Source organism: Odocoileus virginianus, chromosome 2 (genome assembly GCF_023699985.2).
Source record: "Odocoileus virginianus isolate 20LAN1187 ecotype Illinois chromosome 2, Ovbor_1.2, whole genome shotgun sequence".
Taxonomy (NCBI): Eukaryota; Metazoa; Chordata; class Mammalia; order Artiodactyla; family Cervidae; genus Odocoileus; species Odocoileus virginianus.
In genome coordinates, this window is record NC_069675.1 from 76,980,916 (window position 1) to 77,269,273 (window position 288,358).

Consider the following 288,358-nt stretch of genomic DNA (forward strand, 5'->3'; position numbering starts at 1 on the left):
GAACCAGGAATCAGTTACAGCAAGACTTGGAACTACATCCAGGGTTAGATATGTCAGGCACCTCGGAGCCTCAACCCGTACTCATCTCCAGTGATGTTAGAAATTGGTTAAGTAAGCAGATCTATAGGTTAGGAGAGAAGCTTTAGCTAATGATCCATGTCTGAGTCATAAACACATAAGCAGCTGAAGTCATGAGGGTAGAAAATATCTGGAGTGAATAAGAAAGAAAACTGAAGGAACACAAGTATTAATATTGAATAAGTATGAATATTTATGCCTATAAGGAGTTTAAAATGATAGCCAAGGAGGAAGATAAACCAAGAAGCAGTGTTGACATGGAAAACAAGATAATAGAAGGTTTCAAAGAAAGTTCAGCTGTCCTTGATTCTGCAGAAAGGTAAATTTAAGACTGTAAGTTGTTTATTAGCTTTAGTAATATGGCAGTCAATTGGTAAACTTGATAAGAAAATATAATGAACAAGGATAAATTGCTTGATTTCAAGACTTACTATAAATCTACAGTAATCAAGATGGCGGTGTTGGAGTGATGATAGGCAAACAGATCAATGGGAAGAATAGTTCAACAAAAGACTCACACTTTTCATGGGCCATTGATTTTTCAACAAAGGAGTCAAGGTAATTCAATGAGGGAAAAGATTTCTTTTCAACAAATTGTGATCGTGCAAGTGGATATCTGTATGGGAAAAAAATGTCCCTCAGTTCTTATCTCACATGATACACAAAAATTAACTTGAAACAAATCAGACCCAAATGTAAGAGGTAAACACCATTTAACTTGTAGGAGAAAACAGAAAAAACAGCTGGCACATTAGGTTAGACAAATATATTTTAAATAGGCCAGTGTAAACAAAAATTAATAGACATGAACATTTTAATTATTTTGCTTTTTAAAAGACAGTTAAAATGAAAGACTCAGGGATATAATATTTGCAAAACATGTATCTGACAAAGAGCTTTTATTTAGAAAAAAAATAACACTTATAATTGAATAATAAGATGACAAACTACCCAATTTAAATACTGGCAAAAGAATTGAAATTTCACAAGAGAAGACACAAATCCCCAATATGCACATGATACTTCTTCAATTATCAGGAAAAGACAATGTCACAATGAGATCCACCATGCACCAGTTAAAAAGACTAGAATGAAAATGACTGACATTAAGTTTTTGTGACAATGTAGCACAATTAAAACCTCAATGTATAGCTGTTGGGAACATAATGGTTTTTTGGAAGACTGTGGTAGTATCTTAAAAAAATTAAACATATGCTGATCATATGAACCAGCAATCTCTTTCTTATTTATCTGAAGTGAAAATGTATGTCCACCTAAAGACCTCTTTCTGAATATTCATGGCCACACTATCCATAATAGCCAAAATGTGAAAACAACTCTATTTTCCATCAACTGATGAAATAATAAAAAATTATTGTGTATTAATATTATGTCATTCAAAAAATGATATGGCATCCGGTCCCAACATTTCATGGCAAATAGATGGGGAAACAATGGAAACAGTGAGAGACTATTTTCTTGGGCTTCGAAATCACTGCGGATGGTGACTGCAACCACAAAATTAAGACACTTGCTCCTTGGAAGAAAAGCTATGATAAACCTAAACAGTGCATTAAAAAGATGGAGTGCTAAAGAATTGATGCTTCTGAAATGTGGTGCTGGAGGACTCTTCAGTCACTTGAACAGCAAGGAGATCCAACCAGTCAATCCTAAAGGAAATCAACCCTGAATATTCACTGGAAGGACTGATGCTGAAGCTGAAACTCCAATACTTTGGCCATCTGATGTGAAGAGCCGACTCATCTGAAAAGACCCTGATGCTGGGAAAGAAAGAAGGGGACAACAGAGGACAAGATGGTTGGATGGCATCACCGACTTGATAGACATGAGTCTGGGCAAACTCTGTGAGTTGTTGATGGACAGGGAAGCCTGATGTGCTGCAGTCCATAGGGTCGAAAAGAGCTGGACACAACTAAACGACTGAACTGAATATTATGTCATACTACTCTATAATTAAATTATGTCATACAATTATGTCTACAATTATGTCATACTACTCTATACCACAAGACATTAATATATACAACATACATAAGTCTTAAAAAAGTACTAAGTAGAAAGTCAAAGACTATATATTGCATGGTCCTGTTTATAGAAATTCTAGGAAAAGCAAACCATAGTGAGAAAAGCATTATCAGTTGTTGCCTGGGATCAAGGCTTGGGAGAGAGGATTAACTGCAAAGAAGCATAAAGAAACTTCGGGGTGAGGGAAATCTTCCACATTTGGATTGCGGTGTAAGTTACACAAATGTACACAATTACCAAAATTCATCAAACTTACATTTAAAATGAGTGGACTTTATTGTACATAAATTATATTACAATAAAAAAAAGTTGGTGAAAAAGGAGTCTTTAGGTATATGTCTGTGGGGTCAGGTAAGCAGTTCAAAACCAAATTAATTACTCCAAAGTAGAACTTCATCCTCATCCCCTGGGGTTTTGTGCAACTCTAACTTCAGAACTTAGAGCTGTACACGTATCTATGCAGTAATTAATGTCCAATTTATGCCAAAAGCATAAGTCCTTGAAAAACTTAAAAGTTATATTACACGTGCATTTAAAACTGAGATTACTAAAAATATGTGATACTAGTTCAAAACTGGCTAAACTCTAAACTGTGGTAAGTTTACTAAGGAAATAACACTCTTGGTAGTCACCATACTGTCAATTTTTCTAATGTCAGGTCTTCAAAGTAAACATTGTTTCCATACGTAAAATCGTGTTAATTATAATTATTCTAAACTATTTAAAGGCATAGGGGAAATTTTTAAAAGAGGAAGCTGAAAGCAAAGTCAAATGAGTTTCTGTTATTGCTGCTGTTGTTGTTTAGTCACTAAGTCATGTCCGACTCTTTGTGACCTAATGGACTGTAGCTTGCCAGGTTCCTCTGTTCATGGGATTCTCCAGGCAAGAATACTGGAGTGGGTTGTCATTTTTTCCTACAGAGATCTTCCCAACCCAGGGATGAAACCCATTTTCTCCTATGTCTCCTTGCTGGCAGATTCTTTACCACTGAGCCACCTGAGAAGCCTAAGGACATATTTTTGGACCTTCCATTCTATCCTACTGATCTATATGTCTACCTTTATGGCACTCAACACATTCATTACTGTAGTTTTGTAGTAAGTTTTGAAATAAGAATCAGAAGGGCAAGTATTACCTTGTCACTTCTTTTCTGTAAAGATTATTTTGCCTATTCTGTGTCTTTTAAATTTCCATATATATTTCAGAATTAGCTTATCAGTTTCTGCAAAGAAATCAGCTGGAACTGGTGGGGATTGCACTGAATCTGAAAATCTGTTTGGGAAGTATTCTCATCTCAATATCAGGTTTCCTGATCCATGAACATGGATGTCTTTTCATTTATTTAGATTATCTTGAATTTCTTTCAGTGATATTTTATAGTTTCCGAGTATATATTGTTTCTTTTGTTAAATTTATTCCAAAGTATTTTTTTGTTGTTGTAAAAAGAACTTAATTTCATTTAGTATTATTTATTGCAGTTGTATAGAAATACAACTGATGTTTGTATCTTGACCTTGTATCCTAAACCTGTTGAACTCATTGATCAGTTCTAATAGTTTTCAGTGAATTCCTCAGAATTTCATAAACATGAGGTCTTACCATTGCAAGTAGCAATAGTTTTACTTTTTCCTTTCCAATCTGGTTCCCTTTAGAATTTTTGAGTGGTAGGTAAAGTAATGAATAACTTAATATTTGGAGGTATTGATGTGAGCATTATATGTTGTTGTTTAGTTGCTAATCCATGCCTGACTCTTGCCACCCCATGCTCCCAGAGGAGCCCGCCAGGCTCTGGAGAAGGGATAGGCTACCTACTCTGGTATTCTTAGGCTTCCTTTGTGGCTCAGCTGGTAAAGAATCCACCTGCAACACGGGGGACCTGGGTTTGATCCCATTTCCTTCTCCAGGGGGATCTTCCTGACCCAGGAATCAAATCTGTGTTTCCTGCATTACAGGCGGATTCTTCACCCCTGAGCCATCCAGGAAGCCACAGATTCATTTTTTTACAAAAAGGGAGAGAAAAAAGTGCTATAAAAAAGAAATCTGGTTCCCATACCACTATTAATTAGTTGCATGATCCTGAGCAAGTTTCTAATACTCTTCTGGTTATACATTCTATTTTTCAAATCTCTGTCCACTTGGCATACCTGTGAACCTCTGGGGATATGTAAGAAGTAGCTTTCCAAATTTATTCAACTACTACAACCATGAGTTTTACTATATATGAAATTTTGTGAATTTTATTTCACAAAAGAGAATGAGATTACCGAAACTGAAGAGCAGTTGAAACTATCTTCACATTGAGAGTAAATATAACTCCCAGAAAGGCACAATGGAAGACATGAGAATGCAGGCAATGATAAAGAGTTACCCTGTGGGAAACAAGTTGTAATATCCAAAAATGCTTTAGAGGCTTGTGGAAGAAATGAGTAAAAATGAACAAATGGGTGCGGCACTTACTCTGTGTCTAGTGCTATGCTAACACTTTAAGGATATAACTAAAGCATAATCAGTAAAGATATTTTTTTAAATGGACAAAGTATGTTATAAAAATATACATTATCTGGAATTTTCACTACAGAGGATAGTGCTTTAAAACAGAAGTTTAAGGGAACATTTTAATTATAGTTTTGATGAAAATGGCAAGGGTCTCATAATATATAGAACCACATTAAATTTTTCTACTACACACTAATCAGATACCTTCCTTCTGCTTCTGCTAATGCCAACAGTACCAGAATACTAAGTCACAGTTGAATACTTGAAATTTCAAGTGTTTTGCAACCTTAGCTTTAATCTCTGACTTAAAGGAAGAGGACTATCCAACAAGGTACCAGAGTCATCTTTATCCTTATGGTGTCGGAGAAAACTCAGAGGCTCTTCTGTTGCATCTGGGAAACAGGCTTCTTCATTTCCAGCTGTTTTATAAGCCTGGACACACTGCTGAGTTTTTTTAATATATGCCTTAGGGTTACTCAACTTGTTGGCATCATTTTTCTTGAAATGGGTTGGACTATGCTTCTGAGAACTCTGCTTCATTTTTTGACTTGTGGATTTAGCTTTCCCAAACTCTGGGACACTTTCTTCATCAGAGGAAGGTCTGTCAAGGCAAACGCTCTTCTTCATTACAGTTTTCTGAGCAATTTGAAAGCCAGCTTTTCTACTATGATATAAAGCAGCATTTGGTGGCCCAGTTCTAACATTGGAGGTCTTCGTTCCTGGGTTATTGACAGACAAGGGTACAGATGTATTTGATTTATCATTTTCTTGAAACAGCTGGTCTCCTTTTGGAATTTTACAGTTTCTAGATTCATTTTGCCAATGAATTCCTAGAAGATCCTTGGAAAGATGTGATGGACAATGAGAAGTATTATTAGCAACACACTGTTCTTTTACAGTAAGTAGGGACAAAGTTTTTAAGTCAACATGTGGTTCTAAAGTATTCTGAGGATATGATTTTATAAGTATTCGTTCCTTTAAGGGTAAATCCTGAAGACGTAAATCACTAATGCCAGAAAGAAGGTCCTCCTCAGGATTAGTCTTCTGAAGACCCCAATAGGAGAGTTTATTAACACTGGTGGTAAGCCGTTCTGATTCACAACACAACTGCTTTGGATTATTTTTAAAATTGTCAGGAATAGCTGTTTCAAGTTCCGATTTTAAACCATGAGTGAATGCGTTCCTGGGGATGGCCGGAGAATTACTAAAAGAAGTACCTTCCCAGTCGATGGTGCTCAAGTGCAGATCAGCAACTGCGGATATATTATGGGATGAGGTACTAGGTTGACTAGATTCTGCAGTTAGAGACTTACTGATATCTTTAATTTGCTGTATAGCCAAAGGTCTTGGAGAAGATATTAACTGTTCTTGTGTACTCAAACAGGCAGCATCTTCAGGTAAAAGCAAGACATTCAATGATGTGGAAATAAATTCCTCGGGTGATGTAGAATCAGGGGAAATTTCCAAGCTTAACTTGGATATCTGCTTAGGAAAGATTTCCCATGTGGGTTTTACAGTCATGTGTGATTGAACATTCATCATCTCATCTGATTCTGGCAAAATGTTTCCTTTAGACTTAATTTTCATGCCTGAAAAGAAACAAATATATAATACAATTAAAATCTATTTTAAATCTATTTTATTTTCTTTAACGTGGGTAAATAAAAAGAGTTCAGATCAGAAATCTGTATGATCAATTTTTGCCTCTTCTCAGTGCATTCCTGAAAACTGTTTTATACCTAATTATAACAAAATAATTATTAATAAAATATTATAAAATATTTTCTTTCAGAAATACTGTTATTATTGTCATGTTATAAAATAGTGTTAAAATTTCTCCACTGAGTTCTGGGAAATAAAGAAAATGTATTTATAATCCTAAATATGTTATACATGCTAGTTGCTCAATAAATGGTTAGTGTAATTACTATTAATAATACTCAGTTAAGTTAGCAGACTCAGAGCAGAATGATTTTTTCCTGGTTTTTAGATTTTAAGTATGTCAAGACAAAGTATGTCAAGACAAAGGAGCAAGAGTATAATCCTTACTCTTGATTTTACAGAACTTTCAGCAAAATTTGGACAAGGTAGGTTCAAATAGGACAATTCATTCATGTTCAAAGCATAAATAGTTATCAAATGTGATACATACTCTTTTGTTTCTTCCCTTTATTTTCTGACTTTTGTTTTTGGTAAATAGCAACAATCTCAGGATAAGCTGCTTCAAACAATGACTCTTCTTCTATTGTTAGTAGAGCCAATTCTCCATGTTTATTTTCTACAGCATAATGTTCTAAAGGATTAAAAATACAATAAAACAACCTTACTAACAGATCTGAAATACTCCATTTTCCCAGGTAACTCAGTTTACCAGGTCAACTAGGTCATTCACAAATGGGTAACTCATGCAAATCTTACTTTATAACATCTCTATTCTAATAATCTGTTGATACAGAAGTGAGCTTTTTCCACCTGGCAAGAGCTGGAAAGAAGTTCCACTTAAATTAGAACTTTAAATTTCTCTTGTTTCAGAGATGGTAGGAACAGCTTAGAGAAAACTTTATTTATATAAGGTTAGTCAGTTTTAATTCAGTATAATAAGGGTAAAATTCCAGATAAAGAATGGAAACAGGCAATTTCCTAAAACTGTAACATTGGCTTTCTTTAGTAGTAGCTTCTGAAAAGGACAGAATTGATAGGTCATCAAAAATATTACCATTTTCCAGATCGCGTTTCAAAGATTATCAGTCTCTTGAGGAAATAACCAGGCTTATTTGACTCACAAGAACTCAATAAACAAAAATGAGAATGCTAATGTGTACATTCACAATGAGATACATAAATAGTACACTGGATTCTTATGTTTATCCTATATGAGGGCAAAACTACATAAGAAGCCAAACTATCATGAAATGTAAGTTAATGTGCCTGAAGTAGAAACAATGGAAACAAGTGAACTTAAGAGTATTTCTTCAAGCAACCTGGGGTTCATTTTCTCCTTAAGGGATAACTCCAACAAGGATAAGTGAAAGTGGGCACCTAACCCTGAGTTCCAGACAGAAGAGATGCATGGCCAAACTGGGTTAATGCCATTGTCTTTCCTGAAAATACACTCTAGTAGGTGAAATTGTTTCTACATGGTTTTCAAAATTCATTAGCTACTTTCCTATTATTCCCTTAAACAGCTTATGTAATTCTTTATCATTTATCAATTAGAACTTTTATTGAGAAATCTATTCTCTCACTCAGTCACATGTAATTATAAATCTAATTTTAAAGCCAAACAGAAATGAATTTGGGATTATTTTCCATTTTAAGTGCTCAGTACTTCCCCTGCCTTCAGTTTTGGAGCTAATTCAGAGTTCACTGTATTTCTGTCTAAAGAAAATAAGAGTAACTTGACACTATAAATTCCCATGAAAACTAAATATAGTAAAGAAAGAAAAGGAAGGAAAGGAAAGGAAGAAAGGAACAGAAGCACCACAGGTGCTATCAGCAACCTTCATTTCTTGAGAACTGACTATACAGTGAAATCCAATGACCAGACTATTTGTAGTAGTATTTTCTTGAGAAATGTATATAAAACCATTTCCATATTGCTTTTGTAAATATTAACTACAAAAGGAATATCAATTTAAGACATTTAAAATTTACTCTGAGTTACATATAGCACAAGTACACTGGTGTATGTGATCCATTTCTTTTTATATACACGTTTTACACATAATATCTGCTAAACATACGTGACTAAATGTTATAAATTTTCCTTAAAGTATGTACATACCAGGCTTTTCCCATTCTATTTCAAAACAATGAACTCCATTTCTGATTCGGTTTTTAACGATTCTGAAAAAAAAAAAAAAGCCACATCTAATGGGGTCTGATTGCATGAGTTATTTGGAAATCTTCAATTTGTTGACTGAATAACTCAATGCCCACTAATTTTTATTGTTTTAATAATATTCTAAAGATTCTGTAAGGAACTACTGTGTAGTTATTTCTGATTTGCTTATTTAAAAGATAGTGTTTACATGTAAATCCATGACTGATTCATGTCAATGTATGGCAAAAACCACTACAATACTGTAAAGTAATTAGCCTCTGACTAATAAAAATAAATGAAAAAAAAAATAAAAGATAGTGTTTGTAATTGTTAGATCTTATCAGATTTTCCTCTCATTATTATTCAGTGTTCCTCTTTTACATAGTAACAATTTTTGTTTTAAAGTTTATTTTGCTTCTACTAACTTTGCTACATCACTTTGGTAAATTTTTGCCTTGGTAAATCTTTTAATCTCTTTTATTTTCAAACTTAATATAGTTTTATTCTGCAAGTGCCCTATGAAGCAGAATATTGCTATATTTTGTTTACTCATCTAATAGACAATTTTAATCGTTACATTCATTATGATTATTGACATAGTTGGATTCATTCATACATCTTATTTGTGGCTCTGGTTACCTCATCTCAAAGATCACCTTTGTTATTTTACCTTTCCACCTTCCTATATCTTTTGGTTGGAGTTTTACATTCCTATTTCATGTACTGGTTTTAAAGACAGAAGTTGTATTTCTCATGTTTTAATGGTTATCCTTAACTGTTTACATGCATACTTTGGGATGTCAGTTTATTATCATAAACATATATTAACTATCAAGCATTATGAAGATATGTATATACACATTTTTTCCAATTTATTAAATTAGCTAAATATATTTTATCAATTTCTATGGCTGACCGCTGTTTGTTATTATCCTCATCTTCCCCCCGAGTTCATTTTCCTTCTTGCTGAAGTCAACTTTTAATAGTGCTTTTAATGAGGGTCTGTGAGTGGCAAACTTTTAATCTTCATATATCTGCAAGTGTCTTGCCAACCAGTGAATAATTTTAATGATGTCTAGGTTGCCGATTATTTTTAGTCAAAGCTTTGAAATATTACTCCATCATTATGACGACTACTATTGTCATCAAAGATGTATGCTAATGGATTGTGACTCCTTTGGAACTTATCTTTTTTCTTTAATATTTTCCCCAAACTTTTTATTTTGAAAATTTTCAAACTTTAAGAAAAATTTCAAGAATAGTAAAATGAATAATCATATACCCATCACTGAGAGGCACCAATTCTCAGTTTCAGCCCCTCCACTTACTTTACCACTTACTGTTCCCTTTCTGGTCCACTGAGATAATTATCTAGTTAAGCCTAGCTACAACTTTTATAGGGGCCTCCCAGGTGGCGCTAGTGGTAAAAGACCCACCTGCCAATGCAAGTTAGACATAAGAGACACTTGTTCGATCCCTGGGTCGGGAAGATCACTTGGAGCAGGGCACAGTAACCTACTTCAGTATTCTTGCCTGGAGAATCCCACGGACAGAAGAGCCTGGCGGGCTGAAGTCCTTAGCCCAGACTCGCACAGAGTCAGACACAACTGAAGCAACTTTGCACAGCACAACTTTTTATATTTCTTTCTTTTAATAGTCTATTATTACTATATGTTTGAGGCTAAGAAGTGTCAAAGCATGAACTATGTTATCCTGACACTAACCCCTGAACAAACTTTTAATATTCCATCAGACCTTTCTTCCATTCTTCTAAAACAAAGAGATATATTGATATACCCTATTATTAAAGATATTAAGAAGAATATTTTAGATCATAAGATGTTACAAAAAAACACAGGGATTTGTCCACACAATTCTTTAAATTACCGAATTGGCTGCAGCTGATTAGAGTTCCTTCGACCGAGCTTCCTTTCTGTCATGTCATAGTGGGTCAACAGTGTCAACAATTTCTCACATGCATAGTGATTGGGCCACTCCATTTTTTCAAGAGTAAATCTCTGTAAATGTAATAAAAAATATAATAAGACTTCATTATCTCTTGGTGAACAAATAGCACTCTCAGGTGATCTTATCTTTTCTGTAAGAGATAACTAATATTAAAGTTGTGTCAACAAGAAGATGCCCATAATGGGCAGTGAGCCTCCTAAGGAGGCAATATTGCATAATGATTTCAGTGTGAGGGTTCTGGGTCTGAATGCCAGCATATTTCCTAGATGTCGGGTAAATTACTTAAACCTCTTTTAGCCTCAGGTTTTATCTCTGAGGCTAAATTAAAATACAATTGAGCACACTGATTATGAAGTTAGGGAAGATTACACGCAATGTGTTAAATATAATATCAAATTTTAAGTGTTCAATAAATGTTGGTTGCCATTATTATTACTGTGGTTGTTGAGCTAAGCAATAAGCAGTTACAATTTATTGAGTGACTGTTTCTCTACTTACTATACTAGGGGTTAACACAAATAGTCTCACTTAATCCTCAAAGTGACTTCACAAGATAGGTAATCTTATTTCTTTTTTTGAGGAAAACACATATCCAGGGTTACACGGTAAGTGACAGACTGTCCAAATTTAAATTTAGATCAATGCGCTCGTAAACTGTACTGTCTTCAATAACAATATGCTTGATCTTCACATTCCCCAGTTATTAGCAGCTCTCCCTCAACACAGCCCTGAAGACAACACATCTGCACACGGTCGTTCAGGAGTCTTGTAAGGCACAGCTAACTGTGATTTGCCTTACAGTCTGCAATATGTAGCTACTATGTGATAAAGGAACGAAAAGTAGACATAAATGTTTGCAAAACACACATGTACTCAATAGCTATCTACTTCAAACCTCCTTTCAGAGCAATCAAAGTGATTACCTCTTCTTATCTTTCTAGTATCCAACTTTACACTGTAAAGTAAGAGTTTATTTTCAGATACCTGAAACAACAATAAATCAGGTCTTTGGTACTTGACTGCCTTCACCAATTTATCCTTGTTCAGAAGGAATTCTTGAGTAACCTAGCAAGAGACAAGAAAGTAAGAATGGAGACTTCAAACTTTTATAAAAAGCTTCTGAGATAAATACATAGTTGAATTATTACTCATTACCTCATGGAATGGGAATCCCTCACAACTGCAAGCTTTTCTGAAAATAAGTTATATACAAGTTATTAATATAATCAGGCAATTTTAGGTAGATTCTAAAATCATCACCTCTAAATCTCATTTATTGAAACGTGTCCTTGCAGAGTATACCAGTTATCAACCTTCTCACTGAAATATTATTAAACTACTATCTTCCAAGATGGCCAAATTTTTTAACAGAATCAAGAAAGGGATTTTGTGAAACACTATTAATCTACACATGAGGGGAAGTTATGAATTCAACCAAAGGTATATAAACAGGTCCCATGGCAGAAAACAGAGTACAAAAATAAAACCTTACTTCTTGATATTGTATTCTACTGCATTCAGTTGCCTCTCATGTTCTGTACGGTGCCATTCACAAGGACAACAGTATTCATAATCATGTGGTTCACAGTATTGATCAGTTTGACATAATTTGCATCCATTATGTTCATGATCCTTAGATGAACCTTTACGGAGACACAAAAAGTATAATTTTCACTGCTTTTAGAATTATCTTCTATATACATTTTTTTCTTTGCCTTACCCAAATTTTTAAAAACAAATACCGTCTAGCATAACACCTAGCCTATAAAAGGGTTTCAATACATTTAGGTTGAATAGAGTAATAAACACAATAGTAATTCTTAGGATAAACTAATTCCTTAGCTGTTACCATCACTGACACTATTTTAACTTTTTGTAAATCACTCTTCTATCTGAAAGTGTTAATTTGTAACATGACTGTACATTTAGAGTAATTGATGGAAGACTGTGGAGTAAGTGGTAGTTACACACAAGAAGGATATTGTTGGTAAAAAATTATTTAGGCAATAGAATAATCCTTAAAATTTTAAAAAATAAGAATATGAAAGGAATACAGCAGTTATTACCTCTGCTAGTGGCTAGCTCTCAGTTACCTATATAGCTATTTTTAAACTAAGCTTGGAACATAAACAAATTCTGGTTGTGGCCTGGATGTTGGGCCCTAGTGACCATTGAAAGGAAAGCATGACTACCTTCAACACTGTCTTGAGATTACATGAGAGCTTACATAAGTGATATGACCTAAAACCATAATTCATGAGGCATCAAAAAAACCCCTGCAGAATTGCATCTTATCTATAAAAACATTTATTTCTTCCACGCTATCATCTATAATTCTTAAATGCCAATGAAAATATATTAAGAAAAACAGATAGAGCAGAATTTCTTTTAAAAGATGAGCTAACATGATCTCCTAATCTCTCCTGAGAGCAAAAGGATTTTTTGACACAGTACAAGTCAGAAACATCTTTTTTTTATTAAAAAAAAAAAAAAAAAAGACAATTCTTATATTACAAAGAGAGAGATGGGTTCTTTATCTATTTATTAGTTCCCTGATCAGGGATTGAACCTGTGCCTTTGGCACCGAAAGCATGGAGTACTAGCAACTGGACTGCCAGGGACTTTCCATGGACGTCATTTTTTAATCAAGACTAATGAAGAGAATCCAAGCTATTTTCAGTAACAGTGAACATGTATTAGAAATTAATGTTAAGTCACTATCTTCACACACAATAAAAATATACCATATAAATATAAACAAATCACTGACATAAAAACAAGGGGTTTCACTTCCATTTTCCCTAAGATTTATCAGTACAATTTTTTCTTAAAATGGATTTCTACATTGAAAACATAATTTTAACACTGAAATAATTTGATAATGCAGTTTGAAACTAGTTATCCTATATCTATCATTGATATGACATTACTTCATTCAGTAAGTATTTACTGAGTGTCTACTGTGTGTATGTGACACAACTCCTGACCCTGCAGGTTCCCAATGTGCTAAGCAAGGTAGGTAAGTAAAAAGTACCAAAGGAATATATATGAAACATAGGTATATACTAAACATAGGAAGCTAGACAGCAGTGTTATAGAGATATCATTCCTTATGTCTGCTCACCTGGATGGGAGCACACAGAGCAATGAGCCAGTTTGTTAACGAGTGCTGGTTGTGAATTAGAGTAACAAGACTGTTCATTCCACTGATTAAACCTTTTAAAAGAAAATGGTTTAAGAAAAAACAAACAACAAACAAATACTAAGGTCACCAAACTGCCATGTTCTCAAAGGTCAGGCTATTCTGCTCCTTTCCACTTGCCTACTTATTTTCCCTTTGGCAGTAAAGTTGCTATCCCAGCCTGGGAACATAAAAACATAAAAAGATTTAAAACTCAGGGGAAGGTTATTCTAAATTAATAAAAATTAGAATGACAGATTATTATAAGAAAATATAATCTCATTATTTTCAACTGTGAAGACAAACATAAAATACTGCCAAAAGTTCGCCTTTGCTGAAACTGTCTCAATAAAAAAGATTTACAGTTAGTCAAGAGCCATATTTGCTTGCTTTTCCTTTTTTATTTCACTCTTCACAATTCCCAAATCACTCCTTAACTCATCCCCATGCCAAAGTACACCTTTGCTTTCCTGCTTTGGAAAATGGTAATCACTGATATTAACAATGAGTTTATTAAAGTCTTAGATCTATCATTAGCTTTACAGTGGAAAGAGAGGCATCTTAGGAAAGAGCATGAATATCTGAAATCTTTCTCATGGTCATCCCAATCTTCATTTCTACCACTTGATGCTTCTTTTCATTTACTCACTATCTCATACCTACTGGAGGCCAAGATTATTTTAACTGTCCCAGTGTCCTGGCTCCTTTCCTTCTATTCATTCTATATTTTATTATCACCAATATTCATTTTTTATAAAAACTGCCATCATCAAACAAATGACTGATAGACTCATTTTGAAAGCTCAAAACAAAACAGCACAGTTTGCAAACTTCAATATACTCTAATCTTAATTTTCCTGAATCCTCAAATGAAGTGAAAGTGTTAGTCGCTCAGTCATATCTGACTCTGTGCAACCCCACTGACTATAGCCTGCCAGGCTCCTCTGTCCCTAGGATTCTCCAGGCAAGAATACTGCAGTGGGTTGCCATTTCCTTCTCCAGGAGAATCTTCCAGACCCAGGGATTGGATCTTGCTCTACTGCATCACAGGTAGATTCTTTACCTTCTGAGCTATCAGAGAAGCCTGAATCCTCAAATCATATAGTCTAAATTCATTGGAATTTGCGAATATAGAACAAAGGGTAGTGAAGTAAAACTTTTGTTCAAGTGTTACTAATTAAATATTTGCAATATGTCAGGCATTTCATTTATAGAAAAATATAGTATTGAAGTACTTATATAAAAATAATTTTAAATATAAAATTAATTATTTTGGTCTATCTCTACTTGTTGATAAAATAGTCTAAGATAGCTTATGGCAAATGTCCATGGTTATAAATAAACCCATTTGATATCTTACTACTTGTGTTTGTAGTGAGCTAATAATATTGATGATGCAAACCATGGCTTAGGACATGTTCTTTTCAATTTTCTTTGGAAAACGTCAGAATAAATAAGTGATTGTCAATGAAAACATAGATCAACTTAAAAAGACAAAACCCTTTTTTGGAAAGTCCAATACTTATTGTATACATTAAATTCAACAAGACTAGAAGACTAATGTCATAAGCAAAAATAATTTTTAGTTACCTCTGAAGTAAACTTTGCCCTTTCAAAATCTTTATCAGTTTTAATGCTTGCTCTTTTCCAACTCCAGGGACTCCCTTTCAGAAAGTAGGAAAAGAAATTCAAATGTTAATCATTAAGAACAGATAAAATGAATGATGATGCATTCATTCGATGTAGGACTGTGCAGCTTAGAGAAGGAGGTAATTTTACCTGTGCAAGATGCATTGTTAGGTGTAAATGAAAACTGCAGAAGAAAATAAGGTGTGGCTTAGATTTGTAGGTTAAATAGCAATTACAGTGGTAACTTATGTAACCAAAAAAGTCAGAGTTACATACAAAAGCTCTTACAGTTTATTTTAGGAGAGGGAGGAACAGCATTTTAGATGAACAGCATTTCATTTTCTATGTTCATTATTTTGATAATATTTTAATTTAACCTAACTATGCAATATTTATAATCAGGAAAAGGCATGTTCTTTGACTATATGAAACATTTAATATTGAAAGATCCAGACACCCAATAGAGCAAAGGAGAATTCCAAGTTAATTCCTGAAATTAGTAACTTAAGAAAATTAAAACAAGCATTTAATTTCCAACACTACATATATATATACACACATCTAGATATATATAAATAAATAAATGCATATTCACATGACAATTCCTGGTTTAGATTGAGTCTTCTAGTTCCTGTAAAAGTTTATTAATATGCCTTTGTAAGCAATGCTGCTCTTTAGCCAATATGCATCAGGATAGACATACCAGTGTTAAAATACTTCCAAACTGGTTAGTAAACATTCACTGCCCACATATTCTGAGTGCCTTCTGGCAAAGGGGTCCCCTCCCTAATCTGAGTTCCCTTCCCAACCCACCTACACTCAGGATTAGGGTAACACATGGCACAACAGAGGGTGCCAGAAACTTGTTCCATTTCTACAGCCTATGTCTTTAGTAAACCAGTTACTAGATATTTTGCATATGACCCGTCTTGTATCAGCATTTAGTTACATATTAAATTTTTTTCCAAAAATTTTTTCAGCAGATTATATTATTATAGTAGTGTCTTAAAGATCATTAAGTACAATGATATAAATAGATAGCAGTTTTGGTTGCAAAGTTATAAAAAAATCAAAATAGGCAAGTCTATAACGTAATAAATACCACTATAGCCGAAACTGGTTTTTGTGAGTTCAAGTTTGCAAATTTTTTCTTATGTTCAACACTGGGCTGTTTCCAGACTTTAATTATGATACAATTACATATAGGAAATAGGAATCTTCTATTTCAGAATGAGAACTACAATAATTAATTTTTGTGTTATTTAACAGCTTTTTGTCCTCCTGTTTTCTTTTCTTGTTAAAAAAATTGTTGATTTCTCTATTTGGTCACTGGTGACATAGATTAGAAATCAGAATTAATAATTTACTATCCTATTACTTTTTCCCTCTCCTATACTCTAGTGAAAAAAAATACATGTCATTCCTCTTTAGACTTCTCTTACGGATACAGTCTACAGTATAATGAAGGATTTAATAAGGATACAAAGATGATCAGCAGGGACATAATAATGGGACTATATAAAAACAGTAGGAGCTACAATATAAATCATTTTGTATTTTTAAATATCACCTTTATGAATGGGGTTATCATTGTAATTCTTAATTCATCCCTCACCTATTACACCCGTCTGTCACTGAGTATGTATTGTTATCTTAAGATATAAAATAAAAAGGCTTTCATGAGCAAAACTCAATGCAATGCTAATAGGCATAGAGGGATGAATGACTTAGCCCAATAATCATGTTACCTAGCAACAGTAACAATAACATGGAGCATGTGTACAGTTAGAAAGTTACTATAGAGATTCAAAACCAGAACACAGACAAACAGTGATAGAAACTAACACTGGCATGAGACGAGAAAAGAGTAGCTTCTATATTTCTCTAAAAGGAGAGTCAAATGTGAATATGGATCTCTTAGAGTAATGGTATACTGAGATTCAAGCTGTAGTACCAGTTATGATTCTATTCTCATTTATAACATTCAGTGTCACAGTGCGCAAGCATTTTAATGCCACCTGAAATGTTGATTATTTTAGTTACTGCATAGTTTATTACATCCATATCTAAGTTAGGTCCTTCACTATATAATACCATATTATATTCATATTTATGTAGCATGTAAGGTATCAGAAAAAGCCACTATGAATAGTAAATAAATACAATTTCAGGATACCTTTGGAAGATAATCACAGCCAAGTAGTATTGCCAGCCCAACCAGAGCATCTCTATTCAAACCTAGTTTACTCTTGATGGATGACATTGTATAACAGTCAACATGTGGGTCCTAGAAGAAAGTACAGATTTAGTTTCATCTTCAGAAAACTAAATAAAATAATCATTGTAAAACATAATTTGTCAAAGCTGCCTCTAAATATTTATTCCTAAAAGTTTAAAATTATCTTGATCACCAGAATCTTCATATAAGCTAACATTTTAACATTTGGAAATAAAATCAAGTTTCAAAAATAGCTTTAAAAAAATAACTATAGTAGTCATTTTTTTCTTCTTGTTTTTTGGTGTCTACAAAAGTAGATTTTCATCTTACATAATTAAACATAAAATGTATATTATAGAAAGTAAACATTCCCTGTAAATGAATCATCTGAAGTAACTATTACTGATAGCCATGCCTATTCCTTTAAGAAACTCTTTCTTTAACACATAAATACAAATGCTTATTTAAAGTAAAAGTAGGATTATATAAAAATGCTATTTTGCAATATTTCTTGCCCACTAATACATTTGGGTATCTTAGTTGCTTCAGTCGTGTCTGACTCTTTGCAATCCTATGGACTGTAGCTCTCCAGGCTCCTCCCTCCATGGGATTCTCTCCAGGCAAGAATGCTGGAGTGGGTTGCTGTGCCCTCCTCCAGGGGATCTTACTGACCCAGGGATTGAATCTGCATCTCTCATGTCTCCTGCATTGGCAGGTGAGTTCTTTACTACTAGAGCCACCTAGGCCTTAATGATTGCTTACTATTATATTAGATGGACTCCAAGATAGTTTTCCTTTATGGGGATACTGGAAGCATTTTCAGAAAGATAACAGAATTTTCTGGCAAATGGTTTAGTTTTTCTGGCTTCAATACATCAAATGTCCATAGTCTCCCTTGCTGAACCTTGAACAGTTACAATGAATATGTCCCATGTAGGACCTGCCTCCATGAGAACCATGGCTGTATTTAGCCATTCCCTATCAGTGGGCATTTGGGTTGTTTGCCAAGTTTTTGCAAGTATTGACAATGCTGCAACTACTAATAACATCCTTGTATATCTCTCTTTGTATGCTTGGAGGTGTTTTGAGGCATACTAACAGTCGAAATTCTGGTTCAAGGTAATACATATATGACATTTTGTAATACATAATTGAAAGTGATTTAGAGTTAAACCATGTGAAACAAAGCCACATTTAAAAGAAAATGAACCATGCAGTAGTGATAGTTTTAATATGAGTAAACATTTTATTTAGCAATTGCTGTGTACCAAGCATTATGGTAAAGAATCCCCCTGCAATGCAGGGGATGCTGGTTCAATCCCTGGGCTGGGAAGATCCCCAGGAGAAGAAAATGGCAACCCACTCCAGTGTTCTTGCAAGGAGAATCCCATGGACAGAGGAGCCTGGCGGGCTATAGTCCGTAGGGTTGCAAAGAGTCAGACAAGACTTCGCAACCACGTGCACACACACAAAAAAGCACAAGCATTACGGTAAGCATTTTACATGTTTTAGTTTATCTAATCCTCTAATAATCCTCTTTTAAAAAAAATAGTTTTTAAAACAAATGCTGAAAACGAGAAAGAAAAAATACCTTGGTGTTCATAGTGAAATTCCTATAAACAGTCTGGGCCCCATAAAGGAAAGCGTCTCCATCATTGGTGAGGCAGCCGTCCACATAACCACTGGCGCTGAGGTAGGCACACATGGCTTCAGCTTCGCCAGCAGCCTGGACCCAGGGAATGCCTAAGCTCTCCAGCATATCAAGACACTGAGAAGAAAGCGCAGGTGTGACAAATCTAAGAACATTTGCATTGCTGTTTTTTACGGTGTTTAACTCACGGGTATATTACAAATACTAATAGTACCTATTTAGGTGTGTTTTAAATTATGATATTTAAGAAATAATTGGATATTTGCACACTGAATACTTTAGAGCATTAAGGAATGATTGCTGAACTTTTACGTACATTAATAAATACTGTATTGAGTCATGTTTTTATTTTTTAAGAGCTGTATCATTTAGAGAAAGGTACTGACCCATTAAGAAAAAATACTGTCTGGGATTTGCTTCTCTTGCCTGGAAAATCCCATGGACGGAGGAGCCTGGTAGGCTGCAGTCCATGGGGTCCTGAAGAGTCGGACACAACTGAGCGACTTCACTTTCACTTTTCACTCTCATGCATTGGAGAAGGAAATGGCAACCCACTCCAGTGTTCTTGCCTGGAGAATCCCAGGGACAATGGCGGAGCCTGGTGGGCTGCCGTCTATGGGGTCGCACAGAGTCGGACATGACTGAAGCAACTTAGCGGCAGCAATGTAGAAGTAGGGAAGCGGGTGGGAGTATAGGCGAAACAAAATTGCTCGAGTTGATAATTTTTAAAGATGGTGATGGGTTACTTTTGTATTTATTTAAAATTTTCTGTAATGAAAAGCTAAAAATTTTGATGTCAATTAAAAAATAATCTGTATCCAGTTAAAAATCAATTTAAAAATTATATTTTTAAAGTAATGAATATTCAATTTTCACTGTTCAGTGTTATCTCAAGAGTTTGGCAATATCTTTAAATTATAATAATTAATCACATTAACATTTACATCGTAAAACTATAGCAATCCTTTTCACATGATCACCATCCCAATATGAGCTCCTTCAAAGAAGTTCCAAGTACACAATTTGGGCTTGAGACCTTAAAGTTCACTTTTTATCATCTCCCCTGTATAATGAAACTCTCTTATTGTGGGAAACCACATAGGGGCTTGTTGTTGGAGTGCTCCAGGGAAGTCACAAGTCTGTGCAGGATGTTTATTATCAATCTGCTGATGTATAATAATCTGCTATAGCTTTCTTTGGGTTATGAATTTACCTCTGTTGGGTAGCTTATAGTTCAGCTTTACAGCTTAGTGCATTCTTTTGTGTTATATGTCACACTCTCATTCTATCATTGGAGAATACTGAGTATGGTGAGGAAAAGTGGCTATTCACTTGTCTTTTCTTGAGGGACAGAATAAATATCTCTTTTTTTAAACTGATTGTTTACATGCTATATTATGTAATAAAAAACCTCTGCTAGATGTTTCCCAAGGTGGACAAGGTTCAGAAAGACAAAGTACCATGTCAAAAAAAGGTACTTTTCAGGATTCCCGCTGGGCGACCTTATTAGAGAGACAGACTTGTTACAGGTGCTGCCCAACTGAAACAGTTGTTTCTTCCTTACCCCTAGTTAAAGTATCCTTTCACAAAAAACAACAAGAGTTTAAATTATTCCAGATTCTTATGCATGTTCTCCTAACTCTTTTCAAAAGGTAGCACAGAATTTGTGATGAGGTTGGCTGGCATTTTCCCTGCCCTAAGTCTCTATGATGTGGGACAGAGGTGGTTTTGGAGGACTAATTTGTGCTTTTCATGCTTGCAACTAAAATGGCAGTAGATTAGGAGAATGTAAGGCCTAGTAAAAGACTGGACAGAAATATGATAACGATTAATGGGCAGGCAACACTGAACCAACATAAAATGTCTAAGAACATCACAATTGGTGAAATAAAGAAATAAGAATAGAAGCATTTTCTCAAAAAGACAAACACCTGTTTGCTTTATACTGGGTGTTTAATGCCTTCAGTATGTGAACCATAGATATTTCTAGGAACTGATTATGTAATTAGAATCCAGTACAGATATTCTCTTCAATTATTGATAGTCATTAAGATGGAATAGTCACTAATTGAAAATTACTTTTTTTAATCACATGAAAATAAAAAATAGAAAAAATAGACAAAACTTCTGGAGAAAAAAGCTTATTAATTTGTGCAATGTTTTTAAAAGAAATTAAAATTTTAACCAACATTTAAGAAGGAAAATAGGGATATGAACTCAAAGCAAATATCATAAAAGGTTTATATCCTTAGCCTATAAAGAAACTGAACAAAATAAAAAGTAAAACCTCAAAAAGGTTAAGTGGAAAAAGGGTATGATGGTCATTACTTACAGAGGACTAAAACTAACTTAATGTTTAACCTCATCATTAAAAGAATATGATATTTAAGTATGTATTATATGTATTCATATGTATTATATAAACCAAAAAATGTCTTTGACTTTGCATACTAAATAGTACAAAGATAAAACTCCTAATATCCAAAGATTTTGTGGATGCACTGAAATTGCTATCTCATATCTGTATTGGCAGGAAGTAGTTGGCAAGAGTTATAAAATCCTTCTTAAACTTAGGTCTATCAAGCCCACTTTGGGTAATTTTATTTTCAAATCACAAGAAAAAGCTATGTTCACAAAAAAATGTTTCTCATGATTTCATGTATAATAGAGAAGAACTGAAAGCAAACAATATACAATATACAATCATGGGGAATGATTTCAAGTACCACCATTACAAGTAATAATTCTGAATAGAATATGGTAACAAGAAAATACGGGTATGCTACATTAAGTGAAAAGTCCAAGATAAAAATTATTTGTGCATGATTACGGCAACTTTAAAAATTAAACACATTTAAAAAGATACAAAATAGTTATAGCTTCCTATTGTTTTACTTACATACTTTATCTTGTTATAGATTTATCTTTTTTTAAGATATATAATATTTTGTAACAGATAAATATACTAAAATAATAACTTTTTATAATTACAAAGCCCTGAGAGAAGCCAAATCAAATTCTATCAACTACCATTAATCCTGAATGAGTAAAGTATGAATTAATGAGACTGCTATTCTGGGAATTTGTTAAGTGCTGAAGGTTTCATAAAACATTACATATTAAGTCCCAATTATGTAACAGTTGCTTTAGATATATGTATATTTTCTCTAATTTTCACTATAACCCTGTAAAGTATTACTACCCTCATTTTACAGAGTAGGAAATGAGGCAAAGATAGGTTAAAAATCTTGCCCCTAGAGTTTCGAGATGCCAGAATAGGAACTTGAACACAGGTGAGTTTTACTCCAAAGCATAAACTCTGTTCTCTATTCACATTGGCCTTTTAGTGAAGACAGTAAGTACTAAAGATACTGACCAACAAAGTTTATTACAGTAAAACCCACTCTCTAATTCAAATCAGAATTATTGAATCAGGCCTGAATGCTTACCTCCTTTAAGACTGTCTTAAAATGTGATCTCCCTGTTTTCTGAGACCGTGTTTTTCCAGAAGGTCCATACCGGACCTGATTCCTCTTACTAATGACATCAGCTTTCAGGTTCGGGGGTTCCCCTTCCATAACGAACACCAGTTTTACATCCATTAGCATTAAATATGAGATACGAAAAAACAGATTTCTGAAATAGAAAAAGTTAACGATACTTTAATCATCATACATGAATAGCAGAAGTCAACATTGCAGAATGACATGGCAAAGACACTAGTATCAAAAATGTTACATGCAATAATGTCTTACTTATTATCATTTTAAATGGACTGAGCTGAGAAACCACTGCTTGTTTTTTTAGCAAAGGAGATTTATGATTATTCTAATTGCTATGTGAAAATGGTTTGGAGGAGGAGGAGGCCAAGAGAAGAGGGAGGGAAGCTAGTGAAAAACTTCATCTCAACAGGGCAGACAAGAGACGCTGCCACACACTGAGGTAGTGCTTCTGGAGAGAAGTTTGTGAATGTGACATATATTCTGAAAGGGGAACTGGCAAGACTTCAGATGGATTGGATATGGGGAGAGGTAAAGCAGGGGAAGAATGGCTCCAAAATTCTTGCCTTTTAGTCACTGAAACATCCTAGGGGAATATTTAAATAGGCAGGCAGGTATATGAGTCTGAAGCTTCAAGGGTATGAGATAAAAATTTGTGAGTCACCTGTATGAGGTGACTCAGTGGTAAAGAATCTGCCTTTCAATGCAGGAGACACGTGTTTAATCCCTCGGTCAGGAAGGTCTCCTGAAGGAGGAAATGGCAATCTACTGCAGTATTCTTGCCAGGAAAATCCCCTGGACAGAGGAGCCTGCTGGGCTATGGTCCACAGGGTTGCAAAGAGTTGGACACAACTGACTGACTGAGCATACATGCACACAACATGGAGACGGCAGATGTGGGCATGTTAATACATTTTAAAATCTCAAAATGCAAAACAGCAACAACAAAACAAATGAAGTGGAAACAAAACCAAGACATCCGCAGCTTATTCCATCACGTATCTATATTCTGAGAATGTTTACTCTACCTGAGGTGGGGCTTCATGACTGTCCCAATCATTTTTTTGACTGTCTGTGCTTCACACACCCAGAGACTCAGATCAACAGCAATGGTTTTCCCACTGAGACTGTGCAAGTGGACGTGTTGTTTAACAGGCTCCAAAATTTGCCACAAGTCATTTACTCCCATCCTGGTGGTTACCTGCTGTTATTTGAAACAAACTTTTCAAAAGATTGTTAAAAGACATAGAAGCTCAGAACAAAAATTTAGACAGTGTATTTTGAGCTAGTTGGGGATGATTCATAAATAGTATTCTCATTTCTTTTACTGGTCAGCTCTTCAGGATGAATCAAGAATACCTGAAACATTAAAAATGGTAATACACTCAGTAGCTACAAAAATACTGATGTAGCAGCTGAAATGTTATTAGTAGATTATAGTATGCTGAATTTGTCCTTAAAATCCACTCATATCATCCAGTATGTTTCTCTGTATTACTGAAAAATAAAGTAACTTTAAAATTAAAAAAAAAAAAAAAACTTTAAAATTTAAAGTCACCAAATGTCAATGGTTGTCCCTCTTCATTCTTTCTTCTTTTCCACGATGCCTGTAGCAGTGGCTGAGAATAAAATTTTTCACATGGTCACATTAATATTGCATGAAATCTGGAAAATAAAGGAAAAATTACCCTCATCCCAAAGGGTGGTAATTGGCTTTGCTCCAGTGAATAATAAGAGCTAACAAATGCAGAGAAAATCGAAGGATCTGGTAATGTGTATTTGTCTTCTGGAGAATTCACTCCTTGATTTACATACCTAAAAAGAATAGGACTAGTCCTCTATCATAATCAGGAAAAAACAAAAAGACAAAAACAAGGAAGAATGCAAACACATGAACAAAAGATAAAAACACAGGGTTAATGAAGGAAAACTGACGGAGAAATGGCGGGAGATAGAAAATGAAGAATTGAAGGAATACGTAATTATTTTTTTAAAATAGAGCATTGGCTTTTTAAATTACAACATCACACATGTTCATTGTGGGAAAATAAAACATCTTTTTAAAGAAAAATATTTTAAAATGACCTATTGTCCCATTTGGGCTTTCCTGGTGCCTTAGCAGTAAAGAATCCATCTGCAATGTAAGAGATGCAGGTTTGATTCCTGGATCAGGACAATCCCCTGGAGGAGGGCATAGCAACCACTCCAGTATTTTTGCCTGGGAAATCCCATGGACAGAGGAGCCTGTAGGGCGGGCTGCAGTCCATGGGGTTGCAAAGAGTTGGACATGACTAAAGCGACTGAGTACAGCAGCACAGTTTCACTATTCAAAAAAAACTAATGTAAATCTGTTTTCTATGTACATGATATTTTAAAAACAAAATTGGCTTAAGCTCTGCTATCGTAACCTGCTTTGGTATTTTCTATATGCAAGTTTTCCTTTATCAAACATCTATAGCTGTTTTTATTTTCCTTTATCATTATTTGATAAAAAGTATTACGTAGCATTTGAAGATTCAGTCTGACTATATTACAGATCAGTTCAGTTGCTCAGTCATGTCCGACTCTTTGAGACCCCATGGACTGACTGCAGCACACCAAAAGCTTCCCTGTCCATCACCAACTCCCAGAGCTCACTCAAATTCATGTCCATTGAGTTGGTGATGCTACCTAACCATCTCATCCTCTGTCATCCCCTTCCCCTCCTGCCTTCAATCTTTCCCAGCATCAGGGTCTCTTCCAGTGAGTCAGTTCTTTGCATCAGGTGGCCAAAGTATGGGAGCTTCAACTTCAGCGTCAGTCCGTCCAATGAACATCCAGGACTGATCTCCTTTAGGATGGACTGGTTGGATCTCCTTGCAGTCCAAGGGACTCTCAGGAGTCTTCTCCAACACCATAGTTCAAAAGCATCAATTCTTCGCACTCAGCTTTCTTTATGGTCCAACTCTCACATCCATACATGACTACTGGAAAAACCATAGCTTGGACTAGACAGATATAGAACAGATATCCTCTGAGTAATGACCTTAATTTATTCTAAAAACACAAGAAAGGATACAAAAACATATTAAGACAAAAACTCATCATAATGTAAAACCATTCTAAATAAAATGTAACCGTATTGTCTGCTCCTTTAACAGAGTCCATAGTAAAAGTAAATGTTCTCAAATTGTACATGACTGCAAAGAAAATAAATGCTGGAAGCATGGCTGTCCTTTTCTGAATCTTAATTTTAAATGTGGCCAGTGTTACAAGCAGTATTTTGTGCACTCATTTTTATGAAGAGCTGCACAAACATTTGCTCATATGTCACTTTAGAAGGATTATAGATTTAAAAAGAGAAGAAAGCATTAGCTAATGGTGGTTCCAGTGCTCGTACTGTCTATTTCACAAGAAGGCCCACAGATTGAATGTGGGTGACATTGCAGCATATGCAGAATCAAGGTTGTCTTGCCTAAATACTAAGTAATGAAATATGGATGTAGTCATATTTCAATTAAATATGTGGTCAATAAAAAGCAATGTTCTATAACTTTATGAATGCATGAGTATCAAACATGACTTCAGTATGGCTTTTTTAGGGATGAGAGTCACACCTTCTGGTTTCTTGCAGAACACCTGAGTCACGTGGTCTCAGGCAAGGTGCATCTTTTCCCCAGCCCTTCCAGATCTAAAGCTCACTCCTTGAAGTAAGCCAGAAAGAAAAACATCAATACAGTATACTAACACATATATATGGAATTTAGAAAGATGGTAACGATAACCCCATATGCGAGACAGCAAGAGAGACACAGATGTATTGAACAGTCTTTTGGACTCTGAGAGAGGGCAAGGGACAGATGATATGGGAGAATGGCATTGAAACATGTAAATTATCCTATGTGAAATGAATCACCAGTCCAGGTTTGATGCATGATACAGGATGCTCGGGGCTGGTGCACTGGGATGACCCAGAGGGATGGGATGGGGAGGGAGGTGGGAGGGGGTTCAAGATGGGGAACACATGTACACCCGTAGCAGATTCAAGTCAATGTATGGCAAAACCAGTACTATGTTGTAAAGTAAAATAAATAATTAATTAAAAAAATAAATAAAGATCACTCCTTCCAACCACGGCTCTAACGTTTCACTACATAGGTTGACTGCACATATATAAATGGATAGTAGCGAATGAAGAGTGTTGGGTGTCACATAGTGCAGTGTTGTTTGTCATGGCACATACAAACACACATTTATGTATAGGACTGAAATGTAAACTGTACTCCTTCTCTGGTTAGGCTGCACAGGGATCTTAGTTCCCCAACACAAGCCCCTTGCAATGGAAGCCCACAGTCCTAACCACTGGACTGTCAGGGAGTTCCTTTCTCTAAGTTATTGATAAAGAAAATCTAATCTCCTACTTTATCTTTACATGGATGCACACTATGGAGATGAGTTTGAGCAGGCTCCGGGAGTTGGTGATGGACAGGGAAGCCTAATGTGCTGTAGTCCATGGGGTCACAGAGTCAGACACGATGAAGCAACTGAATTAAACTGACAATCAGCATCTAATTCTTGATTCCACCATCTCTCCTCAAAACTGTTTACCCTTAGTTATTCCCAAATACTCAGTTGCTTAGGCCAAAAACCTAGCTGTCACTCTTGATTGTTCTCTTTACTAACAGCAACTTGATCAGCAAGTCCCTTGTCTCCAAAAACATACCCTAAATCCCCATTTCTAAAGAAGACTCCCTTAGTTCTTTCTGCAGTCTCCAATCTGGCCTCCCTGCTTCCACTTTTTTTACCTCCTACACAATCATTAGAAGCTACACACAGAAGCCATTTCATTCTTTGTCCCTTTCTTGGCACCAGCTCTGCTTCTGAAGTGATATTAAGTAGCAGTGGTAAGGCTGTAAAGCATTTAAAGTTCCAAAAAGGGACAGAATGTAACAATTTTTAAGATATCCAAGAACAACTACACTTAAAGATAGAACTGATGGTTCTTGCATGAGGTCATGATCAACCTGAAAAGGTTACTTGAAAATAGCTCAGCATTAGGTAAAATTTCAAAACACTGCACAGAGCAAACTCACCCTAAACTGTGTATAATTTTATGTTCCATTTTTACTTAAATAGGGTGAAATTTGAATTTTTTTGTGCTGTAGGATTTGATGAGTCTCTACTCATATTTTATAATGTAATGACTTCATTGACATCAATCTGCTCATGCAATCAATGTATATTATTTATATAAAAAGAATCTCCTAAAATACTCATAATTCTTAAGAATTAATATGATGCAAGGACACTTATGTGAATAAGAAAGTCAGAGAAACCCATAGTAAATAATTTTATAGCCTTACTAGTGGCTTCAATTTATTTGCTTTAGTGAAAGAGCATTGGACTTGGGATAGAAAACCTAGAATTTTGATCTTGGATATACATTAACTATATGTGTAACCTTGGGAAGACATTTAACCTATCTACAAAATGAGAGGTGAATTACAAACCAGATGAATTACAAGATTCTGACATTCTTTGAATCTCATCATCAATTTTGATAGCCTGGTATTTAAACTCTTATTTCAGATTATCACTTGGTAGAAAGAACACGGATTTCTAGTTTAAAGAAAGAGCTTAAGAATCCCCTTCAGATTAAAACAAAACCAAATCCTTTGATGTAACCATATGGTGCCCATAAATCAGTTTATGCTCCTAAAACTTCCTTAAAAGCTAATAAGCTTTTATTGGTTAATTATAAAACTGAATGAGGTGAGAAAAGCACAGAACCTTGCTAATTCCACTAATGAATCAAATTTAAAGAGCACAAAAAGAGGTCAATGGTTTTATTTATGCAAAAATATACATTTTATTAAAGTAATTTTTCCAGTTTTATTTCAGGCATAAACATTAGAAATCTTTTTAATGATAAAGCAGGAAATACTTTTAATTTCCCAATTCTCATGTAGATAACTGTATTTTCATATAAAGTTTGGTAAACTGTATAAAATTTATTTCAGTACAGGATTATACTGTATAGAATATACCACATAATTTCACTAATTAATGCTATGTTTATTATTTCTTGTTTTTATTTTATCTGAATTTAGCCTAAACTTTGAAGCATAATATAACCCAGGCTTAACCTAATAGTAAACACTTATTAAATGCTTATAATTTACCAGAACTCTTCTTGGTGCTGGAGATACAATAGTGAAAGATCAAGCCCTGTATTTAAGGACTGTGGTTAGGTGAGTTTAGAGATAAACAGGGAATTTCAACAATGAGACAAGTACAGGCACAGAAGTAAGGCTACAGAACTAGAGGAAGAGGAGTATATAGATCTGAAGAAGGCAGCTTATTTAGTGCAGGGCATCAAGGAAGGCTTCCTAAAGGAAGAGACAGCTAAGCAGAGACCTCCCAACCATGTTTCCCATCTCTTACCAACAAGGACTACTTCGGCCTGAGGCTATAGAGTTTTCATCTATTTTGACTATGTCATATGTGTGTCATAGCAAGGGCTACGACAGGAGCATGTATTTGATTATCTTTAGAAGTAAAGGGGTAGTGAAAAAGTTGGCTTAAAGCTCAACATTCAGAAAACTAAGATCATGGCATCTGGTCCCATCACTTCATGGGAAATAGATGGGGAAACAGTGGAAACAGTGGCAGGCTTTATTTTTGGGGGCTTCAAAATCACTGCAGATGGTGATTGCAGCCATGAAATCAAAAGACATTTTCTCCCTGGAAGGAAAGTTATGACCAACCTAGGCAGCATATTAAAAAGCAGAGACATTACTTTGCCAACAAAGGTCCATCTAGTCAAGGATATGGTTTTTCCAGTGGTCATGTATGGATGTGAGAGTTGGACTGTGAAGAAAGCTGAGCGCTAAAGAATTGATGCTTTTGAACTGTGGTGTTGGAGAAGACTCTTGAGAATCCCTTGGACTGCAAGGAGATCCAACCAGTCCATTCTAAAGATCAGTCTTGGGTGTTCACTGGAAAGACTGATGCTGAAGCTGAAACTCCAATACTTTGGCCACCTCATGCGAAGAGTTGACTCATTGGAAAAGACCCTAATACTGAGAGGGACTGGGGACAGGAAGAGACCGGGACGACAGAGGATGAGACGGCTGGATGGCATCACCAACTCGATGGACATGAGTTTGAGTAAACTCTGGGAGTTTGTGATGGACAGGGAGGCCTGGCGTGCTGCGATTCATGGGGTCGTAAAGAGTCGGACACGGCTGAGCGACTGAACTGAACTGAAGCATAGTTAGATATTAGTTTCTTTAGGGGTGTTCTGGGTTAGCGGTAAATATCTTTTTTTCATCTAGAAAGGAAGTGTTGGAGTATAGAAAGTGGATTACATAGTTAGATTAGCATGTCACGCGAAGAGTTGTGTAAAGACAGAAGTGGGAAGTAAAGCACTGAAAGCTAAGCCAAGGATTTACACTTTCTTTAGTTCCGGTGTTCATTGAGAGGGTTTACAATGTAAACCAGGCACGAGCTGGTGGGGGTGGGGGCGGGAAAGAAAGTTTGTATATATAAACAACCACAAAGCCTTAAGGTAATTGCTACAAGGGATGTTATTTTCAAACACAGAGTTAACACCGAAAGGGAGGAACACCTAAGTGTGCCCACAGGGTGATCGAGAAAGGCTCGCCCAGGATGGCCTCGCACCAGGCGTGGGACTTTGCCCCACCGGGCCCGGGCGAGACCATTCGGGACCCAGGGCCTCGGCTCTGCGCTTAGCGGCGCCGGACATCTCCCCCGCGGGGGCGAGCGCGCGCCGGAAGCGGGGAGACCCCGGGCTCGGAGAGCAGGGGCCCGGCCAGGAGTTCCGGGCCGCGGTCCTACTGGACCCAGAGAGAACCACGGGCGGTGTCCTGGGAGGAGGGGCGGGCGAGATAGGGACACGAACATAGAGCTCGCCCCCAACCAGCTTGCAATCGCCAACAGATAGCAAAGGAGCGGGTAGAGGGGTCTGGGCGGGGCCGTCTCTACAGATCCGCGCGGGACTTACCGGGACAACCCTGCTTCCTTGGTTTTTGAAAGACGCCTTTCTGTCATTTATCAGTTTGGTCTGAATTCTAACTACTGCTGCCTCCAAGTTTCTAAATGTTCCTCTACTCAAAAAAAAAAAAAAAGAAAATGAAAGAAAACGAAAACTTCCTTTTTCCCTCCCCAAGCAAAACCTAGACTTCTGAGGCTTAGCACTCAAGCCCAGAAGGCTCCCGGAAACCACTTGAATCCTGCGCCTCAGCCACCCGGCTCCGCCTCTTCCGGGAAGTGACTTCCGCCTTTCCGAGACCGTGGCCGCGCACTCCGCTGCAGCGCCCAGCCAGTCGCTGTACGCATGCGCGGAACTGTCGCCGCCGTGGGGGTTCCAGGGTGTTTTTTTTTTTTTATTCTCCCGGCTTTAAGTTAGGCAACTCACCCGCCCCGCTCCGCTCCACGCGTCTCACAGTCGCAGAGCCCCGGCGCCCCTCCCAGCATCCCCACTGTCCGCCCAGGGGGCACTTCCGGCCCCGCCTCCTAGACTCCAGTGGCGCGAAAACCCCACAGCGCGCACGCGCGGGCGGAGTCCCGGCGGGCGGAGGGGGGGCGGGGCGCAGGCGCGGAGCGTCCCGAGGTGGGCGCCGGGGGCGGCGGGGCTCCTGCCTTCTCCCGCGGGGGGCGCGCTGTGTCTCGCGGACCAACGGCTGTCGGGTCGACTAAGAGAGTCCACCAACGTGGCTTTAGCGCCTTGTGCCGCGGCGGCAGCCCCGCCGATCGGGGGTTCCTTGGGGGAGACTTCGACTTGTTCGAGGTAGGCTGAGGGCGCGCTCCGTCGCTCTCTTGCTTCGGAACCTCCCGTGGCCGGCGCCCTCCCTCAGTCCACCCGCTGGCGGCCGGGTCGGTGGAGCCGCGGCGGTGCCCAGGGCGCGCGGGTCAACGGCCGCCGGTGATCTCCGCGCCCTCTCCGCGGGCGGCGCGGGTCCCTTCAGCTACAGGAAACTTGCGGGTGTCCGCGGGGCCCCTCCCTCGGACGGCTCTGGCGGCGGTGCTTGAAAAATCCCGTCTCCCGCTAGCCTAAGGGAACCCGGCGCCCGGCCCCGAACGGCCCCTTATTTAGGCTTTGATGAGTGGTTTGAGGGGGAGAAGGTCAGGGGGATGAGTTTGGGCTCGGGTATTGGGTTCTTATCACCCCCTCTGATGACCCCTTACAAGTAACAACTTAACATTTAAGAGATATGTGTAAATATATCTGAAGGTGGCTTTGTTGCTAAATGCCAGTTTCAGGAGAACGCAAAACTGTTACCTAGAAAAATTTAAATTGTGAAGATCGGAGGCTTTATGATGGCATGTCTTTACCCCTGATTTTCTTGTGGAGATGAATTGGAGGAGAATCAGTACTGGGAATTCCAGAACACAGAGCTTAAGGGTGGAGGGGCATAAGAGGGTGCTGTGCTAATTCCTAGGGAAGCAGCTATTTGGTGTTTAAACCCTGAACACAGAACTTATGTGAGTGCTTGCTACTCTGTACATGTCGTGAGATTGAAAGGGAGTGTTCTAAATACAAGCTATTCTGAAATATACTCAAAAGAAGAAAAAGTCCAAATTTCCGGATTTTAGATGGCTGCTGGGTAGTTTTTTAAAATGCTCACTATCTTATGCACTGGCTTGTAGATAGTTCCATGGGTGTGTATGGGTCGTAAGGGAGCATGTTAGAAATACTTAAGATTCACTTTATCTCCTTTTATTGTGAGAAATATGCAGAGTAATTATTTCCTGTAGAATTGTGTGTTTACAGTTTTCCGCTTTTTTTTCCCTTGAATGCCAGTAAGTACAAAGAAGTTTGGAGATTACCACAATATTGCTTTTTACATGTTTTTGTGTAAGAACCAGTGTTGTGTGACCCTGCACAGTTTGGTACCGCCTCTGTAAATTTCATTTTCTGTTTTGTAATTGGTCTTCCCCAGTGCGTCAGATAGTAAAGAATCAGCCTGCAATGCAGGCAACCTGGGTTCGGTCCCCCTGGGTCGGAAAGATCCCCTAGAGAAGGAAATGGCAACCCACTCCAGTATTCTTGCCTGGAGAATCCTGTGGACAGAGGAGCCTGGTTTTTTATTTTACTGACTTTATTTTACTGAGTGTCTGGATGTAGAATTTTGTATAAAACCTGCCTAAATCTTGATGACCATTTTTAGACCTAAGTTAGGAAAATTAGGAATTTGGTTGGTTTACTTTCAGGAATTGGTGGCTCAGCTGGTAAAGAACCCACCTGCCAATGCAGAAGACTCGAGACTTAGATTCATTTCCTGCGATCCCCTGGAGAAGGAAGTGGCAACCCACTCCAGTATTCTTGCCTGAAAAATTCCATGGACAAAGGAGCCTGGCGGGCCACAGTCCATGTGGTCGCAAAGTCACACAACTGAGTGCGCACACACACAGATATTATGTTTAAGGCATAATTAAACATCACAGTTATATATGTATATATACATACGTAAGTCCAGATGACTGAGGGTCAAGTGTAGACACTTAATGTTAGTATTTTTTATTCACTAGTTAATGAGATACATCTTACTCACTAGTTTCCCTGGTGAACAAATTCAAAATAGTTTCTGTGACTTTCTTAGTGCCACTGCCAAATCTATGTCTTTGTTATTGTCTCGACACTGAGTCTTGTCTTACTCCTTCGTGACTTCATGGACTAGCCCGCCAGGCATCTCTGTCCATGGGATTTTTCAGGCAAGAATACTGGAGTGGGTTGCCACTTCCTTCTCCGGGGGATCTTCCCAACCCAGGGATCAAACCTGAGTTGACTGCATTGGCAGGCAGATTCTTTACCACTGAGCCACCTGGGAAGTCTCTACTAGAATCTACCTGTATTATTTTGCTGCCTACTGGCCTATCCATCTCAATTTCCTAGAAACACTTCAAACTCAATGTTTTCAAGAAAAATGAATGAATCATGTATATTCCTTCCTTTCCAAACCTCAGTCTACTGATGATAGCATTTACTAATAAGAGTAAAGATTGTTTCTGAAAATTAAACACAAGATAAAATTTATACAGCAAGCCCAACATTAGAAGGACATATCACATTAGAATCCTTTTTGTAGTTTTATACATTACCAAAGGATGTACAAGATGAACAGACAATTTCATTTCCTATAAATAGTCAAATTTGGTTGAACTCAGTTCATGCCAGAAGGAACCTGGACATTAAAGAAGTTTGATTTTGGGTTTTGACAACCTGGGTTTGGATCTAGGCTCTGCTAAGATATAGCTACTTAAGTTTGGGTATCTTTTAAATGAGCCCCCCCTTTTGTAAAGTAAGGAATAACTTATAAGGATGTTGAGAATTAAAAGGTTTGTACCTCTTAATCCCCTTCACTTATTTCACTCCCCTGCTTCCCCCCCGCCCCCTTTCTGGCAATTATCCATTTGTTCTCTGTATTGAAATCTGTTTTCATTCTGTTTGTTTCTTTTGATTTTTAGATTTGACATATAAGTGAGGTCATGTGAGTATTTATCTTCCTCTGTCTGAGTTATTTCACATAGCATAATACCCTTTGGGGCTTCCCAGGTGGCTCACTGGTAAAGAATCCACCTGCCAAAGCAGGAGGTTAGAGTTTGAACCCAGGGGTGGGGAGATCCTGTGTAGATGGAAATCGCTACCCACTCCGGTATTCTTGGTTGGGAAATCCTATGGTCAGAGGAGCCTGGTGGACTACAGTCCATGGGGTCAAAAAAGATTCAAACATGATTTAGTGACTAAACAACAACAGCAATACCTATGTTGTTGCAAATGGCAAGATTTCTTTTTAATAGTTGTATAATACTCCATTGTGTTTGTGTTTCGTTGTTGTTCAGTCACTAAGCCCTGTCTAACTCTTTGCAGTGCCATGGTCTGCAGCACTCCAAGGGTGCAGGCTTCCCTGTCCTTCACCATCTCCTGGAGTTTGTTCAAACTCATGTCTGTTGAGTCAGTGATGCCATCCAACAATCTCATCCTCTGTTGCCCCCTTCTGCTGCCCTCAGTCTTTGCCAGCATCAGGATCTTTTCCAGTGAGTCAGCTCTTCGCATCAGGTGGCCAAAATATTGGAACGTCAGCTTTAGCATCACACCTTCCAGTGAATATTCAGGACTGATTTCCTTTAGGATTGACTGATTTGATCTCCTTGCAGTCCAAGGGACTCTCAAGAGTCTTCTCTAGCACCACAGTTTGGAAGCATCAATTCTTCAGTGCTCAGTCTTCTTTACAGGACAGCTCTCACATCTGTACATGACTACTGGAAAAACCATAGCTTTGACTATACGGACCTTTGTCAACAAATGCAGATGTCTCTGCATTTAACACGCTGTCTAGGTTTGTCATAGCTTTCCTTCCAACAAGCAATCGTCTTTTAATTTCATGGCTGCAGTCACTATCCACAGTGATTTTGTAGCCCAGGATAATAAAATCTGCCACTGTTCTGCTTTTTTCCCATGTATTTGCCATGAAGTGATGGGAGCAGATGCCATTTTTGAACTTTGAGTTTTAAGCCACCTTTTTCACTCTCCTCTTTCTTCCTTATTGAGAGGCTGTTTAATTCCTCTTTGCTTTCTGCTGTTAGAGTGATATCATTTGCATATCTGAGGTTGTTGATATTTCTCCCAGAAGTGTTGATTCCAGCTTGTAATTCATCAAGTCTGGCATTTCATGTGGTGTACTCTGCATATAAGTTAAATAAGCAGGGTGACAACATACAGCCTTGATGTTCCTGTCTGTTTTTCCATGTCTGGTTCTAACTGTTGCTTCTTGACCTGCATACAGGTTTCTCAGGAGGCTGGTAAGGTGGTCCGGTATTCAATCTCTTTTAAGAATTTTCCACAGTTTGTTGTGATCCACACAGTCAAAGGCTTTAGCGTAGTCAGTGAAGCAAAAGTGGATGTTTTTCTGGAATTCTCTTGCTTTTTGTATGATCGGTGGATGTTGGATGTATATATGTATCGTGTCTATCCATTTATCTGTTGATGGACATTTAGATTGCTTCCATATGTTGGCTGTTGCAATAATGCTGCAGTGAACATCGGCGTGCGTGCCCCTGCGTTGTTCAGCGCTGCTTGTCCTTTAGAGGCGGGTCTGTTTGCCTTTATGCTCACTCTGTTTCATTTGTGCTCTATATTGAGGCCACAGGGATTTTTTTTAAAAACACAAATCTGAGTGTTCAGAGTTTATTACCTGAGTTTTGCTCACCTATAATTGTTTGATGGGTAGACTAATGAATTTCTTCACTTACTTATATTATTTATTATCTGTTGCATCTCATATTTTTTCATGATATTTTCCAAGCAGTGTGCTTATATTTCAGTACATTAAAAATGAGGTGGTTTAATGTAGAATGAATTTGTCTGTGGTGTGGTAGGAGCAGAATTGAGAATGAGGTCCATGGCAGATTCAGAAGCAGTAGCAATTTACCTTCTTTAAAAACCTCTGTTTTCTATTGATATTTCCAATTCTGTTGTGACTGTTCTCACTGCTGTTAGCCCCTACTTTAATATTAATGGGAAGTATGAATTACTAGGTACTCACATTAAAATTGAAAATTTAGAAATTTATAATCCTGTGTTAAAATGCTTTTGTTCTTTCAAATTTCCTGTGTATATGCTTGCTATAATTAACCCTTGGTGATTGATTTTTTTTCTCTTGAACTTATTTTTTCTTGATAATCATATTTGTTACTATTCCTGCTCTGATGGAGCTTGCTTTCTGCAAGGGAGAAGTGATATGCTCCTTAATTTTGATTTTTTTATTGTAAATAAATATTAAATACCATGAAGAGCTTTGTGAATGTATTGAAAATCCCAAAGGAGCTCCCCCCCCCCCCCCCCCCCGTTTATGTTTCACAGGATATTAAAAGTATTTTTCTTTACGTCTGTTTATATTATCTCTTTAGCATATTAGAAACAGTTCTACTGTTGTAACCTGTATTTAAGTCTCAGGGCATTCATGTGTGTTTTTAATAGTCCATTATCATTAAATTATAGAATGATTCCTGTTTTTAAAGGTTGAATCCTTCAGTGTCTGTTAGATGCATGTTGCCGTGGCAACCTAACAGCAAACTGCAAATTCCAGGCTAAGTACAGCAAATAAAAAAACATTGTCGTCACGTAGCACACTGTATTCTGTCTTGTATAGGATCTCACATTGATTACGAGAAGCTAATCACACGTACCTTCATTCCCCTTCCTCCCCCTGATTTTACTTGAAAAACGACCGTTTTCTAGTGGTAAAATACTAAGATCAATCAGCTGATGTCTTAGTGTCGGCTAACTGCAAGATCATTTATTAAGCATTAATAAAAACTATCTAAAAGGACATTTAATATTGGGAAAATGAAGAAGTAATGCTTCTTCTTTGCTCCTCTGCAATAGATAAATGACTGTAATTGAGTAAGAAACAGGTATGAGTGGGAGGAAAGGCAGTATTGGGAAAATAATAGCCTGGTAGTGTTCTAGGGAATTTAAGTTAGCTGAAATTAATGTACATTAATTCTTGCTATTAAATAATTTGAAAATTATGTTTGATTTTCAAGTTCTGACTTGCGTAAGAGATTCAAAATAAACACTAAGTTACTTGTCAGGAAGATGGTGAATATTATGCAATTGTGACTAATGCTAGTACTAAAGGTGTTTGTTTAGGTTAAATGTCCTTTGGATGTTAACTAATATTCCCTTTAAATGGTATTTGATTTATCATGACACATTAGGTTCCTTGTTGCCTTCAGGACAGGATAAAGTCCTAAATATTTAATGTTGTTTACAACAATTCTTCTCAGACTTAATGTGCTTGTGAGTCACCCGAGACCTTGTTAAAATGAAGATTCAGATTCACTTGTTTTAAATTGAAGTCTGAGATTCTGGATATCTAGCGTGTTCCTAGGAGATGTAGATGCTGCTTGCTGGTCCTTGGACCACACTTTGAATATCAAGTCTACCAGTCATTCTATGGCTGACTTCTCTGCTGCCCTAACTTTATTACTGGTAGCTGTGGCTGTCATTTATGTCACTGTGTCATGGGCATGCTTATAGTATTCCCTGCAGTAGCAGTTTGCCGAATGTAGTCCCGGGATCCATGAGACTGTTTCAGGGGGCCTAAAAGATCAAAATTGTTCTCATAATAATCATAAGATGTTATTTCCCTTTTTTACTTTCATTCACTTGTAACTAAGGACTTTTCTAGAGGTTATAGACGTGAGGATGTCATTGCTCTGATGACTGATACAGCGTGTACTTGTGGGTTGTTTTAAAATTTTTTCAGTTTTATTTTATAATATGGCAAATGTTGATAGAAACAAAAGCCCTCTGAGGCCCTTGGTACTTTTTAAGACACTACAACCTCTGAGAACTGCTGCCCTCTGGTTTTCTTAGGCCGTGGACACAGAGACTCACATCTAGAACTTGACCAGAGCTCTTTCCATGGCTTGAGGTGGCGCTTGGGCTGGGGTGGGCTCCTCGCTTCTCTTGGCAGTGGTAAAAGGCCTTCTCTGACACATTCAGTGGGGAGTGGGAGTAAGTATTATAGCATCCTGTTATACCCTCTTAGGGGTAGACTTCTAGGTTCTTCATCAGATGCCCCTATCATGCCTCCCTACTTGGCCTGCACAGCCTTGTCTGACACTGGCCCAAATGGGATGTTGAGATGCTTCCTTTTAGCATTACCAGAAGGAGGTCCACACTATCCACTTGACCTGTGCTGATGCAGGGGGCGGTGAGGAAGGGACAACAGTTCTTTTAATGGTATTTGACTAGAGTGATTATTGTCCGAAAGTCTTCTTGTTAAACTCCCTTTTCCTGGCCTTTTGTCTGGAGAGAGCAGGCTTTCACTAAGCCTTTTGTTTCCCCCTACTCCTCTTGGTGTTTCCCCTGTTGCTGGCTTCTCCAAGTCCACAGTAGTTGAGGGAAAACAAAAACTCAGTGAATCACTGTGATGTCGTTCCTTGGATTGTGAGGCTCCTACCAATCCACCTCCTTTTTCAGAGCTGTCTTATGCTTGTTTTATAGTATATAATTTTCATGGATGTTTTACGAAGCAAGAGGAATAGGGAAAATACATCTGTTCCACCTTCCTAGAAGTGGAAGTCTCTGCTTTTTTCAACTTGCACTTTGGGTTAAAGAATTCTGAACTCCAGCCCCACTGCATATCTCTCATATTTGGTTATCTAAAAATATATGAGTAAGTATTAAAATATTTTTGGTAAAGAAAAACTAGATTTGGTAAACATAAATAGCTACTTTGGAGAGAAAAAAGATTAATTAAATAGAATTGACATGAAAGGAATCACGACCACAGTTGTGGATTGTACAAAACAAGGTAATTTTGTGTAATAAATTTGAAGCTTTAAATTATCAGTGTTCTGATAATTATTCTGAAAATAAAATTACAGCAGACTTGACCTAGAAATCTATAGTCAACCTGTAATAACCAGTATACAAAAAAAGAAATTGAAATGATTTCATAAAATTAAAATAGTCTCCACTATCTAATAGCCTTAAGGTTAGTTCTTTTTCACTTTCAAAAAACCTTTCAGTGCCATGCCATAGTGGTGATTGCAGAGCATTAAAAGATAGAGAAGCTACCCAGTTCACTTAATGAAGCATGCATTGTCTAATAAAACTTGTCAGAGATAGTTCCCCAAAACAGTTCCAACAAGGTATGTCTAGATATTTGATATTTCTGCAAAATTGCTTCTGTCAGTATAAGTTTGGAGGGCAGTGGATAAAAATTAAGCACTGTATGTATCTTTCCCCTGCCCTCCTCCTCTCTGTCATTTGTGCTTTAGAGTCCTTATTCTCCCATTTTCATTTAATTTCATGCTGTCTTTGAAACATACTCCACTGGCCCCCCAGCCTCCCAGCACACACCTACATGTCTGACTGGCTATCTTGCAATCCATACATCATCAAGTTGAAGTATCCTTTTTCCTACTGAGGACTGAGTTGAATCTTTCAGTCTGAATTCATGAGAGAGAAAATCTCATTTAATCCCCTGCTGCCCAGATACCTGGTACAAACCTGTGATATGGTTCTGGGGGCACCTAAACGGAATGAAAGTAGAGCTATTTTTCACATTCTTGTATCTTAGAAATTTTTTATTACCTATGCTGTGGATGTTTCTCGTTACTCAGCAAACAGTTATTAGGTACCTATCACTTTAGGGCTCTAAGATAATTTTTAAGAGAAAAATGAAAGCAACAGTTCAAGTAATCATACCATTTCATTTCAATGAAAGACCATCAACTTGGACTTAAGGTATGGCATTTATGTTTAGAAAAGCTTGATGATGTTAATTTTCTAGGGACAAATTTTAAGGAATATTGGTAAAAACAAAAAAACTAGACAATTAGCCTGGGTTATTTCTTAGAGAACAGTAACACTGTTCTCAGTGACACTCCTCAGTTCAGTTGCTCAGTCATGTCTGACTCTTTGCGACTCCATGGATTGCAGCACGCCACACCTTCCTGTTTATCACCAACTCCTGGAGTTTACTCAGACTCCTGTCCATTGAGTCAGTGATGCCATCCAACCATCTCATCCTCTGTCGTCCCCTTCTCCTCCTGCCTTCAGTGTTTCCCAGCATCAGGGTCTTTTCCAATGAGTCAGTTCTTCACATCAAGCACCCAAAGTGTTGGAGTTTGAGCTTCAGCATCAGTTCTTCCAATGAATATTCCTTTAGGATGGACTTGATCTTTTTGCAGTCCGTGGGACCCTCAAGAGTCTTCTCCAACACCACAGTTCAAAAGCATCAATTCTTTGGTGCTCAGCTTTCTTTACAGTCCAACTCTCACATCCGTACATGACTACTGGAAAAACCATAGCCTTGACTAGACGGACCTTTGTTGGCAAAGTAATATCTCTGCTTTTTAATATGCTATCTAGATTGGTCATAACTTTCCTTCCACGGAGTAAGTGTCTTTTAATTTCATGGCTGCGGTCACCATCTGCAGTGATTTTGGAGCCCCCGAAAATAAAGTCTGTCACTGTTTCCATTGCTTCCCCATTTATTTGCCATGAAGTGATGGGACCAGGTGCCATGATCTTAGTTTTCTGAATGTTGAGTTTTAAGCCAACTTTTTCACTCTCCTCTCTCACTTTCATCAAGAGGCTCTTTAGTTCTTTGCTTTCTGCCATAAGGGTGGTGTCATCTGCATATCTGAGGTTACTGCTGTTTCTCCTGGCAACCTTGATTCCCGCTTGTGCTTCATCCAGCCCAGCGTTTCTAATGATGTACTCTGCATATAAGTTAAATAAGCATGGTGACAATATACAGCCTTGAAATACTCCTTTCCTCATTTGGAACCAGTCTGTTCCATGTCCAGTTCTAACTGTTGCTTCTTGACTTGAATACAGATTCTCAGGAGGCAGGTCGGATGGTCTGGTATTCCCATCACTTTAAAAATTTTCCACAGTTTGTTGAGATCCACACAGTCAAAGGCTTTGGCATAGTCAATAAAGCAGAAGTAGATGTGTTTCTGGAGCTCTTATTTTTTGATGATCCAGCAGATGTTGGCAATTTGATCTCTGGTTCCTGTGCTTTTTCTAAAACCAGCTTGAACATCTGAAAGTTCATGGTTCACATATTGCCGAATCCTGGCTTGGAGAATTTTGAGCATTACTTTACTAGAGTGTGAGATGAGTACAATTGTGCGGTTGTTTGAGCATTCTTTGGCATTGCCTTTCTTTAAAATTGGAGTGAAAACTGGCCTTTTCCAGTCCTGTGGCCACTGCTGAGATTTCCAAATTTGCTGGCATGTTGAGTGAAGCACTTTCACAGCATCATCTTTTAGGATTTGAAATAGCTCAACTGGAATTCCATCACCTCCACTAGCTTTGTTCTTAGTGATGTTTCGTAAGGCCCTCTTGACTCCTATTCCAGGATGTCTAGCTCTAGGTGAGTGATCACATCATTGTGATTATCTGGGTCATGAAGATCTTTTTCATATAGTTCTTCTGTGTATTCTTGCTACCTCTTCTTAATATCGTCTGCTTTTGTTAGGTCCATACCATTTCTGTCCTTTATTGAGCCTATCTTTGCATGAAATGTTCCCTTGGTATCTCTAATTTTCTTGAAGAGATCTCTTGTCTTTCCCATTCTATTGTTTTCCTCTATTTTTTATATTGGTCGCTAAGGAAGGCTTTTTTATCTCTCCTTGCTATTCTTTGGAACTCTGCATTCAAATGGGTATATCTTTCCTTTTCTCCTTTGCCTTTCACTTCTCTTCTAGTGCTAGGCAAAAGTGAAAGTGAAAGTCACTTTTCATGTCAGACTCTTTGAGACTCCGAGGACTATACAGTCCACTACAAATATGCTTCTTTGGGGAAATAATATTAGTTTTATATGATTCAGTATTACTTTATAACATAAAAATTGGATGATTGCTCTGGAGTAAGTTGAGAAGGCATTATACCATCTCATCAATAGATCCACAGTTTCACAAATAAAACCGTTTACCTTTTGTGAGCTTAGGAGTTAAAATACTTAGATAGGTCTGTATCAATAAAAACCTCCATCATGAATCCCTCTGAAGTAAAATCAACTAGTGTAGCATATGCAGATTTTTTAAAACAGGAATTTATTATCTACTTCTGTAGTGAGAAGTCTGACATGTCTGTCTGGGCTAAAATCAAGAGAACAGAAGGGATATGTTCCTTTCCAGAGGTTCTTGAGTGTCTGTGTCCTTACCTTTCCACCTTCTTGTGACCACTTGCATTCTTTGGCTCATGGCCCCCTCCCTCCACACAGATAATAATTTTATTTAAAGTGAAAATGGATGGATATAGTTCTAAAATTTAAGCTTTGTCTAATTTTGTTAAGTTTTATAATATATATATGGAACAGTTGTATGGATGCTTTACATGATTTTCTTCATTTTCGCTGTAATATTTGTTTAGACCTGATGGCCAAAAGAAAGGAAGAACATTTTTTCTCTCCTGAAAATGCCAAAAGACCAAGACAAGAAGAATTGGACGATTTTGATAAAGATGAATGTGACGAAGATGAATGTGCAGTTTCTTTCACTAATGGTACCTCTACTTTGGTGAGTGCAAAATTATAAAATTAATATCTTTTGATTGGCCTGTTTCTCCTCTCTGTTTTATATATCATATTCTTAATTCAGTATCCGAAGCTGGGTCTCTAGCTGCAGAGGAAAAGTCACATGAATTTTTAAAAGTGAGGTAAAAATCACCTAATTTTGAAGTTCACGTTAATTTTTAGAAAAAATTAGTAGAGAAAATAATAAAACAAAGAGGTAGTTCTTTGGAAAGGTCAGCAAAACTTACAAACCTCTACTAAGATTGAGGAAAGGGAAAAAGGAGAGAAAACGCAAACTACCAATATCAGGAATGAAACAGTGGATTTGACCATAGACTCTGCAAACAACAAAAGGATAATATGGAGACTTTGCTGGTGGTCCAGTAGTTAAGAATCTACCTTCCAGTGCTGAGGATGTGAGTTGGATCCCTGGTCTTGGAAGATCCCACACGTGGCGAGGCAGCTAAGCTTGTGCGCCACAGTTACTGAAACTTGCACTCTCTGTAGAGCCCGTGCTCCACGACACAGAAGCCATCTCAGTGAAAGGCCCTCACCCCAGAACTGGAGAGTAGCCCCCGGCTCACTGCAACTAAATAAAAGCCTGGCACAGCAGTGAAGACCCAGCGTGCCCAAAAGCAAATTCTAAAAGAAAGGACGATGAGGGAAGATACCCTGGAGAAGGGATGGGCTACCCACTCCAGTATTCTTGGGCTTTCCCGGTGACTCAGAGCTAAAGAATCTGTCTGCAATGTGAGAGACCTGGGTTTGATCCCTGGGTTGTGAAGATCCCCTGGAGGAGGGCATGGCAACCCTCTCCGATATTCTTGCCTGGAGAATCCCCATGGACAGAAGAGCCTGGTGGGCTACAGTGCATGGTGTTGCAAAGAGTCAGACGTGACAGAGTGGCTAAGCATAGCACAGCATCACAGAGAAAAGAAGATTTATTTTCCCCCAAAAATCTGTACATGAGTGTTCACAGCAGCTTTATTTGTAATACTCAAAAACTGACAATCCAGATGTCATACAGTGAGTGAGTAGTTAAACCTGCTATAGTACGTCTCTACCCTGAGATACTATTTAGCAGTAGAAAACAGTGAACTGTGCACATAGACAACAAAAGACATTTAAGCTGAGTGAAGGAAAAAATGCTTCTTGAAAGGTTACATTCTGTGTGATTCCATGTACATAACATTCTTGAAATAACAGTGTCTCAGAAATGGAGAACAGACCAGTGGGCCAGGGTAAAGGAGGAGTGGGTGGGGAGGAATGAGGATGGGGCTCTAGAGGGACAATGTGATAGGTACTTGTGATGGGAATATTTTCTGAGTCATTATCAAAATGAGCACCCTGGTGTGGTATTGTACCATAGTTTTCAAGATTGTACCTTTGGCAGAACCTGGGTAAAGGAGTCACAGGATTTCTCTGTATTATTTTTTATAACTACATCTAAGTCTTCAATTAGATCAAAATAAACTGAAGACGTTTAAAAAATCTTCAACCATGATTTCTACAGAATTCTGCTTGTTTTTGTTGCTACATCAACTCTGACTCTTTGTGACCCCATGGCCTGTAGCCTGCCATGCTCCTCTGTCCATGGGATTTCCCAGGCAAGAACACTAGAGTGGTTTCCTCTTTCCTTCTCCAGGAGATCTTCCCGACCCAGGGATCGAACTCGTGTCTCCTGCATTGGGAGACAGGTTCTTTACCATTGAGCCACCTGGGAAGCCACTCATATAAGGATGTAAATTTTTCCTGCTTTTTAATAATCTGCTGTTTAGTGATAGAGAGCCAGAGATTTTTATAATAAATAACTTAAAACTTGGAGACATTAAACGTTCTTCAAAAACATTTGGAAGGTTTGGTAAAATATGGTTGATTTATTTTCATATTTTAACTACAAAGTATGACCACTGTGTGTCAAACTCTTGGTTAAAACATATGAAACCGTCTCTAATTTAATTATGACATATTCACAGTATGGAAATTATAATTCTGTGCTCTCTCTGCAGTGGACACATTTAGCAATGTCTGAATATAATTTTTGGTTGTCACACCTGGGGTTGGAGGAGAGAGTGCTGATGGGTAGTGGCTAGAGATGCTGTTAAATATCCCACAATGCCAAAGATAGCCTCTCTCCAACAGAAAGTGATCTGACTCAAGATGTTGGTTTTGTCCATATTAAAAAAGAACCCTGTGAAATACTTGTTAGAACCTATAAGGACTTAAAATGAACAGTTAATCATATGAATTAATGTCATTTGCTCATTGATTGAAGGCCTCCCTAGTGGCTCAGTGGTAAAGAACCTACCTGCCAATGCAGGAGATGCAGGTTCAATCCCTTGGTCAGGAAGATTCGTTGGAGAAGGAAATGGCAAACTACTCCAGTATTATTGCATGGACAAAAGAGCCTGGCGGGCTACAGTTCATGGGGTCTCAAAGAGTTGGACACAACTTAGTGACTGAGCATGCACTTACTCATTGATTGAAATTAACATTTAAAATTATACTTTCTGTAACTTTTTTCATTGGTAGCACTGCTGATCTTTCTCCTGCTAACAAACAGTTGGATGATTGTAGTGATTGAATTAGATTGATTGTTTTCTCTCATTTTTTAAAATTCATAGACAGCAGCAGAAGTTGGAATAATTGAGAGTATTCAGCTCAAAAACTTCATGTGTCATTCGATGCTTGGACCCTTTAAGTTTGGTTCTAATGTCAACTTTGTTGTTGGCAATAATGGAAGTAAGTGCTTTTGCCTTTCTTCTTATTTGACTTTGAGCAGTACATTGAAGTCAGAATGCTTTAACTTTTTAAAATAGGTGCCTGTTAATGCTGATACAGCTAAGTTTTAGATCTCTGGTTTGTGGTCATAAATTTTTCAGTATTTGCTGCCAGTCTACACTTTAAGAAAATAATGAGTTAACTCTGGGTTCATTATGCAAGAGGTATAAACCTTTCCTTCATGTTATTTTGCCACTTTATTTTTTTTAATTTAAAGATAATTGCTGTAAAGAATTTTGTGGTTTTTCAATCAAACATAAACAAGAATCAGCCATAGGTACACCCATGTCCCCTCCCCACCCTCCCAAACCTCCATTCCAACTCCCTCCCAATCCCACCCTTCTAGAATGCATAGTGATTTGAATCTATGTACCTTGGAATTCATACCATAGAAGAGTGGGCAAGCTATCCTCATTGCTGTTGAGGCAGTCCTGTGTCTTGTATCTATTAAATGTTGTTAACAGCATGAATGAAGTGCCATGGGAATCCAAACAAGAAAGAAATGAATTCTCACTCATGTGGCCAATGAAAGCTTTAAGAAGAGGTGGTATTTGTGGTGGTATTTGAATAAAAATGAAAGATCTTTTAGATGTTCGTGGGGAAGAAGTAGCTGAGACACAGAGGAAGACATAGGAGTTGGAAAGACGAGTTAGGCAGCCTTTGTGGTGAACCTGCTGGGTGTGACGTGTTGGCTGCTTGACTGAGCCAGTAGAGGGGGAGAGGAACTTGCCAGGGTCCAGGGATGGTGGTCGTGCTAGAACATGCAACTAGTGCAGACAGCTCTGTGGTCTGTTTACTTGTTCTTTGTTTTCCCTCCTCTGTTAGTGCAAGAGAAAAGTGTTTTTAGAAGGAGAGAATAGACAAAGGACCAGAGCTGTGGGGAGGTCAAACAGGACAAGTAGTAAAGACAGACTAGTAGGTTCTGCAGTTAGAGCTTAACATTCGAAATAGTGAAGGTATTAATCTAATGAAGGTGGTGGAAGCTGTGAATTTGGAAATGAAGGAAAAGGAGAGAGTTAGGATAGGAACTCGGAAGGCATCCTAGGAGCTAAACTGGGTTAACTGTTGTATACTTGGTTTAATTTAGAGTATGTTGTGAAAGATGATGAGTTGATAAGAGTTGATCTCTTTGGTTGATTGTGGAGTTGAGAAACTGCTTACCATATTCTGGGTAACTTGTGGAGTTGAGAAACTGCTTATCATATTCTGGGTAACTGTTACAGATTTTGCTATGTTAGCTTGTGATATTTTTTTGTCTGTTAAGAGTAAAAAAGTTTACTGTTTAAAGAGTGAGCAAATGAATAATACTCAAATTAGGAATAATAATTGTCAAAATATCACAAAATATAAAAACATCTGTCTATACGACTGGTAGTTTTTCGTATTTAAACTCATTTATTCAGCAAATATGTGAGTGCCTATCATGGGCTGATATTGGAGATAGCCACTGAGTTACGGTCCTATCCCTGTGGAGCTTGCAATCAGGGTCAAAAATAGTTTCGGGCTTCAGAGAATTTATGGAAAAAGAAAAATCCTAATTTTAATTAAATTAGGATGTAAGAAACATTAGATGAGTTAAATATATTTGGGTTAATTAGAAAGAAAAGTTCATTTAATATCTGACAGGTCAAGATGATACTGTGAACTTTAGATTGGAAAATTATCAACCACTTTTTTCCATTTATGACAAAATTTGATTCCTGAAATGTACTGATTTTTTTTTCTAATAGCAGCAGCTAAATATTTCATGATATATACAACTTTTTGTTTGTTTTTGGCACTGGAAGAAAACTGTAATTGAAGTGTAACACTTCCTTTCAGGGTTAGACTATTTCACATCTCTGAGAAATATTTTTACATCAAATTGTAGGAATCAGACTTCTCCCTCTCTAATGCATGTGATTTCCTCAACACCTGTTCTTTAGGTGGCAAGAGTGCGGTGCTCACAGCTCTCATAGTTGGTCTTGGTGGAAAAGCTGTCACTACTAATCGAGGATCTTCTTTAAAAGGTTTTGTGAAGGATGGACAGAAGTAAGTGTTGGCTTTCTACATGTATCTTTCAGTTCTTTAATAAGAAGCAGGTTTAGATTCTCAATTCATGCAGACATTGTTGGAAATGAATTGGCTTCCCGGAAGTGGAGCTGAGGTGTGAGGTGTCATATCTTTTCATTGCTTTCTCTTCCCCAGTCTTGCCGGCATAGCCCACTGTTGCCTCTTTCTCTCTCCTGACAGAATGCTTGTGTCACTTAATGTCATGCACCTCCCCCCGACACTTGTTTCTTTTACCTTTCTGGAAGAATGAGCAACGATAAATTTGTATACTTCCATTTAAAGGTATATTTATGAACATGGGACTTTAAATTATTTTGGCCGCATAGCATGCAGATCTTACAATGACCAGGGATCGAGCTGCTGCCCCCTGCAGGAAGTGCAGAGCCTTATCCGCTGGACCACCAGGACTTCTCTGGCTCTTGTCCCGAATCCAGGTTCAGCAAGTCCACGTTGATACCGTGTGAGCTAGAGCAGAGTTAGTAAACAGTCAAGGTGTCCCTCAACAGAATTCTGCCTCCAACTCTTAAGAATTCCAAAAAAGTATTCATTCTGTCTCATTTTGTATGCTTTACTCAGGTGGTTCACCAGTGAATTTGGTGTGAGGACCACAATCACAAGCCCCTTTGTGGTTCATCCTGACCCTTGTGAATGGTTATATAACAACCATGTGTGACTTTATGTTTGTGTTTCTTTTCGTTACATTCACTGTCACCTAACTGTATATTAATTGCCTGGTTTGCGTCATCATAGACTTGTGGCCTTTTGTCCATTAGGAGCTCTTGTCAGGCTGATCTCCTTATTCTTTTTTAGTTCAGTCTCAGAAAACCCTGAAGGGATCCTCATTTCTCCTATGAACTGGACGTCCCAGACTCTCATCCCAGCTCCCACAGTGAGGCGGTTCCACTGCTTGTTTCTCCCTCACGTACTCGGTGCCCGAGGACTTCTGGAACTTTGATAATTGACACTGATTGTCTTTTTTTCCCCCTTGTAAATGACTTTCCTTCTGCTCAGTGTTATATCCTTTTAACTTCCCCCATTTTCCATTTGATTTCTAAAAAACAGTGAGGATGTGATCTGGATCAGGATTGCAGGTTTCTTATGTATTTCTCAGAAACCTTAGGAATCTTACCCCTAAGCCAAGGTTCTAAGTGGACTTACGAGGAGGGAGGAAAAGATGCACAGAGAATTGTTTCCCATGCTCTATGGCCTTGGAAAGGAACTACTTGGTAACGATTCTCCAGCATGTTTTCTGTCTTTCCTGACCTTATTTGGGCTCCAGTCTGGCAAGGTCTTCTCTCTCACAGTCTCCAAAGAAAATTATGTCTGAAGTAAAAAGTTAGCTATTTGAACACTTCAAAGTTAATGGTCTCAACTCTTTCAGTTCAAGTTATCCAAGTATTTACCTAGTCTACCTAGCTGGATAACCCATTGATCTTTCAAATAGAAATCTCAGGAAGAAATTTTTTATTCTATAACATTAAATATTTTATGTCTCAAAGATTTAAAAATTTTTTTCCATATGGGAAGTACCTGGACCAAAGCAGAAGCTTCTTTCTGAGATTTGTCCTTGGAATGCCATTAAAAAAAGAAAGATGGATAAAGGTTAGCTTGCACTAATCACCACCATTGAAGGACACAGCTGCCTGTAGATAGGAACATTAAAATATTTTAAACAGAGGTAATAACAGCTAAAAGCTTTAACCTGAGCTCAGTCTGCTTTGTACTGACCTTGTCTGAAAAAGTAGTTAAAAACAGCTTTTCCAAACCCATTCCTACTCCTCTTGTCCTTGTCTTCCTCATTTAAAACACTCGGTGGCTATAAAATTTCTCTAATTTTATCATCTCTGATTCTGTCATCACTTTTTTTTTTAATAGAATTAGCTCACTGAGTATTTTTGTTTTGTGTCTAAAATCTGTGTGGCTGTTTCATCTTTCCTGAGGGTGCCTGTCAGCCAGGCACAGGTTTAAGGTGGTCCTCAGGACTCCCCCTCCCCCCATCTGAAATGGCCCACCTGTGACACTTGAGCTCCAGGCTGTCTTTGTAGAGGGTTCCAACCCTCCTTAGAGACGCTTGTCTAAGATGGTTAGGAGAAGCCAGAGGACTGACTGTGCCTAGAGGCTCTTTACCTGGGGCCCCGCCCTCTGATCATCCAGCAAGGCTTTGCTGTAGTATGGATGTGTCTCCTCCTCTCTGAGAGACCAAAGCCTCGGGCCCACAGCCCTTCACATTCTTCAGCAGGTTCAGGTCACTGTTCCCTCCCTCAGCCTCCCTAATCCTAGTCCTGGGATCTAGGCACCAGGCCAGTTTTTGACATCAGCTGTAGCATTGGGGGAGTGGGTTATGGAAGGATACTACACATGCCTGATTGATTTAGTCAAATTTACAGAACGTACTGCAGATTAGCTACCCACCCAGAGAAGGAACAGGTGCGTCCTTATTCTACATGGCTTTTTCCTTGTTCCTTGAGCCTCGTTTCCGTCAGTAGGCAGTGCTGCAGTCACCTCTGTACAGATAAGGGTCTCCTGAAGCCAAGAAAGAAGCCACAGCCCCCTGGAGAAGGAAATGGCAACCCACTCCTGTACTCTTTCCTGGGAAATCCCACGGACAGAGGAACCTGACAGGCTACAGTCCATGGGGTCGCAAAAGACTTGGACACCACTTAGTGACTAAACAACCACCACCCTACATTCTCTGCACTTCAGTTGTGTTTTCCTTCGGGGACCTCCAATACGCACTGCCCTTTTCCACTGTAAGGAGCATTAGAGGTCCTGTGCTCTTTCTAGGTCATCTCCCTTCACGGCCCACCTCCCTGGAGATCGTAAGCCACACTTCCCAAGTCTGTAACCCTTATATGTGCAGTTGTATAAGATAAGACATATATGTGGAGAAGCACACAAAAGTAAAAAAAAAAAAAACTTCAGGTTTCCCTTCTTACCAGGACCAGAGATGTGTGCCATCTGTTGTTCTGGGTTTGAAAATGGTAGCCTCTTACATTTTTCCTCTTTCACAGTTGTCCCTTTCTTTTTCTGTTTTAAGCCACTTGCATCTTTTCTTATCATTGGGGATTTTCTGTGACTTTTATTTATTAATTACTTTCACAGTCCCTCATTGCTACAGCATCAAAAGGTAAATGTCTAATAAAGCTGTATTTGCCTTGTTCTCATATTTTATGGCCACATTGTGTCCCATTCTCTTCTGCCCACTTTGACGTGGGCCTTCTCTCCTTCATCCCATGTATAGGACTTGCTCAGCTAGTTTTTAGTTATTTTTATCCCGAGAAAGTTGTTCGATGCATAGCTATAGATTCAGTGTGTTGTAGAAGGTCAGTTTGGGATCCTGTCGCCATCTTGAACCGAAACCCCTAGAAATTCTAATTTTGACAGGAACTTCAGTGACTTCTTTGTGGGAGTGACATCTTATATGAGAAAATAGTTTTTGTCAAAAACAGCTTTATTGTAACATTGTCATAAATTACACTTGTCAAAAGTGTATAGTTTGAGTTTTAAATATGTAAAAATCTTCATGACGATAAATAAAAAGTATGTTTTGGATCCAAAAAAAAAAAAAATGAAGCCACAGCCTTAGGGCGGCACTGCGTATGCGTGTGTGTGTGCATGTGCTGTCATTCTGGAGGAGCTCTGTGATCATTCCTCTTCTCACTGAAGGGTCTCTCTGTGACAGACACTGGGCTCTATGTCTCTTGACCCACATTTCACACCAGCCACGTTAGTAGGTGGGGAGACAGCAGTCAGTCCCAGCGCAGGTATCCTGTCTCCTTATATAGGTTTTCTCAGCAGTTGTTATGAGGGGTATTTTTTGTAAGCCTTAAATGTTTTTAAATAACTTGCCTTTCTTGTGAATTCATATGGTAGTAGGATATCAGTGTCTCCGAAGCTCTCACAATAGTAAAAATAGCTTTCAAATGCAAGGAGTGGCTCAGAAGGAAAATAAAGTTGGTGTCTGCAAATCAAAGGAGGTGTGACTTTATTTTTAAAAATGTTTTCATGAGGTACAAATATTTGGCTCCATGTTGTAAACCAGATCCCCTTCCCCTATCATAGACTTTAGCTGATAGTTTTCAACCTTGACTGTTCATTAGAATCACCGCAGAGAGCTTTAAAAGCTCATTAATTAGAATTTTTCAGGAGCATGTCCGTCTTAGTTAGATATTGCTATTTCTGATTAAAAACGTACACACCCCAAGCCACTCAGGGTATCTCGAGAAGAGATAGATCATAAAGATGCAGGATATATATCTTGGAAGCTGCAGGGAGGAAGCATAATTGGATCAGGAGTGACTGGAACTGAGAGACTCAGAACCAAAGATCATCGCTCTCTGGGTCTTTCTGTTCTGTGTCTCTGGCTCTTTGTGTCTTTGTTTCTGGATCTGTGTCTTCCTTCCTTCGTCAGGCTTATGCTTACAGCTCTTCATTTCCACTACCTCCCTCCGTCTCCTCAATGGCTGCACTTTTTTTAAACGGTTTATTTTGTATTGAAGTATAGCTGATTAACGATGTTGTGGTAGTTTCAGGTGCGCAGCAGAGTGACTCAGCCATGCATATACGTGTCCATTCTCCCCAAACTCCTCTGCCGTCCAGGTGCCACATCACGTTGAGCAGAATTCCCCATGCTGTACCGTAGGTCCTTGTTGGTTATCCATTTTAAATATAGCAGTGTCTACATGTCCCTAACTATCTCTTTCCCCCACCCTTCCCCCCTGGTAACTATAAATTCGTTCTCTCAACCTTGTTATCTTTTCTTACTGCTATGTGGAAAAAGTTCTAACTTATCCTTTCTGTGAGAGTGTAATCCTTTGTGGGGAGAGGAAGGGTCCAGACTTCAGACAGGTGTTGTATTTTAAATCCAAGCCTCTACAAGCCGGACATTCACCTGTCACCATACTTATACATGTATCCGTTCTCCCCCAAACTCCCCTCCCATCCAGGCTGAGTGGCCTTCTCTTCTGTGCTGTGCCCTCCTGCCTTCCCTCTTCTGACAGGCGTGCAGTTGTGTGACTTTCTTTGCTATTCTGTATCCTTGTTGAGGCATGTGTGTGGGGCTGCCCATGAAAGGACCTGCTCTTGGTTCTCTCTGTCTCTGATTCATGGCCAGTATCTATGATTCAGTGTCGCTCTCTGTCCAGGTGGTTTCCCAAGAGCTTAACTGTTCTGTGTTCTGCTTTCCTCTGTAGTCTCTGCAGACTTTATACTTGTCAGAACATAATGCCCCAAATTGATCTCTCTAGTCCCAGAGCCCTCAGAACTTTGTAGCTCCAAGGAATTACCACCTTAACATTTGATTGAGTCTGAATTTGAGTTTGTTTTTAAAACTTGTGATTTTGAAATAATTTTAGATTTACACAAGTGTTGCAAAGCTAGTACAGTTTCCTTATAGCCTTTACCCAATTTTCTTTAATGTTGACATCTTGTATACCTGAGGTACTTTTATCAAAGTACTATTTGGTTAACATTGGTATATTATTATTAACTAAACTACAGACTGTACTTGAGCTTTACTAATTTTTCTTAATTTGAATTTTAAACAAGAGTATCTGGCTCAGTTATCATCCACTTTCTATATGCTTCCCAAGTGGCGCAGTGGTAAACAATCTTCCTGTCAATGCAAGAGACGTGAGTTCAATTCCTGGGTTGGGAATATCCCCTGAAAGAGGAAATGGCAACCCACTCCAGTATTCTTGCCTGGGAAAGTCCCATGAACAGAGGAGCCTGGCAGGCTACAGATCATGGGGTCACAAAGAGTCGGACACGACTGAGCGACTGAATCCACACACACATTAGCATTGTCTTCTGTATTTAGCTCAGTCCCTGTGGGGAGGGTTGGGGGCTGCTGAGCCCTCTGTCTGTGAGAGCCCTTCCCTGCACACATGTACAGGGGAACAAGAACTGAGCTCCTTCAGGATGTCTACTAATTACCAGTTCACAGTGAAATTCATCTTGAGTATTTTTTACCTGTATTTCCTGCAAATGGAAGCAGTTTTGGAGTTTGACTACAAATTCATGAAAACAAGTTTGTTCTGTTTAATATAGCCTTTAATTACCAAAAGCAGATTTACATTAAAGGACTTGAGCATTTTTGGCAGATACTCATTTTAACCAGAGAAAATATTATCTGCTTTTATGTTTGAGGAAATTATATTTATTTATTAATGCCCTTCATTAACTTTTTAAAAAGTTTTCTCCCAAGGTTTATTGTAACAGAATTTAGAGTAGAAAAACAAGAGATTGATTCTCTCCTCTCCCATAATATGTTAAAATATACATGGCTATAAATGCTTCATAAACTTTGAAAATAATTCTTTTGTAATACTAATAAAACCTTAGGAAATTTTGAGATTTAGTTTACCTTTCTTGATATCAAATACTTTAGCCTTTTTTGTTGTTGTGTAAGTAATAGAAGAATCAAAATTTTTTCCTTTAATTCTCATCTTCTTAGAAAATATATTATTTCACCTTAATTCTTACTTTATCATTCTTAAGATGCCTGCTGTCAGGATGATGCTTTATTATGTGATTTAGCATGATATTGATATGCAATATTACTATCCAGGCTGTATAATATTGATTATACATTGCAGATAGGAAAATGTGTAACTTATCTACATGGCATGAAGCAACCAAAACTTAAATGGATTTTGTGAAAATGTATTTCTGTTGTGGATAGCATAGTCAGTTATTTTGTTATAAAGTTTCTCTTCTCATCTTTGTTGTATGGTATCTTTAGTATTATATTCTGTAGTAGCCTCTCAGCCATCAACTGCTGGTATAAAGCTACTTTTCCAATGAATTAGCCAAATCACTGGAGCTTTTGAAAATTACTATAAGTTGCTGTTACAGTTGCCCTGTACCTTCCTGTGACTTAGTTTAACCTTATTGCTTTAGCTCAGCAGATATCTCAATAACATTAAGGAACAGAGGGGATGATGCCTACAGAGGAAATGTGTACGGCGATTCTATAGTTGTGCAACAGCACATCAGCATGGATGGAAGTCGATCTTACAAACTGAAGAGTGCAACAGGTTTGTTATGAATTTCTCTTTTATTTTGGAGAACTCGTAGTAAACACCCAATTAAAAAGAGGTCATTGATTGTGCTGGTATCACTGGAAGGATATGTCTCATCTCTTGAAACTTCCTTCTTGTAAGAGGATTGGTTGGTTGCATATATGTGTATATGCACATGGATGTATACATACATACATACATACATACATGTATTACACATTGTTATATTACCACAAGGGATTCTACAGCAAAAGTGTGACTAGCAGAATTTGGGTCAGTTTGAAACAGTCTGTGATATGCCATTTTGACCTTCTTTCACCCTTATAGTTACTATCGCATGTGGAAAGAGAAGATTAGTGAAAGGTGGAAAAGGGCATAAAGGAAGAGGAGGGGGGTATAAGGAGATAGATGAGAAGAAAAAAGCAAATGTTTCGCTCTGAAAAGTAGAGAAACACTGTCACTACAACTTTGCTTCTGCCTCCTCTGTACTTGTGTCATGACGTGTGTTGCCTCAGTTCGTTCAGATGTGTGTGCATTCAACATACCTTTCTTAATGACTTCAGGAAAAGTTTATATTTATAAATAATTGCTCATTTTAAAAAATGTATTACTGCCCTAAAAACAGTCTGATCATTTTGTGTTTCTCATAACCAGGTGCCGTGGTTTCTACTAAGAAAGAAGAACTGATTGGAATTCTTGATCATTTTAACATTCAGGTAATTGCTAAATCTGTGTTTCAGATTAATAAATACAGCTAGCTACTTTTTTGTGTGATTTCATTTGTGGTATAGAAAGAATTTAAATGGCCTCATATGAGTAAATTGACCACAGGAAAAATATATTTAACTGTTGTTAGTAAGCTTCCTTAAAACTTCCTAATTCATCAGGACCTTCAAGACATAACATCTTTAATTTGATAGAACACATAAGAATATCTTGTCTATAGAAATATATGCTAAGACCCACCTCACGGGCACGGGCCATTCCCGGCCAGGAAACGCCGTGGCGCCGCGTTGGGCCTAACTCGAGTCCTGCTGCCTCTCCGGAGTGCCGTGCGCCGCAGCCCGGGCCCAGGCCTGGGACAAGGATTCCTCATGTCCATAACATGTTGGTTGAGGCTCTGCAGCTCACCCCCACTCTCAGAGTGGCCAGTCTCCAATAATTGGACCCCGTGATTTCCACTCTCTGCTGTGTTGGACGTCATGAGCATTGCAATCCCTCTGGGAGTCACCACACCAGATACATCCTACTCAGATATGGCTGCTGGATCAGAAAAGGAAGTGGAAGCCCCCTACCTTTCAAGACGAAGTGGCACTACACCAGGATGTGAAAGTCCAGCGAAAGAGACCCAAGGGGCCTAGGGGGCAGCACACCCCCAGAAGCCAAGTCTATTCCAGGCAGTACCAGGGATTAGGGTCTGGGCTGGAAAAATCCTGGTGTTTTGAATATGTTCAGGTCCAGTTCAGACTCTTGATCCCACAGCCACTTCTTGAGTGAGCCCTGAATCTGTGGAGGCTAGTCCAGCAGTTAATGAGAAGAGCGTGTATTCCACTCATAATTATGGGACCACTCAGAGGCATGGGTGTCGAGGACTGCCTTATGCTGATCATAATTACGGAGCCCCTCCTCCTCCGACACCTCCTGCTTCTCCCCCTGTCCAGACGATCATCCCTCGTTCTGACCTGAATGGCCTGCCGTCGCCTGTAGAGGAACGCTGTGGAGACAGCCCGAACTCTGAAGGAGAGACTGTTCCTTCCTGGTGTCCTTGTGGTCTTTCTCAGGATGGCTTCCTTCTCAACTGTGACAAGTGCAGGGGAATGAGCAGGGGGAAGGTTATTAGACTTGATAGGCGGAAGCAGGACAACATATCAGGTGGGGATAGCAGTGCAACAGAAAGCTGGGATGAGGAGCTTTCTCCTTCCACTGTGTTGTATACAGCAACACAGCACACACCTACAAGCATCACCTTAACTGTTAGAAGAACCAAACCCAAGAAGCGGAAAAAGAGTCCAGAAAAGGGTCGTGCAGCACCAAAGACGAAGAAAATCAAGAATTCTCCTTCTGAGGCACAGAATTTAGATGAGAATACAACTGAGGGATGGGAAAATCAGATAAGACTATGGACTGATCAGTATGAAGAAGCCTTCACTAATCAGTACAGTGCAGATGTACAGAACGCCCTTGAACAACATCTACACTCTAACAAGGAGTTTGTGGGCAAACCTGCTATTTTAGACACTATTAATAAGACTGAATTGGCCTGTAATAATACAGTTATTGGGTCCCAAATGCAGCTACAACTGGGAAGAGTCACTCGTGTTCAGAAGCACCGGAAGATCCTGAGGGCTGCAAGAGATTTGGCTTTGGACACTCTTATAATAGAGTATCGAGGCAAAGTCATGTTACGGCAACAATTTGAAGTCAATGGGCATTTCTTCAAAAAACCATACCCCTTTGTGCTCTTCTACTCAAAATTCAATGGTGTAGAGATGTGTGTGGATGCACGTACTTTCGGTAATGATGCTCGATTCATCAGAAGATCATGTACACCAAATGCAGAGGTGCGACACATGATTGCAGATGGGATGATTCATCTCTGTATCTATGCTGTGTCTGCTATCACCAAGGATGCTGAGGTCACCATAGCATTTGATTATGAGTACAGTAACTGTAATTATAAAGTGGACTGTGCATGTCACAAGGGGAACCGGAATTGCCCTATACAAAAAAGGAATCCCAATGCTGCAGAACCACCGCTCCCGCCTCCTCCAAGCCTACCTACCATCGGAGCAGAGACAAGACGTAGAAAAGCACGACGGAAAGAGCTAGAGATGGAGCAGCAGAATGAGGCCCCTGAAGAGGATAACAGCCAGCAACCAGAGCAAGTTCCTGAGAAAGTAACTGTATCCAGTGACCATGAGGAAATAGACAATCCAGAAGAAAAAGCAGAAGAGGAGAAAGAAGAGATTGCAGATGATCAGGAGAACTCAGCTCATAGCAGGAGGACCCGGGAAGATAGAAAGGTTGAAGCCATCATGCATGCTTTTGAAAACTTAGAGAAAAGAAAGAAGCGGCGGGATCAGCCTTTGGAACAAAGCAGTTCTGACATAGAGATTGCTGCCACCACCTCAGAGACTCCTTTGGGAGAGGAAACAAAAACTGAAGCCCCTGAACCTGAAGTTAGCAACCCTGCTTCAAATATTGCCATCACAAGCAACCCACAGAGTGTTGGAGTGAACACCCGGCGGTCTTCCCAAGCAGGAGATGTTGCTGCAGAAAAACCAGTCCCCAAACCACCTCCAGCAAAGCCTTCTAGGCCCCGACCGAAGAGTCGAATTTCTCGGTACCGGACCAGTTCAGCCCAAAGACTAAAGCGTCAAAAGCAGGCCATTGCACAGCAGGCAGAGTTGTCACAAGCTGCCTTGGAAGAAGGGGGAAATAACAGCTCAGTAACTCCTACTGAAGCTGGAAATGTAGACAGTTCAGGAGAAAACAGGCAATTAACAGGGTCTGACCCAACGGTGGTATCAGTTACTGGATCCCATGTCAACCGTGCTGCATCTAAATACCCCAAAACCAAAAAGTATCTAGTTACAGAATGGTTGAATGACAAAGCTGAGAAGCAAGAATGTCCTGTTGAGTGCCCTTTACGTATCACCACGGACCCAACCGTACTGGCAACGATCCTGAACATGTTACCTGGTCTTATCCATTCCCCGTTAATTTGCACCACCCCCAAACACTACATTCGCTTTGGCTCACCCTTTATCCCTGAGAGGCGTCGAAGGCCACTTCTGCCTGATGGCACATTCAGCTCCTGTAAAAAGCGCTGGATAAAGCAAGCCTTGGAAGAAGGGATGACCCAAACATCATCTGTACCCCAAGAGACTAGAACTCAGCACCTATACCAAAGTAATGAGAACAGTAATTCTAGTATCTGCAAAGACAATGCAGACTTGTTGAGCCCGTTAAAGAAATGGAAGTCTCGCTATCTGATGGAGCAGAATGTCACCAAGTTACTGCGGCCTCTTTCTCCAGTCACACCACCCCCTCCCAATCCAGGCTCAAAGAGCCCCCAGCTAGCCACACCTGGCCCATCTCACCCTGAAGAGGAGTGTCGAAATGGATACAGACTGCTAGTCGCTGCAATACTCCTCTGCAATTTGAGCTCAAGTGCACACGGAACCTTCTCCAGAATAGATCACATCCTGGGCCATAAATCTAGTCTTGGTAAATTCAAAAAGATTGAAATCATTCCGGTCAGCTTTTCTGACCACAGTGCAGTAAGATTAGATCTCAGTTACAGGAAAAAAATTATTAAAAATTCAAACATATGGAGGCTAAACAACACGCTTCTGAATAACCAACAAATCATAGAAGAAATCAAAAAAGAAATCAAAATATGCATAGAAATGAATGAAAATGATAACACAACAACCCAAAACCTATGGGACACTGTAAAAGCAGTGCTAAGGGGAAGATTCATAGCATTACAGGCCTACCTCAAGAAACAAGAAAAACGTCAAATAAATAACCTAACTCTACACCTAAAGCAACTAGAGGAAGAAGAAATGAAGAACCCCAGGGTTAGTAGAAGGAAAGAAATCTTAAAAATTAGGGCAGAAATAAATGCAAAAGAAACTAAAGAGACCATAGCAAAAATTAACAAAGCTAAAAGCTGGTTTTTTGAAAAAATTAACAAAATTGACAAACCATTAGCAAGACTCATTAAGAAACAAAGGGAGAAGAACCAAATTAACAAAATTAGAAATGAAAATGGAGAGATCACAACAGACAACACTGAAATACAAAGGATCATAAGAGACTACTACCAGCAGCTCTATGCCAATAAAATGGACAACTTGGAAGAAATGGACAAGTTCTTAGAGAAGTATAACTTTCCAAAACTGAACCAGGAAGAAATAGAAGATCTTAACAAAACGATCACAAGCAAGGAAATCGAAACTGTAATCAGAAATCTTCCAGGAAACAAAAGCCCAGGACCAGATGGCTTCAGAGCTGAATTCTACCAAAAATTTAGAGAAGAGCTAACACCTGTCTTACTCAAACTCTTCCAGAAAATTGCAGAAGAAGGTAAACTTCCAAACTCATTCTATGAGGCCACCATCACCCTAATTCCAAAACCAGACAAAGATGCCACAAAAAAAGAAAACTACAGGCCAATATCACTGATGAACATAGATGCAAAAATCCTTAACAAAATTCTAGCAAACAGAATCCAACAACATATTAAAAAAATCATTCATCATGACCAAGTGGGCTTTATCCCAGGAATGCAAGGATTCTTTAATATCCGCAAATCAATCAATGTAATACACCACATTAACAAATTGAAAGATAAAAACCATATGATTATCTCAATAGATGCAGAAAAAGCCTTTGACAAAATTCAACATCCATTTATGATTAAAACTCTCCAGAAAGCAGGAATAGAAGGAACATACCTCAACATAATAAAAGCTATATATGACAAACCCACAGCAAGCATCACCCTCAATGGTGAAAAATTGAAAGCATTTCCCCTGAAATCAGGAACAAGACAAGGGTGCCCACTCTCACCACTACTATTCAACATAGTTTTGGAGGTTTTGGCCACAGCAATCAGGGCAGAAAAAGAAGTAAAAGGAATCCAGATAGGAAAAGAAGAAGTGAAACTCTCGCTGTTTGCAGATGACATGATCCTCTACATAGAAAACCCTAAAGACTCTACCAGAAAATTACTAGAGCTAATCAACGAATACAGTCAAGTTGCAGGATATAAAATTAACACACAGAAATCTCTTGCATTCCTATACACTAACAATGAGAAAACAGAAAGAGAAATTAAGGAAACAATACCATTCACCATTGCAACAAAAAGAATAAAATACTTAGGAGTACATCTACCTAAAGAAACAAAAGACCTATACATAGAAAACTATAAAACACTGATGAAAGAAATCAAAGAGGACACAAGCAGATGGAGAAATATACCGTGTTCATGGATTGGAAGAATCAATATTGTCAAAATGGCTATACTACCCAAAGTAATCTATAGATTCAATGCAATCCCTATCAAACTACCAACAGTATTTTTCACAGAACTAGAACAAATAATTTCACAATTTGTATGGAAATACAAAAAACCTCGAATAGCCAAAGTAATCCTGAGAAAGAAGAATGGAACTGGAGGAATCAACCTGCCTGACTTCAGACTCTACTACAAAGCCACAGTCATCAAGACAGTATGGTACTGGCACAAAGACAGAAATATAGATCAATGGAACAGAATAGAAAGCCCAGAGATAAATCCGCATACCTATGGTCACCTTATCTTCGACAAAGGAGGCAAGGATATACAATGGAAAAAAGATAACCTCTTTAACAAGTGGTGCTGGGAAAACTGGTCAACCACCTGTAAAAGAATGAAACTAGAACACTTTCTAACACCATACACAAAAATAAACTCAAAATGGATTAAAGATCTAAATGTAAGACCAGAAACTATCAAACTCCTAGAGGAGAACATAGGCAAAACACTCTCCGACATAAATCACAGCAGGATCCTCTATGACCCACATCCCAGAATTTCAGAAATAAAAGCAAAAATAAACAAATGGGACCTAATGAAACTTAAAAGCTTTTGCACAACAAAGGAAACTATAAGCAAGGTGAAAAGACAGCCCTCAGATTGGGAGAAAATAATAGCAAACGAAGCAACAGACAAAGGATTAATCTCAAAAATATACAAGCAACTCCTCCAGCTCAACTCCAGAAAAATAAATGACCCAATCAAAAAATGGGCCAAAGAACTCAACAGACACTTCTCCAAGGAAGACATACAGATGGCTAACAAACACATGAAAAGATGCTCAACATCACTCATTATCAGAGAAATGCAAATCAAAACCACAATGAGGTACCATTATACACCAGTCAGGATGGCTGCTATCCAAAAGTCTACAAGCAATAAATGCTGGAGAGGGTGTGGAGAAAAGGGAACCCTCTTACACTGTTGGTGGGAATGCAAATTAGTACAGCCACTATGGAAAACAGTGTGGAGATTTCTTAAAAAGCTGGAAATAGAACTGCCATATGACCCAGCAATCCCACTTCTGGGCATACACACCAAGGAAACCAGATCTGAAAGAGACACATGCACCCCAATGTTCATCGCAGCACTGTTTATAATAGCCAGGACATGGAAGCAACCCAGATGCCCATCAGCAGACAAATGGATGAGGAAGCTGTGGTACATATACACCATGGAACATTACTCAGCCATTAAAAAGAATTCATTTGAATCAGTTCTAATGAGATGGATGAAACTGGAGCCCATTATACAGAGCGAAGTAAGCCAGAAAGATAAAGACCATTACAGTATACTAACACATATATATGGACTTTAGAAAGATGGTAACGATAACCCTATATGCAAAACAGAAAAAGAGACTCAGATGTATAGAACAGACTTGTGGACTCTGGGAGAAGGCGAGGGTGGGATGTTTCAGGAGAACAGCATTGAAACATGTATATTATCTATAGTGAAACAGATAACCAGCCCAGGTTGGGTACATGAGACAAGTGCTCGGGCCTAGTGCACTGGGAAGACCCAGAGGGATCGGGTGGAGAGGGAGGTGGGAGGGGGGACTGGGATGGGGAATACATGTAAATCCGTGGCTAATTCATTTCAATGTATAACAAAAACTACTGTAATGATGTAAAGTAATTAGCCTCCAACTAATAAAAATAAAAAAAAAAAAGAAAAAAGAAAAAAAAATAAATTTAAATGAAAGAAAAAAAAAGAAATATATGCTAAAATTTATGTTAATAAAATGTATTTAAGAAAGTTTCTTGGCTTTCTGTTGTCCAAGTCAGAATAGCTTCATAGTTTCCTAAACTTGGTTGCTAAGTTTCTTTGGTAGAAAGGAAATTTATTCTAGAAGATAAAGAAAACATTTCTTTATATATTTTGGAGTTATTTCATCATAACTACAGGTGGATACGATTTGAGTCCATTCTGCTAAGATACTTTGAGCACTTGAAAACGGGGCTCAGATAGTCCAGTAACGTTAGCCCTGGAATTATCTTGGGGGGAATATCTAATCCAGACCCTTCATTCTGTAGATGAGAAACTGGGAGCCAGCAAGGATGAATGTGCACTTATAGTTGTCTAGGCGTGGTTACTGGCAGAGCCTGTGATGGGCCCCAGATACTCTGTTCAGTTCTGATGCTCTATCCACTGTATCACCTCGCCTTACTCCAGGATTAAGAACACCAAGATTATACACCAAGGGGAAAAAGCAATTATGAGTCTGGGTCTCTTTCCCAGTTTGGTTTAGAACAAGTTGTCCAGAAAAACTTCCTGTAATGATAGAATGATAGATATTGGGTATTATTGATGTCTAGTGGGGTGGCCACTAGCTGCGCGAGCATCTGAAATGTGTGACTGAGAAATCATGTTTTATTGTCTCTTACTTAAGCTGAATGTAGCTAGCAGCTTGCATATTGGGCAGCACAGATTCAGAAAAATAATTAATGAAATCTGAGGGGAAGCAGATACAGCGTAGAACACAGGCCAGTTTGTTAACCAAAGTCAGCAGAACCGAAAGTTAGAGTTTATGGAATCACAGGTGTTGGGAGAAGCTTGAAGGGCATCCAGTGTCATAACACACTGCATGCTCACATTGTGTGCACTCTCCACCAGGTGTTCCTTCAGCAGGTGCCTGAGTGGGCAGTGGTGGGAAAATGATCTCTGCCTGAGGCTGCTGACCCCTGTAGTTGACTGTATTTATTAAAAAGTTGTTAATGGGAAAAGCTGACTCATGTCTCTTTCTCTTAAGTGCCCACTTCCTTGGGGAATATAAAGACATGTTTCTTTTCTTCTGAAATGTTTGAAAATATCATAACTGCTTTACTCCTATTCTTACACAATTCAGTTAACTAAAGATTCAAGTTCATTGATCAAAAATGCGAAAGGTCTAGAGCTACACTGAATATCCAGTAACCACTAATCATGTGTGGATGGATATTGCGCACTCAGAATGTAGGTAGTCCAGATGGAGGGGTGCTGTAGTGTGAAATGATGCATGCTGGATGTTGAAGACTTAATGCAAAGGAGTTTTCACACTGACTGCATGTTGTGCTCAGTCTCGCTCAGTTGTGTCCGTCCCTTTGTTGTCCCATAGATTGTAGCCTGCCAGGCTCCTCTGCCCATGGCATTTTCCAGGCAAGATTGAGTGTTAAAATGACGGTATTTTAGATACATTAGATTTAAAATATATTACAAACATTAATTTCACCTCTTTCTGTATTTTTAATGTAGCTACTAGAAAGCTTAATTGTATGTGTCGTTTACATTGTATTTCCATTAAACGCTGTGGCCTAGAATTGTCAGGAGGAAGGAGGATGTTTAATGTCTTTAAGTACCCAATTGCATTTGTCCATCATACCTCTTACTTTTTCTCTGAAGTTTACCTGTTTGTGCTTACCTTTTGCTTACTCCAGGGTCTTGACATATAAGGCTGCCAGATTTTTAAATAATCTCTAGTCTAAAAACTAGGAACCCCATTTCAGAGGATGTGGAAAAAAGAACATGAACTTTGGCGAAGCTGTTAATCCAAAGTTGGTGATAAAATGGCTGTCATCAAAGCTTAGTTTTAAGAAATTAGTTGCTGTGTGAAATTAAGATACCAGATAGGCCATTGTCTTAGTTTTAAGAAATTAGATGCTGTGTGAAATTGAGATACCAACACAGGCCTTGTTTTAAAAAAAAAAAAAGGATGACAGTCAGAGCCTGAGCTACCTATATAATGAGAAAAATGTAATATGTAGGGATTTCTTTATAACCACATAAATCTTTTTTATCATCTTGAAAGGAAAGACCCAAAATCTTACTTGAAAGAAAGTATACTAAATAAAGTACAATCAGTATTTTACAGATGGTAAAATAAAGGAGTTACACATTTTTTCATTTCTGCTGGTCCTTCATATTCTGTGTGTACAAACAAGATTATTTTCTTACATATACAAGACTTTGTTGGGAACCCACTCCAGTATTCTTGCCAGGGAAATCCCATGGACAGAGGAGCCTGGTGGCTACAGTCCATGGGGTTCACAAAAAAGTCAGACATGACTTAGTTACACAAATTAACACCAAAGATATAAATGGGAAATGACTGTGAATCTTTTTGAAACAAGTAGAAAAAAAAATTCCTAATTCCTCGTGAAGAAATAACAGGAAATAAGAAATCTGAAGAACTGCTATACAAAAAAACAAACAATACTTGTCATTTTAGTTCTGATGAGAAGTAACGGAGTCGGACTTTTTGTATTTAGTTGGAGGGAGGTAATTAACTTGCCTGAGATTACATAGAATGTTCAGACAGAGCCAAATAAGAGCCCATGTCAGCTACTTACCTGCTAGAGAACTTCCAACTGTGTAATCTGATGGTTAACCAGTAGCAAAGGAGTGGTATCTATAAAACAGGTGGAAGGAATGAAAACTTTCTAATAAAAACACTTTTTTAGAAAGTTCTTATGCCTTTATATAATGGGAGAATATTTAATTTTGGCTGTAGTATTTAATTGGAGGGTAATTGTTTTACAGTGTTGTATTGGTTTCTGCCATACATCAACATGAATCAGCCATAGGTGTAGTATTTGTTTCACTACCATGAAATTTTGAAATAGTTTCTTTTCATTAAAAGTTTATAAGATTTTCTTTTTGTGTATTTAATGCTCTAACCTCTGGCTAGTACCTAGCCTTCCTGATGGCAGCATCTTGTAATGGATATCTTAGTTCAATTCTCTTTAAGACATTAAAATGAAATATTTAAAGATAATCTTTTGTTTGTTTGTTTCAGGTAGATAATCCGGTTTCTGTTTTAACACAAGAGATGAGCAAGCAGTTCTTGCAATCTAAAAATGAGGGAGACAAGTACAAAGTAAGAAGCACCGAAATAAACATATACCTACCCAAAAAACAATGCATTTATAAATTAAGCGTATATACTGAACATTAATCTTGGTCACATAGTAAACATCAAGTTTTTTTTAAGCCATTATTTAAAGTAATATTGTATGACTAATGTAGAAAATTAAGTAAGGTGGAAGTATAATTTTACTGATAAATCCTTGCTATAACTTTTTTGGCTTTTAATTCTGAAAGAGTGAATTCTAAAACTTATATTTGTAGAAATAGAAAGGAATGAGTGACCATACATACATAATAACTTTTGAACATTAGATTATTTAGCACTCTTTAAAAAGCCAACAAAATATATGACTACTACTATACCTTGCAGTGTGACTTGAATGGTTTTGGTGTTTTCTATGCTAAAAAATTATGATGCATTGAGATCAAGGATACAAATGTTTTCTCTGTTTTCACATTTGCTTAAAGAATGGAAGAACAGTGAAAATGAGAAGAATGGTATTACCTTCACACCAGATGAGTTTTCTTTCACAAGGCTTTAAGAAATTTTGCAAGTAAACGTGTATGTTTGAATATAGCAGTTTAAGTAAATTTGGAGTTTGAAATAAAATGTATTCTTTCGTGTTTGTGTTTAGTTTTCAGAGACCAAATTCTTTTTTTTTTCATAGTTACATGGAAGTTTACAAACTCCTAATTATGTTTTTCTTGTTTATTTAGTTCTTTATGAAAGCAACCCAACTTGAACAAATGAAGGAAGACTATTCATACATTATGGAAACAAAGGAAAGAACCAAAGAGCAGATAAATCAAGGAGAAGAGGTTTGTAAGCACTTAATGCAGTTGTTTTTTGAAATCAGTCAAATTCTTATACCAGGTAAATGATATTGTAAAATTATACACTGATGTATCTATATATGTGTACCTATATAAAAATAGTAACATTTTTGTGTGTTTTTTACCTTCAGGGTATTTATTAGCCTTTGCTTTTTTTGTTTTATAATAATGGGTATGTCCATATCTTAATCATAGACTGGAGGGCAGTGCAGTATCTAACCTACTTATCCCTTGCTGTGTGTCTAGTTGCTTCCGTAATAACGTGTCACTAATTCCCACTGGGCAGTAGTTTAAAAACTGTATTTCTTTTGATGGGAAAATAAGCAGGAGCCTCAAGCTGGTATTTAACATAATATGCATTTATAATTATAGATGACTCTTCATTACATGTGAATTAATGTAAATGTGAACATTCTTTAAGCGCCTTATGTTTCAGCTGTTTATCCAGTACTTTAAGTCCCAGCAGTTTTTCCGTGATTCTGTATCTTGTTCTTTTGTCATTTAATCAGTTTTATGCAGTCGGTTGCTTTCAACAACTTCATAGTAAGTTCTTTTGAGACAGAATTTTATTAATGATTGACCCAAGTTAAATTTATTAGATGTTACACTGACCTTTTTACTTCAAATTTTTGAGGAATGCATATTTAAAATTGGGTTTATAGTTATATGGTTCACCAAGTGAAAACTGATAAAGTCAAGATGAGTATATTTATTTTTATGCCTACATTATTGCTTCAAACCTGAGGTATGTGATACTGTGTGCAAGGAGGTGCTATAAGCCATAGAATTGATTTAGCACATGTTCTTTGAATATCAGTGTTATTACTGGGGAAAGGAAATGGATAGTCAGACAAATATGCATAGTATATATTAACATCTATTATTTTAAAAACAATAGATCAGGACTTTGAAGAAATTTGTTTGCTTTAAATAGCTTGATGTTTAAATACCCACTTTTCTTCACGGTATACTTTGTCGTCAGCAATTGAAAATAATTTGTTTATGAAGTTTTAAGAATTATGTCCCTGTATCATGTAGCTGAGTTTCTTATGTATAATATGCACTTTGTAAGAAGTTTTTTTCTGACTAATTAAATGTACTAGATTCTCGAAATAAACCCTGGATCAGCCTTTAAGTAGAATGTGACCTAATGCAACATTGTAAATCAGCTATACTTCAATAAAAATTTAAAAAAAAAAAGCGATCAGGAAAGGATTCAGTGGGAGATACAAATAAAAATAAGTCATAGAAAAGAAATAGAACATGAAGATTAGAAACTGGAAGTCATTCAGCCATCAAATACCGAGTTCCCACCGCATGCCTTCTAGCATTGTGCTTTGTCCGCGGCCATGTAATGGTAAATACGTAACAAGATTCTTGAGGTCATGTACCTAACTATGCAGCATAAAGCACATGGTAAATAACTGAGCATGGTGAGTGCTCCTAGAGGAGTTAAAGATTAGTTTTAATAGGTTACTTGCAACAGGGGGCAAGTCAGGGGCAGTGGGAGGGGTGTAGTTATTAAGTAAGTAATGCCTCAGGTAAAAAGTGAACGGTGAGTAATAACAAAGGATGGTGAGAGTGAGGAATTGTGTTCCAGGAGATAAGCACAGATGGAGTTTTGGGCAAGAGAGCATGTGGTGTTTTTAAAAAGCTGAAGGAATTCTACGTTGTCTAGAGTGAAGAACACAAGAATGAGAGTTAAAAGGCTAGGTTGTGGAAGAGCTTTGAAACTTAAAGGCAGTACAGCACATGGAAGTGGATGGCTTGATTGAATATATATTTTCAGTAGATCACTCTGCTACAGAAGAGAGTGAACTGCTCTAAGGAGAGAATATACATAGATCAATAAAGAAGGTATTATTGTCCAAACAGATGATGACGATAAGGTAAGTTAGAGTAGTGGCCATGGTAATATGGAAAAGAGCTTTGAAATGGTCTGGGCTAATGTTACATGGAGCATGGAGGGTAGTGATGAAAACAAAAGCCAGATTTGTGGGGCTGAAAAGCAGGTAGAATGGAGGAACTGGAGATAATTTTCATGAAACTTAGATGTAAAGGGGAAACCACTTTTAGAGAAAAAGGTGGTGCCTTGGGGTGAATATTGCTGGGTTTGTTTGTAAATGGAAAAGATAAAAATTTAAATGTGATCCTGGAAAGGAGTCAATGAAAAGGAATAAGTGGGAAAAAGGTGAAAAGATGGGATAAAGACTCAACTAATTTAGACCTCCTGAGAAGGCATATGAGGAAAACAATGGAAACAGTGAGAGACTTTATTTTTTGGACTCCAGAATCACTGCAGATGGTGACGGCAACCAAGAAATTAAAAGACACTTGCTCCTTGGAAGAAAAGCTATGACCAACCTAGACAGCATATTAAAAAGCAGAGACATTACTTTGCCAACAAAGGTCCATCTAGTCAAAGCTATGGTTTTTCCAGTAGTCATGTATGGATGTGAGAGTTGGACTATAAAGAAAGCTAAGTGCTGAAGAATTGATGCTTTTGAACTGTGGTGTTGGAGAAGACTCTTGAGAGTCCCTTGGACTGCAAGGAGATCCAACCAGTCCATCCTAAAGGAGATCAGTCCTGGATGTTCATTGGAAGGACTGATGCTGAAGCTGAAACTCTAATCCTTTGGCCACCTGATGTGAAGAACCAACTCATTTGAAAAGACCCTGATGCTGGGAAAGATTGAAGGCAGGAGGAGAAGGGGACAACAGAGGATGAGATGGTTGGATGGCATCACCAACATGATGAACATGAGTTTGAGTAGGCTCCGGGAGTTGGTGATGGACAGGGAGGCCTGACGTGGTGCTGTCCATGGGGTCACAAAGAGTCGGACATGACTGAGCGACTGAACTGAACTGAGAAGGCAGAAGAGGGAGTGGTCAGGATCCAAATAAGAGGTGGGGACTGGGCTTCCTTTTTAGCTGGAGGAAAAGACTGCTTTTCAGTTTACATATCAGGTTGTTGAAAGCTGTAAGAACCCGCTTTCTGCAGCTTCTGGATTCTGTGAAAATAGGCGTCAGGGAGGAGTGAGGGATTAGGGTGGCAGGTGTATGAGGTCTGGGGAGCGCGATAATGGATCGGAATAATCCTGAAGAGTGGGAAAGTGACTGGGGTAGAGCAACACCCAAGATCCACAGGAAGTCCCTCTTTGAACACAGAAGCTGAATGGAGAAGAGAGACTCTCTAGTCAGGTGTGCAGCTTTAGAAGCTGTTCATATACCACTGTAGTTAGTTTTTGCTTGATAATTTTATTGATTAATTATTGAGAGAAAACTTTGATGAGAAAAAATACAACATTTGATTTTTAGAAATAAATTCCTTTTGACCTTTCCAGTAGCATTAAAATGGATCTAGTGGTATACTTCACCCAGTCTGTCTCTCAGATAGGGAATTGAGAGAAAATGAGAAAACTGAGTTTTTGTGTGACCTTGAAACATTTATTCCTTCATTCTTCCTCATTTGAAGACTAGCCATTTTTAGAGTGCAGAAATTAACGAAACTATTGCATGTAGTATACGTATACCAAAGAAATGAAAATATTTTTATTTCTGCTCTAATTAAAGAAGTAATTGCCTAGCAGATCTTTTTCAGTACTTGTTTAGGCAATGTGTTCAAAAGAAATATATTGACAGAAAGTCCGTCTTTTCAGTGTTAGTAAGAAATATATTCTTTTTTTTTTTTTAAAGCGACTTAGTGAACTAAAGCGCCAGTGTTTGGAGAAAGAAGAACGTTTTCAAAATATTGCTGGCTTAAGTACAATGAAGACCAACCTGGAATACCTGAAACATGAAATGGCTTGGGCAGTGGTAATTTCACCTAATTACTTATTCACACATATTTGTAATATGCAGAATATACTTGGTTATAGTTAGTCTTACATGTGATTTGCTGTATAATTTCTTTTTAGGTCAATGAAATTGAAAAGCAATTGAATGCTATCAGAGATAACATCAAAATTGGAGAAGATCGTGCTGCTAGACTTGAGAGGAAAACAGAAGAGCAGCAGGTGATTACACTTTTTTCTGCAGAGGTAGAAGTTGGTTGAGTGGTAAATAAAGGAGTGATTTTCTGTTGAGGGTCCACATGGACCTTTGGACCATGAACAGACCCACTTTTATATTTACCTTTCCATTCTCTCCTCTTTTTAAAAGTTATGTTTACACAATTCTGGAGGTTTTTTTTGCTTGTTTATTTATTTGACTGCACTGGGTCTTAGTTGTGGCGCCCAGGATCTTCGTCTCGCCGTGTGGGATCTTTTCCGCGCAGCACACGGACTCTCTCGCTGTGGCACCCAGGCTCAGTAGTGTGGCGCACAGGCTTAGCTATTCGTGACATGTGGGATCTTAGTTCCCTGACCAGGGATTGAACTTGTGTCCCATGAATTGCAAGGCAGATTCTTTCCCACTGGCCACCAGGAAAGTCCCTTTCCATTCTCTTTTAACAGCTTTACTGAGATATAGTTCATATACTGTACAGTCCACCCATTTAAAATTTACAGTTCAGTGGGTTTTTTTTTTTTTTTTTTATGTTCACAAGGTTTTATAGCGACCACTGTGGAATCCTCTGCTGTCTTGCCAGAGATAGATCTAACCTTGCTTTATAGGCGCTCCCATGTACTCAGGGTGACTGACTTACATATCACTATTTTGCTCTACTTAGCTTATGAACTTCCGGCTGCCAGTCTTGGGTTGTACTACAGCTTGCTTTTTCCTGTCTACCCCTAAGATAAGCAGATAAGTGTTTTTCCTTTTAAGAGCTATAGCATTAATCCATGAAAGGTAATAGAGGAATGTGTAAAAGTAACAGAAATGGTGAAGGCAGTACATTTACTTAGTGATCTCTGGGCTGAATTTCTTATTCCTCTTCAGTCAGTGAATGGAAATTCAACCTCACCCACCTCTCTCACTTTACTTTTTTTCATTTCTGAGAGAATATTCTGAAATTTTCACTCAGTTTTTCTCAGCTTCGTTTCATAGCTTGTCATTGGGGAAGACCTTGTTGGTTTCCTCTTTAGATATTTTCCCAGTCTAAAAGTGAAATCAGTTTTAGTAATAAATGCTCAGTGTTTTTTCAAATGAAGAAAGGAGAATCTTGAGGCTGGGTGATCCTTAGTTCTGTAGGTATTTGCTCTACTTGAGTATTTAAGTATTATACTGTGTAGTAAGTGGTAAATTTCAGGAGAGTATGAATTGTCTTAATTTATATTTATATTCTTCCCACCATGTCTTACATAAAAACCTTTTGTATAGTATATACTTGTTTATAGATTATATCATAATTATTGAAGAGAAGGCTTCTGAAAAAATAGTATCTAAAGCAGACTTTAAATTTGTACTCACCTAATTTAAAACTGAAAATAGATGGATTTTGTTTAGTTTGTATAACACCTGAACAACTTCAATTATTATGAAAAACATACATATTGTACTGCTGATATCTTCATAATAAAAATACAGTTATTCTATATAATGTTTCCTAAATGTCTTACATAGTGACAATCCCTAATCTATATCTCCTATTCAGACTTTTATCCTGAGCACTTAATTCAAATATGTGTCTTCCCATCTTTACCTGCATGTTCCAGACACTTCAAACTTAGCATGTTTAGTTGAATAGCTATAACAGATACTTTATAGCCCACAAAGCCTGAAGGATATACTGTCTGGCTCTTTCTAGAAAAACCTTTGCTACTTTCTAATCGGAAACATTTTGATTACTCTTTTAAGTTTCAGCTTAAATGCTGCTTTGAAAGCATTCCTGACTTTTTCTGACAGACCTGTAAGTTCTTTCTGTGTGCTTTCACTATTATAAATATACATACCCTACTGAAGCATTATTGCATCCAAACTGTATAATCCTCTTGCATGGTTGTTTCTCTGCTAAATTGTATGTCTCCCTTTACATTTACTAAATGTGAATTTAAAATTAAAATATGTTTTAGAATATTAGAGAAATGCAAATCAAAACTATGACGTATCACCTCATGCTGGTCAGATTGGCCATCGTCAGAAAATCTACAAATAATAAGTGGTGGAAGAAGGTGTGGAGAAAAGGGAACCCCCCTGTTAACACTGTTGACAGGAATATAGACTCTTTCAGCCACTTGGAAGACAGTGAAGTTTCTTAAAAAACTAAAGATAGAGTTGCCATATGATCTAGGAATCCTACTCCTAGGCATATATCCAGAAAAAACAGATGCACCCCAGTATTCATAGCGCTATTTATAATAGCCAAAATATGCAAGCAACCTAAGTGTTTATCAACAGGTGAATGGATAAAGAAGTAGTATGTATATACAGTGGAATATTACTCAGGCATAAAAAAGAATGAGATACTGCTGTATATACAGTGGAATATTACTCAGGCATAAAAAAGAATGAGATACTGCCATTTGCAGCAACATGGATGGACCTAGAGAATATCATACTGTAAGTGAACTAAGATAGACAAATGTTATATGATATCACTTATATGTGGAATCTTAAAAAAAGAAGCAATACAAATGAACTTAATTTACAAAACAGAAACACCTCATAGATATAGGAGACATGGAAAACAAATTTATGATTATCAGAGGGGCAAAGGAGGGGCAAAAGTAAATTATGACTGTGAGATTAACATATACATACTATATAAAATAGATAAGCAAGAAGGACTTACTATGTAGCATGTATGTGTGTGCTCACTCAGTTATGTCCGACGCAAGAATACTGGAGCATTTCCATTGCCATCTCGTACTTCAGGGGCTCTTCCCAACACAGGGATCAAACCTGTGTCTGTTATACCTCCTGCCTTGGTGGGAAGATTGATTATTGCTGGGCCACCTGGGAAGCCCACTGTATAGCATAAGGAACCTATATTTAATATCTCGTAATAACCTATAGTGGAAAAAACTTGAGAATGAATATGTATATGTATATTTGAATCACTTTAGTGTACACCTAAAACTAATACAATATTGTAAATCAACTATACTTCAATAAAAATATATATGTTTTTTGGCATCTTATATAGGTTATCTAATTACTGTCTCGAGTTTAGTTAAAGCAAAATTAAGTTTATTTGAAATGTGAACCATGTATAATTATTTTTTTAATTTTTCTGTTTATTAAAGAAAAATAAAATGTATTCCAACAATGTTAATTTTCTTAAAGGTCAGACTTAATGAAGCAGAAAAAAAATACAAAGACATTCAAGATAAACTAGAAAAGATTAGTCAAGAGACAAACGCACGAGCTCCAGAATGTATGGCACTGAAAGCAGATCTTACTTCTAAGAAAAGGGCCTATAATGAAGCTGAGGTGAGAGAAAAACTTTCACATCAAACGTAAACACTGCTCCTCTGTCCATGGAATTCTCCAAGCAAGAATAGTGGAGTGGGTAGCCATTCCCTTCTCCAGGGGATCTTCCCAACCCAGAGATTGAACCTGAGTCTCCTGCATTCCAGGTGAACTCTTTACTGAGCCACCAGGGAAGCCCATTAAAAACTTCATCTATCAAATATCAATAGTTTGTTTTTAAAAGTAGAGGTTTTGTAAATATGTTGATTTTGGGCTTTAAAAAAATGTTACGATTTCATGTGGCCATATATGTACTTCGTTTTAAGTATATATTTCTGTGTATATTCAATCTTTGATTTGACCATTTGGCAAAAGTGGACTTGAACAGGGTATTTGTTTTTTCATTTTACTAAAGTGTGTCTGATTTTTTGTTAGGTTTTGTATAATCGTTCCCTAAATGAGTATAAAGCATTAAAGAAAGATGATGAGCAGCTTTGCAAAAGAATTGAAGAACTGAGAAAAAGGTAAGATAGTTACTTTGCAATTTTAATTTTTACCTCGTTTTGTAGTAAAGTAATCCAAGTGAAATGGAGTGTTTTATTTTCTGTTTTTTTAAATTTTTTATTTCGTATTGGGGTATAGTCAATTCGGGTTTCCTGGTGGCTCAGACAGTAAAGAATCTGCCTGCAGTGTAGGAGACCTGGGTTTGATCCCCTGTTCAGGAAGATCCCCTGGAGAGGGGTTCGGCTACCTACTCCAGTATTCTTGCCCGGAGAACTCTATGGACAGGGGAGCCTGACGGGCTACAGTCAGTGGGGCCACAGAGTCGGACACAACTGAGCAACTTGACGCGCACACATAGATAGACACGTGGTGCATTAACAGTTATGATAGTTCCATGTGAGCAGTAAAGGGACTCAACCATATGTATACATGTATAGCTTTCCTCCCTAAACTCCCCTCTCACCCAGTCTACCACATGACATTGAGCAGAGTTCCCATTTACTTTCCAGTAGGTCCTGGTTGGTTATCCATTTTAAATATAACAGTGTGTACATGTCCTTCCCAAACTCCCTGTTTCTTCCCCCCAGCAGCCGTAAGTTTTCTGTACTACTGCTGGAGGAATTTTATTACATTGCTTTATGTTTTTTAAAATGTTAGGTTTTTAACTTAATATTTCCACTTTGGATTATTTACTCTTAGTGCCGATCAGTCTTTGGAACCTGAACGGTTGGAAAGGCAAAAAAAAATATCTTGGTTAAAAGAGAGAGTAAAGGCCTTACAAGATCAAGAAAGTTCAGTCAATCAAGAGATTGAACAATTTCAGCAAGCCATAGAAAAAGACAAAGAAGAACATACCAGGATTAAGTAAGTGTCCACATCCTTGTGTTTTTTCAGTTATTTGAAAATCATGTAATTTTCTTCTTTATGAAAATAAAATACTTGATTTTTATTTTGTTCTTCCTCATAATAAAGTATCTTTCAAAATCACTTTCCTAATAAAACTTCCTAATTAAACTTGTAGAATTGGACAATTTCTGGGTTTTCTTGTTTTTGTCACTTGCATTATTGTTATTTTCATGCTAAGTTTTGAGGTCTTCTGACTTTTTTCTTGGTAACACAATTGTTTTCAAATAAAGAATCTGCTTTTAGTTCTTAGGGTAACTGTGTCATTTATTGGTATGCAGGTATTAGGGGAAAAGTCCAGATATTTCTGTATAACCTGTTAATGTACCTATTCTGTTTTTCCACGTGTATTTTAGGAGAGAAGAGTTAGATGTGAAGACTACACTGAACTTTAACCAGAGGCAACTGAAAGAATTGAAAGATAGTAAAACCGATCGACTCAAAAGATTTGGCCCTCACGTTCCAGCTCTTCTTGAAGCCATAGATGATGCCTACAGACGGGGGCACTTTACCTATAAACCTGTAGGCCCATTAGGTATTTGTCACCAGTTAGTCAGGATATCATAAAAATTAGAAGTATATTTTTATTTTCAGGAAGGAGTCTGTTGAATATAATTTACCATGTAGTTACGTGTAGACTGTACACATTCTAAGAAATAATGATAAAATCACTTCAAGCTTTGTAACTTTCCTCTTATATCTTTTAAGCACAAAAGAATCAAAAAAGAACTTAGGAAAAGGAAAAGTAGCTATAGAGTTAATCTGGTTCTGATTTTTTTCCTGAATGAATAAATCAATGAACTAATTTGCATGTAATTGATTAGTAGAAAGTTTCTATTTAGGTTGGACAACATTATTTTTGAGTTCTCTTTCAAGTATAAATCTGGAGTTATTTAACTATCCTCATATGTACATGAGAAAAAAAATCAATTGAGGGACTTGCCTGTTGGTCCAGTGGTTAAGACTTTACCTTCCTGTACAGGGCTGTGGGTTCAATCCCTGGGTGGGGAACTAAGATCACACATAAATCATGGCCAAAAAAACAAAACATAAAATAGAAGTAATGTTGTAATAAACTCAATAAAAATTTTAAAAATAGTCCACATCAAAAAAATCTTTATTAAAAAATACATTGAGTTTTGAGGAGTTATATTTAATTCTGTACATCATTAGGTGAAAATGATGGTATAGATACATTTTTAGTACAGTATTATATACTGCATTAAGTATTGTAGTAATCTCTCTTCATTTAAATGATGTGTGTGTACCTCTATACCAGGATCCATTTCAATAAGTGAGGTATTTTTTTCCCTCTCTAAATCTAAAATTTCACTATTAATCAGTTTTGCATTAAATAGTAGCATCTATAACCCTTTTGGCTTGGTTTTCAAAACCATTCAGAGGCTGAATTAGTATACACAAAGGAAGAACACTGTTGTTTTACATTAGAGCAAGACAGCTTTTCATAGGATTCTGTGCTTCTTCCCCAGTGTATCCAGTGGGATGAGGGTATTTCCCATTTGATTAAAATAAGATCTGTAATATCATTTAAATTGCTTAGTATGAAAATATTGTAAAGTCATCTATGAACTATTATACAAAGATAGTAGTTTCCCTGGTGGCTCAGTTGGTAAAGAGTCTGCCTGCCATGTGGGAGACCCGGGTTCAGTCCCTGGGTTGGGAAGATCCCCTGGAGAAGGAAATGGCAACCCACTTCAGTATTCTTACCTGGAGAATTGCATGGACAGAGAAGCCTGGCAGTCTACAATCCATGGGGTCACAAAGAGTTGGACATGACTGAGTGACTATCACTTCATACAAAGATAGTTACATTAATATTTCAAGTGTTTAATGGGCATTTTAATAACTTTCTCTCATTTTTAGGAGCTTGCATTCATCTTCGGGACCCTGAGCTTGCTTTGGCTATTGAATCTTGCTTAAAAGGACTTCTGCAAGCCTACTGTTGCCATAACCATGCCGATGAAAGAGTGCTTCAGGCACTGATGAAAAAGTTTTATTCACCAGGGACCTCACGGCCACAGATAATAGTTTCTGAGTTTCGGAATGAGATGTATGATGTAAGACACAGGTAAGGCATCAGTAATTGTTTAAAAACTGTTCTGGTTTTGTTTAGTCATGTACTAGCTCAGAAAGAATTAGAACATTTTTAATGTTAACCATGTCTACACTACTGATCTGTAAAAATTCCATCAGCTACATCTTTAATTTGAATCTAGGCATTGGAGATACATAGATTGATAAATGATAGATTCTCCCTGGCTTTGAGGTCCTTACACGAGGTCTGTTGTGGGAGACATACCAGGATATAGACCTTGTGTGACTTAGAAATTGTACTGAAGAGGGAAGTGGTGCATACCTGTCCACGTTAAAAAGGAGTGTGTACGGCAGAGCTGTGGCACTTATTGCTCACAGTTCAACTCGAGGTGGTTTACAGAATCCATAAAGAGCTGTGGTTGTTTTCTTTGATCTTTGATTGTTTTCTTTGACGCTAACAAACCTCAAGGGTACCATACCCAAACTGGCCTCTTTGTTAGTTGCTAGCCAGCTAACAATTTACTCTTTTACACACACACACACACACACACACGTATATATGATATATATATAAGGTGTATCTTCCTACATATATATATATTCCTCTGTATATATATTTTCCTATTACTAGATTACATTTTTAAATTTTTTGTCCTCTCCCACTCCATTTTTTTCTAATGAATCCAATTTTTTCTTCTTTCAATTAAGTCTTCTTATATTTGGAGACATGAAAAATGCCCTTGTTTTTAAGCATGTTTTTTCCATATTTAATTTGATTGTGGTATTTTTCCTTTTATTAGGCTTTAGCAATCATGTTTTATTAAGATTTCTTCTAAGCTTAATTAGGATTATCAAAGCATTTTGTCCTGTAATTGCTCCTACCACTGAGGCTTGTCGCGCTTGCCTGGAATTTGATGTGTGGTTTTTCCTTTGTCCCCATCCTCTTTAGGCGTCTCCATTTTGTTGTTGCGTGAGCCTGTTTCGTACTTGTCCTTTCCTTGTCTCATGAGTGACCTGTTATTGCTACTATTCCTTCCTACTTCTGGTTCTCCTATACTGGTTTTACCACATGTCAGCAGGCAACTGATTGTGATATAAATTAAATACGAAGTACATCCCAGGGCAGTAGAGCTCAAGGAAGGGGTGGCTGTGACTGAGAGCTTTGGAGCTGGTAGGAGCAGGCCCATCCAGCAATGGCACATGCCTCCTTGAAGGTACTTGCTCCTCCCCAGCATAGAGCCTGTGCTCTCAGTGGACTGGCCAAAGTCTATGTTTTACTGCAGTCCCCTTCCACATCCCCTCCCTCTCAGACTCCTGCTCCCCTCCTTCCTTGCGTTGTTTCACTGACAAGGTTTGACATTTCTACAGCGCCCACCCCCTGTTCTGTCTTTGTTTTTACTTCCGCTTGAGCTCTGTCCTAAGGTTACTCTCCTGTTTCTCTGCCTCATTTTACAGGAAAGACTCCTCAGAAGAGTTGTCTCTGTCACTCATTTCTGTCTTCCTCTTCTTTCTTGAACCTTACCAGTCAAGCTTGTAGAACTTCATCACATCCCAGAACAGCTCTTGTCTAGGCACCAGCGAGCCTTGCTTGGCTTGGTCCTGGAGTCCTTCCTTCCTACTCACTGGCTTGACTTATCAGCAGTATTTGTCGAAGTGTGTTCTCACCCTCTTCAGGCCTCACTGCGACCTCTCGGGCTTCTGTGATCTGTCCTCTTGCCTTCTGTCCTGTCCTAGTGTCTGGACACACTAGCCACACTGCTTGTCCGCTGCATACCAACCTCCTGGCTTCTCCAACAACCGTTTTCAGGGTCTTTGCAAATGCTGCTCCTTTGGCATGAAATGCTCTTCAGGGTGCTAATGTGACTCCCATCCCCTTAGGTGTCTCCTCATTGTTATCCTAATAAGGCTTTTCCTGACCTTTTCTGTGTGAAAAAGTACTTTTTCTCACTTTTCTCTCTCCCTTCAATAGACTGTAAGATTTATGGGGAGAAGTATATATAGTCTGTTTTGTTCCTATCTCCTCATCCTCTGAACAGCATTTGGCACATAGTAGGTGCTCAGAAAGTACATTTTGAATTAATAACTAAGTGGAAAACATAAACACACACACACACACACACACACACAGATATTTCTTTTTGGAATTCTATAGCTAAGCATTATGAATGCCATTGCCATTTCCCCATGTCTTTTAATTAATTGACTTTTATGTTTGTGTGGTAGCAGTGTAGGACTTAAGAAAATTGTAATAGTTAGTTACAGTGGGCAATAGAATATAATGATTAAGAATCTGGGTTCTAGAGCTGAGCTGCCTGGTTTAAATCCTAGCCTGACTTCTAAGTTAGCTTTAGGACATCAGGGAACTTGCTAAACTCTCTGAAGCTTCCTCACTTGAAAAAAAAGTAGAATAATATTACCTATCTCATATAGTTGTTCTGAGAATTAAATAAGCCAGCACAGTCAGTCGTCCTTTGGTATCCACAGGGCATTGATTCCAGTGCCCTCTGTTGGTACCAGAATCTGCAGATGCTCGTGTCCCATAGTCGGCCCTCTGTAGCCACAGTTCCTGATTCAGACAAGCATGGATACTGCAGGACCTTCTGTATTCATTGAAAAAGAATCCACGTATAAGTGGGCACATGCAGTTCAAACCTGTGTTGTTCAAGGATCAGCTGTACTTAGAATATACTTAGAACAGTGCCTAGTATTATATGAATATTTGCTAATAAGATAAAATTAAGCCTATTACAGATGTTTGCAAATGTCTTCCATGCCTTGTTATTATCCATCATCTCCTCAACCTATTTAAAATATATACCTAATATATATAATATTAAATTTGGGTAAGTTATTCCTTATATATTTTTGTCTCCTAGAGCTGCATATCATCCAGAGTTCCCAACAGTTCTGACAGCATTAGAAATAGATAATGCAGTTGTTGCAAATAGCCTGATTGACATGAGAAGCATAGAGACAGTGCTGCTAATCAAAGTAAGTCCAGATGCTTCCTGTGTTTTATATTATTTTTAAATTTCCTAAACTTAAATTGGTTATATCAGTTCAATTCAGTTCAGTTGCTCAATCATATCTGACTCTCTGTGACCCCATGAACATCAGCACACCAGGCCTGCCTGTCCATCACCAACTCCCAGAGTCCACCCAAACCCATGTCCATTGAGTCGGTGATGCCATCCAACCATGTCATCCTCTGTCATCCCCTTCTCCTGCCCTCAATCTTTTCCAGCATCAGGGTCTTTTCAAATGAGTCAGCTTTTTGCATCAGCTGACCAAGGTATTGGAGTTTCAGCTTCAGCATCAGTCCTTCCAATGAACACCCAGGACTGATCTCCTTTAGGATGGACTGGTTGGATCTCCTTGCAGTCCAAGGGACTCTCAAGAGTCTTCTCCAGCACCACAGTTCAAAAGCATCAATTCTTTGGTGCTCAGCTTTCTTCATAGTCCAACTCTCACATCCATACATGACCATTGGAAAAACCATAGCCTTGACTAAACAGACCTTGATGACAAAGTAATGTCTCTGCTTTTTAATATGCTGTCTAGGTTGGTCATAACTTTCCTTCCAAGGAATAAGTGTCTTTTAATTTCATGGCTGCAATAAACCTAATCCACCTTACTTCCTCTAGGAAGTAAAATATTAAATATTTCCAGGTTTTCCCTACATAATTCAGTGTACTAATCTTTTCTTGGAATTTGCTCTTTGCTCATCTTTTCTAGGGTGTAAAAGACATTTAGAAAAAAGTAAGATTTCATTTTTCTATGAAAAATAAGATTTCTAAGGTAAATATGTGAAAAGGTACTTAAGATTTTTTATTTTAATGGATAGCAGTATTAGAATTTAGAAATAATAAATATGTCAGTTTGTCATAGAACATTGTTTCCTATGTTTTTAAGACTTAGTTTAATTCTTTGAATATTGAAAGTTATTTTTTAAATTCTGTTTATCTTCATGGAATTATTTCATTTGAATGTTTAAACAAAAATACTTGAATCTTAAACTAGTGATAGGTAACATTTTGAAATTATATACAGTGGAAATGCTGTGGCATATTTTAAAAATGTATTTTCCCTCTTTTTTTTAAGAATAATTCTGTAGCTCGTGCAGTGATGCAATCCCAAAAGCCACCCAAGAATTGTAGAGAAGCTTTTACTGCTGATGGTGATCAAGTTTTTGCAGGACGTTATTATTCATCTGAATATACAAGACCTAAGTTTCTAAGCAGAGATGTGGATTCTGAAATAAGGTTGGTATGCAATGTAGCTTTATTGTATTATTCCCGCCCTTTCTTTTTGATTTATTCATTTTTGGCTGTGCTGGTTCTTCTTTGCTACACGTAGGCTTTCTGTAGTTGTGGCAAGAGAGCTACTTTCTAGCTGAGGGTGTGTGGACTTCTCATTGCAGTGGCTTCTTTTGTTGCAGAGCACGGCTCTATGGCGTATGGGCTTCAGTAGTTGTGGTCCACGAGCTTAGTTGCTCCACAGAAGGCGGGATCTTCCCAGATCAGGGATCAAAAACCGTGCATTGGCAGGTGGACTCTACCACTGAGCCATCAGGGAAGGCTCTGAACTTTCTTGTTTTTTTATTTTTTTAAACTGTTTCTCACATTAATGAACTTTATTGATTGAAAATACAATGTTATGTTCTCGCTTCGGCAGCACATATACTAAAATTGAAAATACAATGTTATTATGATACTTTGACCTGAACAAGTATAGTAGTTGTCTGATATTTGGAAGTTTAAAAAAAATTTACTGGTGTTTTTTAAATACAGAAAAACATAAAGTAAAACAAAACTATAATATAAAATATTATATAAAATATAAAGAAAAATAAATATAAATTAATAAATAAATATATACATAAATATAAAAATATAAAGAAAAACAAAAGTAACTCATAATCTGATTTCCTGACAGTCCCTATTGACATTTTAAAAATAATTAAAAGTAACACATGCACATGGTGAGGAAATTCAAACAGTCCAGAAATGTATGCATTGAAAAGTGAAGCTCTTTGCCTCCATCTCTCTTTCAAAAGGTAATAGTTTAACAGTTTCTTACGTATGTTTCCAGAATGGTTTATATAGTTGTACTTTCTTATATTTATTTCCAGAACGGTTTGAAATTGAGATATAATTCAAGGGTACAATTGAGAGATTTTCGTGCAGCCGTGACTTTTGTCTCATTACCAAGCATTTTTGTCACACCAGAAGGAAGACTCCTGCCGTGAGCAGTTGTTCCCACATTCCTCCTCAGCCTCAGCCTCTGGCAACCACTACTCTTTTTGAATTTGTCTTTATGGATTAGTTTACTCTGGATACTTCATATAAATGCAGTCATATAAAATGCATCCATTTGTGTCCAGCTTCTTCCACTTAGCCTAATGTTTCAAAGCTCGTCCATTTGTGCTGTATATAAGTATGCATGTGGTTTCTATGTCTTGCTTTTTGTCTCTCAGTATTATATCTTGGGCAGGGCTTCCCTGGTGGCTCAGTGGTAAAGAATCTGCCTGCAGTGCAGGAGACAGGGTTTTAATCCCTAGGTTGGGAAGATCCCCTGGAGTCAGAAATGGCAACCCACTCCAGTATTCTTTCCTGGGAAATCCCATTGACAGAGGAGCCTGGCGCGCTATAGTCCATGGCTTCGCAAAAGAGTCAGACGTGACTTAGTGACTAAACAACAATTATATCTTGGAGATTGTTCCATATCAGCACGTGTAAAGCTGCCCTGTGATATATGCTTGACCAGTTCCTGTTGATGGACAGAGACACTATCTGCAGTTTTCTCTTACTATAGCAGCGCTGCAGTGAGAATGCACATGTGTGTCTTGGCATACTTTTGAAAGTATGTGCATAGCTTAAATTCTAAATAGTGAAAATGCTGAGTCAAAGGATATGTGGATTTTAAAATAATTTAATAGTCATTGTCATTGTTTTATTAACATACAGTTTATGGCCCAGTTTTAAATATTTAATAGCATTAAATACTATTATTTTTAGTACTTAATGTTAAGTGAGCCTTAACATTTGTTAAAAGAAATAATTTAATATTTAAAATTTCTTTGATTTGCATAAATTGATCACTTAATAGCAGTTGCCAAATGACTACAGAATGATTGATTTCCCTAATGCCCTCTCATACTGTGAATATATGAAGAGTGCTTCTCTGTGCCCCCCATCAACTCAGCACTGGTAGATTCCCATTGATGAAAGATTGCCCTGAAAGAGATCTTGTGTCTGGCCCTGTTTTTACCAGAAATATACAAGTACTCTCCTCTTTCTCTCATTTTCTCATTTGTTTATCATTCATTCAACATTTACTGATTGTTTTTTTAATTTTGAAAGTTCTACGAGGTAGCATAGCTATAATAATAGTACATCAGATTTTAAATGCCCTGTTATTTTATATACGAGTATAAAATAAAAATATTGCTAGTTGAACCATGGAATGGAAGATGATTTTAGAATTCAGAGATGTTAAACTGTGGGAAAATATGCTCTTAGTGAAATCTGGCATACACTCTTTATCAGAGAAGAGTTCTTCTTAACTGCGCAGGTGGTTCTCTTCCACCGGGCACACGGTTTTGGACAACAGGTACTTGGGTCAGTGATGCAGGAAAAAAGATCACTTCTGAAGGCAGGTGCCTCTGCTGGTGTGGAGACCCTTCTGGCTTTAGTGTCTGCTGACCTTACCCTCTACCTCTTTTCGTTGTGCTCCTCTCTTCCCCTTTCTCTCCCCACACGTTCATAGTGTTTATTCACCACCACAAATGTGGGAATCTGTTTCTCACTTCGTGTATTTCTTTCCGTCTTCTCCTCCAGCTGCTGCAGCTAGTGAAAGCTTCAGAGAATGCGCATCAGTTGTCTCTTCTTCCAGACTTGCTCTTACATTCTCAGTACTGTGGACATGCAGTGCAGTGTCCCGTTCACATTTCAATGTTATTGTTTATTTCCTGACGTTTGAGCTTTTTGTTTAACTTCTTCATGCCTTAATTCTTTTTATACCTCTGCTATCACTGTGCACAGTGTCTGTCACAGGTCGATCATAAGTACTTCTTAATGAAATAAGTAAAATTTAATTCCAGTGTAAAAGATGTTTTTTGAAATCTCCATGTTTCCATGTTGTGAATTACTTGTTAGGAATAGAGAACTCGTTTAACTGCATAAGGTTTAGCAAAACTCTGTTACAAGTAAGGCTTTCTTTGTAAAGATCTAAATATTTGTAATATTCAGAAGTAGATTTAAAGTATTTTTTTTACCCTCTCTTTTATATTAAGTGACTTGGAGAATGAAGTTGAAAATAAGAAAGCCCAGATATTAAGTCTTCAGCAACATCTCTCTACCCTTGAAAAGGATATTAAAGGCAATGAAGAACTTCTCAGAAGGTACCAACTGCATTATAAAGAGTTAAAGGTAATAAAAACATCATTTTGTTTCCTCAGCTTAATCATTTGCAAGTTATTTTTAAGGTCTTACCATGGATTTAGTTAGATGAGTAGTTCTCAGATTTTTTGCCCTCAAGCCCCTTTATAGTCTTAAAAGAGCCCTCATCCGTGTAGGTATTATCAGTATTCCTATTATTAAAACTTAAAACAAAATTTAAGAATGTTTATTAACTAATTTAAAAATAATAAGTATATTATGTATTAACATAAATAACATTTTTATGACAATTAGCTAGTTTCCAAAGCCAGAAAGATTTAGTAAAAAGATTGACATTTTTGATATTTTTCTAAATCTCTGATATTTGGCATAATAAAATTCACCTAAACTGTCATGTCAGCTTCTATAATCAGTCTGTTGCAGTATTGCATGTTATAGTTATAAACCTCCTGTACACTTACAAGAAATCGATAGTGAAAGTGATCTAAAAAAAATAATGGCTTAATGTTTTTATGAAAATAGTTTTTACCTAACGGACCCTTTGAATGAATCTCTGAGACTCCCAGGAGATACTGGGATTGGATTTTAAGAACAATTGGGATAATCTTTCTAGCACTTTAGACTGGATGTTGCAAGAAAACACTGTCTCTGTGGACTCAACACTGTCATACTGTCTTCATTTTAAATGCTAAAATGGAATGCTTCTATCTGCTTTGTATGAGAGTTGATCAGCAATAATGGTGATCGATACAGACTTTATATATAATTTTCTTTGGTTCTTTTAAAACTAATGTGTCTTTAACTGTGGAATCCTTCTGTAATATAAACCAGAGTAGAATTTTATTGATTAATACATCATTTCCAGGGTTTTTGTTTCCATTTTTCTTTTATTTTTATGTTACTAAAATCTAAATACCTTTTTTTACAAAAGATGAAAATAAGGAAAAGTATTTCTGAAATTCGGGAACTTGAGAATATAGAAGAACACCAGTCTGTAGATATTGCAACCTTGGTAAGATTCTTTTCCTCAACTTAAATATAATTTAAAAGACAAAACTATTACTTAGGTTAAGAGAATCTAGTCTCAGATTTTTAAAAATAACCTTTTAGAGGCTACTTTTTATAATTGCTAACTCCATTTACAAATAAGTTAGAAACTTCCTGGTGTATGGCCTTTTAAGTTCCTTAATATTTTGTACATGTAACTTCCATGTATTGTAATTGGTTTTGTCTTCTACATGTAATAAAACTTTGTCAGAGCTTGTTTATCTGAGCAGTAACTGTTCAAACTACCTAGCATAGTATTTTTCACAATTAATCAGTACCAATATTAGTGATATCATTTAGTCAGTTGCAGTTGGTCTCTTTGAACTGTTTTCCTTTTTCCAAGTTTAATGGTTTTTATTTACCACATATTTGTTCTCTTAGACATCTTTTTATGACATTCAGCTTAATTCCCCAAGTTATGATAAGCAGTGAATTAAATAGATAGCAGAGTCTTATTAAAATGAATCAGTATTTACCTGATTCATTCAGAGTAAATCAGTGTTTACTCTCTACCAGGCATCGTGTTAAATGCTGAGGGACACAACAGTAAACAAAATAGATCAAGTCACTGCGCTGATGGAGCTTTACTACGATAAGAGTTCTTCTCCAGTTTGTGTTAGTAATTCGGTTTTCCCCTTAATGTTTTTCTGCTGTCATTCCTATTGTTGATAGACTCGGTTTCTTAAAGGTGTACGTATTATTTATTTTTGTTCAGTCAGCATCTGATACATTGCCTGGCATAAGGTATATATTTATATATACTATATTTTGAAAGAAAAAGTAAGTAATAGAATAAAAGTTATCCCCTTTGATTATGACCTCAAGCACAATAAAATAGTTTGTCTTCTAAATGTAATCCTTTTCTAATTTTTAACCTATATTCTTCTACCTTCTAATTTACCAGTAAGAGTATGAAAATATCATAATGTTCTTTGTATTTGTCTTTAATCTGGTTTTCTTGTAGCCTATAGTTTCTCCTTTTCCAGAATTGTATTGTTTTCCTCTTGGATAACTTAAGTATTTGAATTAATTCTATATGCTCTGTAAATGTTGCCAGGAAGATGAAGCTCAAGAAAATAAAATCAAGATGAAAATGGTTGAGAAAAATATGGAACAACAAAAAGAAAATATGGAACATCTTAAAAGCCTGAAAATAGAAGCAGAAAACAAATATGATGCAATTAAACAGAAAATTAATCAGCTCTCAGAGCTAGCAGATCCACTTAAGGTATATATTGTTATTCTAATGTATATATATATATTTTTTTAATTTATTTTTCAGTTTTATATCTGCAGTATACCTGCTAGAAGGTCTTTCCTGGTAACTCGCTGGTAAAGAATCTGCCAGCAATGCAGGAAACCCCAGTTCGATTCCTGGGTTGGGAAGATCCACTGGAGAAGGGAGAGGCTACCCACTCCAGTATTCCTGAGCTTCCCTGGTGGCTCAGCTGGTAAAGAATCTGCCTGCAATGTGGGAGACCTGGGTTCAATCCCTAGATTGGGAAAATCCCCTGGAGAAGGGAAAGGCTACCCACTCCAGTAATCTGACCTGGAGAATTCCATTGATTGTATAGTCTGTGGAGTTGCAGGGGGTGGGAAAGAGTCAGACACAAATGAGCGACTTTCACTTTCACACCTGCCAGATAATATTCGAACAGAATTTATGACTAAATGTAAATAAAGCTGTATAAAACTGGGATGTACAGCAACTTTTCATAATTAGATCAATCAGAAGGAAATGGCAACCCACTCCAGTATTCTTGCCTGGAGAATCCCATGGACAGAGGAGCCTGGTAGGCTACAGTCCACCAGGTCGCAAAGAGTCAGACATGACTGAGTGACTTCACTTTGATTTTCACACCTTTACAGAAAATAAATTGCCAAATTATTCTCCCTCCCCAAGAAGGTTATAGTTTTTGTTTCCTGTTTATTTTGTGGGATATTTTTGTCTTTTAGAATCAGAGACAGGGATGTTTATCTGTCTATTCTGTCTCTGTGCTTATCTGTTCTCTTGTCCTACCTCTCGTCAATAACTCTAGGGTTCAGTTCAGTTCAGTTGCTCAGTTGTGTCCGACTCTTTGTGACCCCACAGACTGCCGCATGCCAGGCTTCCCTGTCCATCACCAACTCACAGAGCTTACTCAAATTCATGTCCATCGAGTCAGTGATGCCATCCAACCATCTCATCCTCTGTTGTCCCCTTCTCCTCCTGCCTTCAGTCTTTCTCAGAATCTGGGTCTTTTCCAATGAATGAGTTCTTCGCATCAGGTGGCCAAAGTATTGGAAAGTATCAGCTTCAGCATCAGTCCTTCCAATGAATATTCAGGACTGATTTCCTTTAGGGTGGACTGGTTGGATCTCCTTGCTGTCCAAGAGACTCAAGTCTTCTCCAACACAACAGTTCAAAAGCATCAGTTCTTCGGCACTCATCTTTTTTTATAGTCCAACTCTCACATCCATACATGACTACTGGAAAAGCCATAGCTTTGACTAGATGGACCTTTGTTGGTAAAGTAATGTCTCTGCTTTTTAATATGCTATCTAGGTTGGTCATAACTTTTCTTCAGAAGGAAATGGAGTAAGCGTCTTTTAATTTCATGGCTGCAGTCACCATCTGCAGTGATTTTGGAGCCCCCAAAATTAAAGTCTGTCACTGTTTCCATTGTTTCCCCATCTATTTTTCATGACGTGATGGGACTGGATGCCATGATCTTAGTTTTCTAAATGTTGGGTTTTAAGCCAACTTTTCCCTTTCCTCTTTCACTTTCATCAAGAGGCTCTTTAGTTTCTTTACTTTCTGCCATAAGGGTGGTGTCATCTGCATATCTGAGGTTATTGATATTTCTCCCGGCAATCTTGATTCCAGCTTGTGCTTCATCCAGCCCAGCATTTCTCATAATGTACTCTGCATATAAGTTAAATAAGTAGGGTGTCAGTATACAGCCTTGACATATTCCTTTCCCGATTTGGAACCAGTCTGTTATTCCATGTCCAGTTCTAACTGTTGTTTCTTGACCTGCATACAGATTTCTCAGGAAGCAGGTCAGCTGGTCTGGTATTCCCATCTCTTTAAGAATTTTCCACAGTTTGTTGTGATCCACACAGTCAAAGGCTTTGGCATAGTTAATAAAGCAGAAATAGATGTTTTTGTGGAACTCTCTTGCTTTTTCGATAATCCAGTGGATGTTGGCAATTTGATCATTGCCAAGGAGTTTAATCTTTTAACTCTAGGATTAGTTCATGTAAAGCTCAGCTTGAAAAAAAGTGCTTCCCACTTCCTACTTACTAACATATCTGCATTCTATTCCAGCCAGAATTCAGTTGGCTTTTTTTGTTTGAAGACACATGCTTTTTGAAACCAAATTAGGGAAATAAAGTTTATTATCAGCAGCTTATTATCATTCTAATTGAACAGCTCAATTATTCTCAAAACTTTAGATTTTATTTATAAGACACAGAAGAATCAGTAGTATGTCTTAAGAGGGAAGAGGTATGTTGATGATATAACCTCTTTTTTGCAGGAAAATTATCTTCTTTGACTCAAAATGTATTTAAATATTTTAAAAGTTTAAAAGAATTTGCATGCATATGTGCTTTACTTTAATTGTCTTCACTGACAGTTTTAGAAAGTGTAATTTATTAGAGAGTTAGAGGAGAAGCTGAATAGAAACAACTTTTCCCTGTTTGTGGTGACCTCTATATTGTTGCTTTCCATAGAGCTGTGATTTCTGGCTGCCTTGGTAATGCATGTTGGTTTTGTTTTTTTCTATTTGAGTTAAGAATTTTAAAAAATTTTAATGTTGTGTGGAAGGAAAACATATTAAGGATACTATTGAAAAAGACAAATAGCAAGTAGTTACTACAGGAAATTAGAATTAAAAAGACAAAAAGTCCAAGATAAATAAAGAAGACAAAATTAAGTTTTAAAAGAAAATAGAATAAGAGAAAATAAAATAAGTATGAAAATTGTCAAGAATGGGAGAGACCGATTTCAAAACTCAGGGATTAGAGAAGTGAAGTTAAAACAAAGATGAGATCAAAGAAAATTTTAAACAGTGAAGGACTGAGCAGGGCAACTAAAATCAAATGATAATTTATGCTAAAATAATATAGAAAAAGAAGTAATTAGCACCTGAATTACCCCATGGACTGTAGCCAGGCTCCTCTATCCATAGAATTTTCCGGGCAAGATTACTGGAGTGGGTTGCCATTTCCTCCTCCAGGGGATCATCCCCACCCAGGGATCAAACCCACGTCTCCTACACTGGCAGGCAGATTCTTTAGCACTGCACCACCTGGGAAGCCCTGAATTATCCCAGATAACTTAAGCTGTGTTCTGTTCTTTTAGGGACCTTTAAGCTAAAGCAGCTCCTAGAATTGGAAATCCACAGATAAGTTCAGTAGCAGAATATACATGCAGAAAGCACTAAGAATTCTTTTTTTTTTTTTTTCCATTAATTTTTATTAGTTGGAGGCTAATTACTTTACACCATTACAGTAGTTTTTGTCATACATTGAAATGAATTAGCCATGGATTTACATGTATTCCCCATCCCGGTCCCCCCTCCCACCTCCCTCTCCACCCGATCCCTCTGGGTCTTCCCAGTGCACCAGGCCCAAGCACTTGTCTCATGCACCCAACCTGGGCTGGTGATCTGTTTCACCCTAGATAATATACATGTTTCAATGCTGTTCTCTTGAAACATCCCACCCTCACCTTCTCCCAGAGTCCACAAGTCTGTTCTATACATCTGAGTCTCTTTTTCTGTTTTGCATAGCACTAAGAATCCTTGATCGTAGCTCTTTGCCTTGGTTGCCAATAAGTGAACCCTTCAGTAAACCTGCACACAGTAGTCGAGAGTCCAGTAGTCAAGAGGGTTTTTCTTTACAGTGTCATATCCCACTAGCCATCAATAACAGGACCAAGAAGAATTGGCTAACAAAGGAATTTAATTCCTCATAAGCTGTCATAATGTATTAGCAGCTTCTAGATAATCTGTTTTCTGTTAGGACATTTGTTCATTTTGTGTCAGAGGAGTGGCGAGAGGGTGGAACATGCTATTCAAATATGTAGTCATTGAAATCCTGGCATAGGGAATATTTTTCGCACTTTGAACAGTTTATTTTGATTTATACTGTAAGCTTAATGCTTTAGTTACATATTAAATTTTTTGTATAGGGAGCATGATCTACATTAAGAATCATGGTCTGCATTATTAGAGTAGGAGGGCTTCTCGGTTTCTGATAGAGATAATGAGTATTTATTTCTATTGAGACTGACTATGCTTTTGAAAATTCCAAGATCTAATGATTGATGGCTTTCTAAAACCTCATAATTGATGTAATTATAGGAAGCAAGTGGTTATAATACATACTATAGTAATTTATCCAGTGTTGTCAGCTAACTAAAATTTGTTGTTTAGACATCAAGGAGAATAAAATTTTTCAATGATTCTGTCCCTTCTAGCATCTCAGCCTATTTTTCTTTTTTTTTTAAAGGCTGAACTTTCTTAAAGGTTAGAAGCTCTACAGATGTAGGGCTACATCAGAATTTAGTTCTAGATCTAACCCATCCTAGCCCTCACCCCAAAACAAGGTGAGTGTCACTTAAGTGAATTTAATATCTTTAGGTCTCTGTTTCACCATCACCAAAATGAAATGAAAGGAAATACTCTCTTGGTTCCTTTTTAAAATTTTTAAATTTGTTGGTACCTAGGATATAATTTTATTAAATATTTGAAGACAAATCAAAAGCCACAATAAGAGAAAGAACCTTAAGTTCTTTTTATTCTGTTTTATAAGTCAAGTTTTTCCCTTTCTAAAGTTGCTCAGAAAAAATTAACCAGCACAGATCCATCCTGATATAACTGACCACTTTGGCTCCGTAAAGCTGATTTTCCCCTAAAGCAAATATGGACATAATTTGAAAGTTTCTACCAAAAATGATTAGAAAATTTAGTGTTGGCAACAATTCTGTTTCTTAAGCCATTCCAATTCCCAACTGCAATATCTCCTACTATGAAAATTATACCCGTTTTATTTTCTTCAAAGTAAAGGAGCAGCTTATCTCTATCCTCCATATAATTTTTGATTTTTAATAGACCAGTGTTATAAAAACTGTATATGATTGTCTACCTTAAGTGGTAGTTATTTTTAGCAGTGTGAATGAATACCTTGCAGAAAATTGTATTCTTAGGCTAGGAAGTAGCCTATATCTACTTTTCTATATGAGGTATAAATAACTTGGAATTTTTAGATACATCACGTGTTCTTTTTCTTTTCAGGATATCTGTAAATCTTCTGTCTTCCTTGATGCTGTTGTTTTGGTTTGTGTTTGTTTCTTTTTCTGTATGATTCCTGAAGGTAAACATCATCATCATAGTATATATGTCCAGTGTTAGTGGTTCAGTTGTGTACGACTCTTCGTGACCCCATGGAGTGTAGCCCACCAGGCTCATCTGTCCATGGAATTCTCTAGGCAAGAGTACTAGACTAGGCTCAAAAATAGACAAACTCGGCAAAATTTAATTTGGTGATTCTTAAATCAAGAGCCGTTTTAAAAATCGAGGTGTAGAGATTCTCAGCCTACTAAAATAAAATCTCCAGAGGTGGAGTTTGGAAATCTATGTTTTTTTAAGACATCAAAATTGATGATAAAGAAGGCAGTCTGTATATCAGTATTTAAGAAAGCTGCCATAATTTATGGCTTTGCACATATATCATCTCTAAATACTAATAAAATCTTTTCACCTGCCTCTACCTCCTTTAAAGAAATTTGTATACTGTATATACTCTAATGGAAGACAGATTCCCATAACAATGGAAAATTCCAATAACAGAAGAAAATGTGTTTTGGGCATCATTCATGTATAAAATTATCAGGCAAAATAATCAAAATGTGTCCTTGACATTCAGTCTATTAATTTAGTTATACATGAACATCACAGAATCACATATACATTTAACATTTAGAAATACTGCTTTGTTTCCATTTACATTTCATGAATTAATTTTTTTAACCTTTCTCATGTGTCTTCAGCATTGGCATCTTTATTGTGGTTAGAGCTATATTTTGAGTAATAAGAATAGTTGAGTGAAACATTTTTCCAACACTCACAGAAGGATATGAACTCTTAACACTGGCCTCTTCAAGCAGCATAATCCTGTCCACTTTATTACTTGTCAGTTTATACCTAGGCTGATAATTTTTTAAAACAATGTTTTCCTTATAGATTATTTTGGTCTTATTTAAACAGGATGAATTAAACCTTGCGGATTCTGAAGTGGATAACCAAAAACGAGGGAAACGGCATTATGAAGACAAGCAGAAAGAACACTTGGATACTTTAAATAAAAAGAAACGAGAACTCGATATGAAAGAAAAAGAGCTAGAGGTTATCCTTGATTTTTTAAAACATTTTGTTTACAACCTTAGTCATGATTATTAAAATGCGTTTTCCTTAATGTCCTATTTCTAAACAGAGACAAGTTGTGTGATGGATATCTGTTTTCTTTGAAGTAATAGCTGTTTCAGTGAATCAACAGAGGGAAAGACTTAGGGACTCTCAAAGCATGGCGATTTCATAGACCAACATGAAGAGTACTTTAGGCGGGACTGCCACAGCCCCTTATCGTGCCTCCAAGTGGTTTGGAAAGCGGCACTCCCTGCTCTGAAACAGTTCCTTAAATGCCCACGTTGGCAAGTGCGTAGCAGCTTTATTTCAGAAAAAGACTCCCCTGCCTCTGAGTTAACTTGGGAATGAATTGGGCTGCAGTCCAGCTCCTCCTTACTAATAACCCTGGTTGACGGTGGAGAGTGGAAGCCCTATTTTTAGAGGAAACTAAGTTGAAGGCAACCATGGTTTAACCTAAAAGAGATGGATTCCAGCTTTGTTTTTACATGTCCTAGGAAAATGGTTTCAACTCTGAAACCCATTGCCTTATTTGTTTAAGACTTAATATACGAATGTCATGAATGGAAGTACTATGTGTGCAAGTGCTTTGGGTTTTTAATATTTTACAAACACAAGGGTCTTTATGTTTTCAGTACCATTTGATATTTAGAATCCATCCTAAAACTCACAGAAAGCTATGTCTGACCTCAGCATCTGGGGTGCCAAACCTTCATAACTTCTAATTGAAATTTGTTTTACTAGGAGGTTATGGAGCTCCTCTAAATCGTTAAAGTTGTGTACACTAATGCAATTTTCTTTTGAAAATTTATGATGACTCTGAACTGAACTGTATTCTTAGTATAAAGCTTAGAAAAATAACATTGATATTAAGTGTAATTAAAATACATTTCTTAAATGTAAGTTCAGAATTCTACTTGGCATATTTTGGTACAAATAGTACAGTGAATTGTTGTATCAGAGAAGTTTTAAAGTTAAACGTCTGTTATTTTAGGAGAAAATGTCACAAGCAAGACAAATCTGTCCAGAGCGGATAGAAGTAAAAAAATCTGCCTCAATTCTAGACAAAGAAATTAATAGATTAAGACAGAAGATACAGGCAGAACATGCTAGTTATGGAGATCGAGAGGAAATAATGAAGTAAGTGCTTGCTTTTCTACTTTATGACATTATCCATATATGTTAGTAAAACAAAAGATAGTTATATAAAATCTTAAGTTTGGGTAAGGTGTTTCTATGGCATATGGTTACAGCTTAACTAGCCTTTCATACATGTAATATTAGCAATAAATAAATTTTTTCTTTGGAATTATTATAGAACTTATTAAATATATTTGAGATTTTATTTTATGTTTCATTGAATGGCATTTATTTGCTTAATTTTTTTTTTTCATAAAATAGGCAGTATCAAGAGGCAAGAGAAAGCTATCTTGATTTGGATAGCAAAGTAAAAACTTTAAAAAGGTTTATTAAATTACTGGAAGAAATAATGATCCATAGATATAAAACATATCAACAATTTAGAAGGTAAGTGCATTAAAAAATATTACCACATATTATGCATTTTTATTTTTTCTTTGTTTTCAATTCTCCCCTATAAACAATAAAATTAAATTAGAAGAACTTTCATGATTCAATTAGAAAAGATGTAGTAGTGCTTGGGACCCTATAATTTAATCAGAGAATTCCAGATTTGAAGGGACTTTTATAAATGAGCTTTTTTAACTTAAACTCCATTAGATGTACCTTACTGGATAACTCATAGATGGCTGTTCAGTCTCTGCTTAAATGGGCCATTTGGAAGCTTATTGGCTCTAAGACAGACTATTTCAGTCTTAGTACATGTTCTAATGAGAGACAATTTTTTATGGGCTTTTTATGGGCCCTGTTGAGGCAGGTTCTCAGTTGATTACCCTGATCTCCTAGAACCATATAGCTCCTTGGATACAGAATCTCTGTTTTGTTCACAGATATATCCCCAGTGCCTATTGTGGTGCCTGAAATGTAGTAGAAAAGTGATGTATATTGTTTGAATGAATGAGTACAGGGTCAGCGACACTGAATCTCATTAGTATACCCAGAAATGTGCAGATTGTCAGGGATCAATTAACCTCAACTAAAATCACAAACAACAGAAATAAACCGGAGGACAGTTGATAGGTAGACTTGGCTCTTGATATATTTGAATCCTAGGCAGCCCTAGTCTTTCCACCTAACCTATTTTCCCCATGGCATCCCCTCAGGAGCATGTTTTTTTTAACTCTATTTATACCAAGAACTATTAGAGAAGGAAATAGCAACCCACTCCTGTACTCTTGCCTGGAAAATTCCATGGTCTTGGGATCCTGGTGGGCTGCAGTCCACGGGGTTGTGAAGAGTTGGAGGCAACTGAGCATGCATCCCCATACCAAGAGCTATAATCTTAAGACTATAGAATTTTTTTAATTTTTGTAAATTTTAAGTTCCCCTACTATCAGTTCAGTTCAGTCGCTCAGTTGTGTCTGATTCTTTGCGACCCTGTGAACTGCAGCATGCCAGGCCTCCCTGTCCCATCACCAACTCCCAGAGTTTACCCAAACTCATGTCCATTGAGTCAGTGATGCCATCCAGCCATCTCATCCTCTGTCATCCCCTTCTTCTGCCCTCAACCTTTCCCAGCATCAGGGTCTTTTCAAATGAGTCAGCGCTTCACATCAGCTGGCCAAAGTATTGGAGTTTCAGCTTCCAACATCAGTCCTTCCATTGAACACCCAGGACTTTATCTCCTTTAGGATGGACTGGTTGGATCTCATTACAGTCCAAGAGACTCTCAAGAGTCTTCTCCAACACCACAGTTCAAAAGCATCAATTCTTTGGCTCTCAGCTTTCTTTATAGTCCAACTCTCACATCCATATATGAATACTGGAAAAACCATAGCCTTGACTAGATGGACCTTTGTTGTCAAAGTAATGTCTCTGCTTTTTAATATGCTGTCTAGGTTAGTCATAACTTTCCTTCCAAGGAGTAAGCGTCTTTTAATTTCATGGCTGCAATCACCGTCTGCAGTGAGGGGAAATTCGAATAAAGCCATAATGAGAAATAGACTTTGCGTGTTTGGCCATATTCCTTAACTAAACAGTAGGTTAGTTTTTGAAATGTGTGTTTCAGTTTTATGTGCATGTTATTTGGATTTGATTTAAAGAGTTTCCGATTTTATCCTTTTGAGGCAGCTTTTAAATTTTGTTAGGTAGGACCAGAGTAGTCTTCGATCAAGGACAATTTTTTTTTCTTACCTGTGAAGCCGTGTCCTTCTGCGTCCTCTGTTGATGCTCTATGAGTTTACTCCACTCGTGCCTGTGGGAATGTGAACTATTCCTGACTCTGGGTGACCTCAGGGGTTGTTTCTGCTTCTTTTGGGTGTTTCTTTTGCCAACCACAGGCAGTATCCCCACACCGCCACTGATAAGAAGGGTGCTTAGCCTGAGGATCTCCCAGCCCCTCTGTGGTTCTCTAGAGCTCTCTCAGTGCAGTTCTCTCTTCCCCACACTCTGCTTGTTGAACCGGAAAGCCTGGGCCTCCCCAGACTCCTTAACAGGGCTTCTGGGCACTGCCTGGGTTTTCACAGCCCTTTTACTCTTGTTGTTGTTCAACTGCTATCATGTCCTACTCTTTGCAACCCCATGGACTGCAGCACACCAGGCTTCACTGTGCATCACCATCTCCCAGAGCTTGCTCAAACTCATGTCCATCGAGTTGGTGATGCCATCCAACCATCTCATCCTCTGTCATCCCCTTCTCCTTCCACCTTCAATCGTTCCCAGCATCAGGGTTTGTCTTTTCTAATGAATTGGCTCTTCGCATCAAGTGCCCAAAGTATTGGAGCTTCAACTTCAGCATCAGTGCTTCCAGTGAATATTCAGGACTGATCTCCTTTAGGATGGACTGGTTGGATCTCCTTGCAGTCCAAGGGACTCTGAAGAGTCTTCTCCAACACCACAGTTCAAAAGCATTAATTCTTTGGCACTCAGCCTTCATGGTCCAACTCTCATATCCATCCATGACTGCTGGAAAACCATAGCTTTGACTATACAGACTTTTGTCGGCAAAGTAATGTCTCTGCTTTTTGATATGCTAAGTTGGTCATGGCCTTTTTTCCAAGGAGCAGGCGTCTTTTAATCATGGCCTTTTTACTCTTAATGTGTTATTGTGGCATCCCTACATCTTTTCCAGAAACAGTAGAATTTGTTTTCTTATTGTTATCTAGAAAATTTGTATTTAAAGTGTTTTCTGTTTAAGTATTGGTCTTATAATTTATTATCTTAATACGTTTCTTTATCACTGACAAGTTTTACATTGTTTACCTAATCTTGAGAGGACAGTAGAGATGGTTAAATTTTTAAAATTGTTTTATCTCTTTACACTGGAGAACCTTGTCACTTTATGAGGACAATCTTTTAGACATCCCCTGAGTGGACACAATTGAAAAATGCATATCAGTATTTCAGAAGGAAAGCTAACAGAAAATTCTGAATACCAGCTGGCAATAGTAATTGTGGCAACAAAGAAAAGACTGAAGCTATCAGTATTTTCAAATGTAGGAATTTAATGCAGTTTAGGAAGGGAATTGGGAGGGAAAAGAATAAAATACAGTTATTCTAAAGAAAGGAGCCTTAAGTTCTTAAGGAAAAACACTCCCCATCAAAAGGAATCAAGGCTCCTTGGAGAAGTGGTTAATAATATGGAGCTGAGAGGGAAGGTATAGATGCCAGAAACGTAAGGAAGTGCTCCCCCAAAATGTAGAGTCATGACGAAAGGATATAGGCATCTTGAAAGAGGCTCCCACTGGCAAAATGTGGGACAATTTGAGGACCAAAATAAACAAGAACAGTAATAGATGGTGGGGCTTCCTTGGTGGCTCCATCGTAAAGAATCCAACTGCCAGTGCAGGAGACTTGAGTTCCATCCCTGGATTGGGAAGATCCCCCAGAGGAGGGAATGGCAACCCACTCCAGTATTCTTGCCTGGGAAGTCCCATGAACAGAGGAGCCTGACAGGCTACAGTCTACGAGGTCACAAAAAGTTGGACACAACTTAGCAACAACAAATGAATTGTAACCCAGTGAATAAGATAGCAATCTGACTGCATCCTTATAAAAAGGGTGTAAATAAATAAATGAGGAAGAAGGGAAAGGTCTTCCTGACAGCAGGATGCTGTCTGATAAATAAGGAGTTTGTGTTGTGTGAGGCAGTGTGTAAGGTACTGCAGATACATGACTGAGAGATTGCCCTCGCCATTTTTGCTACCATGAAGTTAGGAGGAGACAAGCTAATGAATAGGCCGTTTACCACTATCTTAACACTGCTAAAGTTTAATCATCTCAAGGGCAAAATTTATGTCTTCTGTGTTAGGGTGATATCTTGTATAAATTAGTTGACTGATACATTCATATGGACTTGCTGTAATATAATGGATTTTATTCTGTGTGGGACATTTTTATTCATCTTATAGATGTTTGTTTATTATAAAATGAAATGAATTGATAAAAATTTGGGGACATAAATGAAATATAAAGACAAAGACAAAAAAAGACAAAGACAAAAATCACCTAAAATTTTACTTATTTAAATAGGCACCAGTGTTAACACCCTGGCATATTTTCATCTGGTCTTACATGCTGGTTTAAAGCTCATGCTGAATCTACAGTTCTCTAACTTTGTAATCTTTTTAATGTGCCCAATGTCTTTTTTCAAGGTGTTTGACTTTACGATGTAAATTGTACTTTGACAACTTATTATCTCAGCGGGCTTATTGTGGAAAAATGAATTTTGACCATAAGAATGAAACTCTTACTATATCAGTGAGTATCTTAACTCTGCATGTTAGTCATTAGGAGGATTACCTGCTTCATTTTTTTTTCTGGGGGCGGGGCTTCATTTCTTTTGATGATATGTTGATCTGTTGTCATTGGAAACAAAAGAACTTATTTTTAAGTTAAAGGTGGTTTTTGCCAGAGTGTTGAAAATTAAATTAATTCTACTGACTAAAGCTGCTCTTTCCCTTCTTCCCCGCCCTGTGGACAACCAAATTATCTTCTTATGGTGATAATTAGGAATTTTGTTTTCAGCAGTAAATGTTTACCATCTCTTCTCACTCCATTGGCTCCTTTTTAAAATTCATACATTTTAAATTTTGTGGGACTGTCTGTAATTATTTTCAAAAGCAGTTTAACCACTAGATGTCACTAGAAATCAAGTAACAAAAGAGTATTTTGGCACTTAGAAATATTTGACAAAAAGAAACAAGACAATATGGTTAACAGCATCGAAAGCAATAAAATACCTAGGAATAAATTAACCAAAAAAGTGAAAGATCTGTACAGTGAAAAGTATAAGACACTGATGAAAGAAATTGAAAGAGACACAAATAAATGGAAAGATAACCATTATACATGAATCAGAAGAGTTGATATTGTTAAAATGTCTATACCATCCAGAGCTGTCTATAGATTCAATGCAGTCTCTGTCTAAATTCCAAAGGCATTGTTCACAAAAAGAAAAAACAGTCATAAAATTTGAATAGAACCAGATAAAATAGTAGCTAAAGCAATCTGGAGAAGAAAAAACAGCCTGAAAGCATCACATTTTGTGATTTCAGGTTGTGTTGCAAATATATAATAACCAAAACAGTAACCAAAATAGATATATAGACCAGTGGAACTGAATTGTGTGTTCTTGAATTGTATATTCTTGGCTCCTTTATCAAATATTAGTTTTCTGTATTTGCATGGGTTTATTTCAGGGCTCTCAGTTCTATTTCATTGGTCAATGCGTCTATTTTTATGCCAGTACATATACTGTATGTATATTTGAAAGTTGCTCAGACAGTAGATCTCAAAAATTCTCACCGCTGAAAGAAAAAAGAAAAAAATGGCAACCATGTGACTTGATGGGCATGTTCACCTTATTGTGGTGATAATCATTTTGCAATGTATATGTTTGTGTCATGTCCTAATACCTCAAAGTTATGCAATGTTAAATGTCATTTTTATCTCAATGAAACTGGGTGGAGGCTATAACGGTTTTCATTTGCTTAATATTAGTACTCTTGTTAAGCTTTTAGAATTTTGGTATGTTAGACCTGGTTAAGGGGAGAAAATGTTTTCAATTAGATTTCTCATGGTAAAACAGAAGCCGCCGTTATACAGTTTATATTTTTATTTAAAATATTTTAGATGGAATAGATGTCATTTCCAAGTCACTGACTGATTTTGTTGCTCATCTTCATTGTTACTATAAATTCATCCTTTTTAAAACGGTAGCCAACCACTTCTGTAAAGAAGTTAATCTGACTTTTTTCTGCATTTTGTTTTTTGTTACCTCCTTCAAGGTTCAGCCTGGAGAGGGAAACAAAGCTGCTTTCAATGACATGCGGGCCTTATCTGGCGGTGAACGTTCTTTTTCCACGGTTTGCTTCATTCTTTCTCTGTGGTCCATCGCTGAATCTCCTTTCAGATGCCTGGATGAGTTTGATGTCTACATGGTAGGGACAACTTTTAAATTCTCTAGTTTTTCTCTTTTTTGGTGGTGGTTTGAAATGTATATTTTGAAAGGAAACTATTCATTTGTTAGTTCTTCTCAACAGAAAAGATCCTGCTTTGACAGTTCGGTCTGTGATAAATGGTAGGGAAGAGCTAAAGAATCCCAGTTCTTTCCCTCGCTAACACACCACACTGACAGGCCTCCATCCTGGACTTGTGCTCTTTTCCCTCGTTTACTATGATAAGCAGTTCACCACCCTTGCTGTGACCTTCGCACCACTGTTGTCTCCTTCCTGTTCAGCCACACTTTTCAAAAGAACAACCTCTGTAACATGAGGAGCAAGAACATACATCGAGGCCTGCCTCTGTCACCAGTTACCCAGGTGACTGTGGACTCGGTAGCTATCCTTTTCAGGCCTCAGTTTCTTCCTCTATAAGGTAAGATCCTTAGCCTTTCCTCCCTCCTAAGGTTAGAGGGAGGCTCCAGTGAGGTCTGCCTCGCTGTGATTCAGGCACATAGTAAGCCTCTCATTTCAGCCGTCCATCCTTCATTCCTCACTGAACCCACTGCAGCCTGGGCTTGGACTGCAGGACTGCAGCAACACTTGTTCAGCAAGGATCGTAAATGAACGTTAACTCTTTGAAGTATTTGTACCACAGCCTGAGCCTCCATCTCTTAAGGTGTGTCTTCTTACGGGCTTCCGCACTCCTCTTTGTTCTCAACATGCCAGTCTGTCCCCACCGCCCCAGTTCACATGCCCTTAAATGTTTAAGGTCTTCTTTGTTTTTTATAGTGATGTGAGTTTCCCTGGATATCATGTTCTGCCTACTCCCCCACCTGTCACACACACACACAGTCCACAGTCTGGTACCTACATTTGCTGCTGCTGCTGCTGCTAAGTCGCCTCAGTCGTGTCCGACTCTGTGTGACCCCATAGACGGCGGCCCACCAGGCTCCTCTGTCCCTGGGACTCTCCAGGCAAGAATACTGGAGTGGGTTGCCACTTCCTTCTCCAATGCATGCATGCATGCTAAGTCACTTCAGTTGTGTCCGACTCTGTGCCACCCTATGGACAGCAGCCCACCAGGCTCCTCTGTCCACAGGATTCTCCTCCATTTGGATTCCTACCAAATCTAAGCGTCTCTTCCGACATCTCTCTTGCCCCCGTGAGACCTCTAGTGAACAACCTACATCCCAAACTGAGCATGTCTGAGACTGAATTGGTTTTCCACTCAAAGCTTTTCTTTTCTTGAGTTCCTTTCCTTGATTATTGACAAATTGTCATTACCAATCCAACACTTGACTGCAACAGCAGTGATTTATCTGTGATTCTTCTTTCCTTGTTAGGACCTCTGTCTCCTCCTCTTCTGTAATTTCTCCCTAGCCTCTGCTTCTGTCACCTCTCCTGTCCTCAGCTCTTGCTCATTGTCTTCGTTTCCTGTCCAGACTTCCAGACTTTAATCCTGTTCCTTCTCACTTTCTCCTCACCATCTTGCCAGGTTTCTGTTTCTAAACTAAATCTAATTTTGATCACTCCCTTGTTGAAAAGTCTTTGGTTTGATTCTGTAGGGTGACTGAGACCCTTTATGATATTGTATCCACCTGCTTTTTCAGCTGGACTGAGCTGCTTGTGATTTTCCAAACACTGTGCCCTTCTTCCTTGTGTGTCACACTCTGACTCATCTTTCAAGACTCAGTTTGGATGTCACCTTTATGTAGCCTCCACACCACCACGCTGCAGGCAGGGTTAGGGACTTCTCAGAGCTTCCTCAGCACCTCCTTATATCAACTCATGCAATTGTATTATTTTTATATATGATAGTATATAATGTTCACCCCCATGGTGCTAGTGGTAGAGAATCTGCCTGCCAATGTAGGAGATGCTAGCCTCAGAGGTTTGGTCCTTGGGTTGGGAGGATCCCCTGGAGTAAGAAATGGCACCTCACTACAGTATTCTTGCCTGGAAAATTCCATGGGCAAAAGAGCCTAGTGGACTATAGTCCATGGGATCACCAAAAATAAAACGAGACAGAACTGAGCACTACTACTATATGATATTCAGTGTATTATACACATTTTATTATTATGTTTTATATTTATCTCGCTTTCATTTTGTTGCATTCCCCTATTTTCATGTATGAATCACTCACCAAATTATTTTTTAAGTTATCAACTATGTCTTAATCATATTTCTATCTCTTAATGCCTAATCCATAATTAGGATTTTAGAGAACGCTTATTTGCAAATCAGAATTCATATTTGCAAACCACTTCAGTGGGGTTTTTTCCTATGCTGTCATTGCTGAAGATTAAGAAATTCCTTTGAGATTTGGATTCAAAGCTGATTCACAAATCATAGATGATGATTGCTCTTTCCATATAATATTTTTGTCCAGAATGCCATTATGCAGTCTTATCGTGCATATTATTTTTCATATTTAATCTGAACAATTTCTTTCCCGTTCAGAAACTTAGAGGTTCTTAATTAGAATGACATTTTGCCTTGTTGAAATTATTCAGAAAAATGTACCCAAGTTCGGAGAACCAGTCTAAAGGAAATGAATAAATACTTCTTGTGCATTGGCAGCTTTGTTATTAAATGATAGACTTCCCTCCAGGCATTGTTTTGAAAGGACAGTATTCAGTTTGGGCAAGCCCTGGTTACTCTTGTACCTTAAGTTAGACTACAGATAAGCCCAATGGAAGAATTTCTAGAATAAGAGTCACTGAGCAGTGTGGCCAGGATGCTGGGCCCCTATCTGCCCTCCATAGTCCAGGTTCTAAACCACCATACTGTATGGCCGCGTGTGGTTTCATTTGCTTGTGTTTTCACATTTCCGGAGTTTTCATGGAAGGGGAGTGATAACTTTCATTTTTATCGTTTTTTATTATTTAACTCAGAAGATGTAAACACAAAGTTTAATTCATTTAGTTTCACAACCTACTACATATAAGCAGGCATTTTCCCCTATGCACTGATGTGCTATTTAACTTATTTTAAAGATTGAGTTGAGCAGTTAGTCTGTAAATTCGAACTTATTACTATTCTACAAATTGTAGAAGGTGATGAGGACAGAGTTTTTAAAACATCTTAATCATTGAGGGAAAATTTAAGAGATTTAATAAGTTTGAATCTGGTCACTTTTGATACCATTCTCCTAACTATTACTGTAGAAATTAGATTCACTTTGCAACAGCTAATTTTGACTATTTTCTCATTATTTTAATTGTTAACTATATTAGACTCAAGGAGCTATACTTAAAAATACTTAGATTACAGAAATTCCTGAAAGATATATACATTCAGTTATTTTCCCCTAATAATTTAGATACTGGGTTTCACAGTATGTAAGAGTTGCTTGACATCATAGATAAGATAATGGATGATCCTTGGATAAAATCCAAGCGTGTGTACAACCCAAGGCTGCTTCCCCAAGAGCATAGTTGACACGCCAGCAGCTCTAACTTCCGCCTCTGTTCCCCAGGATATGGTTAACCGGAGGATCGCGATGGACATGATACTCAAGATGGCAGATTCCCAGCGCTTCAGACAGTTTATCCTGCTCACTCCTCAGAGCATGAGGTAACTTAAAAATTTCTTCTATGAATATGTATATGTGTATATATGTCAAGTATATAAAAGGAAGTAAGAAATCCTTTATATTTTTAAATTTTTAAATGCAAATGCAAAAGTGACCAATAAAAAGAAAAACAAACTCCTAAACTCATTCCAGAGATTGAAGGTAGTTTTTCCTTAGATATTTAAAATACTGTGTGCATTATCTTCCTTCCATAATAGAGGAGGTTTTATTTGAATGTGAGTATTTACTTTTTAGTATTTCAGTCTTGAATCTGCTCTTCTCTGGTTATCAGGAACCAAATAATATAAAGTAATTTTAGTAACTTACTTACATGAAAGAAATAATGCATAGTCTCACTAATCTTGACTCTTTTTCTGGTGACTTACAAGTCTTTCTAAATAAAGAATGCTACTTTGCTGTCAGTCAGCATTTATTAGGTACTTGCATGATGTCAGGCTCTGTGTCACTTAAAGTTGATATTCTTTCTCTAAAGTGGTCACTTGATCATTTGGGGCTTTAAGTTTATGACAGGAAATATTCAGGTGACTCCTTCCTGACTAGATAAGAAGAGTAAGAGAGTTAGATGTGTTTTTTTTTTTAGAGAGAGTTAGATGTTATATAAATCTCCTTCATTTTCTTTCTCCTCCAAAATGAAAACTCATGGCATTAAGCAGGAAGTTAACTTTTGAAAATGAAAATTTATTTCCTTCTTGTAAATTATATTTCTAGAATTTCAGATATCAGACTTATATCCCCTCCCCCATTAGCAACCATTTGACTTGTATTTTCATGAGGTAGTATTAGACTTTTTTTTAATGTGAAAAAGTTTACTTGGAAATTGGAGTAATTAATTTTGCTTCCTTTAGTTCACTTCCATCAAGTAAACTGATTAGAATTCTTCGAATGTCTGATCCTGAAAGAGGACAAACTACATTGCCTTTCCGACCTGTATCTCAAGAAGAAGAAGAAGACCGGAGTTGATCTGTGACTTAATATGCCACGTCCTCATGTTGAAAGACATGTAAAGGGAAGAAACATCCAGGACTATTTGAAATAAAATGAAACAAGGTATTCTAAAATAAAAGAAACTGCTTTATGTATCTGATGTTATGTATTACAAAACATGTAAATAAGCCTAGAAGACCAGCCACAACCAGCGATTTAAAATTACAGTTATTTTACTTTGAGAAAACCCAATTTCATAGTACTGGTTTTAAATCTTTTTGTTTTTTATTTTAACCATCTACTTTTATAGATTCTTTTTCAGAAGTTTCAAATTTTGTACATATGTACATGTACATATCTGTTAAGTTTCGGTTCATTTCTATAGTATTTTGTAAGAATTAAAATAAACATTTGAGCATCTAGTTATATTTAGTTTTGCTTTTCCAGGATATTACATTATTCTCATGCCAGGGAGTAGGGCAGTGCACAGGCGGGCTGTGGACAGGGACCAGCTTCCAGGAGATTTATTGTCTGTTTTGTTCATATTAATGAGGAAAGACCTACACAGGACCTTAAAAAAGTTGGTCACAACCTCCGCATAGGCCATTGTTAATCCTGGAGCTGTGACTACAGATCTGGACTATAGTTTTAATTACTGTGTTTCATCACATTTAAGATGCTATTAAGGCACTTTCTCGGAGCACTAAAGCACTGCCAACTCTGACACAGTGCCTTTCCCTCCGTCCTTGACCATCAGCCACCCAGCTAAGTGTCCGATCCATGTCGTGCACCCTGACCTGCAGTGTGCTTGCCTTCTTGAGAGTCCCTCGGTTTGCAGTCCAAAGCCTCTCGAGCTCTGGCTCAGCTGAGAGGATGCAGGTCATAGGGACTCTGCAGATCCGGCTGAGAAGAAGGGCTGGGGAAACAACCCCAGCCAGCTCCCCCTGGAGCAGAGAAGCCACTAAAAGTCAAAGGCCTGGCTGCTGGGGGCGGGGTGGGGTGGAGCAGATGTCAGTTGTGAGACACATCCTGATTTAGAGTTGTTAAGAAGTGTGCTGCTTAGAATGATAAAATAACAGCCTGTTGTAAGCAATGGTGTTGATGAATGCCTTTTTTTTTTTTTTAAAGAAAACATGAGTAGAACTCCTGTTTGTATTCTCTTATGTTTGATACTAGGATTAGTGCTAACCTTTTTAAAAAGACGTGCATATCCAACAAGAATTCCCTCTATTGCTAGCAGTAAATATTTATGAAATTGAAAGGAAGTATTTTAAGAACAAGGCAGTATTTTCAAAGCAGTGGCACTTCTGTAGTTACTGAAAAAAACTGGATTTTGTTTTTGGTGAGGGGAGGGAGTCAAGTTTAGTCCTAAGCGGAGATCAATTGGTAAATGAGAAGTCCAAAACTGTGCTTTTGTAACCTAAGAATTTGCAGAAAGAGGAAACATGCTGAATGTTTTAAACATCCCCCACTACCAAGACAAAGTCTGATTTTTTTAAAGTTACATTTATAATTCATTTGTATCAAAACTATTTTAACATACATGTGCTTTTTCAAATAAAAAAAAAGTAGAATATACCAAATGCATAAACTTTTATCAACTACGCAGCTTCAGTGTCTGAGTTTTTGTGGTCATTTTTTAACGTTGTGGTTCTTAATATAGAATGGGAAAACTCAGGTATCCAGGCATCTCTTGTTGAGCTGCAGATTTTTCATTGCTCTGGCCTCACAGAGTTTTGGTTTCAACTATTATAAGTGAAAATATTTTTCAATTAATATTCTAATTAATGGTAATATTAATTAGAATAAAAATAAATTGCTTTTTAAAAATATGTGTAACTTCTAAAAATAAAACTTTATATGTATTCAAAGTCATGTTTCTGTGAATTGGGGAAGATATAATTGACAAAATCAAGCCTCTTTGTGAATAGTGACTTGAATGCCTCATAGAGATGACTCTTCCACCCCTGATTTATCATCACAGCACCTATGACTGAACCGAGTCATAAAGTCTTGGGAAACAAGGAAGAAATGCTTCCTTGGGCTTTTAAATCCTACCTTCTCAGAATTTTGGGGTGAAAGTGAAAGTTGCTCAGTTGTGTCCAACTCTGTGACACCATGGACTATACAGTCCATGGAATTGAATTCTCCAAGCCAGAATACGAGAGTAGGTAACCTTTCCCTTCTCCAGGGTTTCTTCCCAACCCAGGGATCATACCCAGGTCACCCACATTGCAGTCGGATTCCTTACCAGCTGAGCCACAAGGGAAGCCCAAGAATACTGGAGTGGGTAATCTATCCCTTCTCCAGCAGATCTTCCCAACCCAGGAATCGAACCGTGGTCTTCTGCATTATAGGCGGATTCTTTACCAACTCAGCTATGATTAAAATCATTCTCAAGTAAACCAAGATGTAAATAATAGTGTTACTCATACTGATGATCAACCCTAGAGATTCAGGGATCACATTCTTCTTAAGTATTTTCCAAATTTTCCCTTCTCCCTTCTTCCCATCACCTGGTGCCTTTTTGCATGTCTTAAAAATGTCTGGGCTGTTTTATAGGAGATCTAAATTTTTATTTGGAGTTCTGCCTAAGAAACTATTGCCGGCAACTCAAAACCTGCATCAGAATTGTTGCTGACTGTGATGAACATCAAGTGATCCAGGGTGCCTGATTAGAAAAATTCCTGAATATGAATTAGATGTGGTACAAATTATGTCCTGAGTCAATAGTTACCTGGTTAGATTTTTTACTTTATTCATCTACATAGAGGCCTGTACTTTACATCATTCAGATTTTCAGAATAGGTTTGAAACTTGTAGCTCTGAAAGTTACTGATATTTCATGATTTTGAACTAAGTACCTGTGGGCTTGAAGGTATATCAAAATAATTTTTTGATATATCTTTAAGGAGTTTTGTTCTTTAAAGAGTGAATATGAATTAATTGTTTCTTTGAGTCGGCAAATGAAATTTTCTTAATTTTATATAATATCAATACCATTTGCTAGGGGCTATTTTAAGCTCTGGTAAGATTGCCGGGAGAAATATCAATAACCTCAGATATGCAGATGACACCACCCTTATGGCAGAAAGTGAAGAGGAACTAAAAAGCCTCTTGATGAAAGTGAAAGAGGAGAGTGAAAAAGTTGGCTTAAAGCTCAACATTCAGAAAACTAAGATCATGGCATCTGGTCCCATCACTTCGTGGAAAATAGATGGGGAAACAGTGTCAGACTTAATTTTTTTAGGCTCCAAAATCATTGCAGATGGTGATTACAGCCACAAAATTAAAAGACGCTTACTCCTTGGAAGGAAAGTTATGACCAACCTAGACGGCATATTAAAAAGCAGAGACATTACTTTGACAACAAAAGTCCGTCTAGTCAAAGCTATGGTTTTTCCAGTGGTCATGTATGGATGTGAGAGTTGGACTGTGAAGAAAGCTGAGCACCAAAGAACTGATGCTTTTGAACTGTAGTGTTGGAGAAGACTCTTGAGAGTCCCTTGGACTGCAAGGAGATCCAACCAGTCCATCCTAAAGGAGACCAGTCATGGGTGTTCATTGGAAGGACTGATGTTGAAACTGAAACTCCAATACTTTGGCCACCTCATGCGAAGAGTTGACTCATTGGGAAAGACCCTGATGCTGGGAGGGATTGGGGGCAGGAGGAGAAGGGCACAACAGAGGATGAGCTGGGTGGATGGCATCACTGACTCAATGGACATGGGTTTGGGTGGACTCTGGGAGTTGGTGATGGACAGGGAGGCCTGGCGTGCTGTGATTCATAGGGTCGCAAAGAGTTGGACATGACTGAGCAATTGAACTGAACTGAATTGAATCCTACTGTAATACAAAATCTACCTTCATGGAGCTTAAAGTCTAGTTAGGGAAACAGTACCACATGTTATTTCAAGGTATGGTCATTGCTATGAATAATAATAGGGTAAGGAGTTGAGATGGAGAAGAGAGGTGTTTTGGATGGAGTGTTAGGACAAGACTTGGCAGAAGCTGATATTTAAGCAGAGGTCTGAAACAAGTAAGAGAAGAGCCATGGAAAGTTGGATGTAGGGTTGACACTTTGAGGCGGAGATGAGTGCAAAGCCCTTAGTGTGAGAATGAACTTCACGTTTCGAAATCTCAAGTCTAGAACTTAGTGAGTGTAAGGAATGAAGTTCTTAGGCAGACAAAAAAGTGAGATGGTTTGAGGTCCTGGGCAGGTTTTCAGACCTCGTCTGGAGATCATCTTCAAAGAATCTCTCCGGCTATGAAAGGAGTTAGTTAGGAGGAGTTAGGAGTTTGGGCCAACATGTAAAGAGCAAACAATCTGGAGGCTTCTGCCATGATCCAGGTGAGAGGTCACAGGGGTGACTTGGACCAGATAATGAGGATAGAAGCATTCGGATTTGAAGTTCAGAGGCAGCGGGACTTGCTGATGAGAATACTGTTGACCCTTGAGCAACACGGGAGTTAGGGGCAGTCAAAAATCTGAGTTTATCATCAGTCTTCCAGATACGCATTTCTGCCCCTGGCATCATGGTTTGGAAAGCACTTGTTTAGTCACTCGTGTACGACTGCATCGTCATGGACTGTAGCCCACCAGGCTCCTCTGTCCATGGGGTTTCCCAGGCAAGAACACTGGAGTGGGCTGCCATTTCCTTTTAGTATTTACTGTTGAAAAGATCCACCTCTAAGTGGGCCCACACAGTTCAGATCTGTACTGTTCAAGGGTCAGCTGTACTGTAGAGTTGTGAGAAGAACCAAGGATCATTGGCCGGGAGTTGGGTCTAAACACCTGGGTGAGTGATGGTGTCATTCCTAGAGCTGGGGAAGATGTGGGGTGGGGGAGAAAAATGGACAGCTGGCGGGGAGACGTAGACTGGCTATGATTTGAGCAGGCGGTGGCATTTGAGACAGTCGTTTAGTTAATTGGGTATTTGATGGGTTACTTTACGTTGGTAAATGTAAGAACTTGGGAAATGATAGCATAAGGTAAGAGTCTAGAGATCTATATTTTGCTGCGAAATGCTGGGAAGAACCCAAATTGCATGCCCAAGATATTTGGGAAACTGAATTGCTTACACAAAAGGCCCTATGGGAACTGTGTCATTTTATTTAGAAGCTCTAATTGACTATCATTTTCTCACTAAACCCCTACACATCCGGTGAGGTAAGGCTCTCTGAAGACGTCTGCTGAAGCGGGTGTTTTACTTCCTGACATGGTTTCCAACGGTGTGGAGGAAATAAGCATCTGGCTTCTTTAAGAAAGTGGTTCATATTATTCATCTTGAGACCATGATCCTGAAGGAAGGAACTACAGGGAAGATGAAGCCTTAAAGTAGTATGAGTCCTTTTTAGCAATAGTTTTATAGTTATTCAAGAAAAATGAAATAATATAAGAGGAAATAAGGAAACTTAGTATTTCCAAATGCAGAAAGAGTTCAAGTTAGCATAAAAGTAAGACATTTGGAAGCATTTTCCTTTCAGGACAGCAGGAGTTAAACAGCCAGTTGACAGAGTAATCAAAATAACAGTGTAAGCTGAAACAGAGAACATAGGCCACTGAATGATGAGAGGATGCCCATAGCTTCTCCTTTCTCAAATGACCACTGAGGCTGGGAGGGACACAGATTCCAGAGTATCCTTGTCACTGAGGTATGTGTGTGTGTGTGTGTGTGCTGGGCAGGAGACAGGTTCCTGAGCATCCTTGTCGCTGAGGGTGTGTGTGTGTGTGTGTGTGTGTGTGGGCAGGACACAGGTTCCTGAGCATCCTTGTCGCTGAGGGTGTGTGTGTGGGCAGGACACAGGTTCCTGAGCATCCTTGTCGCTGAGGGTGTGTGTGTGTGTGTGTGTGTGTGTGTGTGTGTGTGTGTGCTGGGCAGGACACGGGAGCATCCTTGTCGCTGAGGGTGTGTGTGTGTGTGTGTGCTGGGCAGGACACAGGTTCCTGAGCATCCTTGTCACTGAGTGTATGTGTGTGTGCTCGCGTGCTTAAATGGAACTTGATTCCAGAAATTGTCATGGCTCACCTTCAACTCTGGTCCATGCAGTACTTATTTCCTTCTACCTCCTTTCTTCATTCCCTGAGGTAGATTGTACTTTTTAAAGATGGCCACACACAAGAGATCCCTTCTGTCTTCTTCCAAAACTTTGCTTTGTAGAGCCTAATTCCCTTCTTAAGCTAGACAGATTTGTATGTCACTTATAACCACTATCATGACAGTAGGTAAAAATGTGTTAACTTCGATGGTTCAGTCAGAAAATGCAATGAAAAGAACGAGAAGTCCCACCTTGGTCTCTAGAACATTCATGCCAGATCACAGTGCCTCCGTGGAAGCAGTCTGACTTCCCTGAGGCTGCCACTCCATGAGGCCACCTGAACAAGACTTGCCTGTGTAGGAAAACCACTTGGAGAAACCCTGTGACTAAATGAAGAGAAGCGCCCAGCCACCCTCAGCTGCTCCAACCCTGCAAAGACCCCTGACTCTGTCCATCCGCATGAGATCTCCAAGCCAGAACTACCCAACAGAGTCTTTCCTGACACCCTGGCCCAAACAACCATGGGAGATAATACAGGAATTATTGTGTCAAGCCATTAAGTTTTGGGGCGATTTGTCACATAGTACAAACAGATTTTGGCATCTGAGAAAAGGAACACCCAAATAAAAATGAATTTAAACCATATGGCACTGGTTGCAAGGACCTTGAAGTTTAGATTCACAAGAACATAAATTCAAAAGACCTTGAGGAAGGTACTCGTGGAAGCTTAAAAGGGCCTTGGGGAGAGTGTTAGAAAATAAAGCATTTCAAGGATGCTCTTGGTGAGAGGTAAAAGAGGAAAATGCCATTGGAAGCAGGAGTAAGAAGGGGACCCTTGTGTAGTGATGGAAAGTTGGCATAGCTGATGCTGTGATACTAATAACATGGAAATGTACCTAATCCACTGGTGATCTGGCCAAAGAGATGTGTAGGTAGACTATGAAAAGTTACTTCTGGTTTCTTGCTGCCTAGGACAAAACATGAGAGAGGAGAGATGAACTGAAAAGTCAGCAGTTACATAAAAGAGGCCAGGACTATTTTTTATTTCCATACTCTCCCAGATGACAACTAATTTTTACACTATGGAGAGGCTTCCATGCAAAATCAAATCCAGGATAGAACACTGTAAGACCCTTGCTTAGGGCCTAAGAAAGAGTTAAGGCAGGGCTTTTAGATCTTTTCAGATAGATAAAAGGCCTCTTTCTGAGGGTGTGATTTTTGGGTGCTCTTCATTAAACAATAGTCTAAGAATATCAGGGGTGTTGTTCCCAAGCAATCACACAATGAGCCCCTTCTAATGGCATGGATTTTGTAAGTTCATTTCAGTCACTTAAGTCATGTCTGACTCTTTGCGACCCCATGGACTCCAGCACACCAGGCTACCCTGTCGATCACCAACTCCCGAAGCCTACTCAAATTCATGTCCATCGCGTCGGTAATGTCATCCTCTGTCATCCCCTTCTCCTCCCACCTTCAATCTTTCCCAGCATCAGGTTCTTTTCAAATGAGTTGGTTCTTCGAATAAGATGGCCAAAGTATTGGGGTTTCAGCTTCAGCATCAGTCCTTCCAATGAGTATTCAGGACTGATTTCCTTTAGGATGGACTGGTTGGATCTCCTTGCAGTCTAGGGGACTCAAGAGTCTTCTCCAACACCACAGTTCAAAGGCATCAATTCTTCGGTGCTCAGCTTTCTTTAAAGTCCAACTCTCACATCCATACATGACTACTGGAAAAACCATAGCTTTGACTAGACAGACCTTTGTTGGTAAAGTAATGTGTCTGTTTTTTAATATGCTATCTAGGTTGGTCATAACTTTTCTTCCAAGGGGCAAGTGTCTTTTAATTTCATGGCTGCAGTCACCATCTGCAGTGATTTTGGAGCCCCCCAAAATAAAGTCACTCACTGTTTCCATTGTTTTCCCATCTATTTGCCATGAAGTGATGGGACTGGATGCCATGATCTTAGTTTTCCGAATGTTGAGTTTTTTGTTGTTTTTTTTTAATTTATTTATTTATTTATTTTTTTTTTTTAAATTTTTATTAGTTGGAGGCTAATTACTTTACATCATTACAGTAGTTTTTGTTATACATTGATATGAATTAGCCATGGATTTACATGTATTCCCCATCCCAGTCCCCCCTCCCACCTCCCTCTCCACCCGATCCCTCTGGGTCTTCCCAGTGCACCAGGCCCGAGCACTTGTCTCATGTACCCAACCTGAGCTGGTTATCCGTTTCACCCTAGATAATATACATGTTTCAATGCTGTTCTCCTGAAACATCCCACCCTCTCCTTCTCCCAGAGTCCACAAGTCTGTTCCATACATCTGAGTCTCTTTTTCTGTTTTGCATATAGGGTTATCGTTACCATCTTTCTAAAGTCCATATATATGCGTTAGTATACTGTAACGTTCTTTATCTTTCTGGCTTACTTCGCTCTGTATAATGGGCTCCAGTTTCATCCATCTCATTAGAACTGATTCAAATGAATTCTTTTTAATGGCTGAGTAGTATTCCATGGTGTATATGTACCACAGCTTCCTCATCCATTCGTCTGCTGATGGGCATCTGGGTTGCTTCCATGTCCTGGCTATTATAAACAGTGCTGCGATGAACATTGGGGTGCATGTGGCTCTTTCAGATCTGGTTTCCTTGGTGTGTATGCCCAGAAGTGGGATTGCTGGGTCATATGGCAGTTCTATTTCCAGCTTTTTAAGAAATCTCCACACTGTTTTCCATAGTGGCTGTACTAATTTGCATTCCCACCAACAGTGTAAGAGGGTTCCCTTTTCTCCACACCCTCTCCAGCATTTATTGCTTGTAGACTTTTGGATAGCAGCCATCCTGACTGGCGTGTAATGGTACCTCATTGTGGTTTTGATTTGCATTTCTCTGATAATGAGTGATGTTGAGCATCTTTTCATGTGTTTGTTAGCCATCTGTATGTCTTCCTTGGAGAAATGTCTGTTGAGTTCTTTGGCCCATTTTTTGATTGGGTCATTTATTTTTCTGGAGTTGAGCTGGAGGAGTTGCTTGTATATTTTTGAGATTAATCCTTTGTCTGTTGCTTCATTTGCTATTATTTTCTCCCAATCTGAGGGCTGTCTTTTCACCTTGCTTATAGTTTCCTTTGTTGTGCAAAAGCTTTTAAGTTTCATTAGGTCCCATTTGTTTATTTTTGCTTTTATTTCTGAAATTCTGGGATGTGGGTCATAGAGGATCCTGCTGTGATTTATGTCGGAGAGTGTTTTGCCTATGTTCTCCTCTAGGAGTCTTATAGTTTCTGGTCTTACATTTAGATCTTTAATCCATTTTGAGTTTATTTTTGTGTATGGTGTTAGAAAGTGTTCTAGTTTCATTCTTTTACAGGTGGTTGACCAGTTTTCCCAGCACCACTTGTTAAAGAGGTTATCTTTTTTCCATTGTATATCCTTGCCTCCTTTGTCGAAGATAAGGTGACCATAGGTTCGTGGACTTATCTCTGGGCTTTCTATTCTGTTCCATTGATCTATATTTCTGTCTTTGTGCCAGTACCATACTGTCTTGATGACTGTGGCTTTGTAGTCGAGTCTGAAGTCAGGCAGATTGATTCCTCCAGTTCCATTCTTCTTTCTCAGGATTACTTTGGCTATTCGAGGTTTTTTGTATTTCCATACAAATTGTGAAATTATTTGTTCTAGTTCTGTGAAAAATACTGTTGGTAGTTTGATAGGGATTGCATTGAATCTATAGATTACTTTGGGTAGTATAGCCATTTTGACAATATTGATTCTTCCAATCCATGAACACGGTATATTTCTCCATCTGCTTGTGTCCTCTTTGATTTCTTTCATCAGTGTTTTATAGTTTTCTATGTATAGGTCTTTTGTTTCTTTAGGTAGATATACTCCTAAGTATTTTATTCTTTTTGTTGCAATGGTGAATGGTATTGTTTCCTTAATTTCTCTTTCTGTTTTCTCATTGTTAGTGTATAGGAATGCAAGAGATTTCTGTGTGTTAATTTTATATCCTGCAACTTGACTGTATTCGTTGATTAGCTCTAGTAATTTTCTGGTAGAGTCTTTAGGGTTTTCTATGTAGAGGATCATGTCATCTGCAAACAGCGAGAGTTTCACTTCTTCTTTTCCTATCTGGATTCCTTTTACTTCTTTTTCTGCCCTGATTGCTGTGGCCAAAACCTCCAAAACTATGTTGAATAGTAGTGGTGAGAGTGGGCACCCTTGTCTTGTTCCTGATTTCAGGGGAAATGCTTTCAATTTTTCACCATTGAGGGTGATGCTTGCTGTGGGTTTGTCATATATAGCTTTTATTATGTTGAGGTATGTTCCTTCTATTCCTGCTTTCTGGAGAGTTTTAATCATAAATGGATGTTGAATTTTGTCAAAGGCTTTTTCTGCATCTATTGAGATAATCATATGGTTTTTATCTTTCAATTTGTTAATGTGGTGTATTACATTGATTGATTTGCGGATATTAAAGAATCCTTGCATTCCTGGGATAAAGCCCACTTGGTCATGATGAATGATTTTTTTAATATGTTGTTGGATTCTGTTTGCTAGAATTTTGTTAAGGATTTTTGCATCTATGTTCATCAGTGATATTGGCCTGTAGTTTTCTTTTTTTGTGGCATCTTTGTCTGGTTTTGGAATTAGGGTGATGGTGGCCTCATAGAATGAGTTTGGAAGTCTACCTTCTTCTGCAATTTTCTGGAAGAGTTTGAGTAAGATAGGTGTTAGCTCTTCTCTAAATTTTTGGTAGAATTCAGCTGTGAAGCCATCTGGTCCTGGGCTTTTGTTTGCTGGAAGATTTCTGATTACAGTTTCGATTTCCTTGCTTGTGATCATTTTGTTAAGATCTTCTATTTCTTCCTGGTTCAGTTTTGAAAAGTTATACTTCTCTAAGAACTTGTCCATTTCTTCCAAGTTGTCCATTTTATTGGCATAGAGCTGCTGGTAGTAGTCTCTTATGATCCTTTGTATTTCAGTGTTGTCTGTTGTGATCTCTCCATTTTCATTTCTAATTTTGTTAATTTGGTTCTTCTCCCTTTGTTTCTTAATGAGTCTTGCTAATGGTTTGTCAATTTTGTTAATTTTTTCAAAAAACCAGCTTTTAGCTTTGTTAATTTTTGCTATGGTCTCTTTAGTTTCTTTTGCATTTATTTCTGCCCTAATTTTTAAGATTTCTTTCCTTCTACTAACCCTGGGGTTCTTCATTTCTTCTTCCTCTAGTTGCTTTAGGTGTAGAGTTAGGTTATTTATTTGACTTTTTTCTTGTTTCTTGAGGTAGGCCTGTAATGCTATGAATTTTCCCCTTAGCACTGCTTTTACAGTGTCCCATAGGTTTTGGGTTGTTGTGTTATCATTTTCATTCATTTCTATGCATATTTTGATTTCTTTTTTGATTTCTTCTACGATTTGTTGGTTATTCAGAAGCGTGTTGTTTAGCCTCCATATGTTTGAATTTTTAATAATTTTTTTCCTGTAATTGAGATCTAATCTTACTGCACTGTGGTCAGAAAAGATGACTGGAATGATTTCAATCTTTTTGAATTTACCAAGACTAGATTTATGGCCCAGGATGTGATCTATTCTGGAGAAGGTTCCGTGTGCACTTGAGAAAAAGGTGAAGTTGATTGTTTTGGGGTGAAACGTCCTATAGATGTCAATTAGGTCTAGCTGGTCCATTGTGTCCTTTAAAGTTTGTGTTTCCTTGTTCATTTTCTGTTTAGTTGATCTATCCATAGTTGTGAGTGGGGTATTAAAGTCTCCTACTATTATTGTGTTACTATTAATTTCCTCTTTCATACTCGTTAGCGTTTGCCTTACATATTGCGGTGCTCCTATGTTGGGTGCATATATATTTATAATTGTTATATCTTCTTCTTGGATTGATCCTTTGATCATTATGTAGTGTCCATCTTTGTCTCTTTTCACAGACTTAATTTGAAAGTCTATTTTATCTGATATGAGTATTGCGACTCCTGCTTTCTTTTGGTCTCCGTTTGCGTGGAATATTTTTTTCCAGCCCTTCACTTTTAGTCTGTATGTGTCCCTTGCTTTGAGGTGGGTCTCTTGTAGACAGCATATATAGGGGTCTTGCTTTTGTATCCATTCAGCCAGCCTTTGTCTTTTGGTTGGGGCATTCAACCCATTTACATTTAAGGTAATTATTGATAGGTATGGTCCCGTTGCCATTTATTTTGTTGTTTGGGGTTCACTTTTATACCACCTTTCTGCGTTTCCTGTCTAGAGAAGATCCTTTAGTATTTGTTGAAGAGCTGGTTTGGTGGTGGTGAATTCTCTCAGCTTTTGCTTGTCTGTAAAGCTTTTGAGTTCTCCTTCATATCTGAATGAGATCCTTGCTGGGTAGAGTAATCTAGGTTGTAGGTTATTCTCTTTCATTACTTTAAGTATGTCCTGCCATTCCCTTCTGGCCTGAAGTGTTTCTATTGATAGATCAGCTGTTATCCTTATGGGAATCCCTTTGTGTGTTATTTGTTGTTTCTCCCTTGCTGCTTTTAATATTTGTTCTTTGTGTTTGATCTTTGTTAATTTGATTAATATGTGTCTTGGGGTGTTTCGCCTTGGGTTTATCCTGTTTGGGACTCTCTGGGTTTCTTGAACTTGGTTGGCTATTTCCTTCCCCATTTTAGGGAAGTTTTCAGCAATTATCTCCTCGAGTATCTTCTCATGGCCTTTCTTTTTGTCTTCTTCTTCTGGAACTCCTATGATTCGAATGTTGGGGCGTTTCACATAGTCCCAGAGGTCCCTGAGGTTGTCCTCATTTTTTTTGATTCTTTTTTCTTTTTTCCTCTCTGCTTCATTTATTTCCACCATTTTATCTTCTAAGTCACTTATCCTATCTTCTGTCTCTGTTATTCTACTCATGGTTCCCTCCAGAGTGTTTTTGATCTCATTTATTTCATTATTAATTTTTAATTGATTTTTTTTAATTTCTTCTAGGTCCTTGTTAAACATTTCTTGCATCTTCTCAATCTTTGTCTCCAGGCTATTTATTTGTAACTCCATTTTGTTTTCAAGATTTTGGATCATTTTTATTATCATTATTCTAAATTCTTTTTCAGGTAGATTCCCTATTTCCTCCTCTTTTGTTTGACTTGGTGGGCTTTTTTCATGTTCCTTTAGCTGTTGGGTATTTCTCTGCCTTTTCATCATGTTTAGATTGCTGTGTCTGGAGTGGGCTTTCTGTATTCTTGTGGTTTGAGGTTCCTTTTTATTGTGGAGGTTTCACCCAGTGGGTGGGGTTGGACGATTGGTTTGTCAAGGTTTCCTGGTTAGGGAAGCTTGTGTCAGCGTTCTGGTGCGTGGAATTGGATTTCTTCTCTCTGGAGTGCAATGGAGTGTCCAGTAATGAGCTTTGCGATGGGTGTCTGTGTTAGGTGTGACTTTGGAGAGCCTGTATGTTGACACTCAGGTCTATGTTCCTGCGTTGCTAAAGAATTTGCGTGGTATGTCTTGTACTGGAGCTTATTGGCTCTTGGGTGGTGGTTGGTTTTGGTGTAGGTATGGAAGCTTTTGGATGGTCTCTTATTCCTTAATGTTCCGTGTGGTCAGGAGTTTTCTGGTTTTCTCAGGATTTGGGCTCAATTCTCCTGCCTCTGGATTTCAGTTTTATTCTTCTAATAGTCTCAAGGCTTCTCCAACTATACAGTACTGATAATAAAACTTCTAGGTTAATGGTGAAAAGATTCTCCACCGTGAGAGGCAACCAGAGAGGTTCACAGAGTTACATGAAGAATAGGAGAGGGAGGAAGGAGATAGAGGTGAGCAGGAGGAGAAAAAGGGGACTCAAGAGGAGAGAGACAGATCTACGCAGTTATCTGTTCCCAAAGTGTTCTCTGTAGCCCAGACACCCACAAAGATTCACAGAGTTGGATTGGGAAGAGAAGGGGAATGGAGGAAGTAGAGGTGTTCTGAGGGAGAATAACAAAGATTGAAAATCTAGTGTAGAGGTTAGACTCTTTGAAATACAATATTTAAAAACAAAAACACAAAAAAATTTAGAACTGTATATGAAGTTCAGTTTAAAAATAGGGTTTCTCTCTCTCTCTTTTTTTTTTTTTTTTGTGGCTATAGTGAAATGAAAATGAAAGTTAAGGAATAATAGAGGAGTATTAGAGGACTCTAAAAGGAAATAGGAGAGAAAAACAAGAAAAAGAAAAGAAAAAAAAAAAAGAAAAGAAAAGAAAAAAAATTTTTTTTTTTTCCCAAATAAAAAAATCGTAAAAATATATGAAAATGAAAGTTGAGGAGTAATGGGGGAGTAATAGGGAATTATAAAAGAAAATGAAAGAGAAAAAATAAAAAATTTAAAAAAAAAAAAAGGGAAAGAAAAAAAAATTTTTTTTTTTTTTAAATTAAAAAAAAAAAATGTACATATATATCTAGGAATTTCTCTGAGGTTGTTGCGGTCAGCGTAGGTTCAGTTCAATTTCAGATAGCTCCTCTTTCCAGCTTACACTTCTCGATATCTGTAGGCCCCTTCCCGTGTAGCCGGTGTTACCTTCAGGGATTTTAATCTGTTGCACCGGTCCTTTCTGAAGCGGTTCCCTTTGTTTATTTGGCTTCTGTTTGCTGTCTCTTTGGTGTCTAATTTCCGCCCTGACACAGGCGGGCGGAGGTGATCTCTTATTTAGGTTCCCTAGTTCAGTTCAGTCCTGCCAAGGGGAGGGCGGGGCGCTGCAGACAGACACCGCTCCGCGTGGACAGCGCTCACCGTGTTCCGGCCACACTGGGTTTGCCCCGCTCACGGGTGTCTGTGCTTTCGCCGTCTACACTGCTCAGGCTCCCGGCTGCTCTATATGGAGCGGGCCCTGCGTTGAGTGCGGTTCCAGTTCTCGGGCACTCCACAAAAGCGCAGATTCGGCTGCTCCTGCGCTTTGTGCCTTCCCCGGCCTGAGCGGTTCAGGCAGCCAGAGGCTTGGGCGCACTCTCCCGGGTGCAGCACGCCTTATCCCTCCGCGGCGAGCGGCCCAGGCAGCCAGAGGCTTGGGCGTATTCTCCCTAGGTGCGGCGCGCCTTTTCCCTCCGCGGCGAGCGGCCCAGGCAGCCAGAGGCTTGGGCGTATTCTCCCGGGTGCGGCGCGCCTTTTCCCTCCGCGGCGAGCGGCCCAGGCAGCCAGAGGCTTGGGCGCCCTCTCTCCCCGGGTACGGCGTGCTTTTTCCCTCCGCGGCCCCAGCACGCACCGCCAGTCGGGTCTCAGGAAGTCTTTAGCTAGAACCCGGAGGCCTGTTTGCAGTGTGGGAGGGGGTGGCTTCTCAGGGGCTGAGTTTGCCCTTTTCCCCTCCCCACTGCCTCCTACCGCCAGCGGGGATGGGCCGGCTCTTCTCTGGAGATTCTCAGTCCCTTTGTTTTGCGAGCCGCCGGCAGTGTGTTCGGGCCGGTTAATTTTGTCCCTTGCTATCCCACAGTTTAAAAAAGCTCCCTCCGATTGCTCTCAGGGTCTTCGGGCCGGACCTCGCCCCAAGCAATGCCGCCCGCTCCTCTCGTTCCGCCCCGCTTGTTGCTGGCGGGTACGGGCGTCTGGGGTACTTTTCTGCTGGGAGTTGCTTTTAGGCACGTAATCTGTGGGCCTTGTTTAATTTTTCCTCCCAGTTACATTGCCGAAAACTTCCCCCAGTCCCGCCAGTGAGAGGGTTTCCTGGTGATTGGAAACTTCCTCTATTAAGGCTCCCTTCCCGGGACGGGTCTCCGTCCGTAGCTCTTTCGACTCCCTTATTGTCGTTTATATTTTGTCCTACCTCCCTTCGAAGACAATGGGCTGCTTTCCTGGGCTCCTGATGTCCTCTGCTAGCGATCAGAAGTTCTTTTGTGAAATTTGCTCAGCATTCAAATGTTCTTTTGATGAATTTGTAGGAGAGAAAGTGGTCTCTCCGTCCTATTCCTCCGCCATCTTGGCTCCTCGCCCCGAATGTTGAGTTTTAAGCCAACTTTTTCACTCTCTTCTTTCACTTTGATCAAGAAGCTCTTTAGTTCTTTGCTTTCTGACATAAGGGTGGTGTCATCTGCATATCTGAGGTTATTGATATTTCTCCCAGCAATTTTGATTCCAGCTTGTGATTCATCCAGCCTGGCATATCACATAAGGAACTCTGCATATAAGTTAAATTAGCAGAGTGACAATATACAGCCTTGACATACTCTTTTCCCGATTTGGAACCAGTCTTTTGTTTCATGTCCAGTTCTAACTGTTGCTTCCTGACCTGCATACAGATTTCTCAGGAGGCGGGTCAGTCTGGTATTCCCATCTCTTTAAGAATTTTCCACAGTTTATTGTGATCCACACAGTCAAAGGCTTTGGAGTAGCCAATAAAGCAAAAGTAAATGTTTTTTCTGGAACTCTCTCGCTTTTCCCATGATCCAGCAGATGTTGGCAATTTGATCTCTGGTTCTTCTGCCTTTTCTAAATCCAGCTTGAACATCTGGAAATTCATAGTTCATGTACTGTTGAAGCCTGGCTTGGAGAATTTTGAGCATTATTTTGCTAGTGTGTGAGATGAGTGCAATTGTGCAGTAGTTTGAACATTCTTTGACATTGCCTTTCTTTGGGATTGGAATGAAAGCTGACCTTTTCCAGTCCTGTGGCCACTGCTTTCCAGATTTGCTGGCATGTTGAGTGCAGCACTTTCACAGTATCATCTTTTAGGACTTGAAATAGCTCAGCTGGAATTCTATCTCATTCACTAGCTTTGTCCGTAGTAAAGCTTCCTAAGGCCCACTTGACTTCCTATTCCAGGATGTCTGGCTCTAGGTGAGTGATCACACCATCATGGTTATCTGGGTCATGAAGATCTTTTTTGTACAGTTCTGTGTATTCTTGCCACCTCTTCTTAATACCTTCTACTTCTGTTAGGTCCATACCATTTCTGTCCTTTATTGTGCTCATTTTTGCATGAAATGTTCCCTTGGTATCTCTTAATTTTCTTGAAGATTTCTCTATTCTTTCCCATTCTGTTGTTTTCCTCTATTGCTTTGCACTGATCACTGAGGAAGGCTTTCTTATCTCTCCTTGCTATTCTTTGGAACTCTGCATTCAAATGAGTATATCTTTCCTTTTCTCCTTTGCCTATAGCTTCTCTTCTTTTCACAGCTATTTGTAAGACCTCATCAGACAACCATTTTGCCTTTTTGCATTTCTTTTTCTCGGGGATGATCTTGACCACTGCCTCCTGGACAATGTCACAAACCTCTGCCCAATAGTTCTTCAGGTACTCTATCAAATCTAATCCCTTAAATCTATTTCTCACTTCCACTGTATAATCTTAAGGGATTTGATTTAGGTCATACCTGAATGGTCTAATGCTTTTCCCTACTTTTTTCAATTTAAGTCTGAATTTGGCAGTAAGGAGTTCATGATCTGAGCCACAGTCAGCTTCTGGTCTTGTTTTTACTGACTGTATAGAGCTTTTCCATCCTTGGCTGAAAAGAATATAATCAATCTGATTTCGGTATTAACCATCTGGTGATGGCCGTGTGTAGTCTTCTCTTGTGTTGTTGGAAGTGGGTGTTTGCTATGACCAGTGTGTTCTCTTGGCAAAACTGTTTAACTTTGACCCACTTCATTTTGTACTCCAAGGCCAAATTTGCCTGTTACTCCAGGGATCTCTTAACTTCCTACTTTTGCATTCCAGTCCCCTCTCATAGGACTTTATAAACCAATCCATAAAAAAATCCATAAGATTTTTCTTTAAAGAATTGTATCAGCTTAGACAGAAAGAGACAGCACAAAATGAGAACAAGTTTGTGTACTCCTGAAACCTTATGGGCAGGCAGTAGGCAGAGAAACCACTCAGCTATACACAGGCTACTTTTTTTATGAAAAAGGAAGGCTAACTCAGAAGACAGAAACAAGAACACAAAAGGCAGAGCCAAAAGCCCTGGAGAACAACCCGCAGAAAGTAGGACTGAGCCTTAATCAAGGAAATTACAAAATGTACTTAGCTGGATATTAGAATTGCTATGGACCAGAGATTACCTTAAGCTTTCCAGTTTCCCCTTTTTTGAAAGTGTGTCTCTACTGTAGTTATGCTTCAGTTCAGTTCAATTGCTCAGTCGTGTCCAACTCTTTGCAACCTCATAGACTGCAGCACTCAAGACTTCCCTATCCATCACCAACTCCCAGAGCTTATTCAAACTCATGTCCATTGAGTTGATGATGCCGTCCAACCATCTCATCCTCCGTTGTCTGCTTCTCCTGCCTTCAATCTTTCCCAGCATCAGGGTCTCTTCAAATAAGTCAGTTCTTTCCATCAGGTGGCCCAAGTATTGGAGTTTCAGCTTCAGCATCAGTCCTTCCAATGAGTATTCAGGACTGATTTCCTTTAGGATGGACTGGTTGGATCTCCTTGCAGTCCAAGGGACTCTCAAGAGTCTTCTCCGACACCACAGTTCAAAAGCATCAATTCTTTTGTGCTCAGCTTTCTTTATAGTCCAACTTTCACATATATACATGACTATTGGAAAAACCATAGCTTTGACTATGCTTCCCCATCCCAAACATTCAATGTTGTGTAAGGTGAGTGGGAAAGGGGGCAATAATTATCTATTGGTTATCCACAGGCCTTTGGATCAAAAAGAATGGTCTCAATGTGCTATATTTGATGAACCAACTCTGAGGAACCTTTAGATGGTGGGATCTAGGGCTTCACGCCCGACTTTTGTCGTTACTTGGAAGCAGGTGAATGCATTTTGGAAGTGGAAGAGATGGATTGTGGCTACAGGGCAGACTGTGGCCAATGGTTTTCCAAAAAGGGTGGCAGCAACATTGCTCCTGTTCTTCTAGAAACTTTTTAGAACCCATCAAGAAAGACATGGAGTCTAATTTCCTTCTTGACTATGGGCTAGGTTTGTGACTTTCCTGTAATCAATGGAATGCTGTGGAAGTGCTACTTCATGACAATTGAGGCTAGGTCAGAAGAGGCCATGAAACTTCCAGTTGCTTTGCAGGAATGCCTGTCCTGGAGATCTGAACCATCAGGTAAGTATTATGGCTGCTCTGAAGTTGCCATGTGGTGAGGAAGCACAGACTAGCCTGTGTGGAGACGCTCTGAGGCTGGAAGAGGAGGGATGCCCTCTCCACTCTAGGCTGCTCCAGGGACCTGTTTCAGCTCAAGCTGTCATGTGACTGCAACTGCATGAGAAACCCCCAACCAGAAACATTCAGGTGAACCTTCTCAAATTCCCAACCCACAGTAGCCGTGAGGAATATTAAGATGATGGCTTCTATTTTAAGCCATCACAGTTTGGAGAGGATAAAATGTTGTGGTACACTCCCCAACTCTGATGTGATATTTCTTTTTATTTTATGTGCCTTTGGCGTTCTTTTGTGAGAATGTATGCTTCATTTGTATGTATTATACTGTGCAACAGATTTCACTGTTGCTTTTTCTTCCTTTCAGCATTGTAAAACCTGTGTGTGGACATTGGCTCCCAGCTGAAGGTTAGTGGGTCATAGGGTGAATGTACCATGTCTTACTCACCTAGGCTTCTAGTCACGAACCACTAGTCACCTCCTGTCCCCACACCAGAAACAGAGTTGTCATGAACATGCTGGGACAAGTCCCCATACAGACCCTTGTGAGAGCATCTTGGACAACATACCCAAGAGTGGGGATGTTGGGTCAGAGGGCATATGTGCACTTATTCTAACCAATACTGACAAACTGCTCTCAGCACCCTGCACCAATCTATACTAGTAGAGTAGTGAGGACTAAAACAAATAAGATGTTCACTTGCTGGCCCAATTTCTACATTTTATTTATTTCTCAGTGAGTCTGCTGGGAAAACAGATCATGGCATCCAGTCCCATCACTTCATGGCAAATAGATGGGGCAACAGTGGAAACAGTGGCAGACTTTATTTTTTTGGGCTCCAAAATCACTGCAGATGGTGATTGCAGCCATGAAATGAAAAGACACTTGCTCCTTGGAAAAAAAGTTATGACCAACCTAGATAACATATTAAAAAGCAGAGACATTACTTTGCCAACAAAGGTCCATCTAGTCAAAGCTATGGTTTTTCCAGTAGTCATGTATGGATGTGAGAGTTGGACTTTAAAGACAGCTGAGGGCCGCAGAATTGATGCTTTTCAACTGTGGTATTGGAGAAGACTCTTGAGAGTCCCTTGGACTGCAAGGAGATCCAACCAGTCCATCCTAAAGGTGATCAGTCCTGGGTGTTTATTGGAAGGACTGATGTTGAAGCTGAAACTCCAATCCTTTGGCCCTCTGATGCGAAGAGTTGACTCATTTGAAAAGACCCTGATGCTGGGAAAGATTGAGGGCGGAAGGAGAAGGGGACGACAGAAGATGAGATGGTTGGATGGCATCACTGACTCAATGGACATGAGTTTGAGTAAACTCCAGGAATTGGTGATGGACAGGGAGGGCTAATGTCCTGCAGTCCATGGGGTCGCAGAGAGTCGGACATGACTGAGCGACTGAACTGAACTGAACTGAGTCTGCTGGAGGGTGTGTGGTTTGTTTTTTTCTTGTTTGTTTGGCTGCACCAAGGGGCATGCGGGATCTTAGTTCCCTGAGCAGGGATCAAACCCATGCCCCTTGTGGTGGAAATGTGGAGTCTCAACTGCTAGACCACCAGAGAAGACCCTGGAGAATTTATTTTTCCTAAGTGCCCCAAATACCCATGTGGCTCACTTCCTTCGCTTGGGTCTTACATCAGTGTCACCTAACCAGCTTAGAGCAAACACCACTGCTGCATCCCATCATTTTCCATCTGTCTTCACCTGTTGTGCTTTTCTTCAGAGTTCTTACAACTGGACGTTTGTGTGGTGTGTGTGTGTGGTTACTGTCTGCCTCTCCCCAGAAGAATGGTGTTGGGTGTGTTATAGGTGATCAATCAAAATTTGCTAAGAATTCACTGACTTGAGCTTGATTTCACCAAGTGCCTTTCTAAGGTGTCTTCCCATTTCCTTGACCCACCACCTCCACCCCACCCTCAATCAGAGTACTGGGGGCTCTGAATGACCCCATCTCCCCCTGCCTCCATTCTGGACTCACCAAGCCCAGGGTTATGGGCACCCGGAAGTCCTATGAGCCCTTGGGACTGTTCTCTCTGGGAGCGGAAGTGTGGTCTGGCAGGGTTTCAGGTACTGCCGTTCTCCTGAGAGTTTGTGGGGAGTTTTGCTCACTCCCAGTTTCTTGCTGAATAGTTGAATGGAATCATCAGGCCCTGGTCTCTGGTCTCACTTAAGGATCCTAAGACAGACAAGGGATGAATATTTAGGAAAAAAGGCAGCCCATAAAAAGTGAATAGTTTAGCACTGTACTGTCTGATATGATGACAACTCACTATATGGGGAAAATTAAATGTAAATTAATTAAAATAAAATGAAAAATGCAGCTTGCCAGTCATATTAGCTGAACTTGAAGTGCTCCAAAGTCACATGCAGCCAGTGCAGACGTTTTCACCATCCCAGCAAGTTCTAATGGATCGTCCTGAAGAAGGAAACCGGTCTCATCCATGCTTGCTCTGAAAACGCAAACCCGCCCCTAGGGCTCTTCATGGAATCTCTCTGCCTTCCTTCCTCAAGCTCAAAAGCATCTGGATTTTGTTCCATCTTTAAAACCATGAGTACGTTTATGATGTGGCAAGACAGAGGGCCCCTTTTCTGCCAGCATCTTTCAGAGGACGCTTCTCACTCAGTGTGTTGTGTAAAACTTCACACACAGTCACACTGAGATAGCGTGTATTCTCATATAGTGAGCATTTTTTGAGAATGAGCAAGTTTTATGTTTTATTTCAACTTGACATGCCATATTAATTTTCCCTCTTCTGAGGGCCAGGATGAAATATCGAGAAGTTGCTTTTTTCCCGTTGGTTGTCACTATGTCTTCAAATTCCCAAGTTGTGTGTTCAAAGGGAAATTTAGTAAGTTTGTTGCTACTGACCCTGGATGATTATGAAACATCTGTTTCTAATTTGAAATTATGAAATAAGAACTGAGGGAAAAAGTCAAATGTTATAAATTTATTTGGGACATCTATTGCCACCTCTTTGGAAGCCTTTGAAAATTCAAGCAGAAATCAATACACATCCATCTTTTTTTTTACTTTCAATAAATAATATCTTTGAGTATATGTATATTATAGATAGATATACTTATGAGTCATTTAGCAGAGTTTGTAAGGTTTATACTGCATTAATTCCAACACAGCTCTTTCCAGGTTGATAGGGTGCAAATGAGGTAAGAATTAAGGCGAACCTAAAAGGCATGCAAATGTCGTACATTTATATTCACTGATAATACAAGCTCTTGTGTGTGGACCACACAGAGGAGTCAATATCTCCTCTGTGTGTCTGTCTAGTACTATTTTACAGGAGAATGGTGACACAGCTTAAAATTCAATTACATTACTGTGGGGGTCTGAGTGCTACTAACATTATGTAATCAAGGAGACACAAGCAATAGCAAAACATCAACAAGAAATCATAGAACTCTTTGCAGCACGTTTCTGCCCAGGCTTTGGAGGAGGAAGGTTTTTTTATGAAATGATATTACACATATCACATCATGGCAGGTTGTCTGTTTTATAATATATGCTTTTAAAATTCATTAGCAAATGACATTCTCATGCACACAAGTGTTTCAAACACAAGAAGCAAGTCCATTTATAGGTAGTCCAAGCGATATTTGTGTGTGTGTCTGTGTGTGTGTGTTAATAGCTGCAGACTGAATGGAACATTGATACTCTTGTGCAGTCCATAGCATTGACCTCCGCTCATTTCTGAATGTCGCACTGCAGAAGTAGTACAATGGAAGGGTCGCTCTTGGCAGCTTCTTTGAATTCATCCAGTGTAATCTGGTCATCTTTGTTCTTATCCATCTTGCTGAAAATCTTGTCTACTCGTTGCTCGGGCGTGAGGCCATCCTCATTCATTTTCATCATGATCACCGTGCCCACCATTTTGTAGATAGCCTTGGGAAGACAAGAAATAGATCATAAAGTTTACCTAAGATGGGGTAAAGAATTTAAATTTACTTCAAAGAACTCCTTAAATGCTTTTAAATAAGAGAGTGGTATAATCAAATCGGTGTGAGTCTCATGACTAATGGGATAGAGAAGAATTTCGTGTGACTCCTATATTTTCTGGCTGGAGGAAGTGAGTGAAGAGTTGTGGTGAGATCAAGAATGATGATCAGGGAGGTTTAGGGAGGAAAATGATGAGCTCGGTTTGAAAACTTCTGAGTTTAAGGTCAGATGGCAATCAACAAGCTATACTCCTTGGAGATCTAGGAAAAGATGAAGTGGTCCCAGATGAAACAGACCGTAATCAGTGGTCCCAACTGCTAAGGCACTTAGAATCTGTCAAGAAAGCAAGCGAGGTACACCAGTAAAATTAAGCCCTAAAAGCAGTTAGCTGAGGGGGATCTGCAAGTCAGGGACTCTCTTCATGAGTGAAAGAACACAGTAAGATGATTCCATTTTCCATTCAACTGCACATATGTAATTCTCAAAATGGAAATTAAAGGTAGAAACGAGTCTCATTCTTAGGAAAGTGCCTTAAAAAAGAAATGCTCATCTACACAAAGACTTGTAGGTGAACATATAGCAGCAATTTCAATAATAGCCCAAAAGTGAAACAGCACAAATACTCAACTGGCAAAGAGATAAATAAAATACGACATATCTATACAACTGCATATAATTTTAGCAACAGGAAGGAATGAAACGCTGATAGATGCTACAACATAGATAAATGTCAAAAAAAGGTGCCATATATAAAAGGCCAAATGTATACTGTAGGATTCCATCTATATGAAATGCTCAGCGAGACAAATCCATAAAGAAAAAGTAGAAGGGTATGTTTCCAGAACCTGGGGATACCCATGAGCATAAGAGATCCTATTGGGAGAATAAAAATGTTCTACAATTGGATTATGATGATGGCGAATACCCTAGACCTTAAAGTCTAAAGAAAGATTTGGATGGGCCCAGAGCCCTGAAAGAAAAGGTGAAAAGCCCAGGTGAAAAGCATGGTAGAGGCCAAAGTGGCCAGCAGTGTGTGTTCAAGGGTGAGCAGCCCTGGAAGGACAGTGAGGCTGCAGTGGACATGCAAGCGAACGGACGTCAGCTGGACAGCAGAATCTGTGTGCACGGCTGTGCCTGGCATGGAGGCACAAAAGTCTGTAAAAACTTGGCCAAATGAGTGAGCAGCTCCTGAAGTACCGAGATGCTGTTAAGACTGTATCAGTTACTGATACCTTGGTTCTGAAAAGGCGACTCAGCAAAAAGGAACCTGGAGGCCCGAAAGGGTGCCAGGGTGCAAGTGCAGAGGGCTAGAAGCTGGAGAAAATACCGGAGGAGGAGATAGGGAGCCACGTGCAGAGGGAGCATGAAGAAGGGGCACAGCTGATCAGAAGGAAAGGAGCTGAGAGTTGAGGTGAATGGTGTTTCCAAGGGAGACAGAGCCTCGAGAGTGAACTGCTGTGTACTGAGCATTTCCTACATGGCAGGAAGTATTGTTGCTTAGTCGCTCAGTCGTGTCCAACTCTTTGTGACCCCCATGGACTGTAGCCCACCAGGCTCCTCCATCCATGGGATTTCCCAGGCAAGAATACTGGAGTGGGCTGCCATTTCCTTCTCCAGCGGATCTTCCCAACCCTGGGGTCGAACCTGCGTCTCCTGCCTTGGCAGGCAGATTCTTTACCACCAAGTCACCAGGGAAGCCTGAGAGAAAGTGTTCCAGGTGCTTAATTATTACCACAGTCTTGAGCAGTATGTTTATTATCATTTTTTCATTTTTTGATGGTTTGGTGCTCAACGCCCTATAGCCAACTCCATGCCTGAACCTTACTGGGTCTCCCAGTTACTTGGGAAGGGAAGTGGATACTAAAGGCAGCGAAGGGACTAAAGATGCTGGGGCGGGTGGGGAAAGTGGAAGGCAGGGCTCCAGAGGCCAGCGCTGACTGCGCTGGGGAGCGGCCCCAGAGGAGGAGAGTCAGCATAGCCTAGCGGGCAGCTGGGGGTTCTGGTCACTTGGGTTTTGACTACTGTTTCTTGCCATCACCCCTTAGCTCTGCTTTGGGATCCACCCCCACCCCTGCTGCCCCCCAAATCTCAGCCCTGTGGTCTGGGCAGGGCCTCGCCCCAGCTCCAGGATGAGACACTTGGTCCTGCCTGTAGCGCATCTCCCTCTTTGGGTCACCTGGTCAGCGCAGAGGTGAACACACAAGCTAAGACCGTCAGAGAGGGAAGAGGCACGCACTTATCAGCAGGTGAGTGCCCGGCAGGCTCCCGGACTGTTCTAGGCTGGAGGGATACCGCGGTGAGAGAGTACGGCTCTCTCTTTACATGTAGCTTGTGTTCTATTGTATCAGGTTATTTAGGGCAGTGATAAAATCTGTGACCAAAGAAAAAAGACAATGTTGGTGAGGGCTTAGATGGCCCAGGGGTAGGGGGATGTGAGTTCAGAGAGGAAGGCCTGCCAAGATGTTGAGATGAGGGGGCAGCCCCAAGAGGAATGAGGGGACCTGGGGGCTGTCCCGGGCAGAGGGAGAGGATATCAAGGCCCTGATGTGAGGCTGTGTGTTCCAGGAAAACCAAGGCCCAGGTATCACACTCAGTGTGTAAGGAGTGGTGCTGAAGACTGAGGTTGCAGCAGTGGGCGGGGGGTCCTGGGACATTTGCACAGGGAACTGAGGAGGATGCTTGTCCACATGGAAGGATGGGAAACTGTGGACCATGGGCAGCATCTTGTGCCCCCCGTGGGGAAGCTGGCTTGAGGAAGACAGTGGCGTCCAGCAGGGCAGAGCTAAGCCAAGGGCCACAGAAGCTGAGTCCTGATACCATCCTTCACACCCTCTAGGCTTTTTGGTGGAAGATCCCACAGTGCAAGTATGGCTGGTTGAAATGTGGTTGACAGTCAGAGCCCAGCAGCTTGGAGCTGAGACATTATCCAGCATGGAGGGAGGGGACAGGACAGAGGATTCAAGGCCTGCCAGGGCTCCTGGTGGGGGAAAAGAGGATTGCCATAGGCCTGTGCCCAGGGAGCCTCTTCCCAAGGTCTGCCTTCCTGCCAGCAGCAGCCCAGGCCCTGAGAACACCCGGGGACCTCACCTCGATGATCTCTAGCATCTCCACTCGGGTGATCTTGCCGTCCCCGTCTAGGTCATACATGTTGAAAGCCCAGTTCAGCTTCTGCTCAAAGCTGCCCCTGGAGGTGATGGACAGCGCGCAGATGAACTCTCGGAAGTCGATGGTACCGTCCCCGTTCTTGTCGAAGGTGCGGAAGGCGTGCTGGGCAAACTTGGAGGCATCTCCATATGGGAAGAACTACAGAACAGAACACACAAGGTCACCTGTCAGCAGGGGAAGAATCGCAGGCCCTGAAGTCAAAGGCCACCGCCACGCGCTGACCCGGGGCTCTCCCAGACCTCCAGGACGGCAAGGAGGGCAGGGGGCGAGGGAGTCAGGCTCGCCCGCGTGGAAAAGGGAGTCAGGCTCGCCCAACAGTCAAGGCTAAGGATGGGCACAGGGAAGCGGTCTCCCCATGCGTCCTCACTGCTAGGCTCCTCGCTCTTTCCCGAGGGTAAGGCTGGAGACACTGGGCTTTGAGGTTGGTGGGACCTGCATCAGGGCTGCTAGAATTCCTCCTCTGTGACCTTTGGTCGTTCTCCCTCAAGGTCTAGGGCAGGGACAGCCAGCTGACTTCTCTCCTGCTCAGGGCAATGTGACCTGGACTCCCACATTTCTCTGGGTGGGATCATCCAGGTTCACGGCCCAAGGGGCCTGAGCAAGGTGGCCCTGACCTCCCGCCAGTGACTCCCGGCCCCCAGCCCACCATGGTCCCCCTGGGTGTTGGGCCAGCGCCCAACTCCTTTTTCTAGAAACTTCTTTTGCAGGGCATTTAAGACCCACTAAAAATAGAACATGACTGGGCTTATTTCTGAGAGACATAAAGAGGTGTCTTCTCAGAGCCGGCAGGATGCTGCAGGAGACAGGAGAGGGACACAGGAGGAGGAGGGAGTGCAGAGCCCCAAAGTGGGAAGACCACGGAGACCGTGGCAGTGGCCCTGGTCCTGGACGCATGTCTGGGCCCACCACACACAGCAGGGAGCTATGATACCTGACCCTCTGCCCCAGCAAAGCTAAAGGACATTCTGCATATATGTCTATACGTATATGAATGGCTGATTCTCTTTGCTGTATAGTAGGAACTAACACAACATTGTAAAGCAACTATACTCTGATAAAAATATTTAAAAAAAGAAGGAAAGGACATTCTCCAGGTGGAGCAGAGGAAACTAGCAAATAAACCTCATCCCACCCCCCAAACAAAAACAAACCACGTGCTGTTTAAACCAGAGAAGGTGCATACGTGTTTCTGGGTGAAGAAATCCACCAAATACAAAGTCCAAAGCAGATTCCTAAGGATGCCGTGGCATTCATATTCTGGTGTGGGTGTTGCCACTTGCTAAGTGGGTCAGGCTGGCCGCACACAGATGGCTGGCGTCATGCCCTCTCTGACTGCATACTCTTTCTCACCATACATCCTGACCTGGGACCTGCTGAGCCCTGCTACCCACTGCCCCTACACTGAGAAGCACATTGCATGGTAGGAAATCTCCCTCCAGAAACAAAAGACAAGCATTTCCTGTAAGGGGCGAATACAGGAGGCCCAGGGATGAGACAAGCATTCCCGGGGGCAGGGGGGGATGGGGTGGAGGGTGGAGAGAGCTGGTTTCAATTTGCATTTCAGTATCTCCCCCTTCCAGACGCCAGGATCTGATCTGGTGCTTGCTCTTGTTGTGTAAGAAGCTACCCCTAAACCTGGTGGTGTGAAACAGCAACAATCATTTTATTAATCTTGGAAAATAAAACTTGACCATCTCTTCTTTTCTAATCAAACAACTCATTCTGTAACTATGAGCCTCATATACTCTGGACTGTTCATTATTTGTAACACTTATAACACCACATGTGGAGGGGAGGAGTTGGGGGTGGTTCTATTTTTTTCTCCTCACAACAACCAATTTTCCAACTGGCTGTATCCCAACTAAGTGTCCTACAGGTCAATCCACTTCTGACCTTAATGGCCTGCAGTTACTGGGGGCTTCCCTCATAGCTCAGTCGGTAAAGAATCTGCCTGCAGTGCAGGAGACCTGGGTTTGATTCCTGGATGGGGAACATCTTCTGGAGAAGGAAATGGCAACCCACTCCAGTATTCTTGCCTGGAAAACCCCAGGGACAGAGGACCCTGGCGGGCTACAATCCATGGGATCGAAAGAGTCAGACAGGACTGAGCAACTAAACCACCACCACCACCACCAGAAGGGAGGACAGTCCAGAAAGACTGCCCCCAAGCTAGATGCCAGTCACAAGCCTCAGGCTGCCCCCGGTACCTCCCTGAGACCTGCTATGAAGTGAAAGGGTTCCCACGGCCCCTCCTCAGGTGGGAGAATTTGCTGACTCACAAACTTCTGAAAGGCGCTTTATTTACTATTACCAGTTTGTTGGGGCTCCCCTGATAGCTTAGCTGGTAAAGAATCCACCTGCAATGCAGGAGACCCCAGTTCGATTCCTGGGTCAGGAAGATCGCTGGAGAAGGGACAGGCTACCCACTCCAGTATTCTTGGGCTTCCCTGGTGGTTCAGCTGGTAAAGAATCTGCCTGCCATGATGGAGGCCTGGGTTCGATCCCTGGGTTGGGAAGATCTCCTGGAGAAGGGATAGGCTATCCACTCCAGTATTCTGGTCTGGAGAATTCCATGGACTGCATAGTCCATGGGGTCGCAAAGAGCCAGACACGACTGAGCGACTTTCGTTTCACTTCACCAGTGGGTTATAAAGGATACAACCCGACGGAGGAGATGCACAGAGTAATGCGAGGGGTGCATGGAGCTCCAGTACAGGTTGCCTCACTCTCCCAGCCCCTGAATGCTCTCATCAGCCTGGAAGCTTCTGGAACCCCATAGTTTAAGGGGTTTTTATGGCAGCTTCATTATGCATGCATGATCGATTAAATCATTGGCCATTAGTGACTGAACTCACTCTCCAGACACTCTCTCTCTACTGGAGGTCTGGCTTGGGGCTAGAAGTTCCAGTTCTCTAATCTGCCCCTTGTCTTTCTGGGACCAGCCCCCCACCCAATCCTGCCCCACTCCTGAAGAGACGAGCATCCAACCACCACTCATTAACATACAATAGACACTAAAGAAGGAAATGTAACCCACTCCAGTATTCTTCCCAAGAAAATCCCGTGGACAGAGGAGCCTGGCAGGCTACAGTCCATGGGGCTGCAAAGAGTTGGACACGACTGAATATGCATGCGGACAAATCTGTACCAGGAACCGAGGACTAAGATCAAATATGTTTATTTCTTATTCTAAGTATCATATGTGCCCTCTGCCTGGGTGGTCTTTCTCTTTCTCTAAGGGGGTGCTGTTTGCTAACATGCTGTCTGTGTTCAGGGGTCTTGAGCAGAACCTGTACCTGAGAAGTATAATAGCCTAAAAACAGAGCAGACCGAGACCCCTGGTGCATTCCAAGGTCTCCCTACGGATTTTTATCCACCAGCCTTTCTGCACCCAGTGACATGAAGCCATTGGGTATAATTTTTCTCTATCCCTGTAGGTTTCTGGTGGTACAATACTTTACCCATTTTATATCTCACAGCATCCTTTTAAGTTAAGGGCTATCTGATATTTTTATCTGAAAATAGCTGGCATCTTAGGTCAGTGTATTAAAAATTAATTTAGATCTGAAAGGCCTTCAGAAAAAAAAATCGATGGTAAATTTTGAGCTATAAAAGTTGCATGTGCCTTGCTGAAGGTCTGTTTACTGACTTTTACAGCCAACATGTTTTCTCTGGAGGAACAGAGTATGTGATGAAGAGCCCTCAGATATCTGGAGTGGTTGTTTCCTTTAGAAAATTCATCCTATGATTTTCTGAGTACTTCAAGTTTTTTGAATCAGGGGAATGATCCTTCTTCTGATGAAATAATTCAACTCTGGATGGGTCATAACAGAAAAAATGAAGCCATACTCCCTTCAATTTCTGTAGGAAGAAATCAAGGTCTTGAACTCATATCCACTTCTCTCAAAGGAAAACACTGCCTAAGAAGTACACGTATTTGGAGGGTATTATTACTTGAAGGGTATTTTTAAAATTCAATGTATTTTGCATCAACTCCTGAATTAAATATTGATGTAGAAATAATTTTTGTTTTATTAATAATCCAAATCTTTTAATATAATAAAAAACTTGGAAGTTTAAAATTTTAATTTATATATTTATAGTTTTAAATATTTCACTTGTGTCTTTGTGCATGCATACTAAGTCACTTCAGTCATGTCTCTTTGCAAGCCTACGGACTGTAGCCCACCAGGCTCTTCTGTCCACAGAATTCTCCAGGCAAGAATACTGGAGTGGGTTGCCATGACCTCCTCCAGGGGATCCTCACGACCCAGGGCTCAAAGCCGAGTTTCTTACGCCTCCTGTATTGCCAGGCAGCTTTTTTTACCACTAGTGCCATCTGGGAAGCCCTTAGGTTGCCATAAAGAACTACCATGGATTGGGTAGCTAGTAAACAACACATATTTATTTCTTATAGTTCTGGAGGCTAGATGTTCAAGATCAAGATGCCAGCATGGTCAGGTACTGGTAAGGGCCTTCCTCTGGATTGCAGTCTGCTGACTGTTTGCTGTGTCCTCACGTTCTGGAAGGTACAAGGACACTCTATGAGGTTTCTTTTATAAGAGCACTAATCCTGCTCATGGGGCTTCCCGGGTAGCTCAAATGGTAAAGAATCTGCCTACAATGTGGGAGACCTGGGTTCGATCCCTGGGTTGGGAAGATCCCCTGGAGAAGGGAATGGCAACCCACTCCAGTATTCTTGCCTGGAGAATTCCATGGACAGAGGAGCCTGGCAGGCTACAGTCCATGGAGTTGCAAAGAGTTGGACACAATTCAGCAACACTTTCACTTTCTTCAATCCTATTCATGAAGGTTCCACCCTCATGACCTAAGCACTTTCCTCCTAATACCGTCATTTTGGGTATGAAGTTTCAACATAAGAATTTAGGATACACGGATATTCGGCCCATAGCAACTTGTTTAAAAGGAAATAAATTTTGTTGTAAAAATTTTCAAAAACTATATTAGATAATCTAATATAGCTAACCTTCAATTAATATCCATTGTCTCTTTTATGCCCATGTATACACACACAGTTCTATTTTTGGTCAAAATTTTTAAATCTAGTGTATCTTGTATTTCCATTAAAAGGAAAGTAAAAAAACAAAAACAAAAAACGCCTCATCCAAGAAACAGATTGTTTAGTTTTGTCTGACTAAACAACAGACTACACTGTTTAATCACCAGGTTGTGCCTAACTCTTTGAGATTCCATGGACTGTAGCCCACCAGGCTCCTCTGTCCATGAGATTTCCCCGGGAAGAATACTGGAGTGGGTTGCCATTTCCTCCTCCAGGGGATCTTGCCAAGCTAGGGATCGAATCTACACCTGCATCTCCTGCATTGGGAGGCAGATTCTTTACCCTGAGCCACCTGGGAAGCCAGGGAAGCAGCTGCAAATGGCCAGTTAATAACTCCTGCTTGATGGGAATCCAGGCTCCCAGCCAGGAATCCTTCTGACCCCAGAAGCTGTGTGGTGTGCTTCCCAGAGGCATCCTTTGGGGTTTGGCATCAGTGGAGCAGCCTGTCCTCCTGAGGATACCCAGGAGAAGGCTCCTTCTTGAAGAGCAGGGTTTGGGGTGGAGCAGGGTCTGCTCCAGGTTCAGGCCAGCAGAGCCCTAGGCTTAATTCTGGGGGCGTCTGAGCTGGCCAGCCCCCCAGGCTCCTTGGGCTGGGGGTGAGGCTGCCCTGGAGGCAGTCTTCTCCACAGCTCTCTTTTATCCTTGCCCCTGTGTAGCCCACAGACCTTTGGTTCAAACACTTGGGGCTCAGAGCTAGTAACAGAAGGTGGGACCACCAAGTAGCCCCTCTGTCCCAGGGTTCTCTGGGACCCCCAGCTATGGAGGGCTGAGTGTACTAGGCCAGCTTATACAAGGAATCCGAACATCTTGGGACTTTGGTATTTGAGTCCTAGAACCAATTCCCATGGATGCTGAGGGACCGACTACTGTATAACAAACAGAAGGTAGAAAGTTAGGGAAAAAAATTTATCTGCCTGATCTGCCTGGAAGAGTCTGATCATAAACTCTGCATCATACTCTGAACACTCTGCCATCACAAACTCCTTGTGGACAAGCTTGAAATGTCAAGGCCTTTGCTCATGGTGCCTGGCTGGCTATGATAAGGCAGGATTTGAACGTGTATCTATTGGGTCATTTCTGCTACATCTTTCTGTTTCTCTTAATCAAGTATTGTGTGTGTGTGTTCAGTCTCTCAGTTGTGTTTGAGTGTTTGTGACCTCATGGACGGTAGCCTGCCAGGCTCCTGTGTCCATGGGATTTCCCAGGCAAGAATACTGGAGTGAGTTGCCATTTCCTTCTCCAGGGGATCTTCCCAACCCAGGGATTGACCCCACATCTCTTGCATCTCCTTCATTGGCAGGTGGATTCTTTATCGCTGAACCACCTGGGAAGCCCTAACCAAGTATTAGCTGAAGGAATAAAGCTAAATCCACATCTGATGAAACAAACTAATTTGTTGCATTATGTAATTCTTAGCTTTCATCCTGCTAATACTGTGTATTTATCGCCATCTCCTGGCAGGAAGTATGTACTACATGAAAATCACTAGAATGCTCCCGAGGGATATTTTTCATGATTCATTCATTCTTGAATGCAACAAATATTTACTGAGCAGTTACTACCTGTCAAGCACTGTGTTGAGTGGTGGCCAAAGTAGAAAAAATATATTTTTATAATCGTGGGAGACCTAGACACTAATCATACAACTACATAAGTATAAAATTGCACTATGATATGATAGCTCAGCTGGTAAAGAATCCACCTGCAATGTAGGAGACCCCGGTTCAATTCCTGGGTTGGGAAGATCCCCTGGAGAAGGGATAGGCTACCCACTCCAATATTCTTGGGCTTCCCTGGTGGTTCAGCTGGTAATGAATCCATCTGCAATGCGGGAGACTTGGGTTTGAAAGATCCCCTAGAGGAGGGCATGGCAACCCATTCCAGTATTCTTGCCTGGAGAATCCCATGGACAGAGGAGCCTGGTGGGCTACAGTCCCTACGGTCGCAAAGAGTCGGACACGACTGAGCGACTAAGCACAACACCAGTGCATAGAGCCACAAGCGAAAGTTACGGGAATGATCTTATGAGTTTGAAATTTAATGAAAATTTAGTGAGCAGCTCCCTTCCCCCCCCTGATATGCAGGTGGTGACAATTCACTGCTCTTCATCATAGCTTAAGAAAGGTCTCAGAGTCCAAAACTTTGGGGATTACACAAATCTAGACTGTATTCCACTGTACTCCACATCCTTACTCAGAACTAACTAATGTGCAGAAGAGGAAAAAAACCAGGAAATGCTCAAGGACGCTGCCTCTCCCCAGGGGGACAAAGGGAGACTTGGCACAAATTAATCAGCCTACTTCAAAGCCACAGCAGAGGTTTTCCTTACAGAGAGTGGGCTGATGTTCCCACATTTCCATCTTTTCAATAATCTATGCAGTTGTGAATATTAAATGGGTTGTCTCCTAAAGAGATGGTGAGTGAACCCCAGATATCTCATACTGAACATGCCAATGTTCTCCCAAACCCCCACTAACCCCAGTGCAACACAGGTGGCTGTGGCAAAAAAAAAAAAAAAAATGACATCAAAACATAGTGCTTCCATCCCCGACTCCAGCCCTAGCTGCTGTCCGTGTGTCTACCTCATCCTTCTAGAAGTTGTACTGAGTTCCGAGAAAACATCGTAACATTTCCCAGGAGAATCCTCCCTTCTCTCTCGGAGTCACTGGGGCCTGCCTCAATTTGATGGAGGATTTGGGTCCCCTAGAAGCTCTCCGTCCAAACTTCAGGCAGGGCAGGTTTTCACAAGCAAGGCTTTGACCCACTGTGACAGCTGACCGCAGACCTGCTGTATCAGGAGGGAGTGGCCGCGGGACAGTGAGGCGGGCGGTCTCTCTCCAGCTCTGGGCTGCTGCTGGGCAGCCCTCAGACCTCAGAACAGATGTCTGCCCATTAGTCTGCCTGAAATAGCGCTCATGATGGGATCAAAGAACAGAGTATTCTTGGACCACTCTGCGGCTCACTGTTATGGAGAGGCCTGCCATCCAGTCTCTCATCAGACACAGTCCCTTTGGAAAAGTCCTCACTCAGGTCAGTTATGTTTTCCTTTGTTCTCAAACGTCAGAAGCCTATGTTGTCTGGCTTATGAACCCACCAACACAATCCCCTCCCCAAGGATGGAGTGGTAGTAGGGAAGAAGAAATCTTACTCCATATTGGATCTATTTTTTTTAACTTTAGCCTTTATATTCTCTTGCTTTTGCTACAAGCTCATCACTAAAGGAATGTTGTTGTTAGTTGCTAAGTCGTGTCCCGCTCTTCATGATCCCATGGACTGCAGCCTGACAGTCTCCTCTGTCCGTTGGATTTCCTAGCAAGAATACTGGAGTGGATTGCCATTTTCTTCTCCAGGGAATCCTCCAAACCCAGGAATTGAATCTGGATCTGCATCTCCTGCATTGGCAGGCAGATTTTTTTAAACTGCTGAGCCACCTTGAAGTATACATAATGTCCCACGTCCAGGAACCCTGCCTCCCATACCTGAGAGTTAAGCTAAAATACCTTTGTTTAAGCTCACAGGAAACATCCTGACCAGGCCCACCTGTGAATGGATGCAGGAAAGAAGAAATTAACACATCCTCCCTGGAGTCTGGCTGGAACCAGGAAATATTTGCAACAACTTATTGCCTTTTTTTTTTTTACGTTACCTTCTCACCTCCCCCTCTTTGTTCTATAAAATAAGCTAACATCCAAACTGGGCAAGATGGTTCTGAGGGACATGAGTCCACCATCTTCTGGGACTGCTGCTCTCCAAATAAAGTCACTATCCCTTGTTTGAACAACTTCTCTCTCGATTTATTGGCCTGTTGAGTGATGAGCAGTGTGACAGAGTCTTCTCTATTGCACCCCTGAAATATGGCAATTCTGCTTCTGAGGTCATCTCCCCTTCCCTCTGCTGGAATTAGCCAGAAGCGTCTCATGGATGACCTGGCTCAGAAATCAACCTCTCCAGGTCCTGCCAGGAGAACAGTGGTTCGTGAGAGCCTATCGGGGAGCAAGGTCCTAGGCAGGTCCTTCTCATGTGCTGCCTCAGCTGGTCTTTCAACACATTTAGGACTGGAGGGTCATCGCTCTGCATTAAGTAACTGACTCAGGGTTGTATCATTGGAAAAGACCCTGCGGCTGGGAAGGATTGAGGGCAAGAGGAGAAGGGGGTGACAGAGGATGAGACGGTTGGATGGCATCACTGACTCAATGGATAAGAGTTTGAGCAAACTCAGGGAGACAGGGAAGGACAGGGAAGCCTGGCGTGCTGCAGTTCATGGGGTTGCAAAGAGTCAGATGTGACTTAGCGACTGAACAACAACAATAGGGCTGTATCTCTAAGGAGGGTGAGGGCGCTGGGATCAAACCCAGCTTGCTCAGTGGATGCTGCCTCTCCTACACTTGCTGGATCTGCCTGGCTTCTGCACCAAAGTGGAGCTGCAGCCCGCCTCCTCCACCAGGTTCTGGAAAGGATCTGTCCATCTGGCCCATGACTCTGCTGCTTCCTCTCACAAGGCTCACAGGAGCCTCAATTCTCATCAGCAAGGCTGGGCCAGGTCAGGGCAGGCTCACAGGGAGGGGGTACCCACTGTTAGGGGCAACGGGGGGAAACACCTGTCCCTCACAGGGGACACCCCCTCCTCTCCAGGTAGCGGGAAGGGCTGGGCTCTGGGCAGGTCGGCGGGGACCATAGCCCCTGGCTCCGGGGCAGGTACTGCTGTGGAGGGAGAGAGGCCAACCAAGGATGGCAGTCAGCCTCCAGGACCTCACTGCGGCCCAGCTCAGAGCAGATACTCCATCTTACCCCCAGGGCTGCAGGGGGCGGGGTCCTTGAGAGAAAGCAGGACCCAACCCAGCCTCACGAGAGGCAGAGGTGAGATGTGAGCTCAGTTCTGTCCTATTCTGTGGTGTGGACGAAGTCAACTGAGCCTCAGTTTCCTCTTCCACAAAATAGGGCAATAATAATCAATACCTATGATGTAGAAGTGTTGTGAGATGTACTGGGGACAGAACATGTGGAAACCGTCTGAGGCTGTGAGGAGCCGGGCCTGGTCCCCTCCATGTTCCCCTCAGAGCTGCCCGGAAGCACCCCATCTCCTGATGTTTGCAGATGGCAGCTGGGTGAGCAGCTGGTTAGCGCTGGGCTCTCTCACACACATGTCCCGGGCTGCTGGCCAAGCTGGTGTCTTTGAGGATTCACTTGGTATTTGGTTTTGGCTTTAGGCTCACCATGCCCACAAGCTGTCCAGAGGGAACTTTTCCCACCCAGGTTTTCTCCCGTCCACTTCCCATAACCGTCAATAGCATCTAACTGTTCTCAGGACAAGGAACAAAATTACCCCCAAGCCTCTGTATCCAGTTTTCGGTCCACTCCTCTGCCCTCTGGGATTCTTTCACTACCTGGGACTTTACTGAGCTCTCAGTCATGGCATGCGGCCTTTGCCATGCTTTTCTCTTTGTCTGGAATGCTCCTTTTCTGTTCCAACCCAGTTAATGCCTGCTTCTTTTTCAGACCTTGAAGTCTTCTCCGAGTCAACGTCAGAAGCTCCCATTATGCACAGGCACATCACTGAGTCCCACCCTCGGTTACATGTATCATCATAGTGAAGAAATCTTCATGGCATTGCTTGATTAAGGCCCATCTTCCTCAGTAGTTGTTATTGTGGTTGTTTAGTCGCCAAGTCGTGTCCCACTCTCTTGTGACCCCATGCATTGCAGCCCGCCAAGCTCCTCTGTCCATGGGTTTCCCAGGCAAGAATACTGGAGAGGGTTGCCATTTCCTTCTCCAGGGGATCTTGCTGACCCAGAAACTGAACCTACGTCTCCTGCATTAACAGGTGGATTCTTTACCCCTGAACCACCAGGGAAGCCCCTCCCCTAGTAGACCATAAACTAAATGGGGGCAAGGAGTGGCCTGTTTTCACCCACCACTGTGATCCCTGGCATCTAGCACAGGGCCAGGCACATGGGAGGTGTCAAATGAACATATGACTCAGCACAGCAGGTCTTTTTCGAGCCTGAGGATACAGCAGCAAATCTACCCCATGACCAGGGAAGGCCTGAAATGTGTTCCGAAGGGTGTCGTAAGTCAGCTCAGCTAAAGAAGGCTCCCACTTGGCCTTAAATCGTGTCATTCCCGTTACTGCTTCAGCCGATGATTCATGAGGACTGAATCATCATCAGAGGAGTACGTGCACTTGGTCATGTGCAGGGGAAAAGGAGAGAGATGTTTCCCCTTAATCAGAAATGGTGCATCCCCAAACTGTTCTCTGCCAAGATGTTCATTCAACAGATACTCCCAAGAGTCAGGGGTGGTGCCAGGCTTCAAGCTGAGCTCTGTGTGGGAGGGAGGGAGGGTGAGGGGGCAGCGAAGAAGAATAAGAGTAAAATATAAGACCCAGTTCCTGCCCTCAAGCAGACATAACCAATCAAATGTACATGCAGCCCAAAGTGTGAGCTGCCTTCCACATGTGGGCTCTCTGGAAAGAGATTAAAGACACAGCCCATCTACCCTGCCTGCCATGGGGGGCACCCAGATCCGGAGGTCACTTTTCAGAACTGCCTCTTCACTTGTACTCTAGGTGACGATATCCATTTTTACATTATGGGTCCCTCAGGACTCCAGGTTTTATTATGAGACAACCACTATTAGCTCATGGTTCTTGAGTTCTTGAGAAGAAAATTAGTCCTGAATTAAATTCCTAGAGAAGGGGTTTTGCCCCTTGGGTCACGGAAGCAATTTTCACTTATGTCCTGGATCAGGTCCCTCCGTAGGCATATCGCCCCAAGAAGGTCATGAGGCCCAGGGAAGTTCTCTGACCTTCTTATAGAAAACAAGACACAAGCAGCAGAAATCCTGACTAATGTTCAGGTCTCCCTCATTTAAGAATCACACCATAGGTAAAGCCAGAATCGCCTCTTCGTTAAAGGAAATGCTATGCTTTGCTCTTAATTGCATCTTCACTGGTTTTAGACTAGGATCTGTTATCCTGCAGATGCTTGATAGATGCTTTATAAATGCTTAGAGTGGATAAAGAAAGCAACTCGCTACAGAGGAGCCGATGCTGGGTTGTGACAGGGTATCTAGTTGTGACTGAACTCAAGCCACTTTGGATATAAAATGACGACATAAATCAGGTAAGCTTCAAATTTTCTTTTAGCTATCACATTTTATTTATTTTTTCCTGATTCTAGGAGTGAAATCTTTAAAAAAGAAAAAGGAGAAAAGAAAATGATTTTGGCAAACGGGTGATACTTTCATGAATTTGGACTTGTTAATTTACTGCCCCCTTGTGTGGCTGTTTAGTTGCTAAGTCGTGTCTGACTCTTTGTGACCCCATGGACTGCAGCACGCCAGGCTTCCCTGTCCTTCACCATCTCCCAGAGTTGGCTCAAACTCATATCCACTAAGTCAGTGATGCCATCCAATCATCTCAACCCCTGTCGCCCTTTCTCCTCCTGCCATTAGTCTTTCCCAGCATCAGGGTCTTTTCCAGTGAGTGTGGCCCCTTTCGTTGGTATAGTCTAATTACAGGGTCAGACTTTGAAGGGTGAACATATCTATTGTTGTTTAGTCACTAAGTTGTGTTTGACTTTTTTGTTACCCAATGCACCGTAGCCCTCCAGGCTCCTCTGTTCATAGGATTTCCCAGGCAAGAATACGGGAGGGGATTGCCATTTCCTTCTCCAGAGGATCTTCCCAATACAGGGATCAAACCTGGGTCTCCAGTGTTGGCAGGCAGATTCTCTACCACTGAGCCACCTGAGAAGCCCACTCACTGGTTACTCAGACTTAAAATAAACTCTCTCTCTCAATAAATAAATAATCAAACTCTCTCTACTTCTGCCCAAATACCCAATTCATATTACAAATTGGTTCAATGACATCTTGATTTGGGACAAGGGGTTTCCTCCAGTCCTTCTCTTGTTGACTAATGTTGAACCACCAGGATAAAGCAGTCTACTGTTAGTATTTATTACAAAATAGGGGGCCAACAATAGTAAATTACACAACAGTAAATTGTCTTGTTTCCATTTAAAGTCAGCCTGCTCTATTAGAAAGAAAACAATTTTGTCAATTTAAAAAGAAACCCATCTTTGAAACTAAGGAAGGGGTGAGGCTCTCTGAAGATGCTCAGTGGAAAGCTGGTCGTGTAGGGGAAAACTGGAAAAGGATCCCTCATCTCACAGTCTTTTCAATTATTCCAACTGAAGTGGGCAGAGCAGCAGATTTTGCAGTGGGTCTGAAACTGCTTATTTATTTCACCTCCTGAACTCCTCCTAGAATAAAGCAGTCTCCTCAGGATCAATGACCATTTCACCCTAGGCCCAATTCATTTCACAACATCATGGTGACCATGATGAGAATGCTCAGCCTGGCCGCATCTCAATTAAAACCTTCTATTAATATAATGTCACAGGTCACCAAGGCTGCAACTCTGAAGAGAGAGCTGTACACCTCAGCTGGCAACAGGAACCGCAATGATTGCCTGAGATGGGGAGTTCTGTCTGCAACAGTTGAACTCACTTGTGAGAAACGAATATATACAGGGTCACCACCTCAGTAGCTGTGCTCTCCCTTTCCTGGAAAGAGAAGTCTCCCTCCCAACTTTAAAATGTTTCCCTCGATTTTTTACTGTCCATCATTGCTGACATATCCATAACTTTTACCTAAATTGTTCAAGCGAAAGCGAAAGCGTTAGTTGCTCAGTCATGTCTGACTTTTTCGGCCCCATGGACTGTAGCTCCCCAGGATTCTCTGTCCATGGGATTCTCCAGGTAAGAATACTGGAGTGCATTGCCATTCCCTTTTCCAGGGGACCTTCCTGACCCAGGGATTGAACCCAGTTTCTCTTGCATTGCAGGCAGATTCTTTACCATCTGAGCCACCAGGGGAGCCACAGATTGCTCCAGATGTAATGCCATCTCTGCCATCAGAGGTATAAGAAAAAGGTATGACTGCAGACCAAGAAATGAACAAGAGAAACAGATCACATGGAGGAGGAAGGGTGGTATGCCATGATGGTAGGATCAGATGGGTCTGGGATCGAGTATCAGTTCTGCAGTTTCCTAAATGTGGGACCTTTGGCAAAGTGTTTTTTAAAGCTTTTTCAAAGTCTTTGTTTACATGAAAACTGGGCAGGGGAAGAATTGGCTGCTGGGCTGGGATCTTTGGGATTTAAGGAGGAGGACACTAGAATTAAAAAAATGGAATGATTAGTCAATAATCGTCTACTAAATAGCACCCAGGTGCTAGTCTAACTGCCGAAAGGGATGCAGAAAAGCATAAACTGTGGCCAGATTTTGAGTTGAGGCAAAGAATTCTTGTAACAGAAGAAATTCTAAGAAGTGTAGGCTCTCCCTCGCCCCCCAGGGCAGCAATATATCCCACCTTCCCAACCCAGCTCCGGAGAGAAAGAGTGAAAAAACCAGAACAGACCATAGCAGTAGATTCCTGCTGCTACAGAAAAACCCCAAATCCCTATTTTCAGATCTCACTGGACTGCTGATTCCAGGAGGGGTTCCTTTTCACCACAACCCAGAGTTCAGAACCTGCTGTGGGAAGGAGAAGGCTTTGTCTGAGAAGGGCCAAAAGAGGAACTGGGCTGGTGGCTCAGTTGGTAAAAAATCTACTTGCGATGCAGGAGATCCAGGTTTGATCCCTGGGTTAGGAAGATACCCTGGAGAAGGGGATGGCAACCCACTCCAGTATTCTTGCCTGGAGAACTCCATGCACAGAGGAGCCTGGTGGGCTACAGTCCATAAAATGGCAAAGCATGGGACACAACTGAGTGACTAACACATACAAAAGAAGCACCAAGAGTCAGGACTCAAGGTTACAAAGAGCAGGAACATAAAACTCACGCAGACGCAGCCAAGCCGGGGCGTCAGACCCTCACCACTTCTCATCCTGCTGCAGGGCCAGCCTTGGACAGAGCTTCCTGGGACGGAGCCTGCCTCTGTAGCTTCTCCTGCCAAACCCAGACTCCTTGATCCTCCTCTCCATGGGGAGTAAGCCCAGCAAAGGCCATTTGATTCTTGACTTGGTTGTCTGAGTGAGTGAAGTGAGTGAAGTTGCTCAGTCGTGTGACTCTTTGCAACCCCATGGACTGTAGCCCACCAGGCTCCTCCATCCATGAAATTTTCTAGGCAAGAGTACTGGAGTGGGTTGCCATTTCCTTCTCCAGGGGATCTTCCTGACCTAGGGATCGAACCCAGGTCTCCCACATCACAGCAGACGCTTTACCGTCTGAGCCAGAGATTAGATCTCAGGGTGCAGGGGAAATCTCTGAAGAGTCTGTCAGTAGGGGGCCACAAGAGAACCCTCCCACTCTGATGTGGACAAAGGCAGGAGCCACTGGGGTTCTGGGTGCCAGATGACAGAGGTTTTACTCTCTATCTCCGGCAGGGCGTGACCCCAGAGCAGACAAGGGGCGCAGTCCAAGTTCTGAAGGTGACACTTATTGTTGTCAGGGAAGGGTCTGAGCAATTGGGCCTGTTTCCTCTCGTGTAGAATGAGGGGGTTGATTCTCCATCAGCCCGAGAGGGTCTATCAACCCCTGTAATTCTAAATCTGCATAATTGACAACATTATACTTGACAAAAGATGCTGATTTAATTAACAACACTTTTATAGCACTTCCTACGTTCCAGGCGTGTTTCAGCACACTGCCAATGTTTCCCCGTGGAATCCTCTAAAAACCCTCTGACAGAGGTACCACTCCCAACCCATTACAGAGACGAGTCAGCGGAGACACAAGGGGTATTATGTTACTTTGCCCAAGATCACATACCTAGTTATTGGCAGAATTGAACTTGTTTCACTCTAGAGGCTACACTCTTACCAAGCTACTTGCCTCTGATCTAGCAGGTAGGAACACTGATACCAGAAAGGGCAAAATCCCAATTCTGCCTCTCAATCTCACCACGTACCAACAGTAGACCATCTGCGTCCATTCTAGTCTGATAGAGAAGCAGAGAAGCCCAGCAGGTGAGGTCAGCAGAACTTCTGAAGCTCCTGATGGGCTTGGTCGCTCAGAGATTGCATAGGATCATGGGCTTTGGCCAGAGCCAAGGCTTCTTGACTTAACTGCTCAGCATCGCTGGTGGGGGGTGGGGTTGGTTGAGGGGGGTTGAGGGTAGGGCCCGCAGGGGATGCGGGGGGAGGGTGCAGCAATGGCGATGTGGGATGGCACCGGCACCTGTGAATGAGCTGCTTCAGCTGCCTCGGTCTGCCTGGGCGGTCCTGTCTGGGGGTGGGGAAAGGCTGGAAGGGGCGCTGAGCTGAGGTTGAGGACACTGAGCCATTCAGCCTTAAAGAGCCAGAGCTACCTCCTCTGGCCCCAGGTGCTTAGGCATTAGATGAGGTGGCAGTTCCGACTCCTGATGGGGAAGTTCTCTCACTTTCCATATTTATCTCTTAGCAGGGAAAGCAGAGAGCAGACTTCAAGGCTCCCGGCTCCTCCCTCCCACCCCCGCCCCCAGGCTCATGAATAAAGATACAGAACCTCCCAAGGAGAGGCTTGCAGGCCTTCCCCTAGGGAGGGGAGGGGAGTCCACGCGGGGCAGGAGGTGCTGAAAAACACCCACCAGCAGCCTTAAGAGGGGCGTGGGAATGGGGGTCGGGGGCCAGGCGGAGAGTCTACAGATGATCGTGGAGCGCCAGAACCATTTCTGCTCTCAGCACCTCAGCTTCTCTGCTTATAAATGGGTTGTTGTTTAGTTGCTCAGTCCTGTCCACCAGCTCTTTGCAGCTCTATGCACTGTAGTCCACCAGACTCTTCTATCCATGGAATTCTCCAATCTGGAATACCAGAGTGGGTTGCCATTTTCTTCTCTAGGGGAACTTCCTGACTCAGGGATCAAACCCGTGTCTCCTGCATTGGCAGGCAGATTTTTTTTACCACTTAGTCACCAGGGAAGACCTAGAATGTGTTTTAATTACCTAGATTCTAGAAATAGGCTACGGCTTTAATGAACTTTGGGGCGATGTATATGTTATAGCAGAAGCGTCCACTTAGTCAGGGAAGCAGGGGTGTGTATGTTAACAAGGAAAGTTGTGCCTTCTCAAGCCCAGTCACTGGTTTTTCCTTCCCGCCCTCGGACACCCTCAGTCACGCCCTGGACACACCACCACCCGCTGGTCTGAGCCTCTTGCTGATGTGTGGTGCTTTATTCCAGTTCCAGTGTCTAATGCCTTCTCACCTTGGTCACATCTCCCATTTCCTCAAAACCCGGGCTGGTATTTCCCCATCCTGAGTGCCACGGTGAAAAGCCACTGGATTTGCACAGTGTTTTAAGCTGTCATTCTGGGGAGGCACTGTCTCCAGCGACAAATCCTGACCCTCCGAGAGAGACCAGTGTTCGTTTTGCTTCTCAGAGAAGTAACAGGGGAAGACAGCACGGCTGTCAAAGTTCCTCAGAGGGAAGCTCTGAAGCCACAGTGACCACATCAAACCCCAGTCCACCTCTGAAGTGGCTGTGTGACCTTGAGGGGGCACTTTGTTCTCAGCCTCAGTTTCAGGTGTGAAAAGATCAATCCCAGGAGTGGTTAATGCACTAGCTTATGTAAAGCATTTTGGACCATGTCAGGTACATGGAAGACAGTAAAGAAAAAAAACAACAACAAATAACAGGTAGCTTACACCTCTTCCTCCTGCCGTCAGGATCATGCATGCCTATGTTTCAGAGTCTACATTACAGTTTGTGTCATCTCTGACCACAAACCATTTTTATCCCAGAGAAGTGTAAATGACCACAGGTTGAACCACCTTTGTGAGCTGGACCTCAGTTTAGGTCCTTTTATCCGTGAAGAGCTGATTCATTGGAAAAGACCCGGATGTTGGGAAAGATTGAGAGCAGGGGTGACCAAAGATGAGATGGTTGGATGGCATCACCAACTCAATGGACGTGAGTGTGAGCAAATTGGGAGAAAGAGAAGGACAGGGAAGCCTGGTGTGCTGCAGTTCATGTGGTCACAAAGAGTCAGACACCACTGAATGACTGAACAATAACCTGCTTTCACTTAAGTCTCACAACGGTCCTATGAGGTAGTGCCCACAAATGAGAAATCTGAGGCACAGAGACGTTAAGCAATTTTCTTAAGGTCACACAGTAAACGGCAGAGTGGAGGTATGAACCTGGGAAAGCTACCTGCCTGGGGGCCCTTTTTCCCCTGCTGCTGCACCAGAGATAAGACTCTTAGGGGAGAGAATTTTGACTTTAAGCCCCAGAGGCAAGAGCTTTACAGCTGGAGCAATGGTAAAGAACCCATCTGCCAGTGCAGGAGATGCAGCTTCAATCCCTGGGTAGGGAAGATCCTTTGCAGGAAGAAAGGGCATCCCACTCCAGTATTCTTGCTTGGAAAATTCCATGGACAGAGGAGCCATGGAATGGAGTCCGTGGGGTCACAGAGTTGGACATGACTGAGCAGTCACTCAGGCAGCAAAGGCAAGAACCACAAACCAGTGTGGAAGACCAATGGCCTGAACCCAGGTCACCCTGCTCCCATCAGCATATATTTATGAATTTGTACATTTTCCCTGCCACCTGTTATCAGCATCTGGGCTGCTTCCCCACTGCCCACGGCTTTCTGTCGGGATTCTATTTTCTGGCCCATCATTCCAGCAGGTCCCTGAGAGTCCTGGCTCAGCACCAGTGCCTCAGTAGTCCTGTCTCTGCTGTCCTCCTGGCCGCCTCACAGCCTTGTCCTCAGCTCGAGTCCCTCCCAGGGACCCTCCTTCTCCCATGGGCCACCTGTGGTGACAGCAGCTAGAGAACCATTTAATTCCCAGTTCGGCCCAAGAGTGTGTTGCTAAGCAGCTGGTGTATGCTGAGATGTGTGGAAGGAACCCTCATGGTGACCAAAAACAAACCCTGATGTGCCCGGAGCTATGGGCATGAGTGTGTGTGTGTGTGTGTGTTCATGAGTTTAAAGGAACTGGGGGTGGGTAGCAGTGAGCTTCCCACCCATTCAGGTCCAGCTGGTGCCAGCACTGGCTTTGGGACCAGTTCCCAGCAGCAGGACTGCAACACAGCATGGGTGAGGCAGGAACGCAGGGGGCGGGGGGGGGGGGGGCAGGAGGGGAGGGGATGGGAGGGCGGGTGCAGCTAAATGACCTGAAGCAGGGAGGTAATCATTTTCTCTTCTTTAGTAGCTGTGCTCCTTCGGGAGGAAAAAAGAATACACAAAAATACCTGTCTTCCCCCCTCTCTTTCAGCACCTACTGTGAACCTCATTTTTGCTGTCAGTTCAGTTGCTCAGTCGTGTCCAACTCTTTGTGACCCCATGGACTGCAGCACGCCAGGCCTCCCTGTCTATCACCAACTCCCAGAGTTTACTCAAACTCATGTCTATCGAGCCAGTGATGCCATCCAACCATCTCATCCTCTGTCATCCCCTTCTCCTCTCACCCTCAATCTTTCCCAGCATCAGGGTCTTTTCCAATGAGTCAGTTCTTCACATCAGGGGGCCAAAGGATTGGAGTTTCAGCTTCAATATCAGTCCTGCCAATGAATATTCAGGACTGATCTCTTTTAGGATTGACTGGTTGGATCTCCTTGCAGTCCAAGGGACTCTCAAGAGTCTTCTCCAACACTACAGTTTAAAAGCATCAATTCTTCTGTGCTTAGCTTTCTTTATAGTATGACTCTCACATCCATACATGATTACTGGAAAAACCATTGCTTTCACTAGACAGACCTTTGTTGGCAAAGTAATGTTTCTGCTTTTTAATATGCTGTCTAGGTTGGTCATAACTTTTCTTCCAAGGAGCAAGCATCTTTTAATTTCATGGCTGCAGTCACCATCTGCAGTGATTCTGGAGCCCATTCTTCCTGGGCTGATCCCAGTTTCCACAGAGAGGAGAAATGAGGATGGCAGGGCAGGAGAAAGGGGGCTACAGTCAGTGAGCCTTGGGCTCAGGTTCCTTACTCCTGCATTGCAGGGCACCTTTGCGGGCCTGGGTAAGGCCACTCATAGCCCCCTGATTTGTCACTCCTGTCTTGTAAATGTGTTGAGAAGACCTTTAAATACAATGGCCAAGAGAGGGAGAGACAGAAGCCAGGATGGCCTCCTACTCTGGTCCACTGAAACACGAAGCCTGCCTCTAGTCTTGGCAGGACCTTATACATCATTTGTGGGGCCCAGTAAAGAAACTGCCTGCAATACAGGAGACACACAGGAGATGCAGGTGCGATCCCTGGGTTATGAAGGAGGAAATGGCAATCCACTCCAGTTTTCTTGCCTGGGAAATCCCAAGGACAGAGGAGTCTGGTGGGCTACAGTTCATGGCGTCTCAGAGAATCAGACATAACTGAGCAACTGAGCATGCATGCATGAGCAAAATAAAAATGCGAGTCACTTGTTCAACAGTGATTAAAGATTTCAAAATGGCAACAGGAACATTAAAGCAAGTGCAGGCTCTTCTGAACATGTGTCCTGAGCCGCCGTTCTCAGCGGACCCTGGGTCTCGCCTCCACACTGCTGTTGGAATGCACTAGTACATAAACAAGTCTAACCCTTTCACGTCTCTACTGAAAGCTCTTTGATGTTCTCACCACCACAGGATCCCACAGCCCCAGGAACAAAGTCACCCTTTGGGACCTGGGTCCAGTCGTCTTCCTGGTCTCATTTCCCAGGCCACTCCCTGGGCACTCCATGCCTGTATGATCCAATGGAAATCCTCCCAAAGTGTTCTTTCAAACTTCTCTCTCTCTCTCTCTCTGCAAGGAATATCCTTTTTCTCTCTCACTCCTGGCTATTTCCCATTAGGCCTATGCCACTCATCTCAAGGGTCACCGCCTCTGAGTTGTTTTCCCAGATTGTCCTTCCCTTTCAAGCCCAGAGCCCACACTCTCCACTCTTAAGCTTCGCCTCTGAGGAGTGATGGAGCCCAGCCTATATCACTGTGTTTGGGACACTCACCACTCATCACTGTCCTGACCTGTTATGTGCCTGCCTCCAACTCTACTGTGAGGTCCTTAAGAGAAGTACTGTGCCTGAGATCATTTATGTATCTCTAGCGCCTGGAACACAGTGGATGTTCAATCTCTAGTTCTTCATCAATCTAATGGGTGAAGCCCTCCACCAGATCTGTCGTATACAGTTCGGCTGCAACTTTTTATGAAGTGAGCCATGAGAAATTTTTCACATTCTCTGTTTCACATTTCTTTTAGAATTCTTCTCCATAGAGTGATCTGCTCAATATCTAATTGAAGGAGATTCGTTGTTGATTTTAAAGAAGCATTTCTATTTTCATTTAATGAAAATAGCAATTTTTCTGACTATAAAGATAAAGTCCTGGCGTGCTGCAGTCCATGGGGTCGCAAAGAGTCAGATATGACTGAGCGACTGAACCGGACATAAAGATAAAACACCTTTATAAAGAAAAAAAATTAAAACACAGTCATTAAGGACTAGCTATCCAAAACTCTGCTGCTTAGAGAGAGATTATAATACATCTTAATACACGGTAAACATTCCTTTTACTCTTTTTTGGATTATTTTGAAAATATGTTCATCAAGAGGAACTTCAAAATAATGAGGTCAAGTTCAAAAACAACTAAACAATGCAAAACCCAATGGGATTTTGACTGAGGTTCCTCTGAGGTGCTACATTCATTCACAGAGAGCTGGCATCTCTGAGTCTCCCTATCCAAGAACAAAGAGCATTCATGTGCCGATTGATGTCTGCCCAACCGACTGGGCTCTTGGAGTGTGAACAGCCAGTTCCCCAGGCCTTGAAGACTGGAGGGGAGGCATTGAGCTCTTGAAATGAGTCCCCCAACCCAGAAGGACTCTGGGCTGACATTCCTGGGGTACCTTGAACCCACTGCCAGGTAAGTCAATTCTATTGGACTCAGAGGTGCATACACAGGGAAGGAATTTAGAAAATCCTGCCCTGGGAATAAATATATCTTCTCTGGAGAACTGCCCTAGTCTAGATCTCAGTAGGGGTGACTCAAAAGGCCTTTTCTGAGCCAAGTGAAGTGGTGCTAATTCTGGCCCACCTCCTAAGGTAGGTGATTTATGTAAGTATCTCACCACATCTTCTCACTGACCCTGGAGGTGGATGATGCTGCCCCATATAACAGGGATAGAGAGGAGGGTTTGGTGACCTGCCCAAGCCCTGGTAACTGAGGCTCTGGGATTGGATCCTAGATCTGCCTGGCTCTAAGCCTTTCATTAAATCATTGTGATCATCAAGGGACCTAATAACAGCCTGAAAACCCAGCCTAAGGGAGGGAGGAGACTGAAGGAGGGGGCAGCTCTGGATCCCCAGGCTGAGTGCCTGGGAGGGGGGTCAGGTGGGTGGACACCCAAGAGAAATGCATGGATGGAGGAGGATGGGGCTTTGGCGCTGAGCCCCCCGCGGAAGGCAGAGGTTCTGCTTGTCCATCGGGAGCTGGGAGCTCTGAAGTTCAGACAAGAAAGAGCCAATGCTCTGTGAGTGTGGGGGAGGCAGAATCTGAACAGGTGGCACAGAGGAGAGAATGAGGATGTGAGTGGGGGGCTGTGTCCTCCAGCGCCTGGGGGGTGGTGGGCAGAGAGCCAGTTCCTCAGCCCTGGCCCCTCAAGACACCGATGAGGCCACAGACCAGGCAGAAGGCCGAGCTTCGTACCCAGCTCGGGGTCCACCTGCCAGGGTCCAAGAGCCTTCCCTGACCTTCCAAACTCAAGGACCTCGGATATTATGGGGTAACCTCCTTCACCCCCAGAGGTGGCTAGGCCTGTTCTAGGGCTCCAGGACTTTGAGTTTCTCTTTTAAAACTGTGAACAAAAAATGAACAGAGTGTCACTCATCAGTCACAACCCAGGGACAGTGTACTGGAGGGGAATTGAGGATGGCAAAAATAGGACTGGACTCTCTTATCCTTTGGGAAAAGTTCCCATAGCTAGTTTGATGTATATCTCAGAAAGAATTTCAATGACCCTAGATTCTTGCATCTTCCTGAATATTCATTGAACGGACTGATGCTGAAGCTCCAATACTTTGGCCACCTGATGTGAAGAGCTGACTCACTGGAAAAGACCCTGATGCTGGGAAAGATTGAGGGCAGGAGGAGAAGGGGACGACAGAGGATGAGATGGTTGGATGGCATCACCGACTCAATGGACATGAATTTGAGCAAACTCTGGCAGATGATGAAGGACAACATATTCGAAAAGCACTAACATCACTAACTTGAGATATATGTTCCTTGTGATTAGTGGTCATCTTTTATCAAGATGGACAGTTGACCATATGGATGTCCTAACCACAGTGACTCATACAGATACTGGCTCCTCCCTGTGTCTTTGGAGCAATTTCTCAGAGCCACTGAGAGCTTGTCTCCTGAGTTACAGTCCTTGGTAAGACCCTGAATAAAACATAACTCACATCTCTTACGCTGTGCATTTTTCTTTCGGTTGACAACACCATTTAAAAGATGTTCCAACATACTGAAACCCACATTTGAAGACTCAGATGATGCAGCCCTCACAAATCTCTTTCCCTCGAACAGAACTCCTTTGCCGCAACTACTGCCTTTAATCACCACCCAAGGGCAGTATTTTCAAAGCCACACGTTTCACAGCTTCTCATATCTCTTGAACATCTTTTCTGCCCCTTCTTGCCCAGAGGAAACAGTGCTGACTCCCACGCACGGCATCCCAAAGCCTTTGAAATGGGGGTACCAGATCTCTCTTCACAGTTTCTTCTCTCTCTGCTGGAACTCATATGTGTTGAATTATTATTATCATTGTTCCCCCCCCCAATTCTCCATATGCCTCCAATGATAAGTTAACTTAACAAATGTTAGGTATCCAATATGTGTCAGACACAGTGCTAGACCCAGACAAATAAAGAGAGAGAGAGAGAGAGAGATGATGCAAGGCTGTCCTCAGCTCACACTCTTGTGCCTTTGCTGATTCAGATTAGAATCCCTATTCTTGGGGACTTTCCTGATGGTCCAGTGGTTAAGACTCCACATTCCCAATGCAGGGGGCCCAGGTTCAATCCCTGGTCAGGGAACTAGATCTCACATGCCACAGTTAAATAATATCATGTGCAGCAACTAAGACCCAGCACAGCCAAATAAATTTTTAAAAATATTAAAAAAAAAAAGAAGCTCTATCCTGGATGTATGCTTTCTTAACCTTTTATTTATACTTTTCTAAGGGTTCCTATCCTATTGTATCTTATTTTATAGGTAGGTTGTCTGTTTCCAGGGGGAAACGGTCATATCTATCTTTGTGTCCTTCAAGGCACAGGGCAGGGCACAAGATAGGTGCCCCACTGAAAGAATGAATAACTGAAGAAGCCCTGGATGCAATTACAGTTTTGTCTGATGTGTGATATGTATGTTTGAGGGGTGCTCCTCTAAGTTCTTCCAGTAACCTCGAGGCAGCCACACAGCAGTGGTGCAGTAGAAGGGAGCAAGTCTGGAGATGCGCAGCCCTGGGTTTTCATTCTGACCGTTGAAGCTGTTTGGAGGCAGTGTTGTTGGAATGAGGGTGGAGATGCTGGGATAGGCTAGGAACAGTAGGTTTTGGACAAAATAGCCCTTTACAGCTTTTTCTGCTTGGGTCTCACTCATCCTGAGTCTCTGTGAAGGCATGGGGGACCCAGCAGGCACTGGCAATGGTCAGCTGGAAGCGGGGCTGGCATAGGAGTGCTGGAGTTCTTATCATGTGACTACATTAATGAATCTTCCTGGTACTTCTTCTTCTAAGTCAATGAAGCTTCTAGCCAGTGACAGTTTTTTCCTTGTGTCCTGGAATTGTGGCCTAAGGCCCAAACTGGGAATTAGAGGCGCTAAGCACTTCTCATTCTAGCTTCAGAGAGCTGCTGGCAGTTGGGGTCAGCCATATGCTGAGGGGGGTTTAAGAGAAGGTGCTAATCCAAGAATGAGTCCTGCATCCAACCATGGTCTCCCGGGTAGCTGAGAGAGCCTGATCCCTTTTCCTGCCATGCCTCCCTTCCTCACCATCAAAGTGGGTGGCTCTATAAAAAAGAACAAAGTAATGCCATTTGCAGCCAGCATGGATGCAACTGGAAATGATTATATCAAGTGAAGTAAGTCAGAAAGACAAAGACAAATGCCACAGGATATCACTTACATGTGGAATCGAAAATATGACACAAATGAACCTATCTATGAAATAGGAACAGAAAAAAAGAGAAGAAATAGAAACAGATCCACGGACAAGGAGAACAGATTGATGGTTGCCAAAAGGCAGGGGAGTAGGGAAGGGATGGAGTGGGAGGTTGGGGTCAGCAGATGTAAACTTTTATATATGTATAAATATATGTATATATATATATATAAATATACATATATAAACATATATATATAGAACAGATAAACAACAAGGTCCTACTGTACATCACAGAGAATGACATCCAATATCCTGTGATAAACCACAATGGAAAGGAATATTTAAAAAGGATATATGTAGAAGCATAACCGAATTATTTGGCTGTACAGTGGAAATGAACACAACTTGTAAATCAGCCATACTTCAATAAAAAAGTGGATAAAATTTAAAAAAGCAGTTTTTGTTTTCAGAAAAAATAAAAACACACAAATTAACTTAATTAAAATAGCTCCAGGGGGATTACTATAAAAGAACAGCCTTTGCGTAAAGCAAAGGCTGGCATCTTGTTCCCTGGATGAATGCTGTGTAGGCGGTTTGTTAGTGGCCCCCAAGCTTCTGACGGAGGAGCCCTGGAGACTCACAGTGTGGTCGAAAAAGACTAGGCTGGAGGCTCCCCATTCAGGTCCCCCTTTCCAGTTCTTAGTTCCTAAGGGGGTTAGACAATGGATCTGGCATGCACGCACTAGCCCGAGTGTTAGCCTGGGGGTGGCTGAGGGGGAACACAACCCAACTCCTCACAATAAAGTGAAGATGCTCAGTCCTGTCCAACTCTTTGTGCCCCATGGACTATAGCCTACCAGGCTCCTCCATCCATGGGATTTTCCAGGCAAGAGTACTGGAATGGGGTGCCATTTCCTCCTCCAGGGGATCTGCTGGAGCCAGGGATCGAACCTGGGTCTCTTGCATTGCAGGCAGACGCTTTACCATTTGAGCCACCCGGGAAACCCTGAGCTCACAGAAAGCAGTATGAAATCCAAGGGCGTGGGGGGTACCGCAGGGTCATAAGCTCTGCCCTTGCTGGGGGAGCCTACTGTAGTCACAGCCATCCTTCAAGCAGCCTGTGACAACGGGTTAGATTAGATCAGCTAAGGAGAGGATGTAACCAGCCCAGTTCAGTTGGGAGAGGACTCCCTTTTCTCTACGTTCTCCCTGCCCTAATGCACTGAAGGGGGAGAGGAGCTATAACCGTAGAGAAAAGAGGAGTGCTTTGCCAAGAGCTGATCATTGAAACTTCCCACTCCCGTCACGAGAAGCTGAGGCTACAGACAAGTCAGCCTACGCCGTGGAGCGGGGCAGGGGGAAAAGAACCAGACGTGAGAAGGAGATGGGATTTTTATTTTTTAATGAATAGGACTGAGTCCTAAATACCTGAAATGAGTCTATTCTAATAACCAAAAGCGACTGCAAATGTAGGGAATCTTGCCAAGATGCTGTCAAAGCAACGACTACAAAGGGTAGAGTAGCATGGTTGCTATGTGGGATTGTAAGGGAAAAAAAAACCCAAAACACTTCACGATTATAAGTCAAGGAGTCAAGACTCCTCAGGAAATCTGGTTACTAAGCCTTATTACAGCTGCTCTGTTAAAGCAAACAGTGCTTTCAGTTGAGCATCTGGATGCCAATCACCATACTAGCACTTCACATAGGTGCTTTCTTTGAAAATGTCTTAATCATACATTGAAGTATTATTCGTTGCAGGCTTCCCAGGTGGTGCAAGTGGTAAAGAATCCACCTGTCAATGCAGGAGACATGAGACGTGGGTTCGATCCCTGGGTTGGGAAGACCCCCTGGAGGAAGGCATGGCAACCCACTCCAGTATTCTTGCCGGGAGAATCCCACAGTCAGGGGAGCCTGGGGGCCTATAGTACCTGGGATCGCAAAGAGTCGACACCACTGAATCGAATTAGCATGCATACGTTATTTGTTGCATTGGTTTCCTCTTGGTGCTATAACAAATACCTCAAAGTTGTGGGCTAAAAACAAGGCAAATGTGTTATCTCACACTTCTGGAGGTCAGAAGTGTCCCATGGGTCTCCCTCAGTTAATAGCCAGGTGTTGGTAGGGCTGCACTCCCATCTGGGGGCCCTTGTCTTTGCTGCTGTTCAGTTGCTCCATCGTGTCCAACTTTGAGACTTTATGGACTACAGCATGTCAAGCTTCCCTGTCCTTCACTATCTCCTGGAGTTTGCTCAGATTCATAAACACTGAGTTGGTGATGCTCTCTAACCATTTCATCCACTGTCGCCCTCTTCTCCTTTTGCCTTCAATCTTTCCCAGCATCAGGATCTTCCCCAATGAGTCAGCTTTTCATATCAGGTGGCCAAAGTATTGGAGTTTCAGCTTCAGCATTAGTCCTTCCAATGAATATTCAGGACTGATCTCCTTTAGGATGGACTGGATTGATTTCCAAGGGACTCTCAAGAGTCTTCTCCAACACTATAATTCAAAAGCATCAATTCATTGGCACTCAGCTTTCTTTATGGTCCAACTCTCACACCTGTACCTATTAGTAAAACCATAGCTTTGACTATACACACCTTTGTCAGCAAAGTGATGTCTCTGCTTTTCAATACATTGTCTAGGTTTGTCAGAGCTTCCCTTACAAGGAGCAAGTGTCTTTTAATTTCATGGCAGCAGTCACTGACCACAGTGATTTTGGTGCCCTGGAAGCCCTAAAGGATAGTCCATTCCCATGCCCTTTTTTCCTTCTTCTCTAGGATGTACTTTTCTAAGTCCAGGCAGAGGAACCAGAGATCAAATTGCCAACATCTGCTGGATCACAGAAAAATCAGAATTCCAGAAAAACATCTACTTCTGCTTTATTGACTAACCCTAACCCTAACCCTAATTTTGACCCTCGCCTTTGACTGTTTTGATCAAAATAAACTGTGGAAAATCCTTCAAGAGATGTGAATACCAGACCACCTGACCTGCCTCTTAAGAAATCTGTATGCATGTCAAGAAGCAACAGTTAGAATCAGACATGGAACAATGGACTGGTTCCAAATTGGAAAAGGAGTACATCAAGGCTGTATATTGTCACCCTGCTTATTTAACTTGTATGCAGAGCACATCATGTGAAATGCCAGGCTGGATGAAGCACAAGCTGGAATCAAGATGGATGGGAGAAATATCAATAACCTCAGATATGCAGATGATACCACCCTTATGGCAGAAGGTGAAGAGGAACTAAAGAGTGTGTTGATGAAAGTGATAGAGGAGAGTGAAAAAGCTGACTTAAAGCTCCACATTCAGAAAAACTAAGATCATGGCATCAGATCCCATTACTTCATGGCAAATAGATGGGGAAACAATGGAAACAGTGCCTGACTTTATTTTTTTGGGCTCCAAAATCACTGCAGATGGTGAGTGCAGCCGTGAAATTAAAAGACACTTGCTCCTTGGAAGAAAATTTATGACCAACCTAGACAGCATATTAAAAAGCAGAGACGTTACTTTGCTAGCAAAGGTCCATCTAGTCAAAGTTATGGTTTCTCCAGTAGTCATGTATACATGTGAGAGCTGGACCATAAAAAAAAGCTGAGCACTGAATAACTGATGCTTTTGAAATGTGGTGTTGGAGAGGACTCTTGAGAGTCCCTTGGACTGCAAGGAGATCCAATCAGTCCATCCTAAAGGAAATTAGTCTTTAATATTCACTGGAAGGATTGATGCTGAAGCTGAAACTTCAATACTTTGGCCACCTGATGGGAAGAACTGACTCACTGGAAAAGACCCTGATGCTGGGAAAGATTGAAGGCAGGAGGAGAAGGGGACGACAGAGGATGAGATGGGTGGATAGCACCACCGACTCGACGGACATGAGTTTGAGCAAGCTCTGGAGTTGGTGATGGACAGGGAGCCCTGGTGTGCTGCAGTCCATAGAGTTGCAGAGTCAGACATGTCTGAGCAACTGAACTGAACTGAACTGAACGGATGTCCACCTTCCTTGGCTTGTGGCCCCTTCCTCCATATTCAAAGCCAGCAATGGGCAGTGGAATCCTCATATCACGAATCTCTGAGCGCCTCTTCAGCTCCCTTCTTCCACTTCTGAGGACCGATTGTGATTACATTGGGCACCTGGATAATCTAGGTTTTCCCCCTATTATAAGGTGAGCCTATTAATAATCTTAGTTCTACCTACTACCTCACTTCTCCTTTACCACATAATGTAGCATATCCACAGGCTCTAGTGATGGTGCTGTGGACATCTTTGGGGAGCATTATTCTGCATCCCACACTTGTCATTTTCCACAGGAGGCAAAAGGCACAGGGAGGCAGAGAGACTACTCCAATTTTACCCAGTAGGTAAATGCAGGCCAGTTGATCATCACGCACTGCAGTTATCTGTCCACAGCGTGGCTTGGCTTCCCAAAAGCACTGGGTCTGACACGTATCAGTGAAATCAATACTGCTCTCCCAACCTCTGGCAGACTTGAGCACGTCCTTTCTCAAAAGTTGCCTTGCAGAAATCGGTATTTTTGATCAACAACTTTAGTCCTTATTGTAACTCAGCACAAGATGCTGCTACAGCAGAATTGGTTTTTGGTCTTTAATTTAGCCTGGGGCCTTTCTGGATTGACAATATCTTTAATTTATATATAGTCAAATTACATGTATGTAAACAAATTGAACATATATTTCCCATTACTTTTAGAAATCACCCTTCCTGCAGATAATTAACAGCCCCTTCTTTAGATGGTAAAGAATCTGCCTGCAATATAGGAGACCTGGGTTTGATCCCTGAGTCAGGGACATCCCCTGGAGAAGGGAATGGCAACCCACTCCAGTATTCTTCCCTGGAGAATCTCATGGTCAGAGAAGCCTGGAGGGCTACAGTCCATAGGGTCACAGAGTCAGACATGACTGAGCAACTAACACTTTTCTATTTCCTTATTTTCCTTACTACTTAATTTAAATAATCAATTCTTTCATTTGCCTGAATTTATTTAATGCTGGATGGAAGGAGAGGATCTGAATTTCTTTTCTACTCTCTCCCCACAGAAAACGAAAAACTGATAAATGTCCCAGTAGTCTTTAGTTGGTGATGGCATCTGAGCACATATGATGTTCTTATGCAGCGAGGTATTGTTTCCGACCTAACTGCCATTTTTTGTGTTGGAGACTGGTACCATACTGTTTTAATTACTGAAGTTATGAAATGTGTTCATATCTGAGAGAACAAGTATCCCACTTACTTAAGAGTTAACTACTCTCAGCTATTTATTCTTCCAAGTTGACCTTAGGATCATCTAAAATTGACATTTAATTACAGGAAAATTGATATCTTTATAATATGTAATTTTGTTGTCCAGGAACATTGAGTTTGCCTCCATTTACTTCAGTATTAAGGCTCTCGTCACACAAGTCCAGCACATTTTTTTCAAAAGGTTGCTTCTAGGTGTTCTATTTTGTTGCTATTATAATTGTTACCTTTCTTCTAATATGTTTTCTGATTAATTATTGATGTATATAGGGAAGGTGAAGACTATTATATTTTTAACTTAGTTCATTTAAAATTAATCATTATTAATATAAATTTTTCTGTTGATACTCATGGAGTTGTTTTGGGGGGACATGGTCCCTTAATAATTATATCTCTTAACTTATGATACTAGTGCTGATATCATATCTTATTAAATGGGGAGAATTTCCATAACAAAAGTAAATAACAGCAGTCAAAGATCATGGATGTACCTTCATCAGTCTTGACTTTAATAAATGTTTATTATTAAAGATGATGATACCAATTAAGGTTTATGATAGTGAACCTTGCTCAAATTGAAGAATTTCCCTCAGTTATTATTTTAGATGATGTTTTAAAAAATTTTTGGTGTAATTATATTATAAAGTATTTATAGCTTTTTATAATGCTAAACTATCCTTAAACTCTTGGGAGAAAACAAAAACTTAGGGGTAAATGATTGTTTTACTATGCATTAAATATGGATGCCTAGGGGGACTTCCCTAGTGGCTCAGTAGCTAAGATTCCACGCTCCCGATGCAAGGAGTCCAGGTTCCATCCCTGGTCAGGGCACTAGATCCCATGTGCCACAACTAAAAGGTCTCACATGCCGCAACTAAGACTGGTATAGCCAAATAAATACATAGTTAAAAAAATATGGATGACTAGGATTCATAGAAGATTTTTCTATGTTTAGAGGTAAGATTCGTGCTGGATTAACAGACGAGCTGAAAGAGGCTGATGGTTTGGGATGCCTCTGGGTTTGATTTGTGTCATAAGTAGGGGGAAGAGGGAGGTAAGAAAGCAGAAAAAGTGAGGAGAATGAATGAGGACTTCACCTATTCAGGTTAGCCTCTTGCATTGTGACTTCTCCTGGTCTTCCCAGAAGAATCGAACCTAAGAACCAGTAGCCTCCCTGGAAACCACTGATTATTTCAGGGCTATCTCTCAGCAAGAGATTCTTTATTAAGTGAGAGACTGGATATTGTTTTAAGAAAGCTATCCGTCATCAAGTTCATTCATGTATATGAAAATGACCAGACTGCTCCTGACTCACCATTATGTAACACGAGTCTATTATATTTTCATATTAACTTGCCTTATCCTACTCATCAGCATTTGATGACACAAATATTCTCTTACCATTAGATGTGAGAGGACTATAATTGCATTCCTTTGGAACCATGTAAAATTCAAATAAACCCACCCCAGTGAGTTTAAATTGAGACATTTCACTCTATGTTTTTCCTGAATTTATCAGGAGTTCCTCTCTGAGCTTTTTTTTTTAATCACAAGCAAGGAAATATTGTATGATCTTGCTTTTTTTTTTTTTTTTTTACTATACACCCTCTTTGATTTCTGAGGCTTTGAATCTATTTTGTAATGCTACTAGAAGAAAGACAATGGTGGGTGAGAAAATCTTTTTCTCAAAAGAGATTATCATGACTAACACATTACTCACCTACCTCCTACCTGCCCACTTCTCCAGGAAAGCAGAGATGACTGCACTTTCCAGTGGCCCCTCGGTTTTAATTAATAGGATTGATCTGTGGGTGAGGGTGTATACGTGGTCAGTCGCTCACTCATGTCTGACTCTTTGCGACCCCACGGACTGTAGCCCACCAGGCTTCTCTGTCCGTGGGATTCTCCAGGCAAGAATACTGGAGAGGGTTGCCATGCCCTCCTCCAGGGGAGGGAGCCCACGCCAAAGCCAGAGACAGTCCTCTATCCTGAAACCTTCCTATGCAGGGCAATCCCCTGGGGGTTCAAGGACCATCCTAAGGGAAGAGGCTGGGTCCTGCCCTCCTCACACCTGGGTCACCTGGTCAGTGACTCCTGACCTTGTTGCCTCCAGCCCGACCCTCTCATTTTGCCAACCCACTGTCCACACACACTGTCATAACCAACTACTTAAAGGAGCTGTTCATCTCTCTAGGGTTTATCCCATTCATACAGCTGTGCCCTACCTGCCTGATCAACACTTTCCACTCTAGTAAAATATACTTTTGTATCAATACTTCTCAACATACCTCCCAATGTAGTTTTACACCTCCACGCTTCCCCCATTATATGGAAATCTTTCACTCTGATGCTTTCCTACCTCCTGGCATTTTCCTACACAGCTTCCAGGACTCATGCACATAGGGGAGCCTGAACTCAAGCCAGGCAGAGTGCTCCGCCTCCCCACCCTCTTAAACCCCCAATAGGACCCAGCGTGGCACCAACCACGTGCCAGAAGAGCCCAGGAACATCCCTGGGTTCCTGAAGAGTAGGGACTGCATCTAATTTTTATTTATTTATTTTTTGCATCTAATTTTTAATTAAAAAAAGAAAAAAGACTGACATTAGGGACTTTCCTGGTGGTCCAGAGGCTAAGACTCCGAGCTCCCAATGCAGGGGGCCCGGGTTCCACCTCTGGTAAGGGAAGTAGATCCCACATGCTACAACTAAAAGTTTGCATGCTGTGACTAAAAAGATTCCTCATGCTCCAGCAAAGATGGAAGATCTTGCGTGCCACACCTAAGATCTGGTGCAGCCAAACAACTAAATACATATTTTAAAAAGACTGACATTAACTCATCTTTGAATCTCTGGTGTCTAGTACAGTTCTGGGTCATCACAGGTGCCCAATAAACCTTGACTCAGTGAATGAATGAGTCACTCCTCCTTTTTCAGGTGGGCAAGTGCAGCTGGCGAAGTAAAAGAAGCAGGGGATGGGAGTCAGGACAGGACAATTCTAATATTGTCAGTGACCCACTTACTCTGCCTATGAGAGGCCTTTTCTAAAAAGCAAATATGAGACAATCGACCTGGTTGAGCATGTGGGGGGACGAAGCTCAAATTTGCCATCAGTGTACACTTCGAAGTAGAGAGTACCTGTGGCCTTGGCAGGCTCAGCGGCTGCTGTTTGAACTTCACATTTTACTTAGCATGTATTTATTTACTTCACATTTTATTTCCATGAAATCTGCATTATGCTGCCTAAAATGTCTCATTTTAAAAACTGAAACATGTAACTCAACTCTCCACTGACAGATGAATGGATATAGAAAAATGAGGTATATAGATACAATGGAATATTATTGAGCCTTTAAAAAAGGTAGAAATCCTTTTATATGCAGCAATGTAAATGGACCTGGAAGACACTGTACTAAGTGAAAGATGTCAGTCATCAAAGGACATGTGTTAAATGATTCCGTGGTTAAGAAGTATCTAAAACAGTCAGACTAATAAAAGCAGAAAATAGATGGAGTTTGCCAGGTATGGGGGAGGGGGTGACGGAAAGCTGCTCCATGGAGATAAAGTCACAGTTACAGAAGATGACTAAGTTCTAGAGATGGGCTTACATTTAGTGTCTGTGGTTAATGATACACTGTCATGCACTTAAACACTGGTTAAGGTGAGCAGATCTCAAGCTAAGTGTTCTAACCACACATAAACACACACAAATCACAAAGGGACACAAAAAAGTTTTTGGAGGTGATGCATAGGTTCATTACTTGATTCTGGTGATGGTATAGTGGGTATATGTCTAGCCGAAACTCATCAAATTGTTCACACTCTAAACATTAAACATGGGTCTTCCCAGGAGGTGCTAGTGGTGAAGAATATCCTGCCAGTGCAGGAGATGCAAGAGATGCCTGTTTGATCTCTAGGTTGGAGAGATCCTCTGTCCATGGACAGAGGAGCCTGGTGGGCTGCAATCCATGGGTTTGCAAAGAGTCAGACAAGACTGAAGTGACTTAACACACACTCAATGTAATCAAAAGGGTCCTTAAAAAAGTCAGAGAAGGAGATGTGAGAACATAAGCAGAAGCAGACAGAGACTTGAAGATGCCTTTCTTCTGTATTTAAAGACAGAGGAGGAACCATCAGTCAAGGAAAGCCAACAGCCCCTAGAAGGTAGAAAAAACAAGGAAGTGGATTCTCTATGAGTCTCTAGGACAAACACAACCCTGCAGACACTCTGATTTTAGCCTAGTGAAACCCATGTCACACATCTGACTGTTGGAACTACAGGAATATAAATCCGTGTTGTTTTAAGCCACTTAGTTTGTAGCAATTTGCTGTAGCAACAGTAGGAGACCAATACACCAGGTGACAACAATCTTGAACACTGACAGTAACAATGACCACCAAACTCTGCTCACTAGGTACGGTGGTGATAGCTGGTCCCCCTCACACTTCTCCCATCCCCTCTCCCCGCATCCCCTTCAAAACTCTGCTCACTAGGTACGGTGGTGATAGCTGGTCCCCCTCACACTTCTCTCATCCCCTCTCCCTGCATCCCCTTCCCAGGTTACTAATGCTGTCTGAGGCTGGGAAGGTGCTTCCATACCTGAAAAGGGCCACTGGGAATCAAAAGTGGTGTGTGTGTATGTAAACGAAGGCATGTTCAAAACTGAGAAAATATTACATGGTGGGGCAAAAATTGAGCCCTGTTCTACTCCAGAATGCCTAACCTGGCAAGCGGAGGATGAAAGGCAGTTGCCATGGAAACAGCATCCCTTGGCTTCTGCTCCCTGCCTCCTTAGAACAGCTCTGCCGTTGTGCAATCCAGTTACCACCCAGGGCTCGGCAGTTCCTGGTCAAGACAGGGTCTGACTTACCTGGAGGCTGGAGCACTTCTGCTATGCTCCCTCTTTCTAAATTAACTGCAGGATTCCAGAAGCCAGGAAATTGGATTGAGAACATGGTTCTCAATGGATAGGAGGCTACAAGGAAGAGTGGGCAGAGCACTGGATTCAAGATCTCTTCATTAAGGCCTTTCCTGCTTAGCCTGTTAACTCTTTGGTGTGATGAACAAGCGGTTGCCCAGGAGGGCCCCTGAGAGTCCCTCTAACAATTCTGAGATAAAGTTCACTGGGAGACAGTAAACTTAAACTCAAGACTGAGCTGGAGCTAAAGAAATCAGATTGATGGCTATTTTTCAGTGTTCCCAAAAACCAACCTTTTCCCCATGGCAGCGGGGAGAAGAGCCCCAGTGAACAACTGCCAAAAGATGCTACTCTCTGTGTTATTCCAAGTTCTCATTTTTCTCCAAGGACTGCCCCATCCCATGGCGGATGAGGGCGGAGAATAGGTGATGTATCCACCCTCTGGTTGCCATCCATTGGAGGAGCCCCTGCTGTGAGACCAGAGAGCCTTGCTTCCTGTACTATTTATTCCTCAGAAACCATGGCATATTCTTAAGCCCCAACCCTGGCCAGGATGGACCTGGTTAATACAAAGCAGGAGAAGCTCCTCCAACCAATCTGATCCACCAGGTAACTTTTCTAAGGATGCTCAACTAGCTCCTGACTTCCAGGAGCTGTAATCAAGCAAGTTGTGACATATACACAAGTAACTGTAATCCAGGGTCAACACGGAGCTCACCTTGACTAAGGTTGCCTTTAGAAAGCAAATTCACTTCACTCTGTCAGCTCATGCCACCTAACACTGCACCGCCCATCAGCATGGGGTATTCGGAGAAGTTTATTCTGTCCTTCCTCATCTTCGTGGGACTTGCTGGAGTGCTGCAGAGAGCATCCAGGGAGCTAGCAGCGTTCATGGGACAAGGCTACTTGTCCATTTCATAACACTTCATAATAAATAAATAGGACTTCATTAATTAACAATGAGAGCCCAACAGGAGCCACAGAGCTGGCTGCATGGCCACCCGGAGTCAAGAATCAGTGTGTGGCAGCTGGGCTTCTCTCTGTGACGATGTTCACAGTATGTGAGTGCCTTGTTCCCTTCACCATGACCTCCCAAGGGAACCTGTCGCAGCCAAGAGAACAGTGGACTACAGGGATGCAGGTGCCACGTGGAGGCTTGTTTGATGACAGCAAGCTGTCTGTGTTAGCTGGTGCTTGGACTAACTCCGTGAGAAAGACAAGTCATCAGCCATCCAGCAGTAGTTTAAGTCACCTCCTGCTTGCTCTTCCCCATGCCTGACTGCTAAGTCACTTCAGCGCTTCAGTCATGTCCGACTCTGTTGTGACCCTATGGACTGTAGCCCGCCAGGCTCCTCTGTCCATGGGATTCTCTGGGCAAGAATACTGGAGCAGGTTGCTATGCCCTCCCCTAGGGGATCTTCCTGACCCAGGGATCACACCCACATCTCCTGCATTGGCAGGCGGGTTCTTTACCACTAGCACCACTTGGAAAACCCAAAGTCCTTGGGTCCGCTGTCTCACCAACAAGCAGGTTTGCATTTTTCCATTTTCCTTCATAACTGCCCATGTGTTTCATGCTTCCAAATGCAAATATATCTGGATGGCTTTGATGGGACATAATGCAAAGTGAGCACCCAGGGAGCTTCCTCCTGGTGGGTTCTGCTGAGAAGCAAAATGCTCTGAACCTGACCCTGAGGGTCAATGTCCCCTTGGGTGCTGGCCAAAGCTGAGTAAGTAAGGCAGGGACAAACTGGCATGGGTTTGGAAGAAAAGGACAAGATGAGAAAGCCACAGAAAGTGCTGTGGGGAGCCCATCAGATTGGTTTCCCTTCTGACTGTTAAGCAAAGCTCTTGGGAAAAGTGACAACTGGCAAAACTCATAGTGAGGGGTAATTATGCTGTCAGAGGCACTCTTTAGTGCTCAGGGCTGCAAAATCTGCCAACGGGATTCATTGTGAATATGCAATTTGCTGAACATTGTTAAGCCAATGCTTCTCCCAAATGGGAAGTCTGACAACAGGAAATGCTGTTTCAGTGCCCTCTCTTCTGCTGCCACAAAAGCAAAGGTGGTGGGAGAGGCCTCAGATAGACTGCAGGGGGCTTTGCCCACATAAAAGGAATGCCTGTTGCAATGCCTTCCCCATTACAGTCCTGGGGAATTCTACCTTGATTCAGAGCCCAGCTCTAATACGACCTCTTCCATAAGGTCTCTTCTGATTGCCCCTCCTCAGGATGTTTCCCTCCCAGCCTCCTTTCCAAACCTTTGTGACTTCCCTGTTGAAGGCAGCTGAGCATGTTTTGCTTTATAGACTTAACAGTTCATCCCTGACACCTGGACCAGGAGCTCTTTATGGGGCGGGATCCTGTCTGGTGGGTTTTTCCTCTTGATCACCCTATAAAGAGCTATGTAACTTATGTTTTGGTGGAATAAATGAATGAATAACTGGTGGGAAAGATGTATCCTTTGCTTCTAAGCAACTGTATGAAAAGTGAGGTGAGCCAGTGAGCTTTGGACCAGTAGCTCTGTCCAGCTCAGGAGAAAATGAGCATTCTCCGACACATAGGGCCCCACCTCCTGCCTGGCTAGGGTGGAGGGCAACCATGAGCAGAGAAGGGAGTTTAACATGAAAGAAACTTTGGGGTGACTGTCCCAAGAAGGAGAGTCTTTAGAGGTTATTTAGTCCAGTCACCTTTCATGAGGAGGGAATAAACCTAGAGATGAGGTCTGTCTGGTCTGGGATCTCATGAGGGTCAGTTGGAGTCACCCCTGTTCTCTTCAGAATAATCTTCCAAACCTCATCCTAACCCCCCAAAATCTACCCTTTGGCCCAGGTCAAGCCCCACTTTCAGGATAAAGCCAACCCCAGGGCAGTCATACATGAGGGTTCCACTGTGTATTTGCCATAGGCATGGTTACCCTTCATTTTGTATCTATATGAGCTTCGTATCTCAACATAAATGACTGAGCTGGGCATGAAGCATTGATGTCTCCATCACTGAGATGGAGAAACTGGGGCCCAGAGAGTTTGTGTAATTTGTCCATGGTATTCAGTAAAGGCCAGAGCTGGGGGTTCCAAAGTTGAAATCTGTGTGCAGTTCAGGCGTTTAGCAACTGTGTGACCTTAGACACGTTACAGTTCTCTATTTGTGCCCAGCTGCCTCATCTGCAAAATGGAGACGGTAAAGGTACCCAGTGCAAAAGGCTGTTGTATGAATTAAGTGAATTAAGACATAGAACATACATAGTATAATGCCTGGCATATAATACATAAGTGTTTGCTATTACTATTGCTCTTGTTCTTGTTATTGTTAACTATTCACTAATTTTCCAAGGAGAGCCTGTCTCCCCGGTTTCTGTCATAGCATCTACTGGACACACAGTAGGAACTCAGTAACTATTAGCTCCTTTCCCCCTTTCTTTTCTCTTTCTGAAAACTGCCATGAGGAACAGAAAAGGGATATAATTGCTTGTTTAATGGAACAAAGATTTTCATGTTCTCCAGGAGAAAAAGCCAACAGAGGCACTACTGGATCAAAGCAAGCAAGGTTCAGGGCTTTGAGCTGTGCCCTTGCTTGGCTGGAGTTCAGAGGAAGATTCCTTGGAAACACACAGTGGAGACGGACAGCCAAGGCCGCATCACCCGGATGTTTCCAGTCCCCTATCACTGACACGTTGCAATCCAGCGTCATGTTTTTGGTCTTCGACAGGGCTCTTCTGATAAAAGGCTGACTAATGGGCAGGAAGGGGAACATTCTGCCAGCATGCTTGTTTCCATTAGATTATGGATGTATTTTTAGTGTGGCTGAGAAATATCTAAGATCTTGCCTTGCAAGATGATTGTGTGGACTAGGACTAGGAAGAAATAAATCTCAGCCAAAAAAGAAAAGGATTGCAAATGCGTGCTGCTGTCAACAGATCCTTCTTTTCATTGCCAATTGGCTCAATGTGTTAAGATATGGCTCCAGTTTTATTTCTTCTGGGAAGCCCCCTTCTTCTGCCCCAAGTCTCTTCCCAGAACTACCTGCTTTTCACCGCTGCTACTTCATTTACCTCATTGTATCATCAACGCCAGCTTCCCAGGTGGCTCAGAGGTAAAGAACCTGCCTGCCAATGCAGGAGACGTGGGTTCAGTCCCTGGGTCGGGAAGATCCCTTGCAGAAGGTAATGGCAACCGACTCCAGTATTCTTGCCTAGAGAAATCCCATGGATAGAGAAATCTGACGGGCTACAGCCCATGGGGTCGCAAAGAGTTGGACACGACTTAGCAACTAAACAACAACAAATATCAATATCAGTTTACTTGACAATCTCTCCCATTGACTGAGCTCATTGAGGACAGGAACTCATGGATCATGGCTATTGATTCAATATCCCCAGCTCTTAATTCAGGACTTTTGTAGGGCATTTTAATGAATAAATGGATGGAGGGATAGATGGATGGATGGATGGGTAGATGGGTACATGAATGGGTGAATGGACAGATGGGTGGATAGATGAATGGATAATTGATATACAGAAGGAATACAAAGACCAAACAGTCATTCTGTATCAATAACTCTCACAATGAATGTGATTACAGGCCCTGTGTCTCAGTATCTCTCATCCATTGTTAGATGTTTGTTCCTCACGTGATGGTGCATTTGCCTAATGCCCCCAAAGGCCTGCTGTTCATGTGATATTCAAGTCACTGAGCAAATAAACACCTCTGCTATCAAATTGACACAAGGAGAGAAATGCAAGCACTAAATCATGGTCCTGCACCCTGCAGAGGCAGCCCTGTGGGGCTTAAAGATTCAGAAAGCAGGCACAGGAAAAGGGTAGAAGTGACAGGGGCTTCCTGTATTAGCAAAGTATGGACGACAGCTTCTCATGCTTCAAAAATGAATGCCATTGCCTGCATCATACGGAGTGACCACCATTGATACATTTATGGCTGCATCCATTTGGATGAAGTTTCCATCAAGCCCCAGCACATCAGACAGAGCAAAACCTGGGAGAGGTAGGGAGGCCCAGTCCAGGCAGAATGGGTAACCTGGCATTGCACACTTTTGGTAAAACAAAAGTACACACAGAGTGAGTCCATTTCTGCTTGTCATGCCTCAAATCTCAACCACAGAGATGCTCAAGCAACTGAATGTCTGTTTCAGCTGAAGAGAGACGGGTGACAGACTGCTAGAATTCCCCATCTTTAGTCTTTTCTCCTTCCAGGGTGAGTGACTTATAAGCTGGGCATGTGGCCATCGAAAATTAAGGCTACTTTCCCAGTGTCCTTTGTGGCTAGGTATTGCAGTGAGACTAAGCTCTGAATATGTGCAATTTTGGGGTCTTGCCTTTAAAAGGAGGGTATGTTCCCCCATCTTTTCTGACTTCTCCTTCCACTAGCTGGAATGTGATGCCGTGGGGAGCCACGTGGGGTTGTTTGAATCAGAGCAACACCCCAGGAAGGGGCACCAGGAGAGAAGAGGACTGCGTCCCTGAGGGCTTGCTCAGCAGAGTGGCCAGACCAGCTTGGGCTTTCCACAAGAGAAAAATAACTTTCAGTCATGTTGAAACGAGACGAACCTCTGTCACACTCAGTTGAACTTTCATTTTAATTAAGGCATCTATATAACCAAATACATTTATATGTGTGTAACCTGGACATATAGATATGTGTGTGTATGTATAAAATCTTTCTCTCTCTCTCACAAGACACCCATATAAACAAATCTATTTTTATGTGTATAAATTGAACAGATATGTATATGTCTCAGACAGTAAAGAATCTGCCTGCAATACAGGAGACCCAGATTTGATTCCTGGGTTGGAAAGATCCCCTGGAGAAGGGAATGGCAACCCACGCCAGTATTCTTGCCTGGAAAATTCCATGAATAGAGGAATCTTGCAGGCTACAGTTCATGGGTTTGCAAAGTCAGACAGGACTGAGCAACTAAAACAATGTATCTGGACAATATGTGTCTGTGTATCAAATCTCTCTCTCTCTCACACACACACACAGACACACACACATACACTCAGCAGTATCTTTGTGTCTCCTCCATCAACAGTTACAAATTCAACTGAATCTTGGTCCTTCAAGCGAGTCATTCATCCATTTGAACAATAAACACATATAAACACAAAATAAGAGGGCATCTTCTTCAATATCTCTGACATCTTAAAAGAAAACAGTGAGACTGATTCTTAGGGAAATGGTCATCCTTGCTTTTATGTTATGTTAATTCTCTACCAACTGGAATCCTCAGTTAACCAGAGCTTTCTTCATCAGTCTGTTCCCTAAGATATTCCATTTAGGTGGCCAACCCAGGTGTCTAATGCTGTCCACTTCCAAGTGTCCCCACCTTGATCCATGTCCTCCTCCTGAAGGCAGAAGGAACTCTTTTCATCCCTTGACTCCAGGTCTTCCCTTAGCTCTTCCCAGTGGGTCTTGTCTTATGTAATCTCTCCCAAAACCAGCCCCATCCTCATCCAGTGAGTTACCCTGGCAACCCAGCTGTGTCTTCTTGAAAGATTTCTCCAAATCCCTGCTTCTGAGTCTGCAAGAGACTTTACTGGGCTGATCAGTGAAGCCACAGCATATTAGCTTTAAACAGTGTCATCATTTATCTTGCTGTCAGTAGACACATCACATTTTTTAAAAGAACATGGATAAAAGTAAGTCCTACCTTGACTATGCAGAGAGATTTACTTAGAAAGCAGGCAGTCATCTATTTTCAGAGACCATCTATGTTTTTAATGGTCTCCTCCGCATCTCTTCTAAAAGAAAATCCTTTCAGTTCTCACAGCTTTTTTTCTTTGACAATCTCATTACAAACTCAAACATAAGCAGCCTAATTTTCAAGTCATTACATAGCTTTTTCATATAAGACTTTACATTTTACTCTTCCATTTCCTCTTTGGGAAAAATAGTACTTAAGGAAGCTCATGATGACTCTCTTTTGCTGGCAAATATTTGTAAGAAAATGAGCCACTTGACTCTGAGAATGGGGATGCTATGCTATCCTGTTACCTGATGTATCCTGTTTACTTAAAAGTACTATATGCAATGGTTCATTATGAATCTCTGTAGGTTTATTATCCTGGATTACACACTAGAAAATGTTTCATTCATTTATTTTTCAAACACTTCAGTTAACCTGTAAGACAGAGTCCTTTATTCATTAATTAACTTGTTCTATTAACCAATTAGTTTTTGTTACTGGGTGCTGGGGAGACAGTGATGAGTAAGACAGTCCCTGCCCCTGAGGGCAGTTGGGCAGAAAAACTGCTATGATGCCAAGTGACATATGGTACTGGGACATTCACATCTAGCAGAATTAGTGACAGCTCCACTTGGCTTCCAGAATCTTGGCATTGGAGAAGAAATTAAGAGGTCATATGGTTCTCTCCATCATTTTACAGAGGTGTAAACTGAGGATGTGCTTACCCCTTCTACTTCCCGTCTTCCGCCTCTGGTCCCTCCATCTCCTGTGCTCAGTCATGTTGAGCTCCTTTCTTCTGTCCATGGAACGTGGAGTTTGCCCCCATATTTGCCTTTTAAAATTCATTTTACCCATTCATTCTATTTCATTTCATTTATTCATTCATTTTTATCCATGCCCTATTTTATTCATTTCTATTGGATAGACCAAAAAGTTCATTAAAACCCAAAGGAACTTTCTGGCCAACCCAATATATCTTCAGAACAAAGTGGGAGGTGGGGCTAAAAAAGTTTCATGTGGTTTCACAAGTGTTCTGAGAAACAGGTAGCCTCTTCGATAAATTAAGGGACTTTCCTGGTGGTCCAGTGGTTAAGGCTAAATGTTTCCATTGTAGGGAGCATGAGTTTGATCCCTGGTCAAGGAACTAAAATCTCGTGTGCTGCAAGGTGCATCTGAAAAAGCAAAAAAAAAAAAGAAAAAAAGTATAATCTAAAAGTAAATAATGAAATAAATAAATCGAGACTATGCCTTGGAGACATTGGTGACTGGCCCAGAGTCACACAACTTCTTAGCAGCGGAGTCCTGACCAGAACTAACGGCTCCTGGCTCTCGGTTTCAATCTCCTATGATACTTTCTTCTGCAAGGAACAGACCAACCAAAGATGGCCCACATCACAGAGGGTTAATTATCCCATACGACGCATGGTCAGGACACTGTTTTAGGATCAAGTCAGCAGCTCAGGGATATCAGCAAGGGCCCAGGCTCCTTCTGTCCTTCCATTCTGCCATGTTCAGCAAGGAATCAGCATCTTCCTTCACCTCTGAGGGTTAGCCATAGCAATTCCAGAAATCACATACAGGCACTATACAAACATCACTACGCTGGTCCTTCTAAAGCGAAGAAATCCTTTCCCACTACCAGCCCAAGCTTCCAGCACAGCTTTTCTTAGATCTGATTGGACCAGGACTAGGTGACATGCACACATTTCAAATGCAAGATGGACCTGGGTTTTTAGCCTCTGCCATGGGAGGTAGGCCATGGGCAGAGAAGAAATGGTGAGGCGAGGACCATGGCCCCCGGGTATACAACCCACGATGTCTACCACTCATTTAATCCAGCCACCCTCTGTGTCTCCTCTGGTCAGTGCCAGGCAGTAGGGGGCCTGGTCCCATAATCTGTCATTAAGCCTGCTGAGAAGGGAGCTGCAATTCCTCGTAGTGAGTAGGCTTCTCCACCCTCATACACACAGTCAGCTCTCCGTGGTTTTCCGCTGAGCCAACTCTAACACTGCTGGCAAGGAGCTCTCGCGCTGGAAACACAGGCACCGTCAGACCTCTGCCTCGCTGGCCTTCACAAGGACCCTGGCCTTTTCCTTGTCTGGTGAAAAAACATAGACTTGGAGAGTGAAGAACTTGACTCAGTCCAACAGACTCCTGGACTCCAGGCCCCTCACTGCTTCCACCTGTCTGCACTTGGGAACCACATCAGTTGTTTATTTGGAGGTTTTAAATTAAAGACTATGGGAAGGTAAACTATACAAACTACCCTTTTTAGTAGGGATCAGGTCCTCTGAGATGTCTATTAGGGATCCACCCACCCAGTAAAGAGAACCAGCAATGGGATGGGAATGTCACGTGACCCTGGGAAAGTTATCAATCAACTTCTGCCTCAGCTTCCTCTTCTGTAAAGTGGGGGAATATCAATGTCTACTTCATATACCCTTGTGAGGACCAAATGAGTTAGCATACACAAAATGCTATGTTTGGAACAGTTCCTGACTCTTGATAAGCATTCAGTTAATGTTGCCTATTGTCACCTATCCATCATTCATCTCCACACCTAGTAACAGTTTGATTTGTCCTAGAAAGGACCTTGAGGTACTCCCTTCCCAGTTTTGAAATAGTCCATGTCTGATTCTAACTGTTGCTTCTTGACCTGCATGCAGGTTTTTCAGGAGACCGGTAAGGTGGTCTGGTATTCCCATCTCTTGAAGAATTTTCCACAGTTTGTTGTGATCCACACAGTCAAAGGCTTTTAGCGTAGTCAATGAAGCCAAAGTAGATGTTTTTTTTGGAATTCTCTTGCGTTTTCTATGATCCAACAGATGTTGGCAATTTGATCTCTGGTTCCTTTGCCTTTTCTAAATCCAGCTTGTACATCTAGAAGTTCTCAAGTCATGTACTGCTGAAGCCTAGCTTGAAGGATTTTGAGCATGATCTTGCTAGCATGTGAAGTGAGTGCAATTTTCTGGTAGTTTGAACATTCTTTGGTATTGCCTTTCTTTGGGATTGGAGGTCAAATCAGTCAATCCGAAAGGAAATCAACCCTGAATATACATTGGAAGTATGGATGCTGAAGCTAAAGCTCCAATACTTGGGCCACCTGATGTGAAGAGCTGACTTACTAGAAAAGACTCTGATGCTGGGAAAGACAGGGTAAGAGAAGAGGGTGGCAGAGGGTGAGATGGTTGGATGGCATCATTGACTCAGTGGACACAAGTCTGAGCAAACTCTGGGAGATGGTGAAGGACAGGGAAGCCTGGTGTGCTGCAGTTCATGGGATCGCAAACAGTCGGACACGACTGAGTGACTGAAGAACAACACAACAGAAAGGACCTAAAGCATGCAGTTTCTACTGTATTTTTTGTTATAATGACAATCTGCCCCCTCTCTACTCGCCTCCAGGGTGTGACAGTGCCCTGGAGCAGACAGCATCTTTACAGATTGCACGAGGATAACAGGAACCTTCCCAGGCACCGACCTCCATCCCTAGTGTGAGGATGCTTTGCCTCAAATGGAATCCTCCTCCTGTTCAGCCCTCCGAGGGGGCTGTACATGTGCCCCAAGTGCGCCACCTGGGCTCCCTGTCCAGGGGAGGTCACTTCCTCCCAAAGCTCTTCTCTGGAGTCAGGGTACAACCTCCGAGGCTGTTACTGTCTGCAGCAGAGATGCACAGGGAGAGGGAGAATTTTCTGTCTGCTGGATTCCCTCCCCGACCACTGGGAGAATTCAGGCTGGCATCTGTGCCTGGAACAATCTCTTCTCTTCCCCTCTTTCCCCACAGGGGTGGGATGTCTGGTCCCGGGGAAGCTTGGCTCACAGGATGCAAGGCAAGACAGCTCTCCCCTGCAAAGAGGTGTACAAGGCTCTGGGGCAAAGGGGGACGTGAGGCTGCTGAGAGGCTGACCGAACCAGAAGGATCTCTCCCGCACTATGAGGCCAGCCTCCTCACCCCTGCACCCCTGTCATCAGTCCTCAGGGTCAAAGTGACCGGGGCATTAATTGAGCACCTTTAGTGGAAGCACATGGAACAGAGAGAGGGAGAAGCACTTAAGGGCGGCAAAAGCGAAGATAAGAGAAGCGAAGGACCATGTTCAAGAACTCGCAGATCTTAGGGGCAGAACCTGGGTTCAAACTGTGGTGTCGGCTCCAGCGTGGTTCTTTATACACAAAAGAGGCTGCCTTTTCAGCTCTTTCTTATTTAACACATATTCTGAGCTGCTCTCTGTGTCTCTGATAGAGGGATCCAAGCCCCAAATAATCTTAATAATATCCATTACTTTAGCTCCCATCATTGTGCCCTTTAGCAAAAAATACATACACAAAACAGGACTGCATATGTCTTATACTTTTCCCTGAACCCATCCTGCACTAGGCTAGTAAAAAAATCCAATTTGTCTTTCTTAGGATTTTTTTTTTGTTGATGTGGACCATTTCTTAAGTCTTTTATTGTATATTGTCACCCAGTTTATTTAACTTATATGCAGAGTACATCATGCAAAATGCTGGCCTGGGTGAAGCACAAGCTGGAATCAAGATTGCCAGGAGAAATATCAGTAACCTCAGATACGCAGATGACACCACCCTTACGGAACGCCTTTGACTTTGACAAGGTACAGCTGCTAAAGGGAGGAGGCAGTGAGGCTGCCTGGGCAAATAGACAATGGGAAGGAACATTCCAAATGCCCCTGAGCATTCCAGAAGGCTCTGGCCACTCCAAGAAAGAGAAGAGGAACTGAAGAGCCTCTTGATGAAAGTGAAAGAGGAGAGTGAAAAAGCTGGCTTGAAACTCAACATTAAAAAAACTAAGATCATGGCATCTGGTCCCATCACTTCATGGCACATAGATGGGGAAACAGTGGAGACAGTGACAGACTTTATTTTTTTGGCTCCAAAATCACTGCAGATGGTGACTGCAGCCATGAAATTAAAAGACACTTGCTCCTTGGAAGAAAAGCTATGACAAACCTGGACAGCATATCAAAAAGCAGAGATATTACTTTGCCAACAAAGGTCTGTCTAGTCCAAGCTATGGTTTTTCCAGTAGTCATGTATGGATGTGAGAACTGGACCATAAAGAAAGCTGAGCACAGAAGAATTGATGTTTTTGAACTGTGGTGTTGGAGAGTCTTCTTGAGAGTCCCTTGGACTGCAAGGAGATCCAACCAGTCCATCCTAAAGGAGATCAGTCCTGAATATTCATTGGAAGGACTGATGCTGAAGCTGAAACTCCAATACTTTGGCCACCTGATGTGAAGAACTGACTCATTGGAAAAGATCCTGATGCTGGGCAAGTTTGAAGGCAGGAGGAGAAGGGGATGACAAAAGATAAGATGGTTGGATGGCATCAATGACTTGATGGACATGAGTTTGAGCAAACTTTGGGAGTTGGTGATGGACATGGAAGCCTGGTGTGCTGCAGTCCATGGGGTTGCAAAGAGTTGGACACAACTGAGCGACTGAACTGAACTGAACTGATTGAAATTGTTACAGTATTGCTTCTGCTTTATGTTTTGGATTTTCAGTCCTGAGGCACATGGGATCTTAGCTCCCCAACCGGAAATCGAACCCTCACTGCCTGCATTGGCAGGTGAAGTCTAAACCACTGGATAGCCAGGGAAGTCCTACTATTTCTCTTTCATTTTAAATCAGAGCACACTGAGTTTGCTCCTTGTCTTCAGAGAGGAGGAATTTCATCTACAGAAGACAGGGGTGTGGGATCTGAAGGCACAGATGCTGCCTGTAATAGCCAGACCCAGAAGGTCTTTTTGGAACACCCAGAGTCACTGTCTTCACCTGAAAGTTTTGATGAATTCACTTTCTTTCTCAGCAAGCAGAAGGCTTGGAGCAGGCAGCTATGGCTAGGAACTGGGCCAGGATGACAGGACAGGACTAGTCTTGTGGGGTGGGGTCAGCCTCTACTGCTAAAGGGAGGAGGCAGCGAAGGTGCCTGGGTGAATAGACAATGGGAAGGAACATTCCAAATGCCCCTGAGCATTCCAGAAGGCGCCGGCCATTCCAAGAGCAGGGCTTTACCCACCTACTGCTTACCACCTGTGCTGAGGAGGCAATATTCTTTTTCCCGCACTTTGTCTCTCGCTTGGGACCCAGCCCCCAGCTCCCACACTGGCCCTGTACCCTTTGCCCAGGAAGCCTTACCAGTCCCTCCCTGGTCCTTTCTTTCCCTTCTCCTCACCTGAGCTCACAAAGCTCCGACTGACCCATAACCTCACTGAGCTCTTAAATTGTCCCCGCACTTGTCTGGAAGGCATCATCTCCTGCAGATGGCCCAGCGCTTCCATGGGAGTCCTACCTCCAGCTCCCCTCAGGGTTTAGTGCGCACAGACAAGGTACAGCTGGTACGTACGTGATGAATAACTCTGTTAACATTGACATAAGTCAAAGTTTGACGTAAGTCAAAGGCTTGCTGGAGGGCACGCCGCAAGCTCCTGCAGCCTCACCCACAGGGTCACTGGGGCCATTTACAAAGGAAATGAAAAATAATTCTTCCTTCCTGGTCCAGTCATTATGCTGTTTTAAGAGGAAGACAACACCAGGTCACCAGTATTTCCATGGTCCTCAAACACATTCCGGTAGGAAGCCACCTCTTTACCTCGCTCACAGCATTCAGGATGTCAGAGCTTTTTCTGGCAGTCTGAGCTCTCTGTGACTGAACCCCACTCACATCTCCAACCTCACTTTTCCCTGATATCTCTTTGGTGAGCCAACGTTTTAGCCAACACAGTGGCTTGCTGTTGTTGGCCACACCACCCCCTGCACCCCTGCCTTATACCGCTGCTAATGTTGTCATCCTTGCAGCTGCCAATCTGACCTATATTTCAAGGTACCATGAAATCTTCAGTGAAGGTTTTTTTTTTTTTTTTTTTGCCCACACCATGTGGCAGGTGTGATCTTAGTTCCCCAACCAGGGATTGAAGCCACGTCCCCCGCATTGGAAGCACTGAGTCTTAACCATTGGATCGCCAGGCAAGTCCCTTCAGTGAAAAGAATTATCTAGAAATTCACTATGCTAGAACATCTACACAGGTTTTGCACAGACATCACTTTCTCTATGATCTTTGCCCTCTCTACATGGATTGTTCTACTAGGCTGCAAGCTCTTTAAAGGAGTGAGGGACTCTGGCTCAAACTGCATCCTCCAGGGCTCTTGGTTACAGACTTGTTATACATATAACCCAGTAGTGCTTGGCAAAGTGGGTGATTGGTAGAAGCTGCTATGGGTGATTATCTACAAAAGGATTCCCCTAAGATAGTGAAGGATGTCTTTGGGGATTTCATAGATGGAGAGCCCTGTTTCATGGCTGAACCTTCCCTCTACCTGTCCTGCATTCTCTCCACAGTGATAACAGGAACACACTGCAGACGCAAGGGGAGAAGCTCTCCTAGAGCTCAACTGCTTATGATACCCAGCAACACAAGCGCTGTCACAGGGAGGGGACCCCAATTTCCATCACAACCTCAGAAGGACAGATGAGGGTCCAAGAACCATTTCAAGTGGAGACATAGAGGTACATAATCAATAAGCCAGACAGCTTTCTTCTAGCAGGCGTTGAACAGGCCACAGGAGAGGAAATGATTTCCACAAAGATGGGTCAATGATATCGGATCTCAGCCCCTCTCACCCTTCCAAAGGGTCAGAAAAATCCAGTGATGTAAAAATGGCTTTACATCAAGAGATCCAGATATGATTTTTTACATTCAAGTCCAACCCTGTAAAAGAAATGGACCGTTTCTTCTTCTTTGGCTCTGTTTCCAATTAGAAGTGTATTGTCCTTTTATAATTAACTGAGGAACCACAGATGAAATAACCAACATCCATTGGATCATTGAACAAGTGAGAGAGTTCCAGAAAAACATCTGCTTTATTGACTATGCCAAAGCCTTTGACTGTGTGGATCACAATAAACTGTGGAAAATTCTGAAGGAGATGGGAATACCAGACCACCTGACCTGCCTCTTGAGAAACCTGTATGCAGGTCAGCAAGCAACAGTTAGAACTGGACATGGAACAACAGACTGGTTCCAAACAGGAAAAGGAGTATGTCAAGGCTGTATATTGTCACTCTGCTTATTTAACTTCTATGCTGAATACATCATGAGAAATGCTGGGCTGGAGGAAGCACAAGCTGGAATCAAGATTGCTGGGAGAAATATCAATAATCTCAGATATGCAGATGACACCACCCTTATGGCAGAAAGTGAAGAAGAACTAAAGAGCCTCTTGATGAAAGTGAAAGAGGAGAGTGAAAAAGTTGGCTTAAAACTCAACATTCAGAAAACAAAGATCATGGCATCCTGTCCCATCACTTCATGGCACATAGATGGGGAAACAGTGGAAACAGTGGCTGACTTTATTTTTTTGGGCTCTAAAATCACTGCATATGGTGATTGCAGCCATGAAATTAAAAGAAGCTTGCTCCTTGGAAGGAAAATTATGACAAAGCTGGACAGCATATCAAAAAGCAGAGACATTACTTTGCCCACAAAGGTCCATCTAGTCAAAGCTATGGTTTACCAGTAGTCATGTATGGATGTGAAAGTTGGACTATAAAGAAAGCTGAGCACAGAAGAATTGATGCTTTTGAACTGTGGTGCTGGAGAAGACTCTTGAGAGTCCCTTGGACTGCAAGGAGATCCAACCAGTCCATCCTAAAGGAGATCAGTCCTGGGGGTTCACTGGAAGGACTGATGCTGAGGCTGAAACTCCAATACTTTGGCCCCCTGATGTGAAGAACTGACTCATTGGAAAAGACCTTGATACTGGCAAGATTGAAGGCAGGAGAAGAAGGGGACGACAGGGGATAAGATGGTTGGATGGCATCACCGACTCTGTGGACATGAGTTTGGGTAAACTCTGGGAGTTGGTGATAAACAGGGAGGCATGGCATGCTGCAGTCCCTGGGGTCACAAACGACTGAGCAACTGAACTGGATTAACTGAAGAGAGTAGCTAACAGGAGAGTAGGTTCTTCTGGCTTGAAACCCTCATACAGAGGCTGGAGTTGAGGCAAGTCCTTTTAGATGTTAACTGGAGCGATTAGTAAACGGCTCCTTGGACAGCCCTCCCCCCACACCCCAGGGCTTTTTTTCCTCTTTTGTAAAATGGGGGAAGGGTGGACTCTTTCCAACCTTATCCTGAGGCTTCAGAAGTTGAGGTATTCTCTAAGAGCATTCCTTTGGATGGCATGTCTGCAATGAACACTGCTATCTCTCTAACTGACACCTATCTTATCATGGGAAAGCACAGTCCCAAGGTGTGGAAGCCATTCAACATAATTTCACACACTTTGAGACAGAAGAAGGTTATCACTTCCACTCTTCTGGGATAAATGGTCCCTCTAATGCAAGACATGCAGGAAATAGCTAACTATTCCCTGAGACAGTCTCACCATGATAAAGTATCTTTGCAGTCTTATATGGGACCTTGTTTTCCCAGAACTGTAACTTTATTGTCATCTCTTCCTTGAGATTTCAGACCCCAGCTCTTGTTTACCACATTCATTCAAGCTAAAGTACAGCCTGTATCATGTTGGCAAACATTCCAAGTGGAAATGGATTTCCAGGTTCTCACTAAAAATTACCATGTTCTCACCAGCCCAATCTGGATAGCATTTTGTGTCTTATGTAATGTCTATTTCCCAAAGGAATTAAAATGCTTCTGTATATCGCTCTGTCCAACAAATTTTTAATAAGGCCTGCTCCTAATTACCTCTTATGAACAAGCAGAATCTGAATCCCCAAAAACCGATTACCCAAAAATCTTGAGCCAAGAATGTCATTTTCAAAATGGATTTGAACCAGGTGTTGAGAAGCAATGTTACATTTTATTTTGATAGATATCTGATAGGGGAGCCAGCTCTTGATGCCACAGCCCCAAAGACTGGGCATCTGGAAGCCTTCCCATGCCCAGGTGCTTAAGATCAAGTCCTGATCAGTCTTACCTGGGCAAGGATAGTCACTGTTTACAAAGCGCTTTGGTTGACTCTTATATGACATAAGCAGGCCTCAGAGTAATTCTCCCCATCTGAAAGATGAGGAGTCTGAAGGTCAGAGTGGTTTGTTGACTTACTTAACATTTAAGCATAAGACATTCCCAAGTTCACAAGACCAGCTAACAGAAGAGCCAGGTACAGTTCTAGCCTTCTCATTAAATCACATCACATTTAAATGTGTTCTTGTAAAACACTGACAGCAGTATAGGCTCTGGAGAATGAAGAAGGGTTCTATTTAGAGAGAAGGTGAAAAAAGCTTAGAGTTTTGTTGCAAAGCCATAATGTCTTGAGTTGCATGCAGATGAATCAAAGTTAAAGGAACTCAGAGGAGAAAGAGATTCTTCTGGCTTTGAGGGTAAGGAGATCAAAGGAGGCTCTTCCAGGGCGAGACCGAAGGAGGCAACAGAATGGGCTCTATCTAGAAAGCAGGACTCCATCCTGCGCCAGACTGTGGACTTTGACATACCAACTGGAAAACCAGGCCCCCGGGAGGAAGAGCCCCAGGGCTCTCCGTTGCCTAAAAGAATACCCTAATTATCTGTGTAACCGAATAGAATCATACATTCTATTATGCTTATTGGGTTATGACCACAAGCCTATTGATAATTGTCCACTGTTATGTACCTAGGCTTAAGGCATATGAATCAGTGGTTAACTTTGATTGTATCTTTCTTTTTCCTTTGTTCAGACTAGTTTCAGGGAATTTTAGGGAGGTGGGGTTGGACACATACGCTTAGGGTATATAAGGTTTTCACAAAAACTGGTCTGGGTCCTTGGCTAAGAAGAGACTCTGCCTTGGGCCTGCTGGTGTAATAAACTGCACTCCACTAACTGCATTGTCCTTCTGAGTGAGTTTGTTTCCGGGAACACGTGACTACAACAAGACTTCTGAGCTGGTCTTAGAAGGATGGCTGGGTGTGGCACATACGGCTCACGACAAAGTAGACAGAGCAACCCCAGGTGCTTGCTCCTGAACGTGACCCAGAGGACACAGGAAGCACAGCAAGGAGGGGAGAACGCTGCCTGCAAGGTGGCCCACGTGTCGGACTCTGCTGGCCCCCCTGCAGCCCTGGTCGGGTCTCCTGACTTTCCAACTCCATGGCTTCAAGTGAGGAAACACTATGTCCAAAGTCTGGCTCCTCGGTCATGGAGAATCAAGTGAGCTACCAGGCAGACTGAAGCACTTCAGAGTGATCACAAAGGAGGGGAAGAAAGGAAGGAAGGGAGAAGAGGGGAAGACACCAGAGAGGGGGCCTATGGTGGAGTCCTGGTGGGTATGAGCTTTGTCTTCAACAGGTGGTTTTCCAGATTATCTCAGCAAGTTTCTGCCGAGAGGTTTTGGTGAGTGAGTTTGTTGTGTGCTGTTTCACTGTACTTTTGTCTCAACCTAATTTGTTCAGCCAGATGGGCCTCCTGCTAGCATTATGCAAAGGAGCTCTCAAACACACTAGTTCTTTTTTTTTAAAAATTTCTTTATGTTGGCTTTTGTGATTCTGGTCACTGGGATTTTGGAGTTTCCAGACAGACTGACAGCTCCTCATGTCCAAATCTCAGCTTCAATATCTCCTTCCCACCAGCCCTCCCTGGGCCTTCATGCCTTTCATGGTCTTGATAACAATAGCCCCTGCACCACATGTGTATGTGTTTGTGTGTATATAAAAAACACACACATATATATATATCATACACACACACACACATATATGTATGTATATATTCACCTACCTATTTATAGCAGTTTCCTGGGTGGTACTAATGGCAAAGAATCTACCCGCCAATGAAGGAGACTCAAGAGATGAGGGTTTGACCCCTGGGTTAGGAGGATTCCCTGGAGAAGGAAATGTCAACCACTCTAGTATTCTTGCTTGGGAAATCCCATGGACAGAAGAGCCTGGCAGGCTATAGTCCATGGGGTTGCAAAGAGCCAGACATGATTGAGCAACTGAAAACACACACACACACACACATCTCATACACTCGACCTATAGACTTCTTGATAGGACCAGATCATAAGCACCTGAGGTCAAGAATCTGTGATGTGTTCTGTAGACCCAGAGCCTCCACAGCACCTGGCACATAGGTGCTTAGGAGAATGAATGGCAAGCAGATACATTTCATCCCCACGGGGCCTTCCCATTTTCATGGGGCTCCAGACAAAATATAACTAAATAGTGGGCCCTGAATGAATCAGGAAAGCATCCCCAACAAACTGAAAACAATTTCACAGAGTACAGTCTAGAAACTTTTGTTCTTTTATTGCCTGCAAAGTTTATTTGAAAGTCTAGTATAGAAGGGAGATCTTCCCCATTTGTCTCATATCCATCGAGACCCATAACTCTGCTGTTACGGAAATTAGAATGTTCAGCCTGTCAATGATACAAGTATCTTTGTTGATCCTTAACATTTTCAGACCCTGATGGAAAAGACCCTAATGCTGGGAAAGACTGAAGGCAGGAGGAGAAGGGAATGATGAAGGATGAGATGGTTGGATGGCATCACTGACTCAACGGACGTGAGTTTGAGCAAGCTCCAGAAGTTGGTGATGGACAGGGAAGCCTAGCATGCTGCAGTCCACGGGGTTGCAAAGAGTCGGGCATGACTGAGCGACTGAATGATGACAACATTTTGAGAGCTCACAAAGAACCCTTTATGAGTCTGAGGAAGGGACTTCTCTGGTGGTCCAGTGATTAAAAATCCACCCACCAATGTAGGGGACATGGGTTAGATCCCTGCTCTGAGAGGGTTCCACATGTCACAGAGCAACCAAGCCTGTGTGCCACTACAACTACTGAGCCTGCGAACCTAGAGTCCAGGAACCACGACGACAGAAGCCATTGAAATGAAAAGCCCACGGACTGCAACCAGGGAATAGCCCCTGCTGGCTGTAACTAAAGCCCGCAGATCAATGGGAGACCCAGCACAGCCAAAACTAACTAAATAAAGTAAAACAAATCTGAGGAAGTTATCCCGAGAGTGTAGATGCAAAATTTTAAATTACAGGGTGTATAGAACTTCAGAAATCTATGCCAGGATACTCTCAGGTTAGGCTCTAGGCAAGTGTCTCTCAAAATATGGGTTTTCCTTGATAGGACTATCTTTGAGGTCATATTTCCTTCTAATAGTAGGTTTTTAAACATAAGAGCACAATTTGAGAGTAAACTGCTAAAACCATAAAGCGAATTAGGTGTAATGTGTAATGTTAGTCAATTAGTTGTGTCCGACTCTTTGCGACTCCCTAGACTGGCCCACCAGGCGTCTCTGTCCATGGAATTCTCTAGGCAAGAGTACTGGAGTGGGTTGCCATGCCCTTCTCCAGGAGATCTTCCCAACCCAGTGATCAAACCCAGGTCTCCTGTATTGCAGGCAGATTCTTTACCATTTGAGCTACCCAGGGAGCCCTTTAGTGAGTTAGGTGGTAATGTGTTATTATCTGGAAAATCTCTCATTCTATTAAGATGTCTTTATCATCAAATGTTTAGATGCTCCTGATTCTATGGTAGCATTTTAAAAAAAATTTTGTTTTAATCCTTTTCTCTGGGTAGTTATATCATCAGAATTTTGGGGTCAAGATTTGTATTTCCTAAGTTTTAGGCCCTGACAATTGCTCATTGAATGGAATTTCAATTATATTTTATTGTAAAATGAACATAGTTTTGTGACGTGAAAAGCATTATACCAAAAAGAAAAAAAAATTCCAGCTCTACCAGGTCATGAGATTACCAAAGGCAAGACTCAAGACAGAGAACATGTTACAGAAAGCATAAAGGAAATGGGCCTTGAATGACTAAATGAATAGATAAACCCACTCTTTGAAGGATAAGCTGCAAGGGTATATTCTAATAACCAAGTTACAGGAACTTTTCAGGAAATGACCACTTGGATGGACACATGGAATCACTAGGCAAGAACTCTTCTGTTATATGTAAATAAGTTTTACTAAAATTCAAACAGTGGCTCAGGAGAATTGGGCTAGACCTCAGGTGGTACTAGTGGTAAAGAATCTGCCTGCTAATGCAGGACATGCAAGAGATGCAGGTTCAATCCCCAGATCAGGAAGATCAACTGGAGAAGGAATAGTACTTCATTCCAGTATTCTTGCCTGGAAAATTCCATGGACAGAGGAGCCTGGCCCGCTACAGTCCATGAGATCACAAAGAGTTGGACATGACCGAGCAACTGAGCACAGAACAGAACCAGAGGAACAATCTTTGGCTATTTAGTTACCTCTGAGAATGCATCTCTTTCTCCATCTGCAAAATGATATGCAGTAGAGACTGAGCAGGTAGAAGCCGGTGGAGGTGTGGGGGACAGGACACCGAGTGGTTAGCGGGACTGAATATAGAAGATCTGGAACACCACGCCTTATTCTGCCTGGTAGCAGGGAGCTGGGAAAGGCCACCGTCTTGGAGAAAATACAGAACTCAGTGGCTAAGAAACTCAGGGCCGGGGATGTAGCCTTGTGGTGGGTCCTTCTACTCTGGAAACATGGTAGAAAACACTATTTGATTCAGGCTCATTTTCCTATCGAACCTCCACAGAACCTCACTTCCTCCTCTATAGACCGTTCTATGCTGCCACTGCCTTTGGCACTGGACATAAAACCTATTTTCCACCTTGGTTCCCTGAGAAGAAATGAGCGGATCATCTATCACGACGGCAAAAACATCTTGTAATAGGTTGCAAGTCATTTTCACTTCCTTTCTTTCCTTTGGGACTTCACCACTGAGGTGGACAGGATGGGGTTTATTATTTTCATCATGTAGATAAGGAAACAGATTCAGAGAGGCAGAGATCTGGCAAATGTAGCACAGCTAGGATTGAATCTCAGGTCTGTCAGATTCTAAATCCCATGATTTTTTAAAACTTATTCTCTCTTTTTTTTTTTTTAAATTGGAGTATAGTTGCTTTATAATGTTGTGTTAGTTTCTGCTGAATAATGAAATGCATCAGTTATATGTCTGCATATATCTCTTCCCTCTTGGGCGTCCCTCTCAGCCCACGCCCTATCCCATCCATCTATGCTGTCACAGAGCACTGAGCTGAGCTCCTTGTGCTATATAGCAGGTTTCCACTATCTGTTTTACACATGGCAGTGCACACGTGTCAAATACTATGTATTAACGCATGTGAGAGCCAAAGAATTGATGCTTTTGAATTGCACTGGAGAAGACTCTTGAGAGTCCCCTGAACTGCAAGGAAGTCAAACCAGTCAATCCTAAAGGAAATCAATCATGAATATTCATTGCTGATGTGACTGGTGCTGAAGCTGAAGTTCCAATACTTTGGCCACTGACGGGAAGAGCTGACTCATTGGAAAAGACCCTGATGCTGGGAAAGATTGAGGGCAGGAGGAGAAGGGGACGACAGAGGATGAGATGGTTAGACAGCATCACCAACTCAACGCACATGAGTTTTGAGCAAACTCTGGGAGATGTTGGAGGATAGAGGAGCCTGGCGTGCTATATAGTCATGGGGTCGCAAAGAGATGACTTAGTGACTGAACAAGTGGAATCAAGAAAAATGGTACAGATAAAGCTATTTGCACTGCATTAATTAACTTCTTACTTTAACATGCCATCATGAAATTACATCTCCCTTCCGCTCATGCCCCAACAACATGCATCAGTGTCATTCTGCCTTGGCTTGTGGTTAACTGTGTCTCTACAATTAGCTTCTGAGTTCCTGCGGAGCAGGCAGGACTATCCTTTAGCCACTTCTCTATGCCTCTACCACAAGGCTTCCTGAAAAGGAGATACACAGCCAACGTTTATTATTTACAGGTCACGCACCAAACACTGATGCTTGCTCTGTGGCAGGCCCTGTGCTAGCCACCAGGTCTTATGTTAATGGAAGTGAGCTGACTGTCCCCTATAATAGTGGTCCCTAACTTTTTTGGCACCAGTGACAGTTTTTGTGGAAGACAATTCTTCTATGGACTGGGGAGGAGGTGGGGTGGGGATTATTTCAGGACTAATTAAGTGCATTACATTTATCGCATACTTTATTTCTATTATCAATACTTTCTATTATTGTTACATCAGCTCCACTGCAGATCATCAGGCATTAAATCCTAGAGATTGGGGTCTCCTGCTCTACAGAACTGATGAATGATTCCTGCAAAACTGTGCCCCATAGGGTTAACAGAAATCCTTGACTTCTACAGAACAGCAGATAAGGGAACAGATTGTTAAACAACAACAACAACAACAACAACAACAACCCTGCTTGTAACCTGCCTTTACTGATTAAGCTTGCTTTGGTGTTTTTTTTTTTTCTTTAATTGCATACCCTCCAAGTTTCACATAGCGAGGTAATATATCACAACACTACTTAACCACTCCTATAGATAACTCCTCTGATGTCTGGGCCCAACAATGGGCACTTAGGCTGTTTTCCAGAAACCTGGCATCAATTCCTGTCTAGTCAGGCTGAGGAAAGCAGGGAGGGACCACTGACCCTAAAACTGGGCCTGCACAGTTGTCTGATGAGTGACTTTTTGATGTCAGAAGGCCAAACTCTCCACCCACAGGTCTTGCTAAAGCACCTCCATTTTTGAACACGCGTCCCATGAAGAAGCATGTAACCCAGACACCTGCACGAATGCTGATAACTCACCTTTTCTCTACCTCCCATCACCTTGCCCCAGGCCTCAGACAACCTCGCTTCTTTATATATAAATATCTCACACCCTTTGCCTTCAAGGAAGTGGATCTGAGATTCCTTCTCCTGTCTCCTTGCTTGGCTGTTTTGTGAATCAGCTCCTTGGTTAGCTGCCTTGAGTCAGCTCTTTCCCTGCTACAAACCTCAGCATCTAAGCGTTTGGCTTGCCATGTGTCAGGCAAATGAGCCTCGTTCAGTTAACATGAGCCACAAACCAGGAAGGACCATGTCCAGCCCTGTGTTTTTCACATCCCATTCCAGCAGTTTGTACAGTGGAGGGACTTGGAGGAAGGGTGATGAGAGGCTGCCAAGAGAATCCAGGGGACAGGCAGGGCCATGTGCAGCTGGGCGAGTCAGGGTGCCCATCTTTAATGTCTGTCCTGATAGCCACTCTTCTTGTGACACTGGGAAAATTATCTACTTTTTCTGAACTTCAGTTTTGGACAGTTCTAAAGAGAGACTGGATGGAATTTCTTTATATTTGCATACAAAGTCTTTTGAAGTTCAGGGTTTGTGGTTCCTGGCCTTGCAGGGGGCGGGTGGGGGGGCCTCTCTGGTTACCCTGCTCCACCCCATGCTCTCATCACAGCTGACTCTACAACAGTGAGGTGACTCTCCTGAAGCCTAAAAGGGGTCAGGTCAGTAACATTAAATGTGCCAGGCCGACCTCAGAGATAGAGGGCAGAGGCCACCGGCGGCTTTTCTCATTCAGCTGGATTCCAGGATTCAGCTGAAGACAGAAGCAACTATTGGAAAATGCCTATTGACCAAGATAAAGACTGCCTTGGTGAACATTTGTACTTTTAAGCAGTATTAAGGGAAGAGTTTTCTTCCCAGCCCTTCTCCTGGGCCTTCATTACATAAACCACACCTTTCTCTGTTATTCTCCTTTCTAACCTATCAGACCTGTCTTTCTTTCTTTTCTTCTTTTTCCCTGTAGAAAGAAGTGGCATATTTCCTCTGTGATTCTTTTTTTGTATTTTGTCCTTGGACAACTCTCAAAGGAGAGGAAGACTTTGCCTATTTTCTGACTATTTGATAACCAGAGCAGCGGCTGAGTTTAAATACGGTTGTTAAGAATCTGCCAAGAATCTAAACTCCATCTACCAGGATAAAACTTAAACTTCTTGGAAAAAAGTCTACTCTGGGGTGGACTGGGGGAGGTAGAAACGGGGGCTGATGTTGGTCCATATACATCCATAAAACGGAGGGATGTTTGATGTTTAACACGCTCCTCCCTTATCTTGAGGTGGATTTTATTTTCAGTGTGGAGTCCCTCCAGCATGTAAATAAAATACTTCATTTCCTGCATTTGAACTATTTCTTCAAAGGCAAAATTGCTCTCCCTGTAAACAAATAGTGAGAAGCGAGGTGCACAGAGCTCTCTTAAACACAGAGTGACAGACTGCATGACCTTTCCTGTTAGGAAAGTGGCTTTGACAAATCTCATTTATTTGTACTTTCCTTGGGGCTGAGGGAAGACAATGTGGAGGCACAGGCTCACTGTTGTAATAAAACGATAGAAGATGTGACTTTGAAAGCTATGGAGAGTGGGATAAAAATTTAGGAAAATGACCATCACATTTCTGTGCAAAAGCAATTTATATCTACTTATGTCAATGATAAATGCATTTCTCAGTGCTTCCATATAGAAGATCTCTACACGCTAAAACCAATGGCTCAGATCATCTTAGAAATGTCACAGTGATCTTATAACATGCACACCTGCCACGTTTTGTCCTTTCTACACACATGCAAAGAGAGAATTTTATAGATACCTCGCGCTCTCAGGGGGTCAGCACTGGATTCATGATACTCATGGATTCTTGACATTCACTAGTGGTCCATCCTTATTGCATTAATAAAATTAATAATTTAATAAGCAACTGCAAACCCAGCCCCCAAAGCTGTGGCTAAGACTCTGACACAATCTGTATCTAATCACATGGCTAAACTTCCATCTCACCCCTTGCCTCTTTTGCATGGGAGGCAACCTTCGGTTTTAATCCTGTCTTCATCATTCTCTCGCTTTCTTTTTTGTGTGATTTTATTGCTTTTATTTGTAGTTCCATAAAATATATTTTTATCTTATCTGTGTTTAAAATATTTTGGGACTGACTTTCAGCACGTAATGTTTCAGTGTTGCTGAAGTTCAACTGTTTGGCTGACTGTGTGAGAATACCACAGTTTATTTTCCACTCTCCTTTTGATGGGCATTCGGGTTGTTTCCTGGTTTTGCTTTTGTGAGCGGTGCAGCTATGAGCATTCTTATGTATATCTTTTTTATATGCACAGGATGGTATTGCTGGAGCAAAGGCTACGTGAGATGTTCAACTTCAGGAGAGAATGACAATGTTTAATATTTTATATAATCATCCCAACACACATACATGCATGTAGATGGTTCATATTGCTCAAACTGGTATTCACTGCATTTAAATGATAAGAGCACTATTATATATTGGTATTTTAGTGAGAAAAAATTAAAAGAAAAACAATGCGTTTTTTCCACAAGCCTCAAATTATCCAAGTATAAATAAAACGGAATGTCTTAGATCATGCCAAATCTAGAACCAATACAACTGATAAACTCAGAAAAACCGAAACAACATCACTGCTATAAAAATACCTTTCATGGAATGGTTTTGTCTACTGTCCATGGCTTCTGTGGTGGCTCAGTGGTAAAGAATCTGCCTGCCAATGCAGGAGACAAGGGTTGGATCCCTGGGTTGGGAAGACCCCCTAGAGAAGGAATTGGCAACCCACTCCAGTATTCTTGCCTGGGAAATCCCAAGGACAGAGGAGCCTGGTAGGCTATAGTCCATGGGGTTATAAAAGAGTTGGACCTGATTTAGTCACTAAACAACAACAGGGGAATTTTAACTTCTAAACAGAAAATGCTGGAAATAATTCATATTTTAGAACTTGATAAAATGATAGAAGACCATCCATGCTGACCTTAATATACATCAGAACTCCCTACTTCCTTTTAAATTCAAAGCTTTGGGGATCTATATACTTTTCTTATCTGTAAATAAAGGAACCTTTGTTGCAAAAGCCGTCCCATGCACTTCCTCTTTAACTGAGGTGTGCTGTGTTGGGATTAGTTGCTTAGTCATGTCTGACTCTTTGCGACCCCCTGGACTTAGCCCGTCAGGCTCCTCTGTCCATGCGGATCCCCCAGGCAAGCATGCTGGAGTGGGTTGCCATGCCCTCCTTCAGAGGATCTTCTGAACCCAGAAATCAAACCGGGGTCTCTGCATTGCAAGCGGATTCTTTACCAGCTAAGCTACCAGGGAAGCTGGAGAAACGCATAGATACCTTTAACAAGCCAAACAATGCAATTAGCTGCTTATCCATAATCATAAGCAAACACTGTTATCTGAGATTTTTACTCTTCTTTACCAGATGCTGTCAAAGTCTGAACTCTGTTTGGTGTTTTGATTGAACAATTACTCTTCTGGTTCAGAAATTGCTTGACTTACCTCTGGAACAAAACACATTCCTTTACATTTTTAAAAAAATGACCATTTTTCTTTTGGGGTGAAAAACCACCAGAGTTGAAACAAATAGGCTACTTGGAGTTATAATTCCATGTGAAGCTATAGTTGATGAAGAGAAGGTTTTCTGGCCTGAAAAATTTTTTTAAGAAGGTTGAAAAACAACTTACCTTCACATAGAGCTGCTGAAATTCCTCGAGATTCAGTCTCCCGCTTGGACAGTCCTTGAGAAATCCTTTGTACCACTGCTTGAGTTCATGCTCATTAAACTCTGTGCTCTTCACCAGGTCCTCCATCACTTCGGGGGCCAGTTTGCTATTCTGTTTCCCCATTCTGCCTGAAGAAAAGCAAATTAATGCAATTAGTGCTGTGGCTGTGATCATTTCAAGCTTGATTAGGAGCCAAGCTAGAGCTCTGAGCAGTCCCTTGGTTGGAAGTCCCTCCAGTGTGTCTGATCAGTCTACCCAAGTCTGTTTCCTTCTATTTGATATTCTAGAAAAGAGATGCATGAAAAAGACTTCTCAAAAGGCTATTGACTTCATCTTCCTTCATCATGTGTCGTCTTTTACACACATTGACTCCCACAAGGAAATCCAATCATCTCCTTTTATGCTCTTCAGGTAAAGTATATGGAAACTGTTTATAATCTCATTTTATGAATTATGATTCCTTAGCACTTACTGCCCAGATACCTAATTCTGCATTTAGTTTGCAGGGTTACTAAGTGGGGCTATTGACAAGAACAATAAGAAAGCTTTATAGGCAAATTATCAAAAAATGGCTTTGAAAACATGATCAGCAATGGTGGTTGTTCTAATTCTAAAATGTCTGCTGTTTTTTCTTTTTCAAATGGAAATAGCTCATTTTTACTAGTCACATTAACTTTCTATTTCTCTTCTCATCTTCAGAGACTTCCTACAACATTGCCTTCAGTGTTGACAACCTCTGGGTGGCTTTTTAAAAAAAAATTGGTTAGTGAATTTCAGTTGATATAGTTTCATTCTTTTATTATTACTGCTAGTAAGTAAAAATAATAGTGCATAAAGTAAAATATAAAATATATCAATCACATGTCAGGTTGTGTGACCAACATCACTCTCGTGTAGGTAGGCAGAGCCTAGATTTAGAGTTATCCCTGATTTGGCCATTTATCTTGTGTGCTGCTTAGAGAAATATTAGTTATCTGCTTTATCTTCAATTTCTTTCCCAATAAAGCACACATTTAAAAAAACAAAAAAACTCTTTCAGATTTACTGTGATGGCTAATTAAGAAATAAGTAGGTAAACAAAGACCAAAAATTATTCCAAAATTAGTGAAGGAAAATTAAAGATGATTTAAACTTTTCCCCTTTAATGTTGTTGTTTTGTAACAAAAAGGAATGAAAACAAAACAAATCAACCAGAGTGATTTAAAAATCAAGTTAGACTTGAAAATATGAGGGGTCACCAGAACAAGAAAGGTATCACAAGATCTTTAAAGTTCTGTTAGAGGAGATAGAGGTTTAGAAGAATTTACCCAAGCAGACCTAGCCCTTTTATGTGCTGGAGACAAATTCTTTACCAGGCCTTCAGCAAGTCTACACTTGCAATAGCCCAAGAGGTATAATCTTACCACATACCTTGTTGTTGTTATTATTTTACCTTCTTCTAAAACAGATTCCACACCCATTGTCAGTAGCCTGCCCTAACACTGCACAATTCTTTCATTGTAATGAAACCAAACCACTTCTGCTGCTTTCAGGAGAAGATTTCCTCTTGGGAAGAATATGACACAGTAAAAAAATGCTGTTAAGATGGCTATTTGCTTTCAAATGCTTCTGTTTGAGAAAAGGCCCTGAGGATCAGCAACAATGACCTCCGAAATTTCTCTACTTATTTTTGCTCTTAATTTCAAGTTCCAAGTCTCTTATTAGCAACTGTCTCTTAATTATAAGTTTCTGTGGGATTCCACAGCTGGATATGGAAATCAAGTGGGTACTCAGGTGTCAGATTTAATTAATCTGGGTAAGAAAACGGTAATTCATGGTTTTCTTGATAATCAAAAGATGTATTACCCAACCTTTCAGTACTTCTCTTTGCTCTTTTCAGTAGAGAAGTACAAATTGTCATTTTTGAACTAGAATCTCACCTAATAATAATAGCTACTGAACCCTGACAGTGGCTGGGGGGTAGACAGTATGCCGAACACTTCATAAACTTGATCTCTAGCCCCATGACAACTGAACAAGTGATTAGAGTGGCTTTCTTATACAAGTCATACAACCAGAGCCAGAATTTGAACCTGGAACTATAAGGAAGACATCAGTGCCCAACTACAGAGAGATAGGTGGTTGGAAGATATTTCAGGAGAAGGAACAGGAGCAGAAGCAGGAAGGTTTGAATCAGTGTCTTTTGGCGCTGAAAGAAGGGATGAGAGAGCAATCACTTTGCCAGGCTCTTGTTTTGAAAAGCCTGTTAGATTTGCCAAAACCACAATCTCAGAAGTGAGTTTATGTGAATGATGAGAAATGGATTAACTGTGATTAAAAACCTCTCCCAAGGGCCTTTAGAAGGTCAACAGTGTGTTAGCTTCTCTCTTGAGCAAGAACACTTGGATTCTCCAAGGATCACTGTGATGCCTTAAACTGTTCAGTTGACCCAGGAGAGGATGGCCTCTTACACACAAGGGGAACACCATTAGCGCCATGAATCACAGTTTTGGAGACTCAAATACATAACCTCATGCAACTTGGTTATGGGTCATGGTCAGTATCATCACTCAGGTGTGCCAGGAAATAAGTGAATCATATAGAAAATCAAGTTCTGGCCTGAATCTGAGCAGCTTACCACTGCCCTTCTCAGGTTTGGATTAGCAATCCTCACTGGGTTCTCTGACTGTAGCCTGCCTTCTGCATGGCTGCTTGACAGCATTTCTGAAATGCAAACCTCAACATCTGATCTTCTCCCTAAAACCCTCAGCAGCCCTCCATTGTCTACAGGATGTAGCCCCAGCTTGCTAGCATGGCACAATCCTGCCTATTCATAAACTCATTTTCTGCCATCCTGTCTTTTCATTTCACATGCCAGCAATAATCAACTGTTACAGGTCCCAGGACTTGCATGCTTCTACACATTCATGCTTGGCATGTGCTGTTTCTTTTCCTGGAATATCATCCTCCTTTGTCTGCTCAGCATACTTCTTTAAGTACTCAGTTTCACATACCACCTCGTCTGTGAAATCTTTGTGGACTTTCTAAGGCTTTCCAAAGGACTTTCCTTTGTCCTAGGCATCTCCCTTCCCTTATAAAAGCTTCCAAGATCATTATTTCTCTACTGGATTGTTAGTTGCTTGAGAGGACTGCTTTTTTTATTTAATCTTTGCAGCCTGGTACCTCATACTAGGGACGACAGAGGATGAGATGGCTGGATGGCATCTCCAAATCAATGGGCATGAGTTTGAGTAAACTCCGGGAGTTGGTAATGGACAGGGAGGCCTGGTGTGCTACGATTCATGGGGTCGCAAAGAGTCGGACACGACTGAGCGACTGAATTGAACTGAACTGAACTGAACCTCACACTAGATGCTCAACAAATATTTTTGAGGGAGTGAATGAAGGATACATGAGCCACTATAAAGGAGCTGGTCACTGGTCTTCATTAAGTTATGGGATTTGGTATGTTTCTTTCTGGGAAAATCAGCCTCATAATAATCTATACATGAGGAAAGTTAGTGCAACCATAAGTATAAACATAGGGTGCAGATGGCAGATGGGAGGAATATTTCATTTAACTGTATAGAAAACAGCCTGCCCTTCTAAGAGATTGTTTCCTTGTCTGTCTTCATCATTACATTCTACATTGCTTGAAGGCAGGGCCTGTGCCTTTGTCTTAGTATCCTCAGTATTCAGTACAAAGATGGTGCTTAGTTATACGGTTTTTCCAGTAGTCATGTTTGGATGTGAGAGTTGGACCATGAACAAGGCTAAGCACCAAAGAATTGATGCTTTCGAATTGTGGTGCTGGAGAAGAATCTTGAGAGTCCTTTGGACTGCAAGGAGATCCAACCAGTCATTCATAGAGGAAATCAATCCTGAATATTCATTGGAAGGACTGATGCTGAAGCTGAAGCTCTGATACTTTGGTTACCTGATGCAAAGAGCTGACTCACTGGAAAAGATCCTGATGCTGGGAAAGACTGAAGGCAAAAGGAGAACGGGATGGCAAAGGATGAGATGGTTAGATAGCATCACCAACTCAATAGGCATTAGTTTGAGCAAACTCCAGGAGATAGTGAGGACAGGGAAGCCTGGTGAGCTGCAGTTCACGGGGTCTGAAAGAGCTGGACATGACTTAGCCACTGAACAGCAACAACCATACTGGAGTTGCAATGATGTGGGCCAAGTAGTCTCTTTCATTATGAGATTGGGATGAAAGGAAGGGTAAAAAGGATAGTAAAGCTTAACATGTTCCCTGAAGCTTCCATGACCTAATGGGGAGTATTTATCCTCGCTCTGTTTCTAGTTAAATCTGTGATGTTGGCCAAGATCCTTTCCTCCTCTGTTATTCAGTTTCTTCAACTGAAAAATGAGTGAGTTGGACAAGATAATCTTTAAGGTCCTTTTAATCCCACCGTTCACTGATTGCAACATAAGTTTTTTAAGTATGAAAATACACAGAATTCCATCGGCTTGTTTCTAAAGAGTCAAGGCATGTTGGCTCTGTGGATTCTTTACCTGAAAGCCAGTCGGTATTTGAGAGTTTGTTACCTAAGAAGCGAGGGAACAGAAACAGGAGTGTATTATTTTTAGGCTAGGGCTCCAGGCTATAAGATAAAGGGCAGCCCAGCCCCAAAGCAAATCACTCCTCATGGTTTGAGTTATCATAGAGAACGATTTGGCGCTAGGCACAAAATGGGACTGGTGGAAGGGTTCTGATGGGCAAGAGAAGACCACCAGTAACAGACCCATGGGCAAGGCACCAAAGTGCAAATGATAACCAGAAAAGACCATGTTTTTATACACTAAGCTTGCAAAAGGCTTTTGTGTAACAATATTTACCCACATAACAATGCTGTTTCGAAGAGATAATTATCATCCCTTTTATTGGTGAGGAGTTTGAAGCTCCTTAGAAAGATGAAGTAATTCACCTTAGCTCCACAGCTAGTAAAGCATGAAAAGTGAAAGTCGCTCAGTCGTGTCTGACTCTTTGCGATCCCATGGACTGACTATACAGGCCATGGAATTCTCCAGGCCAGAACACTGCCTTTCCCTTCTCCAGGAGATCTTCCCAACCCAGGGATCAAACCCAGGTCTCCCGCATTGCAGGCAGATTCTTTACCAGCTGAGCTACAAGTACAGAGTAAATGGGTTGTCTCAAACTCCACTGGTTTCCAGATTGTCATCTCTTACCTGGATACTGCAACCACCTCTCAACTGATCTTCCTGTCTTGCAATTGGCCACTTCTCATCCATTTCCTACCCTGTCTGGATAACAGGTTTCTAGCACAGAAGAGGTGAGACATGTAAGAATGCTCTAAGGAGTGAACTGGGAAACTTCCTGGAAGGGGGAAGAGAACCCCAGAAGGCCTGAGAAGCTCCCATGACCATCTTTCCTCCACAGACCCTTTTGGTCTTGAAGAGGATTCAAATTAAATATATTTTTGTGTGGTGTGTGTGTGTGTGTGTGTGTGTGTTTGTGTGTGCGTGTATTGCCCTGAACCTGTCCCCTGCCTACTCTGACATCTAAGCCCAGCTTCTCAGGTCACACCAAGGCTTGCTGTGTGCATTGAGGCACCCAGAATAGCACACTTGGCTTCGCAGGAACCTGGCCATCAGCCTTGCTGAATCTTGGTGAGACTCATGTAAAGACTGGGGGGTTGAGATGGGGATGGGGCCACCTCACATGCAGGTGGACAGCAGGATGAGCACCATTGATAGGGAAATAGTCCTGGAAATAGAGTTCAGACAGGAGGATGAAAGATCTTTAGGGGCTCAGGTGGGAGGCCTAAGGAACATACAACAGTGCCTAGTATGGAAGGAATCTTGAATGGAGTTAAGGTGGTTCTAGTGCCAGGTTACTTGGGCCAGATCTGAATGAGTGAAAAGTGAGTGAGTTGCACAAGATAATCTTTAAGGTCCTTCCGACCCCACTGATCACTGATTTGCAATCTAAGTTTGGTAAGTACGAAAATACAAGTTAAAGACTTCCAATTGGCTTGCCTCCAAAGGCTACATCCAGTTTTCTTTCCGGGCCGTGGGATCCTTACCTGAACATGGAAATAATTGGAGGAGCCTGGCTTTGCTCACGCTTAACCTTCTACCTGGATTCCCCTTTCTTGTTCTTATAGCCTGCCCAAATCTTACTCCTTCCACAAGGCTCAGTTTCCAAGCTGTCTTCTCTGTGGCATGTCTCTACAAATTCTCCTCTCCTTGTTCCTAAAGGCATGGATTTGTACCAATAATGACTGATGGTCTGGTTAACTGAGGCAGATAGAAACTCTCTGGGCAACTCAGTTCAGTGGACATTATAGGCATCGTATGTGAAGAAGGCCCTGTGCTGGGCACAGTGGAATGTAAAAAAGAAGACATGCTTCCAGCCTTGAGGGGCTCAGAACTGGATGAAATAGACACCTCTTGGAATGTGGGGCTTGCTGAGATGAATGGTCACAGCTGAAAGCCAGGGAGCACAAGGGACAGAGAGATAAATTCCCATCAGGCAATTTTACCTATGACTGGTCTCCAGGTGAAAATTCTTAAGCAATGTGTCCCTAAGTTGCCTGCGTACAAGAATCATCTTTGATTATTTTGTTACAAATACAGCTTCAAGAGACCCTCACTTAGAAGGAAGCTTGTACTTTGAACAAGCAACTCAGGTAAATATGATTCTCAGTCAATTTGGGAATCACTGATGAAAAACATGAACGAAAATCAAGGTAGAAAATGCCCACGGAAGCACAGACTGTCTCTAATCCCTCATGCCTTCCATCTGGCATCCTTGATGTGGTTTCAAGATCCAGGGACTAGCATTAAGATTTTAAAAATCACACAACCAGGGAAGATCAAAGCTTGTAAAGACTTGCCTCTGGGTTGTTCTGTTTTAAGCTCCCTGGTTGTAGGTTGGTTCATTTAAAGTTCCTCCAGGATCACAAGGACAACTGATGGCACAGCCAGGATGAGAACCCCGATTCTCCCAACCTAACTGGACTCCCCCACCCTCCCAGCCCCGCAGCACGCTGTCCTCATGCCAAACACGCACAGTCCGTCAGCCAGGAGACATGTTTTTCTCCGTGCCAGGATGTTGAAACAATCCCCATCACCACCCGTCTTGGATCCCATAAACAAATGACATTAGGTTGCTAGTTTCCAGAGACTGTTAAAACAACCCTGAAGACTAGGCCTCAAAGTTTCCCAGTTCACTGTGTGGGGTTTTCTTTTCTAACAAAGGCAAACATGTGTCCTTCTGGCTTTTTCTGTTCTTCTCATCTTCACCTCCTGAAAGCCACATACTTACAAGTCCCCAGCAGCATTTCCCGGGAGTAAGGAGAGTGCTGATCATAGGCTGGCATTTCACGCCACCTCTGGGGACCAGAGCAGCTTCAGAAAGGGAGAGACAGGCTTTCTCGGGGCATTCTCTGCTGACCAGACCTCTAACTGGGAACCTCCTGCGATGACAGTGGAAGTCCTAGCCCACAAGCATGAAACAGGCAGGGGGCAGAGATTACATCCTTGAGGACTCAAGATAAGGCAAGAGTACTTATTTGATTTGTCATAAATGAGGAAAAACATTTTGATGGCAGTGGCACTGGCACTGTTAGGGCAAGTGACAAGAGTTCTATTCCAGAAAGAATAATAAATGCGCACATGAAGGTGAAAGCACAAGAGGGCCCCAGGGATCTACCGTCTGATTCCGGGGAGATCTACCGTCTGATTCCGGGGACTACAACAAGTTAGTAACAGGCTCTAGCAGCACCCTGGCTACCGAGCTCGGCAATAAGATTTGAGGCTGCTGCAATATCCAGGCCTGCGATCCTCGGGTGCTGAGATGGGCCAAGGGTTCTAGGCCCTGAAGGATTGGGAAGAGCCGTCCCATGACCAAGGTGTGGAGAGTGGCCTCCTCCCCAGGCCCGTGTCTGCTGCCCCCAGTCAAGGTACCACCTGAGTTGTCCTTGTAGAACTTAGGGTCTGAGAGCCGCAGGGGCCCTGGAGAACCAGCTGGATGGGACAGCCCGCCCTGACCCCAGGACAGGAGCTGCCAATGGACATTAGCCCTTGGATCTGATTGGTGGTTCCACACTGAACCCATCTGGTAACTAGGTGGCCAGGCGCTCAGGGACTCTGATCCGCGAGGAATCAAGTGGCCTTACAAGCCCTTAAGGGTTAGATTCAACTGCCATCTTCCCCCTCGTGTCTCCACACAGAGGACACTTCCTGAACACCTGGAAATGCCACGCAGACAGAAGCCACACTCCGTGACCAGGTGCTGGGCTACGACCTTGGGAAAATTTCTACTCAGACCCAGTTTCCCTTCAACCTCATTTTGTGGGTTCCCTACTCTTTCCATGATGCCACATGCCTCTTTCATTTTGCACTTGGACTAAGTTTAGTGGTGGGGAGCGGGAACATGTGCTGGAATCAGAAGTGGGAACAAATGAAGCTCCTGCTGCACACAAGGTGTGTGACTTTTGACAAGTTACTTGCCCACTGGAGCCTCGGTTTCCTCATTTGTCAAATGGAAATGATGACATTGGTTCACTGAGCTGTTATGAGAATTAATGAGCTAACACACTGAATTCCTTCCAACAGTGCCTTCCACATACCAGGTGTTCAACAAACAGTAGCTATTATTACCCTCAGCATAGGACCCAGAAAACTGGGCTATTCCAGAAGAGGCAGAGGCCAACATTTCAGGTTTCAGGTCTAGACACCAAGGTGTCATTCTAACCTTGACACCTACACCAGGCCTGATGTGTGTAAACAGAAGTACTTGCATGCATGCATGCATGCATGTGTGCTAAGTTTCTTCAGTCATGTCTGACTCTTTGCGACCCTATGGACTGTAGCCCACAAGGCTCCCCTGTCCATGGGATTTCCCAGGTAAGTATACTGGAGTGAGTTGCCACCTCCTTCTCTAGAGGGTCTTCCCGACCCAGGGATTAAACCCACATCTTTTTAAGTCTCTTAAATTGGCAGGTGGGTTCTTGACCATAAGTGCCACCAAAGAGAAGTACTCACATAGTCACACACAGAGAATTTTACTGTGGTCCTATTTTCTCTGCTTCTTTCCTGTTAGTAAAAGTGCTTCATACCCAACCTGACAGAGGAAAGTCATCTGAGGATTCCACAGTCCTGACGAAGCCTCAACTGTTGAGTGAAGCTTCCATCCAATTCCTTGCTCACCCAGTGAACAGAATGTGAGCTGATTAATATATGGTAACCTTTCATCTGGGAGTCATTCAAGCCACCACCCACTTTTCTGAGTCTTATTTTTCACTTCCCCCTGGGTCTTGCCTCTGACCATGCTATGTGTTTCTGAGCAGCGATTTCTGTGAAAGGAAATGGGCTGCCTCTGGCAGTGTCAGAGCCCCGCTTAGTCCTGTGAGGTCACAGAGGAAATGCTTTCATTAATAATCACCCCCTTCTGTCCAACAGATTGTGTTCCAGGTTGTGCTGCCAAGTCCCAGTGGGGAAGAACCATGGCCCTTATCTCCGAGTGGCAGGGAGCTGTGAGAGAGAAGTACAGATCAGGGGCACTGATGTCACCTGCACATCCTTAGGCACAGGGCTAGGAGCTGACTGGAGCATCAGTGGTTCGAGCCCCTCCTTGCCTGAAGAGTAAGGAGATACCCCAAGGGGCGAGGGATACATCCAACTGTCTACCACTCGTGGCAGAGATGTGCAAGTTTTCTGACTCTTCAGCTGGTGGCCTATCCCCTCTGAGAAGCATTTGCTCTTACCATGTTCCTGAACTGTTATCTCTACAATATTTTGAAAATTACTTTAACTCATGTTGGTGGGCCTTAAGTACAGAGAACTTGGAAATTCTCAAATAAACGTGACTTGATAGAAGTAAAATGCTCTATTTGAAGAATGCATGCATGGGTGCTAGCTCATGTTTTGGTCATGATTTGGTCATGTCCAACTCTTTGTGACCCCATGGACTATAGCCCACCAGGCTCCTCTGTCTATGGGATCCTGCAGGCAAGAATACTGAAATGGGTTGCCATGCCCTTCTCTAGGGGATCTTTCTGACCCAAGGATCAAATCCACATCTCTTATTTTTCCTACATTGGCAGGTGGGCTCTTTGTCACTAGTGCCACCTGGAAGTCCATTTGAAGGATGTGCTCAGTCATGGTTGACTATTTGCGACCCCATAGACTGTAGCCCTCCAGGCTCCTCTGTCCATGGAATTTTCCAGGCAAGAATACTGGCTGCCATTTCCTATTTCACATTTGAAGGATATATGATACTAAAATTTAATTTGTTCATTTATTTAACAAAGCTTTATTCAATATTAGCATATATTAGAAAGGTAAACATGTTCAAGCTGGTTTTAGAAAAGGCAGAGGAACCAGAGATCAAATTGCCAACGTCCACTGGATCAACGAAAAAGCAAGAGAGTTTCAGAAAAACATCTATTTCTGTTTTATTGACTATGCCAAAGCCTTTGACTGTGTGGATCACAATAAACTGTGGAAAATTCTGAAGGAGATGGGAATACCAGACCACCTGACCTGCCTCTTGAGAAACCTGTATGCAGGTCAGGAAGCAACAGTTAGAACTGGACATGGAACAACAGACTGGTTCCAAACAGGAAAAGGAGTATGTCAAGGCTGTATATTGTCACCCTGCTTATTTAACTTATATGCAGAGTACATCATGAGAAACATTGGGCTGGAGGAAGCACAAGCTAGAAGATTGCTGGGAGAAATATTAATAACCTCAGATATGCAGATGACACCACCCTTATGGCAGAAAGTGAAGAACTAAAGAGCCTCTTGATGAAAGTGAAAGAGGAGAGTGAAAAAGTTGGCTTAAAGCTTATCATTCAGAAAACAAAGATCATGGCATGCAGTCCCATCACTTCATGGCAAATAGATGGGGAAACAGTGGAAACAGTGGCTGACTTTATTTTTTGGGGCTCTAAAATCACTGCATATGGTGACTGTAGCCATGAAATTAAAAGACGCTTACTCCTTGGAAGGGAAGTTATGACCAACCTAGACAGGATATTAAAAAGCAGAGACATTACTTTGTCCACAAAGGTCCATCTAGTCAAGGCTATGGTTTTTCCAGTAGTCATGTATGGATGTGAGAGTTGGACTAAAAAGAAAGCTGAGCGCTAAAGAATTGATGCTTTTGAACTGTGGTGTTGGAGAAGACTCTTGAGAGTCCCTTGGACTGCAAGGAGATCCAACCAGTCCATCCTAAAGGAGATCAGTCCTGGATGTTCACTGGAAGGACTGATGTTGAAGCTGAAACTCCAATCCTTTGGCCAGCTGATGCAAAGAGCTGACTCATTTGAAAAGACCCTGATGCTGGGAAAGATTGAGGGCAGGAGGAGAAGGGGATGACAGAGGATGAGATGGTTGGATGGCATCACTGACTCAATGGACATGGGTTTGAGTAGACTCCAGCAGCTGGTGATGGACAGGGAGGCCTGGCTTTCTGTGGTTCATGGTGTCGCAAAGAGTTGGACATGACTGAGCGACTGAACCAGAACTGGAACTGATTCTCAAATCTTGTTCTATGGTGAACCTTTCCTGAACATTAGAGAACATACCCTCTACCTGCTGGACATTTCTACCTTTGTCCTACAACCACATCAAACTTAACATATCTTCCCGTGCTTCTCACTGGGTAAATGGCCTCACCACCTGCCCAGGGTCTCTTATGTAGCCTGAGAGTTACCCAGGACTCTGTCCTCTTCTTCGTAATCCTATATCTAGCCCATTATCTAGTTAAATAGTGGGTAGACGCTACTTCCTAACTGCCTCTTAAACTCCATCTGCTTCTCTCTGCTGTGTCTACTTTAGTTCAGGACAGGATCATTTCTCTCTTTGATTATTACAACAGCCTCTACTGAAATCCATCTGTGTTGCCCTCCTGAAACCCATCTTCCACACTACAGCCAGAATGACCTTTTCTCTAGAACATGAAATCCAATCACATCACTGCCCTGCCTCACCCCACAGTGGCCTCCCATTGGCCTTACTCTGAATCGATCCTCACCTGGACCTACTCTGGCCCCCACCCAGGAACCTTTCTGTCCACCCCTCCACCCTGTGCTCCAAGTTTCTTTCCCATCTTGAACGTCTCTGGTTGCTCACTAGCTGTTTCTTTTGCTTTAGGGCAGTCCCATCAGGTCCACTCTGGTCTGCCAGTAAATTCCAATGTTTACTCCAGACACAGATGGGGATCTTCGTCAGTGACTGTGTTGTCTGCTTTCCTCTTTCTCACCTTGACTCTCGTACACACTGCTGTTACCACACCACCTGCCATGACGTGGTCACCATAAGGCAGGTCTGCTGTCTCACCAGACCTGGGCTTCCTCAAGGGGAAAGTGGACTGTCTTGTTCCCCTTGGCATCCAGTTCAGAGCCTAGCTCTGAACAGGTGCCCAGGAAATGTTGTCGAATCAATTAACTATGATGTGATCTCTGTCGACAAAGAGCTAGAGCTTATCAGCTGAATGATAAGCAAGAAACAGATCAAAGATGACTGCTTAATGCCATTAGAGAGAGACCAGCAAAGTTTTGGGAGAAAGAGACAGAGAGAGAGAGAGAGGAAGAGGATGGGGGGTGGGGAACTTCTGGGAATCAGTAACAAAACTACCTTAGGAGATGAAATGAAAAAACTGAATGAAGGATTTTTCACAAAGTGGTCCCACAAAACTATTGCAAGGAAATAATCACAATTCTGCAGAGACATATACAAAAGAATGTTTACCCGGTCATTGTTTAAAACAACTTTAGAAAAACCTTTAAAAAAAATAACCCAACTATCCATCAAAAAAAAAAAAAAAAAAAACCCAACTGGTTAAATAGATTTTGGTAGAACTACACAATGAAAATGACAAAGCCATTACAAGTGGTAATGAAGATCTATGTTGATTGGGATGAATTAGTATTGGATCAACGTCATTTATTTAAATTATAACACAAAAATATACAAAACAACTGTATATATGCAAGGATAAAAACTCACTGAGAAATGTACTAAATAAAATAGAAAGGAAGAGGAGAACAGAAGTGACTGCAGAAGATAAAAATATGTAATAAAACACAAGAGGGATTTATAATATAGACAGTGATTGCATGCCATGAACAGAGGAATATGATTATGATAAGTGTGCTCTTGAGATCCTAAAAAAGAAAATAAAAGGAGAGAAGACATTGCAATAAACTGTTAAGTAGAAAAGACAAGTCATAAAAGAGTGTATGTAGTATTGTCTTGCTTTTACTCTGTATGTGTTCAAGCTCAAGTTATTGTGCACTGAAAGTTGGGGCAGTACATAATTTATGATGAAGTCTTAACAGTGGTTATTATTACTGCTGGCAGTATAATGGTAATATTTCACTCCTCAGAATCAATCTTGAATTTTTATAATGTGTACATATAACATTTATAATCAGAGAAAAAGAACATAAATAATTTCAACTAACAAATGAAATGTCTTTTGTTAACAAAACAATCCGTCTCAGGAACTGTGGAAAGAAAACTTTTATGGTGGTTTCAGTTAAAGCCACTTTTCTTTTTTTTCAAACAATTAATTCACAGCAATATTTCAGGGTTCAATCTGAACTGGATGTCAAGGAGAACATGATAATCACTTCCCCCTTGAGGAAGCCCAGGTGAGGTGAGACAACAGACCTTTCACTCTGAAGCCATGGTTAACTCTGGGTGAAGTTATGAACATGGAAGAGAAGCTCAGAAGAACCTCCTCACCCACATTCACCCTGGAGAGGCAGTGATGAGGAGACACGGTGTTGGGAGGGGAACCCTGTGTGTCAGAGTCTCTGAGGTGAAGGGGAATAGAATTTGTCACCTCACAACATGCCTCTCTGGCATAAGGATTATTTTAGGCTGATTACTTTTAATAAACACCAGCCATAGGAGAATCTCTGAAAACCGAGTAGAAGTTACCCTTCTGAAAGAGACATTTACATTTATGAGGGAAATCTCCATTTGTAAGGTGTCTCCCTCTCTAAGCAGAAGAGGACAATGACTAAATCTCCAGGAACTCTTATCAGTGGAGAAGGCAACTGACTTAAATCTGCATCACCATACCCTGTTTACTGAGATTTGCCCCCTACCATGGCGTCCCACATCTGGCTTTCCTTCCCACCAACATCTTTATCCTTAGCTGGAGATGGGGATGGTTTGGATCATTTCAGAGAGTTCCTCATTTTTTTGGACATTTTGCTTGTATAAGGAGTTATACATGTTATTAAACTTCTGTTTTTCTCCAGTTAATCCATCTTAACCAAGGACCCATAGGGCAGAAAGAGAATTATTTTTCCTCTCTTACAAAGGTTTTGGAAATAGTGGTATCTCTGGATGTATCTGGGATGAAGCTTCCCTGCCATCTTCCTAGGAAATAAGGAAATGATGATTTGCCTGAAGGTGAAGACCACCATGGGGCTTCCCTGGTGGCTCAGGGGTAAAGAACCCACCTGCAAATTCACGAGGCGTGGATTCGATCCCTGGGTCAGAAGCTCCCCTAGAGAAGGAAACAGCAACCCACTCTAGTATTCTTGTCTGGAAAATTCCATGGACAGGGGAGACAGCCTGGAGGGCTACAGTTTAAGGAGTCACAAAAGAGTCAGAAAGACTAAGCAACTAAACAACAACAATAAAAGACCACCATCTAGGGTTCTCAATCTGGAACTTTTGGCCATGAAACCCATTGACATCCTCAGGAAAAGTTTCCCAGGGCCTCCCCAAAGACCTGTATGGATTTTCTGTGCTTTGAGAGGTTAATGTGACCATGCCTTTTCTTAAAACACGAGAGCTGGGTTTTCAGTCCCAACTCTGCCTATGTTTTCCCATGTGATGTTGGCAAAAGTTGGCTTCCTCTTTGAACTTCTGTTTTCTCATCTCCAAAAGTTCTATGAAAGAATTCACCTAATTCACTGGGACAAACCACAGAGGCAGTTTGTGAAATGGGCACGTGTTTCTAGCTCTCAATGTAGGCACTTTCCAGGACACCTCAGGAGAGAAAATAAGACCCAGACATGCGGAAAGAAAGGAGTGGGCTTTATTAGGCAAGAATGAAGAGAGAGAGAGAGTGACTTGCAAGTCCCAGCGAGAAGGAGCAAAGACACCTGGGGATGAGCAGCCAGCAGAAGCTCCATAGACAGCTAGAGAAGAGGAGGCAACCACACGGCCCGCCACGGGGCTTTGGAAGGGGAATGGAAAAGCATATTAACCCAGAATTGCCAGCGGAGAGCTGATCCTCCCATTGAGGTTCCTATCTCTGATGTATTTCCAGCTCTGAATTATGCTCACCCCGTCCTTGCTGGGCCTTTGTGAAGCACCCGGCAAGGCTGGAACAAAGCACTTTTTTATGGTGCAGGAAAAATATCTTGGCTAAAAGGGACAATGCCAAGGCTGGGAGGGCTAAAATTAGACCTTCCGGTGCTGTTTGACTTGGCAGTTGCGTGCACAGGCTGCTAGCGTGGCCCCTTCTCCCCGCCTCCCTCCCGGCTCTGGGCCTTCTGAGAGTACAGGTAACATGTGCTGAAGGAGTGGAAATGCTGCTTTCCCTGGCACCCTGTGGGGATGACAAATGCTTCTGGACCTATGTCACTGCTGCTTGGAGCTGCAGGTGGAGTAATACTTAGTTGGAAAAGACTAGGTTTCCACATCAGCTAATTTGTAGATTAAGATCAAACTGTATCTCTGCTTCCTGTTAATCTAATGGCTTTTCATGTTGAAACCAAAAGGAAATCTCAAGATAATCATATATTTGAACCTTATATTTACCTAAGAATTTGCAGCTTCACTTATGTAACTGTCGCCGAACCCAAAGAACCAGTTCTTAGTATCTTACATCATGCCGTGCGGTAGTGTCATCTATGAGAAACAACCCAGACCTTGGAGTTAGACACATCAGGTGAGATCTCCACCTCCAGCACTTCTATTAGTTGGTGCCTTTAGGAAAGTTATTTAATCTTTCTTATCCCATTCATCCAACTTTAAATTAAATGTACCTTAATAATTATCTCAAAATGCTAAATGGCTCAGTGGTAAAGAATCTGCCTTGCTGATGCAGGAGACATGGGTTCGATCCCTGGGTCAAAGATCCTTTGGAGAAGGAAATGGTCACCCACTCCAGTATTCTTGCCTGGAAAATTCCATGGACAGAGGAGCCTGGTGGGCTACAGTCCATGGGGTCGCAAACACTCAGACATGACTTAGCAACTAAACAAAAACAGCAACAATGAAAACTAAATGAAATAATAAATCTATTTCACTGATATTTTAGCAGTAACAATCCGGGCTTATATTAGCAAGTACTTACCATGTGTTCATTCATGGACTAGGCACTTCATCTTACAATAATTTAAAGTAGATGCCATGTATATCTTCATTTTAGAGTCAAGGAAAATAAGGCTCAGAGAATTTAACAAACTTGTCCAAGGTCACACTACAAGAAAACAGTGGAATTTGAACCCTAGAAGGCTCTTACCCTCTGTTAGCTATTCTGCTTATTAAAGGAGATGAGAAAGAAGAGAGTGCTTGCCAGGGCAAAAACTGTTATTTTAATGTAAGTGTTCATTATTCTCCTTTCTTGCCTGGGTGCTGCCCTGACCTACGCACTTCTTTACCTAAATAAGTCAACTTAAAGGTACTGGTAGTCCTAGTCAGTTACCTGCCAGTTGCTGGGCTTTGGCCCTCATGGGGTTGGGGGAGGGGTTGGTTGCTAAATACAAGGGCAGCAATTGAAGGAACTGGGAATGTTTAGGCTGGAGAAGCAAAGGCTCTAGAGAGGAAATTTGAGCTCTCCTCATATAAGTGAAGGATTTACTGGTGCAAAAATAGACTTATAAATCAGCATAACAGAGCGGGGAGTCTAGAAATAGATCTGGCTATACATAATTACTTAATGTATGATCAAGGAAGCTTTTCAGAGCAAGGGGAAAAGAAAATATAATTTTGTAAGGGATGCTATCATCATCACTTGCTAGCCATTTGGTGCAAAAAGGAAATAAGAACCATATCACGTACATCTTTTAACACATCATTACCATTTAAAATAAACACTTTCATATAAAATTAAATGAAAGAAAACTATTAGAAACTGAAAATATGCCAGACAAAATGCTAATAGCTATTATATATGGCACTGGGCTTCCCTCACAGCTCAGTTGGTAAAGAATTCGCCTGCAACGCAGGAGACCCAGGTTCGATTCCTGGGTTGGGAAGATCCGCTGGAGAAGGGACAGGCTACCCACTCTTGTATTCTTGGGCTTCCCTCGTGGCTCAGCCAGTAAAGAATCCACCTGCAATGTGGGAGACCTGGGTTCGATCCCTGGGTTGGGAAGATCCCCTGGAGAAAGGGACAGCTTCCCACTCTCGTTTTCTGGCTTAGAGAATTTCATGGACTGTATAGTCCATGGGGTCTCAAAGAGTCTGTCACAACTGAGCTACTTTCACTTTCACTTTCATATGGCGCTAGTGGTAAAGAATCCATCTGTCAATGAAGGAGACATAAGAGACATGGGTTCAATCCCTGGGTCAGGAAGATACCCTGGAGGAGGGCATGGAAAGACACCCTAGAGGAGGACAGACACTCCAGTATCCTTGCCTGTAGAATCCTATGGACAGAGGAGATTTTGGGGCTACAGTCCAGGGGGTTGCAAAGAGTCAGACACAACTGAAGCAACTTATCATGCATGTACCAATTCCATTTGAAAATACAAACCTTAGAGAAACTCACACAAATACACAAGGGGACATGTGAAAAAGATGTACACTACAAATTTGTAATACCAAAGTAAAAAAAAAAAGTGACAATAACTTAAATGTTCATCAGATTTGTTGCTGTTTAGTTTCTAAGTCGTGTCTGATTCTTTGTGACCTCATGGACTGTAGCCCGCTAGGCTCCTCTGCCCATGGTGATTCTCCAGGCAAGAATACTGGAGAGGGTAACCATTTCCTTCTCCAGGGGATCTTCCTGACCCAGGGATTGAACACACATCTCCTGCATTGCCAGGAGATTCTTTACCACTGAGCTACCAGGGAAATAACAAATGAGTAATTAATTTGAAGTATAGTCACATGATGAAACACTACAGAGTAGTCAAGAAGAACAAAGATATTATATGAATAAAAATGGTGATCTAAAAATATTTTTTGAGAGGAGTTGGAGAATGACACATGCATTATGATGTCATCTACTTAAACATCAAAGAGCCAAACTGATACTATAGAGATATACATAATTGGTCCAAAGAATAAGGTATTCAAGAAGAAAATGCATAGCAAATAACAGAATGATTTTTCTGAGGAAGAATGGAGGTGAGTGGGATTGAGAAGGAAAACGATGATAATTTCAAAACGAGATGGCAAATAGCGTTTCTGAATTCTAGGTAGTAGGCCAATGGATATTTGTCATACTATTTGCTAAATTTTTCTGGATGTTTGAAATTTTTCACAACAAAAATGTAATTTATTTTCCTTTATTCTGTAATTCAGATTTCTGTCAAATCCCAACTGACTTTTTCCTAGGTACACTCCATTGCGGAAGATTAACTAATCAAATGGCTTGGGTGCCATTATGATTTTGAATGACGATGTTTTCTTTCAGCTCTTATACAGAGTAATCACGTTCATTTCAAAGAAAACATGTGGCAGAAAACTGAGGAGAAAATTGTGCCAGACTCTAAGAATTTTCCTGAATACTTTAAAGCATGTCCATTTTAAGTCTAGGGAAAAAAGACATTTCTCTTATTCTCCATTGGTAATTCTCAAGTGGTTTCATTTTTGTGGTATGCAAATTGGTAGCACAAAGCAAAATGGAAATCAAGTTAATTTCCAGTCTCATGACTGTTTTTTTGGTGCTACAATTGCATCTACAGTTAACACTTTCTAGGTAGTTTTTGTGCATTACAATTACTTGTTTCCTTGCCTGACTTGACTAGACTCTTGGAATGCTTTGAAGATGGAGACCCAATTTTGTTCATCAAATACCCTTATCACATGGGCATTCAGTGAGTGCTTTTAAAATGATTTTATAAAATTTCAATTCTCATCGGTGCATTTGTGCTAAGTTGTTTCAGCCGTGTCCGACTCTTTGCCTATGGACTGTAGCCCACAGATTCCTCTGTCCAGGGGGTTCTTCGGGCAAGAATACTGGAGTGGGTTACCATGCTGTCCTCCAGACGATCTTCCTGACTCAGGGACTGAACCCAGGTCTCTTATGCCTCCTTCATTGGCAGGAGGGTTCTTTACTACTAGCGCAACTTTCATCTGTGAATGGAGATATTAGATACAACAGTTTAATGAAACATTGGCAAGACATTCCGAGAGATTCTGACCTTTTGAGGTGCTGAATCAATAAAGTTGGAATGACAGCAACGCTTTGGGTCCATCTGGTTTCCTGCCATTGTACTAAACACATTAAATGAGAATGTAATTGCTTGTAGGTACTGTTGTTGTTTTTCCAGTACTGTAAGCATGAGTATTGGGATAATTTTGTAAAGGTCACTCTGAATAGTCTCATGGAATGGTATAATAAAGTCCACTTAATGATAAATATGTGTTTCATTGCCAAAATGGAACATAATCTTTGGCCAACTATCTAGGCACAGTTTCTTTCAGCTTATAGGCTCTAGAAGCATATTTTAGGTCAGAGGACTCAAGGAAGGTAGAGAGGAGCTTGCCAGGCCATACAGAAAAACTTCCTTGTTTTCCTTTTTTGAAACCTCTCTTTTCTAATTAATGTTTTTTTTACTGTTTTATTTCACTGTATTTGATACATTTCCTACACCTAACTGAAATCACTTCTGAAGTATGGAAGAAGATTAGATAAAAGAAAACAGAGAAGAGCATGACTCTAGAAAAATACGTGCTATCATTAGAAGAATTTGTTTTAAAAAGGAATACTTAGAAGAAGGTAAGTTTTATTTATATCACAACTATGTAAAAAAGTAAGCATATAGAAAAAAGATCAGAAAGAAAATGTCAAATAATCACAATAATTAACTTTGAATATTAAGATGATGATTTAAATTTCTTTCCATTTTATAATTTTTCAGATTCTTATCATTGTCAAATATTATCTTTATAATGAAACCGAACATTACTCTTAAAGGACTTACACATTTAGATAGCACACAGGCAATTCTCAAATGTCTAGCAATTATATATTTGCTTAATGTCTTTAGAGTTGTCTTGACTGACCTAAATTTAACCAAGTTGACTGATTAACAAGTGTCCTCCCCAAAATTAAACATATAATACTGACTAATGCCAGGGACAGCTAAACACTCCAGGTTAGAAAGGGTCTGCAAAAAGTTCAAGTTCTGGAGTAAAAAAGGCCTGGGTCTGCTGGATGACCAAGCATATTGTTCATTCCCTCAAAGCTCCACTGTCCTCTTCAGTTAAATACAGAACTTTTATAAACCCTCTGGTTTTGTTCTGAAGATAATGTGTTCTGTTACGGATGCATGGGAAGTGCCTGAATTATTTTTGTCATGAAATAGTTCCCATCCCTCTGCATCGTCCCCTTCCTGGTTATTCCTCACTAGATATACTGGATATGTTACTATTATGTCCCATCTCTTCTTTAGCTGAGATGGTCTTATCTGATTTCATATTCAGGGAAGTATTGTTAAGGTGTTTTTAGGCAGAGATGACCTAAAAATCTAATAAAGTTGGCACAGCACAGGTCAGTCAATGACGTTGGATGGTGGGAAGGGCTGTGCAAATAGAGATAAAAGTCATCAGACTTACACTTTCAGGGATTTGGAATGGAAAGCAGATGGTACTGGATCCTTCGTCAATAGTGATTACAAAGTTAAACTGCAGAGAGAGAAGCTGAGATGCTATGTATAGAGAGAAGAACATCTTGGATTCCACAAGACCAAGAAAGGAGACAACAGCAAGTCCTCAGAGTTCTGCTGGTTCCTGATGGCTCCTTAGGTCTAGTTCTGACGCTCATTCTTAAAATAAGTATTCTTTGTATAAATTCAATGTTCAGAGGCAGATAACACTGCTTTAATGCAATGTATGCCCTGACTGGAGAGAGCTTCTAGGTTCTAAATTTATGCCGCAGCTGAGAGAATACCTGCTTATGTAACCTCATGGCCCGGTCTGAATGCCACCATGAGGGAGCAAAAATTGATTCTTTCCTGTTAACAGCAGCATTCTTTTATGTAAAACAAAAACTTTTTTTAATCATCGAAAGATACATTTTGGTCTGTGGACTTCTGGGTGAATTGTGGAAGTGAAGAAATCCACCAAATCACTAAATTCACTAAGGGATCTGTGAACACATGTGAAAACTAAGCCTTGGAAATGACATAGTGTGTCTTTCATATACCATTGCATTATTTTCAAATATATGTCAATGCTACTGCTATTAATAATACATGAATTTTAAGCACTACTGAATTTTATAGTAGCTATTTATCACTCTGTATTCTTTCAATTGACTAATAATGAAATCACAAAGATTAACTTTGAGACTTAAAAAAGAGCTAGCATTACAAAGAAGTCCTAGGAGTGTAAAGTAGTGCTGAAAAAAATTAGGAATGCTTGACAAACTGTAGACCTGATGAAAACCTCAATAAGTTTGAATTTATCCTCAATAGAATAGAATATTAATTCTGAAGGGTGGGGTACTGAAGAACCTGCTGGCTGGATTAGAGGGTTTGGTGTGAGTTACATTTTTTATTCTGATGAGTAATGGCAACCCACTCCAGCATTCCTGCCTGGGAATCCCATGGATAGAGGAGCCTGGCAGGCTACAGTCCACTGGGTCGTAAAGAGTTGAACACAATTTAGCAAAAACCATCTTTGGGGCTTCCCAGGTGACACAGTGGTAAAGAATCTGCCTGCCAAGCAGGAGACGTGGGTTCAATCCCCGAGTCTGGAAGATCCCCTGGAGAAGGAAACAGCAACCCACTCCTGTATCCTTGCCTGAAAAATCCCATGGAGAGAGGAGTTTGGCAGGCTACAGTCCATCGGGTTGCAAGGAGTCAGATACGACTTAGTGACTAGACAACAACAAATACCTTTTTAGAACAACATAAAAGGAGTGCCAATTTCTCTATTAACTTCTGGGCTGTATAGTTAAGTTACAAAAAAGAACAGATATTCAACATTCATTCTCTATCTGATGAATTATACCATCAACCCAATCTTCCATGAACACAATATCTTCCTCTATCTCTTCACAAATACAGTCATGCTACTATGTGATCTACTTCCTAAATATTTCCCAAGTTTGTACAAGTCTCTGAATCTGCACTGCACTATTTCAGCCCAAGCCAATATCACTTCTCACGTGGACGATTATAATTGTCTCCGAACAGGTTTGTTTACATTTAGCTCCTCCCTAATTCATTCTCCAGAAGGATCTTTTGCAAATGCAAGTCTGATCAAGTCACTTCCTTTCAAAAATCTTCCATAGTTTCCATTTTCTTTGTTGTTGTTGTTCCATTGCCTAGTCCTATCTGACTCTTTGCAACCCCATGGACTGCAGCACACGAGGATTCCCTGTCCTTCACTATTCCTCTTAGCACCCAGTTAAAAAAGACAAAAACAAAAACCACTCTGAACAGTCCTCATAAGATTCATCACAATATGAAATCTGGCTGTTTGCCACTTTTCGGAGTTGCTGTTTTCCACCAGGTTCACTTTCAAATCCAGCTCTTTGCACTTGCTATTATCTGTGTTGGGAGCACTCTTTCTGTGCCTCCTTCACCTGGCTGACTCCCACTCTTACTTCACTGTTGTTGTTTAGTTGCTAAGTCGGGTTGGAACCTTTGCAACTCCATGGACTGTAGCCTGCCAGGCTCCTCTGTCTGGGGGATTCTCCAGGCAAGAATCCTGGACTGGGTTGCTATTTCCTTCTCTAGAGTATCTTCCCCACCCAGGGATGGAACCTGCATCTCCTGCACTGGTAGGCAGGTTCTTTATCACTGAGCCCCTTTATCACTGAAGCCCCTACTCTTACTTTAGATCGCAGCATAAATCTTACTTTGTCTCTGCACTAAATTCCTTAGATTAAGTTAATCTCTTTGCCTTGGTAGCTCGGAAGGTAAAGCATCTGCCTACAATGCGGAAGACCCAGGTTTGATCCCTGGGTCAGGAAGATCCCCTGGAGAAGGAAATGGCAAACCACTCCAGTATTCATGCCTGGAAAATCCCATGGACTGAGAAGCCTGGTGGGCTACAGTCCATGGGATCGCAAAGAGTTGGACACAACTGAGCGACTTCTCTTCTTCATATATGCCCATAGGAGCATAATCTCTGCTTTCCCCAAATCCACTGCCTGATCAGCTCTTAATCATTTGTTTGTTGTATTTTCCTTACTATAAGCTCCATGAAAGAGTCTAGGCTTTTTTTTTTTTTTTCCCACTTCGAAAATTTCCATTACAGGGCTTGGCACATAATAAGCACTCAATTAAAATCTGCTAAGCCGGATTAATCAATTAAAGTTTATTGAGTTGGATTAACTGTCATACTCTCACAGAAGAAATTCTGAAGCCTGAAGAGGCAACTTCAAAAATCTACTGATAACAGATTTGTTTCAGATAGTTAACATCCACAAAGCATTTGCCTTTCTTAAAATTTTTAATACTAAATACTTTGTATTGGTTGTTATTGAACATAGAATATTTTTCCAATTTTCATTTCTGAAAGCTTTTTTGATAGACTAAAAGAAAAGTCTATTTATTTTTGTAATTTATCTTGTATCCAGCCCCCTAATATTTACTAATTTTTGTCTCTACTTGAAACTTTGGATTTTCTCTAAATAAACTCAGCAAGGCTTCCGTTAGCTCAGTTGATAAAGAATCCGCCTGCAATGCAGGAGACCCTGGTTCGATTCCTGGGTTGGGAATATCTGCTGGAGAAGGGATAATCTACCCACTCCAGTATTCTTGGGCTTCTCTTGTGGCTCAGCTGGCAAAGAATCCACCTGCTAGGTGGGAGACCTGGGTTCAATCCCTGGGTTAGGAAGATCCCCTGGAGAAGGGAAAGGCTACCCACTACAGTATTCTCGCATGGAAAAGTCCATGGAGTGTATAGTACATGGGGTTGCAGAGAGTTGGAAACGACTGAGTGACTCTCACTTTCACTTTAAGCTCAGCAAACAACAACAAAAAATGATAGCTTAATCTCTTTCTCGGTGTTTATTCTGCTTATTTTATTTTGTCAACATATGCTTTTGCACAAATAAAGAACAATAGAAATTTTTAATTTTTTCTGAGTGAAGGCAAGGTATAAATGAACATGAAAGTGTTAGTTGTTCAGTCATGTCAACTCTTTGTGACCCCCATGGACTGTAGTCTGCTAGGCTCCACTGTCCATGGAATTCTCCTGGTGAGAATACTGGAGTAGATTGTCATTTCCTTCTCTAGGGGATTTTCCTGACCCAGGGATTGAACCTGGGTCTCCTGCACTGCAGGCAGATTCTCTGCCATCTGAGCCAGCAGGGAAGCCCTGGAAGTATAAATATACAGTAATAAATCTGTATCTATCTATTTCTGAGAAAAGTGGCTCATTGCAAGATTTTTGCTCTGTAACACTTTAATATTCTGGTAAGACCTTGAGATTTACCTATTACATTTGATAATAGTAGGTAGAGATGGAAAGGTCTTAGAGATATCCTAGTTTAACCCTACTTACTTTACATATGAACTGAGGCCCAGCAAAAGAAAGTGATTTGACCAAGACAAAAAGCTAGGATTAAAGCCCAGGCAAAAATACCAAAATTTTATGACCCCTGGGACAATGTCTTTAATAAAAATTTTGTTGATTAGAACTTTAAATGTATTTTTGTGTGTGTGCTGATTTTTTAATATTACACATAAAAAACACTTTAATAATCTAAATTAAAATATTTATTCTAAAATTTTATTATTACTAGCATGGCAGAAGCTTCCAGCTTCCGTCAAAATCCATGTCCTTCTTCCTTAATAATAAAACTCCTAATTTATAGCAGGAGTTTTGCTAAATGTGACTGAATTCTGGCCAATGGTATATATGCCAATTTTCAGGTCTGACTTCAGGGAAGGATCCTTAAAAGGAAAGAATGCACCCTTTATCTCCCCCTTCTCCTTCTGGCTAGTAGAAAGCACATGTGAGGCTCGCAGCCACGGCGGATGGAGAGATGGAAGAGACCTATGAAGGATGGCAGAGGTGAAGGGCAGAAGGAGACTGAGCCCTTGAGAACTTTGTGAAGCTCCCCTATCAACCTTGCACTGCCAACCACTGGATTTCTTATATGCTTGAGAAATCAACTCTTCTTTTAACTTATTGTTATTTGGGGTTCTCTGTCATTTTAAGCTGAATCTAATTCTAACTGGTCTGTTAGTAAATTATAGGAATGCAAGCTCTTGCTCAAAAAAAAAAAAAAAAGAAAGAAAGCATAATAGATTATTAAAGTGTTAAGTCACTCAGTCGTGTCTGACTCTGCAACCCCATGGATTATAGCGTGCCAGGCTCCTCTGTTCATGACATTTCCCAGGCAAGAATACTGGAGAGGAAGAAAAAAAAGAGAGACAGAGACAGAGACAGAGAGAGAATACTGTGTGTGTGGGGGGTGGGGGGGGGGGGAGCGGGGCGGGGAAGAATACTAGAGTGGGTTGGCATTTCCTTCTCCAGGGGATCTTCCTGACCCAGGGATTGAACCAACGTCTCCTGAATTGCAGGCAGATTCTTCATTGTCTGAGCCAAGATGTTTAATAGAATTCTGGTTATATTCTCAAGAACTTGAAACTTAAAATAATGATAATGATAACAGCAGTGTATTGACTACTGTGGGCAGCCTATGGAAAACAATGGCTCTGAAATGGCTCTGAAGTCATACTTTCTGGTCTTGTCGCTTATTGGCTGTGTGACTGTGGGCCTGTCACCTACTGTTTCCAAGTTTTCTTTGTAGTCAGAACATCAAAAGTTCTTCAGCATGGGTTGTGAGTGTTAGAAAAATAAACACATATGATAATGTCAATATAAATTAACCCCATGTAGTATTATTGATCTTATCATTGAAACCATCACTACTACTACCTCTAAAGTCTAGGTATCATATATACTTATGTGGTAATACCTGTAATTTAATATCATGATAATACTGCCCTATAGGTATCATTATCAATATTTCATGATAAAATGATTCACCTAATTTGGAATATTTTGTGACAGAACCTGATTACAAACCCACAATTCTTTCCATTACACCATGCTCATCTTATTTAAGATTTCATAAACTTTAACACTTAATGTCAAACACACTCATTTGAAAGTATTTTCTTGCCATTATTGTAACTATACTGTGGTTCCTGATCCTTCTGTCAATAATAGAGTCCTTACTCCTCTTTCCCACTGTCTTCCTAATTCATAGCCTTGGTGTCCTCAAAGTGATCCCACCTCCAGCTCTCATCCTAGGGAGGTCTGGGTCCTGTGTATCCCGGAAGTTTTCCCAGAGCACACTCTGCTTCTCTCACAACTGTTCTTATCAGACTACCAACTATCTCTATCTTCACCACTGGAGTGTGAGTTCTGAGAGGGTATGAATAATGTCTTGTATCCTCAGAGTACCTTGTAAGTACTTAGTAAACACTTGTTGAATCAATGAAAACCACTTCTGACTTAGCGGAACTATAGAGGCATTTGGGTGTGTTTAAAGGCCTACATGAACACAACCAAGGGTTTGGGAGAAGTACTTGACACACAGGTGCTTGCAGGTTATCTGGAAACCGTCCCAGTGAATTATGCATCAGATAGTGTGGTTCTCTTAGAGATGAGCTGGTATCAAAAGCTTTGTCTTCCTTATTATTGGGGGACTTGTGAGTGATGGATAAAGTGGGAGATGCTAAAACATGGAAGCTAGGCCCATTTCTCTCTTCTCAAAGAGAAATGCAGCACTCATTTCCTTCTTAAGACACAGCCACAGTAAACATGCCTCAGTAGCAATCCCAGGAGAGTGAGTTGGAAATCTAGACCTCAGTGGATTTCCCTGGAATCTATTACTTCAAGCAGCTCAAAATAGATCTCCATGTTACCATTTCTTACAGCACCAAGTATGTTTCTTTCATGATACTTAATCTTCTTGTAATTTTAGGCTATTTTGTGACTTTCGTGCTTGCGTGCATGTGCTCAGTCCTGTCCGACTCTTTGTGACTCCCATGGACTGCAGCCCGCCAGGTTCCTCTGTCCATGGAATTTTCCAGGCAAGAATACTGGAGTGAGTTGCCATTTCCTTCTCCAGGGGGACTTTCCTGACCCAAGGATCAAACCTGCATCTCCTGCATTGGTAGGCAGATTCTTTTATCACTGTGCCACCTGGGAAGTCTTAGGGCAAGGATTATGGCTGTTTTAGTTTACCCTGTGCATTTAGTACGGGCAAATGATAGATGCCTTCAACAGGTATTTGTTGAAAGAATGAATGAACTGATGAAGCACAGGGACGGTACTTCATGTAAAAGTAACACAGAGAAGAGAAAAGCAACATGGTAAAGTGGAAAGAGCACAGATCTGTTTGGGTCTAAGGGCCATCACTTACAAATTTATGAATTTATGTTAGTTAATCAATCCCTGTAAGTACTAATCTCTTCATCTAGAGTACAGATATTATTTCATTGAATTATTGTGAAAATGTGTGAGATAATATGTATGTAACAGTAAAACATCTACACAGTCCTTGGCACAGAGGGAGGGCAAGTTCCACAAGTGTTTGCACACCTTTAAAAACCTTTAAAAATCTCTTCCTCTTTTCCCCTTCGTTGCTGAACCAACTGTGGGGAGTTTCAGAACATTTGAACATCATAACGTGTAAGACTCTGTGACAAGTGGAAAGAACTCTGATGAGTAAACCCTGAGGAATGTGAGGTTCTTTGCCTCTGAAATATCTTCCCCATATAACCAGAAAATTCCACTTCCCTATTCCATCTCTTAGACCTCTTGAGGTTCTTTGATTCATTCAATCCATATTTATTGAACATCTAGCTGTATATGCTAATCACTAGATTTGGTTCTGAGAATACACTGGTGAATTACATAGAAGTTGAGTTCTATGCTTTGAGTTCTAAAAGCTTTGTTGTGCAAATAAGTCCTGGAAGAACCTAGGGACCTTAATTATTCACATTATTGCTGTAAACAATAATGATAATAATTATCTGATATTGCACATTCCTTCTATCCCCAGCTCTGTCCTACGTATGCTTCATACATAAACTGATTTAATCTTTATGAGGACGATACAAGATAGACTTTCCATTTTCAGGCAAGGAAACAGAACATGCTGTAACTAGCCAGTGGTAATGCTGGGGTTTGACTTCAGGTCTATGTAACACCACTGACATGATTTTTCCATCTACCACCAATGTCTGCCTATCACTTTTAATGGTCTAACTGATTTAAGAAGTGATGAACTGGCATTAGTTTATAATTTACTTTATTTTATTAGGCTAGTCACTTTAATAAATATAGTTCTTATAATAACTGATATAAAAATATAGGTTCATAAAAGTTGAGCTTTCATACCACTTGCATTTGGTACAGCAACCCTAAAAAAACAAAACAAAACAAACCTTAAAATGATAGCAAAAGTCAGGATCCAGGTGTTTTTCTTTTACACCAAGAGTGTCAAATTAATGAACCTTGAACCACAAAAGACCATGTATGTTCTTATGTTGGCCAGTTTACTCTACACGATGTTTTAAAAGTGGAAGCAGTGACAGATATTATTTTCTTGGGCTTCAAAATCAGTGTGGACGGTGACTGCAGCCAAGAAATTAAAAGACACTTGTTCCTTGGAAGGAAAGCTATGACAAACCTAGACAGTGTATTAAAAAGCAAAGACATCACTGTGCCAACAAAGTTCTGTACAGTCAAAGCAATGGTTTTTCCAGTAGTCATGTATGGATGTGAGAGTTGGACCATAAAGAAGGCTGCTGCTGCTGCTGCTGAGTTGCTTCAGTCATGTCCGACTCTCTGTGACCCCATAGATGGCAGCCTACCAGGCTCCCCGATCCCTGGGATTCTCCAGGCAAGAACACTGGAGTGGGTTGCCATTTCCTTCTCCAATGCATGAAAGTGAAAAGTGAAAGTGAAGTCGCTCAGTCGTGTCTAACTTTTAGTGACCCCATGGTCTGCAGCCTACAAGGCTCCTCCGTCCATGGGATTTTCCAGGCAAGAGGACTGGAGTGGGTTGCCATTGCCTTCTCCGAAAGAAGGCTGAGCACCAAAGAAATGATGCATTTGAATTGTGGTGCTGGAGAAAACTCTTGAGAGTCTCTTTGACTGCAAGGACATCAAACCAGTCAATCCTAAAGGAAATCAACCCTGAATATTCATGTGAAGGGCTGATGCTTAAGCTGAAGCTCCAATCCTTTGGCTACCTGATGTGAAGAGCTGGCTCATTGGAAAAGACCCTGATGCTGGGAAAGATTGAGGGCAGGAGGAGAAGGAGACGACAGAGGATGAGATGGTTAGATAGCATCACCGACTCAATGGATGTGAATCTGAGCAAACTGCAGGAGATAGTGAAGGACAGGGAGACCTGGCGTGCTGCAGTCCATGGGGTCGCAAAGAGTCAGACATGACTTAGCAACTAAACAACAACAACAACGTTTTAAAAGGTAGAGATTCTAGGCAAGTATTCTGTTTGATCAAAATATCATAATTTTAACACTCCTTTAACATATAGCCCACTTCATTTAACTACAGCTTTAGATCTTGAGCTTCTTGAAGACAGATATTTGTCTTAAAGATCTTTGTACCCCTGGAATCAAACTGGACCCGTGGCATATGGTAAAAGCACAAGAGGTGTCTGCTGGATGAGTAGAAATTCTGCCTATCAGGAGCTCCTGGGAGCGTCAAAATGGGGCACAAGGCTGGCCTGCAACAGAACAAATTCTGAATGCAGGAAATGTTATTCACCACCTTCCGGGAGCCTAACAGTCTGCTATTTAGTTTCTTGGAACAAAACTTGCTTTCAAGAGAAAAACTCAGAAATTTATTTAAGCTAAAACATATAAGGGTGAATGCTGTTTCAAAGCCCTTAACTATGTCCCCTTAGGTGTACGGCCCTGTGAAAGATCCAAGGATTACTGAGGCCCTGTGTCTGCTTTCTAGGAATTCCCAGATGGGTTAGGAAGTGTACTACTGGAAATGATGATGAAGAGGATGATGATGACAGTGGTAATAGCAGTAATAATGATAATAAAGGCAAAGCATGCTATTAAAAATGGTAATCAAACAATGTTCTGGGATCTTAGCCTAGAAATGGCTCTCTCTCCTATTTCCTGCTCCAAAACAAAGTGACAGACGTAATGACGTTTCAGGAAGGTTTTGATCAGAAGAGGTTTTTCAGAACTTCCAAAAGGAATACAGCTATATGCTCATAAAGTAGTCTCCAAAAACTACAAACTAGTTTAGGTGAATTTTCCACAAAGTATTTAACATTATGACTCCTCAGGCCTACTGTTTCTCCAGAGTCCCATTCTCTGTCACTAAGCAGAAAAGCCTACATTCAAAGAAATTACTCATTCTGTTAGTGATGCCCAGAAATGTATACCAAGGACATTGTCCAGTCCATTCTTAAAAAGGCAGTGAAGTTTGTGCACAAAGATGCTCCCTTCAGTGGTCTTTAAAAAGTTAAAAGTGTAAGAATAAGAGAATACTGAAGGAAATCTTCTCTATGCATATGGTGGAGTGTAATGTCTTAAAATCACATCTGTGGGGCTTCCCTAGTGGTCTTGTGGTTAAGAATCTGACTGACAATGCAGAGGACATGGATTTGATCTCTGGTCCGGGAAAATCCCGTATGCTACAGAGCAACTAAGCCCGTGAGGGTCTAGAGCACAGGCTTTGCAACAAGGGAAGCCACTGCAATGAGAAGCCTGTGCACCGTACTAGAGAGCAGCCCCCACTTGCTGCAACTAGAGAAAGCCTGCAGGTAGCAACAAAGACCCAGCGCAGCCAAAAATAAATAAATAAGTCTTCTAAAAAATTACATTTGTGAACAGTTTTAACTGCAAAGGTGGTGTTAAGGGGACAAAAAAAGCAGAATACAAATTTTAAAGAAACGAGTAGTCTCAATTAGAAAAATACATATTTATAAAGGAGGAAAATATAACCTATAAATAATAGATTGCAAGTGATTTTTATTCTTCCCTCTGATTTTTCTTTTCTTTTCTGATTCTATTTTTTCTGGGTTTTGCTTTCTAAATTTTCTACAATGAGCCAGTATTATTCTTTTTACTCAGAAAAAGTACTTTAAAAGAGCAAAGTCCTGGCTTTCAATGAAGCTCATTTAAGAGCTGTCATATGAGTAGCAGCTTGAAGTGTGGTTATTTGTTTGGTGAGTTATCTGGAATGCCGACAGTAACACTCTTTAGTTCTAGTTTTTGGAGTTTTGTCAAATGAATGTTTAAAATTAGATTTAAAAAGTCTTTTGAAAGAAAAAAGCAGTCTCTGTCTCCACTTAATTAAAAAAGAAAAATTCTGCACTCATATCTAATCTAAGACAACCACAAAACTGGAATATTCTCACTGTTATAATGATGCAAACTCAACCACCGTGATAACAATCAGCGGTGTCCAAATTAGATTCAAATTCAGAGAAATAATGTGATTTTGGCTATTGACCATAGAAATCAGTAACTACACTTCAGATAAACTAGCTGGAATGCTGTATGAATTTTTAGCCTTCCTTCTATCAGCATTACATCACCTCCTGCTACTGCTACTGCTAAGTCTCTTCAGTCGTGTCTGACTCTGTGTGACCCCATCCCTGGGATTCTCCAGGCAAGAACACTGGAGTGGGTTTCCGTTTCCTTCTCCAATGCATAAAAGTGATAAGTGAAATTGAAGTCGCTCAGTCATGTCTGACTCTTTGCGACCCCATGGACTGCAGCCTACCAGGCTCCTCCATCCATAGGATTTTCCAGGCAAGAGTACTGGAGTGGGGTGCCATTGCCTTCTCCGACATCACTTCCTAGTAAGTTTCAATTCACAGATGTATAACCTTATAGACTTATTACAAAAATCTGAATACTCTTCACCAGCAACCTCTGGTTCTCACATGACACAGAAAAAACTGCTTACTTTATATTTTCTAAATAAGCAGGCATAAGCACTATAAGAACATTATGTTACTGTCACCGGGCTACAAGCTTTTATAAATACAATGTTTTGAATTCAAACATCGTGTTCTAGATAAAATATCTGTTAACTTCACAGATGGGCTTTAGACGGGCTTTAGATGTACCCAATTCAGAGACGGCCTTTCAGCTGTACTCAGTTCTATGCTTCTTGATTATGAGTTCATTTAATTTTCTCAATTTAAACGAAAAAATCTTTGAGAACAGCAAATACTACCTTATTATTAAAAAACTGAGTCTCAATTAAATGCTTGGTTTCTGCTAGTCATTTAAAATGTACATATAACCTCTGGCTTCCACAACAATTTTGTGAGACAGCTATAATTTACATTTAACAACTGAGAAGACTGAGGTTCAGAGAGATTAAATTATTTGCCTAAGGCAACACAGCCAGCCATTAAATGGTAGAGTCAGAATTCAAATTTGGTTTTATTGCCCAGTATTATTTCAATTTTCCCATGTTGCTGATGTCTGATCTTTAGATTAATTTGATTATCTTATTCAGAATTTCTATTTTATACCCTAGGAAACTGGGATCTCGAGGAATGAAGTGACTTGCCCAAGTTCATAAGAACAAAAAATAAATTCAAACCTGAATCATTTTAATTGCCCCTATTTGTTTTTTTTTAATTATGCTACTTATGCAAAGTTATGTTAACCTCTGCTAACATGATATCATATTTTAATTTTTCCTATTCCTTTTAATTGACTTGATAATAGCTTGTAACATTTCACTTTTTTCAACTTGAGATCATTTTAAACTCACAAATTTCCTTCCTCTTCATGTGGGGAACCACATGAAACATGCCAGTGAGGCGGATTCAGAGCTGTTAGTCATCAGCTATTATGGGACAACTATGGTCAAATTTATATCCAGAAGCAAAACAGAAGTGATCACAAGGGTCAGTAGCCAAAGCACTCCAAGAAGTTTTCTCAAGTTTCTTGGCCTAGTATACTATTTTTTTCTTTTAAACTTTTTTAAGGAAAGGAAACTAAAATTCACTAAAATATTTGTACATGCCAGAGATTGTTTTAAGCACTTCCATAGACATTATGCTATTAAACCTTGCAACTGATCTCAGGAACATAATTTTTACTTTTCAAAAGTTAGATAACTTGTTCAGAGCAATTAGGCTCATCTTTGAAGCCATGTCTCTTTTATCCATACCATATTTTCCTCTAGTGAGAAACATGTTTTATATAAATGTTCTATATAAAACAAGCTGCTGTCTACTGGAGGAGGAAATGGCAACCCACTCCAGTATTCTTGCCTAGGTAATCCTGTGGACGGAGGAGCCTGGTGGGCTGCTGTCCATAGGGTCGCACAGAGTTGAACATGACTGAAGTGACTGAGCATGCATTGGAGAAGGAAATGGCAACCCACTCCAGTATTCTTGCCTGGAGAATCCCAGAGACAAAGGAGCCTGGTGGGTTGCCGTCTATGGGGTCGCACAGTGTCAGACACAACCGATGCGACTTAGCAGCAGCAGTGGCAGCTGTCTACTAGCCAACTGGGATGTGCAGACCTTATCTAGATCCATATTCAGATAAATTATAATAATACTTATGAGCTTTGAACACTGACCAGATATTCGACGACATTAAATAATTTTGGGGGTATATAACAGTACTGTGGACATGTTTCAAAGATTCCTTACAGATATATATTTGAATATTTATAGATGCAATGACATAGTGTCATAATTTGTTCAACTAAACCATTGGAGGGGGAAGTCTGGGTATAGAACTGAAGCAAAGTGACTCTTAGTGGTAAAAATTGAGTGATGGGTACACAAGAGTCATTGTATCATTCTCTTCAAATGTGTATGCTTTCCATAATAAAAAGTTTAAAAAAACAAAGCAAAGAAAAAGCCTGTGTAGATAGGCAGGCTTTCCTGGGGGCTCAGCAGTAAAGAATCCGCCTACCAAAGGAGACATGGGTTTGATCACTGGGTCAGGAAGATCCCCTGGAGCAGGAAATGGCAACCCACCTCAGTATTCTTGCCTGGGAAATTCCATGGACAGAGTAACCTGGCGGGCTACAGTCCATGAGGTCGCAAAGACTTGGACACAACTTAGCAACTAAACATCTGCAAAAAGATAGGTAGAGCCCTTGGTTTAAGCAACACCTTTATTACTTAGTAGATGTGTGACCTTGAAAAAATTACTTTCTGAGACACAGTTTCTTGGTCATAAAATGAAGCTTATCTTGCAGACCTGTAATGTGGATTCAACGAAGTAACGTGTAAATAGCCAACATAGTGTCCTATACACTTTAAATTCTTTACACCATTACTATTTAATGTTATTACCAAGTATAAATGATCTTTGCTTTCATTTCCTTGCTCTCCTGAAATTAGCTTAGAGAGATAACTTCCAATATTCAGATGAATCTGATCTTGGTTATGAGCCGAAGATGAATGATACAAGCACTCTATGTACTTGGATATCTACTGAGTGCCTCTTTGGAAGAACATCATTCTTTTCCAATTTCTCCTGTACCATTGGTGATCTGGATCCAGACAATTTTCTTCTGTCACTCCAGTTCACACCAGTTTTGTCTTTCTAACACCTACACCAGCAATTCTGGCCTATACCTCTTGCTTTATGAATGAACAATATGCCATTTTGTATTGTTTCTTTTATAACCAGCTTATCGAATGGGTTGGTTACATAGCTTTATTTTCTCATCTCTTCCTCAAATATGCTCTAACTGTGCCTTCCTTTCCCATTCCAGGATGATATATTGGGTTGATCTGTATCTTTCCAAGTAACTTTCAGGTATCAAAGTAGGTATTAAAGTAGGTATTAAAAAGCTCAGTCTAATTTAAATGTAAATTTCCACTATATATCCAACCTAGTTTCTCCTTTCTGAGCTCAATTTTGAACTAAGCAGAAGAGAGGAGATTTTAATCTATTCTTTATTCTTCTTGCTTCCCTCTTTCACTGTTTGCTCTGCTGCTCCAGGGAGGGGCCAAGAAAAGGAGGTTATATAGGAAATGGGCAGTCTCACTTATTCTTACAGGTACTGTGTAACCTAGCCATCAAAACCCTTTGTGAGTCAGAAGCCCAAACGCCGCTTCTCATAACCCCAGGTGTTTTCGAACTGTTTAAGAGTGCCTGACTGGTGATTGCCACACTTTACGACTTATTAATGGGGCAAAGTACACTTGGCATGTTACCACTCCTATTCAACTGCCCTCCAGTGGCACACCTCTCTAGAGGGGGCCTGAAAATTTATCAGACAGATTTCCGTTCAAGGAACTTCCAGCTCCCTATGAGAACTGGCACATACACAAGTGACTATAAGTTCAGGTGTGGTAAAAAGCCTGAGTGAGAACTCTTGGCTAAGATGACTAGGGCAGGATTCTGAGAAAAGAATCAGATTTTGATAATCAGGGTTGTGGAGACTCATGAGAAATGATTTCCATTGTCCCTGAGGGGAGGTCGTCACTCCTGCTGACCTGCACTGAGAGGCACAGACCTTGTTCAAAATGGATTCTCTTTGGACACAGGCATATAGAGGTCTCTTTTGTTTCTTCAGTCCTTTTCCCCCGTCTTTGCATTGTTCAGGTCTACATACACATGTTGCATTCAAGGATGTAAGGCCCAGTGACTCTCACAGACCTGTTTATTCTATTAGGATAAAAGTCTTATTGCCAAAGCCTGTCTGCTGGAACAAACACTTGGGCATGGCCACGGTTGCCTCTCTTTCCACAAGAGTGTCTCTGAAAATTGGAACATGCTTACTTCACTGAGAAACATTGTGGGCTCCACTACATGAGAAATCCTGAGGGAAAAAACCAGAAGTTGATGTGTCTAAAATTTTAAATAATTTTATTTTCGCCTCCAGATTTATTTTATTTTAAAATCACCTTTTCAGTTTTACTGTGTGAAAACCTAGTTGTAGTTACCATATGTTTGCCATTTTATACTAGGAACTGAGGAAGGGGGGGATAGGGGGCAGGGGACTTCTTTCAGTAGATATAATCTCATTGCAATAATTAGCACCAGATCAGTACTCTGATTCTTAATTTATCTTTTTAAAATAAAAGATAAACTAAAATTCTAAAGTTGAATAATAATCGTAAGTCTCTTACCATTACTTGGCACTATCCAGTTTACAAAGTATGTTCAAAGTCATTTCAATCTCACAATAAACTAACCAGAGAAGGGAAGACAGAAAATCTCATATTTATTTTTAAACGATAAAACTAAAACTCAGAAAAGTAAAGCAACTCTTGCAAGACTTCACACTTACAATACCTAAAACACAACTTTGATCCCTAAAAGACAGAATTCATGGCTCCTTGTCCTACAGTACCTTTCACTATATACTTCAGCTTTTGTCCTTCTTTTCCAACTGGGTTCTTCAGAACCATAATGAGATGGTTAACAAGCGCATTTTAACATAACTTCACTGTGCAAAACAGTTTGGAAACAAAAGGTTAAGCAAATGAAACATATGCTGGGTCTTCTCAACAGGACCACTCACACTTACTATTAACATGAAAATGTGCACTGAAAAGAATTTAAGACTGGGATGTTGGAAACATTATTTACGTCAAAAAGGGTTTCTACAAGACTCTTCGAGGGGAAATAACTATTAGTATTTTGGAAATATTTCTTTAAAGAAACAAAGTCTAAAATGTCCTTAATGTGTGAGTGCTTGGTTGTGTCTGACTGTTAGGATCCCACGGACTGTAGCCCTCCAGACTCCTCTGCTCTTGGGATTCCCAGAAGTGGGTTGCCATTTCCCACTCCAGGGGTTCTTCCTGACCCAGGGATTGATCCCCATCTCCTATCTGCATTGGCAGACAGCAGATAGCAGAACCGAATCTGCATAGGCAGGCAGTTTCTCTACCACTGCATCACCTGGGAAGCCTTAAAACCTCCTTCACTTTCAAATCTGCTACTTCACCTAGAATGAGAAGACTTTCAACAAGGCCTTCCTTTTAATGCCATCTCAAAAAATTATCCAGCTATTTGCTCTTAAATATTTTCCTTAAAATGTAAAACAACCTATGACAACATTCTGAGCTTATTGTGTGTCTATCATGCATGTAAGTATGTATGTATTTATGTATCTGTATGTAGGCACACCTCTCCCTCACCCCTACTTGGAGAGCCGTCCTCTGCTCCTAGCTAATGTACATCAGTATACACTTCTACAAATGCCCAGCAAACGAAGGTTCTGAGAGGCCAACCCTGCCATGAACATGCTTTGCAACATGTATTATGTATTCCACTGAGGGTTCCCTTTCTACCATTTATTTGATGTTATTTGATGGACATTAGTTGGACCAAAAATATAGAAGTGATAGTGCTGGACCTGAAACAAAGAAGTGAAGTAAGGATGTCATTAGAATGTTTAAAACACACTCAAGGCACCTTGGAGGAAAAGGTAGGGGAGAGAGAGTATGAAGATTGAACGATAATTAAAGGTTGGCAGATATCCTCTGACAAGATTTATGAAGAGCATTATAAATCAATGGAAACAGTGACAGACTTTATTTTCTTGGGCTCCACAATCACTGCAGTTGGTCACTGCAGCCCTGAAATTAAAAGATGCTTGTTCCTTGGAAGAAAACCTATGACAAACCTAGACAGCATATTAAAAAGCAGAGACATTACTTTGCTGACAAACATTAATTGGCCAACAAAGGTCCACCTAGTCAAAGCTATGGTTTTTCCAGTAGTCATGTATGAATGTGAGAGTTGGACCATAAATAAAGCTAAGTGCTGAAGAATTGATGCTTTAGAACTGTTGTGTTGGAGAAGACTCTTGAGAGTCCCTTGGACTGCAAGGACATCAAACCAGTCCATCCTAAAGGAAATCAGTCCTGAATATTCATTGGAAGGACTGATGCTGAAGCTCCAATACTTTGGCCACCTGATGTGAAGCACTGACTCCTTGGAAAAGACCCTGATGCGGGCAAAGATTGAAGGCAGGAGGAGAAGGAGATGACAGAGAATGAGATGGTTGGATGGCATCACTGACTCGATGGACATGAGTTTGAGCAAGCTCTGGGAGTTGGTGATGGACAGGGAAGCCTGACATGCTGCAGTCCATGGGAATGCAAAGAGTTGGACACGACTGATCGACTGAACTAAACTTATAAATCATTGAGTGGGGATGGATTATTCATCAACTGAACATAGTCAGTAGAAGCTTTGGGAACTTTAGTAGGAGGCATGTCTTAAATGAATGGAAGGCTTTTTCAAACAGATGTAGGAACACAGGTCTATGCTAGGACATTGATTCAGTTAGGATGCCTTCTCTAGGACCACACTCACCATGCTACCTGGGATACGCATGTCCTAGCTATTATATTATTTAACCACCAGCAAATTAAGACAAATATACTTGAAAAGAACAGAACACTTTAGTGTTCTGCTAGAATAAATGGTGAAAAGGAGATGGGAAGGTGGAGGTTTGGAGGGAGAGGAAGAATTATTTACTATGTGCTAACCTCTTTTAAGTGGTGTGTGTGGGTGCGTGTCCATCTCTTTGTGACCCTATGGTCTGTAGTCTCCCAGGCTCCTCTGTCCATGGGATTCTCCAGGCAAGAATACTGGACTGGGTTGCCATGCCCTCCTCCAGGGGATCTTCCCAACCCAGGGACTGAACCCACGTCTCTTATGTCTCCTGCAGTGGCAGGTGTGTTCTTTAAGTGGTATACATATACATGTGATACACACACACACACACACACACACACACACACACACACACGCATTAGTACCAAGGTAGATATATGACCCCATTTCAAAAATGAGAAAAAAGCCCCCAAATTAATTAGAATCAAAACTCCTACCTAATTCTGTGAATCACACAATACTCTTCTTATAGAAAAGAGCCTCAGAATTTAGGTGCAACTTTGTTACAGACTTCAAAATGAGAAAAAGATGCTCCTCTTTAACTCCAGATAAGAAATATACTTGAATTTTCCTAGTAAATGGGGCAGGAAATAGAGGGAGAATTGAGGGAAAAGCTGAGGAGAAGTGAAAAAGCTTTTAGAAGAGCTGAAGATAGTTAAGGCCATTTTGGATTTATGTTATGTATGTGTGGGCTTCCCTGGCAGGCTACAGTTCATGGGGTCACAAAGAGTCGGACATGACTGAGTGACTTTCACACACACACACACACACACACACACGTGTGCGCATATGTATGGGCCTCCCTGGAGGCTCAGTAGTAAAGAATCTGCCTGCCAACGTGGCAGACACAGATTCGATCTCTGAGTCAGGAAGATTCCCTGGAGGAGGGCATAGCAACCCACTCCAGTATTCTTGCCTGGAGAATCCCCATGGACAGAGGGGCCTGGCAGGCTACAGACTCCATAGGGTCGCAAAGAGTCAGACAGGACTGAAGTGACTTAGCACTTAGCACAGAGAGTATCAGATAGAAAGCTCTTTTTTGGAAGGTATTAAAGGATAGAAGTATCATTGTATAATATTTAAACCAAAGGCAAGGCTCTTGAAATGTTTTCACTGAGTTTCAATGACCCTCTGGAGGCTTGGGTGGGAGACAAGGGCCACATTATTTAGCTACATTGTAAAATAATTAATAGATAACCTTAAAATGTATTCAATAAGGAAACAAGTTTAAAAATGTCTTCTTGGTTCCATATTCTGTTGTGTCCAATTATATGCTGGTATTTTATGGTAGGGAGATAATGGCAAAGAAACAGTATAATGAAAGGAGATGCATTTAAGGAAAGAATGAAAGAAATAAGAATGAGAATAAGGTCTCAGTGTAGGCATTTCTTCTACAAATTATTTCCTTTATGCATCTATACCATGTTTTTGTTTCACTTGACTTACTGAACTGCGCTTACCTTCCTCATTAGGCATAAATTCTTTGAAGGCTGAGATTGCAACTTATTTAATATTGATTCCAGTGACTACACGGTGCTTGGCACACTTACTTAACGGATGTTTTTTTTACAAGATAGGTTAAGCACTGTTAACTGTTCATTGATCATAGCTCAATTTCTTATTCAGAGGTTCTATTCTGAGTGGGATTACTATAACTCAGAGACTAAAGTGGTTTATGAACCATTAATTTCTAATAAAAGAAATGACAGTAATGATAATGACTATCATTAATTGCACATTTTTAATAATGAGGCATTATATTATATTCTTTAATACATAGTCTTCTATTTCTGTTCAAGAATTCAATTTTAAATGGAAACTGAGCTTGACGGGTTAAACAATATATTCAAGGTCATAGAACTAATAAACTGTGGAATTAGGGATTTTTATCTAAGTGTATTTAGCTTGAAAACTCATTTTACACTTTCATAATTTCTTTTGAGCCAATTGAAACTGTGAGAATTGAGGAACTTTTCCATTTATTAGTTAAAAATGGCAGAAGATTGTATGGATGGTTTTCACCTCACTCTGAGGAATAAATATCTTTATAAACTCTTAAAAGAAAAACTAACAATTTTGTTTAGAATTTAAACTTATTTCACAATTTCTTTTTTATTTTTCATAATATTTCCCATATGAGCAAGAAAGCAAACCATGCACCTTATGTATAAATTTCAGAAACACTTGAACTTCTGGAATAAACAAAATTGATAGTCTTTCATTAGCTCATAACATCAAAAGCCAAAAAACTCCAGAACAGAAGTTGCTAATTGAAAATCAAACTTGTACAGCACTATTCCACACATTAAAAATAAGATATTATATTGATAAGCATGTCAACTTTATTGATAATCCTTAATGGGCCTCCAATGGGAAATTTCACTCATAATTTAAGACTGGGTTTCAATAAGTTAAAAATAAATACACTAATCACAAATTAATAAAGCCAAGGCAAAATGTAAAACACCAGACTCCAATAGCATCAAAATCTACTATTCTGAGAAGTTTTCAACTGCAATAAATATTCTAAACTATGAAACAGCAGAAATATTGGGATCTAGTTGTTTGCACTGGAAAAAATTTACCAAGGCTGCAAAGCACATTGAACACGTTAATAATTTGCAAAAAATCTATTTACATTCAGCTCTTCAAAAGTTCACAGTCTTTCAGAGCCTGAGAGATAATAAATAAGATCCAAAGAAAGGAGAAAAAAATACATTTAAAGGGACATATTTCCTAGAAAAGTCCTTATATGAACAAGAATAAACAAAAGTCATATTCATTCTATAGATATATAAATATTCCAAGTAAATTTAGCTAATTTGTTAACATGTTGCCTTTTATGAGCAATGCTTCATAAAAATGAACTCTTTTTGAGAGTCTTATTTTCTATACAAAGTTCTGCAATTATTGCATTAGATATAGTGAGCTTGAAGGTTGCTGGTGAATGAGAATATTCCAAATCTTAAATATAATTTAGAACAAAAGGAAATATGTTGTTCACCTGAAAATAATCCAACAAATGGTTAGAAATGCAGGGTCTTTCTGTCTTTTTAAAAAAAAAACAATTGCTGTTTTAAAAAAAACAGCAGGTCATCTGTGTTAGAAATGCAGTTAAGGAAGGTAATGGAGAAATCCAGAGTGAAACAAAAGAATCACCAACAAATTACCCAACTTGCATGCTTTAAGTTAGCTGATAAGGGTATAGAGCATCTTTAATGTATTCATAGACACCTTGTTATTAAAGTGTCAAACCTCTTTGAGGATTCTTCAGTAATTTTCTATTGCATTTCTATTTCATTCATTAAGCAGTTTCTAAAGCACCCCCAAGATTCCATTTGTGGAGTTGTCAATGAATGAAGCTGGAAGCAACTCAAATTATTTTGATTCACTTAAGAGAGCATAAGCTATCTTTAGAAACAAACTGTAAATGAGAAATCCAGTGTTATGGTCCCTTCACAGTGTGAACACATTAAAATAATTCCCTAGTTCAAGAGAATCATGATTTAAATACATGGTATACATATCTACCACAGTGTAGGTTTATACTCCCTTTCTGACATATTGATATCAATTCTTGTAAATACATAAAATAATTTGCATTTTTACCTATGATGAGATAAAAGGGAGTATATTCTGTAAATACATTAAAAAGCATGCTTAAAAAAAAAGCATGCTTAAAGGTATTAGCATAGTGCTTTTATGTCCTTATTGAAAATAAATTATAAAATGACTTTTAGTTTATATTTTCCTTTTAGTAACATAAAGATACTTAAAACAATTCTAATTTTGCACATGCTTTTCGCAGTGGTGGTGGTTTAGTCACTAAGTCGTGTCCAACTCTTGCAGTCCCATGGACTGTAGCTTGTTAGGCTCCTGTGTCCATGGGATTCTTCAGGCAAGAATACTGGAGTGAGTTGCCATTTCCTTCTCCAGGGGATCTTCCCAACCCAGGAATCAAACCCAGGTCTCCTGCCTTGCAGGCAGATGATTTACTAACTGAGCTATGAGGGAAGTCATGCTTTTAGTATACATGATTTAATTTCTTGATATAATTAACAAGGTACATGTAACTGATTCTAATTAGAATATTTAATTGAGAAATATTACAGAGTATCTACTATAAAGGACATTGTATAGAGTATTTTGTGGAAATATGAAAAAGATCATTAAAATCTCTGCCCTTGTGAAATGTGTTTTCACATTGCAGGAATGTCTTTAAGATAATACATTCCTCGTTCAGTCACTTCAGTTGTGTCCAACTCCTTGTGACCTATGAACCGTAGCCTGCCAGGCTCCTCTGTCCATGGGATTCTCCAGGCAAGAATACTGGGGTGGTTTGCCATGCCCTCCTCCAGGAAAATGTTCCTTACTATACTATATTTTTTATGTATTGAAGGGATGGATTAGGTAATTTATATGGATCCCATCCAGTTCACATACTCTATAAATTATGTGAATTAACCATCAGCATAGTAGAAATATCAATCATTTGTTCATTTATCTCTGTGCCATTTGATACTTTAGAAAATGAATATATTTGCATCTAATAATACAACTGAGATGGACATTGTCAATTTCAACCTTAGATCAATGGCATGTGATCACCTCTATGAGAAGAGCCTTTCTATCTTTCTAAATAATTGCTAATTGTAGAAACATAAAAATCATTCAACACAAAGAAAAAGACCTTTGGAATGACATTAAACATATTTTGCTCTTGCAAACTAGGAAACCACGCATTTGATATTGATATTATAGTCATTCTATGAAATTCCCCAGAGAACTCCTCAGCAAGGTTTGGAATCCATATATACATGCAACCCAAATAGAAAACCTCCCCACTCCAGTATTCTTGCCTACAGAATCCCATGGACAGAGGAGCCTGGTGGGCCACAGTCCAGGGGGTCATAAAGAGTTGGACATGACTTAGCAACTAAACAGAGTCATCAGGTAATTTAATTGTTTAATTTAATTTAATTGCTAGTAACCCAATATTACAATGTTTTCCATATTACTCATTTTTCTTTGTCCCACTTGAGACAGAATCTCATCAAATCCAGACATCTCTCCTCAGGAGAGAATGTCATAGGCCAAGAGGGTGAGAGCGGTTACTACACGGACTCTCTGTTTCGTTCTTGTTGTTTCTAAGTTAAGAGGCAAGATGAATTGGCATTGGGATTCCTTCTCAGGATCACGTTTGCTGCCACATTAGTTAATATCAGAGCACTTTAATCTGAAGGATGATACTGTAACTTGATTGAACTAATTTGCTTTTAATTATCAATAGCTGTTTTATTTAAAACCCTCCTACATACAGTACTAGGGACCACTGTAAACCTCTCATATAACTCATATTTTTGTAGTGCTACGAGATTTATTTACATTCCAATAAAGAGAACTGGACATTCACTTGAAAAAAAAAGAAAAACCTATAGCTTGCTCAGGACATTTCTAATCATGCTGTCTTATTACAGAATGAGATTCACACCACAGCAAAGCAAAGTAGCACCTTTAGTAGCTACAAGTCTCTGACATCTGTATAAGGTATGTGGTGTATAGAATAGCTTGGACATGCCTGTTTTCAGAACAGAATAGCAACACCAGGTGACATTTGCCCCAAGAGTATGTGTTAGGGACAGACTCTCTCCAAGACAGAGCTCATCCCAACTCAGTAAAAGTTTACCATGAGGGAAATGATTTAGTTAAATTGTTAATTGGGAAATGTATTGAGAAACTCACTACCTTGCTTTCTGAGCTTCAACACTTGCCAAGTGTATTTAGCTTATCTCTCAAATGAGGAAGAGTCTCAGACTTTTGTTTTTCTCAAGCCTCCCCCAACTTCTCAGCTTTTTCAGGTAAGAATTCCTGGCATTTCCCCAAAGGGGACATTTGTGATAGTTTCTGAGTGCCTGGGGAGAAGGGACAGGGATGACTGGATTATCTTTAAAAGGCCTAGAGCTTCATGGCACAGATACTCAAGAAATTTGTACGGAAGGGAGAATATGAAGGAGAAAGAGAGAAAGCAAATGATCGGAAAAGAGATTAAAAAAGAAGGAAAGAGAAGGGCCAACTAGGCAGATATTATTATTGCCTGCTTTGCAGTCCCTGTCCAGCAAGAGTGCTTTAAAAGCTCTAAAGGCTTTAAAAAGCTGCTCTGCTCTCCTCTATAGCGCCGACCCCAGGAAGGAACTAACAGTCAGGTGTCTTCAGTCTTCCCGCCCAGCCTTCAGTCCCTCTCTCTGCAGGTGGCTTCGTCTGGTGGATTTCCATGAAGGCTGGAAACAGCTAGGCATCTTGGATTTGGGTTCTGCCTTCTAGGAGCCAGAGGCGAGCTGGCAGCGCCTGCTGTGTGTTGACACTGCAACTTCCTGACTCTGCTAGGTCCCAGAGCCCGCAGCTGCAGAAGAGCTGAAGGAGGTGAGACAGAGCAGAAGGGGAGATGCCTGCAGTGTCTCAGAAGGCTGGGTTCCCTGAAAGGTTCTGGGGAACAGAGCAGAGAGGGGCAGGCGATGGGCTTGGACCGTTTTCACATGGGAGCTGAAGATTCCAACTGGTTTGTCAGTTCTCTCCAAAAACTCGAAGGATTCCAAACGAACTGACTGAGATGCCAGGAAGGCCAGACTAAACATCTAATGAAGTGGGTATATTAGAAGTGAGGGGCAACAGAAAAATGAGACCAAGACCTTACCAAAATAGAGAGGCAAAGAGAGGTTCAGTGGTGTAAAAAGGAATCTTCGGGACTCTCTTAAAAGATGTGCTGGGAGCAGGCAATTATTTATTTTAAGACCTCAGTGATGTCACTGAGGATGCTATAAGTGCAGAGAGAAGGGAACATTTTCCCTCAACATTACTCTTTAATTCTTTATTCCATAGACTTGAAGGTAATTGACTTTCCCCTAGCTTCATGGTTCTGGGCCTCAATTTTCTCATCTATAAAACAAGGGGTTTGGACTAGACGCTTTCGAAGGCCTCTGCCCGATGGGATTCTCTATAACTCAGTCTTATGAACCAGGGTATGGGAGAAAACATCTATGAGCTTTCACACCAGGTTTTCCCCTTTTTTCTCCTCCACCCATTTATCAATGCAGTGTTGCCGCTGCACCATTCAGAGAGCTGCTCCAACTTTCACTGATGACAAGGCGTACGGCTCAGTTAGGACAAACGACTGGTCCTTCTGCTCTGGAGTAAAGAAAGGAGGGACGGAGAAGGCAGTATGATTTACACTTTAGGCTTCCAAGGAGAGGATATTCTCGAATTTTCTACTTCAAATTTCCTTAAATAAATTATAGATTCCTTCGAAAGGTTCCAAATAGTTGAACTGACTAAAGGGTCAAGAGTCTAAAATGGCTTGTCCTATTCGGAGTAAAATGTATTTCATTTCATCCTAGAAACTGGATCTGCTTTTTCTGTGGAAATTCAGCACACACTAGCCATGCTCTTCTCCTGTCTGCCTGCCTCATGCTATTCTGCCAGCCTGCTTCAGTGCAGCATTTTCTGGGGTTAAACACTGAAGCTTAATGAGCGTGTACTCAAGAGTGGGGTGTTCAATGAGGCAGGACACCTCTACACCACCACCACCCCCCTCCTCTGCCCCTGGCCGCCTCTACCAAAGACAACAATAGCCAGTTTAAACGGTAGTGAGAAAAAAAATGTGTCTTCCCAAGAGTTTCATTTTTAATTTTTTTCAATGTGAAATTCCTTTAAATTGAAAAAATCAATATGTAGAAATACAGCTTCCTGGGTCCTCTTGTCTCCAACTGAGATGTGACACATAGATAGCATACACTTTTTCTTCTACACCCACTAGCATTTCCACTTCATTTTAATCTCCAAGATATGGATAGGAGGGCAACTCTAGAAAAATGTATTCTCACTCTGACATCTCCTTGCAGTGCTGGGCACCCACAGAGAGCGTCACCATTTCCTGCACCCTCCCCCAATTTCTCAGACCCCCTGATTTGCACAGGGGGTTTGACCTTGCAAAGACCCTTCTTCAGGATCTGGGCAAGAAACAATCCATTTTTACTCAAAACACAGAACGACCTTTTCTCCTTTAAAGAAACGCTACAAAAGGCAAAACATCTGGTTTTATATTTTTTCAACCCTGCATTCTAGAATGCAAATACAGCATGCAAAGGCAAGTAACTAGTTTGGATCTGACAGTGCCCATTCAAAGGCTCTGAGTCTCATACTCTGTTCAAAATAGACCGGGCAGACCAGGCGGTTGAACATCTTTCCTTCTTCTGCCCATTCACCATCGTGACGAAAAATTAAAACAGAAAAATTATCTTTTCTTTTCTAAACAGTAACGGAGAAATGAGCTGATTTTGCGCCTAGCCCCGTGGTTCTAAACATCCCACTTTGGAAACCAATCCTGGTCTCCACACCATCTCGTCCACTCAGTTTTACTTAACAAACACGTTCGCTCCTCTTCCACGGTGAGAAAAATGGTGCACCAGCCCCACGAATGACAGGTTGGTACTTGACTGCAACCGCTCAATAGTTTTATCAGCAAACGGAAAACTTCACAATCGGTCCATTAGCTACTTAAATCTGTGTAAGGAAATCTGCCTATGTATAGACAAACTTAAAAAGCACCTCGGTTTCACCTGTCTTAAATCTAGCCTAAGACAATTCCCCAAACACGCCGCATGTAAACACTCCCCCTTCCCCCACCCCCATTATTCCAAAAGGTCCCCCGTGGACTAACAGTATACGTTTAGATCACCAGCATTAACCAAAGCTATTGTCACACCATGCATTTAGACGTTATCTATGCAAAGCCAAGTAGGCGACAATAACCAAAGCATCTCCCAGACAATCGGCTGCACTACACATGCACAAATGCAACGAAGATTGTATTTTCCACTTACAGTTATAGCGCTGCTCACGGTCACTTAACGAAAATGATAAAACTCAATAGTTCTCTATAAATAAATGTATGTATATATATATTTAATTCGGATAAACGGTTAAGCCGTCTCTGGGTATGGTTCTCTCGCGCTCTTTTTTCTTTTTTTTTTTTCCAGTGGAGCTCTGGGCTGCTTAAATCCCTCCTGGATCGCGCCTTGCAAGCCCAGTCGCCGCCGCAACACGCTCCGGTAGGTCTCTGCCGCAGATTGGAAATCCCATAGAAAACCTAGGGTCCCTGGAGCCGGATGCGCAGGCGCGCGAGCCGCCGCCTCTCCAGGCACCCCCTCCCCTTTCCCCTCCTCCCTCCTCCTCTGGCTCCGCAGCCCAGCTCAGAGGGAGCTGGAGCCGGTGACCAAAAGCAGCCAGGCATTGGCGCATGCTCAGTTGGAGAGGCTCGGAGTTGCCGCGAGTGGATTCCACGTCTCCAGATTTTAGCAGAAACTCGGAAGGAAAGTAGATAGGAAAAGGGAGCCTGGCCAGTGGCACAGCCCTTCACCTGAACTGGCTGAGCGAGTTGGCCTCACCACGCCCCCGCGGTTAACCAGCCAAGTCTGGTGGTGAAGGCTGAGGTCAGAAATGGGACACGTGGAGCCAGCTTCCCGCCACCCTCAGGCCTGGAGGGTCCCCGGCCCACTCTTTGTCAGGCTTGTAAGGTGAAGGAGAACACTGCAGAAACCCCTTGCTCCGAAGGAAGCGTGCACAGCAAGCTGTGAGCTTGTCTCCACGGCTCTCTCTGAAGAAAACCCTTATGATTGGCACTTTGCGTGGGCCATTTCTTCCGAGGGTCTTAGACTGAGAGCACTGGGAGCCAGGCATTCTAAAAGCCTTCTACTCAGGATGGTCGTGGTCCCCAACGGCCTTGGAGAAATTGTGTGTTGAAGGAAAGAGGGGCTGAAGCTCTCCTCCTGGTCCTGGATGACCTTGGGCCAGTCATGCTAATCATCAACCAACATTTACCAATAAGCGTCTTCTTTGTGCACTAAATACATTTTATTGAATATTCTCTGGGTGGGGCTGCGGCAGGCAGTGAAGGGGAGGCAACGAGCCTTCATGGGAATCCAGGGTTGAGGGATTGGACTAAGCCACCTCATAAAGCCCCCTTCTGTGTCTTTGAAGGACACGTACATTTGCCAGTGCTCCCCGGATCCTGACTGTCCTAGCCAAAGCCTAGAAGACTTGGCAAGGTGTAGTGCCCAGTAAATGTTTGTTCGCTTCTCTACCAGGAAAGCAAGGTGAAGTCTCAAATGTTCTCAACCCAATCAATTTCCCAAAGTGTGTTGTTTGTACTTTTGCTTGCTGCTGCTGCTAAGTCGCTTCAGTCGTGTCCGGCTCTGTGTGACCCCATAGACGCAGCCCACCAGGCTCCCCCGTCCCTGGGATTCTCCAGGCAAGAACACTGGAGTGGGTTGCCATTGCCTTCTCCAATGCATGAAAGTGAAAAGTGAAAGTGAAGTCGCTCAGTCGTGTCCGACCCTTCGGGACCCCATGGACTGCAGCCTACCAGGCTCCTCCGTCCATGGGATTTTCCAGGCAAGAGGACTGGAGTGGGGTGCCATTGCCTTCTCCGGTACTTTTGCTTATTTAACAATTATTCATTGAGCACCTGCCCACTGACTTGAGGCATTTTTCAATGCCTTGGGGGTAAAGACAGCGAACAAAATCCCTCTGAGGTTTTCATTCAGATGGGAGTTTTCAAGAGAGGGCAATTCTGGAGGGGCAGTGAAGATGGGGGCTTCCTCAATGGCTCAGTAGTAAAGAACCCATCTGCCACTGCAAGAGACGAAGGTTTAATCCCTGGGTGGGGAAGATCCCTGGGAGGAGGAAATGGCAACCCACTGCAGTATACTTGCTGGGAAGTTTCCATGGACAGAGAAGCCTGGTGGGCTATACAGTCCACGGGGTAACAAAGACACTCTTCGTTACACAGTGAAGATGGACTTTCTTCTTAAGCAGAGAATTTTACAGCTTGCAGAGTGCCTTCAAAACACCTTATCACATCCAGGAAGCTGATTCACTTCGCGGTACAGCAACTTTTTTTTTTTTTTTTAACCTGCAGTTAACCTTTCGGTTCTGACGACACCAAGAGTATCTCTTTGGGCAAAAGAGCTGGAGATCGACAAATCTCCATTGCTAGGAGAGTGCTTACTCCTGACTGTTAGTAGGGGGCGCCCAGCTTGGAAGACCTTGAGACTACTTAAGCAAAGATCAAGTGAAACTCCTCAGGAACAAGCCTCTGGTTTTGGAAGGCCAGTGGTGGGTGAGGGCCCCAGGTGCTGACATCTAAGCCGGTGCCTCAAGCTCAAAGCCAACCTGGCCAGCCCAGAGCTCAGGAACGCGCTCTGCCGGGCCGGACGCCCCGGGCAGACGGTGCAGAGCAGAGGAGCGCTCCCGGGACTCCCTGGACTAGGCTCGCCGAAGCGCCCCCCCCGCGGGGCTCTTCCGCGCGGCGGCGGAGACCGCGGAAACCCGGAGCGTGGATTGGCGCGGAGCAGGGTGCGCCGCTCCGGCGCGTTGCGGCAGCCGAGCAGCTTGTGGATCTGGCGGGCGCCAGCCCTGCGCTCCGGGGACGCAATGCGCACTGCGCAGCGGGGCTCGCCGGGTCGGATTCTCTCTGTTTTTCCGGAGGGGTTGGGGGCAAAAGTCAGTTCCAGATGAGTCGCTTTGGTTGGCCAGGGACACAGCCTCCAAAAGCTTTCAAAGTGATTCCTCGTCTTTTGTCGGTTTCCCTACTCAAACATTTTACGTTGTGCTCTTTGATTTCTCTCTGGAGAACAGTCTCCGCACTACAATCTGCATCAACCGAAGGGGTCATGATGCCATTTCTTCGGAGAGATGTACCTATTCATTTCCCCTGGAGGTCTCTTTCGTGGCTGTGTTAGGTTTTAGATGACTTACGGACAACTTGTGTGTAGGGTAAAGTGAACACTGAGACTTTTTAAACCGTGTTCTCTTGTAGGGGAGATTTGATTTAGAAGCGTGCGCTTTTGTGAAGCTGCTTTGTCTCATTGGGCAAGCAGATTTTGTTAGTTCTGTTTGCACTGAGGCGTTGTTTGGCGATATCTTTTTTAATCCTCAGTTATTGTGCACCTTTATCTTTTTAGTGTTTGTTGTTAAAATGTTTTGTGTGATGCCTTTTATCTATGTAACACTAAGTCACATGTAGTCACATAGGAAAAATTATTCTAAAAACATCGAAGGAATATTATTACTTAAATTACAGAAAGCAATTCCCTTCTATAGGACGGTAGAGTGAACTCTAAAAAAGGAGTGTGGTAAGAACACTAAATACGGGAGCCCTGTGTTTCCTTCCTTCTTCGGTCATTTACACTTGTGATCACAGAGAGCAAAGATGCGCGGCCCTGGGACAGAGGTACTGGGATGCTGCGCCGTGATGAGCGGAGAAAGCCGTCAGCTGTAGCAGTTGCCTTATTACTTGAAGGCAAGTCCCCGACACTGCGGATCGCGGTGTCAGCATTCACATCCTGGAGGTTTGGAAAGTGCTGCGTGCTAAGTCGTTTAAGTCTTGTCGGACTCTTTGCGACCCCATGGACTGGAGCCCGCCAGGCTCCTCTGCCCATGGGGATTCTCTAGGCAAGAATACTGGAGTGGGTTGCCATGCCCTCCTCCAGGGGATATTCCCGACCTAGGGATCGAGCCCGGCATCTCTGAAGTCTCCTGCATTAGCAGGCGTGTTCTTTACCACTAGCGCCACCTGGGAAGCCCGGAGGTTTGGGCGGGGCGGGGGGCTGTGTAAACAGGGGCTGGGGGAAGGGAGGGAGAAAGGTACTCTAAGGAGAGAATTGTTTGTTTTCTTTCTTTTTTTTTTTTTTTTTCTGGAGGACCTGGTAGAACGCTCACTTGCCTGGAACCCCCTGAGAAGCCATTTTTCCCTTCCTCAGTTGCAAATAGCATTCTTTTCTGAAGTAACCTTACTTTCGCTTCTCTCCTTCCGAGATTCAAACAAAATAAACAAAACTAAGAACGATTTTCAGGTGTACATAACTGATTTAATACTTAGTAAATTTATTTAATATTTCCATCCACTTTATTTGTGACATAGACAAATTGAAAACTGAGAATGTCAGTAAAAGTGCAAATTGCCAGTAATATAACAGATCTCAGCTCACGGTAATATTATTTATCGGACATGCTCTGTATAAAATATATGAGCCAAGAAGGGCGGAACAGAAGGCATGGGCGCATTTAGGAAATTGGAAGAAAAAGTGTTCAGAAGATGACATTAGAAAATGAAAAGAGGCAGGAATTGGAAAAATGAATTTATACTCATTTAAATTCATAAAGAATAATGATAGTAATTTTTTTTTATAGTAAAGTGTCTTTATTTAAAAAACCTAAGGGTATTAATCCTTACAGAGGGAAGACGTTATGTAAAATAATTATGTTTAGGAAATAGCAATCCACCCCAGTATTCTTGCTTGGAAAATCCAATGGATAGAGGAACCTGGCAGGCTACATACAGTCCATGGGGTTGCACAGTTGGACACGACTGAGCAACTGAGCACACACACATCCTGATTTTTTAATGCTATTTTAAAAAATATATGGATAGACCAACGAAATAACTTCCCTAAAGAAAAACAGAAAGCTATCACCTACAATAAAACTGTACAGTAGTTTTTCTGATACATAAAGTGTTTCACTCTTTACGTCTATACTCCTTCTACATGCTTTTTTCCCCCCTAAAATAGGTGGAAAAATATAAGATTACTCCCTGAAGGAATAATTCCCATGCAATTAGAGGGAGTGTTCTATGCCTTCCTATATAGAAGAGGAATTAAAAGCCCTACTTTTTTAATGGACTCAGTTGGTCATTTCACCCATCCCACTACTGATTTGTCTCTGTAATCCATGATCGAATTTAAATTCAGAAAGATTATTCTTTGCTGTGTCACCAATTCCCCTTAAAATTTGACCAATCTGCAATGAAAATTTAAGTCCCTTCCATGTGAATTATTGTCAACGTTTTGAGTTTCCAGAAGTTTCTTGGAGTGTTAGAACTAGTTTTAGCAAGTGCAGATGATCTTCAGCCTTAAGATTATAAAATGCTTTATTCCATTCTTTTCCATTCATCCCGTGTATTCTACATTTGGGCCTAACCTGTGGATTCATAGTGGTGCACTTAAGCTGGAAAAATTCACTGCTTTTAGTGACGACACAAAAGCAATGATGATAGCAGAGTTAGACTATATATGGCTTATATTCCTTTTCTTTAGTGGCTTTTTAGGTAGTCCTGTTTGCTAGGCTGTACACTTTTTTTTGTGTGACTAGCCACTACAAATATTACTGTGGATTCATGTTCTGGAACTTTTGTACTTTGGATACCATCTGATCCTGAAAGATCTTCAAAAGCACTTCTTACCTGAAGCAGATCTTAATGATTTGTTTTTCCCTTCAATCTTTATTTTCCTTACTATAGTTCCTTTGAATTTTTTACTTGAACACAACAAAGAAACCTAAGGGAAAAATAAATATAATGAATTCTACATCCCTTCTGAGACAACCACCAGAAGCAAACCCATATTCTTTACCAAAGCATTTTCACAGTGAAGTTTACATTTTTACCTACTGTCTGAAGGAGGAAAGAAACAGTTGGCACTCTCAGAACACTTTTTGTGTTCTTATCATATTCCCCATTTAAAGTTCATGTTACCATCCTGAGAAGGTTCAAGAAGAGAAAGAGTGACCAATGATGACTGTTTTTTTCAGAATGTAGATTTAGCACTTGTACCATAGTCTCTAGGAGAGTGGATTGTTCTGATTGTTTAGAAGAAAGAAAATGCTTGAGTTACCCATGGTTGTGTTCAGTAATGCATGCAGGCTGAATTTCTTTTGATCTCATTCATCATTCATTTATCAAACACCTATTGAACACCTTCTTTGTGTCAGGCAGTGTGCTCAGCACTTTATATGCAACATTGTATTTAGTAAAAAAGCTATTTACCTGTGAGATAGGTGCTATTAAAACCCATTTTCAAATCCTATTTCGAATCCTAAAAGATGATGCTGTGAACGTGCTACACTCATTATGCCAGCAAATTTGGAAAACTCAGCAGTGGCCACAGGACTGGAAAAGGTCAGTTTTCATTTCAATCCCAAAGAAAGGCAATGTCAAAGAATGCTCAAACTACTGCACAATTGCACTCATCTCACACGCTAGCAATGTAATGCTCAAAATTCTCCAAGCCAAGCTTCAACAGTACATAAACCATGAACTTCCAGATGTTCAAACTGGATTTAGAAAAGGTAGAGGAAACAGAGATCAAATTGCCAACATCCACCGCATCATCGAAAAAGCAAGAGAATTCCAGAAAAACATCTATTTCTGCTTTATTGACTATGCCAAAGCCTTTGACTGTGTGGATCACAACAAACTGTGGAAAATTCTTCAAGAGATGGGAATATCAGGCCACCTGACCTGCCTCCTGAGAAATCTGTATGCAAGTCAAGAAGCAGTGGTTAGAACTGGACATGGAACAACCAACTGGTTCCAAATTGGGAATGGAGTATGTCAAGGGTGTATATTGTCACCCTGCTTATATAATTTGTATGCAGAGTACATCATGAGAAATGCTGGACTGGATGAAGCACAAGCTGGAATCAAGGTTGCTGGGAGAAATATCAATAACCTCAGATATGCAGATGACACCACTTTTATGGCAAAAAATGAAGAATTAAAAAAAGCCTCTTGAAAGTGAAAGAGAGTGAAAAGTTGGCTTAAAACTCAATATTCAGAAAACTAAGATCATGGTATCTTTGTCCCATTACTTCATGGCAAATAGATGGGAAAACGAAACAGTGAGAGACTTTATTTTTTTGGGCTTCAAAATCACTGCAGATAGTGACTGCAGCCATGAAATTAAAAGACCCTTGCTCCTTGGAAGAAAAGTTATGACCAACCTAGACAGCATATTAAAAAGTAGAAACATTACTTTACCACCAAAGGTTCATCTAGTCAAGGCTATGGTTTTTCTAGCAGTCATGTATGGATGTGAGAGTTGGACTATAAAGAAAGCCGAGCACTGAAGAATTGATGCTTTTGAACTGTGGTGTTGGGGAAGACTCTTGAGAGTCCCTTGGACTGCAAGGAGATCCAACCAGTCCATCCTAAAGGAGATCAGTCCTGGGTGTTCATTGGAAGGACTGATGCTGAAGGTGAAACTCCAATACTTTGGCCACCTCATGTGAAGAACTGACTCACTGGAAAAGATCCTGATTCTGGGAAAGATTGAAGGTGGGAGGAGAAGGAGAAGACAGAGAATGAGATGGTTGGATGGCATCACTGACTCAGTGAACATAAGTTTGAGTAAACTCTGGGTGTTGGTGATGGACAGGGAGGCCTGGCATGCTTCAGTCCATGGGGTCACAAAGAGTTGGACATGACTGAGCAACTGAAGTGAACTGAACTGAAAACCCATTTTACAGATGAGGAGGAAACTGAGGCAACACATGTGTTAGCAGCATCTCCAGATACCTTCTTCAGTTGGCCTTCATTCCTCTTTATTCTTTACCCCATTCCAAATAATATTATGATTCCCTCTCTATAAATTACTACATTTTTATCCACCTAGTATTCCTTTGCAAGATAAATATAGTAAATATTGTGATCATCTTATTTCTCTTCAATAATCTCCAGTTTCCTCCTGAGAAAATGTCAAATCCTAAGTCATGTATTCAGAATCTTCTACTATGTGGCAACCTTAATCACAGAGCATCTGGGTTTTTTCAGAGGGGTAAGCAGGAGTCAGGAAGGAAACAGGTTTAGATAAAGACTGTCTTTCCCAGCATTACTACCTTTTTTCTACGGCCTGAGGAAGAGAAACAGAAGACTCCTCCATTTTTTTGCAGCCCTTACTGTATTTCTTCCTTAAGTTCATTTTACCATACTAAATAGGAAGTGTTCAAAAACAGAAAGAAGGACCACTGATGGTCTTAAACCCAGACAGTACTCTCTAATTCATTATTTATGATTGCCTACAGAACACCTTCATATGAATTTCTTACAGATACTTCAGGTTCAACATGTACAAAACACTTACCTCTCTGGCCCCTCACTACCTCCACCAACCTCCCTATGCCCCTACCACTTTGAAGGTACCTTCTATCAGCCCAGTCCTATAAGGGGTAGCACCTTCAGCTCCCCCATCTTTCTCATTCCCCATCAATTCATCACTTAAGTCCTAAAAATCCCATGTTTTGAAAGTCTCTCAAACTCATTCCTCACTGACACTGTATTAGTTAATCCTTTTATCATCCCTTTTGGACCCTTTCATCATCCAAGCATCATATATTTCCTTCTCATAACTATTGAAAAAAACTCAAATAAAATCACATCACTCTCTTGAATAAGACCGTTAAGTGGTTTCTCATTTTATATAGTAAAAAGAAAAGGGCACAGCATACAAGCCCCTTTATTTTCTAGCTCTTGCATACCCCTTCAGCCTCACCTCCCGCTACATCTTTCAGGCTTCTCTGCTCTGTCGTACTGTGGAGCAGTACTTGTTTGTACTTTTGCATTTACTCCTTCTCTCTTCTTGAGAAACTCTTCTTTCTTTTGCCTGAAAGATTTCTGTTAATCTGTGAAAGAATAAAATTTTGTGTCTAAGCCACCCAATCTATTGTATATTGTTACAGTAGTCCTAGGAAATTAATATAGAGGATGAAAGTGAAAGTGAAGTCGCTCAGTCATGTCTGACTCTTTTTGACCCCATGGACTGTAGCCTACCAGTTTCCTCCGTCCATGGGATTTTCCAGGCAAGAATACTGGAGTGAGTTGCCATTTCCTTCTCCAGGGGAGCTTCCCAACCCAGTGATCAAACCCGGGTCTCCTGCATTGTAGGCAGACGCTTTACTGTCTGAGTCTCAATATAGAGGATAACTACATTAAGCAGATAGGTCTACAGTAAGAATATTCTGGCATTGAGATGATAAAAAGATAAAATTTTCTTTTCTACAAATAGACATTTCTCTTTCCCCCTCTTTTTTATATGAAAATCACTGGATTTTGAATTAAGAGATTTTCATTCAAGAGCCATCTTTGCTACTTATTAGATATGGTATTGGGAAAATCAGCTAAGTTTCCCTCATGACTTGATTTACTCATTTATAAAAGTAGAACTCTATAGTTCAAAATTTCAAGATATTGGGCATCTACAAAATTCCAGATAGTAAGTTAACGGTGCTAATTTACATCTAAGATAATATTGAGCCAATTTCTTCCAACTGTAAAGCAAATTAAATTCATGGTTTTGAGTTAATTTAAAATAATTTTCTTAGAGACCTTGCATATTGTTGCTTGTGAAAATTGGATTGGGACAGTGATCACAGCACCCCTACTAGACGTAATACAAGTGGGTTTAAGATTTCTTGGGCTAGTTTAGATGTTCTAATAAAATTAAGTATTAATAATACTGTAGTGTTAAACAACATTTTGAAATTAGACTTACATAAATAACACTTTAACCAGTATAATATCTTTTTAAAAAGACTATTTTTAGAGCAAAATTCATTGACCTTTTTGGTTCCGGTAGTATAGATTATAATATAGTTTTGGAAGTTCAAGCATGTTGATTTTGGATTGAATAAAAAATGACTAAATAACAGACTAATTATATTGCTTGTTTAATATATTATAGACCTTTGACTTTCCTGAAGGATATGTTCTAAAACCTTCCTGATTCCCTATTATATGAATATCACTCTAAGATAAAATTGCTTTGTTGGTAAAGTAAGCTATATTGCTTACTTATAGAATATTAAGTGAGATAATAAATTAGATAAAAACAACACAGCTATATTGAGATGCAGATATTAGGTGGTCATTTGATCAGATTTAATACCAATTTAGTTATCAGTTACAACTACCAGCTTCCTAGTTGTATAAGATTTATATTTGAATTTTAGCAAATGACATATTACTGTTGTTATAACCCTCAGGGTCATTCATAAATAGATACAGTCTAGAGATTAAATCTATAAAGACCACATTCTATTAAAATCCTGCTACCTGGAAACATTAAAATGTTCATACATCATTGTACTACTTAAAAAATAAGTGATTGAGGCTTGAGATCATGGCCATTTTGAAAGTAATTTGAATTCAATGGATGAGGGTCAGGTTTGAAAAAGCTAAAATTTACTCTTTGATTTTAATAAATTCAGCATGCATTTTTACAATAGACCTTCCCAAATACTTTTAAATAGATTGAAGCTCTTTCTTCTTAGGAGTTAATAAATCTATTAATCTAAGAGAATGAACCATTAATGATACTATTTATGCTTGTACTCTTTCTGTCCTAAAAGCTGTGCAAACAATTTGTTACTTGGGCCAGGAGGAAAGAATAGAGTAACCCAGCTCTATTTATGTCTTTGGGAAGCTACCAGTGTCCATCTGAGCAGTCCTGTATCTCTCCAGCCGATGTTAATATAACTTGAAGGGTCACCTTGAAACAAATTAAGAAAGCCTTATTCAGGAACATTAAGGCAGTTAAGACAAAATGTCCTTGTTGCCGTCAGGTGAGTATGCTTTCTTCTTATTTCTCTGAATATTTCTTTCCTCCTTCTCCCATAGAAAGGATCACATTCTTCCTTGGTGAGGCATTTTATTCAAAAATAGTATGAATGAGTGGAAAGATGACAAAGATGAATCTCTTCAAATTTATGACCAAGTATTTTTCTTTCAGAGAGAAGAAAATTGTCCTCTTTGGTAGTTATGGTGATGACAGGTTTTGGTAGTAATTTCTGATCAGATCCTAGATCTGGAATTAGAATAGAATACAGTTTTCCATGGGGTCACAAAAAGTCAGACATGACTTAGTGAATGAACAACAACGGTTGTCTTGGTATCTACAGGGGACTAGTTCTAGGACCCCATTGGTATTGAAATTTATGGATGCTCAAGTCTCTTATATAAAATAGCTTATATATAACCTATGCATATCTTCCCGTATACTTTAAATTGTCTCTAGATTACTTTTATTACTGAATGTAATGTAAATACTGTGCAAATACTTGTAAATACAATGTACATGCTGTGTGAAATTAAAAGGGTTAGTCGCTCAGTCATGTCTGACTCTTTGTGACCTCATGGACTGTAGCTCTCCAGGCTCCTCTGTTCATGGAGTTCTCCAGGCAAGAATACTGGAGTAGATTGCCATTCCCATCTCCAGGGGATCTTGGTAAATAGTTGTAAATGTAAGTGCTATGTAAGTAGTTGCCTGTTCAGCTTTTTGGAACTCTCTGGAATTTCTGCTCCAATATTTTCAATCCTTGGTTGGTTGAAGCTATACACATGGAACCAGTAGATACCAAGGGCCCACCATAGCATCTTTTAAATGAGCCTAAGCAGGGCAAGATCTTCTCAAACAAATATTTCCCAACTCACCAATTTTTACCCCAAGTGAGGAATTTTAGAATGGATTGGCAAGTTTCTACCAAAGAATCAGAGTACAGGACATGATTTGAATAGCAGTAACATTTCCTACTTATTCTTCAAGGTCTTATTCAAGTACTGTGATGACTTCCCTGATTATCTATTCCAAACTGATAGTTCCTTCTTTTCAGTTTCTATTGGACGTAAGATGCTTGGAACAATCAATGAAATATCACCAAGACACATAGTTTTCCTTTTAGATTTTAATATCCAAGTATAGAATCTGTGTCTTATATTTCTACTTTAATTCACTCAAACTGCCAAGTTCTTGCTTCATAGTAGAGCTTAGTAATTATTTGGTGGATTAATTTCCTGTCTCTTTAGTGTTCATTTTCAGTGTGTTGTTTTACTGTAGATTTTACTACTTAGAAGATTTAAAATTCAGTTTAGAATTCTGATAATTGGAAAGATTATTTTTACAACTTATTAATGATTCTGTTTCATAATTGGTATTGTAAGTGTGATACATAATTTTCTGTTTATAGAACTCTAAACAATGAAAAACAGTTGTTTTTATACTGATTTTAAAGAGAAAACATCTCCCATCAGGTGATTATATTTATTATTCTATATAGGTTTGTACCATATGTAGTGAAATATATTATAGAAGGGTTTAAACAAGAAGTGATTTAATGCTTGAATTAATATCCATGATGCCATGTGATTGAATTTATGAAAAAAAGAGGACTCTATATTTGACAAATGGGAGTTTCTAGATTTATTTGACTGGGCAACAGTGTTTGCAATTGGCATTAGACACTAGAACCAAACCATCTTTTGGCAACCAGTGTAATCATTTGTAAGCCAAGAAAATTTTTATATTCTTCTTTATGTTGACATCTCTTCCTCCCCTCCCCCTTCCTTTCTCTTCTTCTCCTTGCTACTGACAAATGAAGGTTGTGCTAGATTATTTTTTCCCCCAAGTGTTTCTTGGACCTAATCATGGCTTTTCAAGGCTTTTGTAAAAGTTTAAATGGTTTTCCCTTTTAGAGTTTCTAAGGGAAATGTCATACATCTCAATGTTTTGTGGGTGATTGTCTATATGTAGGTAACACTTTTTGATCTAAGACAAATAGACCTCCAGTTATTTCTCCAGCAAAGATGGGTTTATTCAAGATCTGCAGAGAATTACAGTCGAGGTCTGCAGCCTTGGCAAGCCACATGCAAGTGCTTGCACAGGCAAGGGAAGGAGAACCTTTTTTATAGAGGGGGAAAGTTGGGAGGACTACAGTAAGAAGAGCCCATGGCTTTTCATTGGCCAGTTTGTTGCCAGGAAAGAAGAGGAGTCTTCCTTTTTCCTGTTGGGCTCTATTATTGCCTTACGGTGTAAGAATTCCCGCTTCTGGTCTCTTAACTCTATTTAAATATTTTGCGGTTCCTGACAAAGTTTGACCTTGTATCAATACTTCAAAGATGGATAATTATAGTTTGAGATAATTAGTTGATAAATAAAATCCAATAGAAAAGGTTTTTTTCTTCAGTGGCCTGCATAAGTTAAAATACTGCCTTTTTGAAAAAATTATTTTATCAGAGAGGAGTTTGAAAAGTGGAAAAGATGATGCAGCTATTACACTACTGTGCAAGCAGAAGGGTATTCAATAGGGAGACACATATATGTCTGTACTTTTCAGAAGAGGATGGCATCTAATACAGCGTTGAGCACAGGCATGCGTGCCTGCTAAGTCGCTTCAGTCGTGTCTGAATCTGTGAGACTCTATGGACTGTAGCCCACCAGGCTCCTCTGTCCATGGGGTTCTCCAGGCGAGAATTCTGGAGTGGGTTGCCACGCCCTCCTCCAGGGGTATCTTCCTGACTCAGGGATTAAACCTGTGTCTCTTATGTCTCCTGCATTGGCAGGTGGGTTCTTTACCACTAGTATCACCTGGGAAGCCCATTGAGTACATATTGTGTACTAAATATTGTTTGAATTGAAACCAGTTTTTTTTTTTTTTTTTTGGTGTGTTTGTTTTTGCCCAGCAGAAATATTATAAGCAAAAAACAAAGAAAACCTCTATTCCCTTTTATGTAGTGTGATTGAAGATTAAATTACTACAAAACATGGATAGTCATAGATCATATTAAACTAAAATTCTATTTTTAATCCTTTGATTCTTTATGTTATTTTTATAGTGGAGAACATACATGTTTTTCCTTTATATTCTAATTAGGAGAGCTTGGAAATGTATGGTCACAGTGCTTGTGCTTCTCCTTCTCACCTTTTAGTTTTTCTCATATGAGAAAAAGGATCTTCATACTGACCATGATTGTTGTGGTTCTGTCTTTGCTTAGCTACCCATTATATACCAAGCCCAGCCTCTGTCCTGTTTCTCTATTTTCTGAAAGATGGCACTGTATATATATATATGTTTTTCCAGGTTATTGTTCAAGATCTGAACTAGATAACTTTTAAGAGTCACCTCTAGAGGCCCTCTGAGTGGTCTCCAGATAGCATGGGTTTAGCTTTTGGAAGTTGATATATAACTGTAGTAAGTGAGTGATTACTACAGTTACATATGGGGGCTTCCCTGGTAGCTCAGTCAGTAAGGAATCCGCCTGCAATGTGGGAGACCTGGGTTTGATCCCTGGGTTGGGAAGATTCCCCCGGAGGAGGGAGCAGCTTCCCACTGCAGTATCCTGGACAGGAGAACTCCATGGACTGAGTAGGACATGATGGTGCGACTTTCACTTTCACTTTTCAAGTGGGTGATTAGCATGTCTGGCCTCAGGAAAACTGCAAAACACGTGACACTTCTAACCCTAACCCTAATCTATTCATGATTAAGTACTATGTATAACAAATATTATGTATATAATGAATATGTGTCAGATAACTTTATGAAACTGAATATGTATTCTTGTGCTCCTTTGTTTCTCATAGGGCATAGCTATCTATGAGAAACTTTTAAAAATTAAGGAAAGAGTTGCTGTTTAATAGAATTGTGTGACAACACACTACAATGGGCAACTAATTGCCTCTCTGCCTGTCCTAAAGTTACATTTCCTTTCCACTTTCTATGATTCTTGGCTGTCTTTTTTCAAGACTCCCTCAAAAACCTCCTCAAGAGAGTGATAGCCTGGGTCACATTTTTCTATCATTAACTCTTCTCTAATAAGATCCACTAATGTATAGGATGTGCGGGGTTCAGTTACGAAGAGTGTGCTCAACTCATTCATTATAATTAGGAATTCTGGGGCATATATTATTGATACATTCACAATAGATATGTTACTATATTATAGTCTCTATGTAGATTTGGTTTTAAAAAATACCACTTTATTTCTTTCAGACTGTAGTTATTTTATGTCCTGACTAGGTAGCACTTTCTATAGCCAGACTCCTTTCCTAATTAGTTTATCCTTATTTCTCTCAGTCCAATGTTAGAGCTATTTCTACACTTCCTTTCTTTCTGTGAAAGCAGAATTCTATTTTTTTTTTTAATCTTAGATCCTTTTTGTTTTCTAGTTGAAACTACTCTCCTGAGGCTGTCTAGATCCTGTTTTTTAAGACCCAGTTCAATTTCTCTCCTCTGAAAAGATTTCTCACCTTCCTATCTAAAACTTCAGTCTTCACTGAGTTCCACAGAGAATGAGATGATTGGATGGCATCACTGACTCAATGGACATGAGTTTGAGCACACTCCGGGAGACAGAGAAGGACAGGGAAGCCTAGCATGCTGCCCTCCATGGGTTTGCAAAGAGTTAGACATGCCTGAGTGACTAAACAATAACAACGATCAATTTCTTAATAGTGCTAATATTACTCAATTGGTATATAGTCAACCCAACAATTAAAAATTATTATTATCTATTATGTGGTAAGACCCATGCTATACACTAGAAATACAAAGGTAAACAAAGTAACTGTTTTAAGTGTCAAGGAGCTAATAATTTAGTAGAGGAGATAGTATATAACATTATGTAATTTTATAAGTATTACAATAGATGTCTGAAATAATGGGGATATGGATAAAAACTGCTTAGTATGGAGAAGAGAAACAAAGGTATTTTACAGAAAATTATAGGCTCCTAAGCATGGAATGAATTAACATATCTTTTAAGAATGAGTTTTTGGGCATCATTTCTTGCTAGGTATCTTCCCTAAACTTCCAGACTAGAATTCGTCTTGCCTCTTCAGTGCTTGGGTATTCCTCTATTGTAGCACTTATACTATTATATGTCTGCAAACTTTATATGCCTGTTTCTCCTATTATATTGCAACCCCCTTGAAAAAAGACCGTCTTGATTTTGGTTGTTTTTTTTTTTTGGAATATTTTATTTTATTTTATTTATTTTTTAAATTTTTTTCCATTTATTTTTATTAGTTGGAGGCTAATTACTTTACATCATTGCAGTGCTTTTGTCATACATTGAAATGAATTACCCATGGATTTACATGTATTCCCCATCCCGGTCCCCCCTCCCACCTCCCTCTCCACCCGATCCCTCTGGGTCTTCCCAGTGCACCAGGCCCAAGCACTTGTCTCATGCACCCAACCTGGGCTGGTGATCTGTTTCACCCTAGATAATATACATGTTTCCATGCTGTTCTCTTGAAACATCCCACCCTCGCCTTCTCCCAGAGTCCACAAGTCTGTTCTATACATCTGAGTCTCTTTTTCTGTTTTGCATATAGGGTTATCGTTACCATCTTTCTAAATTCCATATATATGTGTTAGTATACTGTAATGGTCTTTATCTTTCTGGCTTACTTCGCTCTGTATAATGGGTTCCAGTTTCATCCATCTCATTAGAATTGATTCAAATGAATTCTTTTTAATGGCTGAGTAATATTCCATGGTGTATATGTACCACAGCTTCCTCATCCATTCGTCTGCTGATGGGCATCTAGGTTGCTTCCATGTCCTGGCTATTATAAACAGTGCTGCGATGAACATTGGGGTGCACGTGTCTCTTTCAGATCTGGTTTCCTCGGTGTGTATGCCCAGGAGTGGGATTGCTGGGTCATATGGCAGTTCTATTTCCAGCTTTAAGAAATCTCCACACTGTTTTCCATAGTGGCTGTACTAATTTGCATTCCCACCAACAGTGTAAGAGGGTTCCCTTTTCTCCACACCCTCTCCAGCATTTATTGCTTGTAGACTTTTGGATAGCAGCCATCCTGACTGGCGTATAATGGTACCTCATTGTGGTTTTGATTTGCATTTCTCTGATAATGAGTGATGTTGAGCATCTTTTCATGTGTTTGTTAGCCATCTGTATGTCTTCCTTGGAGAAATGTCCGTCTTGATTTTGAATATCTAATACCTAACACAGTTCCTGGAACATGAAAGTGGAAGTGTTAGTCATTCAGTTGTGTCTGACTCTTTGTGACCCCATGGATTGCAGCCCACCAGGCTCTTCTGTCCATGGAATTCTCCAGGCAAGAATACTGGAGTGGGTTGCCATTTCCTTCTCCAGGGGATCTTTCACCCAGGGATTGAACCTGGGTCTCCCACATTGCAGGCGGATTCTACCAACTGAACCATCAGGGAAGCCTGGAACATAATACTCAATAAATGTCTTGAGAACTGAGTAACAAGAAAACATCAGTGTTTGGGGAATCGAAAGCAACTTGGTGAGGCAGAGTGTGAGAGGCATGGGAGAAGGAAATGGATTAGTTGGAGATCAGGCTAGAAAACAGTATAGGACAAAGTTGTGAATGGCCTGATTAACTGGGCTATGTAATGGGCAATGTAGTGTTAGTTTTACATCACCTTTATCCTTTTATATGGATATTTCTGGCTGGAATGTATTTGTTAAAGACAAAGATTACATTTTATATGTCATAGTATTTACTTCAGTATGAGGCATAGTTTCTTGGAGATAACAGGTATTTCATTCAGCAAATTGAAGGATATTTAAATCAAATCAGATGAGAGCATTCACTTAAAGTACTTTGAAAATTATGTTCTTTAGTTGCCAGTGATTATTGATTGATAGTAAACAGTGACTACATTCTGCCCTAAATAGTGATAGAAGAAGCATTCTTTGATCCATTCCTTTCCTCTAAACTGAACCTATGGCCATTCTGAAATTATAGAACCATAGACAAACTTAAAATATTGAGAGAGTTATACTTTTTTGTGTGTGGTAAATTTAGGATTCTTCACCCATAAAAATTATCAAATGAGATGAAAACAAACTAACATAGTTTTGTTTTGTTGTAACAAAGTTTTCACAATATGTCCTGGTACCAATATATAGTCTGTCGAATTGCCTCTCTGAGTTGGACATGACCTAGCAATTTTACACACATTTACGCACGCGTGCACTACTTTAGCCAGACAAGACACAAAAACTCCCTGGCTTACCACAGCTACAATTCTGTACTGAGAATTGGTTTACAGAGTAATGTATCTGAAGTATTGTAAAATAGAGTTTGATTCAATACTATGCTGGTAACTGTTTGACGCCTGGCTTGTCTAGAACTTAAAAAAAAAAAAACTCCCTAATTTGTAGTGTTTCTGATTTTGCCAATTTAAATAGAAATACTTCCATCAAGGCCTACTCTAAGCTACCCACAGAATATTACTGAAATGGAGGGTTGGATAGAGATGTTGACATTCATCAAACTGTAAGAACTAGTCTAACACTTTTCTAGTTCGATGTTAATAATAACTATCATAACTTAAGAAATGTTTAATAAATATCTATTTACATGTCCAACTCTCTTCTAAATGCTTTATATGAGGTACTTTATTTAAATCACAATAGCCTAAGAAGTAACTTCTATTATTACTTTACAATTCCCATTTACAGGGATCTGTCTCAGAAAGGTTAAGTTATTGGCTCAGATTACAAAATTAAGAAGAAGTAGACCAAAGATTTAAACACAGACAATTTAACTCCAGAGCCTACTCACCTAGTGTTATTCTATATTGCTTTCAGGATAAAAAAGTTACGTTCAGTGTAGTTTTTAATGTTAACTGTATTTTGTATTTAATGTAAATGTATATAATTCCTTCAAATTTTGAAGTAAATTATAGTTTTATGAATTTGCAATGCCCAGCTAAATATTTATGATGCAACCAACCATAACAAAATGACTAATCTCAGCAGAAAAATTGTACAAAAGGAGAAGGCAATCTAAGTAATTACAAGTTTGTATGATAAAAATAATTATGGACATTTTGCCATCTCAAAATCTTGAAAAGATTCTTGTGAAAGGTTAATTGAAAAGAATTCACAATTGTTTTTTAAAAGAGGTGTTATCAAAATAATACAGACTCTTGTTTTTATCTCAGCAGCAAAGAATCTTTTAATTGGTGCTGAAATTTATTAGACCATCAAAGGAATGTTGGAAATAGTTGAACATTTATCCTGGTTTTCCAACAGTCAGGGCTTAGGAAAAAAATTATCTTTGAATAGCTAACCATGCAAAAATATAATAGTACATTAATGAAATAATATTTAGAACTAAATAATGAGGAGCAGATGAAACTGTGGGTATCTAAACATACAACATAGCTGTAAACTGGAAGAAATTCAGAAGACTTTTAAGTAAAGCCTGACATCATACTTACACAAATGAACCAGTATATGCCCAAGACTTGAAGTTGTGAAAGGGCTTTATATTTCTGAAGAATGGTGAAAAGCTTAGCGATGCAGGAAATCAAGTTGTGCTGTGTAATAAGATAAGAAGCAACTGAAAAAACAGTTCAGAGAACTACAAAGAACTTTGCATATCAAATTAAAGAGTCTGTATTTTATTCTATGGGCATCAATGAATCAAGAGAAGTCCTTGGTTAGGAAACAAGCAACAAAATGATTAATATTTTAGGAAGAAAAATCTAATGATAGTGGTGGGTGGAAGTTGAAGAGGAGACTAGTAAAAAGACCATTCTTTTTACTATTTTCAGCCGGAGGTGATGAGGATCTAAAATAAAGCAGAAGCATTAGGGATAAAGAGTAGAGGAGTCATTCCTGGGCCATATTTACTATGGAATTAATAAGATTTGATGAATGTCTACATAGGGATTGGGTGATGGGGAAAAACTGTAAGAGAGAGAAAAAATTAAGGAAACGGTAAGAGTTTCTAGTTCAGGAGACTGGGTAGATATGATGTTATTAATGAAAATGGATAATAAGGAGATAGTTTAAAACAAAGTATTTGCATATACATTGTCTCATTTAAGACTTATAAGTTACTGTTGTTACTCAGTTGAAAGATTAATTGTATATGTGGATATACAGAACATCACAGTTTTCTTAAATATTTTCCCAACTAGAGCTTCTTAGTGACCTTATAAAGAATGCTTTTTGTGTTATTTATAGCCATATTTATTTTAAACATTTTTAGTAAATGGTGGTATTTTCTTCTTTAACCCCTGTATTTGTTTTAAATATTTTTGTTTAGTTGTTCTTATTGTTTTAAAATAGATTTGATTAACTTGTTGGTCTGAAAGTTTTAGGTTGAGTGTATTTATTCATCATTTACATGCTTTATTAAGAGATATAAAAGAGAAAAACTGCCCTGTCAAATATCTGGTCTTACCATGAAACTTAAATGACATTAAAACCAGTAATATTTAAAGTCAGATTTTGGCTTTATGTTGATATGAGCTCAATCAACTCTCCATTTTAACATATAAAATCAAAACCAAAACCAGAAGCTTAAAATACACGTAAGACACCATTAAATGCATTTGGATTAGTAAAAGTGTTGTTATTTAGTTATTTAATCGTGTCCAACTCATGTGCGACCCCACCAGGCTCCTCTGTCCATAGGATTTCCCAAGCAAGAATTCTGGAGTGGGTTGCCATTTCCTGCTGCAGGGGATCTTCCTGATCCAAGGATTGAACCTGCATCTCCTGCAGTGGCAGGTGGATTCTTTAACGCTGAGCCCACCAGGGAAGCCCAATGGTAAAAGTATAGTAACAGCAATATTCCTACATTTTATTTCATTAATTGAAGTTAACTGTGGCAGTGGGGATGTCAAAATGAGAAGGTCTTTGCCCTGATTGACAAGTCTAGTAGAGGGGATATAAACAATACAAAGTTTTAAGTGTTATAGTATGGTTGAAAATAAACTTCTATAGGAACAGAGATGAGGATCCAAGTAATACTTCCTAGGATTTGGATAGGGCAAGGATGTGATAAAGATGCTTCCTCAGTGGAGGTAACTTTTGGGTAGCACCCTTTTACACTGAAAAGGAATTTGTCAGATGGAGAAAGAGAAGGGCATTGAAAACATGCATGAAAAGACAAGAAAATAACAGTCTGGTGTAGGCAGCACAGGGCAAATTATAAAAACTTTTATGAAGCCATAAAAGTTAAAGTATGATCTAGTTGTGAAGATTAGACTTCAGGCATCCTGAGGTACTGGGTGAACTTTTGACTTTAACAGGAACTAGTGTCATATTTTCAGTATGGTATTTATTTCATTCTTTCCTTTAGAGCTACACTGTAATAGGACACAAAGCTGGAAGGAATGACTGGTGCTGGCCTTAAAGCTCAGTTTATTGTTATTAAAGGAGGTAGGATTTTTCAAAGGACGGGCAGGTAAAGTGATACAGAAAAATTGTACATTTAAAATGGGCTTTCAAGAGTAGGTAAGATTAGAAGTCTCATGTGTATTTTGATTAAAATGAGTTGAAGATACAATTTTTTTTGCACTTATCACTTGTAACTAGTCTATTTTCAAGACAGCATTTTAAAACTCAAGGAAAATGCACACAGTAGTTTCAATAGACATTGATTAAAATGACAGTTGTCATTAATGTTGAAACAAGTAAGTTCAAGAAAAGATTTCTTTTTCTGACCTTATTGCTATAAATTTCTTCAATACAGGAAAAAAAAACATGCATTCCTATACACTTAACTGCATCTTAGACATAGTTCTCAAACAATTGTTGAATTAAATGGAAAACTGAGTTTTATTTGAATTCTAGTCCTTAATGCAATTTTAAAATAATGGTGTGATGGAGATTGAAAAAACAGTGTGTTCTTGGGAAAGCTAGCAAATTGAAGAAAAAAACACCAAGTTACAGATCTATCTAGAATCACAAAGCTATAACAGTTACTATACTGATAGAAAGCTTATTTCTAATATTATGTCACTATACCAATTACATTCACTGAGAGTTGGACTATAAAGAAAGCTGAGAGCTGAAGAATTAATGCTTTTGAACTATGGTGTTGGAGAAGACTCTTGAGAGTCCCTTGGACTGCAAGGAGATTCACCCAGTCCATCGTAAAAGAGATCAGTCCTGGGTGTTCATTGGAAGGACTGATGTTGAAACTGAAACTCCAATACTTTGGCCACCTGATGCAAAGAGCTGATTCATTTGAAAAGACCCTGATGCTGGGAAAGATTGAAGGCAGGAAGAGAAGGGGACGACAGAGGATGACATGTTTGAATGGCATCACCGACTCAATGGACATAGGTTTGGGTGAACTCCAGGAGTTGATGATGGACAGGGAGGCCTGGTGTGCTGTGGTTCATAGGGTCACAAAGAGTCAGACACAACTGAGCGACTGAACTGAACTGGCTATGCAAGTCAGTCTGTGGGTTGGTCAAAGCATACCACAGACTGCATTTGAATGAAGTGTAGAATTACGGAAAATCTGAGATTAAAAAAAAACAACGCAACTAAAGATATATAGGAACAGCACTTTGAGAACTTGCTGATATATAACCTGAACCGTTGCCACATTTATATTTACAGTGTTGATGAAGTGCTTATACTGTAAGGCTTTCTATAAATTTAAGTAAACATTTCTCTGGAGGAATTCACAAGCTAAAGTAACATCTAGAATTGGAATGGTAATATATCTAAGAATATTTATGAGACAAGAGGCTGATGAACAGTTTATTAACTAAAGCAGTATCCCAGTCATAGTTTGCCATTTATACACTTACAGTTTCTGAGATTTTATATATATATATATATATGTATGTATCTGTGAATGTACAGCTTATCAACTTTGAAACTATCATCAAGGGAATAGAAGCTTTTGATTACTGAACAGTAATTACATATTTCTTAATGAGCATGTATATAAGAATAATAGTAAACATTTTGAAAATATCTTTCTTTAGAATTATGACATTCACAAAAATCAGAATTGATTGAAGAGAATAAATATATTGTTTTCAAACCAGAAGAAAAAGAAAAATAACATTTACAAAATTTATTATGTGAGTCAGAACTGTCTGATTACACTTACAATAACTAGAATAGTTGAAACATATAATTTTTAAGTAATTGTATTCACAACATTGGGAAAGAAAACTCCACAGTGCACTGAAAATTTTCTACAATCTTAAAGTGTAGATTAATAGTTATCTGGATAATAATTTACACACGACTTTTTTCCTGAAATATTCAGACTGTTAAGTACCAGTGCTGCCTTCTCTCAAAACACACTTTAAGACTGAAGTGGGATTATAATTTTAAACGCCACTGGCATCATTAAGAGCACTTTAGGAAGTTTTACCACACACAGGGAAATTTGGTCTGGTGTTTACAGAGCTACACAGTTTCAGTGGACAAGATGGATCCAGAGAAACTGTGGAGACGTTCTTCTGAGAAAAAAACAGAATTTTAGAATTTAAAAAGTAAAAAAAGATTTTGACTTTTTAAAAAAATTCTAACCAGAGCGAAGAAAAAGTTTAGATCAGCTACAATTGTAACAATAGAAAGGAGTGCTAAACTGGGAAGACCCAGAGGGATCGGGTGGAGAGGGAGGTGGGAGGGGGGACTGGGATGGGGAATACATGTAAATCCATGGCTAATTCATATCAATGTATAACAAAAACTACTGTAATGATGTAAAGTAATTAGCCTCCAACTAATAAAAATTAAAAAAAAAAAAATAAAAAAAAAAAAAAAAAAAAAAAAAAAGAAAGGGGTGCTAAAAATAGACAAAATAACGGTCACAGGCGCTTGGTGTTTTTTGAGGTAGAGACTACGTGGGTGGGGCTCGCTAAAGGGGGGTGGGGCTCGCTGCAGGGGGGTGGGTGGGGGCGTGGCCCTGGGGCGGGCACTGGGGGCGTGGCTGGGGCGTGACCGAGGCGGGGCTGGAGGGGGTGTGTTGGTTCAGAGCCGCCTGGCACCGGCTGAGACCCGAGGCTGCCTGGAACCTGTGACGGATTCCCTCAGTTCGCTGTCATGTCGCTCCCGCAGCGCGACCCTCAGGTTTCCAAACTCGGGGAGCCTGTCTCCCCTTTACCACCTGCTGACGACCCTGATTCCCTACCACCCCGTAGTAAGAGACCCCGTCTTGAGGAGCCCGGTGGTGTTTCTGAGGTGGAGTGGAGGCTGCCTTTGGTGCCTTGCTTGTCTGAGGTGGAAAAAGTCTTGGAGCTGCCGCTCAGACCCGTCAAAGCGCTCACGATTTCAACTAAGGAGATTTTTGGTAACGCCACAGGCTCGTGTGCGAAGAAATCTGTCAGTGAGAAACAGATACATAATCCGGAATACCAAAATAGCAAAATTAAGATGAATAGTTGTTTGCCGTCTCTACCCTCACAAAATTTTGCTTCCGGTGTGAAGGCTTCTAGAACGTCTTGTGAACCAGGGCTGTATGACAGAGAGATTTTCGATGAGCATTGTAGTGATATATTTGAAACAGAGGCTGGTCAGCTGTCCCACGCCTCTGTACACGATGTACGTGTAATTAAAAACGAGGATGGAAAACAATATTTAGTCCAAGAGAGAGACAATAGTCAGGAAGACAATAATGACAGAAAACTGACAGAAAATCCATTTTTAGATATTACCTTTTACAAGGATACCAAATCAACATTTCATGATATTAAGAACAGATGTAAAGCTGGTAGTGTTATGCCATCAAAGAAAAAAGAAAATAGCATTCCAGCATCTACACTAAAAATATCAAAATCTCAAAACCAGCCCAGCATGGAAATTGCCAAACCTAGCTATTTTAGAGATAAGAGTACAACAAGTATCCCTGAGTTTCCAACTGATTTAAATAGCAAAATGTCCTCTGTCTATTTAAAGGAAATAGAGAAGAAAAATGACAAAAATGAGGCATATGTTAGGGATTTCACAAACATTCACTGGTCCCAAAATAGACCTGATGTTAAGAAGCAAAAGTTACAGAATGATAAAAAAATTGTGGATGCAGAAAATATTTTTTCTGAGTGTTATGAAAGTAACCACCAGTCACTCAGCAACCAAAGTGTTTGTGTGAGAAAAAAAGACTTGATCAGTTTACACTACTATAATCACAGTAGTATCAAGTCTGTTGCAATAGACTCTGCAAAGAATTTCACTATAAAACTAGAAAATGCAAATTGCAAGGAGACAGAAACAGGCCTGTACAGCTACATATTTACCAGATTGGAAAAACTGCAAAACTGGGACTGTAACATTATATATATTTTGAGAAAAAATAGGGAAAATAGTTGGACTGTGGATAGTTACAAGGTGAAATATGAAAATACGAAAAAAGCTGGAGAAATACTGAATTTGCAACAATTTTTAGAAATAGATCTAAGTAAAGGAAATTATCACAATATGAAAGTCATGAAAACACATGATGAAAAAGCAAAGCCTCTCATGACAGAAACACTGGGTAGTCAAAAAGCTTTAAAGCAAATTTTTTGCTTAAAATATAAAGGAGAAAACGATAATATGCTACACTTCAGGTATCATACCACACAAAAAGATTTTCATTTAAGCAGTAGTTTTGAAAATTTCATTGCGGAACTTTTTTATTTCCATGAAAGTATTTCAGGAAATCAAAAAGATAATATCTTAATCTGGTGTGGGATTTTGAAGTGTAAAAAGCAAATTGATGTCAAAATCTAATAACTGAGACTATGAATGTCAATCCAAATAATGATATTTCAAGCATATGTTTACAAACCAATGTTTTGGACCCTCTAAATATATTGAAAACCAGCATAACTTCTTTGCTCAATGACTTTGTCTCTTTTACAATTGTTGAAAATGATTCTAAATTAGAAGAGGGATGCATTTTCAAATGGATAATGTATTTGAATTATCCAAAAAATATCACAGTGGAAAATCATACTGTACATCCAGTCAGGACTTTAACTTTTTCAAGACTATTAGAAAATAATATGAAATCTATGTTAAAGAAAAGAATATTTAAAAGTGAACAAATTTGTGAAGAGTCTAAGAAAAAACTTACCAATTCCTTCAGTATGACAAGTAAAAAAATACACTTTCCCATTTTTGAAACATATGAAAAAATTCCTCTTTTAATGGACTTTGATGACACTGATGAAATTTTTCTGACAAAAGAAATTAGTTACAAGAATAAGAATTGTCCTGAACAAATCATGAGTGTGGAAAATTGGGTTCACTGTAGCTCTAAAACTAATGAAACCCATGTTAGGTCTTGTTCTCAATTTACACAGAACTGGAAATATATTAACAAAAAAAGTTATGAAGTAAATGTGCAGAACCAAGATTTATATGCTGAAGGAAAGCAAAAGCATAATAAGATCAGTAGTTTTAATTTTAACTACATATTTAAAGATTTCTTCAATACTAGGCAACAGGCTTTACAGGCAAGCCATGACAAAAAGCATAGTGAACAAACCAATCCCATGACTGTAACTCAGGTGCTAGATTTTGGGAACTTGATAAATGAAATTGAATATCAAAAATATGACTTAACTTTGAAGGAGGAAGAAAAAATCACAGCACAAAATTTAACAAACTTTTGCCAAGGTTATGAAGACATTAAGACAGAAAAAGAAGAGAAAAATAGTTTTTATTCAACGGATGACACGTTTATTGTGCAACCAATTTCATTAATGACTAAATTGGATATAGAAGAGACTAAATACGTTAATCAAAGTAATGTAGTTGACAGAAATGAAAATGAGAGTATTTTTCAAGAAAGTGAGTTAGCTAATTCAAAGCATTTTCATCCAAAGAATGACTCTTCAGAATGTTTTAATCATCAGTTTGAAACTCATTTGAGTGTAGGGAACAATGAATGTTTTCAGGACTTAACTGCCAAGTGTTTATCAACAGACATTCTGACAATAGCAAACAATTTTGAAATGAAGAGTAAATTTAATTTAGTGCTTGAAGAACTTCGTATGTTTCATGAAATTAGTAAAGAAAATGAAATTCTCAGCACTGTGGAAACCAACAATAGGCAAGAAAATTACTTTGTAGGAAGCAATGCTGTTGAGGAGGTAAAAATAGGGATAAAAAAGAGTTTGAAAATGGGTACAGAAAACAAATTATGTTCATCTTCTTTGCTTGGTGATATGATAGCAAGTCCTAATATGCATAAAAAACACCAAAGTTTATTTAAATGGAAAACAGTTCCCAAAAATGATGAACAGGAAGTTCCTAATGATTGCTGTCTAAGAACACCAGAGGAAGAATTACTTTATTCTACTTCTAAGGAAGGTATGAAATTGATTTTAAAATGTACTTTCTGAGATAAAATATGGCATTTTTTCCTTTGTAGGCCAAATATATAATTTTGGCAAAAAAGAAAATAAGGTGTAAGACAATGTTTATTGATGTTATTATTTTTCTATTATATATAAGGAACCAATGGGAGGGAATATTTCTGAAAAAGTAATTTGTTTATAGTATTGACACTTCATATAAAAAGTTACTTTTTGTTATAACACATTGATCTATATTTTCAGGTTGTGAAAATCCTTCACCTGAAAGACCAACTTTTTTCTCTGATGAATTTAAGGGAGAAAAATTTAATTATCTACTGGAGGCAGGTAGGAGTTTTGGTTATTTTCTTTAATACTTTCTAAGATGATTACTGCATTCTTGTATTTTTAGCATAAGGAAAATATCCTTAGGTTGTTAAAAAATAAATACAAAGACTTAATACTTTTGTAAACATTAATAATTTATTGATACAAATTCATACAGTTAAAAACTGGCTACAAATGAAAAAAATCATTTAGAATGTAACTAGAAAATATACTCTATAAAACTGTTTAAGTATCGTCAGTGATGTCTTGCAGTAGCTATATGATAAGATGGGTATTATATATCTAATATGTACATCTAATGTATGTAACATTAATTAGCAAAAGCGAAAAAGGCATTTGTCTAAGTTAGAGTTACATTGGTGTTACTCCCAATTATAAATTTATTATCATTGTTTGCTATCCTTTAAATATTATAGGGCTGTTTATATGAACATTTTATATGTAATTTTGAAAGAAATTAGCACCATTTAGATATATTAGCATCATTTAGTACTATGGCATTTAAATGTTTGATTGTAAAAGAATCAAACTAAAGAAAAGTTAAACAGCTAACCTTATTCTTTGCCTAAGAGGTCTGTAATATCAGAATAAAGTACACTAAGTCTACCATCTGTTCTAACTTATAGTACCAATGAGAGTGAGGTAGGGGTTGGATTGAAATTAGGGAATTATTTTCTAAATGACTACATTTTCATTTGATCTGAAATTGCTGGTTTTATACAAGACTAGATCTAGAAAGAATGATGATGTAGGCGAAATATATTTATCAAAATATCTTCAGTCTTGCATCACTTCTCAAAGCATTTCTTCTGGCTTCTCATTAGGAGAAACTGCTGTCCCTGACACTTTTTATTCAGTCACTTCAAAACTGCATAATTTCTTTTTTCTTAGCTTTCAATGAAATACTCTTAAGAATTAATCCAAGTCCTTGGAAGATCAAAAGCCTGTGGGTTTACTCCCCTGAAAAAAGGAAATAATTTAAGGAACAATACTCTATGAGAATGAAAGTAAGGTAGTAGAATTAGCCTGAAAAGGATAGGGGTTGTTTCTTATAGAACAGGAGGAAAGGAAGAAATTGGGTTTAGGAACGTATTCTCTGATAGAAGAAGATTGTTAGAGAACACAAACTCATATTGTCATCTTGATGATAATTGGGTTAATGAAATGGATATTTAAGACAGATTAAAGTATGTGCCTAAATCAGAAAAGAAATGTTACATTTGTTGGAAATATCTGAACCCATAATACTCTATTGTGGCTTCACAAGGAAAGGTACCTCCTTGTCAAGAAATATGAAAAATAATGTTAGAGGTCAGCCAAAATTACTTAATACTATGTTAGGATCATTGTGAAGCCTCTTTCAAAGTGCATAAAAATGGAATGATATACCTGGGATTTGTTAAAATCCATAGTGTGAGGGAAAAGTTGGGAAGTACTGGGGAAAATGGACAAATTATGGACTAAAAATGGACTAATTCTGTCTAGGCAGACCGGATCCCTACTTATGCAGGGTGTTTTTAAAGGTATTGAAAGACTTCTGATTGTGCAGAGATGTTTTTGATACCCACCCACTTGTCATCATGATGCCTCCAATTAAAGTTTCTGCTACCAACATTTCTAGTGCATCCTATCTCCCTTTCTGTCTCTCTCCTCTCTTTCTGGTATGGAGGAGGCAAATACTTTGAGTGTGTCAAATGCCAGCTAGCCAGTATGCCAGGAGCTTTATATATCATTTAGTACCAATACTTCTCAAATTTTAATGTATATGTCAACCAAAGAATGTCACGAGTCACCTGATTCTACGAGTGAGTCATTAGGCACTGCTCTTGCTGACCTCTAGCATAGTCTGAAAGGAGTTCAGGGCAGAGATTAGGAATGAGGCATTCTGTGCTCTGGAAAAACTAGCAGAACAGGTCTTCAGATAGATATTTTCAAGAGAAAATTGTATGAACCTAATTTCTTGCATCTTCCCATACTTAGAAAAGCACTGAAATAATTGACTAAAACATCTGTTACTCCTCACTGGCACTAAGCTTCTACCAAGATGTGAGTCTGGTTGCATATACCTCTTCTCCAAAATCACATGTATGTGTACCTCCTCTCTAACCTGTCCAGAGCAGTTCTTCAGAGCTATCTGAGAGGCTGTATCTGGAGGGTATGCTCCTCAGTATGTCCCCAAACAAAACTGAAACTCACAGCTCTCAGCTCAGTTCAGTCACTTAGTCGTGTCTGACTCTTTGCAACCCCATGGACTGCAGCACACCAGGCCTCCCTGTCCATCACCAACTTCCAGAGTTTACTCAAACTCATGTCCATTGAGTCAGTGATGCCATCCAACCATCTCATCCTGTCATCCCCTTCTCCTCCCACCTTCAATCTTTCCCAGCATCAGGGTCTTTTCCAGTTGAGTCAGTTCTTCACATCAGGTGGCCAAAGTATTGGGGTTTCAGCTTCAGCATCAGTCCTTTCAATGAATATTCAGGACCGATTTCCTTTAGGATGGACTGGTTGGATCTCTTTGCAATCCAAGAGACTCTCAGGAGTCTTCTCCAACACCACAGTTCAAAAGCATTAATTCTTTGGCGCTCAGCTTTCTTTATAGGCCAACTGTCACATCCATACTCCACACACGACTACTGGAAAAACCGTAGTTTTTATTAGACAGAAATTTGTTGGAAAAGTAATGCCTCTGCTTTTTAATATGCTGTCTAGGTTGGTCATAACTTTTCTTCCATGGAGCAAATGTCTTTTAATTTCATGGCTGCAGTCACCATCTGCAGTGATTTTAGAGCCCCAAAAAATAAAGTCTCATAGTTTTCACTGTTTCCCCATCTATTTTCCATGAATTGATGGGACCAGATGCCATGATCTTAGTTTTCTGAATGTTGAGTTTTAAGCCAACTTTTTCACTCTCCTTTTTCACTTTGATCAAGAGGCTCTTTAATTCTTAGCTTTCTGCCATAAGGGTGGTGTCATCTGTATATCTGAGGTTATTGATGTTTCTCCCAGCAATCTTGATTCCAGCTTGTGCTTCATCCAGTGCAGCATTTTTCATGATGTCCTCTGCATATAAGTTAAATAAGCAAGGTGACAATTTACATCCTTGATGCGTACTCCTTTCCTGATTTGGAACCAGCCTGTTGTTCCATGTCAAGTTCTAACTGTTGCTTCCCGACCTGCATACAGAATTCTTAAGAGGCAGGTCAGGTGATCTGGTATTCCCATCTCTTGAAGAATTTTGTGCAGTTTATTGTGATTCACACAGTCAAAGGCTTTGGCATATTCAATAAAACAGAAGTAGATGTTTTTCTGGAATTCTCTTGCTTTTTGGATGATCCAGCGGATGTTGGCAATTTGATCTCTGGTTCCTCTGCCTTTTCTAAATCTCAGCTCTCACATTGTGTGCTTCGATTTCATTTGACATGTACATCACCTGGGTGTTTTGTTAAATGATTCTGATTTTGTTGTGTGGTAGACTCTAAGATTCTGCATTCCTTTTTTTAAAAATTTTGTTTTATTTTTTTTCCTTTTTAAAAAAATTAATTAATTTATTTATTTTACTTTACAACATTGTATTGGTTTCTGCATTCCTATCAAGCTTCTAGCAAATGGAGGTGCTGCTAGTGTTTGAGTTGAGCTGGAACTTTGAGTTGTAAGGATTTAAAAAAGGAACTGAGTTGGTATTGTTTTTAAAAGACCACTAACTAATAAACTTCATGAATTTTTTCTTTAACATTGATGTCTAAATGAGCAGTTGCTGGTATTATGCTTGGATGTATAGAATTGTTAAATAACACAAAGCAATAAATTAATCTAGTACCTAGTAATAGAAAAAGGGATTTACTTTTTACATAATTTTCTTCATGAAAAGGGAGGAAATCAAAGGAGGCAAAGAAGTGTATATCCTTATAGCCACTCATTAGTGACTGTTTAAGATTAGGTCCTTTGCCAGAGACCTGCTGTTGTTACAAATTTGTTCAGTGATTTCCCAGAAGTTGCAAAATTACCAGAAATATCTATTATATTAGAATATTAAAGGGGAAAGACATACTTTGGAAAGGTAATCAAATAGACTAATCATAACTTTGTTCTGAAACAATAATTTCATAATAAAGAAGTACACTTAGCATAAATTGCCAAGTTATCTAATTTATAACCAAATTGTGTGTAGTAGACATGAGCCAACAATTTTATTTTAATTACATCATCTCTTTTTTAAGAAATGAAAACATATAGGAATACATTTTTTCTGATTTTTATAATTAACTTTATAATTTTAATGTTTAATAAAGTACATTAAACTGATTTATAGCTGTTTTATATTGTTTTCTTCCTATTTACATATAGCTAAATTTTATATTTTATTTCATTATTATTTGCATATATACATACACAATTTATATTTGATTCAACTTGGTATAAATTATGCTATTTACCTTTTACCATATTTAGCATTAGGTTAATTACACTGTTTTTGGCATAATGTGCTATTATATTAAGGTCATACTAATTGATGAAAGTTTGATACCTTTTTAGCTTCACATATATACCCTACTGTTTATTTAAAAAATATTCAAAGAGGTATTTTGATAAGAGGTACTCGTTATCAAGAGTAGTTGATTCTACCTGTTTGGTTAAAGGATTAGTAAGGTGTATTCAGTTCAGTTCAGTTCAGTCGCTCAGTTGTGTCCAACTCTTTGCGACCCCATGGACTGCAGCACGCCAGGCTTCCCTGGAGCTTGCTCAAACTCATGTCCATCAAGTCAGTGATGCCATCCAACCATCTCATCCTCTGTTGTCCCCTTTTCCTCCCACCTTCAATCTTTCCTAGGATCAGGGTTTTTTCCAATGAGTTCTTTGCATCAGGTAGCCAAATGTTTTGAACTTTTTACAAAATGTTAGTGTCATGTTAAATAAAACTTCAAAATTAGAGCTCTCCATTGATACATGATGATGAAATACATTTGTGCTGTATATAATAATATACAGCATATATATATGCTGTATATATATAATATATAGTATATATATGCTGTATATATATAATGTATATATAGTATATATAATATATAATATATATACTATATAATATATAGTATATATAATAATCTCTATTAGAAGCCACATGTACTTATTAATGATATAGTCTAATAACTTCTAATAGAAAAATACCATAGTCTTTACAGCCACTACATCATGTTAAGTTTAAACTCTGTATAGTTTTGTTAATGTTAAGCCAGATTGCATGACTGGAATGCTGATTTTATATAGTTGCTATGTTATGTTATGTTGGTCATGTTACTTAACTTTTTTGTGCTGAGTTTTCCACATTTAAAAAATGGAGATAAGAGTAAGTAAACTAATGCACTCAAATCACTTAGTTCAGTGACTCAGTAAATGTTGTTAGTATCGTGATTTTAGAAGTTAGTAATCACTTTTAAGCATAGAAACTATGAGTGATTTTTACTCCCTTATGTACTTTTATTGTCTTACATTTTTAGGTAGCAGTTTTTCATATGGAATTTCAAGAGTACTACCTCTTAAGACATGCAGTCGACCAGTCAGGATTGGATTGTCAAGAAAGGCTAAGGTTAAACAACTTCATCCCTATCTGAAATGAATATGTTTCGAGAACTTAAAAGAAGATTTTGGACTTTAATATTTCAAAACATTTCACATCTATAAATCTTTTGTTTTTTCCTTTGGATAAATGCTTTCTTCCAGCTTAGGAGTTTTGTGCTTTCTTTATTATAAATTTAAAGAGGGTTTTGTGTATGTGTGTATCTAATGTGTGTATCTACCTTTAAATGTTATAAAATATTTCATTAATGTTTTCATAGCATATTAATAAATATACACATGAAGACTTTTCATAGTCTTATAAAATATGTCAACTTATTTCCATGATATATGTATATGAAGTGTTTGTGGAGAGCATTGATAGTATTTATTGATTTCTGAAAAGAATCTATGACTCCTAAAAATGTCACAAACTACCTATTCTAATCCAGTCTCCCTATTTTTAAAGTGAGAAAAACAGAGGTACAAAGAGGATGGGTAAATTTTTCAAGACCGCTTAGGATTCAGGGGCTTCCCTGGTAGCGCAGTTGATAAAGAATCCGCCTGCAATGCAGTTTGACTTCTGGATCAGGAAGATCCCCTGGAGAAGGGCCAGGCTACCCAATCCAGTATTCTTGGGCTTCTTGATGGCTCAGCTGGAAAGAATCTACCTGCAATGTGGGAGACCTGGGTTCGATCCCTGTGTTGGGAAGATCCCCTGGAGGAAGGGAACAGTTACCCACTTGGGTTTTAGTCCAAGGGGTTGCAAAGAGTCATTCATGACTGAGCGACTTTCACTTTTCAGTTTAGTCAAGATTGAAATAAAAGCACTCTCCTCTCCCTGTAGCAATTTTTTTTTCACCTTTTTCTGAATTCACTTTCTAGTTTTTGTTTTCCCTTCCAGCGTCTATCTTTGGCTAGAGCAGAATTATGATCATGTAGTTATCAATTAATTAATTTATAAAACAAACATATTTTGATAATCTTGCTATTGTATTAGGCTCAGTAGTAGAATGTATGAGAAGACATACATAAGAGCTGCCTTAATTAGCTTACTTTTTATACACAGAGAAAATATATGATATACATAATTTAAAGATATAATTTAAAGGTTACCATTAGTAGAGCAATATTTTTCAAAACACTTGACAGAGAAATAGCAATAAAGTGGGCTACTTAGCAAAAAGTAAGGAAGAAAGGAACTGTCAAGAAAGGATAAAATCAGAAAAAGGAAGACTGATGTATCAGTTCACAAATAAATGTGACCGGATTAAATTATCCTGCTACAAGCCAAGGTTCTCAGACACACTAAATATCATTTCAAATTCAGCTCTATTCATTAATTTTCATTCCCCATTGTGTACTTTGTAACTTCAACATCCTGCTTTAATTTCTTATTTTTCCCCACAGAACTCACCACCTTCTCACACACTATGTAATTTATATCTTGCTAGAATGCAAGCCCCTTGAAGGCAGGTTTCTTTTCCCTCCCCCAGCTTATATATCCTAAGTGCCTAGAAGAGTACCTGCCCCTTGTAAGTACTCATAAAATATTTGTGTGTACAAGTGATTAAATTTCAACACCAGGTCACGATATCTATGTCTTTTGAATTCTTAATGGCTTTATGACCTTGGAAAAGTCTAAAAAGGGGATAAAAATATCTCATGGAATCATTATTATGTTAAATGAGCTAATGCATGTGATATATTCATAATAGCTCTGATATTAGTAGAAACTGCTCAGTAATGAAAAATAAAGTACTGATGCACAGCAAATACTCAATAGCTAGTAACTAGAATGTTTTGACTTTTTCTTTTCTCCCTGTATTTTGAGTTAGATTATCTTTGGGAGTATGCCTATTCCCTTGAGTCTGTTGAAGATATTCCTTTAAGTTTTTTTCTACATGGGTCCTCATCTTCCTTCTCCTTCTTTTTATTATTATTCTAAGCTCCATGTTGGATTTTTCTTTCATTTTATACGTGGCAGATCTCATCACGCTCAAAATTTGTCTTCACAAACCTTGGTCCTTTTCCCCGTTCTTTGTTGTTGTGTGTGAATACTGAATTCCATTCTCATATCAATTTCTCTAGGACAAATTTTTATGCTCCCAGTCTTATTCTTAATTTCAGGAAGCTTTTATATATGCTTTCATTTTTCTCTAATAAATGGTGCATAAACTTAAAACCACTATGGGTTCTTTCATACTCTGAACTGCATAAGTATAAACTCCTAGCACATACTATTTCTATGCTGCTACACCATTACTGGGCTTCCCTGGTGGTTCAGACAGTAAAGAATCCACCTATTATGCAGGAGACCTGGTTCAATCCCTGGGTCAGGAAGATCCCTTGGAAAAGGGAATGGCTACCCACTCCAGTATTCTTGCCTAGAGAATTCCATTGACAGAGAGCCTGGCGGGTTACAGTCCATGGGGTTGCAGAGTTAGACACGACTGAGCGACTAACACTTCTTCACTTCACACCATTACTATTAATACTTTGATCTATAGAGGTTTTCTTATTAAAATTTTGAGGAAGATTGCACCTCCTCAAATTGAAATTTGCTCATACTAGCATCATTATTCAAGTTGTCCTTCCCTCAGTACTTCCTTCCCAAATACACGTATGCACACAAAAGCAGACACCACCTTCCTCCTTATGCCTAGTTTTGTGAATTCTTGTTTCCGGAATTAGAAAGTTGGAGGATAGGAGGCAGGTAATGTTTTGGCCCTTTTGCTTTTGTCATCATAGCCAGGTTTGGAGAGTCAGCATTGAGAGCTATGATTGAAGATATTTAAAATTGAAATCCATCTTCCCTCCACCTTGTTCTTTTTATGTTTGTTCTTAAAATGTAAAAGTTGAATGCTTTCGGATTAGAAGAAAAATATTCAAAGGATGAAAAGCCACTTCAAAAAATACTTGCTTTTCTTCAACCTTAGAATAAATCTCTGGGTTATTTCAGTTTGAAGCAACAAGCTTTTGGATGCATTAACAGTGAGCACGAGAAGAGAAGCAGAACCTTCCATTAAACCAACTTGAAAAAGTTATGTTGATAGTCAGTGCCTTAAGTCAGTGCCTTAAACTTCTGAGTTAATGTTATCCATTTAACATTATTTAGTTAATCAAAATAGAAAATAAAATATTTAGTAAAGTTGATCTTTAGTTCCGTCTCAATGGCCACATGAAAGAATTTATAGAGTCAGCCATCAGTTTGGGAAGTTTTTCTAATAACACAAATATTACACATACTTACATAGACATATACTACTTTGTGACAGAATTTATACTACTAAAAATTATTTTGGGGGGCAACTTCCCAGGTGATCCAGGGGTTAAGACTCCATGCTCCCAATGCAGGGGGCGTGGGTTTGATCCTCGGTCAGGGAACCAGATCTTGCATACCTCAATTATGACCTGGCACAGCTAAATAAATAGAAATTATCTTTTGGGCTGAAGGGATTAGGATATAAAGCTATCAGAAAGGTTCCAAATTATATTTTTTCCACATAGCTGTAAAATATACCACTGTTTGAAGGTATCCCTCAGATATTCCCACTTTATGTTTTTGTTGCTGCTGTTTTTGCCCTTTTCTTTTTTTTAAAAGCATAGGCACATGTTATAACAGCAAATTGAGAAGAAATAGTCATTAAACTATTTCACTTATCCAGGATATGGGCAAAAGAATAAACTCATGATATAAAAGTCTCTGTAATTATAATGTTTCTGTAGTTTAACAATTTTTATAATTTGGACCGTGTGTAATTAAATAAAGAAGAAAAAAAGAAGTCTTGAGGACCTCTTCCCAGAACTTGACTCATAACTGTTTACTCAGCATCTCTACTATAATGTCTAACAAATATCACAAAACTGACATGTCCTGAACTGAGTTCCTGATATTTCCCCTCAAATCCCTTCTCCTGTAGGATTTCTCATACCAGTGAATGGTAACGTCATTCTCTGTTACTCAGGTTAGAGATCTTAGAGTCATTTTCATCACTATCTTCTCATGACCCACAGCTGGCCCAGTGTCAGATCCCGCTGGCTTTGTTTCTCTAGCCAGGACTACTGCTGTAGAGTCCAAACTGGTCTCCCTACTTTTTAGTACTTGCTCCCCTTTATTTTGGACACGTTAGCCAGAATGATTCTTTAAAATATGTCATAGCATGTCACAACTCTGCTCAAAACTTTCCAAAGACTTTCCATCTCACTTAGAGAAAAAGCTGTAATTCTAAACTCCTCTCTAGTATTTTCCTCTTCATCATTCTACTGAAATCATGCTGGCCTTGTTTGTTGGATTTGTTAGGAATGTCCCTGCCTCAGGGCTTCTTCTCTTGCTTTCTTTCCCTGGGCAGCTTGTTCCTAAAATATCTGTATAACTTGCCCTGAACTGCCTTCCTTAGAACTTTACTTAAATGTCACTTTCTCAATGTGGCTTTTTCTTTCTGCTAACATCCACATATTCTTTCCATGCTTTTATTTTTTCCTCTTTAATATTTTGCTATCAACATACTGTGTATTTTACTTATTTATCTTGTTTATTGTCTGCCTTTTCCATTACATTTGAAAATCAGTAAGGGCAAAAGTTTTTCTTATTATATTTATTACTTTGTTTCCAGTGCCTAGAAATGGTGCTTCATACAATAAGTATTCAATACATGTTAGCTGAATGGAAGAATCAACAAAGTGAACAAGAGTAGTTATGTGTTAAAATGTATCATGCTGATTAAATTTTCTTCTTGAGGCACATAGTTCTGTGTACTGGCCTTTAAAGTTCTCTCCCCTCTTCTTTGATATTCTTTGTTGCATTTTCTCCTGGAGCCAAAGATGTCAAAACAAAGCTTGAATCTAGATGGCTTACTGTGTATCTTTCTTCAAGAATTCAGGGGCTTGTCAGAATTTTAAATGTTTTTCTCTTTTTTTATGAAGAGAAAAATAAGGTAGAACAAATAAAATCATATATGATTTTTAAATACTTTTGAAAACTAAATAACAAAAATACTTCTCAAAATTCCATGCTCTCTTACCCCATTTAAAAATCTTCATAAAGTCTGTTTAATACATTTAAATTTTCTGATTATGTGTTCTCTATGCATTAGTAAAAAAATAGCTATTAGATTATGTTTTTATTTATTTTTCCCTTCGTGTTTCTTCTTAAGTAATCTTTTGAATTTTATTTGTTTGTTTTTGAAAAGTTAATATCTAGACACGGTACAAAATGCAAAGGATAAAGAAAAAAATAAACAGTGAATATAAGGCCCTCTCTTCCTTTTTGGAACTCAGCTATTCAAATTTTCTTGCTGGAAGAAACAACTGTTAACATTTCCTTGCCTTTACATATTTCTATGAAATAATGACTTTTTATTATAAAGAAGCACATGGATTATTTTTAGTTGTTGCCTATTCTATTGCTATACTTTAAAAAAATATAATATTTAATAAATTCAATAATCTATGTGTTTCAACATGTTAAAAGTTTGAAATTAAGAGGAGAAAAAATTAACACTAAGGAAACTGAAACGTAAGTCAAATGGGTTTAGTTAATCTGACATTTTGATTAAAATAACAATTTTTAAGACAACTTTAGGAATTCTGATTTAACTTTTAAAAATAGTCTTAATACCATTTTAACATAATATTCATATTTCGATAAATAGAATTTTATTGACATACTAATTACATAATCCATATGTCTCCTTCTTCTTAAAAAATCTTTGTGATTGATTCTGTTGCCTGGTTAATTGCTGTTTCAGTTTCCTTCTTTTATGTCATTGCTCTACATTCAGTAGCTCTAATTCCTACTCATTAATTTTGTAATCTTCCATCTTTATGTACACATATTCCTTCTCTTCTCAGAGTCTTTTTATTTCTTTCTGTCCTGCCCTGCCTCCTTTCACTAGAAAGAACACTCAAGAGTCATCGATGACTTTGGCTATTTTTCAGTTTGTCTTTTCTTGTTTGTTTTGTTTGTTTTCTTTTTGTTTGTTGTCTTTTATTTGCCTTGCATCTTTGAAACATTCATTTTGTAATAATATACTACCTCTTATTTTCCTGACCAGACTATTTTCTTTAACCTTCTGATTTTTAGATATATGTAAACTCTAAAGCTTAGCCCATTGACTTATGCTTTTGACTTCTATATTGCTGGGCTTCCCTGGTAGCTCAGATGGTTAAGAATCCACCTGCAATGTGGGAGATCTGGGTTAGACTCCTGGGTTAGGAAAATCTTCTGGAGAAGGGAATGGCTACCCACTCCAGTATTCTGGCCTGGAGAATTCCGTGGACATATAGTCCATGGGGTCACAAAGAATCAGACACAAATGAGTGACTTTCGTTTTCTGTATTGTATTCCTTAGAAATCTTATCAATCTGGTGGTATCATTTACTATACCAAATCTATGGTTTTGGCACCAAATTGTATCTTTCTCAAATTCTGATTTCAACTGTATAACAATAATAAAGAAACCTAATATTCATTAGATGCATGCTATGAGTCAGGAGCTACTCTAAATTCTTTACATATATTAAATCATTTAATCCTTAAATAATCTCATAGTTAGATTTCTAGCCCTGTTTTACATTGTGAAGTTTAAATATCTTGCCAAAGGTCATAAAGTATTAATTGGCAAAATTAGAATTCAAACCCAGGCAGCCTGCTTCAGGGCCAAAGTGCCTAATGGTTACTATATACTGCTTTAATTTCCACATCGATACAGGTCAAGAACTTCAACTCATATCTAAAACTCTACAGTTATCATTCACTTTTCTACCTGATATTTATTTTGTGCTATCAAATCCTGTTGCTTCCTTTTTCTGAGAAGTTCTCTGACTTATTCATCCTTTTCTATTCTTCCAATACCGTGACTTTGCTTAACTTTCTAGGCGACCACCCCACAACTTCCCTACAACTAAACTAGCTTGTTAACACTTCACTTTCTCCAACTATTATAATATTTTACCATTTTATTCATAGTCTTTCCTCTCCTAAAATACTCTCCTATTTAAATCTTATCTATCCTCATTTTATAATCTCTATAATGCTTTCTCCAACTATTTGACTGTGTTATGATTACTGTGTCCCTAAATAGCATTAGCAGTTTCTTTCGAAATTCACTCAAAAAATGTTTATGACACCTGTTTCAGTACTATTTATCTCTTCACCTATCTAAGCTTGTGCATAGGCATCATTTTAGAAGTATTTTGGAATCTCTAATGCACTTTATCAATGTCTTATATTTAAAAATATTTATGGTTGTATGTTGAACATTAATATGGCATTTATATCATGATTTTTATGCATGGTTTTGCATTTTTATTGATAAATCTACCATATTTATAGCTTTTTTGGTTTGTGGAAGAGAATAAACCTAAGTCCAATGGGACTTTGTGACACTTTTATTTTTGCCTCTTATTTGTTTACCCTCAGTATTTAGGCCAGCTTCAAGGCAGAACCCAATGTTTTCTCATATAAATTCCTTTTAAAATGATTAACATCTACTTAAATTGATTTACACACTCATTTTTTATTTTTGATGACATTTATTTTCCACAAAAACTTCATGAAATTTTTATGTACTTTCACCTATACGCAAAAATGAATGTTTTATAAGATTATTCTTTTGTGTCTTTTAAAGTTTGTTTCATAGAATAATACCTTGCAAATTTAGCACTATTCTAACTGCTACACTTGGAATGATCATCCTCATCATTACTGTCATTTTCATTATCAAGTGCCTTTATGAGTAGGACATATGAATAACAAAAATTTATAGGCAACTTATTGTAGCAGAGCAGAACAAAAAGTAGTTTCATAGCTTGTTGGATGTCAGAATCTTCTGGCTGTTACTTCATTTTCTAATCAGTAGCATTTTGTTCAAACATTTTATATATTTTTACAAAATTTCTCTACACATCTAAGTCTCCTCCTATTTTGGGCATGACAAACTACAAATATATTGATAGAAATTTTTAATTTGCATGTTGCAGAGTATTATAGAAATTAGCTCAATATATAAGTTTGTGTACATACTGATTTATTTCTCTAGAAACAGACCTAATTCACATGTATTTTTAATGGTTTACTTAACTAAAAATTTTTTTGACATAAAAAATTTCTTGAAATATTTTGATTAGAAAGCCACAAGTTGGACTTGGATCTAGGAATATTTTTGAAGATGTTGTATACAAAGAAAAATAAATTTGAAGGTGATCTCAGCTGGTAAAGAATCCGCCTGCAATTCAGGAGACCCTGGTTTGATTCCTGGGTCAGAAAATTCCCCTGCAGAAAGGATAGGCTCCCACTCCAGTATTCATGGGTTTCCCTGGTGGTTCAGACAGTAAAGAATCCACCTGCAATTCAGGAGATCTGGATTGGATCCCTGGGTTGGGAAGATCCTCTGGAGGAGGCATGGCAACCCACTCCAGTATTCTTGCCTGGAGAATCCCCATGGACAGAGAAGCCTGGCGGGCTACAGTCCATGGGGTTGGGCTACAGTCCATGGGGTTGCAAAGAGTCAGACACGACTGAGCGACTAAACAAAAGGAAGTGTAATAGCACCAACAATTTATAAATATGTAATGTTATAGAAATATATAGAGCTGAGCATGTGTTTATATGAAGAGATATAACACTCTTATGTTAGACTAAAACTCTCATTAAGAGAGAGCATAATTTTATAATCATTAATGTTTTTATAATACTAACTTTAGAAAATAAATAGACTTTCTCAAAGTAGTTTCAGATTTACAAAACAATTAAATAGAAAATACAGAGTTCTTGTATACTACTACTCACTTCTCTCCAGTTCCCCTGTAAAATCTTGTGTTACTGTGGCACATATGTTAGAGCTGTTGAGCCAAAATTGATACATTATTTTTTTTTATACCACCCCACCTCCCAAGTCTGATACATTATTTTTAACTAAAGTTTCAAGTTTACTTTAGAGTTCATTAGAGTTCATTCTTTGTGTCAAATGCATAATGCCATGTATTCACTGTTATACCATATAGAATAGTTGCACTGCCCTAAAAATCCTCTCTGCACTACTTATCCATCCCTCTTCACTCACCCATGCCCACGACTTCTGACAGCTACTCATCTTTTTATAGGTTTGCCTTTTTCACAATATTGGATAGTTGGAGTCATATATGATGTATTTGCACACTGCCTTCTTTCACTTGACAATATTTATTTAAGCTTCCTATAGTCTTAACTTTTCTAGCAAGGTATCTTTTAGGAGAAGATCTAAGTCTCAAATACTTTAGGCCTTTAGCTTCTATTGTTACATTTTCTTTTAGGGAAAAAGAGAGCAATAGTTCATTTCAAATTGTGGTTGTGTTTACCTATCAACTTCCAACAGTCTTTCTTGTAGATTTTCTTATGGGGATTCTTTAAAGAAACTATACTGTCTCATGCATCCGACCTGGACTGGCGATCTGTTTCACACTTGATAATATACATGTTTTGATGCTGTTCTCTCAGATCATCCCACCCTCGCCTTCTCCCATAGAGTCCAAAAGTCTGTTCTATACATCTGAGTCTCTTTTTCTGTTTTGCATATAAGGTTATCATTAGCATCTTTCTAAATTCCATATATATGCGTTAGTATACAGTATTGATGTTTATCTTTCTGGCTTACTTCACTCTGTATAATGGGCTCCAGTTTCATCCTGTGGGAGGGGGGGTTCAGGATGGGGAACACATGTAAATCCATGGCTGATTCATGTCAATGTATGGCAAAAACCACTACAATATTGTAAAGTAATTAGCCTCCAAATAATAAAAATAAGTGAAAAAAAAAAAAACTATACTGTCAACATTGGCAAAAGCTTTTTTTTTTTGAACTGAGACACTTCAAAGCATTTTAAGCCATGATAAAATGGCTCCAAAGGAAGTTTTATCTTCTTTTTGTTAGCAAGATCTGTACTTAGGAACCAAAATGCACAGAGACTAAATGGTCAACATTAAGATGGAGCTGTAAAAGTCAACGCTGGGCCTGAAAAGCTTCTACAAAATGGGAAATCAAGAACACTAACCAATATAAAGAACATTTTAATGTGTTACTTTTGTGATATTTTGTATACGGAATGCCCTATGGTATAGTGCATGGACAATCAAACACTATCAGTAACTCCCAATTCTGGGACCATATGAATATTAACAACCATCAAGTATGTATTTAGACATAGGAAATGTCCAGCAGTTTGTCAACTACTGCATGGATTATTCATATATATACTATATATATATATATATATATACATACACACATACACACACACACACACATATGTACAGATTAAGAGAGTATACACATTCAACTGATAAAACCTAAGAGGCATTATTTTGTAATTACTTTAAATAGAGTATAACCTATAAAAATACTGAATCACTATGTTGTATACCTGAAACTATAATATTGTAAATCAACTATACTTCAATTAAAAAAAAAGCAATACCTGCCACCCCTCCCTAAAAATCTAAGAGGCAAAACCCATTAAACAAGTAAAAGAATAGTTAGGAGATTGGAGATTTCAGTCTGATTCTCTCTGCATGACCTTGAATATGTTTTGTAGCCTCATTTAGCTTCAAATGTTTCTTCATCTGTAATCACTAAAATAACTTCTGATAGTCTGTTTTTCTGCAAATAAAACTCCCTGTGTAACTCCTCCAGCTCAACTCCAGAAAAATAAATGACCCAATCAAAAAATGGGCCAAAGAACTAAACAGACATTTCTCCAAGGAAGACATACAGATGGCAAAAAAAAACACATGAAAAGATGCTCAACATCACTCATTATCAGAGAAATGCAAATCAAAACCACAATGAGGTACCATTACACGCCAGTCAGGATGGCTGCTATCCAAAAGTCTACAAGCAATAAATGCTGGAGAGGGTGTGGAGAAAAGGGAACCCTCTTACACTGTTGGTGGGAATGCAAACTAGTACAGCCACTATGGAAAACAGTGTGGAGATTTCTTAAAAAGCTGGAAATAGAACTGCCATATGACCCAGCAATCCCACTTCTGGGCATACACACCGAGGAAACCAGATCTGAAAGAGACACGTGCACCCCAATGTTCATCGCAGCGCTGTTTATAATAGCCAGGACATGGAAGCAACCTAGATGCCCATCAGCAGACAAATGGATGAGGAAGCTGTGGTACATATACACCATGGAATATTACTCAGCCATTAAAAAGAATTCATTTGAATCAGTTCTAATGAGATGGATGAAACTGGAACCCATTGTACAGAGCGAAGTAAGCCAGAAAGATAAAGACCATTACAGTATACTAACACATATATATGGAATTTAGAAAGATGGTAACGATAACCCTATATGCAAAACGGAAGAAGAGACTCAGATGTATAGAACAGACTTGTGGACTCTTTGGGAGAAGGCGAGGGTGGGATGTTTCAAGAGAACAGCATCGAAACATGTATATTATCTAGGGTGAAACAGATCACCAGCCCAGGTTGGATGCATGAGACAAGTGCTCGGGCCTGGTGCACTGGGAAGACCCAGAGGGATTGGGTGGAGAGGGAGGTGGGAGGGGGGACCGGGATGGGGAATACATGTAAATCCATGGCTAATTCATTTCAATGTATGACAAAAACCACTGCAATGTTGTAAAGTAATTAGCCTCCAACTAATAAAAAAAAATGGAAAAAAAAAATTGTAAAGAAAAAAAAAAACTCCCTGTGTGTTAGTTGTTCAATCGTGTCTGACTCTGACCCCATGGACTGTAGCTGCCTCTGTCCATGGATTTCTCTAGGCAAGAATACTGAAGTGGGTAGCCGTTCTCTTCTCCGGGGAATCTTTCCAATCCTGGGATGGAAGCTGGGTCTCCTGCATTGCAGATAGATTCTTTACCATCTGAGCCACCAGGGACGCCCCTTGGAATAGCCTGTGGGTTACTAATTGGAAATAAAAGGAGAAATGCCAAGAGGGAAAAAAATTATTAAATGTAGACAGCAAAGAACATGTAATATTTTTAGGTACTTTAGCAACTTGTATTTGCTATTAAAGGATGATGAAAAGAAAAAGAACAATTAGGGTAATGATTATCATTATCTCTCAGTATCTCAAATAGGAAGTATATGATCTGTTTCCTAACTCATTCATTTATGCTCTCAACAAACATTTATTGAGGGCATATCATGAGTCTGGAACAGAGTAAACAATCTCATTTCTATACATGTTAACATTTATAAAACTCAAATATGTTACTTATCATTCTTTCTCTACAGGAACCATTTTTTTTTAAGGTAAACTATCCTAGGAATGATTGAGCCTGACTGATTTGTAAGGAACTCTTTTTTTTTTTTTAATTTTTTTTATTTTTATTAGTTGGAGGCTAATTACTTTACATCATTACAGTAGTTTTTGTTATACATTGAAATGAATTAGCCATGGATTTACATGTATTCCCCATCCCAGTCCCCCCTCCCACCTCCCTCTCCACCCCATCCCTCTGGGTCTTCCCAGTGTACCAGGCCCGAGCACTTGTCTCATGTACCCAACCTGAGCTGGTTATCTGTTTCACCCTAGATAATATACATGTTTCAATGCTGTTCTCTTGAAACATCCCACCCTCGCCTTCTCCCAGAGTCCACAAGTCTGTTCTATACATCTGAGTCTCTTTTTCTGTTTTGCATATAGGGTTATCGTTATCATCTTTCTAAAGTCCGCATATATGTGTTAGTATACTGTAATGGTCTTTATCTTTCTGGCTTACTTCGCTCTGTATAATGGGCTCCAGTTTCATCCATCTCATTAGAACTGATTCAAATGAATTCTTTTTAATGGCTGAGTATGTAAGGAACTCTTTTAAATTCATTCCTATTCTATATCATAAGGATGATTACTTGGATTTTTTGAAGTCCTTTATGAAGACAATATTAGGGAAGTGACCTGTTTTTTGTACCTGAAAAACTATATATCAGTAGCTCTAATGTTTGTGATTATGGGAACTAGGGGAGTGAAGAAGGGGCTATTTGATTAATTTTCATGTGATGTACATTAAAATAATATACATAATAAAATGTCTACCTGGTACATAATAAGCATATAATTATGAATAACTATTATTGTTAATATTTTAGAAAGGAATTTTCTCATCCATTATAGATTGCTAAGGAAAAAATTACCAATAGCGTCTTCTGCCTTAAGGGATCCTACCTATGAAGCATAGTGTGCTCTGCGCTTAGTTGCTCAATCATGTCTGATTCTGGGACCCCATGGACTGTAGCCCGCCAGACTCCTCTGTCCATGGGGATTCTCCAGGCAAGAATACTGGAGTGGGTTGCCATGCCCTCCTCCAGGGGATCTTCCCAACCCGGGGATTGTAGCCAGGTCTTCCTCATGGCAGGCAAATTCTTTAACCATCTGAGCCACCAGGGAAGCCCATGAATACTGGAGTGGGTAGCCTACCCTTTCTCCAGGGGATCTTCCCAACCCAGGAACTCAACCAGGGTCTCTTGCGTTGCAGGCAGATTCTTTACCAGCTGAGCTACCAGGGAAGCTGAGCTACCATGAAACATAGGCTGAGGAATATTTACCTTTATGCTTTGAAGTCTGCTATATATTTTGAATATTTACTTTTCAGGACACTTTATTAAGGCACATTAAACCATTATATATGTTTGGCCAATTTACTTTAACATGTGTAAATTCTGTGCCAGGTCCAATGAATTATTATAATAAAACAAATTTTAAAAAGAAACAGCAGTTTATTAATTACAGTAAAATACTGTTAATACAAGTTTATCATTTTAATCATTTTTAGCTAATGTCATTACCTAAAATCATTTAAGTAATGTAATTTAATCCTTTTACATTTCAGTGGCATATAGTTTGCCTAGTTTTCCTTTCTTATCACAAGAGTGACATCATAATTTCATAACAACAGAAGGAAAAAAAATCTCACTTTTGCAACTCTTTCTAGTTTTTGACTTAAACTGATTTTATGGTAGAATTCTTAGCTATGGCTAACACATTTTTTGTGTCTTTGAAAACTGCTTGGAAATTTGTTAGAACTTGGATGTAAAGTTCCTTTGCTTAACAGCTTTTTCTTACAAAGACAGTACATCAAGGAGATAAGTTTTAAATTGAGATAAAATTTTGAAAGTAATTGAGATTATCCTTGAAATTAAATTTACAAAATACTTAGTAATCTTTAAGCACAGAAAAAGACTGCATATTGGTAAATTTGAAAGAAAGCATGAAATATTTTTATATTAAAATGGATAAAACACATTAGGTTGAAAAATCATTTCTTGAGGATTTGATATATACAAAGCACTGGACAGCGAGGCCTGGCGTGCTGCAGTCCATGGGGTCGCAAAGAGTCAGACACAACCGAGCAACTGAATTGAACTGAACTGGCAAGTCCTGTAGCAATTATAATGATAGACAAGGTACAGAGTTTTAATCTAACTGAAGGGAAAAGCATATTGACAGATAATACAGAACAAAATGAACAATCTTCGCACTGTAGAGGTGCAGAAATTTGAAAGACTGAATCTGGCTAGGGAGTGAGAATTTATAGGAACCAGGTAGAATTTAAACTAAACCTTAAGATTTTTAATAATTATAGATTAAGGTAGAACAAAGAAGATTCTACTCAGAATAGAATGAAGATGAGCAACTTAGTTTAGTTGGAGATTTATAAATTTGTTAACTCTATAATTTTCATTTT

At 40.2% G+C, this 288,358-nt stretch overlaps 4 protein-coding genes and 1 pseudogene across 4 annotated transcripts; 3 read left to right on the plus strand and 2 right to left on the minus strand.

Annotated features, from left to right (window-relative positions):
- Positions 1 to 947: 947 nt before the first annotated feature.
- On the minus strand, positions 948 to 31,092 carry GEN1 (GEN1 Holliday junction 5' flap endonuclease). The gene is made up of 15 exons (XM_020910116.2): positions 31,010 to 31,092; positions 30,596 to 30,698; positions 23,619 to 23,794; positions 22,540 to 22,726; positions 19,031 to 19,207; positions 17,398 to 17,508; positions 15,183 to 15,256; positions 13,536 to 13,627; positions 11,904 to 12,054; positions 11,567 to 11,603; positions 11,396 to 11,476; positions 10,331 to 10,461; positions 8,405 to 8,466; positions 6,773 to 6,913; positions 948 to 6,209 (listed from the first exon to the last, which is right to left on the minus strand). The coding sequence occupies exons 1-15, from the start codon at positions 31,066 to 31,068 to the stop codon at positions 4,891 to 4,893; spliced, it is 2,901 nt and encodes a 966-aa protein (XP_020765775.2). The 5' UTR covers positions 31,069 to 31,092; the 3' UTR covers positions 948 to 4,890.
- Positions 31,093 to 31,212: 120 nt separating this feature from the next.
- Positions 31,213 to 106,527, plus strand: SMC6 (structural maintenance of chromosomes 6). Its single transcript, XM_020910120.2, has 27 exons — positions 31,213 to 31,381; positions 42,497 to 42,642; positions 45,263 to 45,380; positions 47,345 to 47,450; positions 54,372 to 54,508; positions 55,148 to 55,209; positions 65,359 to 65,439; positions 66,147 to 66,248; positions 69,960 to 70,079; positions 70,181 to 70,279; positions 73,428 to 73,574; positions 73,989 to 74,077; positions 74,757 to 74,921; positions 75,317 to 75,495; positions 76,845 to 77,049; positions 79,892 to 80,006; positions 81,117 to 81,277; positions 84,310 to 84,445; positions 85,347 to 85,427; positions 86,520 to 86,690; positions 92,719 to 92,856; positions 93,869 to 94,014; positions 94,276 to 94,401; positions 98,607 to 98,712; positions 100,242 to 100,394; positions 103,879 to 103,976; positions 104,841 to 106,527. The coding sequence occupies exons 2-27, from the start codon at positions 42,502 to 42,504 to the stop codon at positions 104,953 to 104,955; spliced, it is 3,297 nt and encodes a 1,098-aa protein (XP_020765779.2). The 5' UTR covers positions 31,213 to 31,381; positions 42,497 to 42,501; the 3' UTR covers positions 104,956 to 106,527.
- LOC139031497 (histone-lysine N-methyltransferase SETD5 pseudogene) lies at positions 55,994 to 63,825 on the plus strand (annotated as a pseudogene).
- Positions 106,528 to 126,951: 20,424 nt separating the features above from the next.
- VSNL1 (visinin like 1) lies at positions 126,952 to 241,245 on the minus strand. The gene is made up of 4 exons (XM_020910122.2): positions 240,912 to 241,245; positions 193,505 to 193,671; positions 131,058 to 131,273; positions 126,952 to 127,916 (listed from the first exon to the last, which is right to left on the minus strand). The coding sequence occupies exons 2-4, from the start codon at positions 193,664 to 193,666 to the stop codon at positions 127,719 to 127,721; spliced, it is 576 nt and encodes a 191-aa protein (XP_020765781.1). The 5' UTR covers positions 193,667 to 193,671; positions 240,912 to 241,245; the 3' UTR covers positions 126,952 to 127,718.
- Positions 241,246 to 264,458: 23,213 nt separating this feature from the next.
- RAD51AP2 (RAD51 associated protein 2) lies at positions 264,459 to 273,969 on the plus strand. Its single transcript, XM_020910130.2, is given in 4 exon segments — positions 264,459 to 266,162; positions 266,165 to 267,766; positions 268,015 to 268,098; positions 273,600 to 273,969. Coding segments are annotated over 4 exon segments (3,492 nt in total). The 5' UTR covers positions 264,459 to 264,514; the 3' UTR covers positions 273,758 to 273,969.
- The last annotated feature ends 14,389 nt before the right edge of the window (positions 273,970 to 288,358 follow it).

Coding starts and splice junctions, on each gene's coding strand:
- GEN1 (XM_020910116.2), bottom strand. CDS start 31,068: ATGCTGGGAGGGGCGCCGGGGCTCTGCGACTGTGAGACGCGTGGAGCG. Junction 23,795..30,595: donor AAGGAAGCAGGGTTGTCCCG/GTAAGTCCCGCG, acceptor TTCAAATAACAG/CAGGTAACCACCAGGATGGG. Junction 6,914..8,404: donor AATAGAATGGGAAAAGCCTG/GTATGTACATAC, acceptor TTAATCCTTTAG/AACATTATGCTGTAGAAAAT.
- SMC6 (XM_020910120.2), top strand. CDS start 42,502: ATGGCCAAAAGAAAGGAAGAACATTTTTTCTCTCCTGAAAATGCCAAA. Junction 84,446..85,346: donor TGCATTATAAAGAGTTAAAG/GTAATAAAAACA, acceptor TTTTTACAAAAG/ATGAAAATAAGGAAAAGTAT. Junction 86,691..92,718: donor AGCTAGCAGATCCACTTAAG/GTATATATTGTT, acceptor TTATTTAAACAG/GATGAATTAAACCTTGCGGA.
- VSNL1 (XM_020910122.2), bottom strand. CDS start 193,666: ATGGGGAAACAGAATAGCAAACTGGCCCCCGAAGTGATGGAGGACCTG. Junction 131,274..193,504: donor TTCAGCAGCTCTATGTGAAG/GTAAGTTGTTTT, acceptor TCTGTTCTGTAG/TTCTTCCCATATGGAGATGC. Junction 127,917..131,057: donor AGATGCTAGAGATCATCGAG/GTGAGGTCCCCG, acceptor TGTCTTCCCAAG/GCTATCTACAAAATGGTGGG.